The 278,545-nt window shown below is 34.3% G+C and overlaps 38 protein-coding genes, 1 long non-coding RNA gene, 1 other non-coding gene and 4 pseudogenes across 59 annotated transcripts in view; 19 read left to right on the top strand and 25 right to left on the bottom strand.

Annotated features, from left to right (window-relative positions):
- The first annotated feature begins 676 nt into the window (after positions 1–676).
- Positions 677–1,815, top strand: LOC103864888. The gene is made up of 3 exons (XM_009142655.3): positions 677–816; positions 888–1,001; positions 1,465–1,815. Exons 1-3 carry the CDS (start codon positions 796–798, stop codon positions 1,582–1,584), a joined length of 255 nt encoding a protein of 84 aa, XP_009140903.1. The 5' UTR covers positions 677–795; the 3' UTR covers positions 1,585–1,815.
- An 826-nt stretch (positions 1,816–2,641) lies between these two features.
- Positions 2,642–3,464, bottom strand: LOC103864887. The gene has a single exon (XM_009142654.3). The coding sequence runs from the start codon at positions 3,252–3,254 to the stop codon at positions 2,907–2,909; it is 348 nt and encodes a 115-aa protein (XP_009140902.1). The 5' UTR covers positions 3,255–3,464; the 3' UTR covers positions 2,642–2,906.
- An 11,195-nt stretch (positions 3,465–14,659) lies between these two features.
- Positions 14,660–15,580, top strand: LOC103864886. Its single transcript, XM_009142653.3, has one exon. It carries the CDS (start codon positions 14,937–14,939, stop codon positions 15,402–15,404), a length of 468 nt encoding a protein of 155 aa, XP_009140901.1. The 5' UTR covers positions 14,660–14,936; the 3' UTR covers positions 15,405–15,580.
- A 252-nt stretch (positions 15,581–15,832) lies between these two features.
- On the top strand, positions 15,833–17,417 carry LOC103864885 (annotated as a pseudogene).
- Positions 17,418–30,658: 13,241 nt separating this feature from the next.
- On the top strand, positions 30,659–32,670 carry LOC103864884 (double-stranded RNA-binding protein 2). The gene is made up of 3 exons (XM_009142652.3): positions 30,659–31,277; positions 31,392–31,611; positions 31,681–32,670. Exons 1-3 carry the CDS (start codon positions 31,032–31,034, stop codon positions 32,514–32,516), a joined length of 1,302 nt encoding a protein of 433 aa, XP_009140900.1. The 5' UTR covers positions 30,659–31,031; the 3' UTR covers positions 32,517–32,670.
- An 82-nt stretch (positions 32,671–32,752) lies between these two features.
- LOC103864883 (CASP-like protein 5A2) lies at positions 32,753–34,675 on the bottom strand. 3 transcript variants are annotated; one of them, XM_009142650.2, is made up of 4 exons: positions 34,471–34,675; positions 34,019–34,253; positions 33,279–33,411; positions 32,753–33,187 (listed from the first exon to the last, which is right to left on the bottom strand). In XM_009142650.2, the coding sequence occupies exons 2-4, from the start codon at positions 34,237–34,239 to the stop codon at positions 32,996–32,998; spliced, it is 546 nt and encodes a 181-aa protein (XP_009140898.1). In that variant the 5' UTR covers positions 34,240–34,253; positions 34,471–34,675; the 3' UTR covers positions 32,753–32,995. The 3 variants fall into 3 exon arrangements, with proteins under 3 accessions (XP_009140898.1, XP_009140899.1, XP_018514155.1); XM_009142651.3 differs by having other exon boundaries at positions 34,019–34,250; positions 34,471–34,668; XM_018658639.2 differs by having other exon boundaries at positions 34,019–34,255; positions 34,479–34,654.
- Positions 34,676–36,702: 2,027 nt separating this feature from the next.
- On the top strand, positions 36,703–41,730 carry LOC103864882 (serine/threonine-protein phosphatase 6 regulatory subunit 3). The gene is made up of 19 exons (XM_009142649.3): positions 36,703–36,741; positions 37,023–37,126; positions 37,213–37,305; positions 37,380–37,455; positions 37,557–37,631; positions 37,723–37,776; positions 37,993–38,052; positions 38,154–38,270; positions 38,413–38,507; positions 38,602–38,810; positions 39,162–39,259; positions 39,386–39,489; positions 39,567–39,729; positions 39,849–39,971; positions 40,099–40,181; positions 40,431–40,563; positions 40,650–40,679; positions 40,767–40,837; positions 40,953–41,730. The coding sequence occupies exons 1-19, from the start codon at positions 36,703–36,705 to the stop codon at positions 41,527–41,529; spliced, it is 2,304 nt and encodes a 767-aa protein (XP_009140897.1). The 3' UTR covers positions 41,530–41,730.
- A 241-nt stretch (positions 41,731–41,971) lies between these two features.
- On the top strand, positions 41,972–47,808 carry LOC103864944 (receptor-like protein 54). Its single transcript, XM_033289255.1, has one exon. The coding sequence runs from the start codon at positions 45,369–45,371 to the stop codon at positions 46,767–46,769; it is 1,401 nt and encodes a 466-aa protein (XP_033145146.1). The 5' UTR covers positions 41,972–45,368; the 3' UTR covers positions 46,770–47,808.
- Positions 47,809–48,994: 1,186 nt separating this feature from the next.
- LOC103864881 (GATA transcription factor 11) lies at positions 48,995–53,416 on the bottom strand. Of its 4 annotated transcripts, none has more exons than XM_033289275.1 (4): positions 51,717–53,416; positions 50,531–50,663; positions 50,156–50,420; positions 49,001–49,750 (listed from the first exon to the last, which is right to left on the bottom strand). In XM_033289275.1, the coding sequence occupies exons 2-4, from the start codon at positions 50,590–50,592 to the stop codon at positions 49,178–49,180; spliced, it is 900 nt and encodes a 299-aa protein (XP_033145166.1). In that variant the 5' UTR covers positions 50,593–50,663; positions 51,717–53,416; the 3' UTR covers positions 49,001–49,177. The 4 variants fall into 4 exon arrangements, with proteins under 4 accessions (XP_033145167.1, XP_033145168.1, XP_033145166.1 ...); XM_033289279.1 differs by having other exon boundaries at positions 50,570–50,663; XM_033289276.1 differs by lacking the exon at positions 51,717–53,416 and having other exon boundaries at positions 48,995–49,750; positions 50,531–51,682.
- A 232-nt stretch (positions 53,417–53,648) lies between these two features.
- LOC103864880 (UDP-xylose transporter 1) lies at positions 53,649–56,218 on the bottom strand. The gene is made up of 7 exons (XM_009142645.3): positions 55,435–56,218; positions 55,112–55,296; positions 54,950–55,017; positions 54,725–54,857; positions 54,474–54,635; positions 54,055–54,324; positions 53,649–53,958 (listed from the first exon to the last, which is right to left on the bottom strand). Exons 1-7 carry the CDS (start codon positions 55,553–55,555, stop codon positions 53,872–53,874), a joined length of 1,026 nt encoding a protein of 341 aa, XP_009140893.1. The 5' UTR covers positions 55,556–56,218; the 3' UTR covers positions 53,649–53,871.
- A 1,176-nt stretch (positions 56,219–57,394) lies between these two features.
- On the bottom strand, positions 57,395–60,572 carry LOC103864879. 2 transcript variants are annotated; one of them, XM_009142644.3, is made up of 12 exons: positions 60,049–60,572; positions 59,887–59,964; positions 59,684–59,795; positions 59,500–59,610; positions 58,916–59,020; positions 58,760–58,843; positions 58,560–58,675; positions 58,283–58,498; positions 58,139–58,195; positions 57,989–58,055; positions 57,865–57,918; positions 57,395–57,786 (listed from the first exon to the last, which is right to left on the bottom strand). In XM_009142644.3, the coding sequence occupies exons 2-12, from the start codon at positions 59,904–59,906 to the stop codon at positions 57,580–57,582; spliced, it is 1,149 nt and encodes a 382-aa protein (XP_009140892.1). In that variant the 5' UTR covers positions 59,907–59,964; positions 60,049–60,572; the 3' UTR covers positions 57,395–57,579. The 2 variants fall into 2 exon arrangements, with proteins under 2 accessions (XP_009140892.1, XP_033145158.1); XM_033289267.1 differs by having other exon boundaries at positions 59,887–60,571.
- A 7,638-nt stretch (positions 60,573–68,210) lies between these two features.
- Positions 68,211–73,614, bottom strand: LOC103864833 (cytokinin riboside 5'-monophosphate phosphoribohydrolase LOG1). Its single transcript, XM_009142605.3, has 7 exons — positions 73,346–73,614; positions 70,792–70,889; positions 69,827–69,857; positions 69,038–69,137; positions 68,836–68,906; positions 68,589–68,732; positions 68,211–68,508 (listed from the first exon to the last, which is right to left on the bottom strand). Exons 1-7 carry the CDS (start codon positions 73,550–73,552, stop codon positions 68,416–68,418), a joined length of 744 nt encoding a protein of 247 aa, XP_009140853.2. The 5' UTR covers positions 73,553–73,614; the 3' UTR covers positions 68,211–68,415.
- Positions 73,615–88,782: 15,168 nt separating this feature from the next.
- LOC103864832 (aspartic proteinase CDR1-like) lies at positions 88,783–100,813 on the bottom strand. 2 transcript variants are annotated; one of them, XR_004457114.1, is made up of 2 exons: positions 97,622–100,813; positions 88,783–92,535 (listed from the first exon to the last, which is right to left on the bottom strand). XR_004457114.1 is itself a non-coding variant. In XM_033289257.1 (1 exon), exon 1 carries the CDS (start codon positions 100,748–100,750, stop codon positions 99,389–99,391), a length of 1,362 nt encoding a protein of 453 aa, XP_033145148.1. In that variant the 5' UTR covers positions 100,751–100,813; the 3' UTR covers positions 93,935–99,388. The 2 variants fall into 2 exon arrangements, 1 of the variants encoding a protein (XP_033145148.1); XM_033289257.1 differs by lacking the exon at positions 88,783–92,535 and having other exon boundaries at positions 93,935–100,813.
- A 22-nt stretch (positions 100,814–100,835) lies between these two features.
- Positions 100,836–103,908, bottom strand: LOC103864831 (aspartic proteinase CDR1). The gene is given in 1 exon segment (XM_018658353.2): positions 100,836–103,908. A coding segment is annotated over 1 exon segment (1,290 nt). The 5' UTR covers positions 103,850–103,908; the 3' UTR covers positions 100,836–102,559.
- Positions 103,909–106,060: 2,152 nt separating this feature from the next.
- LOC103864830 (zinc finger protein ZAT5) lies at positions 106,061–114,096 on the bottom strand. Of its 2 annotated transcripts, none has more exons than XM_018658631.2 (2): positions 111,174–114,096; positions 106,061–108,619 (listed from the first exon to the last, which is right to left on the bottom strand). In XM_018658631.2, the coding sequence occupies exons 1-2, from the start codon at positions 112,023–112,025 to the stop codon at positions 108,608–108,610; spliced, it is 864 nt and encodes a 287-aa protein (XP_018514147.1). In that variant the 5' UTR covers positions 112,026–114,096; the 3' UTR covers positions 106,061–108,607. The 2 variants fall into 2 exon arrangements, with proteins under 2 accessions (XP_018514147.1, XP_009140851.1); XM_009142603.3 differs by having other exon boundaries at positions 106,409–108,622; positions 111,177–114,096.
- An 849-nt stretch (positions 114,097–114,945) lies between these two features.
- LOC103864829 lies at positions 114,946–119,831 on the bottom strand. Its single transcript, XM_009142601.3, has 9 exons — positions 118,077–119,831; positions 117,661–117,928; positions 117,419–117,533; positions 117,223–117,347; positions 117,004–117,085; positions 116,795–116,906; positions 116,551–116,714; positions 116,364–116,484; positions 114,946–116,250 (listed from the first exon to the last, which is right to left on the bottom strand). The coding sequence occupies exons 1-9, from the start codon at positions 118,473–118,475 to the stop codon at positions 115,963–115,965; spliced, it is 1,674 nt and encodes a 557-aa protein (XP_009140849.2). The 5' UTR covers positions 118,476–119,831; the 3' UTR covers positions 114,946–115,962.
- A 4,913-nt stretch (positions 119,832–124,744) lies between these two features.
- LOC103864828 (superoxide dismutase [Cu-Zn] 2, chloroplastic) lies at positions 124,745–126,343 on the bottom strand. Its single transcript, XM_009142600.3, has 8 exons — positions 126,043–126,343; positions 125,883–125,944; positions 125,761–125,800; positions 125,581–125,676; positions 125,461–125,492; positions 125,316–125,391; positions 125,159–125,212; positions 124,745–125,028 (listed from the first exon to the last, which is right to left on the bottom strand). Exons 1-8 carry the CDS (start codon positions 126,278–126,280, stop codon positions 125,003–125,005), a joined length of 624 nt encoding a protein of 207 aa, XP_009140848.1. The 5' UTR covers positions 126,281–126,343; the 3' UTR covers positions 124,745–125,002.
- Positions 126,344–126,585: 242 nt separating this feature from the next.
- Positions 126,586–134,083, top strand: LOC103864851 (cation/H(+) antiporter 8). 2 transcript variants are annotated; one of them, XM_009142620.3, is made up of 4 exons: positions 126,586–131,501; positions 131,598–132,593; positions 132,695–133,360; positions 133,460–134,083. In XM_009142620.3, exons 1-4 carry the CDS (start codon positions 130,998–131,000, stop codon positions 133,934–133,936), a joined length of 2,643 nt encoding a protein of 880 aa, XP_009140868.3. In that variant the 5' UTR covers positions 126,586–130,997; the 3' UTR covers positions 133,937–134,083. The 2 variants fall into 2 exon arrangements, with proteins under 2 accessions (XP_009140868.3, XP_033145139.1); XM_033289248.1 differs by having other exon boundaries at positions 126,586–132,593.
- A 707-nt stretch (positions 134,084–134,790) lies between these two features.
- Positions 134,791–138,292, bottom strand: LOC103864827 (transcription factor FER-LIKE IRON DEFICIENCY-INDUCED TRANSCRIPTION FACTOR). The gene is made up of 4 exons (XM_009142599.3): positions 136,025–138,292; positions 135,578–135,775; positions 135,244–135,420; positions 134,791–135,134 (listed from the first exon to the last, which is right to left on the bottom strand). The coding sequence occupies exons 1-4, from the start codon at positions 136,496–136,498 to the stop codon at positions 135,033–135,035; spliced, it is 951 nt and encodes a 316-aa protein (XP_009140847.1). The 5' UTR covers positions 136,499–138,292; the 3' UTR covers positions 134,791–135,032.
- Positions 138,293–139,767: 1,475 nt separating this feature from the next.
- LOC108871740 lies at positions 139,768–143,168 on the bottom strand. Its single transcript, XR_001958427.2, has 2 exons — positions 140,068–143,168; positions 139,768–139,951 (listed from the first exon to the last, which is right to left on the bottom strand). It is a non-coding gene; the product is annotated as an uncharacterized LOC108871740 (long non-coding RNA).
- Positions 143,169–147,232: 4,064 nt separating this feature from the next.
- Positions 147,233–150,492, bottom strand: LOC103864824 (protein NUCLEAR FUSION DEFECTIVE 4). The gene has a single exon (XM_009142598.3). It carries the CDS (start codon positions 149,134–149,136, stop codon positions 147,391–147,393), a length of 1,746 nt encoding a protein of 581 aa, XP_009140846.1. The 5' UTR covers positions 149,137–150,492; the 3' UTR covers positions 147,233–147,390.
- Positions 150,493–152,843: 2,351 nt separating this feature from the next.
- On the top strand, positions 152,844–154,992 carry LOC103864823 (probable glucuronoxylan glucuronosyltransferase IRX7). The gene is made up of 4 exons (XM_009142597.3): positions 152,844–153,379; positions 153,470–153,837; positions 153,963–154,213; positions 154,432–154,992. Exons 1-4 carry the CDS (start codon positions 153,109–153,111, stop codon positions 154,895–154,897), a joined length of 1,356 nt encoding a protein of 451 aa, XP_009140845.2. The 5' UTR covers positions 152,844–153,108; the 3' UTR covers positions 154,898–154,992.
- Positions 154,993–155,650: 658 nt separating this feature from the next.
- Positions 155,651–157,530, bottom strand: LOC103864822 (alpha-L-fucosidase 1). Its single transcript, XM_009142596.2, has 2 exons — positions 156,936–157,530; positions 155,651–156,836 (listed from the first exon to the last, which is right to left on the bottom strand). Exons 1-2 carry the CDS (start codon positions 157,457–157,459, stop codon positions 155,870–155,872), a joined length of 1,491 nt encoding a protein of 496 aa, XP_009140844.1. The 5' UTR covers positions 157,460–157,530; the 3' UTR covers positions 155,651–155,869.
- Positions 157,531–159,358: 1,828 nt separating this feature from the next.
- On the top strand, positions 159,359–161,055 carry LOC103864821. The gene is made up of 2 exons (XM_009142595.3): positions 159,359–160,115; positions 160,401–161,055. Exons 1-2 carry the CDS (start codon positions 159,507–159,509, stop codon positions 160,758–160,760), a joined length of 969 nt encoding a protein of 322 aa, XP_009140843.1. The 5' UTR covers positions 159,359–159,506; the 3' UTR covers positions 160,761–161,055.
- Positions 161,056–163,963: 2,908 nt separating this feature from the next.
- LOC103864820 (UDP-glycosyltransferase 86A2) lies at positions 163,964–166,569 on the top strand. The gene is made up of 2 exons (XM_009142594.3): positions 163,964–164,676; positions 165,491–166,569. The coding sequence occupies exons 1-2, from the start codon at positions 164,157–164,159 to the stop codon at positions 166,411–166,413; spliced, it is 1,443 nt and encodes a 480-aa protein (XP_009140842.1). The 5' UTR covers positions 163,964–164,156; the 3' UTR covers positions 166,414–166,569.
- Positions 166,570–166,849: 280 nt separating this feature from the next.
- Positions 166,850–176,550, bottom strand: LOC103864850 (annotated as a pseudogene).
- Positions 176,551–178,632: 2,082 nt separating this feature from the next.
- LOC103864818 (ruBisCO large subunit-binding protein subunit alpha, chloroplastic) lies at positions 178,633–181,333 on the bottom strand. Its single transcript, XM_009142592.3, has 7 exons — positions 181,136–181,333; positions 180,861–181,041; positions 180,638–180,759; positions 180,363–180,570; positions 180,142–180,287; positions 179,156–179,914; positions 178,633–179,089 (listed from the first exon to the last, which is right to left on the bottom strand). The coding sequence occupies exons 1-7, from the start codon at positions 181,187–181,189 to the stop codon at positions 178,802–178,804; spliced, it is 1,758 nt and encodes a 585-aa protein (XP_009140840.1). The 5' UTR covers positions 181,190–181,333; the 3' UTR covers positions 178,633–178,801.
- Positions 181,334–182,660: 1,327 nt separating this feature from the next.
- LOC103864816 (NPC intracellular cholesterol transporter 1) lies at positions 182,661–200,568 on the top strand. The gene is made up of 37 exons (XM_009142590.3): positions 182,661–191,460; positions 191,573–191,698; positions 191,772–191,879; positions 192,664–192,780; positions 192,860–193,010; positions 193,351–193,598; positions 193,693–193,866; positions 193,972–194,045; positions 194,117–194,234; positions 194,325–194,408; positions 194,553–194,648; positions 194,740–194,841; positions 194,933–195,001; positions 195,128–195,223; positions 195,304–195,411; positions 195,539–195,652; positions 195,742–195,825; positions 195,909–196,037; positions 196,132–196,330; positions 196,409–196,552; positions 196,636–196,679; positions 196,824–196,907; positions 197,010–197,155; positions 197,236–197,305; positions 197,392–197,541; positions 197,658–197,723; positions 197,818–197,962; positions 198,062–198,126; positions 198,197–198,262; positions 198,390–198,483; positions 198,589–198,625; positions 198,723–198,780; positions 198,876–198,986; positions 199,062–199,129; positions 199,239–199,305; positions 199,394–199,462; positions 199,553–200,568. Exons 1-37 carry the CDS (start codon positions 191,428–191,430, stop codon positions 199,637–199,639), a joined length of 3,801 nt encoding a protein of 1,266 aa, XP_009140838.2. The 5' UTR covers positions 182,661–191,427; the 3' UTR covers positions 199,640–200,568.
- A 1,959-nt stretch (positions 200,569–202,527) lies between these two features.
- On the top strand, positions 202,528–209,305 carry LOC103864815. 3 transcript variants are annotated; one of them, XM_033289243.1, is made up of 20 exons: positions 202,528–203,803; positions 203,882–204,427; positions 204,516–204,602; positions 204,698–204,899; positions 204,987–205,098; positions 205,435–205,527; positions 205,889–205,981; positions 206,104–206,185; positions 206,267–206,326; positions 206,414–206,466; positions 206,736–206,902; positions 207,027–207,240; positions 207,458–207,515; positions 207,607–207,663; positions 207,749–208,003; positions 208,115–208,179; positions 208,275–208,331; positions 208,424–208,517; positions 208,686–208,826; positions 208,902–209,305. In XM_033289243.1, exons 1-20 carry the CDS (start codon positions 203,216–203,218, stop codon positions 209,010–209,012), a joined length of 3,135 nt encoding a protein of 1,044 aa, XP_033145134.1. In that variant the 5' UTR covers positions 202,528–203,215; the 3' UTR covers positions 209,013–209,305. The 3 variants fall into 3 exon arrangements, with proteins under 3 accessions (XP_033145134.1, XP_033145133.1, XP_009140837.2); XM_033289242.1 differs by having other exon boundaries at positions 202,529–203,596; positions 203,627–204,427; XM_009142589.2 differs by having other exon boundaries at positions 202,530–204,427.
- Positions 209,306–209,596: 291 nt separating this feature from the next.
- On the top strand, positions 209,597–210,583 carry LOC103864814 (cyclin-dependent kinases regulatory subunit 2). Its single transcript, XM_009142588.2, has 3 exons — positions 209,597–209,950; positions 210,037–210,097; positions 210,246–210,583. Exons 1-3 carry the CDS (start codon positions 209,898–209,900, stop codon positions 210,375–210,377), a joined length of 246 nt encoding a protein of 81 aa, XP_009140836.1. The 5' UTR covers positions 209,597–209,897; the 3' UTR covers positions 210,378–210,583.
- Positions 210,584–212,945: 2,362 nt separating this feature from the next.
- Positions 212,946–218,067, bottom strand: LOC103864812 (uncharacterized protein At3g50808). 2 transcript variants are annotated; one of them, XM_009142587.2, is made up of 4 exons: positions 214,265–218,067; positions 213,956–214,138; positions 213,627–213,872; positions 212,946–213,217 (listed from the first exon to the last, which is right to left on the bottom strand). In XM_009142587.2, the coding sequence occupies exons 2-4, from the start codon at positions 214,127–214,129 to the stop codon at positions 213,062–213,064; spliced, it is 576 nt and encodes a 191-aa protein (XP_009140835.1). In that variant the 5' UTR covers positions 214,130–214,138; positions 214,265–218,067; the 3' UTR covers positions 212,946–213,061. The 2 variants fall into 2 exon arrangements, with proteins under 2 accessions (XP_009140835.1, XP_033145175.1); XM_033289284.1 differs by having other exon boundaries at positions 213,956–218,067.
- Positions 218,010–225,104, bottom strand: LOC103864811 (annotated as a pseudogene).
- Positions 225,105–225,343: 239 nt separating this feature from the next.
- LOC103864809 (serine carboxypeptidase-like 51) lies at positions 225,344–229,680 on the top strand. The gene is made up of 13 exons (XM_009142583.3): positions 225,344–225,604; positions 225,710–225,804; positions 225,959–226,066; positions 226,231–226,471; positions 226,565–226,608; positions 227,072–227,139; positions 227,226–227,331; positions 227,441–227,649; positions 227,764–227,833; positions 227,930–227,980; positions 228,131–228,183; positions 228,447–228,582; positions 229,378–229,680. The coding sequence occupies exons 1-13, from the start codon at positions 225,382–225,384 to the stop codon at positions 229,444–229,446; spliced, it is 1,473 nt and encodes a 490-aa protein (XP_009140831.1). The 5' UTR covers positions 225,344–225,381; the 3' UTR covers positions 229,447–229,680.
- Positions 229,681–229,842: 162 nt separating this feature from the next.
- Positions 229,843–237,666, bottom strand: LOC103864810 (syndetin). 3 transcript variants are annotated; one of them, XM_009142584.3, is made up of 25 exons: positions 237,179–237,607; positions 236,926–237,099; positions 236,760–236,834; positions 236,604–236,682; positions 236,419–236,483; positions 236,219–236,308; positions 235,860–235,949; positions 235,684–235,770; positions 235,518–235,601; positions 235,250–235,369; positions 234,762–234,790; positions 234,492–234,624; positions 233,643–234,164; positions 232,973–233,514; positions 232,819–232,882; positions 232,620–232,722; positions 232,281–232,465; positions 231,976–232,101; positions 231,612–231,682; positions 231,318–231,380; positions 231,016–231,088; positions 230,680–230,799; positions 230,474–230,551; positions 230,320–230,370; positions 229,843–230,213 (listed from the first exon to the last, which is right to left on the bottom strand). In XM_009142584.3, exons 1-25 carry the CDS (start codon positions 237,278–237,280, stop codon positions 230,100–230,102), a joined length of 3,240 nt encoding a protein of 1,079 aa, XP_009140832.1. In that variant the 5' UTR covers positions 237,281–237,607; the 3' UTR covers positions 229,843–230,099. The 3 variants fall into 3 exon arrangements, 2 of the variants coding, with proteins under 2 accessions (XP_009140832.1, XP_009140833.1); XM_009142585.3 differs by lacking the exon at positions 237,179–237,607 and having other exon boundaries at positions 236,419–236,478; positions 236,926–236,944; XR_004457113.1 differs by lacking the exons at positions 229,843–230,213; positions 230,320–230,370; positions 230,474–230,551; positions 230,680–230,799 and having other exon boundaries at positions 231,049–231,088; positions 231,612–231,723; positions 237,179–237,666.
- A 2,249-nt stretch (positions 237,667–239,915) lies between these two features.
- On the top strand, positions 239,916–242,035 carry LOC103864808 (UDP-D-apiose/UDP-D-xylose synthase 1). Its single transcript, XM_009142582.2, has 8 exons — positions 239,916–240,191; positions 240,286–240,378; positions 240,477–240,584; positions 240,840–240,954; positions 241,041–241,174; positions 241,250–241,351; positions 241,439–241,531; positions 241,598–242,035. The coding sequence occupies exons 1-8, from the start codon at positions 239,916–239,918 to the stop codon at positions 241,844–241,846; spliced, it is 1,170 nt and encodes a 389-aa protein (XP_009140830.1). The 3' UTR covers positions 241,847–242,035.
- A 246-nt stretch (positions 242,036–242,281) lies between these two features.
- TRNAG-UCC lies at positions 242,282–242,353 on the top strand. The gene has a single exon. It is a non-coding gene; the product is annotated as a tRNA-Gly (tRNA).
- Positions 242,354–243,306: 953 nt separating this feature from the next.
- LOC103864807 (histone deacetylase HDT4) lies at positions 243,307–245,063 on the bottom strand. 2 transcript variants are annotated; one of them, XM_009142581.3, is made up of 8 exons: positions 244,854–245,063; positions 244,648–244,718; positions 244,340–244,559; positions 244,180–244,227; positions 244,019–244,095; positions 243,826–243,882; positions 243,655–243,748; positions 243,307–243,563 (listed from the first exon to the last, which is right to left on the bottom strand). In XM_009142581.3, exons 1-8 carry the CDS (start codon positions 244,864–244,866, stop codon positions 243,511–243,513), a joined length of 633 nt encoding a protein of 210 aa, XP_009140829.1. In that variant the 5' UTR covers positions 244,867–245,063; the 3' UTR covers positions 243,307–243,510. The 2 variants fall into 2 exon arrangements, with proteins under 2 accessions (XP_009140829.1, XP_009140828.1); XM_009142580.3 differs by having other exon boundaries at positions 244,325–244,559; positions 244,854–245,062.
- Positions 245,064–249,561: 4,498 nt separating this feature from the next.
- Positions 249,562–251,198, bottom strand: LOC103864806 (arogenate dehydratase 3, chloroplastic). The gene has a single exon (XM_009142579.3). The coding sequence runs from the start codon at positions 250,984–250,986 to the stop codon at positions 249,730–249,732; it is 1,257 nt and encodes a 418-aa protein (XP_009140827.1). The 5' UTR covers positions 250,987–251,198; the 3' UTR covers positions 249,562–249,729.
- Positions 251,199–255,642: 4,444 nt separating this feature from the next.
- LOC103864805 (nucleobase-ascorbate transporter 12) lies at positions 255,643–259,115 on the bottom strand. 2 transcript variants are annotated; one of them, XM_009142578.3, is made up of 10 exons: positions 258,617–259,115; positions 258,366–258,463; positions 258,113–258,286; positions 257,921–258,021; positions 257,655–257,790; positions 257,527–257,577; positions 257,168–257,455; positions 256,855–257,089; positions 256,151–256,437; positions 255,847–256,072 (listed from the first exon to the last, which is right to left on the bottom strand). In XM_009142578.3, the coding sequence occupies exons 1-10, from the start codon at positions 259,113–259,115 to the stop codon at positions 255,851–255,853; spliced, it is 2,091 nt and encodes a 696-aa protein (XP_009140826.1). In that variant the 3' UTR covers positions 255,847–255,850. The 2 variants fall into 2 exon arrangements, with proteins under 2 accessions (XP_018514141.1, XP_009140826.1); XM_018658625.2 differs by having other exon boundaries at positions 255,643–256,437.
- A 249-nt stretch (positions 259,116–259,364) lies between these two features.
- On the top strand, positions 259,365–261,358 carry LOC103864802 (annotated as a pseudogene).
- Positions 261,359–261,692: 334 nt separating this feature from the next.
- On the top strand, positions 261,693–262,834 carry LOC103864801 (pentatricopeptide repeat-containing protein At2g27800, mitochondrial). Its single transcript, XM_009142574.3, has 3 exons — positions 261,693–261,933; positions 262,009–262,112; positions 262,499–262,834. The coding sequence occupies exons 1-3, from the start codon at positions 261,776–261,778 to the stop codon at positions 262,528–262,530; spliced, it is 294 nt and encodes a 97-aa protein (XP_009140822.1). The 5' UTR covers positions 261,693–261,775; the 3' UTR covers positions 262,531–262,834.
- A 1,704-nt stretch (positions 262,835–264,538) lies between these two features.
- On the top strand, positions 264,539–268,248 carry LOC103864800. Its single transcript, XM_009142573.3, has one exon. It carries the CDS (start codon positions 267,011–267,013, stop codon positions 267,986–267,988), a length of 978 nt encoding a protein of 325 aa, XP_009140821.1. The 5' UTR covers positions 264,539–267,010; the 3' UTR covers positions 267,989–268,248.
- A 4,634-nt stretch (positions 268,249–272,882) lies between these two features.
- Positions 272,883–276,857, bottom strand: LOC103864799 (tRNA dimethylallyltransferase 2). 4 transcript variants are annotated; one of them, XR_004457383.1, is made up of 11 exons: positions 276,291–276,857; positions 276,147–276,226; positions 275,965–276,033; positions 275,807–275,879; positions 275,627–275,739; positions 275,472–275,546; positions 275,024–275,401; positions 274,880–274,955; positions 273,560–273,850; positions 273,261–273,409; positions 272,883–273,188 (listed from the first exon to the last, which is right to left on the bottom strand). XR_004457383.1 is itself a non-coding variant. In XM_009142572.3 (10 exons), the coding sequence occupies exons 1-10, from the start codon at positions 276,601–276,603 to the stop codon at positions 273,027–273,029; spliced, it is 1,488 nt and encodes a 495-aa protein (XP_009140820.2). In that variant the 5' UTR covers positions 276,604–276,857; the 3' UTR covers positions 272,883–273,026. The 4 variants fall into 4 exon arrangements, 2 of the variants coding, with proteins under 2 accessions (XP_009140820.2, XP_033145819.1); XR_004457382.1 differs by having other exon boundaries at positions 273,560–274,955; XM_009142572.3 differs by lacking the exon at positions 273,560–273,850.
- Positions 276,858–277,080: 223 nt separating this feature from the next.
- LOC103864798 overlaps positions 277,081–278,545 on the bottom strand; it is a 3,826-nt gene continuing 2,361 nt past the window's right edge. The window contains exons 1-4 of the mRNA XM_009142571.3: positions 277,762–278,545; positions 277,572–277,682; positions 277,426–277,506; positions 277,081–277,337 (exon numbers count right to left, since the gene is read on the bottom strand). The exon at positions 277,762–278,545 is cut by the window's right edge and continues 2,361 nt beyond it. Coding sequence (XP_009140819.1) covers positions 277,260–277,337; positions 277,426–277,506; positions 277,572–277,682; positions 277,762–278,016 — 525 coding nt within the window. The 5' untranslated portion in view covers positions 278,017–278,545 and the 3' untranslated portion in view covers positions 277,081–277,259. The remainder of the gene's footprint in view (positions 277,338–277,425; positions 277,507–277,571; positions 277,683–277,761) is intronic.

Genomic DNA, 278,545 nt, shown 5'->3' with positions numbered 1-278,545 from the left:
GAGTCGTGTATGTCTGGGAAAAAAAAATCAGAAATCCGAGATCTGAACCAAAAAACTTGAATCCATATCCGAATCAAGCTGTAATATAACAAGATATTATCAAAAAAAGAAAGATATTATCAAAATATGCTTAATATATATTTTCTAAATAAATAAATAAATTTGAATTTGATATTTAAATATAATTATACATTAATATGTTATTACTTTTATTTAAAAATGAAAAATATAATAATATTTATATACATATATAACAAATTTAATAAATGATTTAAGCACTAACACGGTTTATCTCATTTCGATTACAAAAGAATATAAAAAATAAACTTTGACTAATATGAAATGGGTTGACAAAAATTTAATATTAACAGTTTATCATAAATAATTACGTGCTTGTGCAGATAAAAATATAGTGTTTGTGTATTTCTTCAGTATACTCACCTTTCGGTTGAACATAAGAAAACAAAATGCCAATGTATCGTACAGTATATAATTACACTTCTTATATAAGAATTTTCCTGAAATATTCAGGAAATTCTTAACATGTTAACTCATCTCATGTGAAATTATTATCACATAAACAATAGTTCCCTTTATTGTGTGTGAGAATGTAGCAATGTAATGTACATCTTGTGAAAAAAAAGTATCTGGTCTGCATTCTTGTCAATTATAATGGGCTAAGGCCCAAAGCAGGCCCACTCTATTGCGTGATTCGTCGTCTGCGTACATTTTCCCCGGAAAATCAAAGAGAGAGAGAGAGAGAGAGAGAGAGAAAGAGAGAGAGAGAGTTTGACGATGATCAGCATTCTGGCTCAGGTTCTCCTCTTTCATCTCTCAGAATTGATCTGATGTATTGTTATTATATTGACATTATTCGTATATTACAGGAGCGTCTTCTCGGCGCCACGCTTGGCAGCGCCTTGACTGGATTCATCGTCCTCGAGCAGCGAAAACTCATCCATGAATCCCTCGCCCTTCCTAAATCTCAATCTCAATCTCAGGTTGTTATCTAATCCTTATCAGCAGAGAATCTATTTTCCCTAGATATCATCGTCCAATTTCTGGTTTGTTGAGAGAGAGAATCTCAGTTCCGGTTTAGGCTAACCAATTTTGAAAGTTGCATTGATATAGAGTCTAGCTGGGATTGGTAGAGTTAATATATGTTCGACACTTTAGTCATGTTCGTTTGGTTGCCGCAGTTTTCGGCGTCGGCGCCAGCGTCAATAAAATAAAAATAGTTGTTGTTCGTTTCGCAGACGCCGACGCAGTTTTAATCGCAGACGCATATTTTTTCGGCGATCGACGCGAGGACGCAGCGTTTAGACGCCGACGCAGTTTCGGCGTCAATGAAACGAATAAGAATTTATTAAAAAAATTGATGCCGACGCAGCCGCACGTAGCTGCGTCAACCAAACGAACAGCACTTTTGTTGCAATTATAAACTTTGGGTTGGGTTGTTTCTAGGTGAGAGATCATGCCATGTTCGGGAAGCAATATCGGATGGAATTTGCATCTCTGTGGAACAAAGCTGTGGACCAGACCTTTGAACCTGCCATTGAGTATCTTAGTTCTCGTAAATGGTAGGAGATTTTGATTCCATCAAATGTGAAAACTTTCGACAAGCCTTGTGTATTTCGATTCTTTCCCCTTTTTAGATACTATGAATCTTTGGGGCTTGTCTTGAATATATCACTACTATCCCTGCTTTCTTGAGAAGAGAGTTGTTGTATTTACTGAAAATGTTAAACATGGGTTTATTATTCGTTTAGCTTAATGATTGTGATGATGTGACTTAAGGTCCCGTTATCTTGTGTATTGATCTGTTATCGGCAGGTGAAACAATATCTGATGGTTTTCCCCTATATCTCTAATATTGCTTTGCTTAAATTAAATGCAAAGTTCAAGCTTCCCATTATTGAATAGGTTTTAAAATTGTGGGTTCTGGCTTACTCTTGAGCCGGTTATGCTTATTGTTTATGTCTCTGTCTCGGTTCGTTAAGCAGTAGCAAGACGCAGCTCAGACTCCGTTGTTTGTGGTTAAAACAAAACATTAAATAATGTAGTAGTAGCTTCAGCACAATATAAAGAACAAAAACCCACTAAAAAAGTGTCTAGCTAGCATTAAGAATTGGTCTGAGGCAACCTATTATCATCCGCTTAAGCTCGAGATGTGATTATCCATGGTGTCCAAATGGTCCGTGTTTGAACGCAACTTGTCTTCGTCTTTGACTTGCACTAAGTGGATCCCAACACTGTAGTTGAATAGTCATGCACCGTCGAAGCCCAGCGACGGGGGAAGCTCTGTCTCCACGAATCCCAACACGTTTGTGTAGAACTCTAGAGACTTTTTAACGTCTCTGCAAAGTCTTGACACATGGTTTAACGCCATCAGTGGCGCCCTTGATTCATCGCTCTTCTTCTTCTCCATTAGAATGGCTTCGTCTAGTGGAAAGAACTACCTTAGAAAGCGGGAGCGGTCGAAGATTGAAAGTTGACGTGTGGCTGAATAGGGAGCTTACGTTTGAGCACAAATTGGCTCAAGTGCCAACTCTTCAACTTCACATTACTGCCTATTAGGCCCAAACTGAATATTGGGGAACTCTGATTCGGCTGAGAAATGTTATCTTTTACCAGAAGTGTGAGAAAAGCTTGTTAATATAAAACAAAAATATTTTAAAATGTTTCTTAAATTTTACTAAAATGTAGCCATAATTGCTTGCTTCTTACGTTAAACTGGGCCTGACTATAAACAGTCAATACTCTCCTTTTAACCGCTGCATATGGAATTAGATACAAGCTTCAAGAAAAAGTGAAGGAAAAAAACACACATTTCAACTCGAACTCTAGCTATATTGCTCTATCATAACATCAGCTCATAACACTAGGTTGGATGGAGTTGTAATGGTTCACATAAGCATGGGAAACACAAGTCCAAAGATGATCATGACCGCACCACCAGCTCCCATTCCGGTTCTGGAACCAATTGACACTGTTGTTATCTCGCTTTGCTGTTCTTTTGCAGAACCTCCTTGAATCTTCGCAGCCACAGGGAGAGGCGAGCAGCCGGATTCAGCGCAAGGGTCTAACGTGGCATCCGGGTTTTCTGGTTGTGCATGGAAGAAGTCAAATTCAGAAGGTGAAAACGCCACTGGGGTCTCATAAGCCAACCCGTGAGGAGCTCGGTCTTGCGCTAAGGCGATGTTTGTGATGAGTAGAGAAGAGAGGAAGAATATGAGACAAGTCTTCGTATTCATTTCTCTCACTTAGCTTAAATCTGTTTGTTGAAAATGTAGAAGGCTATAAGTTGTTGAGCGGGTGGAGCTAGTGTGGTGTGTTTGTTGAGACTTTCAGGTAAGGTTTGGTATTTATAAGGTGATTGTGTAACATAGTGGTTGTTGCTTGGGACTAGTTTTGGGTGGTGTGAATTTTTTTAGAGATTTACAGAATTAGGGAACAAAATGATTTCTCATGATATCTCATGAGACCTTTCCCGAACTTATTATTTTTTCTCTTTATATGGTCCTACAATCTTTTGTTTTTCTTGTTCTAAACCCAATGTCTCAAGATTTATGTAAAAACTATTATCACAAATGGGTCAAGCCCAACTTCAGCAAAGCCCAATACGGATTTGAACAAAACGCAGAGCTTTGCTTCTCAGTTCCAACGGTCTTCTTCCTGCACAAGACAAAACACAAGTGAGGATAAGACTAAAGCTATGAACGGAAAAGTAAAGCAAATGGGAGAGGACAAGCCAGCTGGTCAAGCACAGGCTGTCACAACCCAAAACCGTTACACGCTGCTACAGGACGAGGAAGATCAAAGCTAAAACCCTAGTTTACTTATCTATATAAAGGCACTCATGTTGTAACACAAACCTTAAGAGAGTGAAATCATAATAAGAAAGTTCAGAAACTTATCTTTTAGTTCACGCGTTCATGGTATCAGAGCACACGGTGCCACCATGGATCTTGAGCCTTATGACCCTCCTCGCTTAAACATCATTCATTGTGTTACCGTAAAGCTCAATGAGCAAAACTTTTTCTTCTGGAAACGTCAGTTTCAGTCTTTTCTCAGTGGGCAGCGTCTGTTTGGTTTTGTTACTGGTACCATTCCTCAGCCGGTTACTACCATCATGGCTCCCACCATTCATGGTACCTCTACTCCTGTTCCAAATCCTGACCATGAGCTTTGGTTCCAAACAGATCAAGTTGTTCAGTCATGGCTCCTTGGATCAATCACTGATTCTCTTCAGTCCTTGGTGGTGAACTGCTCTACCGCTCATGAGATCTGGTCCACGCTTGAGACACACTTCAACAGGCCGTCTAACTCTCGTCTGTTTGAACTTCAGCACAAGATGCAGACTTTAGCCAAAGGTGATAAAAAGATGTTCGACTTCCTTCAGGAGGTTAAAGCCCTCAGTGACCAGCTTGCCTCCATTGGTGCTCCTATGACAGAGGCAATGAAGATTTTCTCGGCTCTTCGTGGTCTGGGGCGAGACTATGAGCCTATCACAACATCTATAGAAGGCTCTATTGACACGATTCCTCCTCCGACGTTCGAATCTATCTTTCCTCGACTGGTGGCTTTTGACGATAGGCTTAAGGGCTACAACACTGGTCAAGAGGTGACCCCGCACCTGGCTTTTACATCAGTTCGCACGCAGCAGCAAGGAAACTACTACTCCTCTCGTGGTCGTGGTGGTCGCAGAGGTCGCGGTCGTGGTTCTTACAGCACACGAGGACGAGGCTTTCACCAGCAAATCTCGTCTTCATATGATGGAGATACGCGTCCTACTTGTCAAATCTGCGGCAAGCCAGGTCATCATGCTCTCAAATGTTATCACCGTTTTGATAGTAGCTATCAGCTTGATGAAGTTCCTCAGGCTCTGGCTGCTATGCGTATCACAGACGTGTCTGATGACTCTGGTTCTGAGTGGTACCCTGACTCCGCTGCATCTGCGCATGTTACAAGTTCCACGAGGAATCTGCATCAGTCACAACCATATCATGGCTCCGATACTGTTATGATTGGTGATGGGAGTTACCTACCTATCACTCATACCGGTTCTACTGTCATAGCCTCTTCCTCAGGTATGCTTCCTCTCAACGATGTCATTGTGTGTCCTCAGATTGCCAAATCTCTCTTATCTGTCTCGAAAGTAACAGATGATTATCCTTGCACTGTTGAGTTTGATAATGTTGGGGTTTCTATAAAGGACAAGGTCACAAAGAAGGTTCTTACCAGGGGAAGAAGGGATAATGGTCTTTACAGAGTTGAGAACAAGCCACAAATAAAAGCTCTATACTCCTCTAGGCAGCACTCTGCTACGGATGCTGTTTGGCATAGGAGACTTGGGCATCCTCATCAGCAAGTTCTTCAACATCTGTCTGCGAATAATCTCATCAAAATAAGCTCGAGTACCAAGAAGATGTGTTCGTCCTGTCAACTTGGCAAGAGCAGTAGCTTACCGTTTCAGTCTTCTAGTTATGTTGCTTCTCGGCCTTTGGAGAAGATTCACTGTGATCTCTGGGGGCCTGCACCAACAACCTCTGTTCAGGGTTTCAGATTTTATGTAATCTTTATTGACCATTGGTCACGGTTTTGTTGGATCTATCCTATGAAATACAAGTCAGATTTCTTTTCAATCTTTTGCAAGTTTCAAGCCTTGGTAGAGAATCAATTGAGATGCAGAATTGGTACCTTTCAATGTGACGGAGGCGGTGAATTCATCAGTACTGCGTTCGTCTCTCACTTGCAAAAGGATGGGATCAGACAACAAATCTCGTGTCCTCATACGCCACAGCAGAACGGACTGGCTGAAAGGAAGCATCGTCACATCACTGAACTGGGGTTGTCAATGATGTTTGATAGCAAAATGCCTCTGAAGTATTGGGTGGAAGCGTTTTTCACAGCAACCTTCCTAAGCAATCTACTTCCTACAAGCAGCCTGCCAAACAATCAAGTTCCATATCAAAAGCTGTTTGGGAAAGCAGTCAACTACAGCTTTCTACGAACGTTTGGTTGCGCGTGCTACCCTTCCCTCAGAGCTTATGCTAACAACAAGTTTGATCCTAGATCTCTTAAATGCGTATTTCTAGGCTACAACGACAGATATAAGGGGTATAGATGCATTTACCCTCCAACCGGTCGTGTCTACATTACTCGACACGTTCTGTTTGATGAGTCTGATTTCCCTTTTGAGCACGCTTACAAGCAGAGTCATCCGTCAGTCTTAACCCCTCTTCTCAAGGCGTGGCAGATGAGCTTTGTTCCGCAATCCTCTCCAGAACAAGCAAACGAGTCTGAAGCTTCAGTGTCAGAATCAGTGGTTCATCAAGGATCAGTACCTCTGTTCTCTGAAGCTGAGTTTCCTCCTCTGCAGTCTGTTCCTCAGTCAACCTCAGCTCCAAGTAATACAGTGTCTTCAGGGTCCTCATCTGTCTCTACACCAGCTTCTGATCATGACTCAAGTCCTTCTCCGATGCAACAGTCTTCCTCTCCTGCACCACAAAGACATCAAATGGTCACAAGGTCGCAAGTGGGGACAGTCAAGCCTAATCCTCGCTATGTTCTGCTCACACAAAAAGTTTCAATACCAGAGCCAAGAACTATAGCAGACGCGTTAAAACATGAAGGATGGAGAAATGCTATGGGAGATGAGTTTGAATCTTGTAAAGAAACCAATACCTTCACGCTGGTTCCACGAACTGAAGACATGCATGTTCTAGGAAACAGATGGGTGCATAGAGTGAAGCTGAATGCTGATGGAAGCTTCAAGAAGCTTCGATCTCGCTTGGTTGCAAAAGGCAATGAGCAAGAAGAAGGGGTTGATTATCTAGAAACCTACAGTCCAGTGGTTAGAATGGCGTCAGTACGAACAATTCTACACATGGCTACGGTTTTGAATTGGGAAATAAGACAAATGGACGTTAAAAATGCGTTCTTACATGGTGACTTGCAAGAAGAGGTGTTCATGAAGCAACCTGCTGGTTTTGTTGATCAAGAACGTCCTCAACATGTCTGGAGATTGAACAAAGCGATCTACGGCTTGAAGCAAGCTCCGAGAGCCTGGTTCGATAAGTTCAGCTCCTTCCTGATTGATTTTGGATTTTGCTGCTCCAAATCCGATCCATCTCTATTCGTCTACAAAACTGAAACAGATATCATCATTCTTCTATTATATGTAGACGACATGGTGATCACAGGAAATAGCTCTGAAAGTCTTGATCATCTACTAAAGCAACTGAACAGCGAGTTCAGAATGACAGACATGGGGAAGCTACACTATTTTTTGGGAATACAAGTTCAGACGCATGATAGAGGATTGTTCTTATGTCAGCAAAAATACGCAGAAGACTTACTTGCAGTGGCAGGGATGAAAGACTGCGAACCAATGCCTACGCCATTGCCACAGCAACTGAATCGAGTTGAAGATAAGTCTGACCTGTTCTCCCATCCTACCTACTTCAGAAGCCTAGCTGGTAAGCTTCAGTATCTGACTCTGACTCGTCCAGACATTCAGTTTGCTGTGAACTATGTCTGCCAGAAGATGCACTCGCCAACGGTTTCTGATTTCCACCTGCTGAAAAGAATCATCAGATACGTGAAAGGAACTATCACAATGGGGATTTCTCTACAAAAAGACGCAGACTTCACTCTCACTGCATATAGTGACAGTGACTGGGCAGGATGTAGCTCTACAAGAAGATCTACTGGAGGATACATCACGTTCTTGGGAAAGAATCTCATTTCGTGGTCATCTAAGAAGCAACCTACAGTGTCTAAAAGTTCTACTGAAGCTGAATACAGAACTCTATCTGAGACAGCATCTGAGATTACCTGGCTCTGTTCTATCTTCAGAGAACTTGGATTGCCACTTCTGACTACACCATTGTTGCTCTGTGATAATCTCTCTGCGGTTCTTCTATCTGCTAATCCATCTTTTCACTCAAGGACCAAACACTTTGCTCTGGATTATCACTATGTAAGGGAAAGGGTTGCTCTCGGAGCTCTCGAGGTGAAGCACATACCGAACCAGCATCAGATCGCGGACATCTTCACCAAATCTCTTCCTCAAGCTGCGTTTTCTTCTCTTCGAGGCAAACTCGGTGTTGATACAATCAGCGCACCAAGTTTGAGGGGGCCTATTATCACAAATGGGTCAAGCCCAACTTCAGCAAAGCCCAATACGGATTTGAACAAAACGCAGAGCTTTGCTTCTCAGTTCCAACGGTCTTCTTCCTGCACAAGACAAAACACAAGTGAGGATAAGACTAAAGCTATGAACGGAAAAGTAAAGCAAATGGGAGAGGACAAGCCAGCTGGTCAAGCACAGGCTGTCACAACCCAAAACCGTTACACGCTGCTACAGGACGAGGAAGATCAAAGCTAAAACCCTAGTTTACTTATCTATATAAAGGCACTCATGTTGTAACACAAACCTTAAGAGAGTGAAATCATAATAAGAAAGTTCAGAAACTTATCTTTTAGTTCACGCGTTCAAAAACCAATCTTGTTCTTTTACCCAATAAACACAAGATTGGTGAATGAAGGTAACATGCTGAGTTTATGCTTTTAACTAAACTACTAATTAGAAATTATGAGTAGATCTGGTCCTATATAAGATATTTAATTACTACCGTTAGTTGGTAGCATCATCGTCTTTTTAATTAAGGCATAATTAGGAAGTAGAAGAATGAAAAGGAGGAACCATCATTAAACTTTGGCATCCTATAATTAAATTCAAGTTCTTCCCTTGAAGGATCAGCAACAACTTTTATTGTGGTTATATGAGTGAGTGAGTGTAATAATAACACACCTGCCTTAGAATACAAAATCGATCTCTTATTTATAATGGCACGAGAGGGGTCAAGCATGCATCTTTTAGCTTCACGCCTCAATTTATGTTGTGAGTTTTGTTCACGAGATTGAATCTTGTAAGTTACGTTTGTTTATTTGATCTGATTGGGGTTCTTAAGAAAATTAGGTTTTAGTCATGCATTTATATATGAAATAATCACCTAAAAAGGAATAAGGATTTGTTCTCATGTGCTTCATAGATTGTGAGCTTGTTATTTATTCATTGTTATTTTTTTTGTGGAGTTGCGTTGATTACAAATAATATATACTATTTCATCTTTATCATTTTTTAAGTGTAATGTTAAATTAAATTCAAAAGAAAAAGATGTTCGCTTTTTACAATGAGATGCAGCTTTTTTTGGTAAGAAAATAATTTTGAACAAAATAAAATTCAAAAGAAAAAGATGTTCGTTTGCATTAGTGTAGAGATTTTTGAAGTGATCTAAGGAAAAAAAAACGTCCAAGAACAGATGCTTGAACTAGGTCGTTGCTTCCAGCCATTTTTGAAGTCTTCCCTCGTATCTCTTATCGTCTATTGTTTGGACTATCAACAGTCTAAGACAAATCTGTTTATCGATCCACTTCTTTTTTTTTTTTTTTGGTAAAGGCTTATCGATCCACTTAATCGTGCTTATCATTTTAAATGATGTTTTACCAAATTTTGTTGGTTGAATTATTTTAAGTGATGTTTTATAAATTAATATATAGTTCACAACAGCCCTTTTCTTAGGACAACAGGGGAACAAGAAACCATAGAGAGACTAACACAAGTTTCTTTATATGGTTTAAGTCGTGTAAACCAAAAAAATGAGTTGACAAAAAAAAACTAAAAAAGTGAATTAACAAAAATATGAAGGAAAAACCACTTCCTCCCATCCAGGAATAAGTGAAGATATTTTTTCCCAGTCACCGACTTAAAATTAAATTTGTTTAAAACACAAGATTGTATAAAAATGATTCTCGATTAATAGTAGTTTTTAGTTTCGACTAAAAGACGATTCTTAGTTTTTCTTAGACTCTAATTAAAAAAAATTAAGAACCATCTTTTAAATGAGAGATATAAGAATCATTTCTTAGCCAAAAATTATTAAAAAAAAGTCAAATCAAAAATTAAGAACCCCGGCTAAAAAACCGGGATTAATCAGTATCTAATTGCGTTCACATGTATTCGTGACTCTTTAGTTTGAATTGTCACTGCCACTCTTTTTGTTCACAGGATTTTTCCTTCTTCTCACTAAAGACATTTAAGATTTTTCAACTTTGTATCGCTAGTAAATGAATTTAGTTTTGTACAACAAACTTTTAAAAATAGTCTGCTTTTAGACGTGTTATAAACAATAGTATATTATTTTAGTGTGACAATATTTATAATTTTGTGTTATTAAACCTATTTACAATTTTGCTACTACATTATTTCATTATATCTATATTAAGAAGGGTCACAGCCTCACAAGCTGAGATATGCATAGATTTCGCAAAGATAAACGATTCAGCAAAAAATTAGATTCTTAGAGCACCCTCAATGCAGGTGTTTGATGTAAGTGCTTAGTGTAGGTTCCACAAAAAATCCAAAAAACAGTTCCAAATATTTAAGTGGGTTGTTTGCATTGTTCGCGGGCTCTACTAACACATAGCGACCCGGGATTGGTTCGTTTTTTAATTTTTTTTAATCAGACAAAAAAAAAGTAAAAATAATAAGCACCCACAAATGAGTTTCATGGGTTAAAGATGCTCTTAGTTATCTATGTGTTCAGATCAACTTAATTAAAGTCACGGAAGGGTGTCTTTATCTTGAGAACATCCTCAAGGAGAGTAAATATCATTGAAAGAAGCTGTAGAATTGTTTTTGAGTAACCACACAAAGTAACATATCCCTATCCCAAACTCCAAGTTGCTTCGCTTGAAATATAGCCATGCACGAAGCAATTGCTGCACTTTCCAATGGGCTAGTGGAGGTAAGTTCAAGAGCCGGCCTTGAAAATGTTTAGATTACCAGCCCCAAAGATCTTATGGCCGAATCTTAGTCAGTGTTTTAAAGACAAAAAAGAGTTGCTGGTGAGAAGAGTTTAAATGAGCCTTTTCTATACGAATTCGAGCAGCTAAATGTAAATCGAGTTTTGATGGCTACATGCCCAAGCATAAATGGCTTAAATTTAGGACCGACCCTTCCGAACAGAGAACATTTGCCAAATAGCGATCTATTTCAGAATAGAAAGATTTGTCTTTACCAGATTGTCATCTGATATTAATTCATCATTTCATCTTGAGGAGTGTCACGGGATCATTGCCCATCTTTAACTAAAATATTTCTGAATTGTTATGTCTTTACAATCAAAAATGTAAACCACATGACCATTTGGCTAAATGTGTCGAAACCACTATGAATCCATCATGATCTAGTATAGATAGATGCTATACAAGAAATTTGATATTGTCACTATTTAAACCTGATGATCGCATGTCATTTTGCTAATCTGTGCTCAAAAATATATGTTCTCTGTATTTAAATACTCGATGGTTTTTACACATTAAAAAACATCAATCATTTAAATTCAGATTAAATTCTAATGCAATTACTCTTTATAACGTATACAAGGACCACCAAATTAACGAGATGGTCTGTACATTGAAATGCTGAGCGGGCCGGCCCTTGTATGAATTAGAAAATTGTAATGGTCCAAAGCCAATATATGGGCACTATGGCAGACGCGTTTGCTTAAACAAGCTGTGTCGTTTTCCTCGCAGAGAGGAACAGACCATACCGTTTTCAGATATAAATGTTGCGTTCCCCAATGAACTAATTTTGTCGTCTACCGAGTTATCAAGGGATGAAGAAAGGTTTTTGTAATTTAAGACAAACGACGTCGATCTCGACCAATGAACTGGAAGCAATCACGTGCCTTCACGCCACGGAGTCGTACACGAAAGCTCATCTCTCCACGTGGATCACGACGGTGGAAGAGCCACGCGTGAACTCTTAGGAGTTAGGACCACTTTTTTGAGTTTTGTCTTTTTCTAGGAAAGGATGAATTTTCTTACGGCTCGGACAAGTGAACATCAGAAACATGAACCCACCTCCCATCTCATCGTACAATACTTTGTCGTATCTCTTGGGACCTTTTTTATCTACATTCACAGTTTACCCTCTTGTCTTGGTTTAAGGATAATTAATGACATGTGTTCTTCCAATAAGATTACGTAACCATATGAATGAGTAACATGTGTAAAGAAAGATGAAAGATATCAAAAGCTCAAGCATAGAGAGAAATAGAGTAAAGAAGAACAATCAATATAGAACTTTCTAACAAACCGAACCAGCCGCCGCCACAAAAGTTTCAAGCTTTTTGAAGTTCTGTTTCTCCGGCGGTTGGCCTCCGTGCCTCCGTCCGGAGAGGCTTCCTCTCCTTTATTTCTTTCATCGGCTTTCTTCTCTACTTGTTCAGTTTTAGTAGAGAAGATGAGAGATCTCGGACTTGAGTCAGACTTCCCGGTGGTGGTTGCAGCAGATCTAGCCGGTGTGAACGTGTGGCGTCGTCTCTCCGGTGGTTTTGCTTCCTCTGCTGGTCTCATCTCTTGTCCTCTTGCGGGATGAGATGGTGACGTCGCTTGCTCTCTCTGCTCTTTCTCGGTTGTTGAGGGTTTGAGGACTGCTCTCACTACCAGTCAGATGCGGTGGAAAGGGCTTCCGGTTTCACCTCGGTTAGGTGGCATCTGTCTCTGATGCGTGTTGCTCTCCTTCATGGTGCGGTTAGGACGGAAGTGTTGAGTTTGGGCTCCTCTGCGAGAGCTCTCTCCGGTGACGACTGGTGGTGGTGCTTCAACGGAGGTGGATTTCAGAGATCCGCCTTTGGTGTTTACTCTCAGAGATTTCTCAGATCTTTAAGTTCCGGTGTGGCTCCTTCCGTTTCTTGCGTTGTATGTGTTTTTGGCTTGGTTTCACAGGTTCAGAAGTGGTTCATCTTCAGCTTTGATTTGTTCCATTGAAGCGATGGTGGTGACAGTGTGGAATAGAGGCGGCGATTTGGCTTTGGCGACTTTGTTGCATCCGTGGGAGATGATTCTCGAGGCTACTATAGCTTGAGGATGTGGTCGGAGGCGGCTTCTCTGACTGCCCGTAGAAGCTCCCGTGCCGCCGGTTGTAACTTGTTCGTTTGAAGTTTTTTCGTTTTTGTGTTAGTCTTCGGAGAAGCTGTAGGCTCTACCCGTGTTCGAGGTTTTGAGGGCAGCCTTGGGTGGTGGTGCTCGTGGCAACGACGATGAGGACTCTAGATCTTTAGATCTGTGGCAACAACACAAATGTCCAAGCTTTTAAGTTTGGAATCGGTGTTTCTACATGTTGAATCTTCTAGGCTGCTTACATGTGTTCTTGTCGATTATGTCCATCTTTTGGTTTCTGTTGTTACTTAGTCCTAGTTTTTAGATTTTGGTTACTCTGTTCTCTTTGTTTCCTCTGTAATTTCTGTCAAAAATTTTAAAATTGGTATAAAATTTAACATTTTACCAAAAAAAAAAAAAAAAACATGTGTAAAGATCATGTTTTCCCAGTCCCTCCAAACAAATCTATTGCTCGTTTCCGTAAATACATTAGGACATCTCCAATTCGATCTATTTATTACTCTAAAATGAGATAAAATGAAGAACAAGTAAAATATACTAGTTTTTCAAAAAAAAAAAAAAAAAAAACTCTAATCTTATATCCTTTCTTACTCCACAATAGGATTTACTCTATAAATAGAAAATTTTATTTTTTGTTTATTAATCTATTTTGAAGTGAAAATGAAGTAGAGTTGAAGTATTTTAATTATTTCAAAAAAATTAGAATATTTTAACTTCATATTCTATTTTATTCAATTTTAAAGTAAAAACTGGATCTTTACATTGGATTTTTTTTTTTGTAAATGGTAAAAATAGATCCTATGTAAAACTCTTTTTTATTTCTTTCAAAATGGATAAAATAGAATATAAATTAAAAATACTCTAATCCTATTTCATTTCTGGTTTTATAATATAATAATAAACAAACAAAAAATATATTATTCTATTTATGAAATAAATTAACTTTTCACTCTATTATGAAGTGAAAAACATAATAAAATTGAAGTATTTTTACTTCATACTCTATTTACTCCGTTTTAAAGTAAAAAATGAAACAAGACTGAAAAATCCCTAAAAAGCTTTAAAAACTTAAGCATCACTATTTAGCAACATAAAAACATTTATTTCTTCTTAAATCAACTTATTAATTAGGCAACTGTTTGAATCTGTAAACAGAATTAAAATTAAAATTAAAATATCTCTCTAGAATCGGATATAATAAGATAATCAAGGTTCCAATCAAAATTTTATTATAATTTCCTACTAAAAATATAGGAATGAATAAAAAAATCAAAACCAATAAAAATGAAAAATATTAAAATATTTTATAATTTTTTATGCTTTCTAACTATTATTTATATTTTAAAACATATCTACCATATTAAACACATGAATACATATATTTATAAATTAATTAAAAATCAAAAGTGTGGAATTTTTTAATAAAATGAAATCAGTTTTTTAGGAAAAAAAGAGTTAGTTCCGCTCTGATTCTACTATTTTAATACACAGTAAAAAAAAAATTGATAGGTCGTATTTAAAATCATATTAACAAATTAAAATCTTCGACCTTCTTAAAAAATTACTTATGAAAAAGGTTAAACATTGACCCACGAACAAGCTAAGTATTGAGTATGTGATTGGGTTTAGTGGCTGGATTCTGGAATAGAAGCTGATCATACATAACGACGAAATTTCGAAGAAAAGTTAAAAAAAAATTCCGGTCTACTAACACATGATTCAAATATTTACACTAATATTATTATAAACAAAAAAAATATACCTCCCTAGGTTTCCGCGCAGAACAAAAACTTTTTGACAGTCATCGTTTCGTTTGGATAAATCACAAAAGAAAAACTTCTACGAAATTTACAAGGGTAGTTAAGTAATTAGCAAGTTATCCATTGACCTTGCCTTCTATATAAAATGGAGCAAACCGTGAAACAATAGAGAGTTAAACCAATATCATCCTTCCTTCCCAAATGGCGACGAGCAAATGCTACTACCCACGGCCAAGCCACCGATTCTTCTCCACCGACCACCAACACGTCTCTTCCCCTTCCGACTTCGAGCTCGACGAGTGGGACCTCTTCAACACCGGTTCAGATTCTGCTTCCGGTTTCACCTTCAGTGACCTTACGATCACCTCCGATCGAACCGGAGCTAACCGGAAGCCTCGCGGTGGTTCAGCTGCGTCTTCTCTCCCGGTCAACGTGCCGGACTGGTCCAAGATCCTCGGGGAAGAGAGTCCACGGAGGCAGACTTCGTACGACGGTGACGAAGTTGCTGCATGCGGTGGAGAGACACGGCGGGTGCCGCCGCATGAGTTGATTGCGAGCCGGAGGATGGCTTCGTTTTCGGTTCACGAAGGTGCTGGGAGGACGTTGAAAGGGAGAGATCTGAGTAGGGTGCGAAATACTATTTTCAAAATTAGAGGGATCGAAGATTAAACTGTTTTAAATATTGGGGGTTACAAATTGAAGAAATTGTAAGGAGTGGAGTTTTTTTAAATTGTTTTTTTTTTACCTTCGCTTGTTTTACTGTTGCGGCTAAGAATCTCGACAAGTAGTGATTATTATAAAGAGACTGTTAATTTAAGATTGTATTGAAGTTTTGGGACACCAAATATGGTATCTTATACAATAAAGTAGGGTATACTCTCTCCTCCTTCCTTCACGTCATCATGGAAGAAGGGGCAAATCCTGACACGTGTCACCATTTTAATCACTTCGCGATATCAACTTTTCCGTGTTTTCTGTGTTCTTTCATTTGGGCTTTTTCGTGTTAATGTAACACAGGCTCATGTTCTGTGTGCTGTAGGCTGTAGCAGATGAACCTCAAGTTAGGTCATATCGCCGATTAAACAGCCTCCGATGAACATCGCCATATTTACGAAAATTACAAGCATCTTCTCTGCTAATTATCAGCTCCAACCATGGCGAATTCCTTTACCTTGCTTGCTGATTTGAAAGCCGGCCGCTGTTCAACAACAGCTGAAACCTCAGCCCAGGTTCGTCTTTTGTCTTTTGAGGTTTGATACCAACTGAAATTTTCTGAATCAGTCTATAACCTAATCACTGTCTTACACAACTGAGTTGTTGATACTTTGCAGACTCGGTGGGGAAGGAGAGGAAACCTTCTACACGACTTATGCTGAAGTCTGTGATAGCTTTGATGCAATGGAACTCAGGTCTGATCTTTTGAGGGGGATTTATGCCTACAGTATGTGAGACATTATCCTTCTGACAACACATTCTATAAACTAACTTATTATGTTCTGTAATATTGTCATAAAATTTGTATTTTTCTGTTGTGATCTATCATATAATCTTAAAACATCTGGCCAGGGTCTTGATGTGATCCAGCAAGCTCAATCTGGAACCGGCAAGACCGCTACCTTCTGCTCTGGTGTTCTACAACATCTTGATTACACTCTTGTTCTGGCTCCCACCAGAAAACTCGCTCAGCAGATTGAAAAGGTTATGAGACCTCTTGGTGACTACCTCGGTGTCAAAGTCCACGCCTATGTTGGCAGAACAAGTGTGCGTGAGGATCAACGTATCCTCCAGTCTGGTGTCCATGTTGTTGTTGGTACACTTGGTCGTGTTAGACAGTCACTCCGTGCTGACGCCATCAAAATGGTTGTTCTTGATTAAGCTGATGAGATGATCTCTCATGATTTCAAGGATCAGATATACGACATCTTCCAGCTTCTTCCTTCCAAGATTCAGGTTGGTGTTTTCTCTGCGATGATGCAACCTGAAGCCCTTGAGATCACAAGGAAGTTCATGAACAAAACCGTGAGGATTCTGGTTAAGCCTGGCGAACTGACTCGTGAAGGTATCAAACAGTTTTACGTCAATGTTGACAATGATCTACGAGACACTAGCCATCACGCAGAGTGTCATCTTTGTGAACACTATGCGTAAGGTTGATTGGTTAACTTATAAAATGAGAATTTGTGACCACACGGTTTCAGCTACACGTGGAAATATGGATCAGAACACGAGAGATATCATCATGCAAGAGTTTTGCTCTGGATATTCACGTGTTCCTATAACTACTGATCTTCTTGCACATGGTATAGATGTTCAGCAAGTGTCTTTGGTGATTAACTTTGAGCTCCCAACACAACTGGAGAATTAACTTCACCATACCGGAAGAAGTGGGAGGTTTGGGAGAAAGGGAGTATCGTTTAATTTCATGACAACGGATGATGACAGTTTTACAATGTGATCTTTGAGGAGTTGCCAAGTAATGTTGCTGATCTTCTCTGAGCCTCTTTTGTTTCCAGTTGAGGCGGCCCGGTAATTTCTATCTTGATTTTTTGGCAAAATAAGAAGAGAACTCATCTCATATTTTTTTGTGTTAACGTGACTCATAAGGATAGTCTGTGAACTGAAGGTTATTTGTTTCTTTGCTTTTACATAGAATATCATTCACAATATACATAATTCATACGACATCAAGGATTGAATACATGAATGCAACTCTCATGTCCTTTAAAGGCAAGCAACTCTCATGTCCTTTAAAGGCAAAAAGTACAACAACTGCTTACGCACATCAATTATATTTTTCTTCTTTCACTATTTACCAACAAAAAAGAAGAAAAAATATATGAACGATCGTCAACCCCCGGGACAAGTGTAAATTAAAGACCATCAACAAAAGAATCTCACTGACCCATCAAAAGTGGAGGAGACTTCTGCTGAAGGTAAGGCACAGCTTGAGGTATTCAAATCCCTTTATATGTCAAGTCTCTAAATTCTATATCAACAATATCAAATGCACCAGAAAGTAATATTTTGAAAATTAATATATCTACAAGCAATTCTCATGTGTCCCTAATTCCCAACTAAGAACTATATTATAACACTCCTACCATCCCAGTCCATCACGTTACTAAGTATTCACCCAACGTATACAGAAAAAAATAAGAAAAAATGATTAAACAAATATAAGTTAAATTAGTCGAAGCCTGATCATTTGATTTGATTGGTTTAAAAACTATTCACCCTAAGAAAACTTTTAGATAAATAGTACAAAAATTATTGCTTAATTAAAACATACGAATCCTGAAAAATTTTAAATAATAGTTATGTTATTAATAAAATACAACATCAATATAAAGAATATATAATATGATGCTCTCTTACAAATCCACACTAAATATAAATTTGTGTAGATTATTTTGATAAAAATTAACAATCTAGCATAAACAAATAGTCAAATCATCATAAACCATTAACTAAAAAAAAACACAAACGCTTCTGATTAAATGGTCCTTTAAACAAGATTTTACAAGAAAATCAAAACTTGAATTCACCGTCTATAAGACATAGCTATATCAACTATATCACCTTATGTTGCTTTCAATTTTGAACTCTCACAAATAACTAAAGAATGAATAATAAACCACTTCTTTTTTATGTATTTTCACACCAAACAAAACCTTCATGAGCAAATCTTCGTCGCACACTCTAAGTCTATATCCACATGTCCAACACATGATAATTTATTATTGATTACCGGCTATCATCTATTACAACATCAATATAATTTTAATGACATGGAATTCATGTTAACATACCATGAAACAGAACACCCCAACTCAACCCTACTTATACAAGACAGTCCACTACGTGATGGAAATTACTAACACCTGAAGACCGACCATAACATAGCTGATGATCTTCAAGTTACTCTTACTATCACAGACTACAACCAAAAGTGACTGCAAAATTTGATGTCTGCTTTATCATCACCATCTGGAGGGAATTAATAGGCCTCCAACTACATATGAAAAAAAAACAATACATGCACGGTATGCATCGGAAATTACAAAATAGAACTTATCTATGCTCTCTTACTTGTGACCATACTTCCATTTCCGCTGCATTGATCAATGGCTTCGTTTAAACATAAGTTGTTCCATATGTGGGGAAAATCATATATGATTCAGCATTATTACAATTTATAAGGGAGTTTCTTATATTCAAATTTTCAGTTTCATTTACATGATGCTTTTGATTTTTGTTTTAATTTTCATACAAAATATATAAACATCAACCTTAGTTTATGTTTAAATTTCAATTAAATTAACTTTGTTACGACTATCGGTTTTTTATTATACTTCTATCGAATCGATTAGTCACAACTACTTATGATATTCCAGTTTGACTAATCAATTTCAAAACAAAGTAATATGGTCGCTAACCACTATCAAATGGATATCATTATCTTTCAACATATATTCATTTTCATATTTTGTGAACATAAAACATACGAACCCGGCGCGTAGCGCCGGAATACCACTAGTTTCTTTTATATAGTAATCTTTTACATTTCGTCAACTTATTTCATTTTTATAGTCCTTAATTAGATTCTCCTCTCCACTTAGTTATTTGAAGAACATATTAAAGAAAGGGTTAAGCTAATTATTGGTTAATCATGTGGCATGGATTGTGATTATCTGTAGAACGAGAGACATGGTGCGTTGTCTTTAATTATACAGCGTAGGTCGGCATATGTTCCTTTCTACTTTCTTATGGACTAATTTAATTATGTGATTATGACAGAGGAGAGTACTCGACCGGTAATTAAACATTTATAATATGTGAAATATAAAAAAAAATGACACGTCTCATTTTCAAGGTCACTTTCTAAAGTCATTATCTACTATTTTCAAGGTTTATACTTAATTAATTAAGGGAGTGCATTCAAATATTCGCAATTATATATATACAAAGTTTTTGCGCTAGCATAAGCAATCCAAGACGACTTAAATCTTTTTTTTGAGAAAAAAACGACTTAATTTTATGATGTTATAGTTATGAGTATCTTCTGAGAGCATGTACTATTTTATTTGCTAGTAAATTAAGTAGACGAGACAATAATATTTGGATTACTGCCTCGGATCGAGCAAACACAACATATATTTAGGCGTTTTATGTGGGTAAATCACTTGTGCGGATAAGATCTCGGTAATTAATTAGGCACACAAATGTAAACTTTAACGTTTTAGTGCCGTGACAATTAATCCATCAGATAGATGTCAAAAACCTATATCATGTGCAAACATAGCAAAGATCTAAACCGCAATACTCGTATTTCTTTCTGTTCTTAACTAACAATTTAACAAACAAACTAAGCTTGAAAGATGATTTAACGTATGATTCATATAAACTCTGTAGAATTTCAATTGAAATAAACTCTCTATCGCTTCAAACGCAAGTTCTAAAGTTACAATTACATGACTTAAAAACAACTACTTGTTCAACTATCTATAGTTTTAATGTAGATGATAGAATTGTTACAATCATTTATAAAACCGATATTAATTTTTGGATTGCTTATTTATAACTGATATAAATATTACATCAATTAAAATAATTGATACAAATATTTAATATCAATTATTACAACTGAAACAAATATGATATCCAAATCTTAGCAAAAAAAACAAATAGTAATATCATATAGTCTGAATGATACAACTTTTAGCATCATTTCGCATAAATGATATATTACATCAGTTACTATAAATTATTAAAGTAATTGTATTATTCGTTACAACTGTTATAAAGTATTAGTCATCTGTCTAACGACTATCTATATTTTCACTATTACTAAAATAGAGTAGTTCTATTATAAAATAATTTGTGTTCCAATGATATTTCTCTATAATAAATTTACTCTATTATAGAATATTATCGAGTGGAATATAAAAAATATCACATTTTATTCTATTTTATTTTATTTTAGTGTAAATTATAGAAAAAAAATAATGTACCATTGGAAATGCCTCTTAGAATCATAATTTCCAAAATCATTTATATAATTGATGTAAATTCACTTGTGTCAATAAAAAAATGATATTAACAGAATACATAAGTGATACAAGACATCTATTTTTTGTAGTGTATATATTACTTTTAACAAAATATATGTTCCCAGATGCAACAAAGTTGTGCGTTCACTGTGTAATGAGTAATAAATGTATTTTTAATACGATTATAAACATAAGTATATTATTTTAAATAAAATCTAAATAAATACACATTTCATGTTGATTTCTTATCGGCCACAAAATTCATGTTATATATTCTTTCCGTTTTAGTTTAGTTGTTGTAAAGTAAATTTTTTGTTTAAAAAAAGTATCTTTTTATAATTTCAATGCAAAATTAATTGATTTTGTATTCATATATATTTTTCTATTGGTTGAAATATGGTTAAGTGTATTGGTATAACGTTTTTATTCAGTAAATATATAAAATTAAATATATATTTTTAATATGTGTGTTCAAACTTAAAATGACAATTAAAATAAAACGGAGAGAGCATGTGGTAATTTATAACAGCTGTTCTATATTGAGGTTCCAGTTTGTATAAGTTAGGGTTATTGTTTCGGGGGAAAATAACTAGTTGTTAAAGTATTACGAAAATATGAAAATGAATATAAAACAATATTTTTTGATCAAAATGTTTATATTATGTACAAAAACAATATGATTAATCAACTGTGATTTTAGTTGAATATGATAGTATTAAGTTTTTTTATTCATATTTTCTTATTTGTGTTGTTGCAATTTAAATGGAAAATATGATTTGTTCTTCAATCTCATAGGATTATGCTTCAAATAAGTCTCTTAAGTCATATAAGATCATTGGGAATATTCTATAATAGTCATTATAGGTATTTGATGACAAAACCTTTGCAAGTTCGTTACAAATATGCTGATATGGCTGAAGTAAGTCTCGTCAACCTATTTCATTTGTATATAGTCCTTGATTTGATTCTCCAACGAGGGCTAAACAAAGGATTAAGCTAATTATTGGTTATCGTAAGGAATCGATCGATTATTTATAGAATGAGACATGGTGCGTTGTCTTTAATAATACAAAGCTGGTCGGCATATGTTCCTCTCTCTTTATTTACCTAGTAATCCAGTCATGTTTTCTTTAACAAAAAAAAAAATACAGTAATGTTTGATTAAGAAATACGAGAGTACTCGACCGGTAAACAGACCATTTAAAAATGAAATTTTGAAACCTGATACCAAAAATAACACGTCCATTTTCTAGGTCATCATTTTCTACCAGTTAGAAAAATGAGGTGCCCCGATATCTGATTTAGCTGGTTTATAACTAATCAAGGGAGGGATTTAATAATTCGTAATTGTATATATAAATTGTAAACGCAGATCTGGTGGTTCGTTCTGAGTTCCGAAATATATAAATTCTTGTTTCCTAGCAAGACGACTTAATCTTATGATGTTATAATTATGACCACCTTCTGATGGTATGTTTTATTTTTATCTAGTAGTTTAAGTAGACGAGGCAATAATATTGGATTAATGCCTTGGATCGAGCAAACACCACATATGTTTAGGCGTTTTATGTGGATAAACACTTGTTAGGATAAGATCTCGATCATTAATTAAATAAATTTAAACTTTAACGTTTCATTGCCGTAAAGATTACTCCATCAAACCGATGTCAAAAATATAGTTCATGTGCAAACATTAAAAAGTATATCTAAATTGCAATACTCTTATTTCTTTTAATTTGCTTTTAACTAGCAAACAAATACAAGCTGGAAAGATAAATTAATATATGAAGTCAGTTAAACTTATAAGAAACTTGAGTTGAATATAAACCTCTCTATGCCTTGATTGGCTTCAAACGCCGAAAATAATTATTTAGGGCTTTCAAAATAATTACTTGAAATATACATCTTTCTTCAAACAAAATATGCCTTAAAATTGGCGTTAACAAAACATTTCACTTAGAATAGTCAAAAGTTTAAGTATGTTTTTAACAAAATTATGTTTTTTAAAAAGCAAAATATGTTTTTAATATAAATGATTTTTTGCCAAAATATGTTTGCAAATGCAAATGGGTAAACATCGGTACTTAAGCGAAGCAGTGGCATCGCTGTAATATCCGGTAAATGTACCTGTCCGGTTGGCACCCAACAGATGCCGTAAGCCTTTTGAAGTATTTCTCAACGTAAGTGATGACTGAACGAGTCGTTCGTCGTTTTATGTGCGTTGGTCTTGTCGTTTTTCACTCATGTCCTTTTCTTCCTTTTAGCTTCTACCAAAGCGACGAGGAGAGAATCATATACATAGTAGGTAAATTACCGGTACAATCCAAAGTAAAACGTCAAATTTATTTTCCCCTCTAAATTTTAGTCATATTAGATAATTACTTTGAAATTTCCGTCGACTGGTATGACATTTTAGGCACGTTTATTTTGTTTGGTTATTAAATAATTAATTCTTTATTTATGCAATCTTCACATGTTCATACCGGTTCTAAAGGGAAAAGAAAAACTTCTTTGAGATAAGGTTAGATCAACTACGCACGGCCGACCAAATATTACCTTTGATCAAGGTTATGGATCTAACTTTCTCTACTAAAAAAACCAAGACCCAATAAAAACCAACCCAAAACGATCCAAATACACGATCATCATTCATCCATCCGGAAATTATATTCTTACGTGGGCTATTTCCCAAATAACATTAACCAGAAAACAGACTCAAGAAGGCCCATAGAAAGTGGTGAAACCCAATTCCTCCTCCAATCTGGAAAAGCCCAACGAGACTGGTCACCAAGCAGGCCGAATAGATCCGACTGAAATATGGATCCGTTGCTGAATCATCTTCTCCTCAATGCGAGTGGTGTTGGATGGATCAATGACTTGCCGTTGGAGTAGGAGAGCAATTACTAGAAGTCCATCATAGTTAATGACTGTATGTTAGGTTGTTGGTCTTGCTGGTGCACAGAAAGCGTCTCTTCATCCCTATGACTTGCTTCTACTCTCGAATTTCATCATGTCATCAGAATCTTTCAGGCAAGTGCTACTATTGTGTCCATGTACACACAGTAAACCAAACATATTTTGTTTTAGTAACTTGATAAGAATCGTTTTCACCAATCTACCTACCAAGATACAACCCTCAAGCCTTTTTGCATGCATATGTCATAATTAAATTCTTGTAAATTATATAAATAGCTTCTTTACTCACCTATAGTAGTGATATATTGACGTCCTCGGTGATGTAGAATGATTATACATTTGCAATTTTGCTTACTACACGTTCATACGCCTTCTATCATCTCAAAGATTGCATGTACAACTGCCTTTCATGTTTGAAGCTACTTGTTTTTTGACATGATAAAATGTTGAATACTGTCTTTAAGAGCATCTTCAACTTCACTCCATGATTTACGGTAAAATAGAGTAACGAAGAAACAAAAAAGTAATTATCTATAAATATAGTGATTTTTTTGTTCATACTTATTTTTTTTAAATAAAGTATAGAGTGAAGATGGAAATTCTCTAAAAAAATCTTTAGGATAACATTAAAATTTTATCGTAAATATATCACACAATAACTAAAATGATCAAAATATATTTCATTAAAAAAGTAAAAGACACTTATACCTTTGATTAGCTAATTCAGATTTGGTTTAGATTTGAAGGGTGAAATTTTGTATTTTTTATAAAAAAAAAATAATATTTAAAATAGTTTCAAAAAAAAATTCGGACTTCAAAATAAAAATTTGAAAAAAATAAAAAGTTCGAATTGAAAAACTTATATTCGAAAATAAAAAGATTTTTTTATTTATTTAAATATTTATTTATATTTATATATCTATAAAGTAAAGATTAAAAAACTTCTTTTACATAGTTAATAAAACATCTTTCGTTATTATACTCCTTGTGTACTCTTTTATTTTAAATAACATTCGTTTAGAATCTTATGAGAGATTTGCCCTTTTTAGGCAATATGCGAATTTCAGAGTATTAAAGTCCACCAACTTGTATCTGTTAGAATTTGCATTGAGGTTGTTCTTCTTCAGTCAAGCATTTTAAGTACGGTTCAAAGATCAATCGCGGAAGGTGGACTGTGTGTTTAGGATTTGCCAATAGACTGTCGGCTACAACAGAAATCATCCTGTACTTCTAATCAAAGACAAGATACGCATGTTTCTGTGGGAACAAGAGATCCCTTTGGACTTTTGCATTTCATGTACTGCAACTGCAGTATATACTTAGATCAGTACATTTCGTCTGAATTCTCACCTCCAGAACTAGCCACAGACAGCAGAAAAGGTAAAGTCATGAATCTCCATGGGATGATTATGCAATTGAAATTACGTTACTGATGTAGTTATGTCGCATACCAAAAACTCTATGCTTCAATGCATGAGAAGAGATTGGGACCCTGAAAAACTCAATATAGGCGAGATGAGAAGGGATTGGGCCAACAAGATTTTGAACCCTATGCAGCATTTGATCCACTTGCAAACAAGGTGAGATTTTGTTTTTTTTTTCGCTTGAAGACTTATAGTTGATACTCTACTTGAATCAAAATGCACCATAAGAAACCTGCAGAATGGGTTTTGTTTCTGATGATTAATTAATATGGCAGGCGATGGCGATAAATATTGGCAATCAGGTTTGCCATAGCGTAAGAGATGGAGAGAAATATGTATATATAACCAACGGGGTTGGGCTAGTGGCGTTTGAGGGATAATCCCAATACAGTGAACCTGCAGTTTGATTCACATTGGCCATCTGAACTACTTTAAATGGTAAGAATACATGGCTGCTGCGGGTCTCGTGTGATTAGTCGGTTGATATCGGTCCCCGGATTTCTAATGTTATAAAAAAAAGAAGGTATATATATATATATATATGTACTTTTGATCTTTTACCAAAAGATTGTACTAGCATATCACCCTTTATCTTTGTTTCTCAAATAATAAGACAATAATTTAATTTATTGGTGGTGTTGTAGTACCCTTGAGAAAGCTATTTCATGTTTAATGCTTCTTCTGTAAGCTCTTTGTTGTTGTAATTAACCTCACTGAATAGTCAAAAGTTTTAGGTGATGAAAACCAGTTTGATAGTTATGAATACAGAGAAGCCTTTAAGGTTTTGATGGAATGATGGAGACTGGAGTTGGGTAGTGAGGACTGAGGAGTATGGGTTGTGCAGTGGTTTCAATTTAGATGCCCATCAATTTTATATTATCTTCTCTAGTTTCCTTAATACTTAAAAAAAAATAAAAAGATTTTTTTTCCCAAATCTTGTCTAGCAAACTCTGGTTCTTCAGCATATTTTTGACAAGTTTTTTTATTTGAGTTTTGCTTTTAGATATGTTATTTCTTACGACCAGGCGCCTAATGGAATCCAATGAATCTATAGATAAATGCATTTGGGACAACATTTTAATTTGTTTTATCTTCTCTAGACATTACGGATGAAGGAGGGTTAATACAGTGCTTCTAATTAAATGATCTGCTTAAATGCACCTGTATTTAATTACTAGTAATAAAGTATGACCAAGGCAAACAACTTATACACATTAATTACGAAGGAAACTACATCCGTTCGGCCAACAATAGTAGATGACTAGATGTTTTAGAAACAAATTGTGCCATGAATTTTTTTTTATATATTTTCTATGCAAAAATTGTAAATTTCAAAAAAATAATAATAACTGAATTAATTGAATTGATATTGGTTAAAAATATTAAAAACTGGTAATTACAAAAATATATATTTATAATAGTGATTTATTGTGTTTTCTTAGTATGTGTGAAAACATTAGAACATTTATTTTAAAAACATAGAAGAGTAGTTGTCAACTCTTTTATTTGTCATTTTTAAAGAAAACATTAAAATTCAATCACATAATTTATGTGTAAATAAAATAATAATATTATATAGTTAAGAACTTCTTTTAGTTTTTTAACCAATAAAATTGTCCTGAGAATGAACATGGAACTCACTAAAAAAATGCTCAAAACTCTATAAGTGGTATCAATGCCACTTTAGTTATTTATAAAAGTATAAGATTTTTTTTGTATTTGTTTAATATTTCGAGATTAAAATTTTATGTTTATGAATTATGAGTGTTTAGATTTTTTGTTTAGTTTTAAAAATCAGATATTAAATGTCAAGTTTCCCCAATAAACAAGGTAAATTTTGTGCACAGTTAAAAAGTCAATATAAGAAAGAAAAAATCTGGCAAGTACAAACTAATGGTAGACGAGTGGTGATGTGATGAATAATCAGTCAAACTTCATCAACTTTAGGAGACTAAATGGAAAACAAAAATAAATTAAAAAGTTAATGTTGGCCACTAAGCTTAACTATGATTATTAATCCCACCTTTCATTACTGCAAAACACTCATTGTCTTTACTTACGAGACTACCCCTTATCTCTCTCTAAACTAAATATGCTTTTTGGTAATTTCAGGATTTGAGATCTAATTCAACCATTGACTTGTGTGCATACTTCAAAACTAAATCAAAAGGTAACATTATTCTTCAGAGGTGTGTGAACATATTAATTCAATACATGAGAAAAATAAATCAAAAGCACTATTTCTTAGGTCTGCAGCTGTATTTGTAATTTCTCTTTATTTTTTCCTTTTCATCTTCATATTCCCTTTTTATTGGAATGCGACTTTCCACTAGTTCTCTAGTGGTAGACCGTTAAAATGCTAAAATCATATATAATTCTGGTGAGAATACAGAATACTTTTGTTCAAGTATATATCCACTACAAGAAAACACAAGTTTTACGAGGGCAGTTTTCCTCGTGATTTCGTCGTGAAAGCAGTGTTACGAGGAATTAGCGAGGAAACCCGTTTCGTCGTTATACGTTTGTCGTAACGCATATATCCTCGCTAATTCGTCGTAGCGTAGCGAGGAAATAATTTCGTCGTAAAAGCGAAGAAGAATATTTCGTCGTAAAGACCACGTAAAGCTTCCACGTAAGGACGTCACTAAATTTCCTCGTAAATACCTCGAAAGCCATTCCTCGTTAAAGCCACGTAAATAACTCGAAAGTAAATACTCGTAAAGTAAACGTAAATATCTTGATAGCTTTCCTCGTAAAGACCACGTGATTACAAAGGCCCGCGTTTTATTATACGAGGAAGTTACGAGGAATTACAAAGGCCCGTGTTTTTTAGGTACGAGGACGTTACGACGATTTTGCTTACGTGGAATTACCGAGGAAAGCTTCCCTATAAATATATACCCGTAACTCTCCTTCTCAACCCACACCCAAACTCCCAAATCACACCCTATCTCACTTCATACTCTCAAATCCAATCCTATTCAAATTATAAAAATTTGAAAAAAAAGGAAGAGAAGAAGATATTGGAATTTATGTTGGTGAGACTTAAGTAATATAATTGCTGGAAGTCTTGCCACATGTAAATCCAGTATATTTTTTCTTCTTTTTTTTTTTTCTAGTTTTTACGGTACGAGGTGTTTACGACGATTTTGGTTACGAGGTGTTTACGACGATTCCGTCCTACGTGGAATTAAAGTGGGCCGCGTTCATCATTTACTTTACGTGGTATTTACGACGAATCTCTCCTACGTGGTATTTACGACGAATCTGTCCTACGTGGTATTTACGACGAATCTGTCCTACGTGGTATTTACGACGAATCTGTCCTACGTGGTATTTACGACGAATCTGTCCTACGTGGTATTTACGAGGAATTCGTCGTAAGTTCGACGTTAACATACGAGGAATTAACGAGTATTCCATTTAAATCCCTAAAACCCGAAACCCCAAACCCCAAACCCCATATTCCTTATCTTCTACTTCATATATTCCAAACCCTATCTTTATTTTCATTCCAAACCACAATTACTTATTTTCATTCACTCAGAGAGTCTTACGTGGAATTAGCGTGCCCCGCTTTCTTTATTTTTTTTTAATTTCGTCGTAAACTCCTCGTGGCCTTACGACAACCTTACGACGATTTTGGCTTGCGTGGAATTAGCGTGCCCCGCTTTCTTTATTTTTTTTAATTTCGTCGTAAACTCCTCGTGGCCTTACGACAACCTTACGACGATTTTGGCTTACGAGGAATTAACGAGTATTACGTATAAATCCCTAAAATCCGAAACCCCAAACCCCATCTTCCTTATCTTCTACTTCATATATTCCAAACCCCAAACCCATCTACCCTTGAACCTCAATCTATTCTTTCACCTCAAACCCTATTTATAAAATATTCCAAACCCCAAACCACAAGTCCATATTCATAATTAAAATAAACTTTCACATTACCTTATTCATAAATCAAACTCCCACATTATCTTATTCATAAAACAAACTACATAAAATCAAATACATCAATCGGATACATCAACATTCTCGTCATCACTAGAAACATCATTATTTTCATTAAACTCGTCTTTAACAGCTTCGTCTGTGGCATCGTCGGTAAGATCTTCGTACTCGTGATTATGCGGATCAATGAGAAGGATGTCATCAATTTCTTGTTCAGGTTCCTCGACTTCATTTATCTGTTCTTCTTGCAATGGTGGTTCTTCTCCACTGATAATTCGTCCTCGAGGTGTAACTTTGATCACAGCTAACCAATTTATACCCGAATCTCTCATTCGAGGGTATGGAAGGAAGCTAACTTGGTCTGCTTGTGAAGCTAAGATGAAAGGCTCGAATTTGTTGTACCTTCGTCCACCGTTGACATCAACTATACCGAATTTGTTAGACCGAACACCTCTGTGACGACGGAATCGAACCATTCACATTGGAAGAGGACGCATTTCAGCTTCAATATCCCTGGAAATTCGACTTCAATAATCTCCGTCAAGATCCCGTAGAAATCTATTTCCCCTTTCACACATATTCCATAGTTACTGGTCGTCCGCTGTCTACCATACTCATATGTGTGAAAAGTATAGCCTCGTGTGAAATTACAACGAAAATTAATTGGATGGCCAAAAAAAACGTGAGCTACCTACCAAGTTGGTGGATTCAAAATTTCCTCGTTAAGTACACGTAAAGTATTTCGTCGTAAAGAACTCGCGAAGTTTACGTGGTATTTACAAGGAAATAGTGTTTCCTCGTAAAAGCCACGTCAATTTACATCGTCTTTACGACGAAATTGTTTTGTCGTTACCTTACGACGAAATAACGATGCTTCTCTTTTTCCACGTACTTTCCTCGTAAAATCAACGTACTTTTACGAGGATTATTTTTCCTCGTTAATTATCCTCGTTAAACTTACGTTTTCTTGTAGTGATCATTGCTAAATTTGGTATTATTAAAAAGTGTAATAACTTGTCTCCAAATCTTACAATGAAATAGATCCTCAAAGACATTAAATGAAGAATGAAATAGATCCTCAAATACATTAAATGAAATCAAAATGTTTTCTACAACAAAAATTGTATGCAAACTGAACGTAATAAGTTGAACTTAATAAGTTGTAACTGGATCATATAAATTCAATCAAAATTAAAAAAAATCAAAGGAATTTATCTTCTCTTAAATTTTATAAGAAACTCTATATATTTTAATGAGTAATTTTTAAGAATATATATATATATATATATGTATATATATATATTAATCATACATAATTATGGTATACAAATATATAAATACCAGAACATGCAGAAGAAATTCAGAATAAATATAAAACTATGAAGCAGCACATCATAAACATTAAAAATCAAAATATTTAACTAAAAATCAGACAATAAAATAAATACTTTTAATTTAATTTACTTTTGAGTATTTTGTTTATAAAGGAGAGACAAGTATCATATGACATTTTATTTCTTTCGTATATTCAGGTAACACCCCTTTTTAATTTGAGATATATACAGGGGTTTTAGTATATAAGAAAAATAATTAAAAAAAGAAATCACATCCATGCAGGGCTAACGTTCAGTTGACTACCAGCAAATAAAGTAGATAATAAATTCTCCATTAATTACAATTCATTAAAATCAAAAACCCCACTCACATCCCCTCTCTCTCTCTCCTTCTTTCCCCCTTCTCTCTCTGCTAAAGAACCCTAAATCTCCTCTGATTTCGCCTTCCTCATCTCCATTCCGGCCACACCAGGCCTATTCAAGCAGCAACCCAGCTCGTGATTTCCACTGATTCGACGATTGATGGAAACAAAACCCTAAAAATCAAACCTTTTTTGACCTCTCTCTCCAAAAACCGAAGTTTTGTTTTGTTTTGTGTAGCTGTAAGAAACTAAGAAAATGTACAAGAATCAGCTGCAGGAGCTCGCGCAGAGGAGCTGCTTCGGCCTCCCTTCGTACACTTGCCTAAGGGAAGGTCCCGACCACGCGCCGCGTTTCAAGGCCACCGTTAACTTTAACGGCGAGATCTTCGAGAGTCCTCAGTACTGTTCCACTCTCCGTCAAGCTGAGCACTCCGCTGCTGAAGTTGCTCTCGGTGCCCTCTCTAACCGCGGCCCTTCTCACTCTCTCGCCGCTAGGATCTTGGTTAGTGTGCTTAGCGATTTAGGTTCTTGATGCTTATGGATTGAATCTTGTTCTTGGTTCTTGATGCATGCTTCCTTTGTGTTGAATGTTATACTTGTGGCTCTGATGGTGTAGGATGAGACGGGTGTGTACAAGAATCTCTTGCAAGAGATAGCTCAAAGAGTGGGAGCTCCTCTTCCGCGTTACACGACCTTCAGGTCTGGTCTTGGCCACCAGCCCGTGTTTACTGGCACCGTAGAGTTAGCTGGAATCACCTTCACCGGAGATCCCGCTAAGAACAAGAAGCAAGCAGAGAAGAATGCTGCTATGGCTGCTTGGTCTTCCCTTAAACAACGTGAGTTTCTATATTGTTTATGCTTACATGGTAAGATTTGTTTTGATCTCCGTTCTTGTTTGGTAACAGTGGCTAAGGAAACTTCAAACTCAATGCCCGAGAGTGAGAACAGTGACGAGCTAGAGCAGGTGATAATAGCAAGAGCCTTGATAAACTACCGTATCAAGGAAAACATTGGCAGTGGAAGCTCCTCGAGCGCGCCGGTTCCGTTTGCGAAGAAGTTCTTCATGCAGAGCCTTAGACCGACGAGTCCACAGCCTTCTCATGCAACCACATCGAGGATCTTACCCTTCATCTGCCCAAAGCCTTCCTCTAGAACCTCCAGATCCGTATCAGCAGCCTCCGTCGAAAGAGCCATTGCAGCAGCTTTGGAAAACCGCAACTACAGGCCTCCGCAGCAGAGATTCGCTGCAGCAACTCCGGGAGCGGCAGCAGCGCCTCCTTATGTTCCCATGAGGCATATGAGATCACCATGCAACGGGATGGCTCCGCCTGTGACGATCAGAAACTCTGTACCGGTCTTCTCTGCACCTCCTCCAACTTGTGCAAACACTCAACAGCAGCAGCGACCTTCTGTGTATGTACCATCGATGATGCGCACTGCAGCGCCTGTGAGGATCGCGCCTCCTGTCACTATTAGAACTGCGGTGCCTGTTTTTGCTTCAGCCCCACCGCAGATCAGAAAGGAAGAGGCTTTACCTGTTAGGAAAGTGAATGTCCAGACCTCTGTGAAGCCTGTGGTCCAGGAAAGAGAGGAAAGAGCTCTAAGCTTGCCTGATAATCTTGAAATCGAGTTAGAAGCAAGTGCTAAACCTGTTTCAGAAACGGATAGAGCAGCATTGAAGGATTCTAAGGGAGAACATGAGACTGTGAAAGAGAGACTGGAGAATCTCAAAATCTGGTAGAAATACTATGTTTGGGTTTAGCTTTTTTTTGAGGTTGGTCTCTAAAAGTGGTTTATTAAGGATTTGTATTATAATGGGAGTCTTAGAAGGTATGATGTATGGATTCTAGTTTTGTATCTGTTTCACTTTCTTATTCAATATGTTTCTGTCTATCTTTCTTATGTTGCTTACAGGAGAATCATATGCTCCTTTTGCTTACATAACTATGACAATCTGAAAGTACTTGAAGCTACAAGAACTGAACTTTCCCTTTCAATCATAGATCCCAAAGCCCACCAATCTTTTGTCAGTGTTTAACAAAACGAACAACAGTTCCCAGTTTCCTGGTAACGGGTTTAGAAGAATGTTGGATCCAAACCCGAATAAGAAAAAAACAGTCACTATACACCGTGAAAAAACCCCCACACACACATTTAACACACCGTGGAAACGCATGCTCGTGGAGCAGCAACATCATCTTTTCTATCTGTCTTTTTTAATCAACGGGATGCGAGAGACCAGAAGTTGAAGAGAAAAGAAGGCAAAGCAGCAAACCAGCTTATGAAGGCTAATGCGGTTGATGTTTCAAACTGAACACAGTGGTTTTGTGCGCAGCTATTCAGATCATTGTCTATCAGCACCGTTATGCCTGCCGACGCACAAGCCGCTGCAAAAGTCAGTGTCGATGTCACCTGAAATTTCCAAAAAAAGGATTTATTATTTGTCCATTGCTCACTGATAAATTAAGAGGCTTAATGAGTGTGGTTAATCTCTCTCTCTCACCCCATCACCAATTGCAAACACGCTCACAAGCCGTCGGTTCTGTAGAGAACGTTTGACCATAATGGCATATACATCAACGGCGGCTAGTGAAAGACTCCACAAGCTCTGCAGTCCAGTGGCTGCAACTAGGTAGCTGATTAAAGCAAAAACAGTAAACTATCTTTAGCAAAATCTAACAGTCACCAAAAAATAATACAAAAATATAACCAACATGAGCAATCGATTCAACTATCACACTATGTCCAAAGCTTAACCCCTACTACAAACATTCGTTATGTCGACTCTAGAGAATTTGCAACAGAGGAACCAAAGACAAAGTCAGCACCTGTCACTAAGGCAAAACTAATCACCAACAGACAAACCATTCTACAAAACATGATTAGTTACAGTGACCACATGAAGCATGATAATGATATAATAAACTTCTCAAAGACAGCTCATCTAGTTTCAAGTTACCATGATAAACCCCAAATGGAGAAAAAACACCACACAGGTATTAAAATTCCTAATACAATTTCTTTCAAAAAGGTGTTGTTACATTTGCTTCTGATCAGCCTTAACGATGCTAATAAACCCGCGACCTTCATAAACCAATCACATTACGCCATAAACCCCTGACACTTGCTGTGTATTAAACTTCGAAGCAAACAGATTCCATTAGTATACCATCACAGAAACATAAGAAGCCCTTGAAAACACTAATAAGCAGATGGCGGAAGCAAACAAGAGCAATGTTTTACCAGAAGGCGGTGACGGAAGGGAAATCAGAAGTAGAAGCCATGACGGAAAGAGAAGCAGCTGCGAACAAGAACTGGAAGAAACGAAGAGCAACGCCGAGTAAAGTGCCAGGCATCCCTTCTATATCGTCCATCCTAACACGTGGCGGATGATTCTCTACTGGCGTGGCTGTAGCTGGAGGAGGATCTTCCACCGGATGCACCGATGCATGACTCACATTCATCTCTTCTTCTTCTTCTTCACCAACAACAACAACACAGTTGAAAAATCAATTAGATACGAAGAAGGAATCATATATACGAATCAAATCAAGGTCTAATCCTCTGCTTTTCTACACAGTTGAAAGATCTAATCCAAGTTCTCGAAAGGCAGATTTGATTTCAACTAGATTTGTTCGGAGATCTAAGATACTACAGAGAGGAGGGAGCACGTAGATCGAGGAGCTGTGTGTTACCTGAGAGAGAGAGAGAGAATCAAGCAGAGAGGAACGAAGCCATGGAGCTTGGGAAGTGGATGAAATGAGGAAACCCTAAAGCTACCACCAAAGGGGAAGAGGAAGATGGTTTTCGTTGAAAAGGGGAAGGTTTATGCGAGAGTGAGTCATTCGATCGATTAATGGAGGAATATACCCCAACTCCACATCCAATTGGCTTAAACCAATTTAAACCAAAATATCTTTATTAACTAACCCACCTGTGTCTACTTTTTGGATTAACGCTTAATTAATGTTTTTCAATCCGATTCGACATTAAACCGGACTATTCCTTGGATCACCAAAGTTATTTAATTGAATGTGTTTGAAGTCCATAGATTAATTATTAGAAATATAAGACAAAATAGAAATTGACTTTTATTTATAAAATATAATTATATTTATAAATTTAAATTTTTACATAATTAAAAGAAAACAAATTATTTGACTAACTTCTTATAGAATTTTTTTTTGAATAAATATTTAAAGTTATACATAATTAATAACAGTTATTATAAATTAAATTTTAAATTCAGAATAAACCAAAAGCAAAAACACTGAAATTATAATCGATCATCAATAACAAAAATAAACTAATATTGAATCACATCAACTAATCTAATTATCACCATTCTCTTTGTTTTTTTTGAGGTGAAATAGTAATTTTATCAAGATCTGGAAAATTATTAATTAAATTTTCAATATTCATAAAACTACTAACTAAAACCCTAAGATTAATTGTTTTAGTAAACTTTCTGTAAAAAATTATTTTAATTGTTTTATAAAAAAGAACAATCAAAATTTTCTTTTTTTATTTGTCAATTTGTTTCGACACGCATGTTAATGTATATTTTTGTTGGTTTTATTTTTATCTGATTTTTAACTAACAAGTGTTTTAGTAAATCTTTCCGGTTAATTTGTCGGTTTGACTATAGTTTGGGTCATATATGAAAAAACATTGCATTTAGTTGGTCACCAAGCATTCAACTAGAGCTGGGTTGCGGGTCAAACCCGCCCCGCTGATCCGCCAACCCGCGGGTAAACTGATTTTTTTTACTCAAAAAATTTGACCCGCTTGACCCGCAAGAAGAAAATATGAAATCCGCACCCGCCCCGCTAAAACCCGCGGGTGATCCGCTAGACCCGCGGATAATATTAATAATATTTAAAATTATTAATTTAAATAGTTTTTATTAAAATAACAATAAAATTTAATATTTTAAATATTTTTTATTAAAAATAACAATAAAATTTAATATTTTAAATATTTTTTATTAAAAATAATAAATATTAATCTATTTATAATTAAAATTAAATTATTTTCTATTTAAAAATAATATTTTTAAAAAAAATCTTTTTTTTTAGTTTTTGCGGGTTGGCGGGTACCCGCACTGAATTTTGGCTGACCCGCACCCCGCCCCGCATAAAAATCACTCAACCCGCACCCGCACCCGCGAACCAAATTTTTCAAATCATTCGACCCGCACCCGCCCCGCAGCGGGTCAAATGGGGCGGGGCCCGCGGATAATGATTCATATTCCCAGCACTACATTCAACTAATAAACAAATGTGGTAGTATAAAATCAAATTAAATTATTTTTGAACAAAATAATTTGAAAAAACATCTTACACAAAGAACCGATTTTTTTTTATTTTTTGAACAAAAACTGAGAATTTATATTTGCTTAACAATGGTTTAACATGCACATAAATTATATTTCAGAACTAAAAGAAGTATAGAACATTTAAACATATATCATTTGGTGAAAGAGGATTTGAACTTTGAAATGAAGAGGGTTGTCAATCCAGATTTCGGTTATGTCTCATATCATATTTGCTTAATTTTTGTTAATTAACAATTATTAGAGTGGTAAAAACACAAAAATGAAAGGGAGAATATTTGAATGGTAGCAAATCCTAGAACTAAACTATAATTATCTTGGGGTTTATTTGCATCGGATTCCAAAAATGTTATTTTAGAATATTAAAAACCTTTATTTGCAAGAGAGACAGCGGAGATATTTGGAAAAAGGAGAAAAATACTCATAATAATATCAGGAGAAACTCCGATGCCCATTCTCTCTCTGGATCTCCCCCATTGACTACTACTGATCGATTTGCACACCCAAAAAAATCTCAATCTACAACGATTCCTCTGCTGCTTAGGGTTCTAAACCACACTGCAAAGCAAAGCATCTCCTTCCTCACGCCGCCATGTTCTGGAAGCTCGCCTCTCTCTCCGCCTCCTCTCCTGTGAGTACTAGTCTTTATCAGATCCCATTTCTCGCTCCATATTGCTCGCGCTTGTCTTACTCAATAATCGATCTCCGTCGAAATGGTTCTTCGTCGTTTGCATTTTCGTTGTTTCATTGTGTAGAGAGACGATTGAATCCTGAGATTGATTAGCGGAAGGTTTATCTGGGATTCGTAGGAGATTTATCAATTATCATTATCAATTTGTTCATCTTCGAGTGTTAACATTGAGCTTGAACATTTCATGTATTTTTCAATTTGTTTAATAATAATAATAACAGGTGGATTCGATACTAGACAAGGAGAGTTACACATTGGAAGAGCTTCTTGACGAGGAAGAAATCATTCAAGAATGCAAAGCTTTGAATAGCCGTCTCATTCATTTGTATATGCCCCTTTCAATCTTTGTCTATATTTTTCCTGATTTTTATTTTCTTGGAAAAGTTTGTGAGTGCTGGTGTTTGTTTGCAGTTTAAGGGATAAAGCTCAAGTGGAGCAACTCTTGCGTTATGTTGTTGAAGAACCTCTGGAGGAGGACGATGCTGATTCCAAACGTGCTTTCAAGTATTATCTCCTTCCTTTTTATCTGTTGAATGTTTCTGGCAATGCTTTATTTCTAACTAGTGATGGATTCTTAGGTATCCGTTTGTCTCTTGTGAGATATTCACTTGTGAAATTGAGGTTATTCTTAAGACTCTGGTGGAGGACGACAAGGTTTTTCTTTTTATTCCCCAAGTTGTTTCGTTTTATTTGGATTTAATGTATATGTATCCTCATAGTTGATCTCATTTGTTGGGTCTACTATTATCTTGTAGCTGATGGATTTACTATTCTCCTTTTTGGAACCAAGTCGTCCTCATAGTGCGTTGCTGGCTGGCTATTTCGGCAAGGTCTCTTTTTTTTTTTACTAGTAACAAGTACGTGTAACTGATTTTGAGGACTGCCAAATGTGTTCTTACGTCTCTTATCTCTTTGTTTTAGGTTGTCATATGCCTTATGATCAGAAAGACTGCAGCACTTATGAACTATATAAAAGTAAGTACTGCCGCTTTCTCTGAGAATGCCTGATTATCTTTTTCACGCATCACGGTTTACCTTGTAAATATCTTATTCACATAGGGTGAGACTAAATTGTTCAATTTAACTACCACTTGATGCAACAACAAATCTTGATTACTTTATTAAATTTTGGATTGTTTTGGGAGATATTGCACTGGTTGTGTTTCTAAAGATTGCTTTTGATGGTTTCAGGGGCATCAAAATGTGTTTAGCCAATTGGTTGATTTAATTGGAATAACATCCATTATGGAGGTAAATGATTGTCTGAGACCCTGTGCAACTTGGTGTGACTTCATTGCTCATCTTTTAATTGGTTGATTTAATTGGAATAAACTTCTTGTGATTTTGCGTAGGTTTTGGTTCGCTTGGTTGGGGCTGACGATCACGTCTATCCCAATTTTCCGGATGTGATGCAATACTTGGCTGATAGCGATTTACTTGAAATGATTGTGGACAAACTAAGTCAATCAGTAAGTAATAAAAATTCAGGCTGTTCCTAAAGAAAAAGAGACTTGAAAAAGCGGTTTATTGGGATTTATCATTGATAATATTGTCGTTATTACAGTATTTGTGTGGTTCCACTTTCTGACAACCTTCTGTAACTTGAATCAGAGTCCTCCTGAGGTCCAGGCAAATGCAGCAGAAACATTATGTGCAATCACTCGAAATGCACCTTCAGCTTTAGCTACAAAACTCTCGAGCCCTGGGTTTGTCATCTTTGCTTTCATATTTGAGTTTCACTGGTTTTCGCGGATATATGCAATTTTCTGACATGGTAAAACTTCTATCTTCTTTCTGCAGCTTCGTTTCAAGGATATTTGGTCATGCTACAGAAGATTCACATTCAAAATCTGGCATTGTTCATTCACTTACTGTGTGCATCTCTCTGTTAGATTCGAGGAGATCTGCTGCTTCATCGTATTTCTTCAATTCTTTTAGAGGTCAACATATGTTTGAATCCCCCGCTCCAGTGTCCCAGGAAACTATTGGTGCAATGCTACCAAAGCTTGGTAAGTTGGTTTCCCATGCTATTAAACACTAAACTCCTTTTGTTTTCTTCTTCTTTTGTTATAATATTGGGGCTGGATGCACAGGAAGTAATCATATGGACAACGCTCACCTTTTTGTTATTATTTGTCTAGTTTCTGCTTACTCAATATCTCAGTTGTATTCTATTGGATCTGTTTCATTTTGGTTTATGTAGATAACGGGATATGGAACTTCATTAATTCCATGGTTGTTGGGGATTCCTTCCTACACTAAATTGGATACGTAGGATTTATGTCTTGCGAGTTTTTGTCGAATTAAGTCTTGTCTCTTCATTGTCCTCATATGAACAAGATTTATGTCTTCTGCTACAGGTGACATGCTTATGCTTCTGAGTGTAGCGTCGGACAGCAAAGTATTACCTACAACGTATGGAGAGCTGAGACCGCCTCTTGGAAAGCATCGTCTGAAGGTCTGATCCTAAATTTAAGCACTGCTTAGGAGGAATTGTTGGCTTTTTGGATGGTGTTTTGTTATTTTCAAATGTGAATCACAGTGCTGAGTTTAGGGCTCAGTTAGATTTATTTTTTCCTTACAGATTGTAGAATTCATTGCGGTTTTGTTGAAATCTGGAAATGAAACTGCTGGGAAAGAATTAGCGAGCTCTGGGACAATAAAAAGGATCCTTGAACTATTTTTCGAGTAAGGTTTTACTAAACTTCAAACTCTTGATCTGGATGTTGAATTTTCCTTGAACTAAATACTTTTAACTTATGAAGGTACCCATACAATAACGCTCTGCATCACCAAGTGGAGAGTATTATACTCTCTTGTTTGGAAAATACGAGCGAAACAATGATTAACCATATCCTTAAAGACTGCAATCTGATATCCAAAATTCTTTCATCAGACAAAGACTCGGTTCTTTCTGGTGATAATCTGGTATAATTCGATTTTTTGTTTAATCGATTATTGGTATATATATAGCCTTGGTGTCCTCTTGTTTAGATGATTATATGTTGAAGCAAATTTGTCTGCCACGTTTTCTCTGTGATATGCAGCCTACCGTAGCTGCCACTGGGAAAAAGGCACCAAGAGTTGGATATGTTGGACATATCACAAGACTATGGAATAAACTTGTCCAGTTGAGTGGTACCAGTGTCTTGATAAAGGCATCTCTTGAGGTTAGTATTACAACCAAACAATCCTCTGTGAGTAATTGGTTCGCAAATTAGAGTTCTAGCATCATTAGTGATCTTCTTTCTACTGTCGTTGTGTGTCTTACGGTACTATCCTCCCTGAAATCATCAGGAAAACAGTGAATGGAAGGAGTGGCAAAGTAGCGTTCTGCAAGAGCGCAACACTGTTGAGAATGTGTACAGATGGGCATGCGGGTACTCTCATTAACTCTTCTTCTCCCTTATCACTGTGTCATCCTTGGCCTCAATTTAGTAACCATGAAGTTATCAGTCATTTCATCCTCATAAGGATTGGTTCATACAGTTGTCTTTATAAAACTCGTGGATGTGCTTGAATGGGAGATTAATAGACCTGTCTTGGTGTCATAGTCAGTATTGTTGCTTCTCATTTCTCATTGTGACCCTATATTCACGTCATGCTTATAAATCTAATGCCGCATACAGGCGCCCAACCACACTACAAGATAGAACAAGGGATAGCGATGAGGAAGACAGGGATTACGATGTTGCAGCTCTGGCCAATAATCTGAGCCAAGCATTTAACTACAGAACCTATGGAAACGACGATAATGAAGAGGTGTTTTTTTGGCTGCTTGTCTTGCATTTTTTTCCAATGATTTACTCGAGACACCAAACTAATCCTTTTGTTTTCTCTGTATTCAGGACCAAAATACTCGTGACAGAGACGATACTGTAAGTCCCTTTCTTCACTCTTTGTATTGGTTTTCACATTAATGTAAGAAGCCTGGAAGCATTTTTCTGTCTTCATGTTGTATACAGGATGCTTACTTTGACGATGAATCTGCTGAAGTAGTAATTTCATCCTTGAGACTTGGAGATGACCAAGGAAGGTGCGTTTTAATAATCTTTGTTCTCATCGTTTCTTCCTTCTTTTTTTTGTCAACTGTTCTCATCGTTTCTTTAACTTCATTTAATCTGAAAATAAGGATAACTATTTGGCCGCAGCTTGCTCACAAACTCGGACTGGTTCACATTCCAAGACCACACGTTCAGCGAAGACGTTAACATGAACGGAAACTCAAATGCCAACAATAGCAGCAGCAGTAGCAGCGACGATGAAGTTATGGTTGGAGAAGAAGACGATGATGATCAAACCGAGAAACAGAAGGACATCATCTCTCCTGACAAATTATCAACATCAGAGAGCAGCTATGAATCATCTGAAATGCAAGTCACTAGCTCCGGTCTGAGCCCATCCATCGATGTACCAATGCTGGAAGCGGAACCAGTTATTGCAAACGGTTCACCAACATCTGGAAGCAGAAGCTCGCCTCCTCCTCCGGGGGTGGTAAGAGCATTGTTTGAAGAGGATGTGGAGTTTGTGGGAGTGGAAGCAGAAGGGACAGAGAAAGCAATGGAGCAGGCTTTGAAAGAAGGGATAGTTGGTGAAGCTGGACCATTGAAGCGTAATATCGTTCAGAAAGTTTCAGAAAACGAAAGCCAGAAGGAAAACTCGGGAGTGAAAGAGTTCAACGATGCAAATTTTTGGAGGGTTGATCAAGAAGTTGCAGTTTTGGAGTAAACTAAAAGTCTGCATTTTTATCAGATTTTGTGCCTGCATAATGTTTGTTATTTTATATGAATTGATTTATATAAACCGTGGTTGCATTCCATCATTCCTTTTATTTTGCACTCAAAAATAATTCCTATTTAACTCAGGAATTTTCTCTGTTGTAATTGGAATTTATCGTCATAAAATCATCATTTTTTTTTGTTTTCGACATAACTTCTTGTTGCGAAGAGTTATTCTTCAGTCAGATCATATAATGCATGTTGTTGAGTGTTGACATTTATAAAAGGTGAGCAAAAAACATCATTACGAATTGTTATTTGCTCATCAGAAATATCCCACCATGGTCCATTTTTCTAAAAGAAAATGATTCATATTAGTACTGATGATAGAGAGTTAATACACTCTCGTTTACCGACTTTGTAGTTGTAGTTTCACTTCACATCATTTTGCATTGCCGTCTATTCTTTTATTCCCTTCACTCACAATAAGTCCACTTCACCCAACGTTCCTAATCTCTGGATTAAAAAACAATTTAGCACAAAAAACACTACAATATTTCAGGAAAAGGAAGAAAACATGATGATAAAAGAAATAAACTCGAATTTCAAGAAAATGGAAAAATTGGAGGAAAGATGAAAAGAAGGTAGATGTAGATCTAGGGAAAAATGGCAAGACATCCGATCTTGGAAAGTATATAAATAAGGTTGGGATATTGGAAGAAAGAGACATAAATTTTGTTTAAGAAACTCTCTGCATCCGGATTTAGCTTTAGGTAACTTTTCTTTTAACAAAGACCTTTTGATGTAGAATCATTAATGAACCATTGGTTAAACTACTGGACCAAGTAGGTTTCCACAACTTAGTTCTAGGCTTTTTTAGTCTAGCATACATAAGTTAGACGTTTTCTAGCCAACATAAAGCTACATACTATTTTCTTAAGGATCAAGCCGAACATAGATCATTTACAAAGTTTTTCTATAACTCGCAATTAATTACTAGACGAACATCTTGAAAGCAGTTTGATCTCTTGTAACAAAATTTTGTAAATGGTTTATGTTCGGTTTGATCCTTAAAAATAGTATGTAGGTAGCCTTTCACAAAGTTCAGTGTATAATCAATAATATTAGTTGGTTCTTGCAGAGTGATGAATAATATATCGTGTAACTTGTTTTCGAAGTAAACTCTAACCTTGAAGGTCATGTTGTGAGCATATTTTATTGCAGGTGCCCTTGTGAGGTAATATTTTGTTTATAAAGTTAATTTTGTTTTCTTAATGATGGTACTATCAATTCTCTGATTTTTCAAGTTGTATGCGTTATGGATTTTATGGATGAACCAGAGTGACAAAACTTTTCTTTATTTTTCACACTAAGTGGACGTAAGAATTACGTCTAGTTATATATGACAAACGAGACCACTCCAATATGGTAAGTGTCATAGTGGTGCCTGTATTCAAGAATGAGAGAAGTGTTCACACTCGGTGGACGTAGGAAGTACGTCTAGTTATATATGATGTGACAAACGAGACCACTCCAATATGGTCGGTTTCATGGTGGTCCCTGTGTGGAATATAAAGTGTAACACAATTTCCATGCACATCCGTTTTATATTCATCGCTTTCCTTTTTTTGTTCTATTCCTGATGGCACGACGTAAGAGTAGGCCCAGTTATAATTACAGTAGAGATGATTATAGGACGTAAACATAACTCCAAAGCAATATATATCTTTGAAGTTGCTAAAAACATTGTCGTAAAGGTAGGCTATACAAGTTATACTAATTAAGCTTTTCTTGACTCCTCAAAGAAAGGCTGATCCAGAGGACCAGATATTTTGGTTCTTCATGAACAGTGCCGTCTTAAAAATTTTAAAAACCTTAGGCAAATTATTAAATATAGGCCTTTTCATAACATTTTTTTTCGTTGTAGTTCTTTAGTTTAAACCAACAATTTTTTTTTATCGGAAAAAAATATATAATAGTGAAACACACAGAATTTTTTTGGGTCTTTTTGTTATATACAAATTATTTGTAGTTAATTATGGACTCTTTATTATAATTTTATTAAATATTTAATCATTTAACAATTTGAAATGGACCATTAAAATTAATAAAATAGCACTAAAATTTTCTCTGGACCCATGGACCCAGGGCAACCGCTCCTGTCGAGAGCCGGGCCTGTTCATGAATTAGCGTTTCATGGACCTATCACACCCTCGCCATGGCTGCTTCTGTTCGTCATCCAATCTAGTTCACCTAGTCAACATTTCATCAAATCCTGATCTTCAATACACAAAAAAAGTTGGGGGTCCTCAAATCACTAACTATACACACAAAACTTATATATTCTTTTTCAGCACAGTAAGGTCCCTGCATCGTATATCTTTGAAATACGTCCTGATTACCATGGAAAAAGTATTATGGATACAAACCGCACACTGATCTCTCTTCTGAAGCATATAGTTACACTTCTTTCCCGTGAGTCTAAATTGATGTGATGAAGATAGCTCACAAGCTAACACCTGCAAATTTAAATATTTTTCCTTTACACATGTTTACAAAAATTCATACAGAATATGTAGACTCAAGTGTACCTTTTTTGTTTTACAAATTACAGATAGTTTTAGTAACACTTGCATAGTTAAAACTAGGTCCTCTAATATTAGGTCTATTCGAATTTGTCCAAAGATACATTCTTCTCTCAAACAATCCACGTCCAAAGTCATCTACTTTGAAATTTAAAACCAGGAGGTTAAAGTTAGCATAGGTTTATTGACTCAGTGATGCAGAAGGCTCTGCTTTTGAATAGTAGTCGGTTGCCAAATTTCTCCAGCTACAATCGTGGGATCACATTTGTATTTTTATGATGACCACTGACTTCTACATACAATTTAACTAGTAGTCCGTGTTTTGTCCCTAGTAAGCAGCTATCTATCTTGTTCGGAATATAGATTGTGAGCCACAGTGGAAACTTCAACAATTTAAGAGTTGAGCAACGTGACTTTAACTCTTATCATCGTTATGCTTTTTACTATATATATTGGTAAGTTGTCTCGGCTGCAAAACCAAATCATACATTCCAAGTCTCAATCTTTATTTTCCAAATGGTGAAACCGTGTTTCCATGTTTCCTCCATCTCGTGTTTCCTCTTCGTCTCCAGCTTCTTTGTCAACAGTCTTGTGTCTCAACCATTTCCTCGTCCGGACCAAATTGAGATCCTTCTGGCTTTTAAAAACGAGTTTCCAATCCTCAAATGCGATTTCAAAAAGTGGCCTAGCTCAAGAAAACTGACAAAATCCTGGACCAGGAATGACGTCAAGTCCTTTAGTGGGGTGTTTTTTGACAGCGAGACTGGTGTCGTGACGGTACTAAAGATGCGTGGTGCATGTCTCAGTGGAACTCTCAATGCTAATAGTAGCCTTTTCAGATTACACCACCTCAGGTACCTGGATCTCTCTTTTAACTACTTGGACTCGTTCCCATTCCTCCCCCAACTTGGCAAACTCACAAACTTAGAGTCATTGGATCTTTCTCATATGGGCTTACCCGGTGAAATTCCATCCTCCATCAGTAGCCTCAACCGTCTAACGAAATTAGACCTTTCAGATAACGAGCTTACCGGCACTTTTTCCCCTCTACTCAATCTATCAAGGCTCTCTTCATTATCTCTTTCCAATAATCTCTTGTCTGGAAACGTCCCTTGTTCTCTACTCACCATGCCTTTCCTTGGGCTTCAAGTCTTTAGAGTTACTTGATCTTTCCGGAAATGCTATATCAAGGCTTAATCCTGGATCACCAAATTTGAAGGAACTAGTTTTGAATAACTGCAACATCGAAGAGTTCCCCACATTTATGCAAAATCTAACTAAGCTGGTAATTTTGCGCACTGTAAACAATAGACTCAAAGGAGAGGTGCCTAAATGGTTATGGAGTAAACCTTCTTTGGGTGCATTGTTTCTGTCTCACAACTCCCTCAATAGCTTTGAAGGATCGCCAAGAATGCTTCTCAATTCGTCACTTAGATCGTTAGATCTGAGGTCAAACGCTTTTCAAGGATCTTTTCCTGTTATTTCACCGGTATTGAGTTACGTGCTTGCATCAGATAATAGTTTCACAGGAGAAATACCTCTTTCGTTGTGCAATCAAATTAGCTACCTACGTGTCCTTGATCTAGCGCACAACAATTTCAGTGGTTCAATTCCCCGATGCTTGATTACATTAGTACAAGATCTGGATCTCGGAAACAACAATCTTATTGGGAGACTTCCGGACTTATTCTACAAAGGTGGCTCACTAAGAACACTTGACGTTAGCAACAATCAAATAACTGGGAAGCTTCCAAGGTCTCTTACAAATTGCACAAGCCTAGAGTATCTGAACGTGGAGGGCAATAGAATCACCGACACCTTTCCATTTTGGCTGGAAGAACTACCGAACCTAAAAATAATCGTCCTACGGTCCAACATGTTCCATGGTCCAATCTATTCCCCTCAACATCCTCTGTCCTTTCCGGAACTGCGAATGTTTGACATATCGCGTAACAATTTCACCGGAAGCCTACCACATGATTACTTTGTCAACTGGAGTACACCCTTGCTGAGTGCTCCTCAAAAGGTAAACCAGCCACTGTACATGGGAGATCCTTTCATGTATGATTATTACCCTTCCATGTATTTGAGAAACAAAGGAATAAACATGGAGCTGGAAAAGATCTTTCTCGCCTACACATCAATAGATGTCTCTGAAAACAAACTTGGAGGACAGATTCCAGAATCCATAGGCCTTTTGAAGTCGCTTATTGTGCTCAACCTATCCAACAATGATTTCACTGGTCATATTCCTTCCTCTTGGGCTAATCTCACGAGCCTCCAGTCACTAGACCTATCTCGGAACCAACTCTCAGGAAACATCCCCAAGGAGCTAGCAACCTTATCGTTCTTGGCCTACATTAACGTTTCACATAACAAACTCACGGGCCAGATACCACAGAGCACACAGTTTGGAGGACAGCCTAAATCCTCTTTTGAAGGGAATCTCAATCTCTGTGGGCGTCCTCTTCTAGAGAGTTGCTTCCAGGACAAGGTACCATCAACACCTGAGGCACAAGAGCTGGAACCTTCAAAGCAAGAACAAGTGTTCAACTGGAAAGCAGCGGCAATGGGATATGGGCCCGGAGTCTTGTTTGGCCTGGCGATTGGACAAGTCCTTTATTCGTATAAACCGGTGTTGTTCTTCAAGTTGTTTCGCCTTTGAATTGAAGTTTGTGCATTTTGTGTTGTTTGAATAAGTGTAAGGGTTTTTGTTATTACCGTTCCGACATAGATATATGTATGTGTGTGTGAGTGATATAGATAAGTTATTATGTTATGAAACCTGTAAGTCTTTTGCTCTCTTGGTTTTGATTTTATAAACTGAAATAAGATCTTTGGTTAATAAAATATGTTGTCTTGATTTGGTTCATAAAGATTATGTATTGTATAGTTGTTAAGTTTGAAGATGTATAATGATCGTAAACCTGAAACTCAACTTTGTATAACAATCAATCTCCGGTTACAACCTTCAATAACAACTCAAGAAGCAATCTCTATCTCTCGATATCGATTCTTCTTATACGAATTCTCAACAAGAGAATCGCCTCAAGTCTCACGACTCTACTGTTATTTTCTGATCACAAATCGGATAACTCTCAAAGTAAAAGAATACAACACTTATACGAAATGTAAAGTCTGTAACTGCCAAAGACTCTCTCTGAGCTAGAGGCTTCCATTCTTTATTCCCACTTGATTTGAAGTTCCCGCTTCCTCTTCATGAACTTCCACTTCTCTTCATGATTTGTCTGTTTACTGTATTACTTTGTCTGAAAACGGTCTGAAACACTACAAAGATTTGTTTATATAATTAAAACAAGGCTGAACAAAAACTTCGGAGTACGTAACAATCAAGGTTGCTACGCACCAGAGACATTGTTGTTGATCAAAGCACTAAGAGAAAACGTTGCAGCTACTTGGTTTTGCACTCGACTGGACTGGCCTATCTCATTTAGTAACACCTTTGCATGATATCAACAATAGCCAATGTGTCTTTGGAGTCATAGAGTTTTACTTCCGGTAAATATCAGATCCCAAACATGCAATAAGATCATATTTGATAGGCTCACCAAACTCCTAAACAATCAAGTCTTGTCGGCTAAGATTATTTTGCTCATCTAAGTTCGTTCATGCATTTAAAGAAATCACATTTAAAAAGGTACATTTTCATGTTTCAAAAAGTTATTCTAGTCATTTCAAACTTATATGAGTTAGTGTAGTCATTTCATGATTGTTTAAAGTCATTTTATGTAATTTCTCAAAATATAGTTCTAATTAAAATTATAACTCCCTTGTTCACCGAAACTATTTCATGTAAGAAAATATGCTATGGGAGGAATAAGAGACTACATGACTCAGTACGCATTTCAAAAGATTATCTTTAGTAATCAAATGACAAATAGTCTTCTAAACTATAGTAATGACTAGACTAACTCAGTACGAAAATAAAACCTAAACTAAATAGTCATTTTATGGTAAGTATAAGAAAATAAAATAAGTTATCTTTAGTAATCAAATGACAAATAGTCTTGCCACGCATTTCAAAAGATTCTGATTTAAAAACGTTTCACAAACATGAAATAAATCTTTAACGAAGTTTCTATGCAACCTAGATCCCTACGTGTTTGTGTTTTACTTTTTCTGAAAACTCATAATTTTTCACCTAGTTATTACCAATTTGTTTGGATACCTTGATTGCAAAAAAAAAGAAATCATCAATTATATATATAAAGTTTTAAATAATAATTTAAAGAGATTTGTTTGTGGGTGGTGTCTCGGTGTCGGTTTGAGGCGTCGATGGGGAGTTATCCCTTTGAATGAAGCGTCGGTGGAGTTAGGGTTTGGGGTCTTTATGCTCCGGTTCACGATTCACTTGTCTAGGGTTTGAAGTGGTTCAAAGGCCGAGGAGATCTCGATAGATCGATGGAATCTCCCGGCGTGAAGACAGGGGGGTGTCGAACGGGGTTGGTTTCGTCAGAGGCTCGTCTGTTTCCGAGATCCGATGAAACGCGTTTTCAGTTTGATGATTGTTCCGGCGGTGCTGTGGCGGAGATGGACAAGTTGAGGCGGTTGTGTTGTGTGTCGCACTCACTGAGCAGTCTTCTCCTCGATTGGAGCTTCCTTGGTTCATGCTCCGACCAGATCGTACAGAGATGGAGCGCGGAGGCGGCAGAGCGTCTTAGGCGCTAGGGTTTCCTGGTTTGTGGGTCTTTGGGCCGGTTTGATTTGTTGGGTGTCTAATGTGTATGGGCTTTGTAAGACTTTTGGGCTTTAGCCCTGTTTAATATTAATTTTTAGATGGAAAAAAAAAAAAGAGATTTTTTTGCTCAAAAAGAAATTAAAGAGATTTATGATGATTTTAAAATAATTTAGTAGAGTTTTTAAGTTGAGTTAAAATAAGAAAAATCTAAATCATTTTAGATTAGATTCTAAAATGTTTTAATAAGAGAGATCATAACAACTTCCTAATGCACCTAAAACCATCTAAGCTCTTTTGAAAATCAAAATTACTTCAAATCCTCTCAAAAACTATATTGAATACATCTCTCCATATAATCTCTAACAGTAAAGGGTTCATCCCGGTTGCAAGTCTTGATCTTTCCTTCTCATCTCTATGATCTTCCTGTGAGAATTCGAATGCAAGCTTGGGATGAAGCTCGGGCTTGACGATGGACGGTACTCCGGAAGAAGACGGCCTGACCTGAACCGGACTCCACAGGCATTGCATAGCGTTTTAGGCCCACATGGACCTTCCCTCCACTGTGGTGTCTTGGTTGTCTCGCAGTGAGTGCACATGCGGATTGTTCCATCTGCGTTGAACTGTTCTGGACTGTCAGAGACTGATGACTGGTCCTTGTTCTTCCTCTGGCGTTTCTTCTTGGCAAAAGGGAGGTAAGTTTCGGAGTCTGGATCATCAGGAGCAAACTGCTGAACCATCTCTGATGCAAATGACTTGAGGGACCTGAATGTGGGCGGTGTGGGGCGTTTGCGGAGGTTGCTTCTGGTGCCTTTGACGGGGAAGGAGACTGAACCATTGGCTGCGGCGGCGTTCTCGAGGACTGAGAGTGCGCTTGAAGACTGGAATAGCGTTGAGAGTTTGACATCAGGAAGGGAGCTAGAAGAGACTTCTGAAGAACTCGACTGCTTCTGCAGACATTTAAGTTAAAAACTCATAATCAGAAAAAGCATATTCAATGCAACCAAAATGTGAAGACATGATCTTGATCAGTACTCTCCTTACAAAAAGGATCTTACATATATTCCGTCAATTAATGGAACATAGAAGAGTTCTTCAGAATGAACTTCAATCACTTATCAACTCAGTAGAGCCCATAGGTTAGCGTATACAAAAACCAACAAGCACGAGAATGATTTCATATCAGGTTGACAATGAACTAAACTACCATAGTAACTTATCACCACTTGTTACATATACACACCAGGTCCAGGTGCTGAGTTGGCAACTATTCTTATCTATGAACATCAGACTCAAGAAAGAAAAGTAAAATCAAAGACCTAAGACACTTCACACACTCAAGGGTGTAAACTGACCAAAGTGGGCAGAGGGTTCCTGAGGAGTCCAGCACGTGGAGCGTGAGTGAACTCAGAGGACAAGCTGGTGAGCAGATCCAAGGGAGGAGGCACGAGGTTTTCAAACTTGGCATCCCAATCTCCTTCCTCATCATCATCGCCCGTTTCCATGTCCTCTTCAAGAGGCAGAGTTATGAGATCATCAAAGAAGTTTTCCGACAGACCCTTTAACTCCTCTTCCTCTTCAGGTAACCACGAACCGCCGTTATTCATTTGTCCACACCCACTGCACACAGTAACATAACAATCAAAGACGATTGATTAAACATCGTTTTGTTACATTTTTTTGTCTCTCAACGTTTCAAGAACGGAACATAAAAGGAGAAAAGCTTCCACCTTGACGAAAGAGTGAGTGAGAGAGAGAGAGCCACGAACCTTGCGTTACAGCTGCTGAGCATTCCCCAAGCGCGAGATGAAGCAGAGAGAGAATCTAAAGTTGTTTGAATTTGGGGGTTTAGGGATTACAGAACTGAGAAACGAGTGAAGGGAGGGAGAGAGAAGAGTTAATATACGGTCATGCATACCGGAGTTTTCAGTAGGTTTTCTTTTTACTTTTTTTTTTTTGGTAAAAAGTTGAATTTTACACCTTTTCATTTTTATTTTACTCATGGTAACTTCTGACCAAAATTGACAATAATAAGAAGAAAGAAAGGAAATAACTTTTGTAATCTTACAAGGTTGCAGGTAATATGGACATATATTAATTGGAGACAGTCAATTCAAACTCTATATTAAGCAAATAATTTATAAATTTCTTTTTTTAATTTATGTTTATGTTTCAATAAATTTTATTTTATGTTTACGGTTTTGATAAATTTAAATGGTTAACTTTGAATTAAATAGTTTAAACTAAATAATAAATTGTATATTTTTATTTGTCACAAAAACTGATGTAATAACATTAAACGTTTTTCATATATAAGATATTATATCATATTCATAATATCCTTAGAAATCTTAATAAAAATAGAATTCGTTTATTTGGATATTTATATGTTGAATGAATTTTTAGAAATTATCTAATTTATATAGGTAAACTGATATTTTTGGATCAACATCAGTATTTATCAAACTAGGTTACTTTGCATATTTAATTGATTATGGATATCTCGTTGGGTGGCTTAACTCTTTAGATGTGAAAAATGTTTCTTCCAAAAGATTTTTTTTTATATAAAGAGTTTGTAATCTTATTTTCAGATGCAAAATCTATGAAGATAATATTTTGATAATCGATCATATAAATATAATTTTATTACTTTCTAACTTTAATGATTAAGATGATAGTGTTTTGCAAAACTTTTAAATTTCGTTTTTATTAGTAGTTTGTACAAAACTTGCAATTTTTTTTGGAAATAACAAGGTAAACAGAGGAAATTTAATCTTACACTGAATAATAATTTCCTCTGCAATCTAGATACTAAAACCTTTCTAGCTAAGCTGCTATTTTGACAACCAAATATTAAGCCTAACTAGAATATAGTAATTCCAAAATATATCAACCAAATCAGCTTCTCGAACTTACTTGTTACTAGATTTATGGGCCAACATTGGAGATATCAATTCATTGGCCTTTAAAATCAAGATTGTGTCGAATGTATATATGATATCCCGCAATTCTCGCTGCAAAAGTAAGGAATAAGGATATGCAATTCAAAAAAAGTTGGGAAGATTCAAATTCAACATAGAAGGTCATAATTAATGTATCCCTTGCAATGGAATATTGCGATATGCATGATGTAGAGAAAGTAAAGTGTATGAAAAACACTGTAATCGCGTTGAATTCTAAACAAGAAAACCATTGGAATGATGTGGGTCTCACTATATGATGGATGATCAAACAAATTTAAAATGATCACTGACAAATAATACTCTCACAGTTATCGACAGCTATACTACATGAAATTCTGATATAGATAAATCTGTCATGACTGCAACATATGCCCCTGTATATTGCGCATTATAAAAGAAAGAGTACTTTATTTCTTTCTTCTAAGTATATATATGAACAAAAAGTAAAAGATAAAATTGTTTTCTAATAACTGCTTGCCTTACAAATCACCATCGACGTAAAAACCCTTCATCATCACACAACTCCTGGTTAAAACCTACAAGGCAAATGATGATGATAAGAGAAGTGAAGAAACATGATCAAGTTGAGAGACTAATCAATCTACCTGATGATGGTTCCTAAGGAGACATAAAAAATTGGAAGCAAGAGACAACCATCAGATCTCCCAAGAAAAATGAAGTCAAGCGATGCGGTGACACTGGTAACCTGAGCTTCGTTTAAGTAAGGTCGAACATCCACGACCACATGGATCAAATGGAAGACTGATCCAAACTTATAGGCCGACGCATTTGAGAGATTAACGACGTAGACAACACCAAACGATGTGAAGGCGTAAAGAAAATACACATATATCTACTTTGATCAGTTTAAAATTAAAATAATAAAAATCAATTTATCTCTTTTATTTAAAAATATTTCACTAATTTCCAACTTTTGTGGTGTTACATATCCAATTATCCATTACTTTAAAAACCCTGTTCTAAAAATCGGCCACATCACTGATTACGTGGCCGAGAGAAAACGGGAATCGGAGATGGAGCATGGCGAGTTCATGCAGATGGATGATCTTACGCGGTGGTCCAATTTTGTGTCCGCCTGGACCGTGGAAGTGGATAACCCGACGTGTAATTGGTGGTGATTTCAGACTTTTTCTATGGCTGAGTTGGATGATTAGCAAACGAAGAAGAAAACCACGTTATTTTATTTATTTCTTTATTTATCACAAGTCCAATCAACCATAAGACCCAATTATACAATTAATTATAATTATATTTTTTCTTACACTTAATTAATATGTTTTGCATGTATTATTTTATATTAAAAATTATATTACGTAAATTATAGTAAAATTTATTTAATTTTAGTTTTGATAGTTTAAAGATAAATATAGTTAAAATATATTAAACTATTTGTAATGGTTGTGAAGTAAAAGAAGTACGATTATATTTTGTGATCTGATTGGTATGTATTTATAAATCTATGACTTTTAGTATTCTTCATAAACTTGTATTATACAACTTTTTTTATTATATTTATAAAATGTGTATGTATAAAAAAAATTTTTCTGCGTACTCCACGATTTTTTCCTTGTTTTCAATAAATCGCTAGGTTTGTACGTGAAGCATGCTTAGCGAGTTTCCGAACAAGGCTTCAAATAAAGAGTATATTTCATATTTGATGACTTCAAATCTAGAATATCTTTTCATATCAAATAAATAAAAGTGTACTTTAAAATCAAATTGATTTTGTAATTCATAGGAATAAGAGGTTGACATATTTTTATAAGATTCTTTTACTATAAGTACATCAGGTACATTTTCATATTAATCTTCAGTACCCAAAAACTTATTAAAATGAACACGAAATTGAGGGTTTAGTGGAGAATAACCATAAATGTGTATATATCCTTGTATTATATTCAAAAGATAGAGAGAATAGGTGTAAATGTTTAACAAACCCCAAAAAGTACGAGAAAAAGGCCCATTGGTTGTTTCAGTTTTTTTCTCAATTACAAAACCTTTATCAATGAATTGAAAAATCAGAATTATAGAAGGAGACCATAAAGAAAGAAAGAGAACTTGTACTTTTTATTTTATGGTGTAATCAATTATACTGGAGAATGCTTGTCTAATTTCTTGGCTTCATGGTTCTCTTTTTCTTGGCTCAAAAGCGGCGTTGTATCCCTGTCTTTCCCCTGTTAAAAAAGGAACAAAACCAAAAAAAATTAATTAACAAAACCAACACTCTTCATTTTTTTTTACTTTGTTGGTGTGATACTGTGATGACGTACAATAAAAGAGGACTCGGAGGAGCCTTGTTTTGATTTAGAAGCAACGGAGCAGAAGTAGGAGTAGAGAAGCATGCCAAGGACCGCGATTAGGATTCCTGCGATGTTACGAGGAGTGAATGGATCGTGGAGGAGAGTGTAACCAAAAGCAAGCACCAAACACGTTTTGAGATGTCCCAAGACTTGGTACGTCACCGGAGATGTCTTTCCGATCACTAAAAACGTGCTGAAGTTAACGGAAACCGCTATTAAACACGATAGCGTTATGAACCCCTGCATGGATACAAAACAAGATTCACCATTGTCAAGTTTCACAAACTTATTCTATCTAGGGCGAACCAATCAACCACAAACAACCATATTAATTTTATTTATAATGCCAACTGAAAATGAAGGAAATGAATATAATGATGTAAGATTACCACAACGATAGGAGAGTAATGGAAGGAGAAGACGTTGAGGCGAGTGAGGTATTTGTCGACAAAGGGACCCGAGACAAATAGTATAGCGGCTTGAAACGGGGCCGATTGGTAAAGGAGTTGCGTTGATGTCACGTTCAGTCTCTTTTGGATCGTGTTTGTTAGCTTCGCCAAACATACAAAATATACATTAATATATGGAGTAAATCATTATATATTGACTTTTTTTATGAAAAAGCTGAATTAAAACATACAATTTGGCCGACGCAAGTTGTTGCGATGGCAAGGAGAGAGAGAACAGAACCAACAAAATTGAGCTGAAGATCTGTGATTGATGCTATTCCAACCCCAACCAATAGCAAAAATAATGAGAATTTTATCTTCCGACTGCAAAATCAAATATGCCAACATGTGAGGGATGTGATATATGTGTTATTTAATAATCATGAATAACTAAAAGTAAATAAGAAAAGGTTCACCTGAACTTCTTGTTGAGGAAGAGAGTTTCCAATAGTACAGTGAATGGAATGATAGCAAGTTTGGTCATCTGCCGTAATTCAAGGACAAAAACATAAAAGCTGGTCAATCGTATAAATGTCACATGATGATGATTATACAATTTATTGGACATATAAATATACTTGATAGAAGCCGATGGAATTGAAGCCGAGGCTGAGATTCAGAAGACCAATGGAGATGCCATTGAGGAGGCCAAAGAGAACAACAGTCTTTGTGTCTATTGGTTTATTTTCAAAGAAACTTAGTTTATATGCCACATGAAGTGTGCAATATGTTACCATCAAATGCCAACTTGTTAGTGTCGTTGCTGAAAGAAAAAAATATTACAAAAAACAGATCAATTCTTGATACGAATAATCAGTTCTGATAAGGATAATATTTACAACATATGTTGTCACGTTAATTGAATGATTCAATTGATCCATATTTATAAAAGGTAAAATACCAAAAGGGAAGCCAAGATTGGTCATCAAAGCTTTGTTGCAAATGACAATGGAGACAGAAGATGCTACAGATAGAAATAAGGCTCCAATCACACCCATTTGCATACTCTTCATCTCTCCCATTTGCCTCTCTATTTCTCCTTGCTACCCTTCAAATCTATCAGACGAGAAGAGAGGAAGAGAAAATTATATGCTGATGGGAGAAAGAGAAGCTTTGTGAATGTGATGAGGAATGGATATGCAAAAGAGAGATGAGGTTTTTATTCTTTGTTAGTCTAAATATGGTTGGTGCCTGACACCAAACTTCTAGTTGGTCAGTGTCTTCTGTTCTGTTCTTCCTAATTCCATATTTTCTTAATTATATCATTATTTATATATTTAAACACAAGATACATGAGAAAATACTCTTATGATGTTGCTTAATATATGGGTTTCCTCATACGAGGCTACTAATAATGATATGAAAGCAAACTTTACACCATAAAAAAACAATGAAAGTTAAACAGCCAACACAGAAAATAATAAAGTAAAGGGAGACATTATGGAATTCTATGGACAAATAATAATTGACTTAAATCAAAAGCAAAAAGGAAGGTGAAACTGAAATGTTCAGACTTTTCTTCTGGAGAGTATATTATAACACATTAGAAAATATAAATAAATTGGATTTGGTGTGAAGCTTCACACTCACTCCAAACCAATGATATATACCCTTCTCCTCTCCTTAATTTCCCCACCAATTACGTTATCTATTAAGAGCAATATATAAAATTGATCGAGTCATCGAGAGACTGGTAATAAGTCTGGTATTACTATTAACCTTTCAAAATAAAATAAAATAAATTGTGACGCAAGATTGCGAAACAAAAGTACTGTCAAATCAAATATCACTGAGATGTTTAACCATCAAATCCTTTTATAAATGAAGAAACTTATGATTTAAATTCAATCTTTTGCGTTTAGGTTTGAATTTTGCTTTTGGAAACAGACAAATTACTTTAAACCAAATAAGAATGTTAATTCTTATTAAGATTTTATAGGCTGATGAATGGATCAGTGTAGGAATTAGATTTCACATATGAAACACGGACCGTAAAATTCATCAACTATGCTCCACGATGCGGGTCTGAGACTGTAACGTCCCAACTAGTGCCGGGCTTTCGATTTGGATCGGTTTGAACTATTCAGATTGGGATATTTAGGAGCTGTTTAGGAACCGGACATGTTTCAGGTCTGATCGATTTTGGTAGTGTCAGATTTGGGTTTGTTTCTATTTTTCTATAAAATCCAAAGTCGAACTGAATTAGAAACAGTTCAGGTTTTGTTTTAAAGCCAAAAAATTGAAAACCCCTGAATACCCGAGTTAAATCCGAAAACACCCAAAAAATATTCAGGTAATTCGAGGATATATATATATTTTATTTATAAATTAATATATATATAAATTAATTTATATTTTATTATATTTCAAATATTTGGGTATCTGTCGGTTCTGTTCCGGTTTGATTTCGATTTTTTGGGTATAAAGAAATAGGAACCATTCGGGTTTTGGTAAGTTTTGATCCGGTTTCGATATTATTTTTTGGGTTTCCGATAATATGCCCAAGCCTAGTCCCAACATACAATCAACATCTTCCACTTCAGTGCCATCTTGGCAGTCAAAGCGTCGAGACAGCGAGCTGAACATCTCAACGAATCCTTACTTTTTCAAGAGATCATCACTTTGATTATCAATAAAATCTAATTTTGGTTCAATTTTTACTAAAGTTCTACTCTTAGGATATACATGGTGGTTGCGCTTGGATGAGGTTATTATAAAAGGAGATATATGCTTAGGATTTTAGGCAGATTCTGATTAAATACTTTGTTTGCCCTTCAACCTTCGGTTCATACCATTTTCTTACTTTCTCAAGAGATCATTGTACTAAAACACTTAACTTCAAAGCCGTAGACATGCAAAAATCAAGAAAATAAATAGAACATAATATTAAAGCTATATCAAAACTATAACTCTCATACAGTACAAATAAAAAGGGTTTCACACGCCCTAACATCATAACATATAGTATAAGGTATAATGTTTGATATACAAAAAGAGTTTTTTTCTTAATAGAATAACCTATAAACAAGAAAACAAATTTATTTTCTTATTCTTTCACCACCATCCTCCCAAGATACTCCTTATCAGCTTCTGCTAATCGGTTCTGAAACATAGTCCACTCCTTTTTGCATCTCTCCCTCACTCCTTGCCAAGGAGCTTTCCCATTCTCTGACTTACCTTGACTCCCAAGCGAAGGTATCACTTTATGAATGATCCACTGCGAATCTACAACTCCAATCTTCTCATGAGCAGGCTGCAGCAAGATATTTTCATCATCAATAATACTAATAACCATAGCTATAGTGAAAACATAGAGACACAAACTACTTACTTCAACGCATCTTCTAAGAGCAAAGTCCAGACCCCATCCATGAACCAGATCGTTCTGCAACAGTTTGAACAATGATGTACAGATCACAGATACTCTGACAAAAGATCTGAGCTAAAACACAAACCTGAATCATATGCCACACACATCGCCAAGCTTCTCTGGAAAATACAGGCGCCATTATTTCTACAAACCTGTGGGAAGGAAGAACAAAGCTGAGTTCTGACAACAACTAAGCACACAAAGATGGTAAGAGAAGAGAAAGAGATTTATTTACGCAGCACAAGGAGGTAAATGTGGGTCACTACACCATCCTGCTTTTTCTTTAGTATCTCTGTTAATAAACAAACACACATTCTTGACTCAAGAACCAAAAGAACAAAAAGAAGGCAAAAGAAGAATCGTTTTAGGATCTTCTTACTTGTGGACCTCTCTGTCACCTCTCCTCTTTGTCATTTCCCATGTAAGTCCATTGTTGGGCTCTAGTCCTGGTTGAGAAATCTCCAAACCATGCTTCTTCACTAACTCAATGTACTTATCTGCATTGAAATGCTCCACACCAAGGTCTTCATCCCATATGAATATGTACTCGTAAGCAGAAACAACATCAGGATGCAAAAATCTCTTTGCGTACCACCTGAATAAAACACACAATCTATTAGATGAACCACTCATCTTTCAACTACTAGATGACTCACCATTTTGTTTGCTTTCTTGTACTGATATGAATAGCGGTCTTGGACCACTCAAACTGGTCCCACTCGGTTGTCCGGCCATCATAATGGAAAAGCAAAATCTGAAAATCTTCAGAAAACTGACAAGCAAACGACAAGATTTTTCAGTGTATCTACCAAAGAGAGCATCATACTAACTGAAAACATGCGGAGATTGCAGTAACCTTCTTAACAACTGTATTAATATGGTTCCTCTGATCAAACCCAACTGTAAATGTCACAAGATACTTTGGCTTCTTCTTCAAATCCTGCCAAAAGATATTGTTTCACTATCAAATAACTCCACTCATCATGTATATAAATGTAGAAAGTGCACATACTTCATTAGGTTCTCCCCATAATCTACGCAAGTAAAGATCAGTTTTTGCCACAACAATCCCTGGAGGTAGCAGTTCTGCACCACGTGGATTGGTTGGAACATATATCTGCAATCACACACACACAAAAGATAACACTGTATCCTCAATGAGACGCTAGTCTAAGACACTCCATCCTTGTTACCAACGAACACAAACTAACTTGTTGAAGAAAGCAAAGAAACTTAATAGCGAAAACGAATTGAGTCAAATACCTGTTTAGAATTTTGTATATTGATTACGGAGTGAATACACTACAATCTTTTAAATCCGTATTTATAGTAGCCTCAAAACCCGATTTTCTAAACCGGCCCAAAGCAAATGAATGCTAACATTTTCACGGATACACAGAGATTTCAGACACTTCCAGAATTAACAATGCTTAATATATTGCAGATCTCTCATATATATAAACTACTCCTTGTATATATATGTTTCACAATTCTATCAATGAATCAATCATATGATTCATATCCATAGGGCAAATGAATTTGATACATTCCAGGTTGAAATGGCCTTAAAACTACAAGCCATGATGTCATTCATACCTCAGGAAATTTTCTTGAGCCAAAATCTTGAGGGGATTTGTGAGTAGATAACAAGTGCCCATCTGATAAGGCTACATCAAGGGATGATATAAGTGCCGAGGGAAAGTTAATCTGCAAGAATATACAAAACAAAAAAATAAAAAACATGACAAAATGAAAAGAAGAAGAAGCACAAAGATGTTACCTTTAAAGAAAGTGAGGGCAATGTAATGCCAATAAAAGTGCCAAACACGATTCCTAGGATTGTTGTGATGACAGCTTTTGCGTTTTCATTTGTTCTTCGAGGAGCTAAACCACTGCAAAGAGCTCCAACCACTTAGAGTAAATCTTTCATACTAACTCCTTTGTGTTTTACAATCAGAGAAGCTTAGAAAGAAACATACATACCTTCTGTGCATTGTTCCCATTTGAGTTTTGCAATTTATCTTCAAAATCAAATCTTGAAATCTTGAGGCAAGGGTTCGTCTTTAAGCAATAAAACCCAAGAAAGTAATAGTTTTTTAGTGTTTTAGTGGAGAAGAAACTGTGAATTCAAGAAATGGAATTTACTTGGAGGTTTTAGATCTCAGAGGAGATTTGTGTGATCTGCGAGAGCAAAAGAGTGACAGAGTGTGTGCGTGAGTGTGTGTGAGAGTGAGAGAGAGAGAGAGAGAGATGGGAGAGGCCTATTCTCGAAGGCCCAAACTCTATGCTTAATTTTGTTAATAAATGATGATTATAAAATATAAAGGTAACCTGTATTATATTAGTGCACGCATTAGTGTATTTTTGTTTCATTGTTAGTGGACTTAATTATTTAGTCAAACTAAGTAATGTCAGGTGTTTTCAGACGTCTTGATTATAAGTCAAACTAAATTAATATCGGGTACTTTAGACGACTTTTTTTTTTTTTTTTTTTTTTAATTCAACATCAACTTTTCATTAACCAATTTGGGAGGAACATGATTTACACCACAAAAGTTTTAACCACATTTACAAACTGAGACCTCTAGTATCACCTAAAGTCACTAATTGGACCTTACGCTACCTGAATTTGGACTCAGATGTAATTCAACCCAAATTTACAAACATGATTTACACCACAAAGGTTTTAACCACATTTACAAACTGAGACCTCTAGTATCACCTAAAGTTACTAATTTGGACCTTACGCTACTTTAGACGACTTTATCAGAGGATTATTAGTCAAACATAATCAATGTCGTGCTTTTTTTTTTTGAGAAGACTCAATTTCACCTAATTGAGGACTAGATTGTTTTGATTTAGCAAATATCTCAAGGAGATTGAGTAGTATTTATTGAATTACTATTTATTAAAAATCATTGTAACAAATCTTGAATGGTTAATTTGAAAGTGCTAACATATACTCCCATTTGTTCTGAAATGTAAGATGATTTGAATAGTATACATTTATTAAGAAAATTATTATTTTTTACCTAGAAAGTATTATTAAAATTTGAAATATAAAAATTATCCTAAACATGTTACATTTCAAAACAGGAAGAGTATCAGTAGATAATCAACAATACAATCCAGGATTGAGTTTAGTTCTTAGTTGTATAATGATGCTAAGCTGGTGCGAACCTTTGAGAGGCAAGTGTACACACGCGCCTTGTTTATTCTCTCTCAAAAAAGACATCTTTCTTTTGCTTTAGGGTTGGAGTCGCTATGGTGACGGCGGTGACGCCGGAGCTTTAACGACCTCCATACCCACTCGGAATCTGAGCTACAAGACGGAGCAGTCGAGATCTATGGTTCGATGAAGGTTCTTCTCTGTTTTGACCGGCGAAATGGGTAGGTCATCTGTGCGGTTTGATCTCTACGACTGAGGGGCTGCCAGTAGCCGCTTGTCAGTCATCGGGGGTAGGATTGTCGCCGTTGGTGAGAACGGTTTTGTGTCGGCGGAGCTTTCTAGAGAAATGGCGGTTCACTTTAGCTCGTTTCTCGTTGGCCTGGAGCATTCTCTTCACCGCTGGGAGAGTGGAGGAGTAGCAGCATCTCGGACCTGTGTGGTGGCGGATTTGCAAAAGCGGCGGCGTTAGGGTTTCAAGAGTCGGGTCTTCTCCTTGGATCTGGCGTGCTTAGGCCGCGGGGCTCCTCCGGGATGCTTGAACGAAGGTGTTTGGTGATGGATACCCGTCAGGTGATGTCCCGGACTTCGGAGTGAGAGTCACCGGAGTAGGGAGCAAACTCCATTTTGCCTTCTTTCCCTAGCCTTGAATCTCTCTTGCTTAGCATGATGTTTTGTGTTTAGATTTTAGTTTTTCACCTTGTAACCTAGCCTGCCGTTTACTTTGTCGTCGGGATCTATGTATTGCTCCGATTTGTCCCTTTTGGGGATGAAATATTAATCCCCTATATATTAATTGAAGATATTTTAAAAAGTTATAACCTAAATTTTGTAAAAAATTAAAAAATCACATCATATATGGCACTTGTGTATGCCTTCTAAAATATATATAGCAATTAATGATTTTAAACAATAAATTACATTATTTCGTTATCATTTTTGTTTATTTTGTTATTATTAAAATAAATTACATAATTACATTAATCGTATAATAAAAATCTAGATTTTGTTTTATATATGTTGTATTTTGAATTTAAAAAAACGATTATAAATTACTAAAGTTGTTAAAAGTCTCGCATAAACATTTATAATCAAGGTTTAATTTTTTGAGTGAATTGGGTTAAAATCCTAAAAGAATCAACTAATTAGCAAAATACCGTAAATAAAAGTTGTGTGGGCAGAAATATGCAAGTTGGAGAGGTGAAATGTCTGAACTGTCCTTATGTTGCAAAGGAAAATATTAATGCTAGGTCAACCTTACGTAACACGTGACACGGGATAAGCAGGAAAGTTTTGGCGAATCAGAGGCTGAACAATTCTGACACAAGCCTTATACTAAACTTCATGCTGTTCTCGGTGGAGAATCTTTTCTTGATTATTTTTTTGGTGGACAAGACCTTTGAAAAAAAACTTTCTGGTGGACCAAGTGATATTGAACCTAGAAAAAAATGAAATTGTTTTCTTTTTAACTGTTTAACAATAGATGTTTGCCATTAAATATGTTAGCAATATTAATAAATTATTATATTTTATTTAAAAGTCCTTGACTTCTGTTTGGTAGACATGAAATAAAATGTTCGGAAAATAATCATTTGCTCATTTGAAATACATAATAATTATAGCTCATATTAGTTGTCTTACATTTGTTTTATTCCAAGTGAACTAGTCTTACAATACGGTTTTGAGATGAGTTGGAGAAATTACAACTACTTCAATATCAAAAGGCAATGCTCCGATACTATAACAATTTGCCAGCTAAAATATTTTATTAATGGATAAATAATAAATTAGATATCAATATTTGGTTTTAAAATATTTTACATTAGATTTGACGGATAACTAAATTGTTACACATAATTAAATATATGTTAGCCATCTAACAATAAATTTGGATGAATAATCCAATAAATAAATTGTTATGTATAACAAGTTACGTCGGATAATTATATTGTTATATGTTATTAAATATATTACCCATATAACAATTATTTTAGAGTCTAATTCAAAGAAAATTATAACTGTCTACTATTTTTTATTTATTACAATGTACCAATAAATTATTGTAGCCGTCTAACCCCATTTACATTACAATTTTTTTTAAATATAATTTGTGTAAATGAAATAATATCAGTCTATGTATTAGTTTTGTAAACTGGTCTTGGCATATGCTTCAAATAATATCTGGTTTAAATCTGTATTGTCTCAAGAATATGTAAGTTAGCAAGTTAAACAACTATAAAAATCACAATTACAAAGGTACAGATTGAGGAGTGAAAATACACGTGCCACCGTCAGCTCAAGGAACAGGGGGAGAAAGCATAGTTTCTTAACCAGAAAAATCCATTAAACCCTTGAAAATCAGTAGTATAACACAACAATTACAAAGTATTGAACTTGGTGTAAGGAAGAGAGAGTTCAGATTTGCATAGATCATGTAGAGGGTTTAGAAACTGAAACAAGTTTAGTAGAGGAAAGAGGGTGAGTTGTAATACAAAAAAATAATTAATATCTTCGACAAGGAAATATAAAAATTCTCTCAGGAATTGGACATAGGTGCTTGCACATCGTCTTCCTTCATTGTTAATAACATGACTATGGTTTGAGATATCAAATATAAGAACAGCAAATGTATATGGAAAGAGAGAAGACTAAAAGTTTCTAGGGATAATTGTAAGTGGGGTAGGAAGAGAGAATGATGGAAAAAGATTTTGAGATTAAAAAATTAAAAAAAGAATAGAGTAAGCAAGAGAGAAGAATTGATGTGGTTTTCGATTTTATTTAAACAATAGGGGCAACACAGTAATTACAACTCAAAAAAACAATGGGGACCATTTGAAATGTGTATATAACAAAATAGACTATAATGTGTGTGTGTAGAGTGCAAATACTCTAATTTTTTTTCTATATTAAGATACAATGATTATAAGACCATATGAAGAAATAATTTTATTTTAATAGGTTTTTATGTTAATATATATATATATATATATATATATATTTCATATCGTTTAAATAAAACTATACATCGTATGAAAATGTATACTTATATTTTGATATTTGCATTGAACATATACTGAAAAGTTAATATTTTAATTTTGAAATCTTCATTGTTTTTTAAATGATTATAAATTATTGAAATTATCCCACATTAAAAAAAATCGTTGGTGTAAACTCTTGTTACAAAAATATGCAAATAATCATAAAATCATATGAGTAGAAATTTCATTTAATAAATATCCATATTAAAAGTGTACTATATATATATATGTTATTATCATTTAAATTTAATTATATATCATATACGATAGATAAGATTGATTTTTTTTTATTTATTTACTCTAAAATGATTGCGAATAAACAAGATAGCAATTGTAATTTTTTTATTGTAAAATTTCTTTCTAAACGGTGCTTAGCTTATAGAGGAAAAAATGAGAAAATTTACCAAGATAGCAATGGTAATTTTTAGGAGCTATTGAAATGGTTGCAGAATTTGATTTGATAATCCAAGACCATATTAGGCACATTCAAAATCATGAAATTCATCATCATGGTCATAATATACATAATGAGTTTATTTCGCTTTTGGTTAATAATGTTCAGCATTCCATTGTTGCAATTATCAAAGAGACAAATATACTTTTTAGTGATTCTTGATTGTACACCAGATGTGAGTCACCAAGAACAAATGACTCTAATAATACGATGTGTGAACATGTCTGATAAAAAAGTCAAAGTAGAAGAGTATTTTTTTAGAGTTTCTAAAGGTAGATGACACATCTGATCTAGGGCTCTTTGAAAAACTATTAGATGTTCTAAAGTCTCTTACTCTTGATGTTGATAATGTGAGGGGTCAAAGTTACGACAATGGTTCTAACATGAAGGGAAAACATCAAGGTGTTCAAAGATGATTGCTTGACATAAATTCAAAAGCTTTGTATATGCCATGTGCTTGTCATTGTCTTAATCTTGTGGTTAATGATATGGCTCATTCATGTTTGAAAGCTGTTTCTTTCTTTGGAGTTGTGCAACACATATATACCCTGTTTTCTGGTTCTAGAAAGAGATGAAATATTTTGCTTGACCATGTTTCTTTTTTTACGTTGAAATCGTGATCCAATACTTGCTGGGAAAGCCAAATTAACAGCGTGAAAGCTATCAGATTTCAAACTTTGCAAGTAAAGTCAGCTTTAATAGAATTGTATGAATCATGTGATGATGCTATGACAAAAAGTGATGCTAAAAGTTTAATTATGGCATTTGATAATTTTGAATTTTTACTTGGCATGGTCATTTGGTATGAAATTTTGTTTGATATTAACTCGGTTAGTAAGAACTTACAGTCTAAATCTATGTGCATTGACAATGCTTTAAAACAACTCCAAGGTGTAATTCTGTTTTTTGAGAAGTATAGAGATGAAGGGTTCAATTCTAGTTTGAATGTAGCTAAAAATATTGCTCATGAGATGGATGTTGATCCTGTTTTTCCAAATAAACATCGTGTCTTTAGAATAAAACAGTTTGATGAAACTGATTCAGGTGAACATGTACAATCAGGTGAAGATGCTTTTAGATTTGATTACTTTTTAGTTGTTGTGGACATGGCATTAACTTCAGTGAAGAACATGTTTGATCAAATGATGAATTTTAAAAGTGTTCTTGGGTTTTTATTTGATTCTTTGAAATTAAAAGTATTAGACGAAAGTGAGCTTCGAACTCATTGCACCAACTTTTACAATACTTTTCTAATGGTGATTCTTCTGATGTTGATTTGAATGATCTTTATTCTGAATTGAGAATGCTGCAAACGACTTTATCCGATGTATCTATAGAACCTAGTAAAGTTCTTGAGTTTGTTGAAAGTGTGGGTTGTTATCAGAATGTTTCAATTGTTTACAGAATTCTTTTGACTACACCTGTGACTGTAGCCTCAGCTGAGAGGAGTTTTTCAAAACTAAAGTTGTTGAAAAATTACTTAAGATCTTCAATGTCTCAAGAAAAATTGAATGTTTTAGCTATATTATGCATTAAAAAGAATATCTTAGAAAGCATTGATTTTGAAACTGTTATCCATGACTTTGCATCGAGTAAAACTTTAAAAAATCGTTTCTTATGATTGCATTTCTTTTTAGGATGACTGCTGTTTTTTTTTTTCTTTTTCAGATCCGGGAAAACATGTAATATTGTGAAGGTTTTTGTGAAAGCAAATCATCTCATTCTCAAGAAAAGCTATAAAAGAATCAAGATTGTTTTAATTTTATGGTTATGTTTACATTTTCAAACAAAAAATATTTTATATTACTTAAGCTACAATATCAACATTACAGTTTCACATGTTAAGGGTCACTTTTTTAGTTTTGCCCCGGGGCCTGTAAAACGTTTGAGCCGGCCTTGATGATAGATATTTGATATCCGATAAAACTCCGTAAAAGATCATCGGTTTGGAGATCGAATTTTCCAAAGAATTCGTTGTTGAAAGTCTTGATATCTTTGAAGCCAAGGCCTTCCACTCTTTTTGTTTAGTAAGTTTTTCTCACGATAACCAACACATTTTTTTCTGTATTTCAATCGCACCAAAAACGTATCAGAGCTGACTGGATTCTTTTACAAAGCCCCACTGGTAATTGAAAGCAAATCATTGTGAAGGAAGGATAAGCTGAAAAAACAGTCTTGAGCATGGTCACTTTGCCAGCTGTAGAGAGGAACGTCGTTGACCAGCTCACCGCTTTAAGATTAATCTTGTCAATAATGGAAGAAAAAAGATCTTTCTTCTTGCGGCCAAAGTATTCTGGAAAACCAAAGTGTTTTACCTACACCCCTTTATTTTGTGATCATAGACTAGGTTTCTATTTAAAGAAAAATCCCATACATTCATTCAGGATTCGTGACTATGGGATTTTCCATCCAAATTGTCATATATCAAATGTTTCTTATCGAAGGTTCATATCTATTAGATTTTAATTGACTATATAATTGCATAAAAAGAACTCCAAAGAGGAAAGTACGGTTTAAGCATCAACAACAAAAATAAACCTCGAAGATTGAAAGGTTGATTGTTTGTGGTTTTTGGTTTAGTTTTTGGTTTTTGGTTTTACAAAAACTATTTTTCATCCAATCAAGTTTTAGTTTTTAGTTTTTGTTTTTTGTAGAAACCATTTGATTTGCCAATCAAGATTTCTAATAAATAGATTCCATAAAATTTAGGGAAACTAGTTTTTGAAAAGTTTAACCAATTTGTGAAGAAAAACCAAAAACCAACTTTTGTGAGTTTTTAAAAGGAAAAACGAATTTTGATTTTTTTGGGTAGAAACTACAACATTTAATTAATTAATAATTAATAAATAATATTTTCATAAAGATAAATAATCATACAATTTTTGGTACATTAGCTATAATTTAAACAATAATGTGATATAATTTATTTGTGTTTAATATCTGTAAAATAAATTTATATAGTTTATAAATAATATTAATTAATTTTAAAGCTTAGTTATTAATTTCTCTATATAAAATAATAGAATAATTTTAATAATTACTAGTCACATTAAAAATAACTAAAATTATAAAAACATAATATGTTTTAGTAATACAATATATTGTATTAGTCATGAAAAATAAAAATAGCCATTCAATTTTAAGAAAATATAAATAATTTATATGAGAAATTTTATAATTAGTTTCAAAATTTGAAGTATTTTTATTTTTATATAATTTATAATATTTAAGAAAAACTATTGCTATTTAAGTTTATAAAATTAAAAATAATTTATATAAGAAAAATTTCTAAATAGTTTCAAACTTTTAAATATTTTTAATTTTTTGCAATTTATATAAAGTTATGATAAATATTTTATTATAATATAAATTTTTATAAAACTATAATAATTAAAATATGTTATCGTATTTTATTTTAAAATAATTATCACAATATTTTGATAATTTTAATTGCAAATATAAATATTTATTTCTATTTTGTTGTATTATTTGAAAGTAACGCATTAATTAATTTTTGAAAAATAAAAAATACTGCAAAACCAAAAACCAAAATCAAAATCTAAAAACAAAAATCAAAAGCTAAAAACCAAAAACCAAAATCTAAAAACTAAAAACTAAAATCTAAAAACCGAAAACTAAAACTAAAAACTATTGAAACAATCATCACCTGAGTTGTATGTAGGAGCATATCAGAAATTACAAACCAAAACATACATATTTTTTTTAATTCTTTTCCGAAATGAAATCCTAAAATACATTAAACAACAGAATCAACTACACAAATAAAGTCAATTTGTGTTTTGCAACAAGGAACCCCAATTTAGAAAAAACATACAATTGGGCTTTTATCATTTTCATCTTGAGATTTCACAAGTGGGACTCAGCCCAATTTGTTCTATCTCCCAGCTTTTCTTTGAGGCTACCTTCTCGTGCCTTGGTACATATTCCTAAATTTTTAAACCAAAAGGAATTTTAAAAAAGTTTCTAACTGAAAAAATATAGTAAACTGAAGAAAAAAATATATAACCTCAAGTTTCTTGACAAGGTCTTTCGCAGAAGGAGCAGAGACAATGATATGACGAGCAGTTGGTGAAATGAAACCTTCTTCAACTGCGTTATCTATGAATGATAACAATGAATTGTAGTATCCTTCCACATTCAGTAATCCCACCTTCACATTCATATATATATATATATAAACAATGATTCGTTAAAATTAATTATTTTTAATTATTTATATATAATGTAAATGGAAATGGATGCAAAATGATTACTGGTTTATCATGGATTCCAAGCTGTGCCCAAGTGATTACTTCAAGAAGCTCTTCAAGTGTCCCATACCCACCTACGCATGTAGAATATCAAGCATTAGTTTTCGTTTACTAATCACAAGTTATATAAATCTTGCTATTATATTGCTAATCAGAGCCACGCTAAATAATTAAAAATGTGGATAAGAAAAATAAAGGAACCAACCAGGTAAAGCGATAAAGGCATCAGAGTGCTTAGCCATCTCAGCTTTCCTTTGGTGCATGTCTGCTACTGCCTTCACTTCTCCCACTGTCTCTCCTGTTATCTTTATTTACATTTACAATTTACAAATTATTATTATTATTACCACTCACTCACCACTTGTGTGTCTTCTATATATATTCCAAAACAGCATGACAAAAGTCTTACACACTCTCACCACTTGCTGTATGGTGTTCTTTCTCCAGCAAAAAAAATGTGGAGCATAATATAATTTGTGAATCTAATTAATGATTCGACATTAATTAGTAAATCCAATTTTTTTTCTTTATGCAATCATATTTTAGCCCCATTATTTTGTGACAAAGTATATTATATGTAATGATGATTCAGTCTCTCGGTGTTTCGCTTAAATTTGTCACTTTAAATCCTTTTTCCTAATCATATTTTTCGGGCAACATGATTGTAGACTATTTAAATTGTTTTAACTAACTAAATTAGACATTTCAAACATGGAGGCAGCTCTATTTTTTATTTTTAAAAACTTTGCCTAACAAAAAAAAAAAGATAAAGAAACCAAGAAATGTCGTCGTCCAATAAACTGGGGCTCTTTTGTCAGAATTGAAACCCTCTTTAATATAAGACAAATCTGTGATACGATTTAAAGATAACATTTTTGAGGTTGATGTTCTTATTAAATTATCTACCACCAATATTGTTCGAATTATTATTTTTTTTTATGGAAGTGGTAAAAATACATTATTATTATTATTCTGGAGTTATATTCGGACATACCTCTTTTGGCATTAGTGTCTTGGGGATAACCCTGAGACAGTAACAAGACAAAAAAAGTTAGTTAACAAAAAGTAAACGTCACGAATTATCCACGTATGCCAAAATTTTCCATTTTGTTAATTGTTTCTTTTAAAGTTTAATGGACTTAAAAAAATTCAATGGACTTCATATTTCTTTTTCTTTTTTTGGTTTTGAATTGTTTTCTTTGGTTTACTAAATGTGTAATTTTATATCATTTGTAAAGAGTTGATGTTAAAAAAGCTCAAAATTTCTTGCTAACAACTACTCCCTCCGTTTCATATTATAAGTAGTTTTAGGAAAAAAATTTTGTTTCAAAATGTAAGTAGTTTTCATATTTCTAGGTAAATTTTACATTTATTGAATATAGTGTGACCAATCAAATTAAATAAACTTATTTTTGATTGGTTAAGTTATATCTAACCTATTTAATATACAATACTTTTTAAAACATAATAATTTTCTTAATTTTTGTGCTTTTAGCCAAAACTACTTACATTATAAAACGGAGGGAGTACTATGTTTTATAACCATAAGCAAAACAAATATTTATAAAAATTCTAATTGTATATAAATAAAAATTGTATTTTTCATATATTTATGAATTCCATGGGAATCTTACAACAAACACCAGTGCCACTTACCTGGAAGAGTTAAGTATTTTTCTTTGTTTTGAAATACTTTCTATTTTATGTTTAAGACTTTAACTATATAATGGATACACCAAACACGAGAATATTTACTATCTCTAACCTTAATTTTCTGTTAAATTTTAAATGTTTAGGTAAATCCTAGAGTTTTATTCTTCAATTGTATTGTTTGCAAATTTAATTTTGATATAGCTTAGCACTCGCTGAATCTAGCAATTTTCTATTACATCGTAGAAAAAAATTAAAATTAAAATGTAAAAAGCATGTTGACAACAAAAAAAAAGTAAAAAGTCTAACCCGATGACATGGCGACCTCCATTGTAAACAGCTTGAGAAATCAAACCCATTAAACCTATGCTCCCTCCGCCATAGACAAGATCGATATTTCTGGATACCTAGGAAAAAAAAACATTTCGACAAGAAACATTGTAAGTTTTTAGTTTTTATTTAGTAGTCGTTGTCATAGTTAATTAGTAAATACAATTGTCGACAAAAGAGAGAGAAAACCATCCAGGTACGTGGATAAAGATAGTAGAGAAACTATAAGGGTTGAAACTCCATAATCACATTTTCTGGTAAAAATACTTACGGAAGTACATGAAAAAAGATTGTAAAACAGGAAAAAGATTGTAAAACAGAAAGAGGTATGCTTTCCCATCATAATTCAACAAAAATACTTTCGAATTTTCATCCCTTTAAAAAGCTTTGCAACTATATTTCTACCAGTGACAAAAGTAAGTACAAACTGAAGATAATAATTTTTCAAAAAACAATATTATATAAGGAAGATAATGGACAATTATAGACATGAATAGTTGACTACACTAAGTCTATATGGCTAAACTGCTTTAACTCATACGATAGAAAGCGAGTAAAAAGCCGAGACTCTCTCTGAGAAAACCCTAAACGCCGCTCTCTTTCCCCCGGCACCGGAGGCCGTAACTGGTGTCGGAGGTCCCTCTTTTCTCTCTACTCTCGTTTTCCTTTGCCTCCTCGGCGCGTCCTTCAACTCCCGGCGATATGCTCGCGGTTCTGGTGCTCATTGGAGGTCCCTGGTAGAAGCTCTGTCCGCGGTGGAGCTGACGCTAGATTATCTGAAGATAGATCTGGAACAGTGGCGAGCCGTGTGAAGAGAAGGCCACGAGAAGGTCGGTTTTTAGGGTTCAGCCGTTGATGACCGATGAACCGTTTTCCCTTTGGTTTCGTCGGCTCTCCGCTCTGAGGCTGTGACGCGGGGTTGCGTTTTGTCTCTCAAGTTACAGATCTGGAAGCTGGTGTGGTTTTGGTGGCTTGTAACTCAGATCTGTAAGGAGAAGGGGTGTGTGATGGCGCGTGAAGCAGACTCGGTGTGTGGGTGGCTCAGCGTCCATTCTTGCCCGTGTGAACTTTGGAGACTTCCCTCCGGAGGCGCACCAGAGCTAAGAAGGCGGATGTGTGTTCGTCGGTTTGACTCTTGTGATGTGTGTGCTGTCTCTTCTCAATACTGAAAGAATCGTCTATGGTTCAGAAGGAGGAGAGAAGGGTGGTGCTTCACTCTGACCAAACGAAGCCTCGACGTTCGTCGACGCGAAGACGGCCTGTAGAAGAAGCTGTTCCTACGGTTCTCGTAGGCGGAGCGTGGCGAGTCTTGAGCTTTCCCGTGTGGTCTCCGGGAGAGTTTCAAAGGCTTGGTGGTGAACTCGCTTTGGAGCTTGGCATTCGCAGTACCGTTTTATTGTAACATCCGGTAGCTTGGCTCCTTCTTCTGATCTATAGGTCCCCGACTGGTTGTGGACGGTATCACTGCCTTGACCCGACTTTTACAAGATTGCAAAGCCTTAGTCTCTGGCCAGTTGGAACCAACTGAGTGGGATTTGCACCAATAGGTGTTATGGCGGTTGGTCATGAACAACATTCCAATTTTAAGGCATCAACTGCTCCAAGCTTCACTTGAGTCTCACTCTAGCTTGTTTTCTTGGTGGTTTAGAGATAGTTTTGTAATCTTGTTTTTTAGTGGTAGAATTGAGGTGGTTCAAGAGACGATTTGCTTCGAGTCGTGGAGTAAATTTGTTCTCATTGTGGTTACAAGAGTACAATGGAGTTTGATTAGGTAGCGTAGGATCCATAGACGTGTTCCTAGGTGATACTAGATCGCCTCCATTGTCTTGTGGTTAAATCTTTTGAGGTCTAATTCGTTTGTAACAAATTTGGTGTTGGATAATGAAAGTTGATGTTGAGCCAAAAAAAAAAAAAAAATATGGCTAAACTGCTTTAGTAAGGACAAGTCAGTTGAGTAAATCCATTCCCGAGCAAGTTGTGAACCCAACTTTTATTTGGTCAACAGAAAAAGATTAAAATATTTTAAAATACAACATTCTGCTCTCTGCTATTGCTAATATATACTTTCTCTGTTACGTTTATAAGATGTTTTGAGTGAATGGAGGTTAAAAAACTGTGTCTGTACAATTTGTTTTTAGTTTCTTTTGATCAATGCTAATTTAACAGTAAAGAGGTAACTAAAAGGGATGCATGAAAAGAAAAACTGAAATACTTTTCAAATAATGCGAAAATAATAAAAATATTTCCAAAACAAAGCAGAATTGTGTAGTTCTGATTTATTTAGACATGAGTCTTCCCCAGAACTTGGAACTCCAATGTTTTACTGTAATTTTCAACTGTTTCCAAACGGGAAGACGAAAACCAGAGACTTTTTTTGGGTTGCTCACAAACTGTGTGACAAAAAATATAAACAGTCCAATCTACTGTTTCAAAGTATATACAAAACGATGTTCTAAGAAAAAATATAATCAAGAACAAGTTTCTAAAGATAAGAAAAAAGAAAGAGAACGAGAAAAAGAAAAAGAACTTTTACCAGTTCGGCTCCGAGTTCGATAGCAGCATCTCTGTAACTGGTTTTATTACCAGCACTACTTCCACAAAACACACATATTCTCTTGAACTTTGGTTCAATCTCCATCCCTCTCTCTCCTCTTATTTCCCAACACAGAGTTTTATTTTTAAGAAATAGAAAGAAGAATCTCTTTCTCGTTGTGTGTTGGTGTGAATGTTCGTTGTACATATATATAGAATATTCGACGGTGGGGTAATATACCCTAAGCTCATACGCTTCCTAAAGTAAATAAATATTATCTATGAGTTTGACATTCTTTTTCCTTTTTCTTTCTAAAACACGAGTTTGACATACTTCCATAATAATATTGAACAGATTAGAAATGGTTGAGAAACGATGGAATAGATGTTGTCTTATTCATTATGTTACTATGCACCGACTTGTCTTGATTAAAGGTTCATATTCATTACATCACATGCTATTTAATATTTCCACAAAATGCTTATGTGGACGAGGTGTGGACGAGATATGTTTCGAAATTGACGACTGGTTTCTGCTGATTATTAAGATTTAAAATTGTAATAGAAGAAGACTCGGTATTAAACAATTAAAACAACTTGACAAAAAAACAACCAAAACAAACAAATTTAAACAAGCAAAACAAGTATGGAACTAACAAAACAACGTTTCAATGTCGATTTAAAACCCGTATAACTAACAAATTTTTCTAGTCTAGTTTTGTTTTATTTTTTGGATAACTGAACAAAATTAGCGGATATAATTGTTTAAAATTAAATTAACCAAAAATTACTGTGTTATTTAACTTTAAATCCATCTTAAAAAGACTATTGTTATATGTCCCCCTTTCAGAGTATTTGCTTTCACCCATATACATTCATTAAAAAAATATGAATTTGTTCCCCTAACAACAAAAATGACAAAATATGATTGTTGCAGCTATATGGTCTCATGTGCGACAACTGCATATCTCTGTCCATAGCTTAAATATTTGTTGGTTTAAGGTCTGATCAAAACCAAATTTGTTTAGTCACAGTTCATAGGGAAATAATGTTTGAAGTGATTGATTGCCTCAATACGTTTCTCATACGGAATTCACAAATAACATTAGCATCCTATATCACAATAAATGCACCTAATGCACATATATACATGTTACTATTTTGTATATATTCAGGATTTTAAGATATCGTACAAAAAGAACATCAAAATGAGAAATTATGGCATTCCGTGATTTAAGAGGTTTTTGAAGGCATCTCTAATGTATTATTCTATTTTTTAAATATGAAGTCTCTGTAATCCTACTATATTTTAGAGTGGCAAATAGAGTAATTAATGAATTGAAAACAAATATCTATTTGAGATAGTCTCATTCTTACTATATATTATTATATATATATAATTTGTTAAAAAAAATTTTACCCGAATTCTATTTTAGAATTAAAATATATTTTAAAATTAAATATGGAATAAGATTTCTGATGGTTTTAGAACGAAAATTCAATAAATTTATATAGTCTCTTATTGAATTTAGTACAATTAACTTTAATCATTTTGTGTTTGCCGTCAAATTATTGGTAGTAAAATACGAAGTTTTTTACTGTGAACGTTTATCGTGTTTAGCGCAATAGAATGTTGTCACCATTCGAAGTTACAAAAAAAAAAAGCTGACACCGTTCGCATTAGGACGTACGATTGGTTAGCTGTATAACGGTTTGTACACACCAACAAACACGTTCAGGCATTTAATCATACCTTACCAGTGGAATAATATATGCTAATTTTTTCTTAACGTTACTGTCATATGAATCATATCGTAGTTCTGTTCAAATCTGATATGAATTAAGCTATATAAATAAAATGACAGTGTAACTTATGTAAAAACTAAATTTTCAAATCTGAAATATTTTATTTATCTGCATAATTTTCTTGTGTTTACTATCTTATTATTATATTATACTATAAATCTGTGATGCATATTTTTTTGTTAAAAAGCTTTTTTATTGAACGAAAATAGATTACACTACACAAAAACGTATATAAAAAACAACAATAAAGATGGGACAAATCGAGAACTGAAGAGATCTAATGATAAACAAACTACGTTAACAAAAAGAATGCTTGGAAACTCATCCAAATTGGAAGCCAAAGACTCGCAGAATGCATAGACTAATTTCTTTACAAAATTAAAAATTTATTTGTTGTTAATTTATCAAAAAAATGTTTTATGTAGTTAAAGTTATTGTTACAAAGTTGAATACTTTTATGTTATATTTTTTGAAATAACATTTCCTATAATAAACCTAAATATATTCAAAATAACCAAAATAACTTATATCTATTAAAAAAATATCAAGAATTTTTTTTCATACATTATCCTTAAACACATAATTTAGTTTCTTTATCTACCTTATGAACATACAAATTAATTATTCTGTTAAAATAAAAAAATCAAAATTTGAATTTAATTAAATGAAAACAAAATTAATGTTAAGTATATAATTAAAAAAAATTAACTGCTTTAGTCAGTTCTAAAATTAGTAATATAATTCATAGATAACAATCAACAGGCAAGCAGTGGTGGAGCTAGCCATAATATCTATAGAGGTTAATATTATTTAAATTAAATAAAATAATTAAAAAATAATTCTTAAATAGACTTAAATAATTAAATATACAATATTTTAAATCTTTACAAGTTTATATAAAAAGAAAATTTGTATGTTATAAGATATTAGAAGGTTTGAACTAGTAAAATTGAAAATGAAAATTCAGATTGAATTTTTTAATAAGCAAATAATTATGAAAATGGACAATAACCAAATACGATAAAAGTTAATTTCTTTTAAAACTCCTTTGTTCAGCTGTCAAAAGATTCATGGGTTCAACCTTAAAGACAAACTAGGGGTTCAATTTTTTTTTAGAAAATATTAGTGTGGTCAATAAGCTAAATTTATCATATTTTAACAAATTTTATTTTGAAAATACAAGTAAAAATTTGTTTTTCAAAAATTCATAGGGGTCAGTTGACCCCCTCCTCAAGCTCTACCTCCACCACTGCAGGCAAGGATGTAGTCTACATATTATGGTAGCTACAAATATCCAAACCGGTGAACTTATAGTTTTTTTCTGCGATCACTCATTAGACTTGCAAAGCGTCTACATGATTTTTTGTTTGTAAAGAACTACATGATTTTAGATATATGAAATTCAAAATCATTAGATTTCGACAGACTAGCATAGCGTTTAGCAGACTTTGAATGTCCATCTGGTAGATTTTCCTTTTATCTTTGAAATATCAGTAGACTTGCATAGAGTCTACTTGTTTATGGTTGACTTCAAATGCCAATATAGCCGACTTATATTCTTCATGTGAGCATTTGGTAAACTCGCGTAATGGTTACATATTTTTATAGACATGATTCACATGAAATTCATAAATCATAATCAGCAGATTAGTTTGTATTAATCCTATGTATTTGGAGCCTACGAACCGAATGAGAAAGTGTAGGAAACTCACTATCCGTATACTGTTATAGTGTTACATTTTTTAAAGATATATTCTTCACCAAATTTACTAGACGAATTAACGTCTTCTGTACTAATCCTGTGGATTGTAATGTGTTATCTATTGCAATCATTTAGTACTTGCGTTTCCCCCATGTATCACTGACCGAAGTTCTTCTTTCCCTTATTAATAAACCTTTTTTTCTCTTTTGGGGTACAATATGTTGCAAAAGTGACTTCTTAGATAAACCAAAAGATGTATTTTTGTTAACGCGTGTATCATATTCATTCGAATACTTACTTTATATATGTTTTTGAAGTTAATTACATTCCGCCGACAGAATTTTATCTTCATACTATGAGAGTCGATAAGGTGATATCAACATATGGTTCAAATTTGTGCACGATAGAAAAGCCAAAATTATTATATTCCACCTACAAGATGTATTCACATGTGAAACACATGATGACTTATTTAATGCTAATATGACTCACGCTCTATATATACGGACTATTTTAAATTTATTATTTTGTATAAATCAAATTAAATAAAATGGTAAAAGTCCAATTTCTTTATTTTTGCGTTTTAAGTTAAATTTTATAATGATTCTATTTTTTTGTTAACATGTTCTATTTTTTTCCAGAAATTATAATCCATTCAAAATCTATCCACTATGGAGAAAAAAATCTCAAGAAACTTAAGTGCAAGGTAAAAAACAAAGCAAATAAACATCTAAATTTTGGTTAAGTGTATATAAAAAGGAAATGGTTTTATTCAATATTCTTGTGACAGTGCAGAAATTAATTAAGGAAATGCCATGGGAAAATCTAATATGCAAAATGTGAGCTCATTATTTATAAAAAAAATAGTTATATAAATTATTAATTCCTAGCTTGTATCTTGTAATACAACAGTTCTAAACTGATTTTCGGAATATTGTCCATTATAGTTCCATAACTAAGTGCTTTAACCCCCCCCCCCCCCCCCCCCCCCCCTCCCCCCCAAAAAAATCAAAATATCTTGATAAAAAATCAAAATATCTTGATATATTTGAAAATGACTTTTGATACTCTGCAAATTTGAAAAAAAATATAAAAATTGTTAGTCATTTTTAAGATCCGACGAAAACTCATTCCAAATTATAAAATATAATGTTTTATAAAACTTAAAATAGAGATCAACCATCGGGCTAACGTAGATCACATACGCTTGTAATGGACCAAAAGAAGTGAACAGTCACAAACAAAAATTGTCATGGACTTACATTTCAAGCTATTCAATATGGTTATTCTTTGGCAAATATATATATATAGTAGAAATAATAAAACTAATTTATGAGCTTGGCAAATTGGTAAAGTGTAATTGTATCCATTTTTAAAATGAAATTTCAAATTTATTGATCAAAACTGAAAGTTGGATTTACATTATGATGATAAGCTAATCTAAGGTGTAATGAATAAAAGAAGGATATGTCCTAATCGGTGTAGACATCAAACCATCTCCTAAGTAGAGGCTCTAGCTTGTGATTTCCCATGTATTTCAGGGAGGAAATTCGATTTTTGACAAGCTTTCCAATGACTTTAGTAGTCCTCTCCACTGATGCGCCGCCATGCCTTCTAGAGTTCTTCTCCTTCCACAACACATAAATAGAAGTCTGAAATACTAATCGCAGAGCACTGCATCAAGTCCGTTCCTATTCGGACGCAGTAAGGAGGCAACACATAAATGACACTGTTTGTTATTTGAGTAACCATGAACTCAAATATATAATTAATTATAAGGAGTTAATTTTTTAAAAAATATTGATGTAGAATGAAAGTTATAAATTTTTGGCTCTAGTTTTAGATTTTTATACTATAGGATTATGTCGATATGGTTTGATGTATTTATAAATCTTTTAAAACCAAGATATTAGTTTCTATATATTTTATTCAAACTTGCAGAAAAGAAAATTAATTGTAACATAAAAATGTGCATAATCTAGAGCAAAACTAAGTAGTTGATCACGTTTTTTTTAATTTCCCACATTATTATAAATTTAGACCATTATGTATCTACAGTTCTGAGAGCTTTTACAACGACAACAGTCTTCTCTCATTTTTATCATGTCTTTTGAATTTCTAGAGAATATTCAGGCAAGAACTTTTATTTTAAATTATTTGGTACATTTGAAAAATTAGAAATAATAATAAGAAAAACTAAAAATGCTAAAGTGTTTTCAAGTATTCCAAAAGCAATCAACACACAACAGATAAATTAATATGAACTGCTTACCTCAATATGTTAACTTAATGAAATGTTCATTTCTATTTAATATTTGTAAATATTGTATCATGGTTTAGATTTTTGAATAGTTAAAAGTACTTTTAATACCTTTAAGTAAAAAATAGTGTTTATGTAGCTCAACGTTTAAATTTTTATTAAATTATATAAAAAATCGGAGACTCCATACATAACAATGGAACTGAAAAGGAATAAAGTAACACCGAAATACAGATTACAGACACTTCTAATAAATTATTGAAAGGACCAATGACGGTTTGCCTTTTCTAATTTAAGACAATTCCAATATAGATGGACATTCCTTAATTGCTCAAGAACCAGAGATTTTACGACACATATCTCATACACTACCCATTTGGGGCATACACTTAACCATTTTGGCCTCCACACTTCAGGAATGTGTGGTCTACCACTAGTTTCCACCATATTCATTTTTGGTAGGTATAACAAAGGTCCAAAGTTTTTATAAGGAGCATTTTATTTTTAGTGAAATTTCCATGCTATGTTCATTTGGCACTGAAATGGTAGAGTTTTTATTTCAATAATAAATTTCCATGCAATGTATGACCAACTTCAAGAATTTATTGAAAAATTAACAGAATAGCAAAGCACAGTAAAAAACATCTTGATCCAATAAAAAAGTTTCACCTAACTCGTCTGTTTCATCATTACAAATTCACAAGTAGGCTGAAATTACTCTCCAAAATAAGGAAGGAGAAGAAAAGGAATACTTTGTTAGTTTATTAGTTTCTATCAATCGACTAAGATTAAATCCGCCTTTTTCATGAATAAAAAAGTAAGAAATAACAAAATATTATAAATTTGATAAAAATATTTAAATATTTAGTTTTCTTTCATATGAAAATAGTGGGAGAGATCTATTGGATATTCAAAAACTGCTCAGCGACAATCAAATTAATTTTCACTATTTATTTTTGTTTTCTTGCTTGAAGTCATAAATTTATTTACTTAATAAGAAAAAAATTCTCAAAATGTAACTATTTTATATTTTTCTTAATGTTTATTTTCATTAGTATAATAATAAGTAAAATGAAATTATTTGTAATTGAGGTTGAGATTCAACACATTAATTATAATTTATTTCTCCTTTTCTTACAAATTTATTGATATTTTTATCTTTCTTACACATTTTATTTTAAACGTATAAGTTTATATAATGGTAAGGAGAGTACTCGATCACTGAAATATTTAAAAAAAAAATTATTTAGATCGCATATCATTTATGCTAAAATTTATACATATGTATTTCTAACGTTTCTATGACTATAATTGAAAATAAAATAAACTATATTATCCAAACTAATTAGGATTTTCAAAAACAAATATTATTTGTTTGTTTTTAGGGTATACTAGTGATTGTTTGACTTTATTTGATTGCCTTTTGTATTTAATTTTATTATTTATTTAACAATTTTACTATAAAATTTTATTATTAAAACAATATTTTACTTTTAATTTATTATTGATACTTGTTTTATTTTAGATAATATATATATATATATATATATATATATATATCATATTTCAAAGATATATTTTGTACTAAAATTTTGAATTAAGTAGGATTTTAAGTGATAAAACACTTTAAATATTCTTGAATAGGAAAAATGCTTTAACTAATTTTTTAATATTTGAAACCCTTAATTTACAAATCATTAACATATATACCATCCATCTATAATTATGTGATGAAGAATGACATGTATTAATGGTTTTTGAGTTTAAGTGTTAAAACATTAAAAGTTAACTGATGGGTTTTCTTCGGCCTCAAAATAGTTGATGGGATTATATCATTAACAATCTTTTTTTTTTAAATTCCTTTAAGAGATGAATATAGAAGATGAATTTTATTTTTTTTCTAGTTATCAAATGTTTCTTGTTAACCAATAACATTTTTGGCTTACATTAAGTGAATGTAAACTGACCATGGAACGATGATAGTATAAATAAATTACGAACGGACTGCAAAGCCAATTAAAGAAGGTTAGGCTATTGGACAATGTAGATTCCAAGTAAAAATAGATTGACTAACAATTGTTGCAGGATTTTACGAAAATAATGTCAGGTCAGCGGCAAGCAGTTAAACAAACTATTATAGAAAACTATGATCGGTGGTGTTCAAAAAAAAACAAAAAAAACTATGATCGGTCCGCCCTACGAGCGGAATATACTTTACTTGCGATCGAGATCATTTTTTTTTAATATAATTTTGTGGTTTGTGTTTAAATATTTTATTTGCAAGAAATATGTATGATAATAATTTTTTGTCTTTAAGAAAAATTTAGGCCAGGAAAGATTATATGTAATAAGATATATTTTTTTTTTATTTACAATACTTGTTTATATTGTCCAAAAAAATAATAATAGTTGTCTTTATGTTATAAAGTTATGGTATTGATATACTGTGAGCGCTTTAAATGGTCTTCATGTTGTAATATACCTTAAATATACAATGAACCGGTTACACAAATATATTATGGTAGGTAAATAAAAATTTTGTTTTGTTTTATTTATTATGAACAAACTAAAATTATTTGTACTAATATTATTTAATTTCCATAACTGAAAAATTATATTCAAGAAAGTAAGCTACACAAATAAAAGTTAATTAAATGATAAAAGTTAACTAAATAGTCATTTATCTTGTTCATTAAAAATGTTATGTTGAAATTAATTTAATTTACGACTGATTTTTTTTAAATGAGCTTTAGAATAATTGAATTATCGTCTCCAATCTTAAAAACAAACATATATAAATAGTTTTTTTTATTTAGTGATTAAATAGATTTATCAATCTAACTATATTTACAGTTTTGCAATAGACAATATATATATATATATATAATATTATGTTTTAATTTGATCAAACTGAAATGTGTAATGGAAAAAAGATTCTGGACAAAATTGGTTGTGTTTTAGCATAAAAATATTTTTTTATTAATCGTCTTTAATTTTATCTATATATCAAACGAATGGTGAAGGAGAGTAGCACAATATCATTAATTTCATATCTTTCTTTTTCTTCTTCCTAATCTTTCTCTCTTTTCTTTTTAGATCTACTTTCTTGTGAAAAAGAAACACCGTGAAACTCCTTGTTCCACCGCAACTGCCGCAAAACCTTGCACCACCACTGTCCGCACATCTTTCACCGCATCTGCCGCAACTCCTTCATGGCCTCTGCCCCAACTCCTTGCATCGCCACTGCCGCAACTCCTTCACCGCTGCTATCGCAACTTCTTCACCGCCGCTGCCGCAGCTCCTTGCACCGCCACGCCTCTTTCTTTGCATTCAGCCACCGCAACTCCTTGCACGACCACCGCTACAATTTTGTTTACCACTACTTCCATTCCGCTCACTTCTCATGCGCTATCACCACCGTTGCATCATACACCACCAATTTTATCAAATTTATTGTCAAAAGGAGATCCGTTCTTTCCTTTTGATTTTTTTATTAAATTTTTACATTTATTATGCAATGAAATCTATGAAGATTTTTTATATTTTTATAATTTAATTAAAATAATTATTTTTGTATAAATATTATCAGCTGCCGGAAATTAATCGGAGGTGGATTACTCAAAAAATCATTAGTACATTCAGATGATTTTTCGATAAAAAATTCTGACAATATTTGTTATCGTAACTTACCGAAATTTTTCCAACAAATGGTTATTTTCTAGAACCAAACTCTGATGAAATTAGGATTGTCGAAAAATGATAGAAAACACTCGTTCCCGATTAAAATTATGTTTAATATGGTTGTCGGGTATCAATCTTTTTTCTTGTAGTGAATGAGCTTTATTAAGCAAAACATAAAACAAAATTCTAATCGAAGCCCACCAATATTGCTTACCAAATTAAATGAAACGATGTGTTTTAAAGACCGGAATAAGTGGCGGCTCTAGGATGCATGGATTAGTGAGCTGAAATTCTAGGTGGACACCTTTGGAGAGAAGCAATCCCAACTTTATTTATATAGATAGATGAGTTAAACCATTGATGGTGCTCTTTGACCAAGCAAAATAAGAAAACCGTCATTAATTATCCGGCTTGGTGAAGAAGTTTGAGAAGTTAATGAAATTTTTCTTATTTGGCTTTGTTAAAACACTGAAAATTAATTCAGAGATTTTCTTCCAATTCAAAAATAGTTGCAGAGTTTTACCATTAAAATTTCAATTAAGTAATATAAAATAAGTATTTTATATACATTTAATCATATATATATATATATATATATATATATTCAATTTCAAAATTTAAGCACTAAATGATATGATATAGTATGATTTTTCAACACGAAAAATGTATGATTAGAATATGTTTAGAATCTTTTGTGAATTATTAAATAGTTTTTTTTTTAATTTTTGTTGGTCAAATAATAAGAAGATGGGAGAAAATGAGATATGAGTTACCTTACAAAAAAAAATTAAATAAGTGTCGAGGTTTGTTTCTCAAAAAAATGTTGAGGTATAAATTTTTAGTGCACTATATGCTTAGATGATTTTGAGAAAAACACAAAACACATTTAACTTTATATATATACGAAGAAATAACATTTAACACCTATAGAGACCTTTAAACATTATAAGTGGTTCATATCAAAGTGAAGACAAATAAATTGTATAAACAGTTTTTTAACTCAAATTTAAAATTCTCCTTTTTTATTAATAAGTGAGGGGCTATGGCTATTATATTCCCCGAGCGATAAATCTCCTTATAAAATATTTTCAACAAATTCATTGCGAACTGAACACCTAGGGGGAACCTTACGAGTCAAAGTAGGCCAACAAAACGGCTTAGACAATATTGCACACTAAGATCAAAAGAATGTCATTTACTTCTCTCGGGTCCTGACCTAACCAGCACTAGACCATGTTGCTTGAGTTAACTTGATTTAGTTTTGGCTTAATTGTTGTTATTAGATATGCGACATTCCACAATTGATTAAAATTTAAAAGAAAATACCACAAAAAAATGTACAAAACTAAGATGCATGACTATTAAAAGGAAAAAGCAAAACCACAAAAATTTGAGAAGCTTATAAAGCGAGGTATCACATGGAGGAAGAAGAAGAAGAGGGGGCCCCTGTTCTACCTTCCTACGGTTTGACAGAGTCCTTTGTCTACAACTATAATGAGTTATTTAGTCAGTGCTTTGTTAGGGGTGGGACAGGCGACGGATCGAGATATCCAGAAAATTTAGGATAGCTCTGGATCTAGATCTAGATCCGTCGGATACATGATTTTAGTCTGTATTTGGATGGATTCGTGGTTTTTATATATCTGAATTTTGGATACCTATTAGATATTATTATATCTGCGGGTATTTGGATTCATAAAATAATAAAAATATTTAAAAAATAGAATACTAGAAATAAAAAAAATTAAATATTTATAGAATGTTTATATTATATATATATATATATATATTATATAAAATTAAAATATAGTATTATAAAACTGATTTTATGTATAACATATTAATTAAAAAAAAATTACTAATAAAATATAAATTAAAAACTGGATACCTAGACTTAAAAATTAATATATTCGGATCTGAATCCGTATCCGGATATCTCATATATCTAATTTTCAGAGAGAATTGACAGCATATTATGGATCCCAATTATTACCCCTGGTGTTTGTGACACTATAATCAAATTTACCAGATTTTGAATATCATTTGTGTGATATTTAAGTAATTTTGTAATCTTTATTTTCTAATATATTAATTATTATATTGTAATATTTAATTTGTATTATATTGCTCAATGTATTATTATTGTTTTGTTTAAGGTAAATATATTTTAGTTTAAATTATTTAATTTTATATTAATAATTCTGGTTTTAAATATATGTATCAATATTTCAATAGATATAATTATAAGGCTTAAAGTGATTAAAATTAATACTAGTATATTTATATATAAGTTATAAATGTAAGGACTAAGATCAAAATTATATAGTGTTTTGAGGTTTCACTATTCTTTTTGTTTGTGCGCAACGATTATATTAATCTAGATGCCTAAAAGCTTGATATAACTAAAGATTAATTCAACGGCAAACTGAATAACGAAGACTACTACAACGGAAAGAGAAATAGATGTATTTAAAGGATGAAAGGATCCGAAAGGACGTTTCATTTGAAATCCAAAAACTAATGTTCGGAAAACAACTGATTATTAAATAAATCGATGTTGATACACCCATAGGAGGAGGTTTGGGAGCGATAGGTTGAGGCCTTATTCAAAAATGGAATGTTGACCGGAAAGAATTTTAGGTGAGAAGCTTAAGAACTGTAGGCAACATTAAACCAAAAAAATCCTAACTGGTTTGATTTGACACCGATAGTCAGACATATAGGTCCAAAGGTTGAAAAATATAGCAGGAGGTTTCACTATTTATAATCTTAATATTCGAGAGTTTAAATACTTGTTGAAGAGAAAAAAAATAGGTGGTATCATCATCGATCTTGCATGTGGAAGCTTTAAAGGGGTGAATTGAGATTTTTTTTTTCTTTTTTTGTCTTCCAGCTTATTTGTTTCATCGTTTAATAAAGGAATTACTTAAAATGGCTGTTGCAATTTTCCATCGTAAATCATTTTCAAGTTACATGCTGTTTTTTTCTAAGCAAGTTAGATACTATTTTACCGTTTCAAATAATAGCACAGATCTCTAAATGAAGATGTTGGTCAAGACTTGCTTCCTACATAGTGTTTGTGGAAATAAAACAAGGTGATCTTACATATAATCATATGCTTGTCTCAACGATTAAAGTGATGCATATGTACGTACGAAGGAAATTTAAAAAAAAAAAAGCATGATGGAATTCAGCTTATATCCTTCTTATTTAGCTTAGTTAGATTGGTAAAATTCTTATAAGGTTGCCAAAATAATTTGGTTTAACTTTTAATTTTAGTTTGATTGGAATTCAGAGTAAGACATAAATAATAAGATTTGAACGTTGGACAACTTTTTTAATATGAATTTTTATTGGATTGATTTAACTTCGAAGTGAAGCTCTTTTGAATTAAACTTTTTAAAGAACTCAGTTTTAGTTAGAAAAATAAACTCTATGAAGGAAAACATATCTTTTCCAGATTAAGGGTATGACTGGTTTCCCTGCTACCACCCACAAACACAGTTTTTACGGTTGGTAGCGATTATTGGCGTTTTGCAACAATCACTCACACTGTTCTAAACCATTTAAAACTGCTATAAACCTCATAAATTCAAAAGCTAGTTTCAGCTAGCGTTTGCGGTTGCGGGAGAATTTTTTTTTCTTTTTTTTTAAACAGTATAAATGCAAAAATAAAATATTTAATAAAAAATTTTAATTGAAATTATAAAAATACTAAAATATATCTATTATATGTTAATTCATATTATAAAATTTTAAAATAAAAATATTTTCTATAATTTTTTAAAAAATTAAAACTATAGCTTTCTAAATATATTTTTTATATTTATTATAATATTATGATTTTTGATATTTTTATAATCATATAAAATGTAAATATTGTTAATTTATTATTTAACCACTGCTGCATTTGGTAGTTAACCAGTCATAAATATCCCGCAAACGCACTAATTTTAACCGTATAACCAGTCATACAAATCTCTTAAAACCGCTAGAAACCGCAACCACCTGCATCCGTAAGCTCCCGCAACCAGAGCCAATGCGTTTGAACCAGTCATGCCCTAAATGTCTCTAGAATGGTAGTGGGGGTTTGACTAGTTTTTGGTAGATGAATTAAGATATAGGAAATATATATCATGAAACATTGTATTTCTTTATTCATTATGTAAATTCCAAAAAGGTATCATCTCTCTCTTAACCTTAACTAGGACAAGCAAGATTTATGTTCTATGTTATATCTTCTTTATTCATTTATATACTTAAGAACACATAGATAGATAACAGGGCCGTCTACTAGCACGTTCAATTGGAGCGATCGAACAGGGTCCAAATAAAAAAATAAAAAATAATTAAGAATTTTTTTAAAATATTATATAAATTACGGTCTAAATTTTTTTTAAAAAACTATATATAAATCTAAATTTTGAGCATATAATGTTTTAAAAAACCGTAAATATATATATATATATATATTATATATATATATAACTATTTCATTACATTATTAATTATACAGCTAATATTTTTGAACAGGGTCCGAAAATTAATCCAGACGGCCCTGATAGATAAGATAGATAAAATAAATTCACCTATTTTCTTATATATTTAATCAGCTGATCCAGTCAGTGTGTTAGGAACTTAGTTAATCTTACAGTGTGGACTTCTCTTTAAAGAGGCACTACATCTGTAGTCTAAATTTGAAATATTTTTTGACTAATATTAATAAATAACTAAATCACATGTTACTAGACTACTTGTAAACTGTCTGGCAGAAGTTTAAGCTCAAAAACGTTTTTTTAAACTGGCCTAAGTTTAAGCTCAAATTTTCAACATAACTATGATTTTGTTTTGAAGAAAGCTCAAACCCCGGAAAGAGTGTTTTAGCACATTTTCAAATATCACCCACCACTTAACCACAACTATTTCAGACACACAATTTTTTCACAAGCTAGAGAATGGTTCAACATATTGCTTCTTCACGGATTTACGGTTTATTCAATTATTTTTCCATCAAACATATTTTTTTTTGAAAAAAAAAAAAAAAAAAAAAAAAAAAAAAAAATCCATCAAACATATGTACAGTAGAAAATGATAAATTGTTTCGATTAACAACAAACGTGACGTTAGGCTAGATAAAACAGAAAGCTAGTTTAAACTATGTACTTTTTGGGGTAAAAACTATGTACTATAAATCTGTTTTGTTCTTAAGTCTTAACCATTAGTAGAAAGATTGGTATAAAAACAATATCTTTGCTGGACATTCATCAAAAGATCTTTATAGCTAGATGAGACTTTATAGCTAGTTTTCAATAGGTTATCCACTTATTAGGTATTAATTACACCCAAAATTTCTAGTTATGTGTTCTTAATGACAACAAAAAGCATTGTATCTGGTTATGCGAATGTTATAATTTTCTTATAACACAATAAGTGACCAACGATGGGATTCGAATAAAACGGAACATGTGTAAGAGACCAAAGAGACATAAGAAGTGGAGTTCCCGTGTCACCCATCTCTATCTTTGCTCTTTTGTCTGAAGTCAAATCACTCAATTACATCGATTTACTTACACATATTATTACAGTTTTTTAAACAAGAACAAGAAAAGCGATACACAATGATGATAGTTAAGTACTCACTAGCCTCTAAATTATTTTATTTTTAAGACCCCAAATTTGTGAAATTGATGAAAATCTCACTATGAAGCCACAGAAGCAGAGGCATTTATTATTAAGAACAGGTAGGGTAAATCGGCCTTAATTTAAGATGCTGTCTCCATTTAAGGATATTTTCACTAAGACATGTTCCCACATGAAACATCCTTTTACATCCATATGCAAATCACATCTTGTCCCTCATCTCCTTTGGAACATCACCCATCATCTTCACTTATCCTTGTTTAAATAATAATAATAATAATAATAATAATTTACTTCCTTTTCCTTCTGTCTAATTTTTAACTTGTTTTTGAAGTTCTCTTTTGTTCCATTTTATTTAATGTTTTCTTCTTCAATTTTTTTTTGAAAATTTGATACTTCTTTAATATTCTGTACCTTAATAGTTTCCGATTAAGTTTGTGCTTTTATTAAGTAATTTTAGTTAAATATTAAATAAAAGAAAAATTCTTGTGAAAACGAAAGTATTTGTAGTTTTTTTATCCTAGTGTTTTAGCCAAAATATCTTATAAAGTGGATAAAGGATTTATAATGTTCCTCACTAATTTTCTTGCTAGTAAAAAAATTTCAATAACCAATTTTTAAATAGTAAATACGTTAAATTTAACCCATAAACAGGTATCGGCAACAAGCATTTTCCGGTGTTTCGTAGAAACATTAGAACCTAAATTACAGGAAAAAGTTAAAGCAAACTGAAACATGCAGAAAAGAAACTAATCGGGCATGAGAAGAAGAGAAAAATGCATAAATGACTGCTCCAATGAACACTGATAGCCAAAACTTCCAACTGTCCGGATCTCTCCAAAGACTGGCGTGTACAAGACCAGCAAGTGGACCGTCATTGGTTTATTTTTAGAGTACCCACCTTTAGAGGTGTCCCACAGCCAATTATCGCCAGATCCCAAAATATATTCCAACTCCCAAAATCCTAAACGCCTCAGTTTCTCCAGAGGCTCTCCATTTCACAGGTCTGAGGGTCTACACGGTTCACTAACTTCAAACCGGTCAAAACATCACCTAGTGAACCACCATCACCCAGGGTTGCATGACGTCAACAAACCTCTCAACAATCAAGACAAGACTTCACAGCCCGATGACTGACTAACGAAGTCAGATGGCCTCACCATCATCCTCTAACAGTGAATACACCATCAACTCCTACATGTCACTAAAGCACCAGATATATCTTAAGGACCACTGCACCAGAGGACCCACCGACGCTCGGAGAAGAAGAGAAGCGCCTCTGATCTAAACTAGAGCTCGTCTGTTCTGTTTAATAGATCATATGCCAAAAAAAAAGAGGGAGGGAGATCTCCACACGAATCAGCAAAGCTTGCCGGAGCCAGAAACCTCCTCATAAACAAGGAAAAAAAAAGCTTGAGAGGGAAAACGATAAGGCGCGTGAAGGCCTCTCGAAAGCCTGTTTTTTTATTACCAATTTTTTTATGCAATTTTTTAAACTTTCTTAATTTTTATGCAATTTTTAAAAACTTTATGTTCACCTAGCTCACTACTGTTATCTAATTTAACTTATATTAGTTTATTATCCACAGTTTAATATAACTACCTCGTTGTTGAACTGATGGAATCACTTCTGTCATACACACACCTACTCAGTCAACTATCTTTTGCATTAGACACTATTGTATCAATTTAATTTATAGTACATGTTGAAAGACTTGAAATAATTGTTTTGATTAATTATATCAGCAAAGTGTAATTATTTTGGAGGCATATCAAGATAGATTTCTAGAATTAGGCGTGCTTGACTAGAGTAGTCAAATAATGGGTGAGTTAGCAGCAAGTGGTTCGCAATATGTGTGAATGAGATCGAAGCACATGAAAAGATCATGTAGTGATTGCAGAATCATTAAACAAAACTAACAAGATTTCAAAAAATAATAATTCACCAGCCATCAGAAGGAATGAAACACACAGATCGAGTGAACGAACATAGAAGACCCATTAATCGTTACATAACAATTATTTTCTCAGCTTTTCCAAATTTCCTAAATTTTGTAAGTGGTTACTCTTTTTGGTGACTAGTAATAATATTATTATTATTATAATCATATTCCAACATCTTTTTGTAAAACATCACTAATAAAATTTTTATCCACTTGACTGAAAGAACTCATCTCTATGAAAGAAGAAGTATATTCTCAGATTATTTCTTGAATTGTTTCTCTTATTGCAATCAGTTTACTTCAAAAGGTTTTTGTCGATATGCTTAACCAAATGGAGAAGTGTATTTCAGTTTCAGTTTCCTCACCGATTTTTCATTTTGTGGAATGGTATATTTGAGGCAAGGAGATGCAATCAAGACTACTTCAGTTTTTTTTGTAGGTGAAAGCTGGGGCTCGACATCATGATTTTATGTGACTAACTTTCAGCTATCCAACTTTGTCGTGAAGGTTATTCCGACAGATACGAGATTTGTCTCAAATTTTCTATCATCTTATTTTGTTATTGTGTTTATTATCAAAGAAGACGGTTAATTCCTTCACTCTGTTGTATTAAAAAAGTTGAGTTTTAATGAAAGTAAATTATGTTAAAAGTATAAAACAGACTAAACATTAATTTTACATAACTTATAAAAAAAACATAAATATATCTCAACTAGCTTTTAAACATTAAAATTTCTAGATCAGACAGAATAATAATAAATTCCTATGAGTTTCTAAATCAAAACTAATTAACAATGACAGAAATAGTTAGTGACAGTCATACACGCAATTATGCTTTAGCTTATTTTTTATACAGATTTCTTGTAGTATACAAAGTACTACAGCTTGATCATATTTTTGTGTTTTATAAATTAACAAAATATGATTTGTACAGAATTTTTGTATTTTAAGTTTTGTACAGGCTTTATATTTAAATTTGTGTTTTAATATTTTCAGTTAGTTTTTTATTTAATCCTTTTCAATGGTTTTAATTATATTTGATATAATTTAACATTGGAATGGAGCTTATATAATTTTGTTTTAATGTTTTTATTGTAAAAATAACTTAGTATATTTGTTTTATCCTTGTTATATTTGATATTATTTTACATGTTTAATAGAATAATCTGAAAAAATGGCTATCATAAAAACGACTTAAGTAGGCTTAACTTATTTTTAATACAGATTCTTTGTAATATAACACAGTACTCCCTCCGTTTTTTAATCACATAGATTAAGAAAATTATTAAATTTTTATATTTTCTAAACAAAAACATCATTAATTATTTATCTAATCACAAATTAACCAATAATAAAATAGAAGGTATATTATCATTGATCATATAACATTAAGTGTTAATAAATTATATATAGAAAACCGAAAACGTCATATAATTTAAAACATAATTTTTTTTCCAAAACGATTTATATTAAAAAAAAAACGGAGGGAGTATTTACTTACATAACCCTCATTTATATTGCAAGAGTAAGAAAATATTATTATGAGCCCTGGGCCCTGTCTCAATTGTCGACTTATCCAAAATTTAGAAAGGTGATTTTCTCACGGCACAAATGTCACAATGAAAGTCGAGCAAGCAATACAGTGATTAACCAACAACAAGCCTAAAAAGAGCCAATAATAAATTATTTTTCGAATAAAAAGGGTATGACACATTCAATAGATTAATATTTTATCATACATTAAAGTGAATGAAGTGATTATAGAGACGTGTTAAATGAAATTAATAGATATGTGTCATTATTAGAGACATTTTCACATCTATGTCGACAACTTCTAGGTTCATTATCTTTTACGTGTAGATGTAGATGTCATGATCCAATAGTATTTGGATCTTATCCTTATTTTTATGAAGATAATTGATTTTCTTTCCGTTATCCTACTCTCTTTCACTTGACTTTTGTCTGCTATAAAATAAAATTTGTAAGGAAACGTATATTGACTAATAATGATTAATTGGGTCTCGAATCCGCTGGTGCTATTGTGTAAAGCCACTAATACGTTTGTGGAGAGTTGAAATATCTCTCACCATTTTAGATGGACTAGCTTACTTTTAAACGGTTGATAGTTGACGCCAATGCTCCACTCTACACTATGCGACCTTTGCCAAAAAAAAAAATTCTGATCAATATAAGTTTTGACATGTTATAATGATTGTTTTCAACTAATTAAACTTATAAGAATAGTTTTTCAATGTTCCACGTAGGAATATAGATGACCGTCTGTATGCCATCACTTCGTGTTAGTTCGACCCAGGGTCGGGCCTGAAAAATATTGACCTACAAACAAAATGATATTTTTGGCCCTTTTGTTTCTAAAAATATATCGCAAAAATAAGGAGAAAATAAGTAGATAACACAAATACAAACTTTTGTAGTCTAAATTATTTAGGGATGTTTAGTATGGTAAAACTAAACTAATTAAAATCGAACCGAAGTAAAGAAAATGGTTTGTATTTGGTAATACCGAATATACCGAAAGGAAGTATTTTAAGAAATCACGATTTATAGATATAGTTTGTATATAAACGATCAAACCGAAGAAACAGAATAATGAAAATATAGTAGTATACTTATATGTAAATTATATAATATAATTATGATTTAGTAATTTAATATTTTTGTTTTAAGTAAAAGGTTATTTTTTCATTTTTTATCAAACTAAATAAAACATAATTTTAAATTTTCTATTGAGGATATTATTTAATAATATTAAGGATTTCTAATTTTTTATTCTACATAAAATAGTATTTTTATTAAATTAATATGTTTACTAATTATTTTAAATAAAATAAAAATAGTCTATTTTAAAATTAAAAATGTTTTCATGTTTTATTAAATCCAATATTTAATTATCTAGATTAAAATTTACAAAATTATAAAATATAAACATATTTTTTTGAAACAAAATGTTACAAAATGTAATAAAAGATAAATATGTTTATGGTATTTTGGTATAAAAACGAATAAACCGAAAACTAAAGGTATATAAACCGAACTAAACTAAAGTAGATATATTTTTCATATAGTAGCTATCTTTTACAAACCAAAATACCAAAAAACGAAAAAACCGAATTGAAATCAGGATTGAACACCCCTAAATCTCATATATCAAGAAAACATGCTTAACAGAAGCCCATTACAAAGGGAGAAATGCTTGAAAAAAAAAACATGAAGTGCACTTCGTAGTGTAATTTATATATTTTTGGACAAAATTATATATCAAATGAGTAATGGGAGGAAGCTTTTAATTATGAGATTAGTGATATTGTAAAGAGAATTATACGATATACAGTAAAAACTCTATAAATTAATAATTTTGGAACTATGATATTTTATTAATTTATAGAGTTATTGATTTACAAAATTTTGTTTTTTAGATTTTTTTTCTATTTTGAATATTATTATTTATAAAATAAGAAAAAATTATTTTACTGTATATACATTAACTAAATTTTAGAAATTCGACTTTCATATTGTTTTATTATATTATTTGGTGTGTATTTTTATGTTTCATAGAATTTAAATGTAGTTTTCGACATAACTTTACTAAATATCATCAAAATATATTCAAATGTTAAGAAAAAATAGAAGTATTTTTCATTGTGAATATAAAACTAGCAATATAATATTTAGTTTGTACTTATATAAAATGTATATGTAGATAAATTATTAATTTATGATTTTAATAGAACCATATATTTACATAGGATTTCTAACAAGTTATTATCTTATTACTTTAGCGATTTGTGTCATATTTTGAACCAGATCAACTTGAGACCAAAAGAATTTGTTGACTTATAGTATTTATTAATTTATCGAGTATTAATTTATAGAGTCTCTACTGTAGTTTGTGTGCCTTGCACGATGAAATAAACGTTAATGTAGTTTTGTGAGCCTCAATATATAAAGTTAGAATTAACCTAACTTACTGATATGTGGTTTAAGGAGTCTAATCTAACGGCTGGAAAATAAGGTGTTTGAGTTTTATGAGGATGTACAGTTTTTTTTTTGGAGTGATGATGTTAAGTATGTGTTTGTTTGTTGTTCTTTTGGTTGTTGGTAATGAGGATCGTGTAAAAGATAAGTGGTTTCGCCTATGTTTTCATGGAGCTGTGAAACACACAGAAAATTTGTGATGTGAATTTAGTCCATGATGCGAATGTGTAGATGCGAAATGGGGATCCAAATGCTTGGATGCAGTAGTGCGGATGTGAATGTGTTGATTCTTAGGTGGATGTAATTTTCATTGGTTGTGTGGTTAAATCGATCATACATTATTTGTAATTTTTTATCACATGGTTTACGATTTAGATGGTTAGCCGGGAGGGTACTCAATAGCTAACTGAAAGGGTTTGAGTAGATTGCAAGGATTTGATGGTTATGGGGTAGATAAGTATTTATGGAGGAGAGTGGTAAAAGATTTGTGGTTGTGTTAGGAGATGGTGGATGATTTTGTGTAGATGGGGTAGCGCTTTCCGAACAATGAGATGATGGTAGGTTGTGGATGGGTTTAAATGGATGTGTGATTGGTAGTCTCTTAGAAGTTTGTTGATGGTAAACTTTACACACTTAGAATGTTTTTAAATGTGGTAATAGATATGATTTAGGTTGATTATTTCAATAGGTTTTATAGTTGTTTCATAGGATGGAGTGTAGTAGTGGAGAAGTAGTAGCGTTTGATATTGTGGATTCTGCATATTAGATGGGTTGGCATTTCTTTTAAATTTATATATCTTAGCAGATGGGATAATATGGATGGGTTTGGAGACTGTCCACAAAACCATACACATATGTGGATGGGTTGGCATTTTGTCTAAAGACTTCCCACATAATACACTTAATTTATGTTATCAGTTTTCTGGTTAGGAGAGAGTATATCAGGTTATATGAGATGGCAGCTGTGTCGAGAGGAAGTTCGAAGAGCTTTCCTGAAGCAAGACTGTCAAAGGGTCTACAACACCATAGTGTGTTTGAGCGTGCGGTTGAGAAATGTTAACAAGTCTAATTTGCAATAGATGTTGAGCTTGTTGTTGGGGAAATGATATGTCGCAAAGAACCTAGAGGGGAGGTTCAGGTCGTGAAGCTCGTTCTCGGTGATACTCTTGATTTTGATGAGTTTTAAATTCATATTTATGCTTATTATGATCATTCTAGGTTGCATTTAGGTGTTAAATTGTATTTGCATACATAATTGCATTTGACAAGGTCTAAAATGCACAATTGGAAGTTAATGGTGAAATTCAATGTTAAGTTTTCAAATCAGAAAGTTTGGGGCCAATTTAAAAAAACCAGAAGTGGAAGGACCAAATTTTCAAATACGCTAAAGATCACCTTTGTCGTTCCTTTTTGCTTCGATCCCGATGGTGTCGGCTTGTCGCGAGGTCCTTGTCACCGGTAGAGCTAAGCAGTGACCCTAGGGTTTCAATAAGGCTCAGTCATGTGATTGGGACGAGGCTTAAAGCTTATGCGGCTGTGAGCTACGGTGGAGAGCTTAGACAAGTGAGAGTTTGTGGTGGTGGAGGTATTGAAGCCCACACTGAAGGTCCACTTATGATCCATTAAGAAGTCTCAATAGTTCACGTGTTAGGATTTCTAGACTGATATAAATATGTCTTTAGATGTTTTTTGGTTGTAACCTTGGCTGCCATTGTAGCAGCTTCATTCAAAACTCTTATGATATTAATAGAATCTTTGTGTTCTTGAAGACAAGTCTAAAGCTTTTTTTTTTCTCTTTAATTTCTTGCACTAAATAAAGCTTTAACAAGCTATTTCATTTTGTATCAATAAGGCTTTATAAAGCTTGAATCTTTCTTGTTTTAAGATTCTCTACAGGAGGAAGAGACGACGGTGAACACGAGCTCGAGCTCGACCACGACAATGACGGAGGATGCTAGCTTCGTAAGACACGGTGGAGAATCGTGGAGGAGGCACGGTGGCTGTGATGGTGCCGTAGCAGGCTCCTTTCGCAGACAACAAGAGGCTGCGATGGTACTCGGTGATCGCAGTTCACAGCCGCAATCAGAGCATGCATGCAATTGCTCTACGTCAAGATGTCGAGATTCAACCATGGTGAATCGCAGGAAGTGGAGGCCGCGAAGTGAAGAGGTAGATCACTGGTGGCGTTCGCGGGTGAAGGCAGGTCGTGACCATGTTACGACAAATCCGACCAGGCCATTTTGTGAGGTGCTACCGCGGGATGTGTGGGTCGCGAACGAGGTACTTGATTTTGCGTGCTCACTTTGCAGGCTAGAGATGGTCGCGGCCATCATCCATAGCAGAGCATTTTACCATTTTGTCCTTGTGTTTTAAGCAACTATAAATACATTGTATTATCTTGTTATCTATCAAATCAAAAACCACTTTGGAGATAAAGATTTAATCTTGATCTATATCCTTTCGTGTTTTCTTGATTACTTTGATCATTAATTATGTTTAATCTTAAATCAACCAATGATTTAATGTCTATCATGATAATGAGTGAGTAGTCATCTTTGGATTCATGAATTATGGTGATTAGGATGATTAAATGAAGATCTAGAGTGTTTAGAGTTAGATTAATCTATTTCCTTGTTTGTTGACTGATCTTAATGCTAGTATAGAGTTGGCCTCTTTAGGTTAGAACTCTAGACATTTCATTACCCGGAAGGTGTTCGATGAAATGTCTGAGCGAACTCAACTTTTCTCTTTGCTAGCTTAACCAAAAACATTTGATGTTAGAAGAACTTAGATAGTTAATAGACTCACTCTTAATGATTATTTGCATGACACAAACCAAAGACATTTGATGTTTGATTAATGAGAGTAAATGAACATTTATCTTGACAAAGAAATTGTTTAGTCTCGTTGTCTAGATTTAAGGAAATATGTCGATTGATACCTTGTCATTCTAGACTGGAATTTAATCATCTGAAGTCAAATTCTTAAACCCATGAGTCTTCCTTTATCCTATTCCTTGAAAGTTTGTTAATTTATTTCCTTAGAGTCTTGTTAGTTAAATCAAATCACTTCATCACACTGATTGCACTTAGATTATGCATTAATCTGCATTTTCTTTGGATTGAAATCGTTTAGAATTAGATTGACTCTTAAATACTACATTGATTTTACTTAGATTAGAAATAATCCTTATCATTCGGCGAGACTTCTGATAACAGAGAGATGAGACTGGATTTAGAATAGTCTTACCTGGAAAATCGGTTGTGAGAAATAAAATTACATAAATTAATTGCACAACAAAAAACTTGGATGATTGAATATCTTTTACATACGGTCATGGTGAGGGAAGAGAGCGACATAGATTTTTACAACTAAGGTTTAAAAGGTGAGGTTCGGAGGTCAGGATGTAGGAGGAATCACAATGATATGGTTGTTTTCTAGAGATCAAAAGTGGAGGGGACGAAGCTTTGCTGGAAATTGCAAGTGGAGGGGACGAAGCTTCGCCAGAGATTGAAAGTGGAGGGGACAAGATAATCGAGTTGGAAGAGATATGAAAAAAATGGGGGATTTTTTTTGGTTTTAGGGGACATTGGTTTCGAGAATAATAAGGGAAAACAGGATAAGTTGTAAGAGATGTGAATTAGTTTGGTGTCTAGTTAAGGATATAGTAGGCGTTTTCCATGATACAAAGTGTGCAACCAGTATTATGTGTGTCTTTGTGTTATTGAGGATGAGAATTGTGTGTTTCAGTGTAAATAGCTCGAGAAATATTCCAATGTTCTTAGAGAAAGAAGGGAAAAAAAAAATACAAAGCCGCCTCGCTTGCCCATATCTCTTAACTTGTGGGCATTGTCTTAACTACTACTAACTGAGTTGACCCAAAAAGAAAAAAAGCTATTACTAACTGTACACTCATCAGATTAAAATGAAGCTAACTAGGGTGATGATCCATGAGGTTTACTATCAAGAACCAAACAACTATTCAAGGAACTTAGCAAATAAGTATCAAACTCTAACAACAGATCAAGATCAGTCCACTTTCATGATATCTATCCTTTTATCAAATAATCTTACTATCTAAACCTACATTTGACTCACAGAAAGATGATAAACATTAATGATCAGATTCGATAAGTTCACAATTTACTTTAACATCTACTTTTGCTGGCCAAGGAAAAATCGCACATTCAGTTGCTCCGTCTCGACTCATTCTGTGAATGTTGGAGGCATAGTTTGGAGGTATGAAGCTAAAATTACTGTTTATCTTAGCGATGATGATCAATCAATATAGGTTGGAGGCATGTAATCATCACCAAGTATAGTATCTCGAAAATATATGTTTCCAGTGTTCCTTAATAACAATGCTGATGCTTCATATCTATGATGATACTGCTTGGGGCTGTTTTGGTGATGCTATTTAAAATGCTAATCTTAAAAGAGTCAAACATTGAACAGTGTCTATGCATTAGAATTTAGAAGATGAACTTGTTGTATACTGGAATCATGCCGCTTATTATCTCAATCATAGTATTGTAATCAGTCATCGAAAGGGTATTATATGGGGTTATTAATTTGCATTTGGTGATGATTCTTCATGCTATTTATAATGTTTAACATAGATGAGGAACTCTTGAACAATAATTATGCATTTAGAGGATTGCCTTGTATCTTGTGGTCTAGATTTAGAGTTGTTGGATGTAAGCTTAAGGATGTGTGTATCGGTTCAGATGGAGTATTTTCCTACATCATCAATGGAAAAGGCGAGAAAACTTATGGCGGAGATGTCTAAAAGGTCATATGTTATTCGTTTATGAGTGCGACTCAACTACTCATTCGCATATTGATGCTGGTTAAAACAAATCCATTCTCTCTGGTCTTATTAATGAAAGGACAAACTAAATAAAACAAATCCATTCTCTATGGTATTATTAGAAACGACTAAATATAAATAAAACAAATCCATTATCTAGGGTATTATTAATGAAAGGACATATAAAAATAAAACAAACCCATTCTCTATAGTCTTATTAGTGAAAGGACAACTATAAATAAAACAAACTTAATGTTAAACTGTGAAAACGATGCTGCAGAAGTTGAGTCTCTTGGTTTTTTGTCTTCTGTAACTCCACAATCGGTGGGTTTAAACGAAAACTGTAATGAAGAACGATCATAACCAACCAAGAAGTTGTTCTGTGCTCTGTTACCAAAAACGGCCGCTTCAGCAACTGGTGTCATTGGACTACACATAATCATCAGACAAATGGTTTCTCCGTTAGCCATATAAGTATTGTTTCTATCCAAAACAAGATCTGCACCCGCAGAGAAATGCATTGTGATCACTGGGAAGATATCCATCGTCTTCGTTTTGTAGCAATGCGTGCCGTCGGAGGTAGTAAATAGTTCCGCAGTCACAACCTTTTCCACCGACTCCCTCACTAGGCTGCAGTAGCTAGCGGGCAAGTAGGTGAAGGTGGTTCCAGAGTCTATCAACATGTTCCCGTCTACGGCTTGAAACGGAGTCCCCAATGTTTCAACGCGAGCCTCCCCAACGCTGACGGCGTCTAGGTTTAGGTAATAGAAACCAGGTTTCTCCGTCTTCGTAAACATAGGTGTTGATACAGTCCCATCTCCCGACACAATAGCATTACTTCCAAAGCTGATCTTACTAGTTCCCTCAGGCGAAAAGCAGTAAGAAAAGGCACCGAGCATGTCTTTACCCATCTGAGAGATGAGAGATAAAGACATCCAACTTAGACCAACAATGCCCGAAGCGGTTGTTACAAACCCTGAGCTGTTGTGCGAACATCCAATAACGGTTTTAGGCATTACATAGGAGTGGCCAGAAGTGGATTGGATGGTGACGGTCTCGGTTGCTAAGCTTCCTATGGTGTAGCTTTGGTCTCCGTAGACCAAATTATAGTTACAAGAAGGGTTACGGGTATTGCATGTTCTCGCTTTGTAGGTCGAGGATTTCGAAGGGTCGAATATTATATTGCGTTGGTTGTAGCAGTTAAGACAAGGCAGACATTGTGTCCATATGATCTCGCTTCCTGTGTCTAAGACTGCGTCGATCTCGACAGGAGGTGTACCGATTTTGAGTTTCATAAGATACTCGGACGTTTCAAAGAAGACGTCGGCGTAAGGAGATGATCGGAGTTGACCATCAACATTAGAGCGTCGAGAAGAAGATGAATTAGTGCGACGGTGGATTAGGTCCATGGTGAAGCCGCTGGGAGGTGATGAGGCTGTGGCGGTAATAAAGAGAAAAGCTGTAATGATTTGAAGAGAGAGTATAATGGTCATCATTCTGGTTGCGAAAGACATGGTGATCGAGTAATAGTTTTTAGGTTTTGAGAGACAATGCAACTTCTTGATCATCCATGCACATATTTATACAGTATGTGGACTTTAGCCGTAATTGTTAATTCTCCTTATTTGTCATTTTCCCAATTTTGTTATTTCCATTTTTGAATATTTTAACAATTTTGTTACTAAGAGTTTACTATGGTTTTCTAGTTTTTTTACGTTCTATTTATGGAATTATCACTATTATAGCTAAATGTATATTTTACGTAATTGTTAACTGTCCTAACTTGACAACTTTTCCAATTTTTGCTGATTTGATTCCATTTCCGAATATATTACAATTTTTCTTAAAAGCTTACATTGACTTTCTGGTTTTCCATTTTTTGACGTTCCAGTAATGGATATTATCACTTTATTATAGTGAAATGTTTTTACGTAATTGGTCATAAACCCTTATAAAAATACAAAACTTTTAGGGTTTTTTTTTGTGCAACAACAACTTCATTTCTTAATGGGCTTCTGATAAAAAATAGTTTAAAGACTGTGTAGCCAAGCCATCCTCAAAAGAAAGAGAACCACGGTGGCAGAAGCTAAACAGAACCGGATCAAAGTTTTTCCACAAAAGATGGATATCAGAACAAATTCCATGAAGATCAGACAAAGTGAGTGAGCCGTTGATTGCTCCTACAAGTTGTTTCGAATCTGAATTGAGGATAATCTTGGTGAATCCTAATCTCAGTGCATGTTCCACTGCAGATCACATTGCTAGCCCCCACGAGAGGCGAAATCACGAATGCATGATGAAGACTTTACAAACAGAGAAAGAGAAAGGAATCGAGCTGGAAATAAATTATCTAAGAAGTCTCATGAAATGCATTCATTATCACATTGTAATAATATTGAACAACTAGAAACTCCTTCCCAAGATATTACATGTTGGCCATGCTCTCAGGAGCAGGCATTTTCTATGTTTACATTGGATACTAAGATGCTCCGTACGGTCACATTGTTTATGTTTACTACATTATGTTTGAGTAGGTACTTTCTATGTCTTTATAGGTATAATCCATTTAAAATCTAGATTGCATAATTCTGTGAGAGAGGAACTCTAGATTGCATAATTTTGTGAGAAAACCGACATAGATTTTGGTCAAAGAAATTTTAACTTGTTATACGTGCTAAACTATTTTGGAAGAGATCGCAGAGACATGGGGATTTTTTAAAAGGACAGCTCATTTTCCAAGCTCAGAATCACATCTGATCACATGGTTCAAATATTTCCAACCTTACTCATCTTTCCTAATCGTTATCTTATTGTTTCATCTATGGCTTGCCTTCTCACTGTGACTGTATCTTTTTCTGCCTCTGTTTTTCTTCATGCGTAATGATCTGTATTGAGGTTAGGGAAATATATATAAAAAGTAATTAAAAAAAACTTGACTAATCCATAACATCTTTATTTGCTTCATATTATTTTACCATATCTACCAAAGTAATATGTCGGTATTCATCAAAATTCTTGTAGAACATATTTTTCTTGGAGAATAATCATTTTAAGTTTGAGTAAAATAGGGTCGAAAGTTGTGAAAATAACGTAAGGAGATGGGACACCAAAGAATAATCAAGAAACAATATTACACTGATTTCTCAAAAAAAAAAAACAATATTACACTGCTGAGTATCTTCCTACGTATCATCAGTGGAGAAGGTGAGAAAAAGTGATGGAGTTCTTGGAGATATACATGTCATGATGAAGCAGTCAATTATTATTCGTTTAAGAGTGCGACTCAACAATTCATTCGCATATTGATGTTTAAAACAAATCCATTGTCCATCGTTTTATTAATGAAAGGACATAAATAAATAAAACAAATCCATTCTCTATAGTCTAATTAATGAAAGGACAAATATAAATAAAACAAACTTAATGTTAAACTGTAAAACCAATGCTGCAGAAATTGAGTCTCTTGGTATGTCTTGTGCAACTTCACAATCGGTGGGTTTAAAAGAAATCAGTCGTGAAGAATGATCATAACCAACCAAGAAGTTGTTCTGCGCTGTATTACCAAAAAGAGCTTCTTCTTTACACAGAATAAGCAGACAAATGGCATGTCCATTAGAAATATATGTATTGTGTTTATCCAAAACAAGATCTGCACCTCCAGAGAAATGCATTGTGATCACTGGAAAGACATCCATGGTGTTCGTTTTGTAGCAAAGCAAGCCGTCCGCGTAAGTTACTCGTTCCGCTGTAACAAGCTTTTCCACTGCCTCCCACACTAGGCTACAGTAACTCGTGGGCAAGGAGCATGCAGTTGATCCAGAGTCTATGATCATGTTACCGTCTACTGCGTGAAACGGTGTCCCCAGTGTTTCAACGCGAGTTTCCCCAACGCTGACCGCGTCTAGGTTTAGGTGATAGAAACCGAAACCGGGTTTCAGAAACATAGGTGTTGATACAGTCCCATTCCCTGACACAATAGCATTACTTCCAAAGTTGATCTTACTAGCTCCCCCAGGGGATAAGCAGTAAGAAAAGGCACCGTGCATGTTTTTGCCCATCTGAGAGATGAGTGATTAACGATCCCAACTTAGACCAACAATGCCAGAACCGGTTGTTCGAAACCCCGAGCTGTTGTGTGAACATCCAATAACTGTTTCAGGCATTACATAGGATTGGCCAGAAGTGGATTTGATGGTGACAGTCTCGGATGCGAAACTTCCTTTGGAGTAGCTTTGGTCTGCGTATGTCAACTCATAATCACAAGAGGGGTCATTAGGGGTATTGCATTGTTTCTCTTTGTAGGTCGAGGACTTCGAAGGGTCGAATATTGGATTGCTTTGGTTGAAGCAGTTAAGACAAGGCAAGCATTGTGTCCATATGACATCGCTTCCTGTGTCTACGATTGCTTCGATCTCGACAGGAGGTGTACCGATTTGGAGTTTCATAAGATACTCGTAGTTATCAAAGACGACGTCGGCGTAAGGAGATGATCGGAGTTGATCATCAGTATTAGAGCGTTGAGAAGAAGGTGAATTAGTGCGACGTTGGATTAGGTCCATGGTGAAGCCGCTGGGGGGTGGTGATGATGCTGTGGCAGTAATAAAGAGAAAAGCTGTAAGGATTTGAAGAGAGAGGGTCATGCTCATCATTCTGGTTGCAAAAGACATGGTGACTGAATAATACTTTTGGTTTTGAGACACAATGCAACTTGATCATTCATGCACATATTTATACATTATGAACTTTTTCTCGAATCAGTTACTTTTCCTGATTTGTCAATTTTATTTCTTCCATTTTTATTATTTCCATTTTTGAATATTTTACAAAAATAATTCTAAGAGCTTATTCTAGTTTCTGGTTTTTCATTTTTTACGTTTCTATTAATGGAATTATCACTATTATAGCGAAATCTATATATTACGTAATTGTTAATTTTCCTGACTTGGCAGCTTTTCCAATTTTGCTGCTTTGATTCCATTTCCGAATATATTACAAATTTGTTTTCAAAAAGTTTACACTGATTTTCTGGTTTTCCATTTTTTTATGTTCAAGTAATGGATATTAGGCTTTGACCCGCGCGCCCGCACGGATGTTATTTTTATTTTAGCAATTTGTTTGATATAAATCTATATATGTAACCATGTTAATTTGGAGTGAGTTTTTCGTTATAATTCTGAATTCGGTGTGGTTTATTTGGGTCTAAGAAAAATTTAACCAAAGTCAACCCTAGTTTAGTTTGGTTTGTATTCAGTTTGGTGTGTATAGGATTTAATTTGGTTTTGTTTGTGTCTGTATCTCGAATTATATAGACAACTAATATCTATATACTAAACCAAATTGTTTTAAATATTGTTTCAAATTCATGTTACACAATTATTTGCTAGTGAACTTCTCATCAATTACATTACTACAGTTATTTGCTAGTGAAGTTTCAATGTTGATTAAATTAGATGTTGGTACTTGATTTTAACAATTTTGGTTTACTAATATATATAAACCAATTATGCAGAGATTATAGTTTTGGGCAATTAAAGTTGAATGTGGTTGCCTTAAAAAAAGAAGAATATGGTTTGCCATATACAAATGAAGTTAGTAATATGCAGTGAAATATGCAAGAAGTTGATGGGCTTTTATTCTCTGTGATATCCATGAATAATTAGTAAAGTTTTAGAGTTAATACCACTGGCATTATATTGTAATTATTTAGGAAAACTAAAGATCAAATCTTATTTGTATTTCTGTTTTAATAGTTTAGATTAGATCAATTTATCATAGTGAAATGTTGTTTACGTAATTGTTCATAAACCCTACTAAAAATACAATACTTTTCATTAAAAAAAAAAGAATACAATACTTTTAGGTAATTTTAAAAAGGTAAGTTTATCAATATAACTATGCTTTTTGTGCACTCCATTAATTTGGCCAGATTGATCTTATGTTTCAGCCCATGCAATTTAAATTGTGGTTCGGATCTAGCTATCCCTTGTATCAGTAGTAAGAAATTTCACAACTTTCTTATGCTATTCAGACCGATAAAAAGAAAAAAAATCTGAAAAACAAACAAAGATGGCATATTAAAACACTGCTTTAAAAATACAGAGGTTGCCGGAATACCAAAATAAAAGTGAGCACTGGTAGAAAGCTATCATTATCTTTCTCGATAATGGTGATCAGACCAGTGGAGATAAACATTGCAGTGAAGATTATCGGTTGGGATACAAAGATTAGAGGATAATCAAGCAAGTCCAGTGGCAAGGCTGGTGTCAGCATTAATGGATCTAGAGCTTGAGGTGAATCACGCGAGCATGCTAGTGGTTAGAGATTTGATGATTCAACAAGCAACAGCGAAGATGGAATTCAAAACCGGAGAAGATGAACATTATGTACTATTATATTTTCAGAACATAGAACAGAGTGCTTCAAGAGGATGTGAATATGATGATGCAAAGGTGTTTGTGTTTAGATAGTGCTTTAGTATGTGAGGTCTTGTTAATTATGTAATTTTCGACGACAATGAGTGCATCTCTTACATAATATATGTCAACCACATTGTAAAAAGGAAGCGAACATCAAACTATATACAATACATTTTACACTACATAATATACATAGAGTCAAACACATTCTAATTTTCATTCTTCTTTTTCTCTTCTTACCCTTTCTCATTCTCAACAATTTTCTTCTTCTTCATCCTTTTTTCCTCCTCTTTTTTTTTTCCTTTTTTCTTTTTTTTATTTCCTTTTTCGTCCTCTTCTTTCTTCTTCTCATCATCTTTCTCCTCCTTCTCTCTTTTCTTCCCTTCCTTCTTCTCTTTCGTTGCCGTCTTCTACTCCCTCATTATGGTCACTCATCGCCTTCCCACCTCATCTCACTATATGTTTTTTCTCATCCATTTAATTTTTGTGGTGGTTTGATTTTCCTTCTTTTACTGTTTTCATACACACATTTTTTCCACTGATAGTGAATAAAAATAATCAAAAAAATTTACTATTACAATTTTTATGTAATATTCTATTAGAGACCTATAGAATAGAAAAATATAAAAATATTTGTTACATTTTCGTTATAATGTAACAATAAATCAATTCTTTTGTACACATCATGTTTGTTGCACTGTCACCCGTGAAAAAGAGATAAATGGTCCATTTTTAGCGAAATTGCCACTTGACCGACCACTTTATTATATAGTTACTTTATTTTTTTTCTTCTTTTGTGTTTATTCAGCCAATTAACTTTATAATGGATTATGTGAAAAATATTTTTTTTTAGAGATCAAATATCGATTTACAAGGAAAAAGATAATGAAATTGTAAGAGAATTATGAATTCTTCAAGAAGAAAGTGCAACCACGAAAACCTTAATTCTTGTGCCGGCTTCTATGCTTTTGTGAATGTCTTCTCTTTGCTAGTTCCACTGTATTTATAGCTGAACTCGCCGATTTCTTTCTTTTTCTCTTAAGCTCGACCGCCTCTCTTCTTAACTATACCGAGTTCAATTACATTTTTGGGCCTTGTTGCGGGCTTGTCGATGGATGTAGTCCATTTCAATTTTATTAACCTTGTTTAGTATATGTTTTACCAAACGTGGTTAACAAAAGTTTTTGACTCGTACACATTAAGAACTATTGATGTATAGGACTCCTGGATCGGTAAAACAAATATATCAGTCTACTGTAAAAAAAAAAACTTATTGTTCTAGTCTCTTTTGGCTTAGTATATTGGTCATCTTTTTATTGCTTATGTAGTTACATACATATGACTTTCACTTGGTGATTTTGAGGATGAAAGCGAAGAAAACTACATTCAGATTTTATTAATCCTATACATTGTAGGCTTGGAGCTCTATAAGTTTTTCACTAATCTGTAAAATAAATTTGTAGAAAGATAGTTTAATCGACAAAATAACATCGTGCGAGAACAAGAATATGTTAATACATTTTATTTCAATAATAACGTTGAATCGTAAATGCAACTGCAATAAAAGATTTATTAGAGGAGCATTGGAAGCAAGGAGTGAAGCGGTGAGTGAATCTTGTGAGTTGTGACTGTTTCTGCCGTCACTGTTTATCTTCTTTTTTTTCTTCTAATTATTAGTTTCTACTTTCTGTTATGTTATAATAATTGTTAGTCCGTTATAATTGATTAAAATAATTCATATATGATAAATTGTAAATGTGATGACCAACAACCCAAAACCAAAGGGCCGGGGAACCTAATACACGTCCTAAGCCGGTCACCACGTCCATCTCGTGTCCACAGTCCACACTACTTTTCTGTTTCTTAAATTCATTGTGTGTATATATAACATTTTCCTGATTATTTAACCAACTTATATAAATGGATTATATATGTATGCTTATTTACAAATTGCTTGTTATGAAAAGGAGCTGGAAAAATAGTATTGTTTATCATAGCACAAATTCAAAATGAGACATTATTATTTTTATTCATTACTAAATAATTACCCTTTTAAATATTGTGACTGAGTTAATCATAACTTGATTCTCAAACTTTTTTCTTTTTTGAGAAAAATCTCAAACTAATTTTGGAATCTCGAAAATGAGGTTTATTTTGTACTTTGTCAGATTATCTTAGGTGAATAATACTTTTGTATATTAGGTGACTAACATAAGAATATGATTTCAAATGCTATTTAGTGTATGAATATATTTATACCATAAAATTATGAAATGGGAAAGATGGAATATAGCGTTGGGCTTCTTATACATAATGTCATAACAGGGACATCACTATTTACAAAAAAAAAAAAAATAGTTGGTATGTTTTAAAGTGCTTATTTTATAATCGGGTACCTATAAGTCAAATATCAAATGAAAATAAGATTTATTAAATATTATTTTCAACTAAAACATTCAAAGTGCTTTATATGTATTTTATAATGTTTATGCCTCTATTTCTCTAGATTTTCTATAAATTTTTATGCCATAACAGATTTTGTTTGAAGTAGTAGAACACAATATAGCGCTGGCTGCGTAATCGTGGGGGGGAAAGAGGCGTCTACAAGCAATACAATGCTTGGTTCACATGTTACAAAAAAACTCATAATTTGTATTTTTGTTTAGAAGAATAATAAAATATACCTTAAAAAGAGGGAAAGAAAAGATGCCTTGGAAGTCGCTTGCTTTTCGTGAATGAAAGGCAACCATGAACACAAACCACTTGCTTACTCAAACTATTCTTACTTCAACAAGTAGATCATCTAACTATCACACAACCCTTTACTTAACTCCTACTATTATTCCTTCTTTTTCATTATAACTTGTACATTTCATTTTCCTCCTATTAAAAAAAAATCAACTGATACTTTGAATCATTTTTTGGAAATAATTCCAGTTCAACAATATAGTAATAGAAGAAGAATTTACAAATATATTATCATGTAACTAAACATTCAACTACAAACAACTAGTAATGACAATCCACTACAAGAAAACAGCGACATACTGAGGAAAAATATCGTCGGTATGTCGTCGGAATAACGCTATTCCGACGACATACCGACGAAAAAAGTCCTCGGAAATAACTCCTCGGAATTTCATTTTTCCTCGGAAATTCCTCGGAAATTTCCGACGGAATTCCGAGGAAATGAATTTCCGAGGAAATTCCGAGGACCACAAGTTCGTCGGAATTTCCTCGGAATATTCCGAGGAAGATGTTGTCGGAATATCCCGAGGGATACACTTCCTCGGAATATTTCCAAAATTTAAAAAAAAAATAAATTTATTTTTTTAAATTGAAATTCGAAAATATAAAATTATAATTGAAATAGAAAATATATTTAAAATACAAAAAAAATAAAATAGTTTTTATAAATAAAAAAAATGTTTTATAAATACAAAATTAGTTATAATAAATATAAATATTTTTATAAATATGAAATCATCTTTTTATAAATACAAAATAGTTTTTATAAATACAAAAAAAACTAAAATAGTTTTTATAAATAAAAAAATGTTTTATAAATACAAAATTAGTTATAATAAATATAAATATTTTTATAAATATGAAATCATCTTTTTATAAATACAAAATAGTTTTTATAAATACAAAAAATAATAAAATAGTGTTTATAAATCAAAAAAATGTTTTATAAATACAAAATTAGTTTTAATAAATATAAATATTTTTATAAATATGAAATCATCTTTTTATAAATACAAAATAGTTTTTATAAATACAAAAAATAATAAAATAGTGTTTATAATAAAAAAATGTTTTATAAATACAAAATTAGTTTTAATAAATATAAAATAGTATAAAAATTAAAAAAATAGTTTAAATAAATCACAAAAACAGTTAATAATTACAAAAAATAGTTTTAAAAATATTTAAAATGTTAAATAATTACAAAAAATAGTTTTCATAATATTAAAAATGTTTAATAAATATAGAAATTTATATTTTATATATAAAATACATAAAACGTTTTATAACCACAAAAAAATGATTTTAAATATTATATATATGATTTTTAATCTTAAAAAAAGTTTTATAGATTTTAAAAATGTTTAATAAATATATAAATGAATTTAAAATGCAAAAAATAGATTTTATATACAAAAAACGGTTTCAGTATATATATATAATTACAAATTCGATTTTTATAACCACAAAATTAATAAAAACTAAAAAAAAAAATTCAAATCAAGTGATACAAATCAAATCTACCATTCACCCTAACAAAATCTATAAATCTACCATTCACCCTAACAAAATCTATAAATCTCATTCCAAAATCATCAAATCTACTTAAAAACCATACAAATCTAACCTAAAAGAGTGGGATAGGGTTCATACATGAGGATTAGGGTGGAAATCGCGAGGGAGAAGAGAGAAAGCGCCGCAAATCGCAAGGGAGAAGAGAGGAGTCGACGAAATCGCAGGAGAAAGAGAGATTGCGGCGGAGAGAAATGGGGAAGAAGGTCGGGCTCGACCTAATAAAATGAGGGGTCCGACGGAAATTATCCGTCGGAATTTCCTCGGAAATATTTACTATATCCGTCGGAATTTCCTCGGAAATCATTAATTCAATTTTCGCGAAATATTTGGCGGCTTGGTTTACCCGGTTAAATGAAAATATTCCGAGGAACCAGGTTTCCTCGGAATTTCCTCGGAATTTACCGAGGAAATTCCGAGGAACCAGGGTTTGGGGTTTCAAAACATCGATTATTTTCGCCGTATTTCATTTCTTATACAATTATAATGCATACCATTGAGGATTCTTTGTATAGATGATCATAAACCATGAAATAACAAAATTTCAAAAATAATTGTAAGTATTCTCTTTACCGTTTGTTAAAGTGTATAAGTGTTTCTCTTATGTTGTATGGTTTTCGTTCATGCAATCGTAAAAGTGTTTGTTATTGGGTAAAACACCAAAGTTTGACTTCATAATCTGGTTAAGACACTTAATGAAGGTTATATACGTGTTATTCAATCCGTAAAACGTTGTTTTCGGTTTAAAACCCCAAGTTCCTCGGAATTTCCTCGGAATTTTCCGAGGGAATTCCGAGGAAAACTCTATCGTCGTCGGAATTTCCTCGGAAAATTCCGAGGAAATTCCGAGGAAAAGGAATGTATAATCAAATCCCTAAATCGACAAGATCTATTCCGAGGAAATTCCGAGGAAAACCTTTCTGCCCTCGGAATTTCCTCGGAATTTTTAAAATCCCCCCAACGGCTCTCTAACGTCTATAATATTTCCTCGGAATTCATCGGTTTTTTCCTAGGAATACTATTTTCCTCGGTATTCCGTCGGAATATTCCGACGAACTGAATTTTCCTCGGTATTCCGTCGGAATATTCCGACGAACTGAATTTTCCTCGGAATTCCGTCGGTATATTCCGAGGAAATTCCGAGGAAGCCAAATTTTGTGTTTCCTCGGAATTGCCTCGGAAATTCCTCGGTATATTCCGAGGAATTCATTTTCCGTCGGAACGTCCGTCAGAATACCGCTGTTTTCTTGTAGTGATCTATTAACGCTGGTGTGGTTGAGAACACAATCCCTTGAAACTTGGACTCTCTTAGATCATCTTCTGGTGCCGGTAGATTAAGATCCAGCGGTAAATATTTCCTCTGCTCAATGTAAGAGCTCAAATTCTCAGTCTCCTCTTCTGTACTGTTTCTGCTAACTTCCGTCGTAGAGACCGGTATTACCGCAGTGGTGGCTGTCCTGTGCCGCCTCATGTGGCCGCCGAGGGCTTGTCCCGAAGTGAACTCTGAACCGCAGATCGAACACTCGTGTACTTTGTTTGCCTTGCTGATGATGATGTTACTTGACAGCGAAGCTAGGGATGAACCAAACACTTTGAAATTACTTTTTTGCCCTTCCTCTGACCCACTAGACTTGGCCTGCATCAGGGGTAGTTTAGTCTTTGCCTCTATCGACACTCTAGGTTTCTTGTGGCTCGCCCTGTGTCCACCGAGAGCTTGGAACGACGAGAACGTCCGGCTACATGTTTTACACTCGTAGACAAAGAAACTCGAATTCTCTGCCGACGAAAGAGTTTTATCAGCTTTTCTCGAATTCTTGAGATCTGGCGAAAGAGCCGCTCCGCGCGCAAGCATGATGAGACAAATCGCCATGTCTTCCTCTTCTTCGGTACAATCAGTTGTGGTCACTGGAGACGAAACCGCCGAGTTGTATTCATCGGAAACTGCTCTCCCTCCGCCGCCATCCCCGGCTGATGAGCTTGAAGAGGTGTTGGTGGTAGCCGCTGCGGCCGCCACCAAAAAGGTCGACGACGATGATCTCTGTCGCTTCGTACGCTTACCCTTTATGATTTGCGTCTGGTCACTACCAACATGATCTTGACTCATCATGATTATTAACACCAAATATAGTAAACAAGAGAAGACAGCCCGATTCAAGAACTCAATAACTCAATCAAAAAACAAACCTAATTCAAGAAATAGAAGAAATTCGTTTTTTGGTGTTTATTATGTGGAGTGAACCAACAAGAGAGAGAAGAGAGGCAGTGTGGAAGACGATGGTGGGGCTGCTTATTTATATATACAAAGGGAGAGGTTATAAGGTTGGTGGTTGTTAATCTTTTTGGTTTACTCCACGAAATTTTATGCATATATTGATCCACTTTTTCATTATTATAATATTTCCAAAACAACCAAATAACATTTTGACGGTTCACTCTGCAGTACATATGACCTGACACTTCTGCATTTCTCTGCCAAATTCCTTCAAAAATGAAATCAACTAAACTTTTATTCATGGTGATGGCAAAATAATAAAAATCTCTTTTTTTCTAGTTTATGTTTTGTTGTATCTACTTTTAGTCCATATCTTCCAAGTTTCCAACTATTATCTTCACATAGATCTATGTACCAGAAGTCAACCCTCCATGACGTTTATTTTTATTTGTATTAAATTAGACAGCTTCTTCTAGTGCATATTTTCAAAGAACAAGCATATTTATATTATATATTGCTTCGATTAATCTAATTGTTAGATCTTGTATCATAATTCTTAGTTGCATAAATAACAGAGATGTATTATTATGATTAACGTACTAATTCCAAATTGTTTTATTTTATTCAAAGCAAAAAGTACAAAAAAAAAGGAAAGTGAAACCCGTGAAGGGTTAGGCAAAGGTTCATTAGAGTAGTGTTGAGTGGCACTTAGGCCACCAATTCACGTTTTTGTTTTGTTTATGTTAGTGTGAACATTCAGTTCTATCAACAAGCAAAGGTTTTACTTTCACGCACTTTAGATCCACGTCATCAAATCGACGCTTTCAATGAGAACCGAAAATGGATAGAACTATACACAAAAATGTTCACGACAGCATGTAATAAGTATATACATATTGTTAATGGTTGTGACGACTAATGGTTGTGACGACTACTAAAAACATTTGATTAGTTGTTTAATATATAAGTTTATCATGAAAATAATGATTCGTAGACATAAGACGGATCATAATTAGGAGGCGACATGCAATGGCCGGTGTTTATAGGATAATGTGCATTCATCGGTGGCATGTTAGGCTAAGAAAAATTGTAAGCATAGTCTTTGTTGTTGTGAAGAGTCAAGACCACTACTTTTATTTTATTTTTCTTATAATAATAATAACTAAATTATTACTAATATATTGATTAGATAGTTGAAAGCTGGTGATCAACTGGGTACCTGACTTCATACAGCTGCCCGTAAAATAGGCATATATATGTAGATGAAAATTTAGAACACATTTGAAATAAAATAAAATAAGAAACTCGTATAATTTTGATGTTTGGGAGAAAATTCGACAATTCTTGATAATTTGCAACAAAAAAGAAAATAAAAACGAATTTAATTTAATATTGGTGGTTGAATTATAGTGGTGATATTTTTTTCTTAATTTGCTCTAGTTTGAATCATGTGCTTCTAGTCATTGTAGACGTTTATATTGGCAAAAAATATCTAACTTTCTCTAAAACATATGGAATTACTTGAAAACTCAGTTAGGTATATATGGGTTCAAAACTCATATATATTGAACTATTGTGCCTAATTAAATTAACTAGATCGATTGTCCGCGCTACGCGCGGATTATGTCTTTTTAATTTATTCTCTATATATTTAAATTGTTTAGCAAAGTTTGAAAGACAGAAATTGAGTTTTAGAGAAATAGAGAATTAAAAAAATACAATGATAAATTTGCTTAAAATGTAATTAAATCTATAATATTAATAAATTGAACTAAACTTGTGTATCTTAAATTTGAGATAGTAGATTCTGGTGAAATTGTATTGTAACTCTTTTATTATGTAAAGAAAAATAACTAATAAAAATGGTTGGGTGAGCTTATACATAAATTAAAAATAATATATAATTTGGTGGGACATGAATATATTTAGAATTTAAAGTTACGTCTGTTTGAGCTATGAAGCTCCTACTTTAAAGTTTGATTGTTTTTAATAGGACTAAGTTTACCTTTTATTTTTCAGTACCGTATACTCCATCCGTTCCTAAAAAATGCATGTTCTGGAAAAAAAATTTGTTTTAAAAAGATATATTTTTTTACTTTTTCAATGTATGATTTTATGAAAAATTGTAAGTTTCAAAAAAATTAATGGTGTTTATTGAAATTCTATTGGCTTAAAGTTATGGAAAATTGTTATTCACAAAAAACATTGCATATTTAATGAGTTTTCTTAGTATATGTGAAAAATCTAGAATATGCATTTTTTAAAAACAGAGGGAGTAGTTTATAAAAATAAAAGCATTCAAAATAATTTGCTTTTAACATATATTACATTTTTTTAAACGAACAGGATATTTTAAATAATTTTGCTTTCATGAAAATGGTGTTTATGCTGAGGCGTGTCCATTTAAACAAATGGCCTCTTACTAACGGTGCTAATAAAACTGGTTAACAATGGTTTTAAAATGATTACACAAACCTTATAAGTATTGTTAAGTAGATTATTTGAAAATATTATTTCCTCATGCATATTATATTTATGACAAAATATTGATTCTTTTGACTGATATCAAATATAAAAACGCAGTAAAAACAGCGCATTGATAAAGCGATTATCATATTATTAAGTGCAGATACTAAAGATTTAAACAAAAAAAAGAACTGAAATCATAGATAATATGGTGAACTTATCGGGGAAGAGAGACATAGTACTTTTTCGAGATAGAGAGCCTGAAATTATTTTAAAATAGTATCATAGAGTTACACAATATATAACACTAAAATATAAATTATACATTTAAAACATTAGGTTTGTAGTCTTTTTTTTTTTTTGAACTTAGGTTTGCAGTCTTTCTCAGTATTTTTTTTATATTTAGTCTATAATTCTTCTTTATGTAATTGTCCAGCCAATATTAATAAATAAAGGGTTTGTTTAACGTTTTGCAACCATGATAATAACACCACAAAATGATTCAAACAATTATAAAAACTTAGGAGTAGAGGCTAGCTTAAAAGTAACGAATAATAAAGTTACTTTGATGTTTACAATTTACAGTTTTCAAGAGCGACATAGCATATTCAATACTCATTCTTAGTATTATTCACATATATTTTTTTTTTAGATTTAACTATTCATATACTCTCTCTCTGTTTTGTATTATACGTAATCTAACCATGGTTTCATTTTGATTGGACTTTTCAGAGAAAGAAGAGTAGATGAATTGTTTACCTTCAAGTGCTATGGGTTCATCGGAGGGTGTGTTATACATTCCTGACTTGTGCAGCGATTCTATAACCAACTCACTATAGATTAGGTATATCAGTATACGTATACGGAGTCTCTGGAGGATGGTCGTGAGAAGATGGTAGAGAGCGTCTGTTGGATTCGGCAAGAAGCTAGGTTTTTGGGACATTACTTATTTTAAAAGAAACATTTGTGAAGAATATTAACTTTCCTTTTCACACTAAGATTGATGTAAATTCGGGATTGTGTAATAATTTCGTATAAATTTAAATTTAATGCTCCCGGACCAAAGTTCACAAATTAAATGACCAGAGCGATTTCTTTCAGATCATTACTATATTCAAACCAAAGCGATTTCTTTCGAAAGATTATAACGCTACCTATGGAAAGATCATAATGCAATAAGTAAAATGCTCATAAGGATAAGATAAAACCATATAATGGAAATTGTATTTAAAAAACTTAAACAGAAAAGGTCAAAAGCCTGAAGTTTGTAATGAAAAGAACACAAAGGCATTAGGGAAACTTAAAAAAACACGACCTGAACTGCAGCTAAAACAATAACTGCGTAAGAAAATAAGCTGAAACCATATTAGCCACTCTTTGAACGCTTTGCTGCATCTGACTCAAGGGTCTCAGCGGCTTTCCTAGCCCTATCACCTGCAGTATCTCCTAAGCCTCCGGAAGAACCAGATTCCTCACCTACAACTGATGGAAGTGGAGCTTCTAGTGGGAGAATCTTGGTGACAGTTATGGACTGAATCTTGCCTTTCAGATTATGATCTGAAACTTTAACAATAAACTTGCGCGTCTGCCCTATTGTATCAAGCAAAGCCTGTGGAACCGGGACGCAGTGTTCAGCTCCTACTCCATCGTTAGCCTAACATCCAACCAAAATGTACGTGAGTTGAATTAATACATGATTCGGTGATGTTCTAACTACTTTCCCGTAACACAAATTTATTTCATATGTATAGACAGGTCTGAAATTACCTCAAAGTACTTAGCAACTAATTCCGCTGCATGTTTCCCAGTTAACTCCTTGCCAGCATCACCAAGAATGACAAACACTGCTTGCTCTTTCTTATCATACACAGAAAGCCTCGTGAGGTACCTACAACAAAAAAGATTAGATATCAACGCTGAAAAAACATAGATGAAACAAAGACTCAGCACTTACTGTGGCACTCCTGTGACTTCTCTCTTCCCACACTTCTTATTGTTGCAAATCATAGAAGTAGGCCCTTTGACAGCCTTGCTATTACATCCATCGCAGGAAATGTAATACCAAGCAGAACCCTGGACAACATCATCTATAGTTGCTATGCACTCAAACCAAGCAACCTTCATTGTAGAAAATTAAATAAACTTAATAAGTACCCAAGCATATGGAAACGAATATAAAAACAGAACAACTCTAGTACCTTAGAAGCTTCCTGCTTGATGTAAGTGAATAGCTCATCAAGAGTCACTGTCTCAGGCTTAGTAACAACCTCAGCAGAAATCCTATTAGCAATATCAAAGTTGGAACTCAACCTGAAAAAAGAGAGGAGTCCAAAATATGTTAGAATGACGTACGAAATGTAAAAAAACAAAATTCACATGACAAATAACTGAATACAGAGGTGCATACCATTCAAGATAATCCTTGGTAGGCTGAACATCGGAATCCATAAACACACGTGATGATGGCATAGAAGTGATAGCAAGGGTTCCTGCTAATAGCAAATGAACCGATGTGATTATCCATAACATACATTGCCACTGCCTCATCTAACAATAAAAGAATAACCTAATACAGTTCCAAATAAGCTATCTATATGAGTATGATGTCTAGTAGAGAAATGCTAACCTCCAAGATGTTTAGGGTTCACAGTGGTGACCAAAAGAACGCTTGGGATGCTTCCATACGACTTGAATTTCTGGCAGAAGTCGGCTGCAACCTTGTCCCACAGATAAAGCTTCATCACCGGTCCACTTCATAAAAAAAAATTGTGTTAAAATTAACAGACAAAACAATGAAAACGATTAGCAGAAGACAAACTTACTCATGTGTCTGAACATGAACACATAGATGCCGCTTCTCTGCTATGGCATCTTCGTCAAGCACCATATGGTCCGCGATAGTCTGCCCATTCACCAGCTTCACGTGACCAAGGTAATCTGAGATATAAAAATTTAAACTCGCAGACATCAACCATCAACTATAAAAATATACCAAACGTGTATATAAGAGGTTCATCTATTGTTCAAATAGAACATTTACTCTAAATAGGTAGACATATCTTACCATAAAGATCACCCTTGGAGTCACAGTTGGCCTTAAACTCCTCGTAGCTGTGGAACCTGAACCTATCTTCTGGAATTAGAACCGGAGGGTTCTCAAGCACGGACAAAGAAGAATTCCAAGTGAATGAGACGGTGGCGACATGATCAGCAACCCGATACTGATCTTTGCTTCTGGATCCGAAGAAGTTGATCAGTTTAAACACAGAACCAGCTATCAGATCAAATGTTCCGACACGGCTGGCTGGAACAAAACCTTGAATAACAGTACCCTGAGAATAAAATTAAATCATTGATTAATATAAGACTATCTCAATCAAGAAATTCGAAAGCAAGAGGAAAAATCTAAAATTCCATACTCTCACAACCGAGCAATATTAAAGCAAGAGGAAGAAATTAAAAAAAATAAAATAGACAAACCTCTTCGTCGATAAGGAGCATCTCTTGTCCAATTAAGGTTTTTGTATTTGGATTGCGAGCCTCCCAGAAGTGAATCAAACGAAACATCAACTCGGCTTCGCGCGGGCCGTGAGAAATATCTCTGAACAACATCACTTGGTCGCCATGCGCGGAGGAGAGAGCGGTAACAGCGGTTGGGTACATCGGATTGGCAGATGAAATGGCAGCCTTCTTGTTAAGTTTCTTCGCAATCGCGGAAGAAGCGGTGGACTTCTCGTTTGGCTTCACAGACGCAGAAGAGTCGATGGTCACAGAGGAAGCAATGGACTTCCCGTTTGGTTTTGCAGACGGAGAGGAGTCGACGTTCTTCTCGTTGGTCTTGCGGTCAGTGGAGATCGGAGATTTGCCAGTGTTTTCCATCGCGATGACTGTCTGAGAGAATCTTATGAACTTTGATAGAGTAATAAGCCAAGAAATCAGATCTATAAATAGGAAAATAAAGAGGAAGGTGAAGAGAATCCATTGAATGTGTTAAACCAAGGTTTAATTACAGGATTTAGTGGTGAAGTTACTCAAGAAAACGGATTTAGAGAAGAGAGAGATGGAAGATCAGGAAGACGAAAGGAGGGTGAAGAACAAAATTAGGGTTACGACAAAGACAAAAAGAACATGTTGCGTAATACGTTGGTCTTTCATCTCCAGAACGTGGGCTCAAAAACATTCATACCATACAGGCCAGAAACATCGAAGCCCAAACCAAAAGTCAAAACAAAGTTAACTCGACGGTGACGTGGCTGTTTGCTGCATTACTATTGGTCGTTTATTCTATCCGACGTGGAGGGCTTCATAGGGCTTTATATTGTGCTTTTAGTATAGTTTTGATAATGAAAATGACTAGGACTTTTTTTTGTTGAGGACCTTGTGGTCGAATGAAAAGGAGACAAACTTGCAACGCCAATACGTATCAAGTTCGATTTATCTACTACGCGAAACTAAATTACATTGTTCCTGAACACCTATACTAATATGGATATTTGATTAAGGCTTATCAAACCTCGAAAGGGCATCGACAGTGTACAAAATTCTGGTACACCAGAAAACAGAAATCACTAGGTTACAGGCAAGCAACAGTAAATTAAAAACAAACTAGATGGCTACAGAGAAGGAGAATGGATCGCATGTGAAAAGCAGAGCAATCGGAGATCCTCTTCCAGTGAACACCTGTAGGCCACATATTCAGCCTCTGGGACTTCTTGAGGCTAGGGTGTCCAAGCCAGCACAAGAGTTGTCACCTTTGACCGTCAGTGTACCTACCCACGGAGTACCCCGTGGCCACAATTATCGGCTCCGTTATGGACCTAGTCATTTAAACTATGAACGGTCATGCGTTTCATATATATATTTTATTTACTCCAGAATATTAAATGGTTACTCTTGGTAAGAAATGTATTAGTAAGTATAGATGTTTTACCAAAAAAAAAAGTATAAAATAAATGCTACCATCAAGCTAAGTATATAAAAGACCTAGTCATTTTCTTTATTAACTTGATTAGGCACAATAATTCAATAACACGATGAAATGATTGGAAGAAATTACTCTTAATCACGTTGGGCTATTCCAAACCTTATTGTCTTGTACTTAAAGTGGCCCTCCCATCCTTTGCAGAACAATTTTTTTTTTTTTTTTTTGACGTCAAAAGGTCATTCTATTACTCAAACTTGAGGTGGTCTGGGTAACCAAACCGGAATAGAACAACCAATAAAAAGTAACTCCCTATGGAAGGATCTTGCAGTCTTAGCTAAAAAATCTGAAATCTGATTGCGCGCCCGTGAAACATGGATGATGCTGAAGTCCGAGAAGCATATCTGTAATGTCTCTATTCTCTCCAATTCTATCGCCTTTGCAGAACAATTTAATATAGACACACACATGGATTTCATATACAACTCAATACTATTTCTTTAGTGGTATAATTAAAATTTAAAACTAAGGTAGTATATGGTGACACTAAAATTTGGGTAATTCTATTATTAACCAACTCATGTGTTTCTTTTTTGATTGATCTGAGGGTATTTTTAGCTTACAAGAGGATTCGGAATAATCTCCATATAGAAGTGGAGTTCACAGATAGACTTTCTTTCTGGATATCCAAATGAATTCTAAATAATGAATATATATTTGCGTGCCCACATGATATAGTGTAGTTGGATGTCTTCGAACCCCACTATATTCATGTTACGATTCACACTTAACTTTTCTAAATCTATACTATTAAAGGAGAATGATTTTTAAAAAATCTACCTATGAAAAGTTGTTTGATCTGTTTACTAGAAACTTAATATTTGATATTTACCTTAATCAGTTAAAATATATCAATCTATACTATTAAAATATGATCTTTCCTAATATTACTCCTACAATATTTCTGTATCCAACAAATTAATGTCGTAATCAGTTGAATTAGTTATGCTTTTGTCTATGTTATTTAGTTAATCACCAATATGCAATATCATTTACATATCCCCATTTACATATGATTTCCATTCCATCTCACATGCCTCATCGCCGTCAACTCATAAGTGGGTCTACATATGGATTCTATTAGTTCATACCACACAATCTTACTTGTGTGACACATCTATTAATCCACACATTGCAAATTATCAAAACTAACACATACTCTATTTTAAGTTTCAAACAACCCGATGCTAGCCATCATAACCAAATTTCACAATACTAATTTTATGTGAAATATATATGTTTTCCTATCTGAAAATCTCTCATACACAATATGCACATCTTAAATGTAACCAATTACAAAAACTATCACAACAAAGTATACCATTCTAAGTTTGTATACCAAAGCATTATAACCATCCGAAATGATTTATATAACAATCTAACCTTCTTAAATAATTTTAATATTATTTTATGAAATTTAATTATTCATTAATATTTTATAGATTTAAATTTGACACAAAATATGACATACTCAAAAACAATTGATAGGCAGTATTAAAACATAAATTATAGAAAAATATGACAAACTCAAAAAACAATTGATAGGTAGTATTAAAATATAAATACATTTAACATAAATTATAGAAAAATGTTTAAAACATAAAAAAATTATCAATACAAAACAGGTAAAAATATATAATAGTTTGTTTTAAATTATACTATTAAAAATAAAATCAAGGTAAAATAAGTTAAACAAACGGGTTAAATAAATAAACGTATAGGTCAAAATTATATGAAATCTTCAAAATTTTAGTTTAATTTATAATAAAAAATAAATCATATAAATAACTTTAACGTAGATTATATAAAAAGTTTTAAAATATATAAAATATGAAAAAATTATATTTATTACATAAACAAAAATTTTAACCGAATATTAATTCTGCACTTTAAGCGCGGGTCAAAATCTAGTTGTGTGTTATAAGGATGTAAAATAATTTATGTGTGTGTTTTTGGAACATGACAATAATTAATGAACCGTACTTCTCTTTATAAGTATCATACACCCAGTGACTTTGGTTGAATTATCCGTTGAACAACACAATTTTATTTTACTCTTCTTTGTTTAACTTATTAATTAAAACAACTTAATAATGTTACATATTTAAATAAAAATTATATAGTAGACATTTTCTTTAATTTAAGTTGTTTATGAATCTTACACTTTTAAATATGTCTCTTGAAGTAAACGTTTAACATTATTATTTTATAAATTAAATAATAATTTTTAGTAAAAATAAAATTTTATAGAAGATTAAGATAATTAGTTTTTCAATAAATGTCCAGTAAAGAATTTGGTTGTCATCCAATTTTCAATAGGGTTCCGGTTCGATATTGGATTTTCAAATTTAGAGAAATAGGAACATGTTTTAAATTGGTTTTTCTCGATTTGATATTCAACTTTCGTAAATTTTATAGAAATAATATTGTTTACTTTTGTGAGTTTACTATATTATTTTAAATATACAGATTTTAGTCATCCAAAATTTTATTAAATTAATCTAAATATTAACGATATTTATACCGCAAATTTATTTCTCTACTCAAAACATTAATTTGTACTGCTATTCTATGAAAACAACACGCTTATCATATATGACGCATAAATCGTGATTGCACCACACCGCTCTTTCATTTCGTATTTACTTATACTACCAAATTAGGTGATAATCCGCGCCATGCGCGGAGTGAGTAGATTTAAGAGTTTAGTAATTTGAAGTAATCTATATTGTAAAAATACACTACAAAAAAATGGTAAATATTCAAAAATAAAATGTTAGTCAAAATTGCGCGTTTCACTAACAAATTAATTTTTTTGTTTAAACTTGTTTATATTTTAGATTATTTCTCCTATAAATAATGGAAGAGAGTCAATAAGAGTGATAAGAGTAAACAAAAAACTAATATAAATCAATTATGAATTAAATATAAAAAGCAACATAAGCAATAATAATAAAACCCTGCATAATCAAAATATAATTTAAAAAAAAAATTGAGGAAACATGACTGTTGTGATTGTTTGAATGCAATGTGGTAAAGTAGTACTGACTATTGAGAAGGAGATAATTGTGAGGATGTAGCTATGAGGCCAAGTATATATATATATGTAAGGTGCCTAGGTCTAGGATAAACTCGACGCAATTAATAGCCACATTAAAATCATTATTATTCAAAATCGAGATCACAATATATTTGTTGCAAGGTTCCGAAAATTACACGATATGTATGTTGTATTTTAAGAAACAAACCTAGTACATGGATTCTAAATTAATATTTGAAAGCAATCAGTGATTATGTCACATGTGTCTTTCCAAATTTGAGTCGCTTAGATTTTTAGTTTCCATTTTTTTTGTATGATTCTACTACTATGGTTTCCTAATACCATAAAAGCATTTTATTTGATACAAATATAAACAAATTATAGTCATTTACGCATTTAGATTCCTAATGTGTGATAAATTGAGGAGATTGTCAATTAAAAACCACCAAGTAATCCGTGATTGACTGAGGATTTGATGTATTTTAAATAAATTTAGCGTATCAATAGAATAATTAAGGGAATCACACCCATATTGCAGGTTTCAACTATAACTACAATTATAAATTATAAATTATAAATGACATAATCATCGTATGAAGATCACGTAAATCATGTGGGTTGTGATGTAAGTAAATCGTGATTGAGAATTCATATTTGATGTTTTAGAAAAATACATCAAGCGAATCAATGTCCAAATTATTGTGTTTGATTTTTTTCATATATTTAAGATATTTCTACATGCGTAATACATAAATAGACATAGTCTATTATATGGTTTTTAATATTTCTATATTTTTATATATGCGTAATACACAAATCGACATAGTCTATTTTGTCTTAACCCAAAATTTTATATGGATTCTTATCAAATAAATTAACATCAAACTTGACTAACCTAAAACCAGTTCAAACGATCACTTCAATTTAGATTATAGTTTTCAATATTATATAAAGTAAAGTGATCGTTTGATGTTATCAAGCCAAATATATTTAATTGTATTTTTCCCTAAATATATAAAATACAATATGATTCGAAGTCTCAGATCTTTTTGATTTAATAAGATAGATGTCGAATGCTACATGATTAATATAAATGTATATAGACTTTTAAACCTTCGATGAGTAAATCAAATGTTACATTTGTTATATTCCGTGTAATAAAACATGGAAAGTATTAATGCGCAAACATAAATCGTAGACATTTTATATTGTAATGACCAATGGCATATGTTGTAATAAGTCTAGTTAACCAAGGGTTTTTGAATATAGGTTGTGAGAGTGTTTGTGAGGCTGACACGTAGAAAATGGTACTCTTGTAAATCACACATGAACTAAAGGTTATTTATTTTTAATGCTCCTCAAATAATATATAAGGTATCTATATATTGTCACCATTCTAACTTTAAATAGTTTAAATAGTGAATGGTGATACTGAAATTTTGATATTTCAATAACTATTATTGAAAACCGACCCATGAGATCATTATCCACATTTAACTTTTATAATTTGTACTGTATGTTTTAGAAAACAAAAAAAAAATTGTGTACATGTTCGAAGCAGGGTAATAGATAATGAACCACACTTCTCTTTATAACTATCAATATCATATATCTAATATTCCCAGTGGTTGTGATCGACTTCCGTGTTGGACAACACACAATTTTGTTTTCTCTTGTCTTATTTAACTTATTAGTAGAAAGCAACTTCGAAATGTTACATATTTAATTACAGAATCAGATAGTAGACATTTTCTTTGATTTAAAGTTTCTAATAGATCTTATAAATATTGTACTTTTAAGGTTCTCTTAATGTAAAAGTTTAACATATTATTTTCATAACTTCAAATGATTAGTTTTTATAGGTAAAATAAATTTTACAAAAATTAAAATAGGTATTTTAATCAAATTTGGTACTTGTTCGATTATCAATTCGGTTTGATTTGAGGTTCAAATTTAGAGGAAATGAAGGTTTTTTTGTTTAGTTTTCCTCGGTTTAGTATTCAAGTTTTGCCTAACTTTCTTTTAGGTGTGTTCATTACAATAGCAACTTGTGATAGAGGTATTCCAAATTCATTTTTGGTTTACAGACATTAAACAAACAAATATGCTTATCTATAAAAAAAAAACTCTCTTAAAATCAGTTTACCTCTTTACCTAAAACCAAAATCTAAGATTGGTAAAAGGAAAGTAATAGCAAAACAAACGATCGAATGCAGATTTAAACCAAAAGTAACAAACACGTTTACAAAGGCACAACTCCAGAAAGAGAGTTTGATGCTAGGAACATAAACATCAAAAGCTTATTCAGCCAACTTTATTTGACATCTGATTCAACAGACAAGACGACCAACACAGTAGACACCAAAGTACTTATTTAGCCCAGACTTAGAGCGGCGTCAAACCAACCACACCTGCGTTAGAACCAACGTAGCTCGTGAGGTTACAGAAACATAGAATCAAAACTTGCATCTTTAACAATTAATATAAAAGCGAGCTTTTTTTTTCAGATGTAAATCATAGGGATCGAAAGATAAACCATACCGCATGCCAATCTCCCGCCTGCGTTTCCAGTGGTCAGGCTAAGCTCATGCCCACCTACATTTTGCCAAAATCAAAAGAAGTAATCAGACCACATCTTTGCTTAAGTAACTTCTATAAGCTTTTGGAAAGTATCATCCTTTGCACTAATAGTTTATACCCTTTCCGAGGTCATCCTTAAGCTCGTGAACCACAAAGGCTCTCCCAACAACAGAGTTAGGACCAGTCAGAGGAATCTGCACACATGAATTCACATTTAAAACAAAAGCTTCTTATAAGAGAACATAAACGCGAATAAACATAACCTGATTGTCCACAAGTGTTGTTTCTGCCACGCCTGTTGTTACAATTTAAAAAAAAAAAAAGACAGTACTTAGAGAGAATGGTACAAACTATTTGAACCAATGGAGAGTAAAGTAATATACCATCGGCGTTGGCAATAATGTTTCCCAGGTCACCCGCATGACGGATCTCGTCTTCAGGAGCTCCGTGTGTCATGTTGTTAGGGTTGAAATGTGGCCCTACGATAAATTAAAGACATGTTTTTTTTTTTTTTAAATACAAAATAATGATATATATATGTGTAATGCAGCAAAATGATTCACCTGTTGAGATGCATCCATTTGTTGTATCACCAAACTCATGCTGTAAGAAAAAAAAAATGCAAAACAGAATCACACAAGAGACAATACATAAAGACCAAACAAGAAGAAAGAGATCAACTCACGAGGTGAAAGCCATGAGGCCCTGGTGTGAGACCGGTGATACGAACACTCACTTTTGTCGGACCTGCTTAGTATCACATTATTAACAAACCAAATCATTCATTTCATTTCAACTTGAAAGAAACTATAATTAGATTGAAAATTGAGAAGGAAGGGACCAACCTGAGTCATCTTGTGTCAAAGTAACAACTCCTTCGACGTCGGAGTTACCCTTGAGCACAGCGACAGCTTTCTTCGCGGCGGAAACGACTGTCAGCGATTTCTTCGAGGCGGAGAAGGAAACGGACTGGGGACGGTGGAGGTTGAGAGAGACGCCGACGAAAGGGGAACGGAGAGTGGAGGGAGGGGAAACGAGGAGGCGCGGAGGCGATGAGAAGGAGAGGAAGGTGTGAGAAGCCATTCGATGTTTGGAAGAAGCGATTGGGCAAATTAGGGATGAGGTTTTTATTTATTTATTTATTTGTTGTGTGTGTGTGTGTGTACCAAACATATTTACAAGTGTATGACAAAATGTACACATTTTTTAACGGTGATAGAAAACTGTTATGTTGGCGTGGTAATTCTTTCGCATTCTATTTCTACTACAACAAAAACTATATAAGTTAACAATATTATAAATATAATATTTATTTATAAAGTTATTAATTTAAATATATTTATTAAATTAATACTTTGAAAAAGATTATTTAATTTCATAATATTTTATATATATATATACATTAATTAAAGTTTACATATTTGAATATTTTAGAAATATGTATTGTTTAATTAATTTATAATATAAAGACTATGACACTAGTGTAGATTATAGAATACAAACATGTTTCTATAGACATAATTCGATGAAATTATTCCAAAATATTAAAATTTAAAACAAATATAAATTTAATTTTTTAAGAAAAAATAAATAATACAAAGTTTTTATATTTATATAAATTTTATATAATTTAAGTATAATAATAACTGTTTATTAATTAATGGTGATATATATTTATTTAAGCGTATAATAATTTTTTTATCATCTTATTATTATTATTGAATTATGTTATATTTTATACTGGTTCGGCATGAAAATATAAAATTTTATTAATATATTAAATATTATTATAATTGCATAATATGTTCAACTACAATGGAGAACACAATCCTGATTCCAAAATAAAATTTCAAAATATTAAAATATAAATGTATAAACTAGAACATGATTTTTTAATTTTTAATTTTTAATTATATTTAAATTTATGGAAAAAAATCTTAAAGAGTTAAACATATACAAATAGTGTTATTAACTTTCAAAACTTATCATTAGTTCTTTAAAATGTTATTAATGTGGGGGTCTTGTTAATTCTGGGTCGGCTCTATGTAAATGAACATGTTCCTTTATACCAAAAGAAGGTATTATCCGATTGTCAATAAAATTATACTCAGCGGCAGACCCACTAAATGAAAAGGTGTCACCTAAGACCAAATAGGATGTTGGACAAAATATCTGTAAATTTTGATTTGATCTGTTGTTCGTTTCAATTCGAACAAACAATTCTGGATAACTCTGACTTTACAAAGGAAAGCAAATACAAATATGCTATATCCATTAGAAACAAAACAAATCACAAATATTAATATTTTTGGAAATGCATATCCGATCTGTTATATGCATATATATACATATATTTAAAAAATTGTATATACAACTTGTATAAATATTATATTTTATATAAGATCTAGTATTTTTATTATTAAATTTACTATATTAGTTATTAGAATTTTTAAAAGTAAATAATATTTTACTTTTGTAATAAAATATAAATATTTTATATTAGTTTAGACTATTTTTTGTACGGATTGAATCGGATAACCGGGTAAAAATTTAAATATTTTCAGATATACGGGACATTGAATATCCGGGCAGCTACGGATATAATCAAATCGGATAACATGTTCGGACGAAACGGATCCCATCACGAAAACTTCTAAAAACTTGAATATTCGAACAGTGCTCACTCCTACTTAAGAACACTTAAATCGTTTAATTGAGAGCTTTTGACAACCTCTTTCGAACTTATTTTCTTATGTATTTGTTTTTCATTGGTGTATTTTTTCTTTTTAATTTTAATTTAAATTATTTAATAAAATAACCATTATTATTATTATTTAAATACTTAACTTAAGAATTCAACCAATGAAATTGCTCTAATATGGGAGATGTATTACATCCCTTCACAAAGCCCCTCAAATAATAAAACTCAGTCCATTTAATCGGTTCGACTCAACGCCACTCGGCGCCAATCAGCTCGATACTCATACACGGCTGAGTGGCTTGACTTTACTCGGCACCACGAGCTCAGCTCAATAGCCTTGTACTTTTCTTGGCACCAAGGAAGGGATTTAGACTTGAGAACACACAAAGATAGATGACTAAAAGCTAGAATTTTATACTTTATTTTTCTCGCCGACTTGTACTTTTCTGACCGGCTTAAACAAGCAACGACTATTTTTAAACACAGTGCTCACTGCTTCATATCAGTATCAGCAGGAAACTTCATCCTCAGCCGTGATAACATCACGAAGTGTCTAGGGTTGGAACATTTCAGCCAGATTTGATGAGTATTTTTCACGAGAAATGTGATTTTAAAAAGCTTATGAACGCTGCATTATCTTCTATGTTAAAAAGGTGTTTTCATTTTCCATATAATATAAACATGAATCGCTGCTAGCAGACAGACAATCATGCAATCACTATATTAAAATTTCTGGTAGCTGTCTGTAGTCGACGTCTTGTACGGTACAACTTAATAGACTATTGATAGAATGGAGTAACAACTTAAAAACCTCTAAAACATATGGCTATATATTTCTATATATGTCCAAATCGCGTTTTTAAAACGGCATAACCTGTTTAATTCATACTAACTGTCCATGTGTTTACCTAGGTGAAGTTTTTTGAACTCTCAAAAGGAACCCAACTTTTTCACAAATTTGTATCAAACTCAAATTACATTGTATAATTTTACTAAATTTATAATGTAATATTATGTATTAATATGATTATATATTAATCATTTATTTTCTTGTTAATTTTCCTAATATTGATTTTGATGAATAATAATTATGTGAAATCTACACTTTTATTTTTGTTGACGTGATTTGATGAATCATGTTATAAATGGATTACATTCCTTTTTGTGTTCTTACGAACTTTTTATTCTTGATGTTTATGTTTTTAGATTATATTATGTATTGTTCACTAACATATATTGTCTGCCACTCTGCCTATAACGGTTGGCTTATATATTTACAAATCTAAATCAGTTGAGAGTAAACAGCTCAGCCCCACAAGATAAAAATGTTTGTATTTTTTTTGTAAACGCAATATATTATCATGGCATATTTTTTAAAATTATTAAATTTATTTTAGTATTAAAATACTTAAAAAGGTATATAAGCAATAAAAATAAATTTGATTTATATTTGTTTGTTAATGTGATTTTTCGTGGTATTTTATTTTTAATTCTTATTATTCGGTTGCAAGAACATGTATTTGATATTTAAGTTGAAAATTTTAATATTCATTTGTTTTTATTTTATAAATATTTTTTTATTGGGAATGAAATTATTTCAAAAAAAACATTTTCAAAATATCTGCTTCCAAACGAGAATATATTCAAAATATTAATTTTTATTTACAACAATAACTTATATTTATAAAAAAACTAAAATTAATTATATTTACTTTTATTTTTTCAAATGTTTCACAGAATTATAAGACTATTATGTAAAGAAAAATGTGATTCTATTTTTTTCTTAATAAACTATTGTTCTTATCTTATACATTACATATTGTTTTGTTGATGGTATGTTCGAGGGTTTATTCAGTTATTATTGTACATATATCAACAGTTTTATTTACTTTGATTAATATAATATGTGAAGTTGGATTATGTTTAACATTCTTGTGCTTTGATTTATTTTGAGATTTTGTAGGTTTTGGTAGTTCTAAGAATTTGGTTTAATAACATCACTTTATATTAACAATTATATATTTGTTTATTTGATTAGATAATTATTTATAAATTAATATAATAAAAATTGATTAAAGATAACATCATATTTTAAAATAAAAAACAATAATAGTGTTATCCTAAAATAATGTTTTTAAATCAATGAAATTTTAAAATTAAGAAATTGAAATATTCATAAAATATTATAAATTTAAATTTTTATTTACATTTTTTATCTTTAAACTAATAGTAAAATATTAATAAGTATCTATAAAAAAATTACTAGTTAAGTTATGTAAAATCTAGTTCGTGTGCGACTCCTATATAGGCCCAGTTTTGAGGATAAGCGACAGGGCCAACTTTCATTTCAAAGTTGTTCAAAAAATAAAATAAAAATTACTAATTTTCTTTAGAAATTATCCTAATTTTTTTTTAAATACATTACAGAACAGGACACGATTATTTAAATGATTATAATTATTTTAAGAAAAAAACGTTTTAAAAACTATTTGGACCAATATTGGATCCTAGGTTCGTTCCTACGAGACTGATCTGCTTCTATGTATTTACAAAAAAAAATTTATATATATAGCGATATCTTATCACTTTTCGTTTAAAAGTCGGCGTGTTATCGTTGACCGTGTTTTAGTCAACTGAACCTAATTCATTTTACTTCATAAACTTTATTACAGAGATGTAATTCATCTCCAATGATGTTAAATTGTATTCAAATCAAAGTCTTTGGTTTACATCTGAGTGCTTCACATGAAAGAATTTAAGGAAAAATTGAAAACTATGTACTATTTTTTTACGTGTTTTGTGGAGTACCAAACCAGTACCCAAAGCACGTCCAAAAAATAGTACATAGTTGATGTACCGAGAATATATAACCGTTATAAATAATGCATTGCAAGTCAACAGCCAGACACATGAATCGCTAAAAGAAACTAGAAAGACAGTACAACTGAATGACAGTCGTCAATCTCTTATGGTTTAACTTGATATACTATTTATAGAGTGGAGAAATAGCTCAGAAAAACGTCGAAAACTATATATATCTATAAATGTCCAAAATGTGTTTCCAAAACAGCAGGACCTATTAACAGAATATACATCTGTATGTCCTCCTTGTGTACATATGGTTTGTCTTTTCAATTTCTAAAGGAATCCAACATTTCTTCATCGTATTCCCCAATTTTTTTCCTTGTAACATATCTCTCAAAAGATTTTAAATTCATGGAAGTAATGGGAAATACGACGGGTCCAATTCTCGGGGAGCCGGAGGCGGATTTTAGGGGAGAGACATTTGCGCCGCCGCCAGGACAGGCAGGCACGGGGGATGATACTTTGGGGGGTGATGTAAATTGGATATATGATATGGCTTGGTATGGTGAAGCTGTAAGAAAAAGTGATGGATTTATATGCGAGGAGCATCCTGCCAAGTTGTCTTCTGATGGTGTTTGGGAGAAAATCATTTATAAAGGTGAGGGTCTTCGCATTTGGCAATATCGTCTTCCGAATCTAGAGATTGTCATATTGTTTGTGTTCTTCCTTTGGCAATTCTTCAACATCTTGTTCAGGAAAATGGGTCTTAAGATTCCCAAGTTCACCTCTATGATGATTGTGAGTTCTACTTCTCCTCATTATTTTGTAAAATTTAATAATTATCTGCTCTTGAAAACATTCCTGACAATACAATTTATTCTGTGTGTGTTGAAGGCGGGGTTACTCTTGAACGTTATACTTACTGTTTCGGGCGATAAGTCGATTATTCAAGAGTTATTGTTCCCTAAAAATAAAATAGATGTTCCGGGATGCCTTGGATTATTTGGGTTCATGATATTTTGGTTCCTCAAGGGTGTTAAAATGAACTTCAAGAGAATCCTCAAGGCTGAATCAAAGGCAAGAGTAACTGGAGTGGCAGCGGTTACTTTCCCTATAATAGTTGGTCTCGTGATTTACATGTCAGTTGAGAAACGAACGCTCCTAGCCAAACCGTATGGTCCATTGTTGCTAATGGAGAGCCTCACGTCTTTTTCGGGAATCGCAAGGCTCTTGAGAGACCTTGACATGAACCACTCAGCTCTTGGTCGGGTGGCTTTATCCGCAGCCTTAATCTCAGATATGATCGGACTCTTCTACATGGTGATGCTGGTCCCTATTTCTAATCCAACGTTTGTTAGCTTTGGTTTACTTATAGAAATTGGTTTCTATCTCGCCATTTGTTTCGCTGTTGTGAGGCCCATCATGTTTAAGATAATAAAAAGAAAACGTGAAGGGAGACCCATCGACGACAAGTACATCTACGGGATTATCATCATGGTTTGTTTAGCGTGTATGTATTGGTACGATCTTGACCAGTTTCCTGCACTTGGAGCCTTCTTGCTTGGTCTCGCCATCCCCAATGGACCTCCTATTGGTTCTGAACTGGTTGAACGTCTAGAGAGCTTCAACTTTGGTCTTATATTGCCTCTCTTCATTACATCCAGTATGCTCAGGACTGATATCAGCGCTTGGAAAGATTGTTTAACCGACCACACTAAATTCGCGGTTGCATCTCTCATCGTACTCATCTCCTTGTTGAAGTTCTCTATCTCAATGATCATACCTTACCTCTATAAAATGCCACTGAGAGACTCTGTCGTTCTTTCCCTTATCATGTCCCATAAGGGTATCATCGAACTGAGTTTCTACCTATTCTCTTACTCCGCCAAGGTTGGTCTCTCATCTTTTTAATTTCCATTTCTTGATCAACCTTTTCTTGTAAATGTTCTTCAAAACAAAATATTCATTTTCTTATAATTGGTTTGATACAGGTTTTCACTAGAGATACCTTCTCGATCCTAGTCTTGTCCATCGTCCTCAACTCGTTGATCATACCAATAGCGATCGGATTTATCTACGACCCCTCGAAGCAATTCTTGTGCTACCAAAAGAGAAACTTAGCAATTATGAAAAACTCTGGAGAGCTAAAGACTCTAGTATGCATCCATAGACCAGACCACATATCTTCCATGATCAACCTTCTAGAAGCTTCTTATCAATCCGAGGAGAGCCCTCTTACTTGCTACGTACTTCACCTCGTCGAGTTACAAGGTCAAGACGTTCCCACTTTGATCTCACACAAAGTCCAGAAACTTGGAGTCGGGTCGGGGAAAAAATATTCGGAAAACGTCATCCTCTCTTTCGAACATTTCCACCGTTACGTGTGCAGTTCCATTTCCATTGACACATTCACATGCATCGCGAACGCGAACCACATGCAAGATGATATTTGTTGGCTAGCTCTCGATAAAGCTGTCACGCTTATCATTCTCCCTTTCCACCGTACCTGGTCTCTCGACCGAACATCCATCGTCTCCGATAGTGAAATGATCCGGTTTCTCAATTTTAACGTCTTGAAACAAGCTCCTTGTTCTGTCGGCATCCTTATCGAACGACATCTCGTTAAGAAAAAACAAGAGTTCCAAGAAAACCTCAAGGTAAATACATTTTATCAAATTTTGTATTAAAACTAAATAGTAAATACAATAAAAGAAAAACAAAATTAATCTCATCCATTGTGATTTTTGTATGGGCAGGTTTGTGTTATATTCGTGGGAGGAAAAGACGACAGGGAAGCATTGGCCTTCGCGAAGAGAATGGCTCGTCAAGAGAACGTGACACTTACCGTTCTACGCCTTGTAGCATCTGGAAAGAGCAAAGAAACGACAGGATGGGACCAAATGCTCGACACCGTGGAACTAAGAGAGTGTATGCGAAGCAGTGAACCAAATGATCAACCAGGAACGCCGAAAGAGGAAGTTTCCACAATTTACTTGGAACAAGAGATAATAGATGGAGCAGATACGTCAATGCTTCTACGTTCCATGGCATTTGATTACGACCTTTTCATTGTTGGAAGGACATGCGGTGAGAACCACGAGGCGACAAGAGGGATAGAGAATTGGTGTGAGTTTGAGGAGCTTGGAGTCATTGGTGATTTCCTGGCCTCCCCGGATTTCCCGAGCAAAACATCCGTGTTAGTAGTTCAACAACAACGAACGGTCAGCCAATAATTAGAAAAAGCGCACTACTTTGTTCCATATCTCTCTTTTGTAACATTTACAATAAAGTTTGAAAATACGAAAAATCATATATGAGTACTTATCATTTGGTTTGTTCATTGTTACATGTCGATTATGATATTTTGCATTTTTTTTTAATTCGGTGAGACAGGAGCGGTCGTGGACACATGCACACCCTCTTTGTTTTAGATTGAATGTCCTAGGTAAACAAAATTTTAGATACGTCAGAATTTATGACTTAAACCAAAACAAGAATTGATCTATAAGCACATGACATGAGGTAGCCAAGATGATCAAACCAGACAAATGTTTGATTGGAATTGAATGAAGGATTAGAAAAGGGTTTCACTGCGTAAAAGTAAAATCACTAGAAACGATCCAAAATAACTCTCGCCTCAAAGAGGAGAATTAAACTAATAAAAGTTTAAAGGTTCGACTACTAATTGACCTGAACGACAACGACCATAGTTTGGCCCCTGCAGTTTATTCCCTTTCGACTTTGACCCCAAGACTTTTATTTGTTGCACATTTCTCTCCACTTTTGCCCCAAACTTTCTAATTTCACTCCATGGCTACCTGTATATGCAAATTGGGCAATTGCACTCCTAATAGAATCTAAATGCGAGCTTTGACCACCAAAAGAGACCATAATTTATGCCTAAAATCCGATAAAAACGCCATTTATCATAGTTTAGGAAGGAGGGTCAGAGTGTTTCAACATAAGTTTAGGTTCATAGAGTCGTCGAACTGCTTTATCTGTGTTAAGAAACCTTTATTCTTTATTAACCAAACAGAGAACATGATATTCACTCAAGATGTGACATCAGTGTTACGAATAGCCAATCTTCAAGAAATCACAAGGCAGTAATGCAGTGAACAAAAAACTTGAGTCTATACACAAAAGTGTAAAAAGTACTTCCATTTTAACTAAACATTTCTTCCCTGAATGAGATCTATAACAAGATGTCATCCCATATAGAATTAACTTTAGATCCCTGGTAGTTATAAAACATACAGAAAGCAAGACAACCAATGGATGCATAACGGAGGTTGAATTAGATTGGAACATCGCATTACACTGACAAAATCAAGTGAATGGTTTGAGGAATTCAAAGCCTTGGTTTAGAAGTGATCCAGTGATCCACAGCTTCAGGTTAGGCAAGTTCAAGCTCTGTTCGAAACATGTCCCCTGTAACCAGCAAACAAGCAAACTTGGTAATTAGTAAACGTATGTCTGGAACTTGCAGAAACCAGAAAAAAAAAAAGAAGGTAGAAAGAGACAGGCTAGGCTGTTTTACATCTAAAGCATATGTTAAAAGGTATCTGTCAGGAGAAGGAGAACTTAGGTTGGAGTTTTGCACTTGGAAGCTTCTAAGAGACTCCAAAGACTTGTAGAGTGATGGAGCAACACCTACTCCTTTATTACACACCAACCTCACATAGAATCCTTTCTCTTCCACTTGAATAACATCCATCTAGCACAAAAAATATAAATTTAACATAAACTGGCGAAAAATCAGCAGAAAAGTCTCTTGGTAAATAATTTTCCTACTTTTGTTCTTGAAATTTATTGCTATGCCACTTTGTAAATAAGCTTTTGATATATTTTTTTAGAAAACTTGGGTTTAATACCTCAATGATATTCTTGGAAGGAGACTTAATACTCTGAAAAGTTTGAGTCTTGCGAGCGTCTGGTGCAGGTTCTTGGTACCCTCCAGTAGAGTTTAAAGAAGCTTCAAGGCCCGCGATATCGGCTTTCAGTTTCTTGGCTTGTGATTGCAATTCTTGAACATACAACACCGCATCTCCCACAATGGATGCTTTATCCATCTTATGCCAAAAACAAAATAAAATAAATACTAATCAGTTTCATAAGTCTAGGTCCGACTCTGATATTTTAGGAGTTGGAAGCAATTTAGTAAATATTTCGATTAAACAAAAAAAAAAATTTGAATCATATATCTATATAATTTTCTTCAAAAAAATTTGGGACCTCTCAGGCAATGTTTCACACAGGACCGGCCATGTTCATAACTCATATTTGTGTTCTGAAAACAGATTCAGTCGATTCCATTTTACCTTAGTAATGTTGGGAACAAGAGATCTCAATGCGTAGAGCTTATCCTTCATACGACTTCTCCTCCTTCTCTCGGAGATCAAAGTCCTCGACCTATCCGTCTTCGTTTTACGGCTTCCATCATTATTTGTTGTGGTGGCCGAAGAATCATCTCCGTCGTTGTAGTCGTCGTCGTCACCGCAGGGTTTGACACTCTCGCCCTCGAAGCTATGGAACGACTCGGTGACATTGGAACCTAGGTCAGGCAGTTCGTTGAACAGGTCAACGACAGGTGTTGGGACAAACTGGTTCTGGTCGATGAAACATGAGTTGTTTTGTAAAGGACGACCACCAAGATCGAAGTCGAGAGGTGGGTTTTCGATGGCTTGATCGTCTCCTCTGATGAAATTAATGAACTGATCGAAGTTTGGATCGACCAAGAAGTTGTATACTTCTAGGTCGTTTAGGTTTGAAAGAGCGTTGACTCTTCCGTCCATCGTCTTTTCGTCTGTTTCTTAGATTTTTTGTCAAACCGAAAAGGAAGGGAAAGACTTCGAAGTTTCTGACAACGAACTCGTTTATATATACACTAGCTAGTACAGCCTACAGTGACTTTTTTGTTTCCTTGTGCTTTTTAAATCACTGTACGACAATTATCTGTATTAACAAGGAAATATACTTTAGCTGGGTTGGTGCTTGATAATTGTTTTCTTTTAACAAACTTGTTAGTTTTATTTTAATTAAGTTTGGTTCGTTAGCGTGTTGATAATGTCATGCATGACGATCAAATTATATATAATCTTGCTAAATTGTCTCAAATGATTGGTTTGTCGTGTTGCATGACAGTTATATTTCTGACTATGAAATGGAAGTCAAATTCTGAAACAAAACAAAACAAGAAGAAAAGAACGTTGTTCAATCAGTAGGTAGATATTTTTTTTCTCGTAATAAAGAGTGAGTAAGTAGTTCTAAAACTAAAACGAAAGTGGAGACAAAAAAAAAAATTTAAATGAAATTCTCTTCTTTTTTGTTATGGACGTGTCTAAATATTATAAGTCTGTAAGCCAAGCTAGGCTGTATGCACTTGTTATGAAAAGAAGTTTTAAATGTTTGAGATATTCGATAACAAGTTTAAGTTATATATTCATTGACTTTTAAATTAAAACTTAATAGAATAGCCTTTCAATGTCAAAATAAAAAATTAGAACTTATGATGGTGGACAATAATAGACAAGAGAAAATAATATATATTGAGCTTCTTTTCTTTTTGTCAACATATATTGAGCTTCTAATTGGAGCACAATCTAATTAAAACAGAAAACAAAATATTTAAACATATATAGGCGGTTTAGTTGGTAATCGGGGATCTAACCACATGAAAACAAATATTATACGTGACAAGTAGTAGTGTTTTAATATTTTCATATGGCTGTGGCCTGTGTGAAAGGAATCAGAAAGGAAGTTTATCCATTCGTTGTCATCAGTTACTTAATAACTTATTGTATTGGTTTACCACATAATTATTATACGACACAGAAATAAAGTATTCGTAAGGATTTTTATATTAAAAGATCACCGTATTAAAGGAGGTGGTGCCAGTGTTAGTGTCTACTGACTTCAGATAAAACAAATTATACATACCATATAGTTTGAGAAAACGGTCATTTAAATACCAAACTTTCTTATTTTTGCCAAATAAAATACAAACTCTTCATTAGGTCAAATAAATACCAAAGTTATGTTGACCAAGCCATTTTGGTATTACTTTTGGTCAACATATATTCTCGTGTATGTGACGTTAATTGTTAACGGTGATTGAAACTTAATTTGTCGTTTTAAAATTAGAACAGAGAACAAAATACCCAAATCAAATGTATCAGTTACATCTTTTTATTTCGTTCCTTGATATCAATCTAAACCATACTTGATGTTCATATCGAAAAGGAATTGGGATTGGATAGTTTGGACACTGGAGATATTTATTGATGGCCATTGAGGAGGAATTCAAGCTTGAGATCCCATTCATAGAAGCTGACAAGATCGGTTCTTGCTCTCTTGCCATTAAATACGTTTACATATCTAGCGAAACCTCTGTGCTCCATCAAGGCTTCTGTTTTTTTTCTTTGTAGTATGAGATTGTTCACTCAAGTTCTCTCTTTAGTCTTTACAAATGGGATTTTCAAGGAGAATTCGGCCAAAAAAAACATCAACTTTACACGAATTGCCAAAACAAACATGAATTTTGGGGCTCGCCAAAAAAACACCAAACTTTCATTGACTTTAGAATTAATTAACAATGTTTTTGCTGACTTGCCAATTTAGCACGCCGTCAACAAATTTAACAGAAATATTTGACGTCGTTTATTATTGACGTTAAGTGAAACGACGTCGTTTTCAAATGAGATGAAACGACGTCGTTTTACACGATTTGAAATTAAAAATATGTAAACCCCTGGATTCGAACCCAGGTTGGTTGGTCAAATAAGAAGTTATTTTACCACTGGGCTACTAGCACTTTTAATGTACTTACTAACATGTTTACTTTTATTTGGTACATATTAAATATAAAAAATTCTCTAAAAACTTAATAAGATCTTTAAAATTCCAAAAAAATTAAAAAAATAAAGAAGATTTTTATAAAATTAATTTTGAAATTAAAATTGAAAATAAATTTTTTCTTTTTAAAAAATAAAAATTCTTCCAAAATTTTCTAAAAAATTAAAACGAACTTTAAATTCCAAAAAATTGAAAAAAATAAAGAAATTTTTTATAACATAAATTTTGAAATTAAAATTGAAAATAAAATTTTATTTTTCTTTAAAAAAATAAAAAAAAATTATTTTTCTTTAAAAAAAAATAAAAAAATCTTCCAAAAATTTCATAAAAATAATTTTGAATTAAAATTAAATATTTGTTTTTCTTTAAAAAATCAAAAACAATTCCAAAATTTTCATTTTTTAAAAAAAATCCAAATTTTTTAAAATTATAATAAAATGCAAAAAATTAAAGTTAGAATTATCAACTTTTTATGTGTGTATAATTAATTTCAACTTTTAGCAAATGTATTAAAAAAATTGAAAATTTTGGAAGATTTTTTATTTTTTTGAAAAGAAAAAATAAATTTTTATTTTCTATTTTAATTTCAAAATTAATTTTATAAAAATTTCTTTATTTTTTCAATTTTTTGGAATTTTAAAGATCTTTTTAAGTTTTTAGAAAGTTTTGGAAGAGTTTTTATTTTTTAAAAGAAAAATAAAATTTTATTTTTAATTTTAATTTCTAAATTAATTTTATAAAAATCTTCTTTATTTTTTAATTTTTTGGAATTTTAAAGATCTTATTAAGTTTTTAGAGAATTTTTTATATTTAATATGTACCAAATAAAAGTAAACATATTAGTAAGTACATTGAAAATGCCAGTAGCCCAGTGGTAAAATACCTTCCCATTTGACCAACCAACCTGGGTTCGAATCCAGGTGTTTACATATTTTTAATTTCAAATCGTGTAAAACGACGTCGTTTCATCTTATTTGAAAACGACGTCGTTTCACTTAACGTCAACAATAAACGACGTCAAATATTTCTGTTAAATTTGTTGACGGCGTGCTAAATTGGCAAGTCAGCGAAAACATTGTTAATTAATTCTAAAGTCAATGAAAGTTTGGTGTTTTTTTGGCCAGCCCCAAAGTTCATGTTTGTTTTGGCAATTCGTGTAAAGTTGAGGTTTTTTTTGGCCGAATTCCCGATTTTCAAGTAAATTCAGATCTGTTTTAGAATGCTTATGATTGTCTTCAACATATCTCAAATGAAACTGTCACAGAACAAATATGATGTCTGAAAATTACAGGAAAGAACAAAAAAGTCTTACAGAAACAACAAGATCTCACTCCACAAGGGCCAACAAGTAGCCTTCTTTACAAAAGAAATGCCTAGCACCGTCCCAAATCGACCTGTACAACAGTGAATTCAAAGATGTTACACTTCCAAAATCATAAAGAACTAAGATTCAATTCATTTGCAGAGAAGCTCATTTCACTGTCAAGATGGCAAAACATAACTAACTAACCTCATATAGGCTCACCTCAGAGAACAAAACCTGTGAAAAAGAAAAAAGACGAACCAAATGAAGAACATTCATAGTAGTCTACTGAGAAAATGACTTGAAGAGTTCGTGTCCTTGAAACGGCTTTTCAGTTTGAATTGTCCCAATACAACGACATGAGAAAGATAATGAGCAGCAGGTTCTGGTTCTCTCGACTTGGGGTTGGGGAGATGAATATTCAACTTTTCTCTCATTTTTGGAGGATCAATTGAAAGATGTTTTAGATTTGACATCAAGAAACTGAGATAAAAGAGAGACATCTATTTGGGATTAGGCATGTAAGGTATTTCGATTTGGGTATTTTGTTCTCTGTTCTGATTTTAAAATGACAAAGTTTCAATCACCGTTAACATTAAACGTCAAACATTAAACGTCATATACACAGACAATATATGTTGACCAAAAGTAATACTAAAATGGCTCAGTCAACATAACTTTGGTATTTATTTGAGGTAACGAAAAGTTTATATTTTATTTGGTAAAAATGAGTAAGTTCAGTATTTAAATGACCGTTTTCTCCAGATAGTTTTCATTTTTTGGCTAAAAAAATTACAGATAAATTCTAATAAGACAATAAGTGGCTTGGGTATTTATAAAGATAGATTCACCTTGTCATTTTTGGGTTTACTCTATGAGGCTTTTGGGTTTTGGTATACGACCAGGGTGTTGGTCTGTTTATTAAGCAGCTTATTGTCCTGTATTAGGCTCACAGCAATCGTTGTCGTTCTCACTCTGATGCTAATATATATCATCCGGTTGACCAAAATAAATAGATTGTAATAGTATTTGGCAGATATCCACACAAGTTTTTCAAAAATTAAATAATTTTTTTTTATTTTTTTTTATTTCTGTAATTTTCTTTCCAACCAATGAGAATATGACAAATTAAAGGTGATTCTCTCAATTTTTTTTTTGAAAACTGCCCTGGTTCTTTTAAATTCTTTGAAAAATCTCTCATATCTATATTTCGTATGATAGATCTCTCTATTTCAACTTTATTTCATCTCTTTTTCATTTAAATTAAGCTATTTTTGTAGAGATTTGTATCATATATGCTAAAAGTTGTTTTTTCAAAATATAAAAATATATTTAAAATTGAATCAGTTTCGAAATCAATGTAATTTTAATAGTATTTTCATATTTCAACTCATTTTCAGATAAGTTCCCCAACTAAATTTTAATTTATTTCATGAAGAAGCATGCTCAATACATTTTTTATTCATAATAATGAGACAGAGGAGACTAAAATAAGGTTAATATATATTTATGAACTTATTAAGGTGTATGATATTCATCACATATATACTATAAGAATAACGATAATGTTGGTCAACGAATGTTCCAATGATTCATTTAGGTGTCAAAGTTATTTATTAACAAAAATAAAAGAGAAAATTGGCTTTTATGCCATAAACTAGGACGTATTAATGAGCTTATCATTTTCATTCAACCTATAAACCGTTTCGATTTTAACCCTACTCCCCCCCTCCCCTCCCCCGCCCCACACTATCTTAGATGTGTCATGTGGGTTGTGCCAGTAAGTCAACCAGTCATGTGAGGCTCATTTCCCGAAACATGTAAGTTACTCTCTCTCTCTCTCTCTCTCTCTCTCTCTCTCTCTCTCTCTCTCTCTCTCTCTCTCTCTCTCTCTCTCTCTCTCTCTCTCTCTCTCTCTCTAGCCTTTGTATTTTTTTTTCCTTTTTTTTCCTAGTTCTCTTTCATCTTCTTTTCTAAATATTTTCATTTCTCTCATGCTTTTGTTTCATCTCCTCTCACTTACGAACAATATTCTATGTCTCTTCTTACTAAAGGATTTAAATTAGGTTTTATTGTTTCCATTGAATTTATTCTCTGGATTTTGATTGATCTCTTTAAAAAAAATTATCTTCTTGGGTTTGATTCTTTAGATTTGTGTGTGCAAATCGGAGTTGAGATGTGTTTTGCGGCGTAGGTGAAAGTTGTTTCTGATCTAGAGTTGGAGCAATTGATGAAGTCCTTTCCAAATTAAGAAGCTGCTAAAGAGCGAAGCTTTTCAAGTTGGGTTATGATGAGTTCTTGAAGTTGTTGTTCAATGTGGATAACTTTTGATTAGTTGCTATTATATCGATTATCTGATATTATTTAGATTTCAATGAATTTTATGTTTTATTTCATTGTGAAAAATATATTTTTTTGTCAGTTGTTACAAACATGTACCAAAAATTATAAATTATTAGTAAGTTGTCAAATGGTTATATAAACTGTCAAATGGTTATATACATAATTTGTTAGTTGATACATTGTTAAGGACATAATTTATTACTGGATATTTGATTTATTATTTGATACGTTTGTGTTAGAAGGTATACAACTTAGGACCAAAAAATGAGTATTCACTAGTATGTATGTTGTTGATTCTTTTAACATCTCAGATAAATAATTATAACATGTTAACAAAACATGTAGCTGTTACATGATTTTTTAGATGTTTCATGGTTTGGATACATGACCTGTTAGATGATACATTGTTTTAGGTACATGGTTTGTTAGTTGATAAGTTAGTTATTATCTAATACATGATTTTAAATCTGATATATGATTATTTCACCAAAAAGTGAACATTTACTATTATGTATATTATTGATTATTTTAACTCGGGCATTGTTGTGTTTCAGGTCGATTGTGACGAGCATAAAAACGTCTGCACTATATATGATGTTAGTGGATATCCCACCTTTAAGTGGTTTCCAGGGCGTTTGGGCAATTCATAATTGTAAAACGAATGTTAGCTTTGAAGGTAATATATGATGTTAGCGGATATCCCACCCTTAAGTGGTTTTTAGGGCGTTTGAGCGTTATACGCTAATATTTTATATAACAACTAACATTGTATATTAATTTTCACTACATCACCTACAATTCAAATATATTTAGTCATTTAACAACTGAAGTAGACATAAATATATTTAGATCACTTTACACAAACCATTAAAGTACATGATGTATATATCATATGATATCTAAAATTATGCTTTAACGGTTACGTATTACATTAGCTGAAACCACACATTATTTTCTTAGTGGGGATGTAAACATTATGTGGAGATGAGTTAACCGTATTCTTTATTATCATGGTGGAAAGAAATTTTCTATGGTTGTCTTGGAAAGAGGTAGTTTGTCCTAATAACTTTCATATTGTTAGCCATGTTGTTATTAATTTCTCTCATCCCTTATATATTAAAGGAGAAGCATTGTAATAAATGCATTCACACTATAATAGACACGTGGCAGTCTCACAATGATTTGATAATAAATATGTTAACGCGTTCACACTATATTCATAAATGTGTTCACACTATATTCATAAATATGTTCACACTATATACTTTGTATTTTTTTTTGAATATAAAACTCATATGCATGGTTCCAATAAAACTTTGGATTTTTAGGTTCGAATCAAAACAAATAACGAATCAAAAGCTAAACTATATATATATTATTTTTATTGTTTACCGATAAAGTTGGGAAAAATATTTATAAGTTTTGATTCAATTCGTTATCCCTTTTGAATTGAACCAAAAAATATGTATATCCGTAACTTTACGAAGCAAATCAATTACTACAATTAAAGAAAAGCAAATCACAAATACCAATATTTTTAGGAGCGATTATCAAATTCGATCTATTATATGCATATATATACATATATTTACAGAATTTTATATATATATATATATGTTATATATATTATAGTTTATATAAGTTTTACAATATTTTTATAAATTAAATTTATTATATTAGGTATTAAAATTTAAAAAGTAAATAATATTTTATTTTTGTAATAAAACGTTATTATTAAATTTTCAATTATTTTTTAAATTTTATTTACGGATCAAATCGGATATTCTTTAAAATTCTAAATTATTTCAAATATCATAGTCACCGACTATCCAAGTGGCTAAAGATTGAATCGACATGAATGCCTCCAAATACTCGGATATTCGATCTGTGCCCACAACTATTTATGGATACAGTTGAGTTTTTTATATAAAAAAATTCACTAATGTCAAGGCCTTTTAATTTTTAATTAATTTTAATTTTATCTTTCATGTATTATTTAGAACAAAAATGTCATTAATATTAATTAACAATATCTTTATATATTTTTCATTTATTTTTATATACTTTTACATACACATACATGTGCACCTTGAGGTGAGCACTTTATAAGTGTTTACCACTACTGAAGTATCTATTTTTTTTCTGGAAGTTGAAATATATTTTTTCTTAATGCTTCTTTCACTACCGACCAAATTGTAGTGAAATGATTAGTCTTAATAATTTTATTTTCTTTTTCTTGAACTATTATCCGTTTACAAACTATAATATGAAACTATTGATTCGACATGACGATTATCTAAAATTTATAACATAAAAATAAACAAATAATAATAGTTTTTGGTTTTTACCAAAAAAAACTAAAAAATCAAACATTCTAACAGAATAAACCAAAAAATAAGTTAAAACTGAACCAATATCCAGATTAAACAGATTTAATGTGTTTTTATTAAAAATAACGAAACTAATAATCACATTCCGCGCAAGGCGCGGGTTATTACCTAGTTTAGTTTTATTCCAGAGCCTTTAATTTTTTTAAATAATATGGCTGTAAATATCTGAAGAAATCGTGCGGCTATCAACATCCGTCTGAAGTATACAAAAAGCAACCGTCCTCTGCAGACCTACAATGTTACAACTAAGCTACAACTTATTTTTCAGCTTTCTACTGTCTGACGGCAATACACTAACTGTCTCTTGTACAATGGATTATGGGTAGTATCGTACTCTTACGCGACTAATGGTATTGTGTTCTTCAATTACGTCTTGTCGTATGTAGTTTCCCAATTTCCTTTTCTCATGAGGCTATTTTTCCTAATTGTCTCCAAATAAAACACTCGTGATTTTTTCAGATTTTTTTTTTGGGATGTTTGAAAATAAATATATGCAGTATATAAATGACCAAAAGCATATGAGTAAACAAGAACAATACATTTAAATCCTCGAAAGTGAGCATGGTATTAATATATGATGGTCAAGACGGCCGACGGCACCTCTCGCCGTTGGTCTCCCTCTCCAGCCGTTTGTCATCGCCTTCCGTCCTCTGCTATCTCTTCTTTTGTCTCTCCTCTTTGCTCAGTGTGTCTGGGTCCGATGAGATTTTTCCGCCGGATCTAACTGGAATCGAAGGGTCTTTGATTCCTCTGGACCACCAGCGAGGCGAGACGAGTCGGTGATGGCTCTGGGAGCCCTGGATCTACTCTTAGTCGCTGATTGCGCTTGGATCTGGGTCAGATCTGAGATCCGAGATTCGCCAGAAGCTTCGACGCGTCACTGCCGTCCACGCCTCTGCTCTGTCGTCTCGCCCCAGTCGGTCTTTTCTAGCAGTTAGCTCCAGGGTTTGCGTAGAGCTCCTCCTCTCTCTGAGTGAAAGGTGGTTGTGAGGCGCACCACCGAGGACCTCTGTTTCTGTAGCTCAAACGACGGCTTCCATGGTGTTCCTCAGCGAATGGTTAGCTCCCCTTTCCTGCTTTCATCGTCTTTTACTAGGGTCTTGAGGACAACCCTCGACGTCGACGTCTCTTGCGGAAAGAGCGATGTTTTCTTTCGCCTTCAGGTCACCTGCTTCAAGGAGTTCCGTGCTCCCTCTGTGCTTCATTTCCCATTCCAAAGCTCCCGGTCGATTGCGATATGTAACTCTGCTGTCTCCGCCGCATCTTCTGTGTCGCGCAGCGGAATGAGGGGCCAAAACGACCGACTGCGCTTGACCGCGATCTTCATCTTCAGTGGTGTAGCAGTGGGTTTACACTATCGTCATCCTCTGTGTTAACTTGGGCTTGTTTGTCGACGTCTTCCTCCAGCGGAGCTCCGGGGCGTGAGCCAGGCGCTTCCGTCGATGCCTGCTAGGAGCCACTTCGGTGAGGTTCGATCGAACTCGTCTTCAGGTTATTCTCCTGCTCTGTGTTTCAAACCAGTAGAACAGGAAGCGCTTTGGTATGGGAGTTTAAAATGCTGTCTTTGTGCTTCAATGTAATATTAACTTAAGTAAGCCATTGTTTGGGTTGCTTGGTGTTAATCTTTGTAGGTTCTATGGGGCTTTTTTAAACTTTTTGCGGTTCCATAAACCTGATAAGCTGAAAAGCATCTCTTGGTTTCAATGTTCTATAACTTGTAACCGGATTTTCATTATCCTCTAATGATATTTACCCTTTAGCAAAAAAAAAAAGAAGGAAGCAGCCTCGAACCAAGGCATGACAGTGATGTGTTTCTACGCTCCGCTGGTTCTTGGTTGGGAGCAATCTGTGTTTTCGTATGGTATGGTATATACTGATACTACTTTCTAACCTTCAATTTTTATGTTTTTCCAATTTTTTTTATATAGTTGGTTTTTTGGTAGATTTTTCCGTGTATCGAGAACATCTTTCTCATTATGTAACTTTTTCATTTGATATACAAACCCAGTGTTAAAAACAAAAAGAGAACATGGTATTAATATTATGTTGCAGAAAACTACCAGCCATCGACATATTTATACTAATTCGTTCGAAATCACTCAGATTTCAACTAAGAGCTTTATACCGAAGGGCACTTTCTTAGAAAATCTATCATAAAGAGACACTTCTAATTTGAGTGGCACTTTACAACTGAAAACATATGACTAAATGACATTATTACCCCTTATCTCTATTGTGCACATGAACCGCTGACAGGGACACGCACATGGTTCACAATGTGGTAGACTCCGTCTCAATCCACAAACCTAACTCAAAACTGTACAATTTTCTCAAAAGAGTACACGAAAAGTATTGGCTTTTGACTCTCATCTCTTGGATGTCCAAATTAACACAAATACCTAAATTTGAATCGGCTCAAAAGATGTGAAAAGGTTTTCTAACTAAGCCCCGCACGCGTCACCCATAGTTGGTGAGAGTGAGACAGACGCGAAGTGCGAATATGACAGCTCCTACGATGTAACATTTACAACAACACGTGAACGTTCGTTTCGGTATGATTCCGGTTTTGCACTACCACATGATTACTATAACCTTTTGTAATATATTAAATGAACCATTAAAAAACAGTAACCCTAATATGACAAAAAGGCTTCCACTATTTAAGCTTGACTAAAGAAAACGAAACCACGTTGAAGTATAGAATAACGACACAGCTCTCTACTAATAAAAATATATCCATCTATAATTCAACAGAATGATTAGAAAACAAATTAAACAAAGCTGTTGTGTTTCCTCATCAAGACTTTCTTGGATCAGAGACCAATACAGACACAGATTCAGATCCAGGAGTCTCCCTAAACTTTTTGTAAATATCACCTTTGTAAAACTTTCTCGTCCTTATCGCTAGACCCAAAGACACTAGCGCTCCAAAGAAGGTCACTGAAGCCAAAATCACAAACGGCAATTTATAGCATTGACTTCCTAAGCAAGTCAAGTCTTTCACATCTTTTCTCGTTAGCCCTCGCGCTTTTAGCTGCTTCAAGGCCTCTCTATCGTAAAGCATGCCCGTGACGCGAACGTTCAAGATGTAAGACCCGAGCGGGCTAGCGAGCTGCCCGCAGTTAAACAATGTAGAGTAGTACTTGAGACCAAAAAGCTCCGAGATGATGGCAAAGAGGAGAGGGAGTTGCGCGCCGAAAGAGAATCCCATTAGAATGGACGCTATGTATACCGAGCCAGGCACCGGGAACGCGATGAGAAGGTGTCCCGCGCAGCTCAATAAAAGGACGAACGTCATCATGAGCGGTCGGGGTAGTTTATACTTGGCGAGCAAGTATTCAGAGACGAACCCGGAGAAGACTCGGCCGAAGTAGTTCCATATGCTAACTAGAGACACAAATGAGCTAACCGTATGGTTCGGGTAGCCGAGGGACTCCCCTATCTGTCCTAGGTTGTCTACAGCCGTCAAGCTCGACCCTAAACCGCAGAAAGTCGCCATAAATAGGATGATCATGTCGAGGCTTAACAATGCTTGTAGTATTGTGTAATCTTCCCCTCTTGGCGGCGGATCAAAAACCGTCAAGAAACAAGATTTCATCTCCTTCTCTTCATGAACAAGATCAATTTCTTTCTTTGGGGCCTCAACCTTTTTTTCTAGGGGACTTCCCGGGAGGTCGCTCATCCTAGAAAGGTTCTCAACTTTGACCTCGCTGGGAGGCAACTTCTTCATGTTCCACACTTCGATCTCTTGCTTAACCGCAACCGTTAGAGGCACAAATAGCAAAACACAACAGATCGTAGCGCTCGCCGCGTAAGCGGCTTTGGTGAAATGAACTTGCTTCTCGGCGATGTTCATAGCCATTAGGAACAACGCCAAGAAGATGGAGAGATATAGAAAATTGTAAAACACATTCAGCTCGTTCCTCTGCCTCACGACCTTCTTCTCTCTAATGGAATACACAAACACAAGGGAGACCACAGCGGGTAGCCAAGCGATCAACAGAATCAAAGACTTGGAGTCGTTACCGTAAATAGCAAAGTAAAGCTGCGTCATGATCGCTCCACTTAACCCAACGTAGCCCTTGAGCAAACCGAGCATGACTCCTCTGCTCTCAGGGAAGTTCTTGACGCAAGTAACCAAAGCTCCCGTGTTTGCGAAGTTCTGAGAGTTGGCTCCGATGCAAATGTAGAGACACATCTGCCAGACTTTCGGTTTGGATACTTTCCCTGTAACGGTGAGCCAGATCATGAAGTAACCGACGAAGTTCATCGCGGAGCCGACGGTTAGAACGAACCAAGTCGGTGTGACTTCCGCTATGAGTCCGGACATGACTCCTACGTTTGCTCCGAGATCTTTAAAGAAACCTAACAGGTTCAACGTTGTCTGGTCGTAACCAAGTGTGGATTTGATGTCTTTGGAGTATGTCCCGAAGAGATAAGTGGCTCCAGCGCACGCCATGATGAGGAACGAAGCAAACACCATGAACCATCTTCCATTAAAGAGGTGAATCAAGAATCGTACGGTCTCTCCAGACTGATGCATCTTGGAAACAAGAGTTGAGTTTACAGAATCAAGATCTCTTGTGATTTGGATCTCTTTGAAGACTATTGAGAAAGGCTGAGCAAGAAAGAGAGATGTAATGATTAAAGTACAGAAAGAGAGTCTGGAAGGCTATAAAGTAAGAGCAAGATAATAGGGGATATTTTTTAGGTACATGTATGTATCAAAGAGAGAGCGGATTGTCTGAAAGATTTGAGGAAGATTTACCATTTTATTGATGTCAAGAAATAATAATAAAGATTGACCATAGTATCTGTCTTTCCTAATGTTGTCGGCTAGACCATTCGTGTCTAAAAGGATAAGGATAAGAAGATGAAAATGCATAAATGTTACTCCATATCCTTGGATAGTAAAGAGAGGCCAAATTAGAAGAAAAAAAGAACAGATCAATTCTCAAACACTATATTGGTTTAAGTTGACCAGAATATCTTTTTATACCTTTTGCTAGTTACATATGGATCATGGAGGCTGACAGAAACAGTAGTTATTATTAGTAAATAAACAGTAGTGTCAAAAAGTTGGTAGTGTCTGTCTTAAAATAATTGAACAATAAGTGAAATCACATAAACAAACGAAAATTTTCATCTATCCAATAAATTTGTCTATTTTCGTTGTCTAAACGATTGTATACTTGCTACAACCACTTTGTACTTCTTTAAAACGATCCTATTTCTTTATTCTGTAAAACTTTTCATTATCAATGTTTTCAAACTTTTCATATATATTTCTTATTAAAAAACATTTCTCTAGTATGTCCAAATCATTTGGATCTGAAACACTAAATACATTTAATAATTCTATCTAGCACAGTTGGAAAAACACAAGGCTCTTGGACCCTGATGGCCGTTGTTAGGGTAAATTTAATTTATCCTAAACAGCCGTAGTTTTGAAGTCCACGGTGGGCGATTGTTCATGGAGAAGTGAGTATTAACAATATTTGACGTTTCTAGATAAACTTTTTTAATACAGGTCGAAAAACCAAACTTGGATTCTAGAAAAATACTAGAATTGAAAAGAAAAAATAAAAATAATAATATTATTGTGCCAAAAAAAATATTCAATTTGGATAGCCGTGTCCAGAATGTTGGTTATATTATATAATGGGCTCCGTTTACGTCTGCTAGTTTCAGGCTTTCAGGCCTATAACTATCTTAATCATGAGTCCGGTTGTCTCTTCCACATGCAAATTCTTCATAGTCGACCCTTTAGTCACTTGATTCACTTACTTGACTGAAACCGATACTAGTAAAGAGCAAAATCTGTCAAAAGTTTGAAAAATATTTCATTCAATATAACAGACAATACTGAAAAGTGCTATAGAGTAACCATGTAAATAACTTTATAGAATTAATGATCTCTCATTTTGTATACCGCCATTGCTTTGATATAGTTACATATTCATAATTTTATATTAAATAGGAGTATAATACATACCGCGAGCCTGATCATCTAGCCTACAATGAATTCTCATCTCCAATTCATTACTATTTTTGTTTCTGTAAAAGCATTTACAGTCAAAATTATTACAATTTAAATATCTATTTTTATTCTATATTCTGAAGAATGCTACTTTAGAAAAATACAATGGAACAAATTTTCCCTATTAGTGTTCATCTATTTTACAGAAAAAAGTAGCAAGAAAACATTGAAGGTGATCTTACAAGTTGGGGCTCTTCTTATGATACACAATAACCCAACGAACGAGAGAATTAGAAAGAAAAAAAGTGATCATAAAAATGATAGAAAGTGAATGTGAACTTTTATGAATGTAATTAACACACAAGAATCTAGTCTACAGTTTTAGATTATTTGTTAGCTTCTGATGTACTTTTTTTTTTGTAACAAGCTTCTGATGTACTTACTATTTGAACACATATACAAGAAAACAATTCACAACTTGTAGTAGGACCAGTGAAGGAACATGGCTGAACGATAATGGTCGATTATTTTGTTTTTGTTGCTTAGTTGACACCCAATTATATATATACAAACAATGGATAGAACAGTTTCAGTTTATAAACAGGCTAATCGCTAACCAGTCATCAACTTCTACAAGACTACAACCTTTATGTTGGTATTTTGTTTCTGGATTATGTATTATATCATTCCCGCTTAACGAAGCAACCTACTGAAAGTGACTTCATACCTAATATTTGGTTTGTTATATAATATCTATCATACGATTGGACACTGATGCTAACATAAATCTATCTACATAATGTTCAATAAAAAAGAAAAACCATCTACACAAACAATATTTATATGCGGTCGGTTTGCAAAAACTGATAGTTTATGATAAGTTGATAACCGAACATTATATATTACTTCTTAATTTTTACTATAAACAAAAGGTGTAGAAAAGGCGTGGTTGGTAAACTTTTGCATTTCTTCTAACCTAGTGCTAAAGTTCAAGAAAACTCGTTACTTTACGTTGACGATTTCTAGCTCCAAATGCGTACTTTTATGGGTTAAGAATATATGCACAGTCAAAGTCGGCCCTGACCTTAAGTAGAGGAAATTATTTCAGGACTGATACAATAAGAATATGCAAATGAAAAAGTAAGGCACTAGTACTTTTTATAAAAAAAATATAGTGCTTTTTGAAAATTATCCTCAAATTAGTTAGAATTATTCTCCATCAAACTCGATCAGTATCAATAGTTATATTGATCCAAAATAAATTTTGTTTTAATAATTTCCATTAAACTCGATCTATATGTCATAGAAAAAGCAGCATCATTACTTTTTATTTTATTGAAAAACTATTTTGTCAAACATTTCGAGTTTTGAACGGATTAATTCAGAATGGTTAATTTATGAGAGTTGTTTAGGTTAATATAGCCGCACTAGTTGTAGGAGGATCATGTGAAGTATAGTAACTTTACATAAACGCTCTAGCATCACCTGTATATTTCGTATAGTTATATTTTGTTGTGTTAAAAAACTTAATATTTTGTTATCGGAAAATCTTAACTCATTCTATATATGAACTCTGCCACTAGGATTTCTACACAATTTGGACAGACTCGTCGTAACCTCACCGCCTGGCAAATAAATAGTCAGCCCGTGATATGTTGTAACTTTTAAGAATAGCTCGGGAGCTGAAATAATTAATATTATCAAAATATTACATTAGTAGATTTTATTTTAGCAACTAAATTAGTTGATTTATAGAAGAGTGTCTACGAAACACCAGCGTATAATTAACATGGAATCTAAGTGTGTTGTTCTAAGTAGCTTGTGCAATGTCTCAATATGTTTAATTTCCGTTCCTAATCTGATCGTAATTGAAATGGTTGTGCTATATGACATATGTTCATCTTATATGTAAAATATGTAAAAGCGGTCTCACTAAATTTATTAAGAAGATACATTCGTGTTAGTAAAAGAAAAATAATAAAGTTTGGTGGGTTCCCATTAGTTCCCTACTCGAATTGGGTCCATTATTCCTTGCCGTTTACGAAAATACTACATAACATAATCTTATCAAGAATAAATTTTAGGATTTAATTAAACAATACGAACCAAAATTTGCAGTAGTACATGAATCAATCTGCTTTAGTATAAGCTGATAAGATTCAATAGTTTGGGAAATCGTTTAAACTTTGTTGTCAGTTAATTGTCGTCCATTCTCTTTTTACAATATAGCCTTTTTGCAAAAGATATCTTAAAAACATTAATAGCCTACAAATATAAAAAGAGAAATCAAGAATTCAATAGGAAAATATGAATGTTTTTATTTCTGAAGAGTCAACAAATACATTAAAGATTTATTGAATTGTCTTGATAAAACTTCTCCACCTTTCACCATTCTTAATCTCTACTTTATCTCCCAAACCCAATTCCGAAAACCCCTCTTCACCAACTTAAACCCATATTAACTAATTCCAACAATCAGATGACTTCTATCAGGCAACCAGAGGCCTCAAAATCTATCCAAGAAAACCAAGAACCATGATTACACAGAAACAGAGAAGAACAGAGAAAAGTCTCTGTTTCAAACACTACTACAAATGGATCCTCTGTTTCTCACTTACTCTATATTTTGTTGCTTCCTTCTTTGTCGATCATGACCAAGAAGACCATCCTTCCTCTTCTTTGTCGCCATCAAACCCTCTCATAACTAACCCTAAACCCAAGCCTCTCCCTTCTCGTGCCATGTTTGAATCAAAAATCCATGATCAAAGACATGGCTTTCCCCTTCAACGTCCCAACATCAGAACTGGTAATTATACATACATAATTTTATTTTTTAGTTCATGTTCTGGTTTCATGTTATAACAATATCTGTTGTTATTGTTTTAACCGTCTTTAGATGTATTCAACAATTTGAAGATCTACGTCTATGACTTGCCTTCCAAGTTCAACAAAGATTGGTTAGCCAACGAGAGATGCAGCAACCACCTCTTCGCTGCGGAGGTGGCTCTTCACAAAGCGTTGCTCAGCCTCCGCGGAGACGTGCGGACGGAAGATCCCTACGAGGCCGACTTCTTCTTCGTCCCTGTCTATGTTTCTTGCAATTTCAGCACAGTCAACGGCTTTCCAGCGATTGGTCACGCCCGATCACTCATCAATGAAGCGATAGACCTCGTCTCTGCTCAACACCCGTTCTGGAATCGTACTAGTGGCTCTGACCACGTCTTCACCGCTACACACGACTTTGGCTCTTGCTTCCACACCATGGTTAGTTCAAAAGAAACGTATTTTAAATTATTATGACAATTTTAATATATTTATTTTTATTTTTATGAAATCATGATTTTTTTTTAAAATAATACTTATATATATTTATTTATTTTTATTTGAAGGAGGATAGAGCAATCGCTGATGGGGTACCAAGGATGTTGAGAAACTCTATAGTTTTGCAAACTTTTGGTGTAACTTATAAGCATCCATGCCAAGAGGTAGAGAACGTTGTGATACCACCGTACATCTCGCCGGAAGGTTTGCGTAAGACTCAAAAGAATATTCCGGCAGCTAAAGAACGAGACATTAGAGTTTTCTTCCGCGGGAAGATGGAGATTCATCCCAAAAACATCAGTGGACGCTTCTACAGCAAGTAACAAACAAAATCTTGATACAAAACTGTTTTTTTCTTTGTTAATTTTTTTTTAAAATAATTTTTCTTGTCGAATTACACAACAACCATTTTAAATACTCAACTATAGTTAATTATATTTTTTGTGTTAAAATAAAAGTTAATTTATTTTGGTCTGTTAAAAAAAGAAGTTAATTATATTTGTTCTGTTGAGTTAACTTTCCTTTTTCTCTATTTAGGCGAATAAGGACGGAGATATGGAGGAGTTACGGGGGTGACCGGCGGTTTTATCTCCAACGACAAAGATTTGCCGGTTACCAGTCAGAAATAGCTCGTTCTGTTTTCTGTTTGTGTCCTCTAGGGTGGGCCCCATGGAGCCCGAGACTTGTTGAGTCGGTTGCGCTTGGGTGCGTGCCGGTTATTATCGCCGACGGGATTCGTTTGCCGTTCCCATCCGCGGTGCGTTGGCCTGATATCTCGCTCACGGTGGCGGAGAGAGACGTCGGGAGACTCGGAGATATTTTAAAACACGTGGCGGCTACTAATTTGTCCGACATACAGAAGAACCTTGAGGATCCGTCTGTTAGGCGGGCCCTTCTGTTTAATGTTCCTCCGCGAGAGGGAGATGCCACGTGGCAAGTTCTGGAAGCTTTGTCAAAGAAATTGAATAGGTCTGTTAGAAGAAAGTCAAATGATGTTCTGTAAACCAATAATATTTTGACACGTGTATATTACTGCTTTGAGAGTTTAAAACAAACACAGTGCAGGCTACCAGATTCGAACGGCGTCTGATAACAGTTCTCTTACGCTCTTACAACTCCCTCTCTAAAACACTCCACAGAGGCTTCAAATCAAGTGTAAACAAGATATCAAACGACTTGCGGTTGTTGTAGCATACATTACATATGTTCAACTCCAACATGAGAAAATGTGATTTGTAAAGTATAAACAAGATACCAAACGACTTGTGTTTTGCTGGTAGCATCTATATGTTTGACACCAAAACAAAAGAAACTGTGATTTGATGTACAATACCCCAAAGAAGCACTGTTTGTGCGTCAGAGATGTCTCAGTGTTACTATAGATGGCTGAAACCCTGATATTATTGGAACAACTTAAGTCACTCTAATGTGTTGAGCCTAAGGTTTCGAGGCTGAGTCAATTGCATCCGAAGTGTTTCTCCATTAAACACGTGATTAACCATAGATGCTGCAGATGGAAACAAACAACATTGAAAAACTTAAATCAGAGGTTTAAACAGCTTCTGCGTATATACAAAAAAAAAGCAAAGTGAGTGTGATTTTTTTAACAAGCTTTAGGATTGAGCTTAGTGAAGTGGAGGAACTCATCGGCTGAACAACCAAATATATAACCGTGGCAGCTCTATTAAAGCAAATCGACTGATGTATCTGTTGTCAACACATTAATCTGCTAGATTAATAAACAACACAAATTCAGAAACACAAAACTGAAGTTTCAGTTTCTCAATTGCACAGCTCAGAGGAGGAGATTCAACACATTTACCAAAAGCCTATTTCTTGAACCAAATAAATACTCTCAAAGGTGAAACGGTGACTTACAAAAGAGAGACATTGATCATTTTATTTGCTTTAGATAGAAGCCACAATGATAGTATACATGACATGATCACATAACACTTCCTCAGAAAAGTTATTTCTAGGAATCATTCAGTACAAGCTCCTCCTGAAGTGCCCTTGTGATTGTTATCTTCGATGAGTTCCTCCCCGAATCCGAAAACTTATCCATGTAGATTCCAATGTACGATATAAGCGGGTCGGCCCTCGCTTTCTCCACTACAAGCTTCAGAGACTGCGACTCACATCTCGGAAACCTTAAAAGCCTTTTGAAACCAACCGTAGTGCCCCTCACAACTCTCTCCCACTTACCGCTCTCAACGTTCCGCATCTCCAGATGAAACGACGCTACCCTCTGACCCATCTGGATCGGTTCTTGCACTTCCAACACGTTGAAACTAACCGGATCTCGAAACTCCAAGTACAGCTCCCATTCCTTCTGCTTCTCCTCTGGCGCCCAGTACTTATCCAACCCTTCCTCCAAAACATTCTCAGCACTAAACTGCGAGCCACGGACGCTGGTCGAGTTAATAAAACCTTTGAGGGCGAGGTTATTGGCGAAAATCGAATTTTTCAACTCACGGAACTCCTTAAGAACCTTAATGTCCTGCTCAGATATCAACCCTGAGGAATTAGGAGGAACGTTGAGCAAAAACAGACAGTTTCTCCCCACCGAGTTATAGTATATATCCAGAAGCTTAGCCACCGGTTTAGGAGACTCCAACACGTGCCAAAACCAACCCGGTCTGATCGAAACATCGCACTCCGCCGGCACCCAATCTTGACCAAACCCATCACCTTGCTGAGAGTAGAGAGGATCAGTGTCCCCTATTTTCGCATCGGTTCGGTTAAAGAGCGACCAGCAAGTGGACCCAGCGACTCCAGCTTCGTCGCCGATCCACCGGACATCAGGCCCGGCGTCGGAAAATATAACGGCGCCGGGCTGAAGCTGGTGGATCAAACTAAACCAAGTGGTGAAGTAATACTCCATGTCTTTCTCTCCTTCCCCTTTGGCTCCATCTAACCACACTTCCTTAATCTCTCCATACCTAAAAAAAAACCAAAAAGATTCAATCTTTTTTTATTTTTTGGTAAAAAGATTCAATAAACGGAATCAAAACGTGGGTATGAGAGAGAAAGGACGTTACTTTGTCAGCAACTCGGTCATCTGACTCAGGTAAAACTCGTTGTACTCCAACGTCTTCCCGTAAGCTCCGTCGTGGCGGTCCCACGGAGAGAGGTAAAGGCCGAGTCCGATACCCGCCTCCGCCGCCGCCGAAGCTAGCTCGGCCACGACGTCGCCGGTGCCGTTTCTCCAGGGGGAGGATTTGACGGAGTAGTCGGTGTAGTCGCTGGGCCAGAGGCAGAAGCCGTCGTGGTGCTTCGCCGTGAGGATGACGCGGGAGAAGCCGGAGTCTTTGGCGATTTGGACCCACTGGGTGGCGTTGAGGTGGGCCGGGTTGAAGACGGACGGGTCGGCTTTTCCGGTGCCCCATTCGGAGTCGGTGAAGGTGTTGGGGCCGAAGTGGAGGAACATGGACATGGATCCGAGCTGCCATTGGAGCTGTTGGGATGAAGGGAGGGGTAGGATCGGAAGAGGGTGCGGTTTCAGTGGGGTAGATTTGGATAGAGAGAGGAGTGAGGAGAAGAAGAGGAGAGTTAGTAGAGACATTTGATCTTCTTCAATTGTCAATGGAGAGGAGACTTGTTGTTGTCTCTTTAGTTTTATACTTGGCTGTGATTAGTTTAACTTGGTTATATTGAGTTTTGATTAATTGATTTTAGAAAGATGTCAACTTAATGCAAAAGCAATAATTATTACTTTGTTTTGTTATTACTATGAGACTTACTGTTTACATTTTATAATGAATGATGACCCTTTTTTGTTAAAATTTACAATGTTTAAAATTTAACTGTCATTAAACCCATAATGCTATTTATAAGAAATATTTTTTTTGTCTAATAATAATTAAATGGTTTGTGGAATCTTTGTTTAATCGTTTGATTTCATGAAATGTTGTTACTCTGGATTTTGGCGAAAAGTTGAAATCCAACATCTGTAATGTTCTTCTCCTATGTTTGACTTACGGTGCATGAGTTGAAACAGTGAGAGAGCAGATCTTGTTTCGAACAAGCTGACTTTAATTGGATTTATGGACCCAGTGAAGGCTGCAGAGAAACTGTATGAAGAAAATCAAATTGGATGAATGGTTACACTGTAGCTCTAAAAAATTTCATACAACAATTTTTTGTTTGTTTTAGAAACATAATTAAAAATAAAGACATTTGATATAGTCTAACCAATCATTCCCAATGATTCAAAGACTGATAAAAAGAATTTTAGCATAATTGGAGCAGAATCCGAATCCAATCTTGATATTCGCAATGTTAGAAGCAATGAAAAGTTTTTAGCCTTACTAAAAGATAACGGGGGTGATTGGTTGGGTTGTAATTGTAGAAAATTTACTTTAATATTTTGTCTGTAGGATTTTTGATTTAGCTTTAAATGATGTACCTTTAAAATTTCCTACAGCTAAAAAAATGGGGCTTTAGAAAATAAGATGTTTACAGCCATTTTTTGTGTGTTTTTGCTGTAGTTTTAATTTTTTGGTTGTAGCTTTAAAAACCAAGATAAAGCATGATTGGTAGTATTTAAGGTTGTAGATGAAAATTAAAGCTAAAGTCACTTTCTACAGCCCAACCAATCACCCCCAACATGTATGCGATTATTTGTGCTAAAAGATTTTTGTTCAAAGATTTGTCTATCGCTTCTCGTCTTTAAATTTTTTTTTTTGTTTTTCTTTTTCTTTTCCGCCTCGTTTCTCTCGTCCAATTCTTCCTCATTTTCCTTGATCACCTTACTACAATTTTTTCTACGATTTTTCCGATATGGCTAATCAAGTAAAAATTTTGAATCAGAAGTTTTAAACTTTTTTGGATTTGCAAGATTATGATTTTTCTTGTTTTTTTGTATGAGTTCTTGGTTTTTAAAAGTTAGTTACAAGTTATTTTTCGAATGTAACTCAACCTAAAGCATACCAATCTGAATCCAACCTAGTTATGAGAATTACCCGAGCCAGTAACAAAACCCTAAACTATAGTATCCGAAAATCTGAACCGATCCGTATTCGAACAATATCTAAGTATGATTATATTGTATATTCGTCACTCTGCATTTGCTCAATAAACCATTAAAATTTCTGTACTTTATAATATATAGAAACACAAAAATTGAGAGGAACCAATTTCTTAAGAGAGAGATTTCTATTGAATATTCTTCGCTCTGATTCTATTGATTCTATAAAAAAAAATTGTATATATAATATTTTGAGAGAGACAAATTTCCATTTGTTAATAAAATTTACTCTTGGCTGCTTTCCATAAATTAATAAAAAAATTATATTTTTTTTTATCAATAGAAATTTATAAAATAATATTCAGTAAGTTTATAAATATAACATAACTAAAAGTATTTTAAATTAAGTTAGTTTTAAAAATTAACATATTTAAAAGAGGAGCACAATAGCTATAAACACAAGGCCTTAGCACTATAACGACTAAGCCCAATAAGAATGAAAACAAGGCCCAATTCCACTCATAGACTGATCAGATCTCTCGTCAGTTACCGTCAGATCTGAAAATCACTCACAGTAGAGCTTTTAGCTTCCCATTACAAAAAAAACAGATCAAAACTTCGTTCTTGTCGGAAAAACAAATCAATGGCAAACGCCTGGAAAAGAGACAAGAATCAGAAGCTATTAGCACCAAAGACCTTAATCATCACTCTTCTTGTTCTCTCCATCATCTTCCTCTCCTCACTCTTCTTCTTCTCCTCCTCCTCGTCATATCTCCAAAACTCAAATCCAAATCCGACCATCTCCACCAAGTTCCCAATCCCTCCCTTCGACTGCTTCAAATGCCCCCAATCCAAACCCGTGATCGCCAACGTCGTCGAGAATCTCAAATACCCTTTCCTCTACTCCCTCGCCGATCTCGGGAACCTCCCTGAGAAGCCGCACAAGAACATCGTCAGGCTGCTCAAAGGGAAGCCCTTTCGGAAACCGGACATCTCCGCGACGATCCAAGAAGTTCTTGAGAGGATGAAGGCTGAGGGCAAAAGAGATGGGTTCGTTGTCGATGTGGGAGCTAATGTCGGTATGGCTAGCTTCGCCGCTGCGGCCATGGGGTTTAAAGTGCTGGCTTTTGAGCCTGTTTTCGAGAATTTGCAGAGGATCTGTGATGGAATTTGGTTCAATAGAGTTGCCTCTTTGGTCACTGTGTTTGAAGCTGTTGCTTCTGATAGAAATGGGGATATTACCTTCCATAAGGTAATCACATTTCTACTGTCTCAGATTAGTTTAGTTAGAAAAATAGCATTATTGTTTCTGTTTATTAGATTTATATTAGTTTAGTCAAATTTGGAGTGGAGAGGTTTAAAATAGTGTTTTAGAATTGGGTTGGAGATTAATTTATTTTTAATAATGAAATTGTTTTGACACTAAAATAGTGTTATGGGTTGGAGACGGCTCTTATTATGCATAAGAGTTGAAGCTGAGTGCTAACTAGTTATCAATGTAACCATATAATTGGTTTATTCTGTGTTGTTGATACAGTTGGTTGGAAGGCTTGACAATAGCGCGGTTTCGGAGGTGGGGGCAAGACTTGCATTCAAGTCCAACAAAGAAATAGCGGTCCAAGTGAAATCCATACCTCTTGATGAACTCATCCCGCCTTCTCAACCGATCCTTTTAATCAAGATCGATGTTCAAGGCTGGGAGAAGCATGTTTTAAACGGTGCAAAGAAGCTGCTCTCCAGGAAACCGGCGGAAGCTCCTTATCTAATCTATGAGGAAGATGAAAGATTGCTCAAGGCAAGCAATAGTAGCTCCAAAGAGATACGCGATTTCCTTAAAAGCGTTGGGTATAGCAAGTGTGTTCAGCATGGCACAGATGCGCATTGCACTAAGGAGTAATTGACATTGGAACTTTGCGAGAAGGGCTAATAAGTTGTTGCCATGCGAGTTGAGGAACATAAGAAAATTGAGGCCATTGGTATTTGCTGATAAAGAAAGTTGCTAATTGTGGTCAGTCATATTTGTTTCTCCTTGTAATATTTACTCATTTTTTGTGATACCAGTTCTAACTAGTAAAGATTATGTTATTGTTGATGTACACTGATGTAGCCTATTTGAGCCATAAATGGCACAAGACTTGAGGGCCGATATATGTTTCAAACACAATTAAAAATTGTCTCGATGATTGGGTCTACGACGATCTTGACGGTGATTTTCAATGGTTGTAAATGTTATTGGAATGTTTTAGTTATAGGTTCTCAAGTTTACAAAATGGTCTATATGATCTATATAGAGTGTGGAGTGCAGGTTTTCGAGTATGGTTTTATCCGACCAGAGTACTTTAAAAAAAAAACCGACCAGAGTATTTTACGACTTTTCATATTGGCAAAATATAATTAGAAGATGCTATTATTTATCTATACTATTAAAACGGAATCAATTTTTAAAAATCTACTTATAAAAGATTGTTGGACCCTTTCATTAGAATGTTATATTTTATATCATCTTAATTAATCAACTCCACATAATATGTTTAATATTTGTGTCAAACTAAAAGATTCTGCCACCAGATTTCGTGCTTATTAACAGAAAATAATTATAGTAGCATTTATTTTCAAATACAAGAAAGATAATATTTAGATATAGTTTATATTGTCAGCTATGATGATCATTTATCTGCTCCACATAAAGGCTGATTTACAACATTTATTAACATATTATATAAACCAAATTTTTTTATATACAGAATGCAAAACTTTTATGTAAAACATAATGTATAGAAACATGACAATACTTTAAATTTTTTTATTATATTCAAAATTTTATGCGTATACACGAAATATGTTTCTAAAAATCTAACATTTTATTTGAAATCTGAAACATTAACCGAAACCGAATCTGAAACACAAAAGAATAATCGTGATACCGAAGATATATTTGAAACAGAAAAATATATTTAATATACACAATACATTTTAGATACTCAGGATACCGGTTCAGATCCCTGTAGAATCCAAACCTAAACCGACACTGCAGGTCTGAAATATACTCAATAGATACTTTGTCGTAGACTTGGATCTGAACCGATTCGGATCGGTTTTTATTCGAACCAAACAAAATGTTTAGACCTAAAAAAGAGTTACATAACAATATACATACAAAATTTTAAATAAATTAATTCATAAATCATATAATTTTATAAAATTCTATGTTTTGATATAATTCAATATTGTAATATAATAACATACAAAAATCATTAACATTATTAAACTTTTTATTGTAAGAAAACCCGCGCTTTTGAAGCACGGATCAATATCTAGTTATTTTATTAATCGGAACCCTTATTTCACTAATGCTTTGATTATTGATATTGGTGTAATTCTGGACAGATAAGGATTTTAAGTTGCAATGATTATTGGTTACAAGCTAACATGATCTTACAAGATACTTTATCAGTTACAGATTATAATATTTACTAGTCGGACAAAGAAAAGATGCAATTTTCTGTCAAAAAGCAAAATTTGGTATAAGATATTACTCCTTCCTTAAAGATACATATTATAGAAAAAAAATTGTTTCTAAAAAATTCATTTTTTACATTTTCAATGCATGTTTTATTAATTAATTTTAAAAATTTTAATTGTATTAATTGATTTTTTATTAGTTTAAAATTGTGAAAAGAAGATAAACACAAAAAATTATATAAATTTAATGTGTTTTATTAAAATGTGTGAAAAAACTAGAATATTGATCTTTTAGGAACAGTAACATTTATACAAAAAAAAAATAAAAGTTAAAAGATGCAATAGTAGCAAATTAAATGACTACTTCTCTAAGCGCATATATTTTTATATGCATTCAAGTTTGTAGATGGCACGTAAGTTTCAAGCCTTCAATAAAATTAAGATTATGTAGTGGCCGCCATTTTAGGAGATTCAAATTATATATTTTTATTTACTATATATTAACTTTTTATCAAAATAAAATATTTTTTAATTTTTAGTTTTGAATGTTAGGAGATTCAAATTTGAATCATATAGTTATTATATGTCCTATCAGTTCGGTCTACTTATATCCCGTTTTCATTTGTTTATTATTTTGTAAGTTTTTACATATAAACAACTCTTATAACAGATTTAAATTAAAGAGAATAAACTTTTTTATCTATTTTCTTCTACCTTAACTTTTTCTCTGGTTCAACCTTCATATCTTAGCTCCCAGACTTTACTGTTTCTCTCTAATACTTCACATTCTCTGTAAACTGATTACTCTGTTCTTCATCAATTTCATTAGCTTTTCGTTCTACATTCTTATTGCTCCTAAATTCTATATGTGGCTTCATACATACCACTCATAAGTGGTTTAATATATCGATCCAAGAAAATGATTACCCGGTATTCAAACATACTAAAGATAAAACATATATCACACAAAGCAGACTTAGCAAGACGAAACTCGATGAACTCTATTCTAAATAGAATACTTTAGCACCATAATCCACAATAATCCACTAAATCTTATAAACAACAAACCACATGTAAGATTATCCAATTGCTTTCATTTTTGCTCAAATCAACTCTTTCTTACTTAAACATCAAAGATTCATCAGAAAAAAAAATACATCTAAATTTACAATGACCACGAGCATCGTTCTATAATGCATATCCCCTCCACCACCACTTAAGAAAGCTTTCTCATATATTTATATTCGTTTTAATCTTCTTCGAACATAATAGATGCTGGCAAATAATACAAGGGAATTTGCATAAACTTTAGATGTATATAATGGGCCAAGCAAAAAAGAAACATATTTTCTTCTTATATATAAATGGTACATCAGCTTTTTTTTTTGCCTCGTTGCGAAAAGGAGAATATTTTTGACAAATAAACTACTTTGAATCGGCAACTTAAAAAACTTTTCAATCCTAATCTTATGGTCATTACCTTTACTAGGAACTAGATTTTAGCCATGGTATCTTACTTGATTTGCTTAAAAATATCTTTTAAGAAAACAAGTCATTAATCCCAAAATTGTATTTATATATACTAAAAACCAAAGAGGAGAAAATGCATAGAAATGCCACTAACCATCCACTTCCATGGACGTTTCCGCGAATCAATGCAAAGTCATTCAATTATACCCAACTTGCCCCATTTACTTTCTTTTTCTTAATCACAGATTCTTCCTTTTTATTTTATTTTAATTAACAAAAAATATAACCTTTAAATTTCTCTTGTTCTTGGTTTCTCCTCATTATATCTAAAGCTCCCTAAAGAAATAAGATCCCAATTTTAATGGCGGACGTTAAAAACCCTAACAAACACCATAAACATCATCGTCTTCATGCTCTCTTGATCCCATACCCATTCCAAGGACATGTAAACCCATTCGTACACTTAGCCATCAAGCTCGCGTCGCAGGGGATCACCGTCACATTCGTTAACACTCATTACAACCACCACCAGATCAACTCCGGGGATATTTTCGCCGGAGTTAGATCGGAGTCTGGTCTTGACATACGTTACGCTACGGTTTCCGACGGACTTCCTCTCGGGTTTGACCGGTCTTTGAACCATGACCAGTACCAATCTGCGTTGCTGCACGTGTTCTCGGCTCACGTGGAGGAGCTCGTGGAGAGTCTTGTCGGAGAAGGTGTGAATGTGATGATCGCAGACACGTTTTTTGTTTGGCCGTCGGTGGTTGCGAGGAAGTTCGGTTTGGTTTGTGTCTCGTTTTGGACCGAAGCTGCTTTGGTTTTTTCTCTCTATTACCATATGGATCTGCTTCGGATTCATGGTCATTTTGGTGCTCAAGGTAAATTAATTATCCTCTTAATCTTCTTCTTTAGTTTAGTTAATTATTTTAATTCAATTCTCTAATTTTATATTTTAAACTAATAATACCGCTAGATCATCCTAGTAAACTTTTGTCTTGGTCAACGTCTATATTATTTTGAAATGAAAGTAAAAGATTAAGAGGTCATGTTTACCGATCCAGGAGATCCGAATATTCTGTTATTTATATATACGCTTATATGATATGCTAGTTGTGATAGAAACATTAATACTGGTGAGCATTTTCAGGAAATATGCATTACACAGTCAAAATTTGCTTTTATATTTATAAAAATACAATGGATGACAAACTTCCAGGTTGTTTATAAATTGGGTTTTAATACATGTTGAAATCATGTAATAGGAAAATATCATATAGTTATGGTTTCTCTTTTGCCATATTTTAAATAAGCCTGAAAATGATACCTACCTAAGGGATAGAGATATTTTTGTATGGTTTATGTTTCTTACAGAAACATTATTTACTAGTTTTATTTTTTCTTAAAAGTAAGCGTTACGAATTGCCGACCAAAAAGGAAGAAAAAAAAAAGTAAAGGTAAAGACATAAAATTGGGAAATAATGAAGGCAGCACTTTAAGATAACTTTTGTCACTAATAATGGCGCATGTGAATAATGTCAGGTGTAGTTGGGTAACTTGGGTCCATAAATTCATTTTCTTGTAGGGTCTGTTAAAAAAATTGTTACTAATATCAACTCCATACATTTTATCAAACGCATCCTTACATTTTCTGATTTATCTAAAACCTGACACTTTCTCTTCAAATGCAATCAGAAACCCGAAGAGATCTAATCGATTACATCCCCGGAGTCGAAGCAATAAACCCGAAAGACACAGCATCATATCTCCAAGAAACCGACATCTCCTCGGTGGTCCACCAAATCATCTTCAAAGCATTCGAAGACGTGAAGAAAGTCGACTTCGTCCTCTGCAACACCATCCACCAATTCGAATCCAAAACCATCCACGCCCTAAACTCCAAAATCCCCTTCTACGCGATCGGACCGATAATCCCATTCAATCTCAAAACCGGTTCCTCGGTCACCACCAGCCTCTGGTCAGAATCCGATTGCACGCAATGGCTCAACACTAAACCGGCCGGTTCAGTTTTATACATTTCCTTCGGAAGCTACGCGCACGTGACCAAGAAAGACTTAGTCGAGATCGCTCACGGGATCTCGTTAAGCAAAGTGAACTTCGTGTGGGTGGTTCGTCCCGATATCGTCAGCTCCGACGAGACCAACCCCTTGCCGGCGGGGTTCGAATCGGAGGCCGGAGACCGCGGGATCGTGATCCCGTGGTGTTGCCAGATGACGGTGCTCTCGCATCCGAGCATCGGAGGGTTTTTGACGCACTGTGGGTGGAACTCGATCTTGGAGAGCATATGGTGCGAGGTTCCGTTGCTTTGCTTCCCGTTGTTGACGGATCAGGTTACGAATCGGAAGCTTGTGGTTGATGATTGGAAGATTGGGATGAATCTGTGTGAGGATCGGGGGTTCGTTGGGAGAGATGAGGTGAGGATGAGTATTGGCCGTTTGATGCGTGGGGAATCGAGAGAGGGAGTTAGGGGAGCGATCGGACGGGTGAAAATGAGTTTGGAAGGTGCGTTGGAATGCAGTGGATCGTCTGGGGAGAATTTGGGTTTGTTTGTTGATGGACTTGTGGCTAAGGTTGGGTTATCTAATGGGAAAGCTTAATTGCTCAAAAATGGGAAATGTTATATTGTTATAGAAGATGACTGTATCGTTTTTGTTATCGGGAATAATATTGTTTTATTTTACCTTTTTAATTATAAAAGTTGGTGGTAAGATGGAACTATCGTTATAAGAAACTAGATGCGAGTATTTATGCGACAATGCGTTGGAGATGTGTGATAATAAATACGAAAATTTATTGATTAATTATCTTTTCGATTTGGTCTAAATCTTTGGTAAACAATCAAACATTAGTATTGATTTTTTTTTTCTTTTAATATCTTCCGTCATGGATAATTAAATTAGACACAGAAGCATGAATTCATTTTGTTCACACATGAAAACATAGAAACCAAAATAGAGTTACTGATGTTGAGGATAAGTTTTTTTATTTATTTTGCATTGAGCTGAATATGTTATGTACTGCTGAAGACATGAATAAGAAACCTTTCTTTCATATATTCCAAGTTTAATATGATACATTATTTTGTCTAGTACAAATCAATGTAAAATAAATTCAAACCAAAACTTTTAACAGTTTCTTTTTAAACTACCAAAAAGACTAAAACATAATCTAAAATCATCAATTATCTACCTAGACACATTCTTATTTAGGCCAAAACGTAGTAAAACATAAACAATTAGACGGTAGCTAAAAGCCATAGCCAACAACACAAGCATGTTCCTCCATTTAGAGTTCGCGTCTGCAGCTATCAGGTAATATCCTCCTATCGCCTCGTAACCTGATATACTCCTCACTTCTCCAACAGCAAACACTTCCCCAATGTATTCGTTCTCCAAAAGACCCTGCAACACATTCAATCAAACAAACAAGAAACGTTTTAGAATTTTCTTCAAAAGGAAGCAAAGAGATTTTTTTTCTTACCTGAATGGAGTAAGTGTGGAACGAGATATAAGCAAACGGGTAAGTCCACAAGGGCTTTGGCAAAGCGTTACGGATTCTGAAGTGACCTGCAGCGAGCATCATGATCACGTGCACAGAGATGAGAGTCAAAGTGGTCCAGTAAACATCTCGCCAAACGCAAGCGATGGAGAGCATCAATCCTTCGTTAACCAATAGGCACATGAAGAAGTTGAGGACAAAGTACATCAGCAAACCGAAATCGTCTCTTAATCCGACCATGAAGTAGAAGACAAGACTTGAGGAGATGGAGATGAGAAACAAGAACGGTATGCTTCCCAGAAACTGTCCTAGTATGAAGACAAAAGCACCCGAATGCTGGTTCGATGCTTCACTTCTATATATCTATCAAACAAACAAACAAAAAAGTGTAAACTTACAAAGCTCAAAGTAAGATTTGATCAAATTGGTTACCTTGATTTCTTTTAAGAGCGAAGGTATTCCAGCAATCCCTAATAGTGAGGCAAAGGAGACAAAAACAAACACAGCAGCAACTCTTGCTGCAACAGAAGACAAAGAGTGTCCCAAGCCAGAATACAATGTTCCAATAAAAAGTGTAAGAATCAGGTAGAGAATAAGACGGAGCCAATAGTATTTCCATTCTCTAGACATGACTAAAAGCGATCTCCAAGTGAGCACTGCAACACGTGTAGCAGCACCAGCTTTTCCCTTGGATTTAAGCTGTGATCCCTCCTGCAAAAGAAAAAGAAAAAAAAAACTTAGATATTGACATTATATACTAACGATAGAATTAACCAAATAAACAATTGTTTTACCCTTTCGGTAAGTTTGAAGATCATAGTCTCAACAGAAGCAGCATCTGCAGATGATTTATATGTAGCCTCGAGGGTGCGAATAGCAACAGCAGTATCCATATTCACTGCTGAAAAGTCACCATTATCGTCCTGTTGTTTCACATTTTAAGCTCATATCAGTATAAAAAATGTTACAATAAAGATACAGCCATCTTTTAGCATGTGCAAATGGAGCAGTCGAACTGAAGTATAATCTAAAAATGTGCAAACTTTTTTTAAAATATATATAAATTAAGGTATAGAATTTTAAGTTTTTAAATTTAATGCTTATAACTTCAAAAGAAACGTTAAACATATAAAGACCGAACTGTTAGCTTTTAAAATTACATCATTACTTAATTAAATATACAGTTAATATTTTTTCGAACATGGTCTAAAAATAATTTGAGACGGCCCTACACAATGCTATATTCTCTCTGTAGTTGGTGTACGTACCTGCCAGTTCTTGCACATTGCGATAATCCTATCGAAATCTGTGTTTATAGCCCTCAAGAAATGATCTGAAGGACTTTGCATAATCGGGCATGGGAATCCAGCATTTGAAAAGTGCTATAATGAAGACACATCACAAAGTCAACAATGGTCTTTTTGAGCTTTGATATGAAAAAAAAAAAAACATAATTATATTTCACCTGTAAGCAAGCTAGTGTCTCCCCAAAGAAGAGTGTGTTGCCATTTGATAAAAGGCAGATTCTATCAAACAAACCAAACACTTCTTACTGCTCTGATAAATCGTGAACACAAGTGTGCATCCCATGCTCGCAAGCTTTTTGAGTGTCACCATCATAAGCAGAGTCGAAACACTAATTAAAAAAAAAGAGCAGAAAAGGACCAGCTTAATAAGAATGCAAAGATTCTACCACCTAGACATAAATCAAGAAATGGTTTTACCTGTCAAGATGATAAAGAGGCTCGTCAATAAACAAGATATGAGGTCGCATCACAAGCTCACGAGCAATAGAGACACGTCTTCTTTCACCGCTCCGGAGACCCTTCATGTATGATAGATTTAGCTTATCTCGAACTCTAGAAACTCTGTAAACTCTGTGTATTTGAAATAGAAAGCTTGTAGTATGAATACGAATTACAATCTCATAGCGATAGCAAACGTATCCATCGATCTCATAACGATCGAGAGAGAAGACTCATATCGTCTAACTTCTGCAACAACAAGCATGAAAAAAAGAAAACAAACTTTCGAAATGTATTTGAATGAAAAACAATCGTAACAGCAAAGCCTCTCGATGAACTCCAGTCTTTGCTTTACTCTCTATTCTTCAAACCTTCTGTCTCACTCCAAGTCTTTACTTCCTCCAATATTATTCAAATCCTTCCCTCCACTTGACTCTCCATCAACGTCCTTCTCTACCATTCCACCACTGTTCTTCCTCTTCCTATAATACGAGTTATGGAACCTATCAATACTCCCCCCAACGAAATTAAGCTTGCCCTCAAGCTTATAATAAGGAAAACGTTCCACAAACTCGCGCGATGATATCCAAGAATTCTCAAATGAGGGACGATCAACCCACTTCACCAACAACTCCAACCCCCCAGTCGCATTGTAGCGCTTTGCCAAAACATCCTCCGGTTCCAACACCATATCCACATCCGTAATACACAGCGGCGGCAACTGATCCAACATCACATCCCTCTCCTTTAACGACTGCTCCAACTCAAAGTTTTTAGTAGAACCAAACTCATAACGCAGAATCGCGGGAGGTTCCCTACCATAAACAACCTGAAAGGGAGTCGTTTTCAACGACTTGTGGTATGTCGTATTGTACCACAACTCCGCCCACATCAAATACTTTTGCCACGTCCGAGGATGAGAAGAAGAAAAGCACCTCAAGTAAGTCTCCAGGCAACGGTTCAAGACCTCAGATTGGCCATCTGTTTGCGGATGAAACGCCGTGCTGAACTTGAGATGAGTTCCGGCAAGCTTAAACACGTCTTTCCAAAATGAGCTGAGGAAAATACGATCTCGATCAGAGACAATACTCTTGGGAAACCCATGAAGACGCACGATCTCATTCACAAACTTAGCTGCCACGTCCGACGAAGAGAAAGGATGCTTCAAGCCAATAAAGTGTGCATATTTGCTCAAGCGATCAATGACAACCAATATCACGTTGATACCATTCGACGTAGGGAGCCCCTCGATAAAATCCATGTTAATATCATCCCACACACGCTCCGGTATTGGCAACGGTTGGAGTAAGCCCGCAGGAGCTAATGTAGAATGTTTATGCGTTTGGCAAACCACACAATCCGCCACATAATCCTGGATCATTTTCTGCATTCCCTCCCAATGAAAAGAACGTTGCACACGCTTCACTGTCTTCAACACCCCCGAATGGCCCCCACATTTACTGTCATGAGATTCACGCAATATCAACGGAATAAAGCGAGATGATTTCGGAATCAACAGACGACGCTTATACCATAACTTCCCATCAACAACAGAATATTTCTTTGACAACAGAGTCTCTGATTGAACCTGCGTTAACAAAGATTGTAACCCCGCATCCTCCGCAATCTCCTTAAACAAATCCTCCCACTACAGAGTAGTTGGTACAGTCAGCGACAACAACAAAGCTGATACACCCATACTGCAAGACAAACCATCTGCCGCTTTATTCTCACACCCTGGCTTGTAAAATATTTCAAAATCAAACCCCAGCAACTTAGTAAGCCAACGCTGATATTCCAAGTTAACCTCCTTCTGTTCAAGTAAATATTTTAGACTCCTTTGATCAGTGTTGACGTGAAACTTCTTCCCCATGAGAGAATGCTTCCATTTCCGCACCGCCATCACGATAGCCATCAACTCACGCTCATACGCTGGTTTCAACTGCTCTCGCGGCGTCAAGGCGTGACTAAAGAAAGCTATCGGACGCTTGTCCAGCATCAGCACCGCACCTAAACCAAATCCAGAGGCATCAGACTCCACCACAAATGTCTTGTTAAAGTCCGGTAGTGCCAAAACTGGAGTATGGACCATCGCAAACTTCAACTTCTCAAAGGCAGTCTGAGCTTCAGAACACCACTGAAATTGATCCTTCTTCAACAATGTGGTAAGAGGACGGGCCAGAACTCCACAATCTTTCACAAAGTGACGGTAATAACCTGTCAAACCCAGGAAACCACGAAGTTGTTTAACAGATTTCGGGATAGGCCATGAGTTCATCGCTTCAGTTTTCACTCCATCGGTAGCAACACCCCGCACAGAGATCAAGTGTCCCAAGTACTCCACCTGTGCCACTCCAAAAGAACATTTCTTACGATTCGCAAAGAGTTTCTGTATACGCAACACCTCCAATACTGCAGCTAAGTGTTCTAGATGCTGAGACCTCGACTTGCTATAAATCAATATGTCATCGAAAAAGACAAGAACAAACCGGCGAAGAAACGGTTTAAAGATCCTGTTCATCAAGGCCTGGAAGGTAGCAGGAGCGTTTGTAAGTCCAAACGGCATCACCAGAAATTCATAATGGCTTTCCACAGTACGAAATGCAGTCTTCTCAATGTCTGATTCCACCATGCGAATTTGATGATACCCAGATCTCAGATCCAATTTAGAGAACACAGCTGCCCCATTCAACTCATCAAGCAGCTGGTCTATAACCGGAATGGGTTATTTATCAGGCACCGTCGCACGGTTAAGAGCGCGGTAATCCACACAAAAACGATGTGAACCATCTTTCTTCTTGACTAACAGAACAGGGCTCGAGAAGGGGCTTGTACTTGGCCGTATCACACCTGTAGCAAGCATCTCAGTCACCATATCTTCCATCACCATCTTGCTTGCATGAGGGTAACGGTAAGGCCGTACAGACACCGCTGAAACTCCCGGAATCAGAACAATAGAATGCTCTTGCCCTCGCAAAGGAGGCAAACCCGCTGGAATCGCAAATACATCCTCAAAACGAGTCAACAATTCAGATAGAGGAGGATCAAGGGCTGGTATAGGAGAAGAACTCGCAGCAGAGGCCAACATCAGCTCATTGGAACTATGACACTTGACAGAACATGGAACCAATGATTTGAAGGACATCTTGCTACAATGAAGTGATTTATCTCCATAGAGTGTGACTCGAGACCCTTCATGCTGAAAAGAGAGAGTTTGTTCCCTCCAATCCACCTCACATTTACCCAAAGTTTCCAACCACTGTATCCCCAAGATCACATCCACTTGACCAAGCTCCAAAGAAATAAATGTGGAAGTGAAATTGGTGTTATTGAGTTGAAAAATCACGTCTTTGCACACACCCAAAGCGTTAACCGTAACACCATTCCCCAACAGAACATCCAAGCTAGTATCCACACTCAACTGAAGATGTAACTTGTCAATCACGGAAGGAGATATGAAATTATGAGAAGCACCACTATCAAGCATCACAATGACCTCCGTGTTACCTATGTAACCCCGAAGCTTAGTCGTTCTTGGAGAATCAATGCCCATAAACGAACTGAAGGACAGAGTACACATTTCCTTCACTCCCATCGGATCCAACTCCTCCTCATCACGAACATCCACCACTTCCAATTCCATCCCATTCACCACCGTCATCACCCTCAACGACTTGTTAGGACAATCATGAGTTTTTGACCATGGCGCCTTGCACTTAAAACACAACTTATCTCTTCTCATAGCATCCAGTTCCGCATCAGTGTGAATTTGGCGAAGGCGTTGAGTCCCTTTCTGACCCCCTCCGGTATCTCTACTCACCCCTGCCTTCAGACGAGACTTGTCTCTCTGAAAATGAGACGAAAAATTCGTTCGACCACCACTAGAACGCTAATTCAAACCCTTAGAATCATTGCCTCCAACTCCACTCACCACTTTACAAAATGCGCTTGACTCCATCCTTAAAACAGCCGCAATATAGTTCGGTAACCCCTGAGGATCTTTCATACGAATCACCTCCTTCATCTCAGGATTCAAGCCAAGATAAAAAATCCTCTCCAAATGATGATCCGCTAACCCAACGACTTGAGAAGATAACTCCTCAAACTCAGACACGTACTCTGATACTGTACCCGTTTGTCTAAGAGCAAAAAGTCTTGTCTCTGGTTCATCATCAATAGATTCAGAGAATCTTACTCCCAGACGTTGCTTGAAATCATCCCAGCTCAAAAAGCCTCCCCGACGCATCACCCAAGTAAACCATTTCTTGATGTCTCCTTTCAAGCAAAGAGGAACCAAATCGAGTTTCGCTTCATCAGCATACCTTCCAATCGTATAAAAATGCTCAATATCCACAATCCAATCCAAAACATGAGTACCATCACAACAAGGCATCTCAATCTTCTTCAGCATACTATCACGGTTATCCAAATTCAAATTATCTCCTCGATAACCTCCTTGAGAACGCCGATTTGGTTCTAGATACGAAGAATGTACCTGAGATCCACTGTGAGAATACTCCATCGGATGAACCGGCTCAGAGATCGGAATCTTCCCAATCGACTTCATCATCCCTTGTACCGACGACGCGAGATTCGTCATCGCTGCTTCGATCGTCGACATCTTCCCTTCTAACGACGAGACCGTCGCATTCGACATCGCCTGACCTTCATTCAAACGCGTAAATGCTCCCATCAGAAACGAAACATCACTACGCAACCTCTCATCCAGCTCATCCATCTCATCCAAACCACCGGAACGCACCGGTGAACCACTCGTCGTCATCGGAAACGCGAAATCCGAACTTATCACCGCACCAATGATAGATTTAGCTTATCTCGAACTCTAGAAACTCTGTAAACTCTGTGTATTTGAAATAGGAAGCTTGTAGTATGAATACGAATTACAATCTCATAGCGATAGCAAACGTATCCATCGATCTCATAACGATCGAGAGAGAAGACTCATATCGTCTAACTTCTGCAACAACAAGCATGAAAAAAAGAAAACAAACTTTCGAAATGTATTTGAATGAAAAACAATCGTAACAGCAAAGCCTCTCGATGAACTCCAGTCTTTGCTTTACTCTCTATTCTTCAAACCTTCTGTCTCACTCCAAGTCTTTACTTCCTCCAATATTATTCAAATCCTTCCCTCCACTTGACTCTCCATCAACGTCCTTCTCTACCATTCCACCACTGTTCTTCCTCTTCCTATAATACGAGTTATGGAACCTATCAATGTAACAGTCACCACCACCAATCAATTTGTTTGCGTAATCACTCAGAGACATGGCCTGAATCGCATCTTCCACAACGCTACTTTTCTGACAGAGGAAACCTGGAAGCTGAAGCAGCGGTGAGTAGTACAGAAACTCACGTACTGTTAGAGATCCAATCAGTTGTGTTTCCCTCTCAACATATCCCTGTAAAAGAAAATCACAGTTTCACAAACTTAAAGAAAAAGATCAAGAACACTAAAAACCAGTGTTCAAAAAATAGGTAGGCACTATGTAGGCGCAACTAAAATTGATTTATTTTATATATATTTTACAGTTATATAAGATATTTAAGTTTTTAGCTTTAATTATAAAAATATTTTTGATGAATTACCAAAATCAGATATACAAAACTGCGGATTTATACTAATATTGTTTTTTTTTTAATTTAGCACATTTTGACTAATTTAGATCGATTAAAAATGGTTTAAACTGATTTAGAATGTTTTAAACCAATGTAGAATGGTTTAAACCGATTTAAAATGGTTAAAACCGATTTGAATCGTATAAATCGAATTTTATGAAAATCGTGTCGGCTATGACTGATTTGCCTCCTAGGCGGGAGCCTACACGTTGCTTAGGCTGATTTGTAGAACCATGCTAAAAATAATAGGTGACTCACATAGGATCCGTAAGGCATATGTGATTTTGAACCATTCACAAACACATCTCCATACATTTTAGCTGAAGGAGGCAATCTTCCTATAAAAACATCGATGAGATTAGTAAACAAATGAAAACATGATAAAGAAGAATCCTTAGTGAATACTTATGGCATTATTACCAGCAAGTGCTCTCAATAGAGTAGACTTCCCGGACTTGGCAGGACCCATAATAACTGTCATAGTACCGGGAAGCGCATAGCCGTTAGAGCTCTTTACCACTTTATCAGAATATCTTCTCTTCCCTTTCATAGTTACAGTCAAATCTTTCCAAGTAATGGAAGCACCTGCGATTTTCCTAACCGCATTCCCCCCTCCTCCTTCAGGCACTACTGGAGGAGAAGTCATCGAACCGCTGTTGATTTTCGACAAAGAAGGAGAAATGGGAGTAGCTGTGGCATCGTTAATAGAGTCCCCACCACCACCAGTATTAGCTTCTTCATCCATTCTTACATCAGCGTCATCAGTGTCTTCCCAGTCAGGAGAGTCTTCAAAGGATATAGGTTGTGTGAGAGAGCCAGGTTTTCTTACGTAGAAGAAGTGGCTAGATGGGACTCTACTAGTAGGACTACTTGCAGAAGATGAAGATGAACGGTAGAGATCTGACTGAGACTGTATTTCTTCCATTATTGACTCTCAAGAACACAAAAATTTCAAGAATTTTAAACAAAAGCTTCTTGGCACCTACAATCAGAAAATGTTAAAGATTTTCTTAATCAGTGACACCAAAACCAAAGAAGGCCAATAAGTAAAGTGCTTACTTGATTTTAGAGTGAATCAGTAAAGCACTAAAGTGAAAAAGTACCGTTTAATTAAAGTCTAAAGTTCATGTTCTGCTTTTTTTTTTGCCATAAACAAAGAACATAGTGACAAGTGATTCCTTATTTAGTAACATAAACCTAATATTCTCTTTGCTTTAGGTTTATGCAGTTACGAGACCATAAAGAAGTTATCTCAAGCTCATAACTTAGTGAGTTTCCCAGGACCTAAGCGAAGAGTAGCCGAAGAAGGAGAAACAGTTTTTTGGAGGAACTAAGGAAGAAGAGAAGACAAACCTGGATCTGAAAGAAGTAGATCCACCTGAGAATCTCTTCTTGAGAAGAGAGAGATGCTTTGTTGGAGAGAGAGCTAGGGAATGAGCTCTCTGGTTCAACTCTTCGGGATTCTGCAAATATTATTAAAAAAAAACATCCAATGGACTGGGAAATTTTTGTCTGAACCAAATGTTTATGAGTTTCTATAATATTTTAGTTAAATTACACATTATTTGACCAAAAAAAGTAAAGTTTCACATTAATAGTCGTTTTCGTCAAATTTTTAAGAAAAATATAATCAATTATTAATTTTATTGACTGGAGATAAATGAACAATAATATCAACGAATAGTACAGTTCTGATTTTTTCAAATAAAGCTTAAAGAATAGCTACATATCGTCTGACCAAGTGACAGTTTTGTTCTTAACAGAAATCCAAATCAGGATCGAAAAGTTTACGTCTATTCCAAATCAAAATCCTTATCACTCAACTAAGAACATGATTAATAGGGGTTCTTAGAGTGAGATTTTTAGCGGAATATAAGAAACCGTTAAATTGAATTTCTTTTGGTGTTTATACAAAATAAAAGTTCGCGTATAGTACTAACTTCAACTTTAAGTTTTAGTTACTTGATCCAAGGTTTGGTCTAGTACGTACTTTGTTTATAAATTAGAATCCTTCCAAAATACTGAACTTCAATTAAAATCCTACATTAAATACTATGGAAAAAAAAAGTATCCCGACCTATCTAGGTCAGTAGTCTAATTAGTATTTTACTATTTTTAAGGAGTGAAAAGATCCAAGCCATTGACCAAAAGGCCTTTATAGTTCCAACATAGGCATAGTTGATTTGTTTTGTTTATCTTATCTTGAATTTTTTGATTTTGTCAATTTATTCAAATTTGGTGAAGTTCTTGATAATTAAAAAAAAACACATACACTTGCATTACATATTCTCCATAGTCCATACAATATTGACACAAAGAATCAAAACATCGTATTATTATTATTTTCACAACTAAATATATTTTGGTAGAGAAAAAAACTAACTAAGGCGAAATTTTGGACCGGGAAGTAACTTTGGATGAGGAACACTTGACAGAAACAAGAGGCTGATAATTTACAAACCGGCTCGGAGCTGATCTCGGTCGGAACCCCTTAGGCTTACAACTCTTTACTTCTGCCCCACGGAAAATCTGATTCTTCGGATTCAAGTTGATTGTATCATCGACTGATAAAGACTTCATCGATGTGCTTGGAACGCTACCCGGTGGTATTAAACGTCCTCCGGCATATACGAGTACAAGGTTTAGAGTGATAATGACAACATGAAACTTTGTGTTGAACATTGGACTCAGTTTTTTGCTTCTTGAGAGAGTTTTGGTATAATGACATGTGAGGTAATATATATAAGTGGCGGGAGATATGTATGTATTTAGGATTAGGGTTCATAAATGGACTCGTGATAGATGGCTGGGAAGCGAAAGAGAAGAGAGTAAGTAGGAGATGACAGAGGCAAAATGGCTGGCACTTTGGAGATGTTTTTTTAGTTGGGAAGAAAAAAAAAATGTGATGGGGTGGGGAAAATCAGAAGAAGTAGGGAAGTCCGTGAGTTTCTGAAATTGCAATCAAAGTCGAACGTTTGTCTTTGCATTTATGAGTTATGACACACTCACACAATCCTGTCTACATTTCAAACTATTTTTTAAATGATCTGGAGATCCACCAATATATATATATATATGTACACGGTTGCATGATTTATAACTGGTTACTGTTAGACTCACATTTTTGGATCATAGAACCACAATAAATCTCTTTTTTGTACGTATATGAATCCTTTGTAGGATTTATTCCAAGAGTACGATCATATAGCATCAGATGTCTTACTAATTATGATCACATTCTATATATCCTCGAATTAATATTACAGTTTGAATTTTCCTGAAATACAAGTTCCACACTTATATCTTCCTGCAAATAAAGTTCAAAATCCCATAATCCAAAATAAAAGGTCATGTCTTCAGTTGTTGGCTTTGAACGAGCTACTCTTAGAAATCCTTTATACAAATATTGGGATATATAGAACGTCGTCATAGCTTAGAAGACATTTGATACTATATTATAGGTCTTGTCGACAAATAACTCATCGACTCGGTTACATTCATGGTTAAAAGCGGCATCAAACGAAAATCTTGTTTTGACATAAAAGTGATAAAAGAAGAGTTAACCAAAAATCTTGTTTTGACATAAAGTGATAAAAGAAGAGTTAAACTTATCTATTGTCTCACTACCTGAAGACTTCTCTCCTTTGGATATGGTAATCTGGCTAACTAGTTGTGTATTCAGGTGTTAGACAGGAGAGAGTCCACACATTGATTACATACTAAAGATGCAGCAACTGTGCTATACGTTGTTGAGAAGATTAATGGCTTCGGATATAGAAGAAACATGATTACATGAAAAGAGGGTAGCGCACATCGGCACATGCATGGACACATTAGACTAAATACTATTAGCTGTCCAAGGGTGTGACATATGTCCATAACACATTAGAGTTGGATAACAAAACCTAAAAAAGATGATGATGGAGGGAATCATGCTAAACAAGGTTTACTAGATATTGAATATAAACTTTTATTCTGCAAATCATAAATCAAAAAGATGATTATTTCTCATGACCGTTAAACAAACTACTCATTTCCCCAGAGAAAAAAAATTGCAGATAATTGGGGACAACAAATATAGCCATATGATAAAGTGATTTCATTACACCATGAGACCTTGAGGAGCAGCAGCAGCAGGAGCCTTAGGTTTCGGTTTGTCAACAACAATAGCCTGAGTTGTCAGCACCATCCCCGCAACCGAAGCAGCGTTCTGAAGCGCACATCTCGTCACTTTAGCTGGATCAATCACTCCAGCTTCCAACAGATTCTCATATGTATCAGTCATGGCATTGTACCCTATCTCCCACTCGCTGAACATAATCTTCTCCACAACAACTTCTCCTTCTATTCCAGCGTTCTGAGCAATAAGCGCAGCTGGTGCCACCAAAGCCTGTATTCAAAAACATAAGATTCATCCATATAAAAGCCGAATGTTAAAACTGATGAATCTCTTTACCTTCTGTACTATGTCAGCTCCCAAACGCTCATCAGCATCCTCCAGCTTCTCCTTAATAGCAGGAATCACAGTTGAGAGATGCACCAGCGTGGCGCCGCCGCCAGGAACTATCCCTTCTTCGATTGCAGCAAATGTAGCGTTCTTCGCGTCCTCAATACGAAGCTTACGGTCCTCGAGCTCAGTCTCAGTCGCTGCTCCGACTTTAATAACAGCAACACCACCAGAGAGCTTGGCGATTCTCTCAGCGAGCTTCTCAGAGTCATACACAGAGTCGGTCTCGGACAGCTCCTTCTTAAGCTGGGAGATACGAGCTTGCAGCTCATCCTTGGAAGCTGCATCAGCTATAAGCGTGGTCGAGTCTTTACTAATAGTGACTTTTCTAGCGATCCCCAACTGTTCTATGGTCGTGTTCTCCACCAGAAGGCCCATGTCGAGGGCCTGGTACTCGGCCCCCGTCAAGATGGCAATGTCCTGAAGCATAGCTTTCCTTCTTTCACCAAACCCTGGAGCTTTGACTGCGACCACGTTGAGCACGCCGCGGAGTTTGTTCACGACGAGGGTCGCTAGGGCCTCGCCGGTGACATCCTCCGCGATGATGAGCAACGGAGCTCGAAGCTGAGTGGTTTTCTCTAAGATAGGGATGATGTCTTTGATGGCAGTGATCTTCTGATCGGTGATCAGCACCCTAGCGTTCTCGAACTCGACTAGGAGCTTCTCAGGGTTTGTAACAAACTGTGGTGAGATGTAACCTCTATCAATCTGTAATTCACAAACACATTGGCAGAGTAAATTAGGATTGAATAGCTATAAAAAATACCAATGTTCAAAAAATCGTTAGGCGGTGGTTACGCACTTTATAGAGGATAGGATAATTGTTTAGGCGGGAGATAAACCGATTTTTTTTTAAATTTGCTGACTAGACGGGCGCCTAGATGCTACTTAGACCGATTTTTAGAACACTGATAAATGCTAAGCAAAATTAATACCTCCATTCCTTCTTCAACTTCGACGGTAGTCTCAAAGGAGGAAGAAGATTCAATGGACAAAACACCATCAGGTCCAACTTTGTCAATGGCATCAGCAATCATTGTTCCCACAAGCTCATCATTTCCAGCAGAGATTGTAGCCACGGCTGAACAAAGAAAAACCATGGTTTTAGTATTAGCAATCAACATTGGAATTTAACAAGAAGGATAGAGTACAGTACCTTTGATGTCACTACCGCCTTTGACAGGTCTAGCTCTCTTCTCAAGCTCTTCGATCAAAGCTTGGACGGTTTTATCGATTCCTCTCTTGAGGGAGACTGGATTGGCACCGGAAGTGACGCTTAGTAAGCCGTGTTTGATTATCTCCCGAGCGAGGACGGAAGCTGTGGTGGTGCCGTCACCAGCTGAGTCGTTAGTCTTACTAGCAACCTTTCATAGAAAAGGACCAAATCAATAACTATTGTCAGATGTAATAATTGATGTAAAGATAACTAACCTCACGGATGAGAGCTGCACCAGCATTCTCCATAGCGTCAGGTAACTCAATGGCCCTAGCAATGGTGACTCCATCATTCACGACCTTGGGACTTCCAAACTCATCCAACACGACATTTCTCCCTTGAGACCATCAAATGAAAAAAAATAATAATAATAAACAACATTAAGACAAAAAAAGAGATACAATTTTGGAACAAACGGCATGGAGATTGTAATGATACCTCTAGGGCCAAGAGTGAGGCCAACGGCATCAGCAAGCTTGTCAATACCAGCTTGAAGAGCAGCTCTTGAGCTCTGGTCGAAAGAGATCTCTTTTACATTTGCTCTAACGCTGAAACGTCTATTTGCTTTTTTGTAGCTTACTCTTTCACCTTTCTGCTGAGTTCCACCACTGAGCTTTCTCTGCAGCCACAAAAAGTAAACATTTTTCACCAACACAGAAACCAACTGAAGAAACAAGAATCCAAGTTGATTGAGATGGAATGAAGCTCGGCACCTGGCGTGAAGAGCAGAGGACGGAGGCGGAGGAGAGAGCGTTTGCGGAGGCCATTTTTTTTGTGAGACGAGGAGGTTCTGGATTTTGGTTGGTGGATAAGGGAAATGGTTTTTTGAAACGAGAGTGAGTGAGTGAGTGGTTTTTTAGAAAAGGGTCTAGAAGACTCTTTGCATTTCGTAAAGACAAAACCGTTGGTTTTTTAAAAAGGCTTCACCTGCTTCTTCTTTTTTCATGGGCTTGTTTTGTTTCTCTATGCGTGGCCCAAAACGGAAAGCACTCTTTTTTTCTGTTTATAAATTATTATTACATAAAGCATCTATATAGAGAGTATAACTATGTAATAACTACATGGGAAGTGTGTGACTTTTACACAAATTTTAACCAATTCGATATTTTTTTTTATAATATTGGTACTTATTTATAATATTTCATTTTAGTATTCCATCAAATGGTGCATGTAGTCCTTAATGGTATTCAACATTGCATAGCAAACCCGTGTACACCCCCAACAGAACGACTTAGCAGAATGAAAGTGTAACACCCCGAGTTATGATATTTAAAAAAGGTTTAAGAGAATTGATTTGGCTACCTATGTCATCAAAGTTGACTTAACTTTTCCGTTACACATCTGTTTAGAACTCCAGAGTTAAGCGTGCTTGGGCTGGAGTAGTGAAATGATGGATGACCTATCGGGAAGTAATTTACGATACCGTGCAAGTGAGGCCAAAGGACAGGAAAATGTCGGATGGTGATTGCAGGGTCAGTAAACAATGATTCCGAGCCTTGGAAAATTAATCGACCGACCGTCAGACGGGATGGAGTCACGGGTCGAAAGAGCGGACGTGGGTGGAGTATACGTCACTACGTGTTGGGTCTGGAAATGGCTCCAAGTTATAAGATCCAACTAGACTTTGACTCGCACGTCAGTACAGATAAATTTTTATTTTATAAATATATAATTTTGATATTACCACAAACATTAAATATATGATTTAAATTTTAATGTTATAAATTGTGTAAAATTATATTTGAATAAAATATCACTGAATATGTTCTGTTATTATTATGGTTTTCAAACTTGAAATGATAATATATTAGAATACAATGACCAACTTGATGATTAAAATATTAAAATAAGTATGTGATTTTTTAACTTATACAAATTTTGGTAAATTGCATCAAAAAGATAAATTTATTAAATACTATTTTGGCAATCTTTGAAGGTTTCTCTATGATAATAATTGTTTAAAAGTTGCAATTAACTGATATTCCTAAAATATAGGTGCAATTGTTTTTGAAACATATTTAATATAACCGATATTCTATTTAAATGTTATATTAAAATTTAAAATGATTAATGTAAATTAGAAAATATGACATGTTAAAAAAACTAATTAAATAGTCCTATAGTAACTTCTAAATAGTAGACAAAAATTAGAATTCTAAATTAATAGATTAGATGCGTTGTAGGAGAAGCGTTGACATCGGACTTTAGCTGTTAAACTTATGAGCGTTTGAAATTATTTTTTCACCAATTTAATTTGGATAGTTCTTAGTGTTACTTTAGCTGTTAGAGTTTGCATTGTATGTTTTTCTTGGTTGAATTTTGGTGTTGCTTTTCTGAATTTTTGTTTTCTTCTACCGATTTATATATTTTAATTTGATCAGTAATATTTTAGATAGAAAGACAAAACAATTGAATCTAAAGTCTTCAAGTAAAAGAAAAGTAAATCCCTAGAAATTTATGCCATGCTTATTTGATGATTTTGAGCGTTTGAGATTGATTTTTTAACAATTTAACTTGGATAGATCTTAGTGTTACTTTATCTATCAAAATTTATTATTGAATTTTTCTTGATTGAGTTTGCGTGTTCTTTTCTGAATTTCAGTTTTTGAAAATGCTATGTTTGCTACCGAGTTATATATTTTATCTTTATAGTTTAATTTGATCAGTAATACTTTAGATAAAAAAAGGAAATAAATTTTGAGCCTTTCAACATGTTAAAGAGAGGCAAATCCCTAGAAACACATGCCATGCTTATTTGATAACTTTGACCGTTTAAGATTAAATTTTTTATGTTTAGTTAAGTCAACATGGATAGTTCTTAATTAATGTTACGTAAACTATTAATGTTTCATTATAGTGTGCTTTTCTTGTTTGAGTTTGCGTGTTCAGTTTCTGAGTTTCTGTGTGTTTCAAAATGTCTCATGTTTTCTACAGATTTATATATAGATTATCTTTATATTTTAATTTTTATCAGTAATACTTGAGATAAAAAGGACAAAAAGTTTGAACCTGAAATCTACAGGCAAAAGAGAAGCGAATCCCTAGAAACATATGCCATGCTCATTCGATGATGATGTACCCGGCGGCATAGGTTAAATGATGAAAATGGAACTTTGTTATATAAATGCATTCCTTTTCGGTCGCATGTGATCAAACTATCATCATTAGCCCCACTTCCAACAACTCCTTAAACACCTCTCCAGGATCCACCCAAACCATCTCTCTGTAGATTTTTCATACGTAGCATATAACCAAAGTATATAACCTAGAGACAATAAGTGCATATTATTACTATTGGAAGCCTTGTGGTTATCAGACTCGCCACATTTTTCTTTCTAATTCGAGGAACCTATTCCGTATATGGTTTGCTACTTGACATAGCCAATCAATTCAAGCCGCCGTACTATAGGCTTTTCACTTCTGCATGATTTTTTCAAGAAATCAAGGTTTTATGCATCATATATCGACTATTATTACAAAAACAAGTTGACAAATAAATTTATTGAACACAATAAATAACTGACTACGTGTATTTTTCAACTTAACGTTTAAATTACGAAATCGGTTTGGTTTTCTGTTTTGGGGATAAGAGTATAAAAAACTAACCCACGACGACATACTTTATTAAGCACTCAAAGCTAAACACTTAGTCCAATAATTTAATCAGTGAAGAATTAAGAAATTAGGATTACATAATGATTCGTACGTGTTTACAGAACTAAGGGGGGTTATTGGAACATGAATTTCTGTGGAATTTGATGATTTTAATAGTTGAGAGAATTTTACAAGTTAACTAGATTTAACAAATTTTATTAAATACTTTTACATAGATTTTCATTACTTGTGTATAAAATTCTATTGATTGTTATTGACTTTTAAAGTAAAAAGTTAATGGTAATAGAAAAAAAAAATCATTTCAATTAAGGCAATTCTTAAACAACTTTTAAAAAAAATTTGTCACAAAAAAGATTTCAAGAAAGAAAATGACCAAAAAAATTAATTTCTACTTCTTACTTTATAGATATATAAATAATAATAAAAAATATTTTTTATATAATTTCGAAATATATGTTTAAATTTGAATTTTTGTAAAAAAATTTTGAATTATTATTTTTGAAATGTTTTTTTAATTCAAAAGTGCTTTTAAAACTATTTTTACAATTTTTATTTTTATTTTTTAATATTTTTTCTATTTTTTTAAGTTGTGAATTGTATTATGTTAAAGTTTTGATTTGTATATTATTTCATTATTCAATTTGAGTTTTTGTATGTGAGTGTATTTTGTTACATTGATTTCAAAAAATTTATGGGTGTAGATGATATTCTCAAAGTTAAGTACTATGAGTAAAAACAAAGAAAATTTCCATCCCAATAACAATAGATTTTAATAGAAAGAACGTAATCAATGAAAAGATTGCAGAAGTTGGATTCAGAGTCGGATCTCATCGCTTCATTAACATGGTATGGTATTCAATTTCTGGAGAGTCTCCTCCACATATGGCTTTAACATTGATCTAATATTTTATATTGTTTGGACACAAAATTAAATATAGTGTTATTTGAAACATAGATATTTTTTTAACGCTGATTTATTATGATATAGATATTAATATATAAAAAGAAGTATATTGTTTGAAAACATGTATAGTGGTATAAAGGAATTAATATTAGTGATTTAATATAGGTTTAACAATAAAGTAGAAATATGTATTTAATTTAAAAACTTAAAAAAATAAAGGTTAGGTCCAATATTTTGGATCTATTGGACCTGGTTGGTAATGGCTATAGCTTTAAAAAATTTGCCGTAGAAAAATGTGGTTTAAATTTTATTCATGTAGAATTTTATGGAAAGTTCCCAAAATATTGTTGTGGATATTTGGATCTGCAGAGCACTTATACAGTTATAGGTTATTTTAAATTTTTTTATTAAAATTTAACTGTTGTGAATTTAGTACTCTATAAATAAATGGGACAATACCTACCGGTACTACCAATCACACCCGTTGATTTTGTTTTAATAAGATAGATAGATCGGCTACTATTGTCATTTGGTGGACTCAAATTAAGAGAACTATATAAGATAATGAATATCAGGGATGATGTATTCTTTTAGTAGATAACAGAAGTAGGTACACCGTACACATGACACATATGCAAGCCCACTCACAATATGTTATGTCACACGGTCGATGGGTTGGTGTTTGAAGAGGTTTTCAATTTCTGAAAGCTAAATATATACATATATCTCTTCGAAATTTTTATTTTTTTCCCCGATTTTTTAATTTTTTTTTTCTCTACCCGAAAGGGTGAATATCAATATGCAAAAATATAATAAAAACTATGTGGGCCAGGTCATAGTTATAGTGGATCATTCTTGCACATAGATATGCTAAATATGCAAAAGGAAAATTAGTTCACAGTTGAACTGAGTGGAAACTTAGCCAATAAATTTTCGCTATTGATACTAAAATGTCAGAACCCATATATTTGGATTATTTTCCAATTACCAATAAAAATAAAAACATTCATGATAAATCATTATGTAAAGATGACTGCTTCTAAAAATGTCATATTATGTGGGTAACATTTCAGCCGCCGCACAGAAGAAAAAAGAAGAGAACTCCATAGCCTCCGATCTCCTTTTGTGGTGGGCCGTGCTCCTTACCGCCGCTACATGAGGGAAGATCTTCTCTTCCTCTTTAGTTTAATTGTATGGTTTCATATCTTTTGGCGTTTCTTAGTATCCTTCGTGATTGAGATCTTTCGTTGATAAGCTTGCATGGCTGTGGAGTCTTTTGGGGTTGAATCAGTGCTTGGGTCCCTTGAGAATTGACGATTGGGTGAAGCGTTGTAGAGGAGACTTCTGTGGGGGTAGTTGGTGCTTAATCGTTCTGTTTTTTGTTGCTCCCCTTTGTGTTTTTTCTAGACTGTGTTCTGCACTTGGAGTGTGGTTCCAGCTTTTTTGTTTGGTTCAGGTGAAGTTTTGGTTCGGAGAGTTGGGTTCAGTGACGAGTCTGGCGCTATATGTCAGGTCGAGGACCTGTTGACGGTGCGGTGTAGCTGTTGGGAGCAGTGCAGGTGCTTTCGCTGACGTCGTCTTTGGACTTTCTTCAACTTTAGTCCTTTTGCTGCTCATCGTATCTGCATAGAATTTAGTTCTCGGTGAGTTGTTGTGTCGACTGGGTATTTCTGTGTGCACCTTAAAGTGCCTATATCCCGAGATTGGGTTCATGTCTCAAGTGTTGGTTAATCAGTTAGTGCATTCAAGATTGTGGTTTTTTCTAATTGGTTCTGGTTTGGTGAGAAGTTGTATGTTTCCTTGGACTTTTTTTTACAACGGTGAAGCGTCCCGAAGATCTTTGGTTTGCTATTGGCTTCTCTCTAGTGAAAAGGTCTGATTTGAGGTTTGTTGTTCCTCGCTCTGCTGTATGGTCCGGCGGATTGGCCTTTTTTTGTTCTTCGGTTTGGCTGTCAAGCATTTCAAGTGTTGGGGGTCTGTTCTCATTAGAGGCCCATTCTCGGTTCGTCTGGTTGTCTCCTTGTAAATTTCTGGTGGTTCTAAGTTTTATGGATCCTATCTCATTCTTCCTCTCTCATGAACTTTCAGTAACTTGGAGTTTTCAGTTTTGAATTTCAACTTGTTTCGGTTGCTTATGTGCCATGTGGATGAGCTTTAGTTTTCCTTCTTATGAGATTTAATTTCTCTTCTTATGGGATTTAGTTGCTGAGGATATTTTTCTTTTCCTCTAGTTTATGTATTAGATTTTGTATTCGGCCTTGTTTGTTCTAATATAATCCAATTTGACGGGAAAAAAAGATGACTGCTTCTCTATGGGAATAAAATGGTGAAATGTAAAAAGCAGAAGTAAGAGAAAAAATTAAGGTAGAAAAAAAGAGAAAAAGAAATATTGTTGCTTGTTTGACCAAAAAAAGAAAAGAAATATTGGTGCTCTAGTTAATTGTGGAGTAGAACTGAGTCTATACTTTAGAGTAACAAGAGTAGAGTAGATGAGAATACATATATTACTTGATTTCGCAATCTTTACAGTAACTTAAGAGTAATATTTTTTTCCACCACTATAATTTATGTTAGATGTGCAAACTAGTGAATGCCTTTATACGCGAGATAGTTACTGCACTGTTATAGCGAATCCGTAGACAAAACTTTGTCGTCTTTGTACTGAAGTGTTCGTTTGCAAGTACTCTTGTGAATTCTCTTTATCTGTTGGATGATATTTAATCCACAATAATTATATTAATACTTTGACATAAAAGTTGATTTCTTGAATATATATATATATATATATATATATATATATATATTGTTTGAAAAGAAACAAAAGGGAAATGGATAGTTTCTCTGAAAGTTGATGCTTAGAAACTATTACAAAATTTAAATTTTAAAATTTTAATACCTAGACTTTAAAATTTTATTATTTTCAAGGGCAAAATATAGTTTATCTGTTTAATACGCTGTAAATTGAACCAAAATCGATTCAAATTTCACAAATACAAGTTTTTTACTAATCAATTTTTTCTTACTGCTAAATATTTTGTTTACCAATCAAACATTAATAAATACCATTTTTCTATAAAAACGCAGTTAGCTAGAATTACGTACGAATCACTGTTGATGTACTGGATTTTAGTTCCGTTCTATCAATTAAATAAGGTGTCATTATTCGGACCTTTAATGATGGAAATGGTTTTAACTTTAAAAAAAAAAAAATCTGAAATGCTTGCTTTAATTTGATAAGTTTGTAAGCCGAAACGAGTTCGAAAAGCAAATAGGACTTGACCCCGACAGACGGAATTTTGTTCATTTAAATTTTGTTATTTAAGTGCATTCCTTTTCGGTTTCCATGTGATCACACTCTCTCATCATTATCCCCACTCTCGACAAAAGAAAAAACAAGTTATATTCTGTGAGCTAGTGAGATATAAATATTTTCATATAGAATTATGATTCTATTTATTCATGTTGACTGATTTTTCCTGCAATATTGTAAACTAAAAAAAAAACTTAAATATATTTTCAATGGTTTAATTTTTTTTTTTTGGATTTTAAAATTGGTGAGCAGAGAAGAGCCGATAATGTTATTTTATAATATTTTTTCTGTAATAAAAATGCCAACCAACAAAATGAGGGACGGAGCAAAGACATTTCTTGGCCAGAACCGGAGCGTCGGTTTGAATCCAATATTATGCACTTTTTTTTTCTCAAAAATACGGACTTCACGACTAATAATATTTTCTGCATTATAAATTAATTACATTTTTTTGCATTCAGCATGCACCTCCATTTAATGCATACATTGTGTTTCTAAACTAAAATAGTATATTATTTTAGTTGTTGAAGAAAAATATATATAAAAAATATGAGAGAAGTTATATTTGTTTTTTTTTTATTAAAGGGTTCAAGAGAAATTGTATATGTACTAGAGCTAGAGTGTTGATCATGCAACTATAGATGAATACGTACAAACAAAAATATGTGAATATGCATGTGTACCAAAGAAGATGATAAGAAAAACCATAGAATACCCTACTACAATTATAAACTAGATACGAACCCGCCCTGTACACAAATATTATTTTTGTTATATCTTCATAATTTTTTAATATATAATATTATATGATGAAATATTTGGTTTATACTTTTAAAAATATATTTATTTGGAATATAATTTACTTTCTACTTGTATAATCTTGGTGTGTCTTTTAATTTTATAGATAGATTATTCATCGTGTTAATTTGAATGTGTAATGTTCATATATGTAGTAATTTAGTGGTTTGACTTGGTTTTTAATTGTGAAATGATCTTACTTAAACTAAGGAATTGTTTTTTTAATATATATCTTTTAATTTAATTTATTTAAAATAATTTATTTTAATTTTTTTGTATATTTAATAATACTAACCAATTTTTTATCTAATTTGTTAATAATTCGGTTATACATAGGTTTTTTTAAATATTTTAATTATTTAGGTACGTTTTAAAAATACAAAAAAATATTTGATAAATTGGTAAGATCCATAAATATTCAATCTAAATTAAATTTATGTGTTTATGGTTCAGTCCAATATAATCATATTTTGATTTGTCCAAAAAGACTTTAAAGCCCAGTAGTATAAAATATTAATTATAAGAAGATTTGTGTATTATATTGTTCTTCTAATAATAAATACATAACAGAAGTAGAAGTATTGATGGGAGATAGAGAATATGCTTCAACATTCGACATACCAGATCTTTGGAACAGGCTATAAGGAGCTGATTGCAAATATGCTTCCTAAATTTCAAGATCATTTATGTTCCACGAGTACAAAATTAGATTTATGATTCTTTAGCTAGGACCACAAAGTCTTTCTATAGAGAGCTTTGTTTTATAGATTGTTTTATTTCGGTCTAGTTACTTAGACCACCTCAAATTTAAATAATATAATATTCGTTCGTTTAAAAAAATACTAACCGAATGTTTAGTATAAATCTTCATAAAAATATATTATATGCGTTGTATAAATCTTCATAAAACAACATACCGGTTAAATTTAATTATATGGGTTGTCATCAATTATTATATAAAAAGAGTGTGTATATTAAAGGGACCGTATATTAAGTGATAACATGTTGAATAAGTCTAAAATTAATATCACATGGTCTATTTCAATTAAGATTCTATTTTAATAGAGTAGATAGACAAAAAATAGTATAATGTAAAAGAAATATGATGTGTTTCAAAAAAAAATGTTTCAAACAAAAAGCAAAAGAAATATGGTGAAAATTCTTTAGAAATATAAGTCTGGAAATACAATTAGATACGTCCAAGACTATACACAAAGAAAAAGCAATACTGTTCTACAACGCAATTGGTATAGGATGCACAAACACAATATTTTTCCCCAACACAACCTTGATATTCTATTTTTGCAGACTTTAGACTGATCTTGAATAATTATCCGTTTTTTTTTACTTTATCGCGCTGCCGACCTCCGGTTACAACATCGAAGCCCTGATTCTCAGAAACATTTGATCAAATCTTCCTCACAAATACTAGATTTAATCTCGCAAGTATCTTTGTATACAACTATCTTTTTACACATCGATTAATTCTTCTTATTTTTTATGCATGAATGTTGGTTTTCGTTTTTTGAAAGAGGCCTGTGTATGGAGTATGGAGTATTTAGTTTATTACAATGACGAAATGATCTCTTTATCATAGCATTTACATGATATGGTTAGTTTGTGAAATATAATTTTGTATAGTTATAGGAGCTAATTTTCCTACAAATAAATAGGACATGATAGGTTTTTTAAAGTAAAATTGTATCAGATATACACAACTTTTTCCTTAATTAAATCAATATCCCGAATTTCACACCATGATATCTTTGTCTATAGATACAAAACTTTTCATATCATAGATATTTATCTAATTTTCAATTTTTGGTGATTTTTTTAGCTAATTGACTCGTTTTAAAAAAAGAAAATGACAGCTTTCAAAACATACACAGTATATCTATATATAAATAACATAAAAACACGCTTCACATAGTTGTTCTAAAGCACCTCCAACAATGGTTTTAGGAAAACTCCTAAAATTTTAAGGAAAAAAAATTAAGAGAGAAAGTGTGTAAAAATCTTAAATTTATAGGTTTTAAAAAACTATTAGTATATTCAAAGAACATTTGTTAATCTATTAAAAAGGATAAGTGATTTAATTGATTTTAAGAAAATAAATAAATTAATATTTATAGTATTAATATTTTTTTTTATTTTAGAAACTTACATTGTTTTTTTACTGATGGAGGTGTTCTAAACAACTATAAAAACCTCTTCATCGTTCTCCTTTCTTTCTCTCTCTCCATTTAAATCCGGAAACAGATCATTTTGCACATCCTTTCTCTTCCACGCTCGCTCTCATGAGTTCCTGAGAATTATCATAACAACTTCTCCTCTTCGCTTTCTCTGTGAAAAACGAAATCAATACCGGCCAAGAAAACATGAAGATTCCTTCGTATCTTCTTCTTCTCCTGGAAAGTCCTCTCTCTCTCTCCAATTTTTCTATTTTTCGGAAAATACAAATTGTTTTCATTTTCTTTTGAGTTTCTCTGAAATTCTTTTCTTTTGTTGAATTTTCCTATGCAGATTCTGTTTGTTCTTTGTAGAGTGGAAGGAAGACAGTCAGCAGGATACTGTGCAATGTATGATATCTGTGGAGCACGGAGCGATGGGAAACTACTGAATTGCCCCTTTAACATCCCTGCCGTCAAGGTGACCTGAGTCTAGTCTATTTTTATTTTCTTTGGAGAAAATGGTAATGATTTATTGTATTTTATGTTTGTAGCCGGATGATTTATTATCTTCAAAGATACAAAGCTTGTGCCCAACCATCACTGGCGACGTTTGTTGCACTGAAACTCAGTTCGACACGTTACGTTCCCAAGTTCAACAGGTAACACACAACACAACTAACTAACCCTTTTTGTCTTTTTATGAATTGTAATAATATTTTAACGATCACCGTGAAGGCATTTACATCCCCACTCTATTATCCCCTCTAAAATAGAGTCTAAAGTAAAAATGATCCAATGTACTCTATTTCCTATTCTATAATAGTGTAAACCTATTTTTTATTCTATATATATAATAATTTTTTTTATTTTTTGTTTATCACTTTATTTTTTACTCTATTTTAGAGAAAAAAATAAAGTAAACTATTAGAGATAGTCTAAGCGTATAATTAGTGACCCACTTAAAACGTTTTAATAGCTTGGGTATTTGACTATTCTGATAGTGATAACTAAACCTCCTCTTTGATCTTATTAGTGATAGTCATTACTACTAACCCTTTTTTTTGGATGGTAATGTTTAACTGTCAAAAAGAAAAGTTAAATTGTCACAATCTTTTAGTGACCCACTAAAACGTTTCAGTAGCTTGGTTTTGACTATATTGATAGTGACAGTGATAGCTATGGTTAAAAAACAGAACCTTAAACCTCTTTTGATCTTGGTGATAGTGAGTACAGCTAACCATTTTTATTTTTTTTGGATGGTAATGTTTAACTATCCCAATCTTTTAGCGAGCCACTAAAACGTTTCAAGCGTTTGATTGTGACTATATTGACCGTGATAGCTATGGCTGAATATAACTTTTTCATCTTATTGATTGTGATTACAAATATTATTAGGAATGTGATTATGTGAAAAAAAGAGTTTCTATTTTTTTTTCTTGTCAGGCTATTCCCTTTATTGTAGGCTGTCCAGCATGCTTGAGGAACTTTCTGAATCTTTTCTGTGAACTTACTTGCTCTCCTGATCAAAGTCTATTTATCAACGTTACTTCTACTACAAAGGTATATAAAAATAATATTCTTTACAGAGACTCTGATTTGCCTCGAACAACATCATCAACTAGCTTATGTCCAAGTGCAGATCAAGAATAATTCGACCGTTGATGGGATTGAGTACTACATAACCGATTCTTTTGGAGAAGGGTTGTATGAGTCTTGCAAGAATGTGAAGTTCGGTAGCTCCAACAGCCGAGCTTTAGATTTTCTCGGAGCTGGTGCAAAGAATTTTAAAGGTAGGCTTTTATTGTGTCAGCTTGCATTATTTACTTTTCTTATGATAAGTTCGATTTATGGGATTCAAATCTGTTTAAACTGATCTAAATTGGTTACAGTCTGTTTAAATAGATCTAAATTAGTCTAAAACCGTTAAATTAAGCACTAATGTTAGTACATCCACAAATTTATCTAATTTCTTCTGTTTTGTATATCTAATTTTGATAAATCATCAAAATAATTTTTTAATTAAATTCAAAAACTTAAATATCTAATATAAATGTGAAATTAACTACCTAGCTATTTCTTGAACACCCTTATCTTAGGATATAACTTAGATTGCTCTGTTCTGCCATGCAGAGTGGTTTGCATTTATCGGCCAGAAAGCTGGTGTCAATTTGCCAGGCTCACCTTATGGGATCAAGTTTTCACCGTCACCACCAGTGTCATCTGGAATGAAGCCTATGAATGTGTCTACTTATTCATGCAGTGACGATACTCTTGGATGTTCTTGTGGTGATTGTCCTTCTGCAGCTGCTTGCTCTAGTACAGCAGCACCTCCTACTCAGAAAAGGCATGCTTGCTCAATCAAGATTGGATCACTTGAGGTGAATATGGATTTTGTATTATTTGCTAATGCGTTGTAATGATAACAAAGTGTTGCTGAACATGTTTCCTGGTTGGGTTGGTTTAATAATGCAGGCCAAGTGTGTTGATTTTGTGCTAGCCATTCTGTATACTGTCTTGGTTTCATTGTTTCTTGGAGGTGGATTATTTCACAGAATAAAGGGTAAGAAAAATAGCTCACCATTGTCCGAAGCTAGCAGAGATAGAAGTTCTGTTAATCCGCAAAAAGCAGACACTATTCATGCGCAGGTACTTTGTGTTTTAGTCTTTTAAGTATTATAACAGTTGAACTGTTGAAGTTTGACCTGCTGATTAGTAATACGGATGCTCGTTGCTTTTATTATATTCTCTTAGATGCTACAAAACACTCCACAGAGAAACTGGGCTCAGCTGTCAGCAGTACAAGGATTCTTGGCCAATTTTTACAGGTTTTGTCACATTCCTACCTTTAGCTCTAGAATAGGGTTGTTGACATTTGTAGTGTTATCTATTTCTCCAGGAAGTATGGGATCTGGGTAGCAAGAAACCCAACTCTAGTTTTGTGTTTGTCAGTCTCTGCAGTTCTTCTACTTTGTGTGGGTCTGGTCCAGTTCAAAGTTGAGACAAAGCCTGATAAGGTAGAGATTTCAATCTTTTTTTTTTTTCACAAGCTATGTTTTATCTTCAACTTGTGTTCATAAAAAGTGTTATCTTACTACATGTTTCAGCTATGGGTAGGTAAAGGGAGTAGAGCTGCTGAAGAAAAACAATTCTTTGACACCCATCTTGCTCCTTTCTACAGAATTGAACAGGTTTCACATTTCTATCAATTTTCTCTCTGTTACAAATAGTTTTAAGGGCCTTAAATTACCAAGTATTTTTTTTTCACATTTAAAACATGTAAAATTTTCTGTTTATCAGTTGTCTTTTTCACTTTGCTATGGAAATTTATGCAGTTAATTATAGCAACAGTTCCTAAATCTCCTCACGATAAGGCGCCAGAAATTTTGACAGATGACAACATTAAGTTACTTTTTGACATACAAAAGATGGTATCTGCTTTCTCGTTTTCACTGCTTTCTGATTCCATCTGATCCACCCACATAATGTTTTTCATGTAATAAGTTCCTTTGATTATGGTAGGTTGATGGACTGAGAGCAAACCACTCAGGTTCAATGGTTTCTCTAACAGACATTTGCTTGAAACCACTTGGAGAGGATTGTGCCACACAGAGTGTTCTGCAGGTTGCACTCCTTCCTTTTCTTTCTATAGTACTTGAGTTTAGCTTTACTAGTCTTTAACATATCTGGTTGATTCTCTTGCTTCTGGAGGCAGTATTTCAAGATGAAACCAGGAAATTATGATGACTTTGGAGGCGTCGATCATGTTAAATATTGCTTTGAGGTACCTCGTGAATTTTTGAATTTTTTTCATTTTTTTTCTTCATGGTTAACAGAATCACACTTGCATTGAATATGTTTGGTAACATTTCAATAACTCTGTCTTATGTGCACACCACTTTTCTTCCAGCATTTCACCTCGACAGAGTCATGTTTGAGTGCATTTAAGGGTCCCCTTGATCCAACAACAGCACTGGGAGGTTTCTCAGGGAACAGTTATAGTGAGGTCAGCTTGTTAAGAATAACCACATAGAGACTATGTATCAATTTATATAAGTATCTAATTAAATGACATGCTTAAGACAGGCTTATGCTTTTATTGTGACTTATCCTGTGGACAATGCTGTTGACAACGAAGGTAACAAAACTGAGAAAGCAGTGGCTTGGGAGAAAGCCTTTATCCAACTTGCCAAGGTTGGGAGTTTTTCAATACGCCAACAAATGATATCTTAATGCTATTTTATTTTATAGTTTTGTGGCGTACTTGGTCAATGTGATTGTACTTGTTCATCTATTAAACGTCAGCACTTTTATATGGCAGGATGAATTGTTGCCAATGGTTAAATCAAAAGGTTTAACTCTTTCTTTCTCTTCGGAAAGCTCTATTGAAGAAGAGCTGAAAAGAGAAAGCACAGCAGATGTTATAACTATAGCCGTTAGTTTCCTTATATTATTTTATCTTCTTTTTATTTTGTTTATAGCCATCTTCTAATGTCTTGTACTTGTTCTGTTTATTTTTTTCAGATAAGTTATCTTGTCATGTTTGCATATATATCACTGACACTTGGGGATGCACCTCGCTTGAATTCCTTTTACATTACATCCAAGGTATGATAATGACTCATGGTCAGAAAATTCAAATGACTTATTTGGTTATACCTTATTCTGAAACGTAACCTTCTTGTTTTCAGGTTCTGCTTGGTCTATCTGGTGTTCTTCTCGTCATGCTTTCTGTCCTCGGCTCCGTAGGATTTTTCAGTGCCGTTGGGATGAAATCCACTCTGATCATAATGGAAGTTATACCTTTTCTTGTTTTGGCTGTAAGTTGTCCATGGTTCTAATACTGCTTGCAACTACAACAATATGTACCTGATGTTGTGGCCAGCGTTCTTAATATGTGCATGACAATATCAGGTCGGTGTTGATAATATGTGCATACTGGTTCATGCTGTCAAGAGGCAAGAGCAGGATCTACTTCTGGAAAGAAGAATAAGCAATGCTCTTATGGAAGTTGGACCATCGATCACACTTGCAAGTCTAGCAGAGATTTTAGCTTTTGCTGTTGGTTCTTACATCAAAATGCCAGCTGTTCGAGTGTTCTCCATGTTTGCTGGTCAGTAAAACTTTTCAGCCTATTCAGTTTTAATGTTTTCATTTCTTCCTTCCGAGTTCTGACTGGTCTAGCTTGCAGCATTGGCCGTCCTTTTGGACTTCATTCTCCAGGTTACTGCTTTTGTTGCCTTGATAGTATTTGACTTCAAAAGGACGGAGGATAAGCGGGTTGATTGCTTCCCATGTATTAAAAAACCTCAACCATCAGATAGTTCTGACAAATGTAATATGATTTTTTGGGTTGATATATCAGTGCAGACTATTGTGAAATCAAATTTTGATTGGAGTTGTATTGTATCACTTCAGGTGTTAGTCAGGAGAAAGCTGGCCTTTTGACTAGATATATGAAGGTATTCTATTAATCAAATTATAAACAGTAGTAATATCTTGTAACATAACTCATTTTCATGTATCGTTAGTCTAAGGAAATTTTCAATCTATGAAAAGTTATTATAAGTATTTTGAATTTGGTGCTTCATTTCTACACTTTTCAGGACGTCCATGCACCCATTCTCAGCCATTGGGTAGTCAAAATATTGGTTATTGCTTTCTTCTTTGGCTTAGCAATGGCTGGAATTGTGAGTTGATACATTTTCTTACCTATAAGAGTAAAGTTTAAAGTTTTCACTAGAGGTTAAAATTATATCATCTCTAACTATTGTGTGTTGTGGACCATGTAGGCATTGTCCACCCGGATTGAGCCTGGTTTGGAGCAACAAATTGTTCTTCCTCAGGACTCGTATCTTCAGGGTTACTTCAACAATATATCGACATATCTTCGAATTGGTCCACCTCTATACTTTGTTGTGAAGAATTATAACTACAGGTATATCACCTTCTGATGTTTTTTAGATGTGATAGTTTGGTTGAACTGGTTATCAAAACTCTGTTTGCCTCATGTCTCAGCTCAGAATCAAGACAGACAAATCAACTTTGTTCCATTAACAAGTGTGATTCTAATTCTCTTTTGAATGAGGTAAACACTGCTATCACTCTATATATGCTTTTCAGTATCTGGAGGTTCTTCATCTTGAGGATCTAAAATACATTTTTGGTCCATAGATTGCAAAGGCTTCTTTGAGTCCAGAAGTAAGCTACATAGCGAAGCCAGCTGCTTCATGGCTCGATGACTTTCTTGTGTGGTTATCTCCCGAGGCATTTGGATGTTGCCGAAAGTTTACGAATGGTACCTTCTGTCCCCCTGATGACCAGGTATATGCTTTATGGTTGTGCTTTGGAGTTCATATAATACTTAAGATTTATGTGTAGAGCAGTTAATGACTGACTACCTGATGACTAAGTCCCTTGTACTTGTGTTGCATTTTTAGCCTCCTTGTTGCCCTTCTGATCAAGGAAGCTGTGGTCTAAGTGAAGTATGCAAAGATTGCACCACGGTAATGTTACTCATGATGATCTCTAATCGAATGTGTTTGTTACCCTCCACAATATCTGTAGTGATGACTGTTTTTATTTTCTTGGGGTTTGCAGTGCTTTCGGCATGCAGATTTAAGTAGTGACCGCCCATCAACAATCCAATTCAAAGAGAAACTTCCTTGGTTCCTAAACGCACTTCCTTCAGCTGATTGTGCTAAAGGTGGCCATGGTGCTTATTCTACTAGTGTTGATTTGCAAGGTTGGTTAATTTTCACACTGTCCCCTCTTTCTTTCTTATTTCACTTTTCAGTCTTCGACACTGATATTTTATCAACACCCAAATCTGTGGTACGACCAGGCTATGAAAATGGTATTATTCAAGCTTCATCCTTCCGCACTTATCACACACCTCTTAACAAGCAGGTACTTTCCTATCTCATTATATGTAAGTCTGTTATCGTGTAAGTTTATAACTGTATTGTTTGTTTTTCAGGCTGACTTTGTTAATTCAATGAGAGCTGCTCAAGAGTTTAGTTTAAAAGTTTCCCGTTCTTTAAAGGTAAAAAAACTTACCGAACTATTTTTGGTATCTTCTTGATCAATAGAACATATCATCTTCGTTCATTTTCCCTAATGTTTTTTCTTAGTGACTTTTAGTGACTAACTTGTGATGTATTCTCTTTCAGATGGAGATATATCCATATTCAGTGTTCTATATGTTCTTTGAGCAATACCTTGACATATGGAAAACTGCATTAATCAATCTCTCCATAGCCATTGGTTCGTAACTCTTCCAGATCTTTAATTCCAGCTAGTTTCTAGTTGGCAGAGGTCTTATTTTACTTTTTAACTAAACATATGAATTGACTTCGATTGATTTTACAGCTGCCGTTTTTGCCGTGTGTTTAATAATCACATGCAGGTATCACTTTTAAGCTCATTCCCAATGAAATTTACGACAAGTCTAGATATGGTTAAACTTAATTCTCCAAATATTTTTCCTCTGTGTTCTAACTCAGCTTTTGGAGCTCTGCAATTATTTTGCTGGTGATTGCAATGATCATTATTGATCTCCTGGTAATTTAACACTCGTTGTTATTTATGAAGAAATCGATGACTAAATTTTCACACACTCAGGTTACTGATGTTATATACTATTTGAAACATGCTAGGGGGTAATGGCAGTTTTTCATATCCAGCTAAACGCACTCTCGGTTGTAAACCTAATCATGTCCGTGGGGATAGCCGTTGAGTTTTGTGTACACATAACACACGCTTTCTCGGTCAGCTTCCCCCCTCTGTCTTTATAGCATTATTCATAACATGATCATCCTGACAAGACTTTTCTAAATGCTCAGATTAGCTCTGGGGACAGAAACCAACGGATGAAAGAGGCTCTCGGTGGAATGGGAGCTTCAGTTTTCAGGTATTAATTAGTCTCTCTTCAGCTCGACTCATGAACTTGAAAGTATATGCCCAAAGATATAACGAACCAAGTCAGTCTCAAGTAACACATGTTTTATTAATGTTTGCAGTGGAATTACATTGACGAAGCTAGTTGGGGTGATTGTACTCGGCTTCTCAAGATCGGAAGTATTTGTGGTATGTTCTTGTCATCTCTTGAAACATCAAGATGTATACATAACATCTATATATATTTGGTCTATGAATTTTCTTTTCCTTTGGCCAGGTCTACTACTTCAAGATGTATTTGGCACTAGTCCTCCTCGGTTTCTTGCATGGCCTTGTATTCTTACCGGTAAGTGATGATCGTTTAAACATTTCCATAAATGTTAAATTTATTGTTGTTGTGACAATGAGAGAATATTGGTTTGATTGGAATATGAAGGTGTTCTTGAGCATGTTTGGTCCAGCTCCAAGACATGTAGAAGGTGATAGGCAAGATCATCGACCTTCGGTTTCATCTCTGCCGTAGGCCGTAGCTCAGTTAGGTTTTATTCTTTCTTTTAAATTATATTACATCCATTTGTAAGTGGTTAAAAAAATTGTTCCACCCATAGCCACAGAGAAAAGCTAAGTTCAGACTTAAGCAGAAAAAAGAGAATCACGTACGTCGAGAGTGGAAAATTTGCAAATATCAGAATGCTGAAAAATTGATGAATGAAAAATGTACCGTGTATAAAAGTACATACATAAACGAAGCAACACAAAAACTCAGACCCGGAAATGAATTGGAGAAGAAGAAGAAACCCTAGTCTTAACGAGAAGTAACTAAAGGAATTTCAAAACAAAATCCTCTTATCTTTGGCGAAATATTGAGTAACATTTTTTTGCCACAAAATCTCAAAGTGTAAACTGGATTACATTTTGAGTGGATGCATTCTGGGTGCAACTCGAATAAATTTTTTTTGAAATGGAATGACTTTTTTTTTTTTTTGAAAAAGGGCTTTCAAATTAAAATGCAAGAAAATACATGTATGATTTTTCACTCATAAATTTGATAAAGTTTGCAACAAATAAAAGGGTTTGAAGCCCTAGATAAAGATTCACATTTGAATCTTAGAAAACAAGACAAAAGAAGACATTAACTAGTGATTGTAGTTCTCTCGGCTTCGACGATCTTGTTTATCTCTTCCACTAACTCTTGTCCATCCCATATCTTGAACCTTTTGTATTGGTTTTATTATACAATCTTCATAGAAATTACAGAAACAAATTTTTACACATATGCTGGAATGACTTGGAATGGTTGAAATGGAATGACTTGGAATGGTTGATTCCATTAATTCCACATTTTTTTTGTTAGCATTTACTATGAAGGGAATGAAATGATCATTTAGATAAATAGAAGGGCAATTGTCAATAATAACACATTTTGAAGTTTATGTCACAAAAATAACACTAGAAGGAGAAAGTCACAAAAATGACATTCATTAAAGGGTAAAATATCCCTAATACCCTTGGTTTAAAATTAAATAAACAAACAAAAATAAATAAAAATAAATAAAATAAAAATAAAAAAATGAAAAAAAAGAAATTTTTTTTATAGTGTCAGATTATATTTTTCAGATTCGAAATTTTTATAATTTTTTTTTGAAATTATTTTTTCGAAATTTTTTTTTTTTTCAAATTTTCTTTTTATAATTTAAAAATACTTTTTGAAACTGTTTTTAAAATTTTTTATTTTTATTTTAGTATTTATTTTTTATAAAATTTTAAACCTAATTCCAAAACCCTATCCCCTTAACTCTAAATCCTAAGGTTTGGATTAATTAACCCAGAGGTATAAGTGTATATTTACCTCTTTAATAAAACCTATTTTTGTGACTTTGAGCCTTGAGTGCTACTTTGGGAACAAAAACTTGGTTTGGTGCTATCCTAATCTTTTTCTCTAAATAGAATGAATTATATTCTATTTTGTTGCTTTATTTCATTCCTATCATATTAGTTTACTAGTTGGAGACATTTTTAGATGTTCAATAATACTTTCTGACTTTATGTACATTGTGCTTTTTTTTTCTAGCATTTTTCAAATTGTTGTGCTCGACAAGTTGTTGGACACAACACTTCACGCCACTTCATTTTTTTTTTCATTTCATGTCTATTGGCATTCCAGTACAAGTATTCAAGGAAATGAATTTAATCAGTATTTGGATTTTGGATCTTTGTTTTTGTTTGACCTGTGCGAGACGAAATTTTCATATGCAGTCTAACAGCAAACCAGATCTTATTAGCAGTGCCGTGCGAAGAGTTTTAAGGGCCTAAGGAAAGTTTTAAAAATAAATTTATTTACAACCGTAATAAAAATAATTTTCTAATATGATATATTATTTTCACCAAATACACAAATCTAATATTGTAAAAGAATAAGTTTATAACGTAAATATGTTATATTATGTCATATAGAAAAAAATACATGAATTCAAAAAATGAATTAATTAATTTTTGTAGAAATATTTTTTTTTAAATAAGTCTAAACCACTATACTAGAAATTATTTTAAATTTTGGAGCCCTAAAAACAGTCATATTAATCGGGGGCCTGAGGCAAATGTCTTTTTTAATACACTGTAGGCACGCCTCTGCTTATTAGTCTTATTTCCAAACATTCTTTACCAATTGAATTATACAATCTTCATAGAAATTACAGAAACAAATTTTTACACATATGCTGGAGAGAGTCGATGTTTTTATTAGTCTCATTTGCAAACGACTTATTAGTATGTTGCAAACTTTGCTAGTAATTGATCTTTCATGCGAAGATTGTGGTTGATTATTTTTTATGTGGAGACTTCTAGAGAAACTCTGTGGAATAGACAAAATGATATCAATCATTACGTATCAGTGTCAATTGAATAAAGTAAACTATGACTTTGAGTATCGTTCACTTTTTAGGGTGAGAACACCTCACTGAATAGTTCATACAATTGCCTCCATGTTTGACTTTCCACAAGGTTATTCCCAAATTTAACTCATGCAACTCCGTTACGAAGAAAAAAAACTTTTTTAACATAATTTTTTTTTAAACACTATTTTCTAATGTGATTAAATTAAAGGAAGTAAATATTGGGAGGACTTGAAAACCAATCTGTCCAAAGACATCTCACCTAAGTGAAAAAGACCAACAACACAGATGAAAGGTTTTATTGGATTTTGCTCAACGTATATTTACTCTTGTTTAAAAGATCTTGTACAAAACGATAAGATCTGAACCAACTAAAACTCTCAAAATCGCCATTAAATCCACCTCTTGATCTTCTCATACTAAACTACAGATCCAATAACTACTCTTGTTCTTTCTTAAAAAAAATTACTCTTGTTTAAAAGATCTGTACAAAATCTTATAAAGAAATTTTACTTATTAAAAAAAAAAGGATCTGTACAAAACGATCAGATCGTCTCTTCTTGTGCCTAGAACGTCACTTGAATAGGTCACTAAACAAGACCAAAATGGAAGTGTCACTCGTGTGGACATTCCAAGCTTCTCAAAAGTGGTGTTGTTTGAAACTAGCTAAAAGAAGAAAAAAAAGTTTCAGTTACATTGCCGTCTAAATATTTTTGGGTCCAAAGCAAATCGTAGTTGATGTTGAAAAAAAAAAACAAACCATAGTTGATAGTGAAGACAAAAAAAAAAGACACCCAAAGTTTTTTCAAAAAGAAAAAAAAAACACACAATTGAACAATGTTACCGCAGAAAGGGTTGCAAGTTACAGAATATACTCTCCATGGAACTGAATCTCGAAAACAACTGGAAACGATGATAAATAAATAAATAATAATCAAATAAAATACATTGGATTTCGACAAAAAACATAAAAATAGAAACAAAACAAGTCTTTAATCTCGAGTCTCCTTTGCCAGAACGAAAACCACTCAATCAATACACACACAGCTTCCCACCTTCTCCCTCCCCTCTCCTCTCTCAACCCTAATTTTCGAAATTGATCCTCTTCTTATGAACCCACCACCACTAGATCCAATCCCTCTTTAGGCTTCCCTTTGATTCCCCCACATTGAATCTCGCGAGCGACTCGAAATCAATTCAAAAAATCGATGGCGAAAGGCACATCCACGGGAGAGACGATGGTCCGCACAGGCTGCAAGAGGGAACTGCAATTCATGTTGAAATCTCGGTCCGAGATCTGTGGAGGCGAGTCGCTAGGCCGCACCCGCGGAAGCAACACCGCCGCCAAGAGACCGCCGCCCACCCGCTGCCTCCGCTCCGCGTCCTTGAAGAAGATTCGTCTCGCGAAGGAGGACGTTGATGATGCTGTGGTGTCTGGTTCCGCGGAGGAGGAGGAGGAGGAGGAGAAGAGCGACGTTGTTGATGATTATGGTGATGATGATGAAGGGAAAGGGGTGGTGTTTAGTGAGAAGAAGATTGAGAGTAATGGGTGTGGTGACGTGGCGATGAGTGAGGAGGAGGAGGAGAAGGTTGAGAAGGGGGTAACGGAAGTTGGAGAGGCTGAGAAGGAGTGTTCGAGTGTGGTTCGGAGAGAGATTGTTATGGCGTGTCCTTCTGGTTTTAGCGAGTTTGCGAAACTGACTTCGAGGTCTTGTCAGGTTAAGCTGGAGAGTGGTTTGGGTTATGGAAAGCCTGGTAGGAGGTTGACTCGGTCTATGTTGAAGTCTGAGGCTAATGCTGATGATGAGGCTAATGATGAAGGTAGCAAACTTGGGGCTGATGGTGGTGAAGATCATATTAATGAAGAAGCTAAGGTTGAAGGTAGCAAATCTGAGGCTAATGGTGATAAAGATCATGTAAATCAAGAAAGGGAAGCTAAAGATAGTTGTGTTGCTGATGGTGGCAAATCTGAGCTTAATGGTGAGGAAGATCATATAGATCAAGAAAGGGAAGGTAAAGATAGTGAAGATAATTGTGTTGATGCTTCTACTTTAGTGGGATGTGGGAAAGAGGAGGAGCTTCCTGAGAAAAAAAGTGTGCAACCATGCCATGTTGATAAGAACGCAATGAGTGATGTAGTGGATGATAATCCTTTGAGGAGGTTAACTAGGTCATTAGGCAAACAAACAAGTGATTTAGACGATCCTGATTTGGAGAATGTCGAACCATCAGACTTGGGAAAGGTAGCTGTGCATGCTAATGATGTCGGAATGGATGATTTTCAAAGCCCTCCGGTTACAACTCCCAACAAGCGTGGACGGCCCAAGAAGTTTATAAGGGATTTCCCGAAAAAGCTGAAGGATCTTCTCGATTCTGGAATACTTGAGGGACTAACTGTGTACTATGTTCGAGGGGCAAAGGTATATATGATATGATGGCTTTCTTTTTGTTTCCACTCGTGTATAAAAGGGGATTGTATATAGCTAATGTGTATTTTCACCATGGTAGATGAGAGAGGCAGGGACTAGAGGGCTTAAAGGTGTAATAATAGGATCTGGCATTATGTGCTTCTGTGGTGACTGCAAAGGAACTCAGGTTAGTGACATCTACTGTTGTTAAAGGTCTTGTGATTGGACATGCATAATGCCTAGCAGGTTTGATGTAATATATTTTAATTTTCATTTCCGTAGGTGGTAAGTCCCGCCGTGTTCGAGCAGCATGCTTCTAGCACAAACAAGCGACCACCTGAGTATATCTTACTGGAGTCTGGATGCACACTTCGTGATGTCATGAATGCTTTCAAGGAAACTTCGTATGATACACTAGAAGAAAGACTTCGTTTGTTAGTTGGACCAGATTTCAAGAAATCTAGCGTGTGTTTCGGTTGCCAAGGTTTGCTGATTGGATCATTGGTTTGTGCAATATTAGAAAGACTGTTTAGTTAAAGAATTCAGACTGGTTATATCTAATTGATTGCAGGTCCAATGGTTGAGCCTTGTGAAACAAAGTCATTATTTGCGTGCAAATCGTGTTTGGAGAGAAAGGAGCCAGAACCCCATACCAGTCCGTCTAAAGCAAATCCTCTTAATGGGTATGCCTTTTATTTCCTTATTTTCTCGTAACAGTCTTTTCCTTCCCGCTGAATCATATGAAAGTAAGATGAACACACACGTATAATGTTAAGTTAGTATTTTAAGACTGGGTGGAAGGTGAAATGAAAAGTTAGCATATTTATTTCGAAAAAGGATATTCTAATAATGCAAAGGGATTTAGGAGCTGTATATTCCTCTATTATATGGTTGCTTATGTAGAATTCTGGAAGTCCGAATATGCATAACTTTTTTTTTTGGGTATATCTAATACAGCATTAACAATTGAGACCTTTATCTATTTGATTGATTCTAAATTTTCCCTCGATTTCCTACAGATTTTCTAGCCCAGATGTGGCTAAAAAGACGATTCCCAGAAGGCCAATATCCACTCCTCGCCAAAGTAACAGGCGAGAACAACCAACCAAAAAGTGAGTGTTGTTGTTATTTGTGTGGCGCCAACTATGCAATGTTTCTGCGCTCTTTTAGTATTTATTACATTTTGTGCTTAGGCTAAGATACATAGCTTTCTTCTGGGTTTGCATATTGTAGGCGGCCTGTTATATTATAATTAGTTCGCGATCTGTCATTCATCATTCTGGAAAATGATTATATGAGATGTTATGTTAGAAATTTACTTATGCTCTTCTTTTAATTGGTGGCCTGAGCAAAGAGAACTCTGTCAGGACTAAGATCCATACCCATTCTTCTGGGTTTGCATATATCGATTACGTCAACATATTTGTTGACCTTACTTTGTTAGCCAGGCTAAATTTATCTTGGATTCTACAGGTCACCTGAGCCAGGTGTGCTTTCAAGAACTACTCCGAGTGAGTCAAAATCCAGCTCAATCAAAAGCAACAGCCAAGGGAAACTGACCAGAAAGTGAGTAGTGTTGTTAGCATTTAACCTACGTATCTATGTCTAGTGCTAGACTGCTAGATTGTTTTCTCTTTTTCCTGTCATACGTTTTTTGGTTCTCAGTCCATCTTTTGTCATTTTGAAAGGGATGTACGGCTGCACAAACTTGTTTTTGAGGATGATATACTGCCAGATGGGACCGAAGTGGGATATTTTCTCGCTGGAAAGGTTAGTTCTACATGACTAATGGCTTTTCTTCATCCTGTTTGTGTAACTTTATTTACTCCAACCATTTTGTTAATGACGCAGAAAATGCTTGTTGGCTATAAGAAGGGATTTGGAATACTCTGTTCTTGTTGTGACAAAGTGGTACGCTCTCGTTAATGTCGTCAAATTTTCTTTCCTGGCATTAAGTATATGGCTCTGAATTAGCCTTTATATTTTTTATGGGATCAGGTCAGTCCTTCAACGTTTGAGGCGCATGCTGGCTGTGGAAGTCGTCGGAAACCGTAAGTTTTTTCTTGCATCCATTTCCATATTCATGCTCTAGTAGTGAAGCTACGACCAGTCTCCTTGGAAACCAATTATCAAGAACTATTCTTCCTTATCTGTCCGTGTACTGTATAGACAAAGTGCATTAACACTTTTACCCATATGTTACAAAACTGTAAATACATTAAACCTGGATACTTGAAAGCCGTTGATCCTTAAGATCGCTGATTGTGTGATTCACAGAAAAGGTTTAGAACTAACTAGTTGGTCTTCTATTGATGTTCAGGTTTCATCAAATTTATACAACCAATGGCGTATCTCTTCATGAGCTCTCAGTAGCACTAACAATGGACCAGAAGTTTTCCATCGGTGAAAATGATGATCTTTGCAGTATCTGTAAGGATGGGGGTGAACTCTTGTGTTGTGATACCTGTCCAAGATCATATCATATAGGTTCGGAGCTTGCACTTTTCCAGTTTTCCTTATTGGGTTTCTTCTGTTGCTATATTAAAAGAGTTTTTGGAGCGTGTCAACTTGATTGATGTAGCCTACTTTTCTCTTTTGGTATTTTATCTAGTATGTGCTTATTTACCAAGCCTTCCGAGTGAGAGGTGGTCCTGCAAATATTGTGTGAATATGATGGAGAGAGAGAAGTGCGTGGAGAGCAATCCCAATGCCGTTGCAGCTGGTAGAGTTCGTGGAGTTGATGCAATAGCTCAGATAACCACAAGATGCATTCGAATTGTCAGCTCCCTTACGAGTGAGCTCCCAAGCGTATGCGTGTTATGCAGGTGAAGATCGAGCTTTTTCTATTTATATCAAGTATATGGTGGTTACCTTTTTGTAGTTTAATGAGGTCTTATTGTTTTATTTCATATTTCTCATTCATATGGCTTTTAGTTTTTTATTTAGGAACTTGAATTTGTTAAGTTCAGAAGATGATTTTCTGCTAACTGAAACCATTTCCTTCTGAGCTTGATCTTTACTTAATTGTTTTTGCTTTTGCAGAGGCCATAGTTTTTGCAGGTTGGGCTTTAATGCTCGCACTGTGATAATATGTGATCAGGTATCTTGTTAATCATTGCTGTATTGTGACATCTGTCTCTTAAATCTGCATTTGGTTTTCACCATTTTTAATTTCTATGCTTCCTTCTCAGTGTGAAAAGGAGTTCCATGTTGGCTGTTTGAAAGAACATAATATTGCTGATCTCAAGGTGCTCTACCTCTTTGGCTCTTTCTTTCTCTCTCTCTGGTGATAGCTCATTAGCCTTATCTTTCATCATGTTTATGTCTTAACAGGAGCTACCTGAAGATAAATGGTTCTGTTCCCTCGGGTGCGAAAATATCAACACTTCATTAGACAGTTTGGTAGTTCGAGGAGAAGAGAAGCTTAGTTACAACTCTTTAAGGAAGAGGCAAAATCCTAATGAAGAAAGCTGTCCAGAGGACAATACCACTCCAGACATAAGATGGAGGGTCCTTAGTGGGAGGTTGACCTCTTCGGATGATACAGATACAAAAGCGTTACTTGGGAAGGCACTCTCCATTCTTCATGTAACTCGGCCACATTTCAAACTCGTCCATACTTTGTGCTGTTTGTCCCTTCTCTTCTCTATATAAAAGGTTTTAACTCTTTTTGTCCCTTGTAACCATGGTATGCTATAGGAGCGGTTTGATCCCATCAGTGAATCTGGGAGCAGGGGAGACCTCATTCCAGCCATGCTTTATGGGTAAGTGCAAATTTAGTAAGGTCAACCACTTTAGTGGATTATTCTGCATGCTCACTATACCAATTAGCTGATGAACCACTTTGGGTGTGGAACAGAAGGAAGTCAAAAGGCCAAGATTTCAGCGGCATGTACTGCACCATGTTGACTGTGGAGTAAGATTCTGATTTCTGGGCAGTCTATATTTTTGTGAAGCCTATTTCATCTTTGTTAATTTGTGTGTTGTATTTGTCTCTCGCTGGTGCAGTGGGGTGATTGTTTCCGTGGGAATCTTTAGGGTATTTGGGTCTGAACTTGCGGAACTCCCTCTGGTTGCTACCAGCCGAGATTGTCAAGGGCAGGTAATTAGCTTTGTCGTTGAACCACGTATTCCTGTGCCTTGTGTTTGCTTTAAATGGGTTAAGAAAGTGGGAATGATGATTATGTATTATGATCTCACTGGTTAGCACTTAACAGATATCCGCGCATTATGATCTGATATGTTTTTTTCTTTGGTTTGCTCACTGTAGGGCTACTTCCAATGTCTGTTTGATTGCATCGAGAGGCTACTTGGGTCCCTGAACGTGAAACATCTCGTGCTACCAGCAGCAGATGAAGCCAAATCCATATGGACTGACAAATTCGGGTTCACCAAGATGACCGAAGAGGAGGTATATCTCTAATAATAAAGCTGTATATAACTCTTTAACTGAATCACGTCTCTGATAAACTGTGTGTTTGTTTAGATGAAAGAATACAGAAGAGACTTCTCGGTGATGGTCTTTCATGGAACATCTATGCTGAGAAAGACAGTACCTGCCTTCAGTAAACCCGAGGAGGACAGTATGGAGCAGTAAATCACTCTCAAGGGTGTCTTTGTTTTTCTTTTCTTTTGAAAGCCTTTGGATCGGTTTGATGCCTTTTTTATATTCTAGTAATTGATATAATGCAGTAGTTCGGTTAGTATTCGTGTACAGGTATTTATCCTAATGTGTTGTCTTTCTCAACAATTGAAAGAGACAACACAAAAGGTTTTTTTTAAGAGGATTTGGTTTTTGGTAGAAGAGTAGAGGAGAAAACAAGTGTGGGAAGTAAGTCTATTGGGTATATTCTTTTGGGGTTTCTTATGAATCTAATTTTTTTTTGTATATAATGCCAAGAACAATAAATATGATGAAAACGAATGTTCTTAATCACTTGAAGTCAGTCTCTTGTATCTCCCAATATAAAATCTTTGCTAGGGAGGATGGAGACAGCAACTAAAACAAGCAAACATAACAAGACAAAGAAAAGCCGAACCAGAAGTCCGTTAACCGTGGTTTAAATTCTAAGAATCAAAAACCAAATGGAAACTAAATCAAATGTAATCAAAGATTCTAGCCATGATTGGAGTTTTTGATTTGTAGATGCAAAGTTTTTTAAAGGAATGGTGCAAATAAAAGCAAGTTTTAGAAATAGAAAGGGGAAAGTAGTGGATAGACAGAACCAGGAGAATGAACCGGTTTGGTTAACAATAAAAACCGTGGAATCACATTGTAGGGCATCATCAACTTAGTGAGCGGGAAGGAGCGGCTCCAAAGAAATTCAAAACTCAAAAGAACACAACACAGCCGTTGCTCAAAATTGCTTATATTCTCTCATTAATTACATCTCTGCCCCCAATCCTTTATATTCCCTTTCGCCCCCATTCTCCTTCAGATTCATCTTTTCTTCTTTATTGCTCAGTTTTTTTTTTAAAGAGGATGGCTCGGATCGAATACTCTGACAAGTACTTCGATGATACTTACGAGTACAGGTAATATCAATCATCATCACTTTTGATTCTGATTCTTCAGTTTCTAATCGCGTTTAGGGCTTGATGATCTTTGTTGAATCTGGCAGGCACGTCGTACTTCCTCCAGAGGTTGCTAAGCTTCTCCCTAAGAATCGCATCCTCGCCGAAGTAAGTTACGGCTTCCTCTCTATTCCTTCTTGTTTTTTTTTTGTTCCTCTGCGAATTGTGATTGATTGTGATCATTTAGTTTAGTTTAGTCAGTGTAAGTCATAGACTTGTTTATAGGATAGTTTCTCAGTTCCTGATTATTTGGCAGAGTGAATGGAGAGCAATAGGAGTGCAGCAAAGCCGTGGATGGGTCCATTACGCTATTCATCGCCCTGAGCCACACATCATGCTCTTCCGGAGGACTCTCAACTACCAGCCTCCAAATCCCATTCCTAAGTAGATTTTATTTGGTTTATATGTCTCGCTCGCGTAAACACACACTCTCTGTTTCATCTCTTTTTATTTTATTTGTGTTCTTGAATTCTCTCTTCGGTGGAGAATTGTTTTTTGAGTTGTAGACGAACCACTTTATCATGTTTGGCATCTTCAACTTCTACATGTTTAATCAGACTATCTTATTCATTAATCAGTGTGTTCATCAGACTATCTTCTTCGTTCATGCTCCTTGTTGTTTCTCATCACATTTACTAAATTTATTGAAATATACAAAAATATCCCAAAATTATTGAAAATAAGGATTAGGCACTAAACGTGCCTAAACTATACTATAACTAATATATCATGGGTTGATCTCACTAGATGTTAAACAAATGACAAATTTTTTTTTCCACCAGCTCCAATTGGTAGAAAAAAAAACCAGGGAGTTATCCTACGCTTGGAAGAAGAACTAGAAAAAATAAATATAGTAAGACTTTAATTCTTCGTCGCCGTAGTAAATAAGAGAAAAAATATAATTTTTTTCTTCATCTTAAAAAAAAAGAGTTAATTAACTGTGACATGTTTACTAAAAAAAATTCTTTTGTAGCAAAGCACTTATTAAGAAAAATAAAGAAGCTTAATACAAAGGCGGAAAAAAATCATAATAACTTAGTCTGGGGCATCTACTATTATACCCACAATGTTTGGCCATACTATCACTATACATAATGGAAGAGAACACTATATTTTTTCTTTCTTGAAAAAAATGAACAATATTGTTTTCACAGTTGAATTATTTTGATTTTTATCTTTTATATGGTTTTGAAAGGTTTCACATCAACCATCGAATTGATACATGTCATTTTAATGTTTTTAGTCGTATGATTAAGAAAAACTTATATTTTTGTAATTTAAAGTCATTTAAAAAATTCAAAATATAACATATAAAAAAAATATAACTTATAAGGTTTCCTCATTTTTGTAATTTAAAGTCGTTTAAAAAAATTAAGTATAACATATAAGGTTACCTCATTTTGTAATTTAAAGTCATTTTAAAAAATTCAAAATATAACCTATAAGAAAAAAATCTATTTTTTATTATATGGTTAATGTGATTGTTTATTTTTTTAATAATATAAAATTAAACAAAAATTAAGAAGGATGCAAAAATTATTTTCAAATCTTTATTATTCATAATCATTAATTGTTATATATATATATGTTAATCATATTAGGTACTTTCGTAGCTTTTATTAAAGAAAAAATACATGATTCTTATATTTTAGATTAATATAATGTTTCCTAATAATTGGATTTGATTCAATATTTTTTTAATTAATTCTTAAGCCGACACGTAAGTTAAATTGACATCCTAATTAAATGACATCTAAACAGAGTCTCTTTTTAATTAATACAAACTTAAAATTACAACTTTTAAAATGATACTCAATTAATATATAGAGGATTGTTATAGTGGAGAAGAAAAAATATCATCTAAATAAGTAAAGGTTTGATTTCTTTTTCAAGTAACTCTCTACCTTTCGAATACCTAACGCCTACAACAAACTATGTCAATCATATATCAGCTTAAACATTAAAGTTCGAAAACAAGCAGAGAAACATTTCATGTGTCTATACAAAACATGTACACATTCATGTCCCTCCAACAAATATTTAAATATTTTCTTTTAAAAACAAATATTTAAATACACAATTATTGAGCCCTAAACCCCACAAATACTAACTCTTATATTAAACATATACTCCCTCCGTCTCCGTATGTTTAAGGATTTTGATTTTGTTTCAAAATAAGCGATGTTTTCACAATTCTAAATGGAATTTAATGTTATTTTAAATTTTTGACCAATTATAAAATACTGCATATTTTTTTATTGATTGAATTAGTTTTATTTAATGTTATTTTATGTAACCAAAACAAATTACATAAAACTTTATATTTTTTTAATGTTTGTGCAAAAACTATAAAGACCTCTTAAAATGACAAAAAAGAGAGAGTACATAGTAACTCAACAAAATTTCAGGCTTGAGTAAAATATTCAGTAGCTAGCCGTCTAGTGACAGGTAACTTCAAACCACCACATAGATTAATAATTTGATTATCATTACAAGAATATAAATGTACAGATATCTCCACCGACATATCGTCTATAGCTAAGTCGTCTTACCTAATTTTCATGGTTTTCCTTCCTTTACCAAATTTTGTATAAAATGCTTTAAAATGAAATATGGAGTGCACAAAAAGGTATTAAAAGAAAAATGTTCACACAAAGGTGAATTTACGATTTTGTTCTATACAAATTGCTGTTTCCATGTGAGATGATTGTGAGAAGTGAGCTGGACATTGTACAAATAGAGAATATATAAACACTCACCCAATACGCATATTAAATACTTCATCTGTTTCATAATATTTGATGTTTTGCTTTAGTGCACAAAGATTAAGAAAACTACATTTTTCTAAAAAAAATATTTTAAAGATATAATTTTAAAATTAGTTAACCAATTATAAAAAGACTGTAAAATCTAATTGGTTGAACAGTTTCCAATAAAATTAAAGCTAAACTTAAAATCTCAAAACTTCATGTAAATTCAAACAAAATAATCTTTCTAAAACATCATCTGTATTGAAACGGAGGGAGTAAACTAAAGTAATGTTTTTTTTTTTCTTAAAAAATATTGATTAAATTAGGAGGCAAAAGGAGCTCTATGAGGAATGCCTTTTCGTCGCCTAGAATTTGAGGTCCTATGAGTTGGAGGATGCGTGCCTTTGTGCGTTTCTTGTTGTCTTTCTTTACGCAATCTCTCTTCTTCATCTTCCTTATTCTTCCTCATTCCTTCAACCTGACATTTCTTATGAGATCACATTTTATATATTCCTTATTCAAAATGTAGTATATACATAAACAAAAATAAAGTAACATATATATACATATAAATAACTACGTGTAGACATTTTTATTTGACTATATATGCTTGAAATTCTAATATAGCCCATCAATTTACCATACAATTAATTAAACGTTATATCATAGCTCATTTTGACGAAAAATATATTTCAAAAGATTAGATTATCCAAAATTGTGCTATAACTGAAGAGTATCCATTACATTGGTTGAATCTTTATTGATAATTATTCATCCGGGTTTTCTATACACAATAGATGTGACCATTGATAGTTGTTTTTGTCCACGATTTACCAGGCCGGTGATTAAAAAAATGCTCATGTAGAATAAAAGTGTAGGTGACATACCTTGCAACCCAAGGAACAGAAGCGAAAGGGATCAAGAAGCGTTCTGCAACAAGTCTCGCAGAAGTAGGAAATGGTTTTGGTTGTGGTGGAGGACGCGGCGCCATGAGAGGAATTCTTAGGCTGAGGTCTCTCGTTTATGAAGAGAACCCTCGCGCTATTAATGACATAAGTCTGCACTTCTCTTATGTCCAATACCTTCTCTATCTCCGATACTCTAACCACATCATGATACGACGATCTTCTTATCTGTATAATTCATCGTAAAGTTAATGTTAGAAGGATTGAAGTTAGCCAATGGTGAAGAGTGAATATATGTAATGTGGTGAAACCTGAAGGATGGGATGATCAATGTGGAGGGAGGAGCGGCAGTAGATACAAAACGGAGCGTTTTGACAAGAGAGACAGAACATGTTGCATTCATTGCGCGATGTCTCGCGGTGACGAGGGCAAATGTTGAAGAACTTTGTTCTTAAGAGACCTTCCAACCATTTCGGCTCCTCCATTTATCTCTCCTATTTATTTATTTTTTTCGTAAAAAAAGCAATGTAACATATGAAAAATGGGAAGATTGAGAGAACATTTTATGAGCAATGTAATAACTAACGAAGAGCATTGATTAGTCTTGCCATTTGAATTACCTTTGTGAAGACGATCAGGAGACCAGAGAAGAGTGCGAGAAGAGAGAGAGAGAAAGAGATGTTAAATTGTTTAATTCTAGAGAGAAAGAGAGTAGGAAATCAGATTTTAAGGCTAATAGAGAAAAATATTATTTTTTTGCTTTTTTGTTGGTAAATGAAGATTTTATTTTATTTATTCTTATTTAGGCGTGGTAGATATTCTGTATCTTTTCTATTATTTATTTTTATATTTAAAAGGAATAGTTTTTTCGGGGGAAAGGAGATAAAGGCTGTAGACAACGATATATTAGGTTAAGGTTGATTTCAAAATGTTGGATGGAGACATTGTGAAATGAGTTTGATGACATGCTTAGAAGGGCTGGGAAAATATCCAGATTCAAAAATCTAACCGAACCTAACCTCTTTTCCATCTTTAAATCTCATACAAATACTCATTCATTTCTTCCTTAAACTTTAAATTAAACTCTAAACGTAATTTTTGAATAGACCCCGTAGTCCATCAGTTTGCTTAATCACTTTGCTTGCCCTTGCAGGAGACAGAACACCTTTGTTGGATATTCAAGTGAATAATTGCAACTATTAAAGTGAAGCATTATAATTGTTTAGATGAACACATGCAACTGTTTGTGAATATAACTATTAGTGATGTACCGTTGCAACTTTTGGTGACAAACTATTGCAACTTTTGGTGACAAATCATTGCAACCGTAGATGATTAAAGCCTTTGGCGATGAACCATTGTGACTTTTGGCTAACCAATGCAACTATTGGTATTAATGATTGTAACTCTTTGTTAAATATTGAAAATATTGGTGCTAACCATTGCAATTGTTGACACTAACCATTGCAACCTATAGTACTTTATATAAGGAGTTGAGTGCATTGGCAAATCATATCTTCCTAACTTGAATCACATGAAAATCTGAAACTAATTAGTCGATAGAGAAAGAGATTCATTGTTCAATGATTATCAAAGATCTTTGAAAAAACACATATAAGCATTAAAACTCTATTTGTTATTCTTGTATCTTAGTCTAGAACAAGAATGAAACTTTGTGTGTCTTATCCTACAAAGGGATTTCGTGTAACTCAAGAGCTTGGAATATGGTCGAAATACTCTTTAAAGAAAGTGACCTCGTGCGCGATATGATTCAATCATTATCCAAGTAAATAGTTCACACCCATTCGGATTACTAATTACCACAAATTTTTAACCAACCTATAGTACTTTATATAAGGAGTTGAGTGCATTGGCAAATCATAACTTCATAACTTGAATCACATGAAAATCTGAAACTAGTTAGTCGATAGAGAAAGAGATTCATTGTTCAATGATCATCAAAGATCTTTGAAGAAACACATATAAGCATTGTTCAATGATCATCAAAGAACTATTAAAGTGAAGCATTATAATTGTTTAGATGAACACATGCAACTGTTTGTGAATATAACTATTAGTGATGTACCGTTGCAACTTTTGGTGACAAACTATTGCAACTTTTGGTGACAAATCATTGCAACCGTAGATGATTAAAGCCTTTGGCGATGAACCATTGTGACTTTTGGCTAACCAATGCAACTATTGGTATTAATGATTGTAACTCTTTGTTAAATATTGAAAATATTGGTGCTAACCATTGCAATTGTTGACACTAACCATTGCAACCTATAGTACTTTATATAAGGAGTTGAGTGCATTGGCAAATCATATCTTCCTAACTTGAATCACATGAAAATCTGAAACTAATTAGTCGATAGAGAAAGAGATTCATTGTTCAATGATTATCAAAGATCTTTGAAAAAACACATATAAGCATTAAAACTCTATTTGTTATTCTTGTATCTTAGTCTAGAACAAGAATGAAACTTTGTGTGTCTTATCCTACAAAGGGATTTCGTGTAACTCAAGAGCTTGGAATATGGTCGAAATACTCTTTAAAGAAAGTGACCTCGTGCGCGATATGATTCAATCATTATCCAAGTAAATAGTTCACACCCATTCGGATTACTAATTACCACAAATTTTTAACCAACCTATAGTACTTTATATAAGGAGTTGAGTGCATTGGCAAATCATAACTTCATAACTTGAATCACATGAAAATCTGAAACTAGTTAGTCGATAGAGAAAGAGATTCATTGTTCAATGATCATCAAAGATCTTTGAAGAAACACATATAAGCATTGTTCAATGATCATCAAAGAACTATTAAAGTGAAGCATTATAATTGTTTAGATGAACACATGCAACTGTTTGTGAATATAACTATTAGTGATGTACCGTTGCAACTTTTGGTGACAAACTATTGCAACTTTTGGTGACAAATCATTGCAACCGTAGATGATTAAAGCCTTTGGCGATGAACCATTGTGACTTTTGGCTAACCAATGCAACTATTGGTATTAATGATTGTAACTCTTTGTTAAATATTGAAAATATTGGTGCTAACCATTGCAATTGTTGACACTAACCATTGCAACCTATAGTACTTTATATAAGGAGTTGAGTGCATTGGCAAATCATATCTTCCTAACTTGAATCACATGAAAATCTGAAACTAATTAGTCGATAGAGAAAGAGATTCATTGTTCAATGATTATCAAAGATCTTTGAAAAAACACATATAAGCATTAAAACTCTATTTGTTATTCTTGTATCTTAGTCTAGAACAAGAATGAAACTTTGTGTGTCTTATCCTACAAAGGGATTTCGTGTAACTCAAGAGCTTGGAATATGGTCGAAATACTCTTTAAAGAAAGTGACCTCGTGCGCGATATGATTCAATCATTATCCAAGTAAATAGTTCACACCCATTCGGATTACTAATTACCACAAATTTTTAACCAACCTATAGTACTTTATATAAGGAGTTGAGTGCATTGGCAAATCATAACTTCATAACTTGAATCACATGAAAATCTGAAACTAGTTAGTCGATAGAGAAAGAGATTCATTGTTCAATGATCATCAAAGATCTTTGAAGAAACACATATAAGCATTAAAACTCTATTTGTTATCCTTGTATCTTAGCCTAAAACAAGAATGAGACTTTGATTGTCTTATCTTACATAGGGATTTCGTGTAATCCAAGGGTTTGAAATAGGGTCGAAATATTCTTTAAGGAAAGTGACCTCGTACGCGATTCAATCATTATCCAAGTAAATAGTTCACACCCATTCGGGTTACTAACCACAAATTTTTAACCAACACCTTTGTACAAGACAAGACAGCTGAAGAACAACCTGTTTCATAAGTTTTTTCTTTTAGGAAAAAACAACCAGTTTCCCGCTAAGGCTACTTTACTATTCATTTTAAAGTATGTCTTTTTTTTTGATAATCCAGGTATCCGGACCTCTCACTTAGTCCGACTATCCCACCGCGTCCAACCGGAACTGGCGAGGAAGGTCCTGAAGGCCAAACGGAAACCATGTTAAATCCGCTGTGGCCGTGTTCGAACTCGTGATGGCGGGCACCTCAGCCAAGGTTCCTTTACCACCATGCCATGAAACCCGGTTAAGTATGTTTTCTCGTTAATATGCTTCATTAGTTTAACAACCAAACGATTGAAAATTACAACATAATAAGCAAATCACACATACTTGCACGCAAAACCAAAATTACTCCACATAACATAAACCAAGAATGAAAACAATCTCACTGAATAGGGAAGGGATTCATATGGCCTGATTATGTTGTGGCAGAACTGTGTTGTGGACCATCGTGATCCAAATATACCATATCTGATCAGCGAGGAGGGGATTTGTCACTGAAAAACTGAGCAATAACTCTGTCTTCAATAATTGCTAAACCTTGCATAAGGGTGTTTTGTACTGATGCGCAAAAGCACCCTGGGAGATGAAATATTCCATGAGAGAATCAAACGTTCCTTGCTGCATCACCCTTATCTCTAGAGGTCCAATGGTCCCATACTTTCTCCTATGTCTTCTATAAAGAGCATTAAATGATTCCTCCATCACACAGCAACACTTCACCATTACATTGTTATCAAGCTTAACAATGCAATCAATTTTTTTGGCTTTAAACTCCCAGTAAAAAACATAATGACCCGGGAAAGTGGACATATCAGATTTGCATGTGAACCCCATCAACATTAAACCTGCAGACTCAAGAACGGTTGTCACACGATTTACCGCATTTACTATGTCTTCTTCAGTTGTTTTCTCTATATGGACGCTTATAACCGTATCTTTTCTGCGTACAAATCTAAACTGAGGTGTTTTATTGTAAAATCCAGTCACCTGTAGAATATCTCCCATTCTATATCTGTATAACCCTAGAAACAATAATAACTGAAAATTATTAGTGTTTGATAATAATAGCTGAGAGATGATATTATTAAAGCATTTATATCATCAAAGTGATTTGTGACCACGGGGTCATATAAGTGCCCTAACTTGACGTCCACGAGATCAACTACTTGAGCATTGTTTCCTTCATCAACAGGAAGGAACTCAAAGTAGGACGTGTTGGGCACACATGTATAGGAAACGTCTTGTGGTTTGCACAGGGGATTCACATTGACCCCAAACAACGTTTCAGAAGCAGAATAATTCAAGGAGACGAGAGGCAATTTGCTGGAGTAGAACTCCAATATTGGAATGCATTGACTCATCTGTCCAGTAACTACGCTTTGAATGAATTTGATGTTAGGCCAAAGACGTGCGATGATACCTTCCCATGATGTCTGACAGCATTCACGTTCAATCTTATCTGCCAGCTCAGCATTTGGTACTCCAAGTATGTTGGAGACAGAGTCTCTGCAACCAAGGTCGGTGATCCACTCGCTAACGTGACCAGATCGAATATCATTACACAACTCTTTCCAGTGAGTTTCAAGAAATTTGATTGCGTCGATTAACGAACAAGCAAATGGAACAAAAATACTCACAACCTCCTCTCTCTGGACAAGAGAACAAAGAAAATGACAGTAAGTACTTTGTTTGTTGTCACAACATAATAGAACTTGGTCGGGACTGGTGTAACGTTTGGATGACCAGTTCTTAAAATAATTGCTCATTAGGAAGCTTGTAATCACAGGAGCAACAGTCAGACCCGAGGGAGTTCTGGATATTGCTCTAGTGTTAAGAAACGTCATCACCTTTCCATCCTCGACGCCTTTGATATGCCTATAAATCCGAAAAAAAAGCTCATTATGATTCCTTGGGATGGAATGAACAAATTAAATGAAGAATTATTTTATGTGAAAGAGTTGCGTAGATTTTCGATAAATATCCTCTTCTGAAAGTACTTATTGTTCAAAGCGTAGATCTTTTGTTTTCCTCCGGAAGTTCCAGAACTACACACCAAAAAGTCACAAATGTCAATGTTTTTCTATTGTTTAAGAACTATTTGTATCATAAAGTAATAAAAAACTAATGTTCGTAATTTGCTTGTAGGTTTACAACGTGTATACCTTATGAAGAACTGAGTGATAGGTTCGCCCGAAATGACATTTGAGGGTTCTCCATTGGCCACACGTTCCATATAAGGCTTAACATCTTCATAGGTAACCACCGGTACGTTCTTCTTGAAAAGCTCTTTATCAGAACTCCCATGGAGAAAGCGTCTAAGATACTCTGTGTTTGCGCTACTTCTGAGTATCTCTTCCAGCATATCTTCTTGTATTTGCTTCGCATTTGAGCTCAATTTCTCTAGAGCCTTCAGCTCGGAGTTTTGATTCATGTTTGGTTTAAAGCTCTTGATGCCCCTCAAGTCAGGGTTTTATATGTAGAGCAACATATTATAAATAAACTCACTCAACTTGTTTATAAAGAAAGTATATCTAATGAGAGAAGGACGTGTTGATTTTATTTTTATAAAATAATTACACAAGTCAATGCTTGGGAAATCGTTTGAATAATTTGATAGGATCATCTTGCTGGCAAAAATATATTCAAAATATATTCATGCGAGAGAAACGAGTTGATTTTTATTTGTACAGAAGAATAACACTAGTCATTATATTCATGTATTTGTATCTAAAGAAACTGGGAGACAATGAAACGCGGGGACAATTTTGCATTATATTATCCAGTCCCATGATGCCATGTTACTATTCGTTCTTTGATTATGGAACATCTGACAGTATAATTAATAGACGAAGCTGTTTTAGGTGATTTAATCCAGTATAGATGGATGTGTTTATTTGAGAGATACATTTACTATATTACAGAGGCGAACGTAGAAAAATATCTTATATGAAGCACAATATATTTATATATAATTTATTTAAAATATTTTTATAATTTTAATACAAAAATAAAATAAATATTTAACTAATTAAATACTCTTTCCAGCTAGATTTAATCAATACAAAACAAATTAAATAAAAAGTGAGAGAAAAGTATGGTCTAACGTGAAAGTGTGTGACAACATTAACTTAATTCCAAATATGCTAGATTTACATGTTCCAAATTATCATTATAAACTTAGTATGGAGCACATGCCCCATCCTCGATACAAATAGATCCGCCCCTCCATATTACAAAGAAAGTTAAAAACAAGACACAGATTGCGAATTTCATTATTGCACAGTTAGTAAAGAAATTTCAAATGCTTCCGAAAATTACTTTGGGAATCCAAAAATTACAGCACAAGTTTTATTTCCAAGAACAATTCTGTTCATATATCAATATCCAGATATGTTTTGTGGCTAACCGATGATGATTACACTGTTTTCCAAACATTAGTTGGTAAATCATGCTCCGCCTCAGACAGAACAGTCGCTTGGAATCTCCAAAAATCATCAGTTTCTTCTATGGATTTTTAGATGTTAATCCATCAAATATGATGGGAATGATGACATTTCTATGATATTTATAACATACAACTGAAATTAAAGAACTTTTATGTTTTGTGTGCATATCTTCTGGCATGAAAGTTAAGTTGGCCATAAGACATCTTTTATAAATGGTCCCATCCTGGGCCTCAAAATCCAGTCAGCTTTATATTTCAATCATTGTAATATAAGCTCTTGCCGCATTCAATTTTTCAATGCTCCAAATGTTAAGCAAAAAAAGAAAAAAAAAATAAGTTGGCCATATATGTCTGCAGTGCCGGTCCGGTAAGTATTAGGACCAGAAGCCCAAATAAAATTATGGGCTGATAATAAATATGTTTAAAATATTCAAGGTGATTTGTAGAGTAGTACTCTCAAACTCATTACTTCACAGACACCAACTATGCTACTCTTACCACCAGGCTATTAAGGCTTTTTGAAAAATAAAGGCCAAATAAAAACTGATATTATTCTGGGCCAGAAGCTGAAGCTTCTAATGCTTGGTATCAGAGCAGCTACTGTACGTCTGAGTATAGATACTAAATTGCCTGAATATTCAGATGTTCTTTTTGAAAACTTTATTTTATTTTTTCTGTTTTTAGCTCGAGAAAGTGACAATAATGTAGCCAAACAGTGTGGAGTGGTTGCATCTACCTTACGTCAATACCCCAAATGGCTAAATTACATCGCTTTATCAAATAATTATATATGGTAGGCCGATTGAATTCAGTTACGCTATTTATTAAAAGCATAATATGTTGCGCATGACACTACTCATATCCAATGTTGAAACCATTTTGTTGACGTGATACATGATGAAGATATCAAAAATTGGATCACCAACAATATGTACGTAAACCGTTTCTTCGCTTTCAGAAAACAAGTTTTCTTTTGCGAAAAAATAAATGTTCCCCTTCAACATGATTCCAGAATCGTTCTTCGATTAAAAAATCAAAGGAACGCAGCTCTGATACCAACTGATGTAGCACAAACTATATATAGCGCAAGTAATCTATTGATTTTGAGAATACCTAAAATAATTGCCTTCTTGAGATCGTTGAGAGTCGAGACTCTATCCAAGAACAAGGTTTAGAGTTCTTAAAAGCTCTGTATATTAATCAAATAAGTCATGTCTTTTACAACACCTCAGGCAACGATATGTATAGCAAACAATAAGCAAAAGCCCTAAAGAATAAGGATTATAGGTTTCTTATTCTTGTTAACAATACGATAAAAATAAGTAAACTCTTAAGAAAAGGAAATAAAGCAAAACCAAAGCCAAGAAGAAGTAGGATGACGCTACATCAATTTAATATCAATTTTAGTTTTATAATTTTTATTTTAAAAATTTTTATTTGTTGAAATTTGTTTGATGATATTGTACCAATCATTTATTTTGTTTTATCTAAAAATTTAATTTGATAATTTAAAAAGAATTAGGCTATACTATTTAATTTCAAATTAGTTACTGAAATATATAAAATATAATCTATATTAAATATTATAAACAGTCAAATGATAATTACCTAATGATAATATATTTATCTTTTCTTAGAAATGTTATTGTTTAGATGTATATTTTTTTGTTAAAAGAATATTATATATAAGTAATTTTAGGATGCTTAATTAAATTTCTAATGAATGGTTTGACATAAACTTGTGTATGGTAGATAAAAAATAGGACTCTATTTTAATAGAGTAGATAGAGTACATAGTTGGTTTATTGTAATTGTATATAACACTGGTTCATGATTTAAATTAAATCCTATGGTTATATTGGTTTACATTTAATAGAGGAGATGTTGGGTTCACGATTCACGATTTAAACTAAATCATATGGTTATATTGGTTTACATTTAATAGAGTAGATGTTGGGTTAATAGATGTAGTCGGTTTAATAGGAGATAAATGCGTGTGATATATCTAATAATAATAAAGTAGTTAACTTGTTATGGTCCATAAATTAAGTAGCTTCCTAACAAACTTCAAACATGCTAAAACTTAAATGAAAACTTTTATGGTAGATAAATTTAGGACTCTATTTTAATAGAGTAGATTACTGGAGAAATTGAGATATTGTCAATACAGTGAAAAAATAATAAAAAGAAACAAAAGGAGAAAAAAAAGAAGATTGTTACATTCTTGTTCGCATAGCTTGACGTAATGTGTCACTGAAACGATTCTGCGGAGGATCAAGAAGAGAAGAGTCCTCCTGCATCTTGAGCAGGGATGAAAGAAACAACACCAAAGGTGAGACGAATAAAGATGGACAAATAAGAAGCAAGGATGTATCCGTTTTTTATAGGTTTGATGTCTTTCCTCTTCAGGAGAAGAGACCAGTCTGGTACGGATGATGAATACAAAGAGTCTATGTCAGAGACGTACGATGATCATACGATGATGGAGATAGAGACCAGTCTTTGCGGATCCACGCGGGTCCCGCGGGATACACTGAACCCATCCCGCTTATGGCCCAATCCCGCACAAGCTCATCCCGCGAAGCCGCAAAAAATTCGGGCCTGGATCTTAGTAACCAATCCCGCCCCGCAATAGGTCCAAACGGGCTGGACCCGCAGGCAGGTTCAAATTTTGCCATCTCTAATTTTGAACTATTGATCGCTTATTTATAATGTCTTGGTTTTCAATTTACTACATTTACTTTTCTAAAAGATTTTGTATCCGAGTGATTTTGAAGTTAAAGACGGAGTGGTAATAGTCACTCTCTTCTTACACCACCGGATTTAGCTGCAAACTATGAGGCCATGATCAACCTAAACACCACTTGGCTTTTGAAAGTCTTACATCCTCGAGCTCCGATATTTCGGGGCTTATCTTTTACTAAAGGTAGTATTTTACACTTAGAAGAAAAAAATACTGTAATTTAAACAAGCCCAAAACCTAAATGAACAAGCACAACATGATGATTATGGATAAGTTACTTTTTCGTCGACTTCTTTTTTTTGTCGACAAGAATATGTTATTATTATTATATTATTATTATTATTTAAAAATTTAGACCCAAAAAAGAAATAAACATGTTAATCACAATAATTTCTAACTTATTTTATTTATCAATTTTCAGATTTATTTTCCAACTACTTTTAGTCCATCTATTATTTCATAACTAAATTTTATAGCAAAAATATATTGTCAACAACATGTACTATAAAGTTTATGAGATGGTGACCTAGCAACTATGATATCTCCAACCATGACACTAAATTTGGTGTTGAAATTACATCAAGTTTAGTGTTTTGGTGTCATATTTTTTTGTCATTTCCAACCATAGCATCAAATATTACACAGAAGTAATATTATAAATTTTTTAGTATTTTCAGTTTTAATAATATTTTTATTTTTATTATTTATAATTGATAAATAATTATTTTATCACACTTAATTATTACGTTTGTTAAATTTATGTAGTTTTTTAATAATTTTTTTAATTTTATATTTTTCGTTTAACAATATAATATTGTTCATGTATTTATTTTGTATAAAATAATATATTAAAAATTACAAACTATTAATTATGAAAAACACATAACAAATGTATTTCAAGTTTAATGTCATTTTAATATTGTCCAGCTTATATTATTAGTTTCTTTATTTTATAAAATACTAAATAAAATTTTATACTATTAAAAATAAAATATAAAAGCTCTATGATGTTTTATTTTGTTTACAATATAATGTTAATAAAAATAAAATAAAAAGATATTTTAATTTTTTAAAAATAATTTAAAAATACAAATAATACAATATATTTATGTTTAGTTATAAATTTGAACTAATTAATAATAATAACTATATTATTAAATGAAACACAATAGAATATGTAAATTAAATATTTGGTGTGATGAATAGTATTATAATAAATTTGGTCAGATTGTGTAATTTTTAGTGTTCCATTTATGATAAAATTACATCAAATTTGATGTTTTGGTTTTCCATTGGAGTTTGCCTATTACAAACCAGTGGACTATATATATGATCGCCATGTTATATAAAATATTTTTAGTTTATAAGTGCTAGTTTTTGAGCCAATAGCTCTAAGTTTGAATTAAATATTTTTGACTAACCATTTTTCATCTATATTTGAAATATAATTCTAAAAAATATTTTTTCATTAGAAAATATATTTCATAAAAGAAATGTGTTAATAATCATTTAATATTTCTGGTTAATGATTATAAAGAAAAAAATCTTGGTAACTGTCTATATCTCTTAAATCTATTGTTTTGTATATGTATATATATATGCCATATAAGGTGAACCAATAGCATTGACTTAGTGTGCCATGACATTCTGAAATATATGTCCCCATCTCTCTCTGTATTTCAACTATTTTTCTCTCTCTATCTTTACAATCAAGACAAGATAGAAAAATTGATCCACAAACAGTCATCTAAAATGAAGAGATCAGTTGCACAAATGGTGATTCTGTGTCTCATTGTGTCATGTACCATTGGAGAAATCAAAGCTGTTAGAAGCAACTCTGATGGATCCGAAGCTTGGGGATACGTCGAAGTTAGACCAAGTACGATATTTATCTCATTCCAATTTCAAGCAGTTAATAATGTGTATTGTTGGTTATATGTAACTAAATGGTTTTTTTTTCCAAAATCAAAATCGAAAAATATAGAAGCACACATGTTTTGGTGGCATTACAAAAGTCCATATAGAGTTGAAGATCCTTCTAAGCCATGGCCTATTATCCTCTGGCTCCAAGGTGGACCTGTAAGTTTTCTATGTATATGTTTGTGTATGTGTGGTTGTATCTACTTTTATTTAACATGTTGTTCTTATCTCATTCGTCTTTTATACATTTGTTTTTTGTCTTTGGAATATTTTGATCATTGTTAAAATAAAATTATTTGATTCGGTGAAACAGGGAGCTTCAGGAGTTGGAATAGGGAACTTTCAAGAGGTTGGTCCATTAGATACATTTCTCAAGCCCAGAAATTCTACTTGGTTGAAGAAAGCTGATCTGTTATTTGTGGTATTATTTTCTACTTTATTATTTTCTTACAGTATTTTTTTATATAAAGTAATATATAATTTATGAGGTTGCGTAGTATCTAGTTTGATGAGTCTTTAAGACTCGGATACGTTGAGTTTTAATATTATTCTTTTTTATTGATGAATACAAAAAATGGGGAAAAGGATAGTCCAGTTGGGGCAGGGTACAGTTTCGTAGAAGAGAAGGAATTGTATGTGAAAAGTGATGAAGAAGCAGCCAAGGACTTGACCACACTCTTGCAACAACTCTTCAACAAAAATCAGATTCTGAACCATAGCCCTCTATACATTGTTGCTGAATCTTATGGAGGTAAAATCGCGGTTAAGCTCGGTTTAGCCGTTATCAACGCGGTTCAATCTGGCAAACTGAAGCTTCATCTTGGAGGTAAGAGATGCTTTTTCTTCTATTTTTCTTTTGAGAAAGTGAAACTAATAATGTAGGGAACTATAAATGATTCATTATCTTGTGCGTGAATAGGAGTGGTTTTGGGAGATAGTTGGATATCCCCTGAAGACTTTGTGGTGAGTTTCACCAATGTTTCTTCTAGCTTGATGTTTGTTACAAGCAAAACTACATTCTTTTAAAAGTTTTGCATAGATTTCTGTTTGTTACAAGCAAAAAACTACATAGATTTTTCATACATATTAAAAACAAAAACAAAAACAAAAATTATAGAATAATCATAGTTTAGTAAATGTATAGTTTTATTTATATATCATAAGTTTAAAATTGCATTAAAATAAAAACTAAAACAATAGGTTTATATAAATATACATATTAGAATTATTCTATGCTGACTAATTTCCAAAACTTATAATAATTCGGATATTTTTGTTACTTAAAACGTCTATATTGATAGCCAAGCCATAAAAATGTATTAGTAGTTAAAAATGTATTAGTATTAAATATATAAAATATTTCTATTATAAAACAAAAGTTTGTAGAAGTGATATGGTTATGATGTTGACTAATTGATGGTTACAGTTTTCATGGGGACCTCTTCTCAACTATGTGTCAAGACTTGATTATAACGGGATGGATCTCTCTAATAGGTCTTTCTTATTAATTTAAATTCATTTACCTAATTAATACATAATTAATTATCTCCCTAATCCATATATAACTATTGTTGGAGCAGCTTAGCTGAGAAGATTAGAAAACAACTCAAGAATGGTGAATACGTTGAAGCCACGGAAACGTGGATGGAACTCGAATCCATTATTAGCCTCCACTCCAATTCCGTCGTAATTCTTACTCTTTTTATCTTTCTCATTTATAATTATAACATTTATTTACATATATACAATTATTTATGTGAGAATTTATACTGATAAAGTGGTTGTTTTGATGTAGGATTTTTACAATTTTATGTTGGATTCTGGCATGGACCCTCTCTCGCTTACAACGAGCGAAGAAACAAAAAAAGAAAATAGAATATTAAAGAAGTATTCGAGATATTTAAATGATTTGAGAAGTGCGAATAACGTTGATGAAGGTGACCTTGATACATTGATGAATGGTGTTATCAAAAAGAAGCTCAAGATTATTCCTAAAGACCTCGTGTAAGCAACTTTCTTAACCGTTTATAATATAACACTTAATTAATACAGTTAATTTTAGTTGTTTAGTGTATAGCGTAACTTGTTAATATTTGTTTTGTCTTGTAAATTTAACAGATGGGGGAACAATTCGGGTAATGTGTTTTCAGCGATGCAAGCTGATTTTATGAGACCCACAATCGAAGGCGTAATAATTCTTTCATCAATCTAAAATAAATTTTAAGTAGTTGAAACGTTATATCTGATATTTTAATAATAAATTAAATAATGTATATATTGGCAGGTCGATGAGCTTCTTGCCAAGGGAATAGATGTGACCATCTATAATGGACAAGTAAGACCATCCAGCAACGATAAATTTTATATTCTCTTTAAGTATATGAAATATAAAAAAAAAACTCATTTGCAACGCGAACATTTCGTTTATTGAAATAATATTATAGAAGAATGAGATAAAATGACATGTGGTTTATATTATACGCAGCTTGATGTTATCTGCTCAACAAGTGGAACTGAAGCATGGGTTCGCAAGCTCAAGTAAGACCTATCCATTTGACATCTTATGCATTCTATAATGAAGAATCTAAGAAAATGAAATCCAAACTGTATAAATGGAAAAAACCTCGATGAATTATTAGACTGTCTATGTTCCACAAATATTAATAGCAACAGCGATAGAAAATGATGATACATAAGGAATAATATTGAAAGTCAGCTAAGGTTGTTGGTATTAATTATATATAGAAAAAGAAAGGTTGTTTGGTATTTATTATTACATGATCATGATGATGATGTGTAAGGTGGGAGGGGCTACAAGAGTTTAAGAAGATAGAAAGAGAGCCTCTATACTGTGAAAATGATAGAACAAGAACAAGAGGATTCACCAAATCATTCAAAAATCTCCACTTCTATTGGATTCTTGGAGCTGGTCATTTTGTACGTACTCTTCTCTATTTTTTTCATTAATAAGTATATATGATTATTCAACACATTTATATTCTGTGGAATCTGTACTACAGTAGCCAGTAGGTTATATATGTCATAACTATTTCTTGCGAAACTAAGCTGGTCAGTACATATTATGCATGTGGACTGAGAATAGGGAACTATATTTATTTCATCCGTATTTATTGAGTATTGTTGAATAACGTGAGAGATACATATACGTGATGCATCTACTAAACGAAAGCACAAGTCTCTTTTGTGTTATGTCTCTCATGTTTTCTTTATCTTCCTGCTGCAGTTTCTTTATTTTTCTATTATTTATTACAACAGATAGCAAACTGTCGACTGTCTCTTTAATACTTTTTAAAGACATCTCTTTAATACTTCACACGACAGTATCTGGATCTCTGTGATTTTTTCTTTTTATAAAAGAGATCATTTTTTTTAGATAATTACTAAATTAATTTTAAAAAGCTACCTAATATCAATTCTTAAAAACATCTCTACTGTTATAAAAACGTAATGCATATTTTTAAAGGTCTTTTAACATTAACATGAAAAAATAATAATAAATCTTATTTTATATAAAAATAATTATTTATAAAACAATTTACTTCTTAGTAAATCTCCTTCATAAATTTTACTTCTCTGATTTTTTTTCTCTCTTTCACATCAACAGTTTGAAAATAAGAAGTCGGTTTACATTGACACGCAACATATGAAATTGAAGGCTTTTAGTGAAGATTTGTAAAATAACATGTTTTTGAATGTTTTATTGTGCAACAGGTACCAGTAGATGAACCATGCGTTGCATTAAAAATGGTTGGAGATACAACTAAATCACCACAGCTTTGAAGTCTTTTGACTAGTCTTTCTTCCAGCCTCTCATCGCAAACATGACAGTACACAAGAGATGAGACACCTTTTATTCTGATTGATTTCAATATCATTAAAACGTTAAAAACAAAAGATGTTTCATCTGTAGTTAACAGTGAAACTTACAAATGATTTGTTTTTTTTCTCGAATAATGATTAGAAAATTTTTAAAATACACTTTTTGATATATTTATCATGATTACTGTTTTATCATTATTATGGTCAACAGGATAAGAAAAGGAATTATTCATCTATCATAATGACATTAAAAAAAATTGAAGTTGATGAGTGTTAATTAGTATCCAAAAGCATAAAGTGGTACAACATGATGACTAAAAGGTTTTGTGCACTATAAAATAAGGTTCAAGGAACTGATAATACAAATACTGAGACATTAATTAAGTATTTAAATGTAGGAAACCGTGTGTTACAATCTCTTCAAGACTGTACAACTTGAGGAGGATCTTTTACACAAACCCCATTAAGCAAAAGAAAGATGATAACTAAGAAGGGCTTATCCTCAAATTTACACACTCGGTTCAAAACGCAAAAGTAAGAGCCAAAAGCAAAGACAGAACAAGACCAGAGAAAAGAAGTAAAAAAATTACTTTGTTGTTGCTTTTAGATTTGATCTATGCAGCAGCTGATTCAATCTTATCCACAACTTCTAGACGCGTTTTCCTCTTCCAGCTTTTCATGGTGGCTACTAAATTCACAAGTCCAATGACCTGTGCTTTCGTATATTCCTGTATGTTTACACATTTTAATCATATTAGTCTTCTATCCCATCGATTTAATTTACGCAAAACATTATAAAGATTAAGAAAGATTAAGAAAGATTTGTTTGTTTACCGGATGAGCTCTTGCCCAGTGGACATATTCCGTCTCTGGCAGATAGTATGCCTGCAAAAAAAATGAGTGATGATTCCGATTTTTAAGTGTGTATCACCAGCATATTATGATCTCAAGTCTGCTATACTTTCATATGAGTTTCTGGTTTGCTTACCTTGATAAATGTTTCGACTATCTGTAACTTTGGCTTCACCTTTGTTGGCACAAAGTGCTGTAGCCCGTTTATTAGGACCTACAAAAAAAGATAGATAACGTCCGCCAGAATCATTCCCGTGCATATTAAGTATACCGCAAACGCATGTTCAAATGACGCATCTAGTGGAAAGGAAAATAACAGTGGTAAACAGAGGGGAAAGGTACCTGAATATCTAATGACATGAGAGCACGTCCTTCATCAGTACATCTCTTTATTCGAGAGAACCCTTCGACCAGCATCTCTGCAAATATTTCAACTCCATATTGCAGAAGGAGGTTTTGGACCTATATATGAAAAAAAGAGTTCAAGATGAATACAGCTTTCCCAATAGTTTCAGAAGAAATATCCCCATTAATCTGATATCTTAATCAAATTGAGTTCGGGCAGTCTGTTGATTATTTATGAAGCAGAATGTGTTAGGGTTTGACTGTGACACACAAAAAGCAGAAGGAAAAAGCTAAACAGGTGCCAACTACTGGTGAGGTCAGAGAGTCACTTACCTCCTGTGAAATGCCTCCATGAGCAAGCCTTGTTTTGTAGTGTTTGAATTCCCCGAGCATCAAATCAACATACCTGTTTAATTCAAAGAGTTTTAGCCCGATAGGCCAAGTAAACTGGTCAGAATATAGTTTAAGAGCATCAACCGCACTGAATATCTTAATGTTAACTTAGTAAATGAGTAGGCAGCTTGCCAATGATGACAAACTATGAACATCTAAATAGTTCAATATTTCATGATTAAATTGAAGTTGCAGGTACAAGTATAGAACAGCAAATGGAGTAACTGAATGAAGTATTTTACCCATTATGCTCCACACCAAGCTCCTTGACTTCCCATTTAGAATTAGCAATCCGGTCGACATATCTACAAAATCAGTAAAAGGTCAATTCGTGAATGGACATACATACCCACCCCAATGACAATTAATAATATAGAAACCAGGGTTCGACTTTACCATAGTGATTGCATTCATAGTATATAAATTTACGTACAGTTTTAAAAATTCAGAGGTCAGTAAGAATAAGAATTGAAGGCACAAGCGAGGAGAAAGATGCAATCCATCTAAAACAATTCTTGAGTAAATAAGCAATTTACCCATTAACATGCAGCAGTATCCTTGCAGTTGTCCTATGTAAATGCTCTGTCAGATCAGGTACGGAACCAACCTGAAGATTCATTCCACTTAATGCAACTCCAGATATATTTGCTACCACATAATAGAATATAACTAATTTTGATAATATATATATTTGAGAAATTAATATAACATAGGAATACAATGAAACTACTTATGAATCATGATCATCCTGCATAAGCATTTTTTTTAAGAGGCGGAAGTTATTGGATGCTACATAGGTCTAGTATAATAAGACTGTATTATTGTTGTCAACCAAATAAGGCAATATATTTCCGCTCAAGCCAGATTTTATAAGAAATCAGAACTGAGAGAGACACATACCAGTTGACCAAAGAAGTCTTCAACCAGAGAGCCATTTCTTGACATAAGCATAGACTGGAGATGAGCTTTTGATTTATGCAGTATTCGAGACACAAGAGAAACAGTGTCCACTGCAGCACATCTTTCCTATAAGTGATTATCATGTGTTACAGAAACCTTTTATTATAGCTGCTCTTCTCTTCTCATACTTGATATATGAAATAAGTGAAAGTAAATGAGTAGGAATAGTTTATCTTAAGGTCTACTAGACAAAACAATATTAATTGAAGTTATCAGATTGACAAAAACTTAGCCCCAAGTTATACCTTGAGACTAAAAGATGTGCCTGATACGTGACCAGATGTTTTTATGGGACTCGCTGGAGTCACATCCGCAAGACTAGGGACTGTGTTGGGGAAGGAAAGTGAAGAAGATGGTGATGATGACAATTGAGGCTTTATCCATTGCTCACACTCTTGTGATATCCGGGATAAGCAGCTTTTCAAACGATCTGCATTTCAAAATTTTGAAATATATTCTATGTTGAGCAAAATGGTTTTTCAAGGACATTGTAGCTTTAAAAGCTATAGCATATATATTGAAGCAGGTCGGGAGCAACAATACAAACAGAGAGGAACGTCAACGGAAACGAATCAGTTACTCACGGTTGGAAGAGTCGGCACCTCCTTTTCCACCTGAATTCGTATTTTCTTGACCAAATACTTGATACACGAAATAGAAAAAGACCCCAAACGATTGGCATATTCCCTACAGAATTCCAAACATGTGTAAAAGATACTTTAGAAGAGAAATCCAGGAAGAATAGTAAAGAAGCCTGCAGAGTTCATACAATTAGATTGGTACCTTAAAGAATTCCACATTAACAATTTCTAGTTTCTGCATAAGCCTCGCGTACTTATCCATCGACCTAAGATAAACACAGTTATCACAATTCCGTATCACAAAGGGAAAATATGTGATCATTCTAATTTCAAGCATTTGCTAAACCGCATATTACCTTAGAAGACAAAGCGAGGATCCTGTTTGAGCCGTCAAATCATCATTAGTACTGATATGTGAAGAAGCACTCCTTGATACACTACGTGTAAAGCTCCGTCTTGGAAGCTGACTATCCTCGTCAATATAGTCGGCATGAAGGTCTTCGTTTTCATCTCCTGAAACGGGACTACCTCCGTTAATGCGTTTTGCATCTCTTATCTTAGGATTTACAACATCCTCGTGAATACTATCATTCCCTTCAGAATCTCCAGAGGCAGCTCCATTGACAGAGGAGTAGTCTTGGTCTTCTCTATAGTAATTTAACTTTGCTGAGAAAGGGTTTCCACTTTTCAACCAATATGAGAATCCACTCCTGTTCCCACTAGGATCAATCGAGTCATTTGACTTACTCGAGTGAGCGAATCTGGAAGAACCAGTGGCATTTCGGGAAGACATAATTAGGGGAGCCCCATCCCCCACAAGACCGGCAAAATTAATAGCTTGCACAGTACCAGGTGGCAGTTTCGTCCACGTCTCCTTCTCCAGGACCATTTTGAGCGCCTGTTAGGGAGAAAAACCAAACATTTTTTTACCTTCAAGATATAAAGTAGGAGAGGTGATGCATGAAAGTAACAAGGTATGTGGTATTGGCAATGTCAGTCCAATTGGAATTATGAAACTGCACTTACATGCACGCTTTGCCTATGAAATGCAGTAAAATAGTTTTCGCATACACCCTTCAGCTTCTCCCTAAAATCAAGAACTTCAAAACCACAGAACGCTTCCCCAGCAAGGATAAAGACGCTCAGGTCTTCATAGTTTTTTAGGAACTGATGCATACTTGTTGAAGAAGCAGTTGGGGACGAGAGCAAAACTGACACACGGCTTGTTGTAAGTTGCCAGAGATTTCTGCGTCCTCTTTGCAGAGTTTCTGAAACAAGAGCAGCACTCTCTTTTCGTAGATAGTACCATGGTGACTCGCCACTAGATTCTGTTTCTCCAAAATCCCTAGAGTCGTCTATTGCATTATTAGACGCTTGCTTTACGGGAATGGAGGTTTCTCTTTCACTAGTCTCTTCAGCAGAAATGTTGGGTACGCCTGCTGAACTCATGGATGAAGAGAGACCACCATCCTGTGGGTCGCAAGAAGTATCTGAAACTGAATCAATCCTTGGAGTTGATGCAAAACTTGTTGAGCTATAGCTTTCAACCTGTTCCAGTTCAGAAGCTTTGCCCTTAGAAAATATTAATGATATTAAAACGAGATTGACGCTGACAAAATACAGAAAAGAACCTAAAGGAAATTGGCAATGGTTAAGATACCGAGCACATAAGCCATCAAAAACATGATATTACGACCCATTATCTTTCGAGACAAAAGGGAGTAAAATAAAAGTATATCGTACTAAAATCAAAGAACTTATCAAAATTCTTGAACGACCACTTCCTTGACATGGAGTGCTTAAAGAGAGGTAAAAATAACCCACATAGTTGTATGTTAACAAAGAAATCAAACTAAAGTAGGGAATGGAACCAACCTTCTTTTCTGGAGCGAAACTCATTATCTCATGGTACGAATATATTAACTGAAATAGCACAGCTAGTGTTCTCAAAAGACATTGCCTAAACTTGGATTCTGGTGTCTGAAGACATAGATCGCTGTATGTAAGTCTGAAATCAATGTAAATATATCAGCAAGAATTCTTTTTTTTTTTGGAACAAACCATATCAGCAAGAATATTAAAAGTGATTGTTCGGTACTGTAATAGCCTAATAGGTACCAGATAACTCCGGAACATAGAGCATACCTACTAAATTGGGTGGCAGCAGTGTTATCCTACAAAAAAAAAGGGAATCATTCACAAGATCAATAATCTGATTGATTTTGACATTTTGACCTTTATAAACTAATGTAAGTGCTCAGTAGAATGAGGTGAAAAGCATTGACGCATATGGCAAAGATTGCATGCAGAATGAACCGGAGATAGATTATAACGTGTAAAATCAATTGTAACCATCCTTATATTTCAAAATATGAGTGATCTCATCTTTTCAGAAAACCACACTTGCTAAGCATTCAATAATTTATCTAAACATATATTACTATTTTCAAATGTTGGCATCTAAGCAACAAGGAAAAACGCTTGCGCTATACACCAGAAATTTTTTTAGATAAATAAATAATTGCAATACACAGCAGCAGGCTCAATACATCCAACCATCCAAGTACGGCTACATCCACTACCTAAACATCGTCTATAGGAGCCACCCACAATTGAATATCTAGCTCACATACCTCCCCAACAACGGTCTTTAGGACTGAGTGTGTTTCTGAGATAACTTCTTGCATAAAGAAGCTCTGTATCTTCTCGGCGAGACCAGAGACATCACCGATCAGTGCGTAAGCGTCAAGGACCTAAAAGTATGAGCACATTAAAAAGTTAACTATTGCCACTGAATCATATTTCTAGTTCTCCAACTAAATTTAGGGCCAAGAATCCAATCTTTTTTTCATTAAATCTTGAAGGAGAGAGATAAACAAGAGAATGACTTAGATTACTAACCATTACATAACTATCTTCTTTGAACTCTTGGCAAACGCCCAACAAAAGTGAATCCAGCTTATGAAGAGTTCTTCCTAACCAAACCTTGAAAAGAGTATGAGAAACTTAAACGACTGACAAATAAAATTACGAGGACAACAGCTGGTCATGGATAAGTTCTAACTACCTCAACACCACGGGTCATCTCTTGGATTGCTGAAAACTCAGATAGACTGTCAAGAAGCTGCAAGTACTCAGATAAAACTTGAAATGCCTACATAAACGGAATACATTTCCTGGTAATTTGTTAGTTCCTAGCATAATATCACCACAATTCTTATACCAAAAAACAACTAAATATACCTTGCAATAGTTTCCTTCGTCAACAAGGTCTTCAAGACTTGACTGCATTACTCTTGCATGGCGAAGATCGGTTAATATAGGAAGCATATCCTGCAAGTAGAGTTCTAATTACAAGGTAACATAATAGCAAGAAAGAGTCTTCACAATATTTATAAGATAATCAGACGCTTGGGTCCTTGTCCTAACAGTATTAGCCACTTGCTCATAGGCAATATTGCAGAATAAATTTGTACATAAACTTCTGATCATGCTAGCGGAGTTTCAGCAGGAAACTATAAAGCATGGACAAAATTTCAAGAAATAGATTGCAGAAACGATCAGTGAAGGCTAGATGTCTAAAATAAATAGGGGGAGCATACCAGAAGAGCTTGTTTCTTCTTGGAATGGGTGTGTACAATAAGATCTCTTGAAGCCTCATTCATGGAAGAAGTCAAATTCCGTCTTCCATTCTGGCAATAACACAACAAAAACCGTCAAAAGCAAGGCGAAACCAACAACATGCAAAACAGAAAATGAAACCATTGCTTTGGCTTTTTGTAAACTTAGAATAATTCCTTACCTTGCAGATGACATTAGCAATCTTCAAATCTTTCTCCAACTCTCTAACCAAATTCATCCCCTTCACTAACCAAAAGTGAATATTAGTATTCACAAAAACAGAATACGTATGGTCTTCCCAGTTAACATCAGTTCCTCCTAAGAGAGAAAAAAAGAAGACGAATCTTTACAAATTTAGGTACTCACCCATTACTTCATGATGCTCCATAACATGATGAGACAGATCTTCCGCCACTCTATCTAGCTGCACCAACCTCAGGGTGGCCTATACAGTAGACAAACCTTTTAATCTGTTGATAAATTAACACTTTAACATCAATTACTTGAGAAAGGATCTAGTACCTGCTTCTCAAAAAAAGCAAGTTCACTTTGATCATCTGGCACATTCTCCAGAATATGCCTTACTGGATCAAAGTCCTACACAATGAAATGATAGTATGCTGAAATTATATACCTCACAATAACCAAAAAAATAGAAATACAGTGATGGAATGCCACACACACACACCTCTTGATAGAAGCCTTGCTCAAGCTCCTCAACTTCTTGAGGAAGAGGTCTGTGACTGTTACCATATATAGAGCTAAGCTCAGTAGCAGCAGACGATATACTCAGTCTCTGATCAGGATGAAGTCCAGCCAGAGCACGAGCAACAGCAGCTGCGGCCGTAGCACGTGCCGGAATCTACACAGCAATTTAATTTTTTCAATTAAATTCAATTAAAAGTTTAAAACCAATAGAGAGTGAAACAAGTAAGCTCAACCTCAGGGCGATCAGAGAAGGAGGAAGAAGAGGGTAGGAGTCCGAGGGATTTAGCGGACTTGACAGAGCTGAGGAACTTTTCGCCGACTTTGGAGAAATCCATGCCTCCTCAACGTCGTTTAGATCGCCGCTGGGAACAGGATAGGCTGCATCTCATTTCCAGATCATCGTCAGTAGATCGGAACGGGAAGGCGTTGTCCAGATTCTTGAAACTAAGATCGAGGCGCGGAGATGAAGAGGATCTAGAGAGGTCTGAAGAGGTTGAAATTTGATCTTTTGTTTTGTGTTCTAGTGCCTTTGGTTTGCCCAACAGAATGGTATTTGATTAACGCCCACTTCTTTTACTTTCTTCCAAATTTATGTATTGATGCTCCTATTCATCTCTTACTCGAACTAAATCAGAATTGAACTGAGAAAATGGTGGGTATTTTGGATTAAAAAAAGTGAAAAATAGATACATTTATCAGATTTAAAATGTGAAAATTATGTTTTCCTATGCTGGTTAATGAAAAGTTGATTATGAGTTATAAAAAGAAATGAAAATTCTAATTATACCTCAAATTTGTTATTACTTTCAAATTTAATTATTTTCATAAATATTTTAGGTTTATTATAAGAAAAATCATTCTAAATCTTTTATAAATATTTAAAAATTATTTATAACTTTATAAACTAAATCCCACTTTTTAAGTAATAAATCCTAAACGGTAATTACTAGACCTTAGAATTTAAAATATAAATTTAGGATATTTTAAGCAATTTTTTATATATATTATTAGTTAATATAAATTGGTAATTTTAATAAAATTAACTGAATTTATGAATATTAGTTATTAAATTTGTTGATAACCGAAATGATGTATTTTTAATTATATATTTGCAATGAATGCAGAGTAGACGTGGATGCAGTTTGAGGACATGGACCGGGTAACACCAAATACATGGTTGTTAAAACCCAATTGTGTCGCCAAACTCTATGCTGCATCAACAAAACAATGTGGTTATGTGGGCAAGGAAATGAGTTGGTAAGACTTACTAGTGGTGATCAGGAGAGAGAGAGAGGACTTGAGCTCTTGAGCATTCTGCCATGCGCGAGCTTCCTTGACTGCGAAGGTAACAACTTTGTGTTCAGAGAGTAGGGTATGTTCGAAAACCAGTTTATTTCTTGCAGTCTACAGGTACCATAACAACCAAGAAAACAAAAAAGCATCATCAAGCCCCATAAGAGGTAAACTAATCATCTTCATGTTTTGATGAAGAGAGTCGAGTCAATGTGCTGAGCTGGTGGAGTATAAAGAGCTGGGACTAAATTCCATATATGATTAGCAAAAGGACATTGAAGAAAGAGAAGAAGGTCTGTTTTCTGTTGACCACAGCGCTTGCATCGGAAGTCACCATACAGAGCTTTCGCAGCAAGATTGGATCCAACTGCAATAGCTCTATTTTTAAGTTTCCATAGAAAGTTTTCAGTGTTGGAATTTTTTTAACATTCCAGATGCAAATTTTCAATTAAACTCCAGATTAGGTGATTCAAAGTTGATTTTCAGGAGAGCATAACCTGATTTAGTAGAGTATGTTTCGGATTTTAAGACTAACCAGACTAGTTCATCCTGCATGTTGAATGAATCAGGATGATCAATCTAATTTGATCCTCATACTGAGGCAAGTGGAGTTTGGCGCCGTGAGATTCCAAAAGTTAAAAATAGGATCAATGAGGTCAGAGACTCTCATGTTCTTGTTAGTCAGCGTACGAGGTGTAGGGCGGAGAGGTGAGTTGGGAGACAACCAAGGATCATTTTATATGTTAATCATACTGTATGAGCCTATGATACATCTCATACCTTTTGGCAAAAACATCTTGTCCTACCAAAATACCTCTCAAGTTGTGCGATTTAGTGGTTGGGTTAACTATTTTCATAAACTAAATCTATACCTCATATTAAATCATAAAAAAAATTAGTAGATCCTTAGTTCAAACGTTAATATATTTTTGATTAGGTGTATTTCTGAAAAGTGAAAATCAGTTTAAACTATTTAAAGTAAATTTTTATATTTTACGTGTTAATATAAATTGATAATTTAATAAAACTAACTGAGTTTATGAATATTATTTACTAACTTTGTTGACAACAGAAGTTATGTATTTATAATTTTATACATATATTTTAATATGTATGTAAAGTTTGAAAATATACTAACTCAAAATGGATATATAACTTTTACAACAAATAAACACTTGAAAATGTGAATCATGTAAACAAACAGTTTAAAAAAAATCTTTAATTTTTAATAGAATTATAACATTATTTCCAGTAAAAACAGAATAAATTTAAAACCTAAAGAAAAAGAAGTAGATCTTCCAAAAAAAACTTAACAAGAGTATTTTTGACCAAAAAATATGTAAAAGAAGAAAATGATCAAAACAAATCTCATTAAAAAGGTAAAAAAATCTTATAGATTCACTTTTTATATATAAAAATAGAAATAAATATTTAAATAAATAATTTAAAAAATACGAAAATTTTATCATTTTTAAAGTTTTTTTTATAGACGCGCCAGTGCAGAGAGAGTGAGATTTGGATATTTTGACGAACATTTGCCTCCGTTCACATGCTCCTCTCTCCCCTCATAAATATCTCCACCGTCACCACTCTCTCTCTCTCTACTCTTTACAGCCAATCGTTATCTCGTAGAGAGAGAAAGCGCGGGATTCTCGTTTTCTGATCTCAAACTTACAAATGGCGAACGGAGCCGGTAGAGTGGATCTGGACGGCAAACCGATAAAGCCGATGACGATATGCATGATCGGCGCGGGAGGTTTCATCGGCTCGCACCTCTGCGAGAAGCTCCTAACGGAGACTCCGCACAAGGTGCTCGCGCTCGACGTGTACAACGACAAGATCAAGCACTTGCTGGAGCCGGATACTGCCGAGTGGAAAGATCGGATCCAGTTCCATCGCATCAACATCAAGCATGATTCCAGGCTCGAAGGACTCGTCAAGATGGCGGATCTGGTACGTATCGCCAATAACAAAATGAATTGATGATTGAAAGAGTCAGATCTGAATCCGTTTCTCTTAGTTTTGATGTGCTTTTGTTGCTTTGCAGACTATTAATCTTGCGGCGATCTGTACTCCGGCTGATTACAATACGCGTCCTCTTGATACCATCTACAGCAACTTCATTGACGCGCTTCCAGTTGTATGTGTTTCTTTGCTTTGAAAGCAGTTCATAGAATTGTGGAGAATAGAGCTTAGTAGTAGTTGTAATTTGATTGGTTGGTGTGTTGGGGTGTGTAGGTTAAGTACTGCTCTGAGAACAACAAGCGTCTCATTCACTTTTCTACCTGTGAAATTTATGGTAAAACCATTGGAAGCTTCCTTCCCAAGGATCATCCTCTACGCGAGGTCAGGCCTCGCTTTCTACTTTTTATTCTCTTATGAATGTCACTGTTAGATGATTTAGACTATGGATGACTCAGTAGATCTTGTTAAAAGGGAAAAAAGAATTGTATTCAGTTGAGAGTTTTGCGAACTAGTTTTATCAGTTACACATGGAAGTCTGTTTATTATTATATGGGATCTTGAGTATGTAGAAAAGCAGTTGCTTACAAATGCTTGCTACGTTGTTTACAAAAATTTGATTTGTGGTTCTTTTTACAGGATCCTTCTTTCTATGTTCTTAAAGAAGATGTTTCCCCTTGCATATTTGGTTCAATTGAGAAGCAAAGGTGGTCATACGCGTGTGCAAAGCAGTTGATTGAGAGACTCGTTTACGGTAAGCGTTTTCTTATAAGACGACATGTGAATTTATATAATGTGGTAAGGACAAAAAGGTTTCACTTCACTTGTTTCTTGTGACAGCTGAGGGTGCTGAGAATGGACTGGAGTTCACCATTGTGAGACCTTTTAACTGGATTGGACCTAGGATGGATTTCATCCCCGGCATTGATGGTCCTAGCGAAGGTGTCCCCCGTGTTCTCGCCTGCTTTAGTAATGTAAGTACAAATCCGTGTCTTTATCGAATTTTAGTTTAATGCAAGTTTTTGAGCTAATGTGTTGCTATCTTCCAGAATCTTCTTCGCCGTGAGCCTCTGAAGCTTGTGGACGGTGGAGAATCACAGAGAACTTTTATCTACATCAAGGATGCTATCGAAGCTGTTCTTTTGATGATCGTGAGTGTTCTATTGGCTAATACCATCCTTCGTGCTTTTCGTTTACAAACTGTTAACCTGCATTGATATTGCGTGTTTGTGTTTCAGGAAAACCCCGAGAGGGCCAATGGGCATATATTCAATGTAGGCAACCCGAACAACGAAGTCACAGTACGACAGCTTGCTGAAATGATGACCAAGGTGAGGAAGATTAGTTTAAGTTACATTTTTCTCTTTATTGGTTCTGAAAATGAAACAATGTTTCAGGTATACGCAAAAGTGAGTGGAGAGGGAGCAATAGAGAGCCCGACGGTGGATGTAAGCTCAAAAGAGTTTTACGGGGAAGGTTATGATGACAGTGACAAGAGAATCCCAGACATGACCATCATCAACCGCCAACTTGGATGGAACCCGAAGACATCTCTGTGGGACTTGCTGGAATCGACCTTAACCTATCAGCATAGGACTTACGCAGAAGCTGTGAAGAAGGCAACATCCAAACCAGTAGCTTCCTAAAATGTTACAAGTCCCCCAGTTATCAACACAGACGCCCTGATTTGGCATTTTTAAGAACTCTATTCGATTCTTTGTTTTTTTTCACATCTCATTGACTCTTTTTTTTTTTACATTTCTTGTTAAGAAAACAATATTATTACATTACGCTAGTTCGCCGTTTCAAGTATACCGTCTATTTTTTGTTCTCCTCTCAGCTGGTGTCTTTGGCCATGTATGTTGCGTCTGTCGGAAAGCACATTGTTAATCATTTGTGGCGAATGAATTAGACAGAAATGTTGTGTTAGTATTTTAAGGGGATGATTCGTTTCATAAAAGTACACATCTGTTGTACGCTCGTATTGCACTAACTCAGAATTTTTATTTCCCGGTCCTCAGATTAGGTTTGTTTTTCTTTCTTTTGTTAATTTATTTGAAAGGAGCATAACAAACGTAATAGCGTCTGTAGTCCAACGGTTAGGATAATTGCCTTCCAAGCAATAGACCCGGGTTCGACTCCCGGCAGACGCAATAAAAGTTTTTTTTGTTGTGGAATTTGTTTGTTTCTCTGTTTGGTCGCATAACTGACAAGGTTATTAACACTTAAATAAAAGAAACTAAGTATCTAATTTGTATTCTGAAGTAAATGTCGTTTTCTTCTAAAAAGTAACCTTTTTTTAGTTTTGAGAAATGTTATTTTATGATACGTTTGAAAGAAAAGTTGAACATGAACACTTTATAAAAAAAAAATTTTATAATTTCTTTTGTCGAAATGGGAATATTATCATTTCACAATCAAGTTTCTTCCCAGTTGGACCCTCGTCCTATTGATTCCACTAGGTGAACTTAATAAGGCGAACATAAACCAGGTCAGTAAGCTCACAGTTCAAAATTAAGGTTTGAGACATCTAACATGCATGACTTTCCACAAGAGTGTTCATCTAATACCCAATATTTCGTTGAAATTACCCAATACAATCCAAGGAAGGAACACTACCAGCATTAAAACTATCCTTCAATGATCTGATTTCTTCCCAAAGCAAAGTTCTATTTCTTTGAAAATTGGAAGTATAGATGCACGAAACCATGAACTCTTCACCTGAAATTAAGGAGATAAGACTTGTTATAAGCTGAGGGTTTTCTTTTTACATGATCATAACATTGACTGAATGAGACCAAAGTAACCAAATTCTCTCCATTCCCATCTGAATGAGGTATTCATTAGGAATATCCCCTAAATTTTTCTTCGAACTGGTCTGTAATTCTGTGTTACCTATACGAAGTCATAATGCCCGAACATTAGCCAAGGATGGATTACTAAGTTTATAAACTGTAAAATGATCAATAAAAGAATATTCTGTACCTAAATTATAATATAACAAACCGATGGTGTTTTTAGCCTAAATAATTATTCTTCGTCTAGTATTGCATCAAGTTCCGAGTCCACATTGTACCCGTTTTGGCAAATTCACCAAGGCAAAGAGCATATCATAACCATTCATTTGAAATCAGTAAATAACAAAAAAACATACTTCATTTAAAACCAGTGACATCGCAGACAACAACATAAAACATATTTGAATGATTTAACAAAATCCAAAATCCTCACAAGTAACTCAACCATTCACCAACAGGGAAATAAATACTATCAAAACTTCATATGAAAAAAATGAGACTTGGCTCTCTCTCTAGTTTCTTTTTGGAGGATGAACACCGCCACACTTGTGCCCCTTATGCCCTCCTACACCAAATCAGTTTAAAACCAACCATTAGTCCAATCTTCACATTCAAACTTATGCGCTTTTAATCTCTCTATCTCGAGTTTTAGTTACCTTGCTGATTTGCAACTTTGGCTTTCTTTGATGCAACTGTGTTGTTGTTGTTCATTGCTCCACCATTTGGTCTCTTCTTGCTCGGAGGCGCAACCTATTTTTGATTCATTAAATTCATTAAAATGTTCGCTATCTCTAATTGTCAAGAGATAGTTTGTAAGAAAAAAATACCTTTACAGGTGTATCCTCTTCTTCTTCTGAGTCATCCTCATCCTCATCCGAACCCATCTAATCCAAATAAACAGAAGAAAACATGCGTTACATTACAGAAAATCAAAGATCATAGCTTCCAACTTATTTATTGACTCACAACTCATAAGATATTAAAATTTGCACTATTGATAAGTAAACAGGTAAAATCTACCTCATCAGAGTCAGTTTCATCATCTTCAAGGTTGGCCTTTTGACCATTCAACCCATTAGCCTTTGATTTCTCCAATTCTGAATAAAAAATGACAAAGTTAAGATTCATAACAAATCCACAAAGTAAACTTCAAGACAGTGACAATACTAAAATAAACTCACCACGTTGAAACATATCCATGGGAATATCCTCATCCTCTGAATCAAAATCTGCAAAAGTTAAAAAAAAAAAAGTTAAAAGATTAGCTTCCAGCTTTCAATACATTCATAAAAAAAACCATTATAGTATCGAAACCTTAGACCTCACCAGAGTTGACCTCACCATCCAAAGGATCAACGGTCTTGTAACCAAGAAGATAGACACTGGTGCTTTTGCACTCATGCGAGACCTCAAAATCTTGCTCAAACAAGAGATCAAGCAAAACTTGAGGAACCTTCTGAGAGAGGTTTCCGATGAGAAGCTTTTGCTTATCATCACCACCAACCTTCACAAAGACCTGAACAGTCTTATCTCCAACCTTGTTGAACTCACCAATTGCAATCTGAAACACAGAACAAGCCACAAAACAATCAAAACACTAACAGAAGAATCTTTCAAGAAAAGACATTAGATTAATATTGATAACAGACCTGAGAGACATGGATCATGTAACCATCTTCTTGTTCCACCTTGGTGGGCTTTCCAGGCTTAATCTCAATACCTACAACATAAGCACACAGGAAGATAAATGTTTTGAAACAGAACACACTTTTCACTTTATCCCCAAACTAAAACCCAAAATGATAACACAAGACAATGAACAGACATAAGCAATAAGGACAAAACAAGTTCCTACCCCAAAACTCCATAGCTGGCGAAAGAGGTGGCTGCTTGAAGATGAAGAAGAGATTAGGGTTCAAGAGTTCGTTTGAAAAAATGATTAGAGCGGAGCCGCTTATTTTATAAGGTTGCAGGTAGGGTTTTGAATGCAACTTTTTTTGGGGTTTAGCTATTTAATGGGCTTTTCTTTGTAATGGCCTATTTAGGACCAGCCTTGTTTGATGGATTTTATCTCCGAGGTCATTTTTCGCATTCGAACTTTCGTGTTAAAAATTAGAACGGTTAAATTCTATAAATAATATACTTAATGAATTTATATATATAATTGGAGGTTTTACCGTGCTATATACAGTTTGTTTGTCTATAAAATTTACATAATTTTAATGTTAAATATAACTCAAACTTCAAAGTTTAAAACAAATTAATTATATTTTATGTTTATATTATAAATTTTATTTGTTTTGATATAATATTTGATAAATTAGAGTGAAATGTTTTGAAAAATTAATTATTTTTGTTAGGAATATCATTAATTTATATTTTAATATATATTTTATATGTAAATATAGCCGAAGTTCTATTAATCTTATAGCTATTAATCATGTTAAAAATTATTAAAAGTTCAAATGATTTATATTAATAAAATAATAATATTTTCTATAATTTTATGTATATCACATATTTTTGTATACATCATCTGATTGAATTTTTAAATTATTATTTGAAGAATATGTAAATAACATTCATTTCATATAAATATATATTTTTCATAAATGTTAAATCTGTAAATTTTGTAGACCAATAAAAACAATTCAATAAATCTTTAAATTTGAAGCTATAATTCATTTTCAATATTAAAATTTGTTTGGTATATATTATTTTGTAAATAATTATTTATTAAAAAAATGTGAATTTCCAAGAGATTTCAATATGAACGATTCCATGTTTAGATACTACATTAAACTACTTTGGATAGATTACATTACACATATGCAAATATATTAGTCATCGGTATTCTCGAAATTTTCGGTTTATATTTGAAAATGTTTTATGAAACATTTTAAAAAAATTATTTTCAAAATTTTATTATTTATTTAGTATAAAAAAGTTTAAATCTCACCCCCAAAAACGCCATCCCTTAACGTACCCCTCGGCAAAAAAATTGGAACCGAAAAACCAAACTGAAACCTAACCTAATTACCCGAAATCAAAACCGGACAAAAAACCCTCAAATACCCGAATGGTTCCTATATTTATATATCCGAATAACCGAACCAAAACAAGAACTGAACCGAGAATCGAACGAATACCCAAATATCCGAAAAAGAAGATTTGACTATTGGATATAAGGTAAATTGTCATCAACCCACTCGAACCCGGCCTGGATAGAAAAAGTAAAAACATTGTTACCACTAGACAATATTATCTTTTATGTACTCTCTTATATTATACATATATATTTGCTATTTCTATATTAAAATATAGTAAATACTTACAAAACTAACTCTTTAGTCACTCGAACTCTAGTTGGGTTAACGGATATGCAAGTGTGTAACCAATATACCACTTAGATTAACATGTTAACTAATATATTATATATATCTATATATATATATATATATATATTTGATCATATATTAAACGGGTACCAGAAACCGAACCAAAACCAAACTGAAACCGAACCGAAATCTCATAAGTACCTATTGAGTATAAGAATGATTTACCTGATACACCTGGAACTGAATAGTTCCTACCCGAAACCAAATCGAATACCCGAATGCCTAGGGCTACCTTAACTCAAAACCCTAAGTATAAATTAGTTAACCCTATGTGTATATTCACCCTTTAATGAAACACTAGATTTTGACCCACACTTTTGAAAGTGTATACATTATTTTTGTTAACAAATTTTGTAACATGTATGTTTGTTCATTAATATGCTTAAGCATAGATGTTCAGCTTTTGGTTTGATTCCAAATTGTATTTTTGGTATTTGGTTTGGTTCTTCTTTGGTTGTGATTTTTGGTTTTTGGTTTAAGAAATATAAGAATCGTTCGACTATTTATAAAATTGGATTTAGTTTGGTTTAGTTATTTTGCCTTTTGGTTTGGTTTGGCTTTTGAAAGCGTCAAATTATAACTCATTATCAATATTAAAATTTGTTTGGTATTTAATATTTTGTAAATAATTATTTATAATAAAAAAATGTGAATTTTCAGGAGATTTGAATATGAACGATTCCATGTTTAGATTTTACATTACACTACTTCCGATAGATTATATTACACATATGCAGATATATTAGTCATCGGTATTGTGTAGAAAATGTATAACCTCACAATATTATTTGTATGTTAAGTGTAGAAACATATTTCCATTATTCGTAAGTTAATTATTAAACAGTTTAAAATGGAATTGGAATAGCGAGAAGCAAATTAGATTTTTTTGAAAAATTTATAAAAAATTCTCACAATGCATTGATTAGTGATGCTTTAACCTAAATTGTTTTTTACACAAACTTATTTTTGTATAACATTATAGTAAAAAATGGAAAAATCTTACGGTATATTGATAGACTGGATGTAACAATTAAGAAAATCTTTGTAATGCAATTTATTGAGCGTAATCAAAAACTGTAAGCGACTTATTAAATTCATAATTTTTCATCTTATAATATATATTTATGCTGATTTGTATTTTTTTATTAACATATATGATTTTTAAAATTTTAAAGATTTAATTTATTTCTTCATGTTAGTGAAACTTTTATGTTTATTTACATAATATCATTCTAATTATTAATTTAGTACCTTTTAAATAGTTTTAAATTTTATTCTTTAGATATTTATTACCATTTTGTTTCAAATGATATAGAATTTTACTATTTCTAATATTTAACAAAAAATATTTTTGATGTTAAATTCTTAAAGAAGTAGCATAAATATTAATCTAATTTAGGTCAGTTCTATCTTGTTAGTCTTTTGTACTAATTTATATTTTATTTTGACAAATAAGATTGCTTAGAATATTTATATCTTTCTAAGACATCATCTTATCTTGTAGTAAGAAATCTTAAATCAATTTTATTTAGATGGAAATTTATAATATTTTAATATTTAATTACAATTATATATGTTAATTTTTCAAGTAAATAACCTAGATATTAAGTTAATTTCTTGCAGGTACTTTTTGTTAGTCGTTTTATAATATTTTAACTTACTTTTTTCTGAAAAATGATTTAAACTTTATTTTGACATAATATTTTTTTTTTGAAAGTTTCACAATCAAGACATATTTTATGTTATTTGGAGTATGTGTGTGAGAGAAGTTTCAAAGTCGAGAAATATATTTTTGCATAAATTTGTATAGATTTGAATGGGAGATAGTCATAAAACCAAAAAGCAGATATTTTTCGAATCTAAGAATATGTAATGAACGAAAATATAGTGGTTAAGACGTTTCTATGATAAAAAAAAAGTGAATTATACTATATTTTCTAGAAAATCATAAAACTACATAGGGGAGGACACATTAACAAAATTTGGGACCGTAAGCCCATCAAGTGTAAATTATAGGGGAGGAAATGACATGTTCTCAGAACACGTGTCAAGGCGGGGGCTAACTTCCTCCGCCAGAGCCAGAAAAGATGATCATCAAAACTCCGCCATCAGCGGAGGCCATTCAAGCCAAGCAGCCGTCATAGAAATTTAACTCCAGAAACTTAGTCTGACGAATCGTCATTTCTAAAAGGATAAGCATCATCATCAATCGATCAAAAAAACTTTGATCTTCCAGCAAAAATAAGCAATCTTCATTGTAGATAAAGTTTAGGTTGAAGATGAAACGACCTTAAAGAAAGGGGAGGAAGAAAAAGAGGATCATATCGAAAGTCGGTGAAACAGGTGAAACGAGAAGCGGTGATCAAACCAAAGTCGGCGAAATTGGTGCTTTATGAGCCACTGTTTCCCGGAAACAAAGCTCACGATGAGGTGGTATGGAAGTCACTCCAACCGAGAGTCAAAAACTCGATAATCAAGAGTGGAGGCCGGAGAGGATCGGCAAACCAACAAAAACGAAAGCTCTCTCTCTGTTCTTTGTATTAGAAAGGGAATAGAGATGAGAGAAAAAGCTCTAAAGGATAATTGTGGTACGGAGTATGTATATTCACTCCTCTTCGAAAAATCTCTCAACTTGGCCGATTACTCACCGGAAAGTCGACCGTGGTGATTTGCTTCGAAACGTATAGTTATCGGATTTTTTTTAAAAAAATCTTCTTGTTGTAGACTTTAAGTTCTAAGTCGCATGTTAGATCATAGATTTATAGTATTTAGACTTAAAACACAAGATTAACAAAGAAAAATAAAGAAATGAGCTTTGAACCATGTTGTTCTTTTAAGAAGCGATGTACCACTACGCCACACAAGAATTACGAAATGAGAGAATATATTTAATATATAACACTTAAAATCACATAAAATTCAAAAAATAACTATTTGATTAATTTCCGATTAATTGATTCGGCACTACATCTACCTAACCGAACATTGATATTCTTTTTTATTTGAATTAATCACAGTGTCCAGCGACCAAGGTCAACCGACTGAATAGTCTCAGAAATGCAATGTTAAATTATCAACAAGGATCGAACTACAGATTCACGGTATTGAAGTTATCCTTCAAGTGTCACTATCACTAACGGAGTATTTCTTTATCCACGTCTGCACTCCTCAAAACAAAGATCCATCATCAATCAACCATTAAAGTGAAAAAAAAATGACAAGTTACTACAATGAGCTAAACAAAAAATATCAAAAAACAAAACACCCAAAAACTTATTGAAATTTTCTTTAAACTTTACTCCCAATGATTTTACGTGGTATGATAATATAGTGTTACAATGATAATGTAGATGACGACGAAGAAGGCGGCGATGGTGACCAAGAAGTCATATCCATCGGATAACTCCCCAAGACACGTAAGAAGGACGTGAACTCCTGAACCTCAGAGAGCGCGTTTTGCGCACGCGCCTCCGCCATGGAAGCCTCGAAGTCAACGTAAAACATATACTCGAAATGCTTAGCCGTGCCGACGTTAGCCTCGTCGACGAGCCTGATCGGGACATTGTGGTTAGGCCTCGACTCGATCTTGGTCAAGCTAATGTTCCTAAAGGCGAAAGCCGAGAGCACCTTGAAGAGAACGCACGTGCCTTTCTCGTGCGCGAACACAATACTCGTCTTGAACGGCCTATCCGTCCTCGGTATGATCGGCTCACGCGCCAGCATCACAAACCGCGTGACGTTACTCGCGTCGTCCTGGATCCCGTCCGCGAGTATCTCCAGCCCGTAGATCTCCGCGGCGCGTGCGCTCGCTATCGCCGCGGTGTCGCGGACGTTGTTCGCGGCGATGAACTCCGCGGCCCCGGCGGTATCGTCGACGGCCTCACGCGCGACGTTGAGGCCGAGTTTGGTGAGCGTGTGCTCGCACTGAGCGAGTCCCTGAGGGTGAGAGATAACGCGCGTGAGGAACTCTTTCCGCACGCCGGGGAGAGCCAAGAGGCAGTGGTGAACAGGAAGCTGAACTTCTCCGACGATGTGGAGACGGTGACGGAGGAGAAGATCGTAGTTCCGATGAATCGAACCTCCGAGAGAGTTCTCCACAGGCAAAACCGCGCGATCCGCGATCCAGAGCTCAACCGCTTGAAACGCGACTTCGAATTGATCGCACGGAATCGCTTGACAGTTAGGGTAAGCTTTACCGGCGGCGGCTTCGGAGTACGCGCCGGGGACGCCTTGATACGCGACTCGGAGGTTAGATCCGTGCATCGGAGCGGGAGATAGATCCGTAATGCTGAGAGGCGTCGTCTTCTTGGATTGCTGATTCGGAGCCAACGAGTTGTTATCGAACGGTACGAGATTCAGAGAGCCGTTGCTGTGACCGTTAACGGAGGAGAGTAGAGATTCGGATTGTTCCTGAGAAACGACTTTGCTAGAGAGAATGGCCCAAGAGCTTTGCCAATCTGATCGGCTTGAGCCAATGGCGGAGGAGTCGGATCTATTGCCGCAATGAATGAAGCGTCTCCGTGAGGGGGTTACCGTCGCCGGAGATTGGGAATATCGGAGCATTGGAGAGGAAGGTAGAAGAGTTCTCATTGTTGAATTGAGAGTGTGAGAATGATGTTCAAAAGCTTTGTTAAAGGAGGAAGACAAGTTGAGTGTGTTATAGGAGAAGAGAAGAAGAGCGTGGAGTGCTCTCCTGCCTCTCACGATCCTTCACCTACCACCATATATACAACACATTTGTTTTTTTTTTCTTTGTTGTTGTTGTGTGTTTAGTTTGGTTAAACAACACTTGGACTTGGTGGTGGGCCAAACCCTCCCCCCCCCCCCACCCCAAAAAAATCCCAAAAGATGTATAGGTTTTGCAAAATCTCAAAAATCATGATTTTTCTATAAATAATAAAATATCATTTTGGAGTTTTTTATAAACATTAATTTCTATAAATTAGTTTATAACTTTTTATATATTTGTTTCGAATTTTTTTAAATCTGCTTTCATATCCATTGCTACTTTATTAAATTTTATATATATGCTAGAAAATTTAGAAAATTATCAAACATTTGATTATGTCTCTAAAAACAAATGTCACATTAAAATGTGATTAAGATCTAGATTTTTAATTAACTAATAATATATTAGTTTTCTCCAGTTTTAGAAATCTTCTCAATTCAAATTTATAAGAAAATGATTGATATTTTTTACTTTAAGACTTATATGGATCAAACAAAACAAACAAAATTTTCTAAACATTTATAGTTGATAGATTTAATATTCAAATATTATGTACACAATTCCTTTTTGAATTAATACAAAAATAGAAATAAAATAATTTAATCTGAACCAAATCCATGTGTTTTTTTTGTTAATGCTGTAACTATAACTATTTTATTCTTAATTTTTTGCAACCAACAATTTGTTGGAATATCATTTGTGCAATCAATATTTCAGTTTTAAATGCAACTATTACAAATAGTTTACTCTCTTTTTGTTTACAAATTAGGACATATACTCTTAGCCGCTTACTTATTATGGACTTTTAGCTAATTATTGTTTTTTGTTGATTATATGTCCTAATATCCCTGGATTTATTTGACACTTATCATTATCTAACTATATTTGAATATCTACCCATTTATATTTTATAGTACATATTTATGCTCTTGCTTAATATAATAGTGGTCAGGGACGAAAAGTTTATATCAATCTACTTTTTTTGGTTAACATATCCACCTACCTTTTGTTTTGTATCAAGTACCAAACCTTTCCAAATTATTGCATATTTTGTATACCATTTGTAACCAAGTCTTCAAAGTCCATACCAATACATTACAAATGTACTTAAAAAGTCCCCACAATTTTCTTGATTAAAATTCCATTCTCAGACTTTTTTGTGAGTGAAACATTAAAACCCACCATAACTACCAAGGTTGTGAGAAATTGGTTCGAGATTCAGCTTGTAGTCTGAGTCCGGTTTGATGGTGATAAACTGAAGATGAGCCTTTGGACTAAAGTAGGATTGGGCTAGGGCACTCATAAGCCTAAAACGCAAAGTAACAGAAGAAGATACTTTGGTAAAGTGATGCTGGCGTGGACGATGTTCATCGATAAGTAAGTTAAAAGAAAGAGAAGCCCACAAGGGTATCGAAGGAGAATGATTCAGGCTGATGTTCTAAGGCCCAAATCGGGTGAATTAGCTACTTTGATGATTTGATCCAAGGTTTTGGACATAAAGAGTCTTGGAGCTCTTCGTCTTTTCTAGGTTGTTCTATTTCTCTTGTTTCTTGTCTCGGTAAAACCTTTAATAGAACGTGAGAAAGTTTACATGTGCTAGAGAGATAGAGCCTTCTTTGTTGTACTAAACCCTTTAGTGAATCTGTGACAGGACACGGGAGAGCTCTCTCCAGTTCGGTAGTAAACTTAGGTTATTATGGCCAACATAGTGAGTTGCCTGAAGAATTGTTAATAAAGAAACTATCGTTTCTTCCAACAAGCGTTACTGTCCAAACAATGGATGTTTCTTTGGATGTACTCACCTAAAATCGAGTACATTATTGATCTATCATCTTCAGTATTTCTTTCTAAATATACTCGTCGTTTGAAGATTGCATCGATCTTTTAAATTTCAGCTGATAAAGTCGCCTTTTGATTCTTGATTTTACGTTTGTTTTATTGTCAAAGAACAATCAGGTAACATCTTAGTCTATAAAATTTACAACAAATATCAACTTACATGTTCTCTGTTTTAACTTTTAACCCAAAACGCTTCAATAAACAAAACTTGACCAAGCATGCGGCGATGGCAATAGCTTCTTAGACAATTCAGTGATCTTTGTTATCTCAGGCGGGGTCATTAATGACAATTTGAAAACACGAGTCTTGATCTCATCGAGAAGTTTATGAATCTAAACAAATCCAAGAAGCTTAGCTCCCCCAGGGTAATGTTTAAGGACGCTTTCTCCAAGAGGTTAATTAGTCTGTATGAACATGTGTTTGACAACGTTAAATTAAATCGTTGGTTGTTATGGTACCATCATCCTTGTAGAGGTTATTTATACTTGCGGGTAGATAGTGGATGTTCTTCTGATGGGTATTTTATAATTACATTTATTTAAACATGCAATAAATTACCCAAACGAAGAGGTTGTTACATATTTTTTTTTTATCACTAGTATTATTAACTATTGAAACTATTACAAACTAAAGGTCCAACAGGGCAGACAAAGTATTACGTAAAGGCCCAACAGGACAGAGTACACATTTACAAGGAACCCTAAAAGCCCAGCAGCAAAAGAAGTCCATGGAAGATGGTGATCGTTTCACGGCAGTTCCCACACGTGTTGGGCTCATATGCACGTAAGGTCCACGTGTCCAGAAGCAGAAACATCACGTTGCTTCAACGACAGGAAAGTTATCGCCGGAATCTCAAATCGACAAACCACCGGAAACTAACCGGAACAGGCCAAGGAGATGAAAACCAGCAACAACGATAGAAAGATCAGCACAGAGGCGACTAAACTCAGCCTACCTCAAGCCGACGAGGATTCTTCACCGGAGATCCTATCGCCAGGAGAGGTTACTCAATCACACGATAATAGGACAAAGACTCAACAGTGAGCCACCGTAACGGAGAAAACTCAAGCCGACAAGGGATCTACGCATTGAAGATGAGATTCATTTACAAGCGAACGATCTCAAAGGAACCGATTAACCTGCTCAGTTAAAACAATCATCTTTTATGATGAGAATAAGCTTGAAGATTAGAAAACCCTAAACAAGGGAGAGGAAGAAACAATCGGATCCCAAAACCGAAGTTGAAATGAAAGAAAGAAGCTCGGACGTAGATCAGGAAGAAAGAAAAACAAATCCCGGAAACTCCCGGAGAAAAGCCAGCCGCCGTCACCGAAAGGGAAGGTGCACGACGCCGGAGTCAAAAACCGGACGGCAACACCGAGAAGACAGGAGAGCCGTCGGAGTCAAGAGCCGACCACACCGTGCTTAAAGAGCCACCGTATGCCAGAGTCGGTGCCCAAAACGCCGGGCAACTAAGACGCCGGAGATAGCTCTGGTGAAAACAAACGGAAAAGAAAACTCTCTCTCTCTGAAAGATACGAGAGAGGTAAGAGAGAGAGCTATTGACTTTGCACGGTTGTTACATATTTAGTAAAAGTGAAAGAAATAACTAAATATGGTTATAAAAGGTAGAGGTGTCAAATGGGCGGGCCGTCCAATGGTTGCCCATGTCCATATACAAACGGGCTTAATATGGACAAACCCATTTTTCCCATTAGTTTTCATTGGACAAAATGTGGAAGACCATTAAGAAAATGGTCTTTATTGGTTTTGGGCTTTATGGACGTGGACTGTCCAATGGTCACAAAACCTAAAGTTTATAAAATTTAAGTTTTTCCGCTAAACTCGTAAAATCGATTTTTTCGCTTAAATTTTAATATCAAATTTTCCCGTCAGAACCAGAAAATCGAGTTTTTCTTCAAAACGCAAAATCGAATTTTCCCGCCAAAACCGGAAAATCGAGTTTTTCTGCCAAAACCGCAAAATCGATTTTTCTCGCCAAAACCGAAATTGTTGTACTTATGAACTTATGTATTATTGTACTTATGAATTTATGGATGAATTTTAATTTTATGAACTTGTATATGTAATTGTATGCTTATAAATTAAAATTTTCTTATATGGTCATTATAGACCCCATGGCAAAACCGAAAAATCGAGTTTCTCTGCCAAAATCAGAAAATCGAGTTTTCCGCCAAAACCGCAAAAATGAGTTTTTTCCGCCAAAACTGAAAAATCGAGTTTTTCCGTCAAAACTGCAAAATCGAGTTTTTCCGTCAAAACTGCAAAATCGAGTTTTTCCGTCAAAACTGCAAAATCGAGTTTTTCCGTCAAAACTGCAAAATCGAGTTTTTCCGCCAAAACTGCAAAATCAATTTTTCCCACCAAAACCGTAATTGTTGTATTTATGAACTTATGTATTGTTGTGCTTTTGAATTTATGGATGAATTTTAATTTTATGAACTTTTATATATAATTGTATGCTTATAAATTAAAATTTAAAATTTTCTTATATGGTCATTATGGACCCCATGGCAGCCCATAAAAATATGGGTGTTAGTGGGTATGGTCTTTAATGGATATGGTTCTTAATGGACATGGTCACTTTGCTGTCCACAAACAATGAATGGACAAATGGATATGGACTAATGGACATGAGCTCGCCCAGTTTACAGCTCTAATAAAAGGATTGCTCATAATAGTCCATATAACTTACAACAACAACAACATCCAATTCCACGTGCTCTGTTCAACAAACAAACTTGCGATCCAAGAAAACTCCAAGGTGTTTTATAAAACTGAGAGAGACTAAAAAACAGAGGAAAAGAAAACAAAAAGAAAATCTAATTATTTACCACTTTGCCATTGAGTTTTTTTTTTTGTCTTTCAAATGCCAACCCATTTGACCCATCTGAAAAACCTTCCCACTCTAAACGGCAGCTCATAGTCTTTAGCAAGTGCTGGTTCTCTCGTCACAGTCTCACTATCAGACCAAACATAAACACCACGTTCTTGCCTACTCCCAGGTACAGTATTGTCCAAAACCACTGCCATGATGAACGCAATCACCATGTTCATCGATAACAGCGTGTTCATCACATAGTTCACCTGCACAAAACTCTTACACAAGTTTACTAATACTCTCCTGAGATTTACATTTTGAAAAAGGCAAAAGCGTAAACGTACCCCTTTATATTGGCTGTTGAAGGGTCCATGAGAAGCAACAATGTAAGGCTGGTAATAACTTGGAACAGAGAGGTTCGAGTTTGGAGAAACGCCATATTGCTGGAAGTAAGCAGGGACAGATAGAGAAAAGAATAGCGATAACCCCACGATTATGATGTTCCTCGAGCTTCCAGCTTCACTGTAACGTAGGTTTGAAAGACCTAAGGCCGTAAACATTGCCCACATAAAGCATAGAAGAGAAGCAACCATCACTTGAGGTATCGATGCTATAAACCCTCCAACTTTACCTGAGGATATTATCAAAAAACTTACATCAGATCTCTATAATGATGAACCGAACCAAACTTTAGGTTAGTTCAGTTAGGAGTTTGGTTTGATTCGGTAGTTTTTTTTTTTTAAGTTTAGTTTTCGGTTTGGCAATCGGTTACTTTGGTTTTCTTAATATATGTATAACCAAACCATAACCCAACCCGAACTAATTGAATTTAACCGAAAGTAACCGGAATTTTAACAAAATTAAGCCAAAATATAACCAAAATCAAAAACTTCGGTAAAATTTTCAAAGACCGAACCTAACTTTATTTTGGGATAATTCGGTAAGATTTATGTTGAACCGAACTAACCGAACTAACCAAACTACCAGAACCAGCAGGCCTAGTATAGTTACATGAATTTGTTAAATATTCAGTGAACCACTTACTTACCAACAAGGGATAGTATAACCAAAACACATGCGCCTAGCTCAACGACTCTGCGGCTTCCCATCTTGGTCACAGCGATCGTGTGAACGTTTTCGGTTAAGGTGGTTGAGCCAGTACCTGTACCCCATAAACCGGCTAGGAGACTCGTGACCCCTTCAAGACCTATTGCCCGGCTCACAACACCGGGCGTAGGAGGCATCGATGCTACTAACAGAGAAGATGCATGGTACGAACCAACCTAATAAACATAAACCAATTAGTAAAAAAGTGCGACACATTTGACTTCAAAATTTGTTGATAGAGAAACAACACTAACCGAATCTACTGAAGCGATTATGGAGACCACACACATGACGAGAGACATTTTCCAGGTGAATATCGGCACGCCCCATTGCAAGGGGTAAGGAAACCTAAACCAAGGGGCAGATCTAAGGGCGTGAGAAGTGTCAACGCGACAGTACTTCATTCTGGTCATGTACTTTCTGCAGTGGTTTGATACAACGTTTGAGACGGGTACGTTGGGGTCACAGCCTTTGTAGGTGTAAGCTCCTGCTTCGGTTAAGAGGAATGCAGCAGCCCAGGTTATTGCAAGACTCAATGGAACCTGTTAGAGTAAGAAGTTAAGAAAATGAGATGTAGAGTGTGACATGTCAGATGAATACCATATGACCTTACCGCATAAATAAGGAAAATCCGATGGCTTAAAATTGAGATTTTTCGGAGATACTGCGGCAAAAAAATGTAAAGTATCAAATTATTTATTACTTTTCAAAAGCGGTTAATAGTAACTTTAACAAACTTACAAGAGCAAAGATGACCACAAGTAGTATCTGCACTACACCGATCTCAAGACATTTACCAACAAGCGGAAAACCGTAGCTGTAAAACGAAAGTCCAACTGCAGCTATTGTCGGAGCAACAACTACTGGATTGATCAACCTATTTAAAAAGGGTCAAAAGATATTACAGAACCACAAAAAGTCACAAGAACAATTTGTAAACAACATAACAAATAGGAAACGATATCTAATGCTTGATTTTTATATTTGGAAGAGGCAAAGATGTATACCTCAAAATCAGGGACATTAGGCCACTGTATCCAAGCACTGCTTGAAAAGCTGAACCAATTATGATTGCACCTTGCAGCTCTCTCATGATATGCTTGAAGTTCTACAATATTAACCAATACACAATAGTTAATGCCAACAAACTTTTTGTCAAGAATTTTTTTTTATAAAAGAGGTTTTGTGTAGTTACTTACATTAGTTCCATTCAAACCTTGAAACTCTGGAGAGTTAATGATGGCCAGAGCCGGAGCGAGAAAAACAAAAGAAGGGCCTTGAATCAAAGGAAGCCTCGACCCAAATGAAGTATGCAACAATGTAGTGATTCCACAGACAAAAAGTACAGTTGAGACAACATTTGCAATATCCTCCTATAATCCACACAAAAAGATGAAATTAAATGCAATCCACAATTAATCAAAGTGGAGGGAGACTAAAAGGAGCACTTACGTGGGAACCTCCCATTGCAGGAACAATAACGAGTGGGACAAGAATCAGTGAACCTAACATGGAGAGGTAATGCTGCAAACCATAGAACCCAATTGGAACTGAAACAAAGAAGATGATTAAATAAAAACATAATTAATCTTAACATAAACAGTTAAAGTAAGAAACTTCACAGATGTATACTCTGACATATAAATCTTCAAGGGAATCTAATATTAATTATAATTAAACAAATGATTGGTTGTGTCACTGACCAAGTCCAGGAGTATCTCTGAGTCCATACTTCATGTGGAGATTTCTAGCGACTAAATCATCATCAGCCATGCTCTGTGGCAGAACCTCCACTGTCTCTTCGATACGGTTCTGTCTCCTAACCGACCCGTTAGCTCCTCCACCATCTGGTCCGTTTGATCTTCCCCCATCAGAATCTCTCCGTCTCTTAACCGGAGCTGCAGCACTCGGAGGTTGTGGTTGTGGCTTGTCATTCTTAGCCTTATCTTGCTCACCGGCGGAGACAGGAGGAGGACGGAGGGGAGGCTGGCCGGCTTCGAGATCCGGGTGGGTTTCTGACGGTGTGGCTCTGGCGGAAGCAGGCAATGAGAGCTGGCCGGAATGAGAGGCGGTGGTCTCGCCGGAGAATTTGGGACGGAAGCCGGTTCGTTTGGCCCATGTAGAGGGTGGCATTGGGGAGGATTCCGGAGCTGGAGGCCATGGACCGGGTTTAGGTCCGGGTTTCGGGTCGGAGCTTGACATTATTTGAAGATTTCTTAGCACTTCATAGTGAACTTATTCTAGATCTACAACAACAAAAAAAAATCTCTATCGCTGGAGAAGAAAGAATGGGAACTAGGGTTTTTTAGAAAAAAAACAGCAGAAGAAAGAGAAGAGAAGAGAGAAGTACAGTTGTGTTGTGTCTGAGAGAGAGAGAGAGAGTGAGAAGTTCTAACAAGTAACAGTGAATGTGATATTTTAGAAAGAGAGAGAGACAGAGAAAGGTAATGGATGATTTTCAGTAAATCTAACATTAAAGATTTTGATTTTAACATTTCATCTTCTTTTTTTTCTTGTTTACGTAACTGCGTGATGTCATAAATCCACTGCTGATTATTTTTCTGAAATTTTGAAAAGGAAAGTACTACTTATATATGTTTATGTTGTCATAAAAGTAAAACCAAGTTGGTTAAAAAAAAAAGAAGTAAAACCAAGTAAACTTTATCTGAATTTGTTTTTTATGATCTAATAAAAATCCACTGTTGATGAACAACAAAATCTGAAGCAACTACTATTTTCTGCGTAAATTTTAGCGAGCATTTATATTTTATTATTAGTATAAGCTAATTTAAAAAGGACCTTAAACGGGCCGGACCAGGGCTTAACGCTGAAAATGTCAATAACCCGGCTTGGTTTATTAATCGAGTAGTAAGACGGATAATCGAAAACAATACACCGGTTATCTAACTGAACCGGTTTAGTAATTTTAATCTCACTCAATTGAACCCTTCTTCAATTTGAAAGACGTACAGTGGGTTGGGGTTCCAATCTTCAGAATCGCTCAAATTTTGATCTCACCCGAAGCTAGAGGCTCCCTCATCGTCTTAGAATTGCACAAGGAAAGATGGGTGCGGTTAGGGTGTATACAGTTTGCGATGAAACACGGTCTAAAAAGGAGTTATTTATTCTAACTAATCGATTTGGTTCTCTGATAGATGTAAACCAATGGATGCAGAAGACTGTGAGGAGTTTACTGATGTCTTCTGGCTCAAGTTTCGTCTCATCCCTAATGCCAGGCAGGTCTTTTTTACTATTTTTCTTATTTCTAATTTGATGACCATTTGGCTTTTTATTTATTTTATTCCAAATTAATGTATGGTGAACATCATCAAGCTGTTCTGTCATTAGACTAAAGCTATTGAAATTTCCGTTTATGATGTTTGATAGATTTGCAAAGAGGAACTTGGATGAATCTGTTTTCTTGGGGAATCGCCTACAGATCTCATAATGCTCCTGAATTCGAGAGTCTCAGTGACACAAAGGACAAGTTAGAGACAAGGAGGAAAGATGTGCTTTCAAGATCCAACCGTAGGCTTTTCTTGTTTCTTACTTATTGCAACAACAATAAAGTTTGTGTCTCCTCCGTAGATTATTATCAACTTAAGAAGCTCTCAACTTAGAGTCACTATTTCGTCCAACTTATAGAGGATCTAAAAAAAGTCATCATTACCGTTGCTGCATAGTTGAATTGTATTTATCATACTTGAAGTTTTTACTTATCAAACTTTAATCATAACATGTTGCAAAGCTAATCTCGGGTTTTTTTTTTATTAGCTAAGTTTATTTTGGGTTCAGGAAAAGCATAATAGATGGGATAACAATATGAACTTGACAACTCTATCTATATGTTTCATCTTGTGACAATTTCTCCTCATAAAGGAAGATGGAGTACCAATTCCATAGAAGAAACGCTCCCATTACTCGAGTTTCATCTGACCAGGTCTGTGTTTTGAATTCTGCTAATTAGACTTTTGGCTTCTGTTTGTATGTAATAATAAAAACTTGGATTGGTGTAGGAGTATTTTGGGGTCATCTTCAATGAATCAAACGGTTAAAACTGTCAGGGAGAAACTCGACAAGGTAAAGTGAACTTTGTATATTTACGGTCTCAGATCATACACTAAAACATTTTTTTTAATTGGCTTGTGACATTGTAGATTCAAGAAAGTGGTAACCAAAAGAGAATAATACAACCAATCAGCCAGAATCTGCAAATAGAACCGGACTCGAAGAAAACCCGAGTAGACAATAACCGAAGAAGAATCTAACTCATCTTGGCCATGCTAAAACGCTAATCCTAAAAAGAAAAAATTAATGATATTAATAGTGTTGTTTGATAATTGTGAACATGGCATCATTTTTTTAGTTTTTTGTCACATAAATAGCCATCAAAATCAAAAAAAAAATGAAAATAACCAAAATAGTCTTTTTATTTTAAAATTTTTAATATTTTATTCTTATTTTTAAGAGCCGCTACCAGAAAAATTTTGATTAGTTAATCCTTTAATAAAATTTATTTTAATCATTTTTTTCATATAATATTATTTTTTGTGACAAAAAATAAAAAAATGATATCATAAAGAATTTCTCTAGTGTGAATATTGAAATTGCTTGTATAAAAAACTTCATTTTTCTATTCAATTCCAATTATTCCAAAGAAAAAAAAAATCATGTCCTCATTTGGTACCAATTCGATTACTAAACCGGAATTGAAACCAGATGTTATTCAACTTCAAGTCAAGATGATTACAAGTTTGTCCGCAAACCGAATGATTCCGGTTTAATAAATACGGTTATCGAACCGGCATATCGTATCTCTCTAGTGAGTGAGAGAGGGTTTACCGAAGATTTTGCGGGGAGAAATGAGTGCAACGAGCATCGCTTCGAGGTCTACCTCCATCATAAGAGCCGCCACCAGAAGAAGCTTGATCTCACCTAGACCTAGAATCTCCTCCCCAAACCCTAATTCCTCATCTCCGCCTCTTCGTCAGACTCGAATCGAAGCTTCTTCTGCTCCCAGGTTAAAAAATATTCCTCTGCAATTCGATAGCATTTTTTTTTAAAAATTAAATCTTTGTGATTTTGAATCTGAAAGGTTTATGCTGCGGCGAGAACTAAGCACGCATCAACCATTTCACAGCGTAGTTGCTGCAGCTTGCCTCGTTTCCAAGCTCCCTTCTGATCTCACCTCTTATGAAGGTAATAATACCCCCCCCAAAACCTGCTTGCGTTCGGTTTAATTTGTGTTCTTTTGTGTTTGGATTAATCTTAATTACATAGACAACATAACAATTAGCTACTCTTTCTTGGGGGTTATGGTTAATTTCCTGCAAATCAAATCTATGTACTTGTGTTTCCTTGAGAAACATGCAACATTTGGCTGTGTTAGGTCCTTTGAGCTTCTATTCACTTGAAAAAGATGCAACATTTGACTGTGTTAGAGCTTTCTTTAGGATGTGATTTATATTTCAGAGAGAGAGAGAGAGAGAGAGAGAGAGAGAGAGAGAGAGAGAGAGAGAGAAAAATCAAAAGATAATTCATGTTTAAGATTCTAACAACTTTGCATTGCATTTTTTTCATGGCAGGTAGATTTGCTAACTATGTCAGTCCTATCTAAGAGGCAGCACCTCGAGTAAGCTTGATGGATGGATGGCTTTTTGCTCTATGCTTGTTTTTTTTTTCCAGGTTCTTTAAGTTAAATTTACCAACCGCATTTGCAATCTTTCAGTTTAGATGGAACCCTGATACATGTATTGGTAGATGTTATCACTTCCTTTTCTTTGGGTTCTTATCTTTTTAATCAAATGGTTTTTGTCAGAATGTAAGATCATTTCTCCTCCATACAACTGTATTTTGTTACATTACTTAGCCTTGGTTTTTGAGACTCAAATAAAAGATGTATTAAGCCCTCAGTGCAGTTATGCCTTTTGCTTGTTATAAAGTATCTGCATAGAGACTCCTAGTAGATTTCATGTATCCATGAGATTTGTGGTCTTGTCTTCATATGTCCTGTTGTGAAAATAGTTCCACTTGGGTTGCTCCTAATTTTCTCGTATAGTTTCCTACGCATGAACCTATTCAGGATATAAAGTGTGAGTTAGTCACACTTGTTGAAGGAAAACTATTTAAACACAATACAGTTGTTCTTTGTTTATTTTTTCTGGAATCTCTCTTGAGATTTTGGTTCTCCAATCTTTCATTTGGTGAGAGCTCCATATATTCTTGGCTTCATCTCTCTTCAAGTAGGCATGCGTAGAAATCAATACCAGGTAGAGATCTCTGCAGATACTTAATTGAGAGAGACTTGAAACCAGCTATTACCACACAAAAACCTTTTTTAAGACACGAAAGTGGGTACGTTCGAATGGGTTTGTTTCAGAAAGTTACAAACTATATACAATGATGAATTCTGCAGGCTCTAGTTTTGGTCTGCGTCCTCCACAAAATTAATATGGAAGTTTTCTTTTGGGACCCGTTTTGATGCCAAAACAAGAAGAACAGTTTTTATAATCATTATCGAATAGTCATTGTTTGGCTTTGTGCCACCCATGTGGTTTCAATAAAGCACTTAAGTTCGTTCCCACATACCAAGCCAAGCTATACTTCTGTTTTCTAATTTTCCACTTTGGTTAAGGGTCGTTAAAACCAAATCTGATTATTTTGTGCTAGTTATTGATTATTTCAGACACTAATTGCAAATGTAAACAAAAAAAAAAACATTATTTCTTTTGTATTTAGTGTGTGAATTTTCTTCCGATTTATCTTATCTAAAACATGTTGGATAGTGTTTTTCTAATACTGATATCGAAAAGAAAACACCTAAAATGATTGATATTGATGAAAGATTGTTTTTCTTTTGAATGTTCAGAATATTTTACGAGTGATGTGTTAATAGAAACAAAACTGTTCAAGACATCATTATAGAAGTTGAAATTTTGGTCTGTACAAGTTTAGAAATTGAAATGAAAACTAGAGGCTGAGATAAATATAAGCATTTGATTAGAGAAATTATGGATATGACTTAGTAAATCTTGTCGAGACATTCAAAAATAAATATTATAAATTCATGTCAAGGATTTTCCACCAAACTTCGTGTTTCTGACCTAAAATATTTATATACTAATTTTGTCAAAACAACTTTTTATTTTAACTTTGCAATAATGTCAACTTTGTCTCATGAGAAAGTGATTAGCTAACAAACTTTCAAGAAACCTACAAATCTACTATCTCATATGCACACACATGTCTGGCAAATGATAAATCACCAATCTAATGTTTACTTAAAACTTTATATTGATTTAAAAGTCAAATTGGACTTATTATATTAACTGCTCCTAACCTCTGTAGTTAGTTGTGCACATTCTACTTATGACAACAAAGCAAAACATAACAAATCAAGTTCTCACATTTTGTACCTCAAATTCAGCACTTTAAACAAAATTTGCTTTTGATATTCTCCCTAAACGACGCCATTGATTAAGGTCATGGTTCCCTGGTCCTTAATAATCTTCCTTTCTCTCTCTGGCTCTCTTGGTAAAAAAAATTCACAGGAAGTAACATATAACCAGGCCCAAACTTAATTTCTTATTAAAGATGTCGTGCTCTCCTGACTCAAGTTCTTGAATGAGAATCAAGATTCTGAATCTTAATTGTTATTCATTAGTGTAAGTATTTAAGTTTGTGGTCTTGCCTCCAAGCTCTAGATGGATTTGGGATCTTTATTTCGAGAGAGAGAAAAAAAACACTGTCTGTCAGGAAATTAAGTCTGCCGAATTGCGGCAGTTTGCAATCATATCATACAGAACGACTCACAAGTCTAATCTTTGAGTTATCTTGTGTCTAAATTCTAGAACCATGAATGGGAAGTCTGATGAGGAAAGCTAGACATTTGATGATTTAACATTGTTTAATAGCTTATTCTGCTCTCCTTTTTGTCTTTTTATTCAAGTAATATGTAAATATTTTTGATACTTATAAACTCTATAAATATTAAGAAGCCTATGTAAACATTTTTAACATACATGAAACCCGGGGATAAAAACTAAAACATACAGATACATCAAAACCAACACTTACCCTTTTAAACCCAGCTACATCCTACATGTATAGAGAAACATACAAAACACATACATAGAGAGAGAGTATAGTATACATATGGATCGAATAGCTAATGCATAGCTATTATGCAATGAAATGACTATTATTTTATTACAACAGTGCTGTTAATAACCTATGTGTTCATGTGATAGAATGAGAAGCTACTTACATACATGGGCGTATTAAATTAAATATGATGGTCCGTTGTGGCCTGTGGGGACACTATATAGACCGTAAACCCTCACAAGTGGAATAGGGGGACCTTTCAATAAGAAGGCTTGTATTGTAGGGTTTGCTGTCGATCTTCCCGATTCATATCAGAATCACAATCGTCCAAATGTTCCTATCCATTGGAGTCATATTAGCTGCCTTAATGTTCGTATCCATTAATATATAAACATATGTTTTCAACTTCTGAAAGTGTTATCATCATGAACCCATATCATCTTACTGGCTTTTAGTAATTGATGCTGACATTTGACATTGTCGAAAGATATTATTATCTGATATGTAGTTATCATTACAAGGCGAGCTTGGTTCATCATCTCCTTTTACACCAAAGCTTCTTTCTCCTTTTCAATTTCCCGAATTCTTAATTAGGCCAATATTATCTTCTTCTTTTTTTATAGGTTTAAAATAAGTCCCGTAAAAATTTGTAAATTCATTAGAGAAATTCTTTTAATATTTAAGTTTTTAATAACAAAAAAGTCTTGAACCACTCTAAACAGATGGGCAGGTATTGATTTCGACGTACCTTCTTACCACATGCAGCGACATGATTTTTTCAAATTTTCTGAAGTTTAATGAACCGAGTGGCTTGACCCTTTCTCTCAATTTAATTCTCTTCGTTCCTTCTAATTATAATACTAGTTGATTATATTTTGTATAAGTATACACTAAGTCACCAAGTACGTTCTTTATGATTTCGTAATTCAGTATATAGCCAAAAAAATGCTCCTCTTAACTAGGGCCAATAATCTGATGCAACTTCCAGCAAGCGATACAACACGTTTAATGCAACACAGTTGATTCAGTAAACACAACAATAAGTACAACTAATGGTGTTGATGCAAGCTTTATTATCAAGTTCTAAAACTCTTAAATGTATCTAATGTTTCGAAACGGATTCAAGATATATTTTCCATCCATCCATAAATCTAATAAACCTTTACGCATCAAACTCTTTTGTTTTCTTAGTGGTTGTAAGGTGTAACTCTCCCTCCACTTGACTACGAGATGGAATAAAAACGTAATTTGTCATTACTGTTTTACTAACCTACCTTTAATTTTACGGAAACGGTTTCTTTAATTATTATGCAGATGGTTTGGTACCAAATTATCAATAAATCGATGATATTATTTATGTATTAACTTAGAGTAGCTTTGACCCATTATATTTGAAGAATTACAATCGTAAACTCTTTTTTGGATCTATATAGATTTTTTAGACGAAATAAGAACATGTGACGTTTTTATCATTCTGTCTTGTAAATCATAAACTAAATTCAAAGTACAGAACTTGGATATTTATATAAAAAAATAAAGTCATATCTGACTAACAATTCAATTCCCGTATAAAATAAATAATAAGACATAAGGTATACTAAATCTTTTAAAAACAGTAGCATACACAATTGCAGTATAAAATTTTAAAATAAAAAAGTTGTGTCCCCTGGACAAGGAAAGCTCAAAACTACTTAAATTCGGCTTGTAGCTCAATTCATATGCAGTCTTCTTGGTACAACTGCACACACAGAAACACCCTAACTCATCCCTTTCTCTCTCTCTTCACTTTTCTAATTTTTCTTCTCTCTCTAAGAAAAAAAAAGAATAAGAAAGAGAGATAAAAAAAGAAAAGCAAGATTGGTTCTTCTTCTTCCTCTTCTCAACATTTTATCTTCTTTTAATTGTTCACACAAAAAAAAAACACTTGATTGTTTCAAGAAGGAAACAAACCAAACTTGGGAAAGTTTCATTTTCTTTCCCCAGGAACATTGAAGATGAGAGATTTGGTGTCATGTTTCAGCGAAAACTCAATAAACGTGACACATCCATTATCATTACCATCATCATGTTCAAACTACAACACTAGTAACGCTTGCATCCCTCCATCTCTCATACCATCCATACAAACCTCCATCACAAGCATCTACAGAATCACTTTACCATCCAAACACCTCATCATCAAAGTCACATGGTGCAACAAGATCAACCCTTCGCACGGTCTCAGCATCTCCGTTTCCTCCGCGGATCAAAACCCTTCGACGTCTCTCAAACTCAACACTTCCTCTCGCTTCTTCCGCAAGAAGAAAGGAAACAAATCCGTCGACTCCGATCTCGGTAAAATCGAGGCTTTATGGGATCTTTCTTCCGCTAAGTACGACTCGAACACGGGACCTGAACCGATCCAAAGCTTCTACGTGATCGTCCTCGTGGATTCTCGGTTAGCTCTCCTCCTCGGAGACTCCTCCGAAGAAACTTTAAAGAAAAAGAGTTTGGCTTACGATGGTTTCGACTCGGGAAAGTCTCTGATCTCTCGGCAAGAATACTTCTCCGGGAACACGTTTTACTCGACGAAAGCTAAGTTCGTTGAATCGGGAGACTCGCACGAGATCGTCATCAGATGCAGCGCGGAGAAAACAGAGGGTTTGAAACAGAGCAGTAGTACTCATAATCATCGTTCCCCTGTTCTCTCTGTTTGTATCGATGAGAAGACGGTTACGAAAGTGAAGAGGCTTCAGTGGAATTTTAGAGGGAACCAGACGATTTTCGTCGATGGGCTGCTTGTGGATCTTATGTGGGATGTTCATGATTGGTTCTTTTGTAATCCTGAAGGCTGTGGAAAAGCTGTGTTCATGTTTAGGACAAGGAATGGTTTGGACAGTAGCAGGCTTTGGTTAGAAGAGAAGAAGATGGTTCAGAAAGATGAACAAGACAAGCTTGATTTCTCTCTCCTCATTTACGCCTGTAAGACTTGAAAGAAAAAAACTAATTTTTTTTTTCTTATTTGTTTTGGTTTATTGGTTCTGTTTTTTTCAATATTTGAGAGATTTTTATGGATTTTTATTCATTTACATTTTAATTATTCTTGAAAGGAGTATAGATTTTTCTTACATTATTCTTTTCTTGGAGTTGTGATTTAATATTTGAGAGATTCCACAATGTGAATCTCTTCTTATATAGGAACATTGTATGCTATCATTCTAAATATCAAGTTGTTTTTTTCTTATATACTCAAGATCATTGCCTAATCTTGAATTGAAAGCAAATTGTTGGGAAAATGTATGATCTCTGTGACTCTATTTGTTATTGCAGCATTGTAAATTTATGATCTAAATGATTATGCAAAGTCTTCTACAGTTCTACATTCATTAGTGCTGGACCAATTGGTGCCTATGGCTGAGAAAGAAGAATGGTAGAGTGTGAAATAAGATGAGAATAAATTGGGGCATATGTGCACGCTTATAAAGATATGCATGTAGCCTCTTTAAAGTACAAAAGTTAAAAAGCCTAGAATTTACTCATGCTTATTATTCTTTTTGGTGATTTCGGTTAGGAAAAGTTAAGGTGATTAGCATCCCATTCAAGGAACAAGTTATTCTAGTTTGAGGTGACAATTCTAGTTCGATTCTGTTTAGGTTAGGAGAGATTTAGGTGGTGACATCCCCCATCCAAGCAACGTTTTTTCCTAGATTTGTTGATTTGGAGAGTTTTAGGTGGCTACATTGTAAAATTCGTGTTTTCTTGGAATTAAAATTTCCGTACGATTTAAGGATTTAATTATGTAAAATTTAGAATATTGGTTTCAAAAAGTAGTGCTTGTAAACATAATACTTCCTCCATTTTAGAATGATACATGTTTTATAAAAAAAAACTTCTTCAGTTCCACGAATATTTCTTCTATTTCAAAATTATACATGTTTTAGCTTTCATTGCTTTCATTAGTGATCCTTTTTTGTTTTTCTTTTTCTTCCGGAACATGTCCTCTTTTGTTTCAAAAATTGATTTTCCAATCAAAATCTACCAGCTCTTCCCCTATTATAGTTATATATTTATAGTATAATCATCCGAAGATTACTATTAGCTCCGTAAATAGTTACTTCACTGTATAGTACCTGAGAGCTCTATGTCAAAAAATACATATCAGTTTTCCCGAAGCAAGTTATCTTCACAAAATGTCATTCGGTTTTCACTTTATGTCATTCGGTTACCAAGGAGTTGTTTGTCCAATTTTATCTCGTAAAATAACACGTTTCTGACATGGAAACACGATATATATATATATATATATATATATATATCATGTTATTGCTTATGTGAACATGAAATTTCACATTTTTGTCATACAAACGTGTAATATATGTCATCTTGTAGTTCTAACACGTTCAGCTAAGTAAAGTCGAATAAAAACCTTTTTAAACCCTATTTAACAACAATAATCCACGTTTACCAAACTTCAGTCTTCTTCACTGCCACCTACCTAATTAAATTGTGATTAACAAATTGATATGACGACTAGCAATGGGAGAGTCAACGGAAATAAAAAGCTGAAAGTGATACAAAAATAAAAGAAATACTCCCTTAGTTCCGTAGTAATATAAGATGTTTTGCTTGAATGCATAAGAATAAAAACACTTGTTTTTAAAAAAATAATATAAATTAAATATAAGTTAACCAATCATAAATATAATTGGTTAACCAATTTTCAATAAAGCTAAAGTATTTTAAGAATATCAAAACATTTTATATTTTAAAACATCAAAACTTCTCCAAAACATCTTATATTGTAAAACGGATGGAGTAATTAACTAGCGGTATCCTCAGAGAAACAGTCGCATTAAATTTGCTTAGGGCTCTTCACATGGCCCTGCATGTGTCCTTTGTAAATGTTAATGTACCCCATATATATAGTCACGCAACCATGTGTATTATATTTATCCTTCATTTAAAAAAAAAACATTATAATTAAATGAGAAGTTTCGTCGAATACAATTATGTATATGATGTCAAACAAAAAATACGATTATGTATTTATTAGTTGGTACTAGGCCTAGTTGGTACAATGACAAAGTAACATTAATGTTCATAATTTAATGTAACTATGCATTTGATTTGTGCAGAAGTGGACTTTACTCTACATCTCACACAGTTCTCTTTCGAAAATCTTTGACATCATTTACTTTTCAGTCAGAAGGCCAACCCATAACTTCGAGAAACAATAAAGTAAAACAATGTGGAGTCACATAACCAAAAGTTTAGAAAATAATACGGGTAGTCTAAAACACACGTTTTTATTTTGATTTCTCAAAAACAACTGAATATATAAACATTAAGCCGTCTTCAAGATCTAATGGTTGTTATTTTTTTTTTTTTGTAAAAAATGACGGGTTTCTAAACCGTAATCTACATTAATTTATGGAACTAGTGAAAATAGAGTATTTTTAAAACAGTAAAGTGGTTATAAGATCATAAGTCACGTCAAAAGTTTGCTACATATTATAAAACGCTTATATATATTAACTCTAGAGATATATTGATCATAGTTAATCGTTTTTCAACTCTGTAACTATTTTTAGAATCATGATGTGGGTTTTCCTTTTTACACGATGATCATTTATGGTTGAGTCACTTTGAATTGGTCAATTTCTAAACTATATTAGTGAGTTAGCGTATAGTTATATTACGCATGAGTGAGCTCGGGTAGGGTGTGTCAAAATTTATTTACGGTGAGTCATTTTTATAAACAGAGTAAAAAAAATCTACAATAATAGATGTTTTACACTCGTTTGGAGTTGCTTCGAGATCGATGCGTGCGGTCTTAATCTCTTTATTTCTATGGGAGGCATTAAGGCTTGTGTTGTTGTATAGTTGCAGTCTTGCAGCCTATTAAGCGATAAAGAGAAATGATCTTGGTAAAACGAATAAGCGCTTCGAGGCTTATTTGGTTACTCTAGTTTTGTTTTGGTGCTGGTTCTAAATGCTGTTTGATGAGCTGTGGACAAGATAATAACTTTTTATGTGGTTTATTAACAGTTTTCTATCTGTGAAATGTGAATTCTAGACTTCTAAGTTTGCTAATCCGATTTCAGTTCTATACATATTTTCTTTTCATCGGGTTTCAAGAATATTAGTTAAAAAAAAAAATCGGGTTTCAAGAATATTATCCTTGCTTTCTGAACACTGAATGCTTCTTGTGCCGTAAGACCAAGTAGACAAGATAATCAAATTTGTTAACATATTTATATATTAAAAAATTGTTAACATATTTATATCATAAACCTACATATTTTAGTTCTTCAAAAAAAAAAAACTAGAGTCGATCACTGGAAAAATAAGTTCCAATTATACATTACAAGTACTTTAGTTCAGTAAAAAAAAGTACTTTAGTAGTTAGTATAGTCTCTCATCTGCATTATTATTTAGAATTTAATTTTCTTGGAACGTACCATGTGTTTTGAAAAGAAAATTTTCAAATAAATAAATTGCAATACTATTTTAGGGTGACCGTGTTATCTGAATGGTTAAAGTATGATACGTGTCTATTAAAATACTTACATAAGCAAATTAAAGAACCATTTTTGTTGGAGTTCCCTCTTTATCTTTATTCCTCCTATCTCGTGATCGCTTTCCCTTTACAGCCACATTTTCAGAACAACTGTTTTTTCCCTTTCTTTTACAAGTAAAACTATATTTTTCAGTTGATTCAGAACTGGATAATATAAGTCATGAACTTGTCGACTTTTTGGCTTGAATTAAATATGGCTTTTACAAATCATAATGTAACTTTCGCAATAAATAATTTGGAGTGGGTGAAAATAGTTTCTACATCAATGAAATGACAATATATTCTCAATTTAAAAAAAAAAATAAAAAAAAAAATATATTCTCAATTTATTTAACAAAATTTAGAAATATAAAAAGCTTTCAACACATTTCAATTTCACAGATTCCATTCACAAATACAAAGCAGGCAAAATAGCATGACGCAATCGTATAAATCTGTTATATTTATTTTCGTCAACTAGGGGTGGGCGTTCGGGTACCCGTTCGGGTTCGGATCGGGTATTTCGGATTTTCGGGTATTTCGGTATAGAGGTGTAGAACCCGTTCGGGTATTTCTGTACTTCGGGTCGGGTTCGGGTATTTTTAGTTCGGTTTCGGTTATTTCGGATCGGGTTCGGATATTTAGATTTTGAAAAAAAATATTAAAATTTTCATTTTTCAAATTTCTTGTATTTAAATATATAACTTTCACTTAACTATTTTTTTTGTATTTTTAATAGATTGAATGGTTAATAGATTTGGACATAACATTTTCAAACTAAAAAGACATTAATTTGGTTATTGTTTTTAAATTTTGGATGTAACTTTTTGTTAATTGTTGAAATAAAAAGTTTGACATGTATTTTAAGTGCATAGTAAATCATCTTCTACGTAATTGTATGTATATCATATGAATTTAAAGTATGTGTAGTATCAATATAAATATTTTATATAAAATGAAAGATGTAAATTAAAAATATAAGGTTAATTATACATATGTTCGGTTATCTTCGGATATCCATTCGGGTTCGGATATTACCCGTTCGGTTTCGGATATCCAATCTCTCCTAATTTAATACCCGTTCGGATATTTTGCTACTTCGGTTCAGGTTTTTCGGATCGGGTTCGGGTGCCACTTCGGATTTCGGGTAAAGTGCCCACCCCTATCGTCAACTACCAGCTACCAGTTTACCACCATATATATATTAAATCAAAGTTTTGCTCGTGGCAATCGTGATAAATTGTTCATATAGATATAAAATTATCAGTTTGATTATTAAACTCTTTTTGGCTCTGATTATATAACTGTTTTAAAAAGCAAGCATTCAATTTTACGACTAAAAAAAATTGAAATGCCATAGATGAATACAATTTTGCAAATACCAAAATATTATCTTTAATTGTAATAATGCCTTGATGGGCTTTTTCTTTTAAATGGGTCCAATATGAACATAAATGAACCTTTTTCAGTTTTCACGATGTCTCTCTGCAAATCCCCACTTCTTCTTCTTCTTGCTTCTCCCTGTTTTCGAAATTTTGAGCTTTTTTAAATCGTGCGGTTCTCTTACGATGTACACGGCCTTGTGTGTGATGATCCCACTCGTGTCTTCCTCTTAGTACCTTGTTTCCACAAACCTGCTTCCACAAACATGATTTTCAGTTTTATACAAGATTCCGCTTTTGAGTGTAAACGAAACTTTATTGTACCTCACAAACGTATTGACTCCATAGATCTCTTTCCATTGACTTTCTCAAGGTTGAATCATGACTCAATTCAGTTTCTGTTTTCAGAAAAGACTGGAGGATCTGTGTAGCCGGTTTAACCACTTGCACATCCCATGACTCTTCAGACTTGCCTTTTAAAACACACACCAACAAGAGAGATTGTTAAAGTTTGTGTAACGACCCGGTTTTCCCTAAACCGGTATTGAAATTGGTGTGATTATTTAATTGGACTAAACCAAACTAATCACAAAACCAAAGCTATATATATATAAACCCCCCACCATCTCTTGTAGCGCCATCACTATGTGTTGTTCATCGGGAAGCTATGTCCACTGCTGGAGCCCATCTCTCTATCACCAGCCGTTGTCTCTGTGTTGTTACCATGAGCCAAGAGTAAGACGATTCCAGCCGATGCATCTCATTACCATCGGCCACCTCCATCGTTAACCACGAGCCATAGGAAGAGCAAGCCATGTTACGGAGAGCTGCGGCGTGTCACCAGAGATGTAGTTTACACCGCCGGAGTCCGAGACCCATTACCGTGATCCAAGCCGTGCCATGTTTACCATGATCTCATGATCCAAGCACGTGTTAGTTAAGTTTCTCAACCGTATCATCACGTGTTTGGTAATTAAGTGCTATCATATTTATTACTTGTGGTGCAATTAACCTAAGTATTATAATTCCTAATTGGCTATGCGTAGGAATCAACCATGAGGTGTAGGTATGACTTGTAAGACAAGTAATTCCTTTTAAAGCCTAGTGTTCCCGAGCATTTTGTGATCTTGGCTAAGGTGAGGGTCTTTTCTCGAGTTTCTCTTACACGGTTTAGGACCTCGAATAAGTATAATTTATTTCTAATGTGTTTCCGTCTGTGTGAAATCGAGTCTGTCATTGCTTGTTTAGTTTTTAGGTTCTTTGCTTAAACCGGAACTAGGATTGTTAGATGGTTCAACACTGCTTGTTCATTGATAATTGATAATATATATGTATATAGTATATTGAGGTGATTTGGGTGTTAGCTGACCATGGAGACGTAATTCTGTGTGTCGGCTGGAGACCAGTACATTGGGTGTGGTGTATGCTGCGGCACAGCTTAGTCGACCTGTTGTGCCAAGGCTTCAGAGGTCGATAAATCGTCTACGGGCGTGTGTTACCGAGCACATATTCGGTGGTGTTTTTGGCCTGTTAGTGGGCAGCGAGTGTGCACCTCGCTAGGACCATTGTTTGATCTTTGGGTACTTTAGGTACCGTGTTTGCAACGTGTTAGGATTAAATTATATTTATTCGGAGTGCTCTGTCCGGGTCCATGGACTTCGGGTTTAGTATCCCCATACCTCACTGGGTAACTCACCTGTTACTCACCCCTCATTTGCCCCCATGCAGGTGAGACTGACGAGTATATGATATTTGGATGGATTGGTGCTACTGGGCTTTATTTCGGATTTTTATTTGGGCTTAGGGTGAGTGGAGTCGTGTATATGGGTTATTATGCTATGAGATATTGTTGGTGGCACGCTGTTCTCCAGATAGGAGGTGACGGGTGTTACAGTTTGTTTGCCTTAGTTGAAGAATTGATGAGACACAGTGTGTATACTTACCTAGTAAGCACTCTGTTGCATCAACGTGATGGATATTCCACCCAAAGACCGTTTCTAGCCGATTGATTCTCCTTTTCTGAAACACAACATACAAAAAGAATCAAATGCTTATCGACCAATTCACCAAAAACGTTTTTTGCTTACTTGACGACGTAGGAGCCTTCTGGTATTTAACTTGACACTATCAATTGCTTCCTCCAGCATAACCCTCAACTTATCATCTTTTGGAGAATCAAGAATCTTCCTCAGATTCTCCTTCAAGGCCTTATCATTAGCGGAGCTATTTGTGTCTGGGAGATACGTTTTGAGGAAGTTTTCAAACTCTCTGACACCTATGGACTGCCTTAGGCCTCTGGTGTAGTCAGCTCCTGGTTTGTAGATGTCATAGACTTCGTCAAGTAGTCCGGCATCTACCATGGAATCTACTCTTTGTCCAACGTATTCGTCCAGCACCGTGGTTTCAGCATCCATACATATCAAACAGTAATCAAACCGAGAGGAGGCATCGATGCATCCCCAGTTCTGCCCTGCCGCGTACATTACTTAATCAACTACTCACAGCAGCATTAAAAAGAAGAAGAAGAAACTTTACCTCTGCAGCGTTTTCCTGATATAGCTTGCTTGGAAGAACTCCTCTGCTAGCATGCAAGCTCAGGTATTGATTAATCTACAACAACAACATCGAGTAAACAGACCAGTAAAGCCACATACAAATCAGGATCTATCTATACAGAAAGTAAATCTCACTTTTCTGTGATTATTAGGGTGAACTCTGTTTGCTGCCACAGGATCCAGCTCTTTAAGAAGGTCATAACCATGGCTCAAATCATCTCTCCCAGAGATAGACTCCACATCCAAGCCTAGAAGCAGAACAATTCTCATTATCCACGTTTCAGAGGGTAACATGGTGATAGAGACTCTACATACCTGGAGCAACATTTGAACAGCACTCATCCACATCTTCTGTTGAATCCTCGAGGAGAAACTTACTCACAAGAGCCTACATGAACAACATTAATAAGATAAAGCAAAGTTTAATCATACAATGATGTTGCCAAAAAACAAGAAATGAACAACAAGCTCACCTGTATATAATAATTAGTTCCTCCAACAAGAACAGGAACGTGATTTCGAGAAAGGATCTCCTCAATAAGCTGTGAACACCAAATCAACCACAAACTATATTAATCATACCAACCAAACCCTTACTTATACCACAATCCTCCTATAAGAAACGAAACCTTCTGATTCAATAAGAGGCACTCACAGGAATGGTAGAATCTCGAAAGTCCTTAGCAGTGAACTCCAAATCTGGGCTCACCGTCCCAAGTAGATGATGAGTCACTCCTAAAACCTAATTTTCATTAATCAGAAGTTCAATTGGGAGCATGAAGAGTCAAAAAGTTGAAACCTTTCTGCTCGTTGACGGTGACTTTGTTGGTGAGAACGTCGAGGCCACTGTAGATCTGCATTGCGTCGGCGTTTATTATCTCCACCGGGAAGTGAGACGCCAAGTCTACGGCTAGCTTCGATTTCCCTGATCCCGTGGGGCCCATTATGACCACCACCTTCGCCTTCTTCTTCATCTTCGCTTCGTCGATTCCGCCGTTGCTAGGGTTTAACGACATCGCAGATACACTCTCCGTCTGACTCGTAAACCGGATTAAGAGCAAAATCATAAATAGGTTCCGGTTTACTGATTTTAATTTGGTTAAGAGGCCCATTTATTTTAAATCGGCCCAACGCGTGCTTTTGCAAAATCATACTCCTTGCGTGCGTTCTAAGATTTAGGTTAGGGTTCTTCTTGCAACTCTTAAGGAGAACAGTAAGATTTATTTAACTTTGAATATCTATTTTTCAGGATGGATAATTTCTTATCTGTGTATTCTTGTAATTTTTTTTTTTTTGAAAAGGGATTATTCTGATTGTGATTGGTTTTTGGCTATATTAAAAATGAATCTTGATCTTAAATCAGACCACTCCATTTTTCATTATGAATCCCATGATGATTCGTGAGCATTCTGAATCTTTAGATAAGTTCATACAGCTCATCCCTACAAGATTGTATCTGCCTGATGATGAAGAGGATACAAACAAGAAGTGGCTTCAAGGTCTTAGCAAAGTAGCAAAAGACATTGCCAACAGAGAAAACAATTGAAAACCTAAATAAGGCAAAGAGACATGAGGGAGGCAGGTTTGTGAAGTTATCACTAGTATATTATATTACTGACGCTGCAGACTTACAATATTTGAATATACTTCTCTGCTAAATCAGGAAATAAGACTTGATCACAAAGACAAGCAAAACTATTAGAAAAGTGCAGAATAAAGAAGCAAAGCTGGCTGATTTTGCAACTTTTGATTATCACCATCGTTGGTGTTAGTGTAACGAAATGTCAATGATTTTGCTGAGTTTCTCAAGCTTTGTCATTCGCAGTTTCTCGCTTTCTGTAACAAGCTGGAACACATTTCATACCGAAAAAGATTCAGAAAAAAAACAGCTATCATTTTAAACAGAAAAGACAAACTGAGATAGAATGTTTCACCTCAACTAATTTGCTAACAAACATAGCTTTCTCTTTGTTCTTTTCATTGTAAGCTTCAAGTGCTTCTTTGAATTCCTTCTCCTGTTACAAAAAAAAAAGATATAAATATGTAATAAAGATAAGATCAATGAACACACATTCATTACCTTTTTCTGACAGCTCTGTCCTAAAGGCTTGAGTTCCCGGTTAATAGCATCAACTCTTTTCCTTATCGCGGAAATCTCCTTCCGCATTGGATCGGTTAGAGATTCCAGCTCCTGAATATTTCACAACCACAACTCTTTAAAAATGAAAATGTTTTTCCAAGTTCTTGAAAATGTTTAGAACCAAACTTACTTCCCGGATCTCGGCTAATCTCCTAGTAGCTTCCTCAGCGAGTCCAAGCTTTGTCTGGACTCTATCCCTAACCTCCATCTTCCTCCTCTCAATTTCATCTTCTTTTGCCTTAAACAAAGCCAAAGAAGAGCGTGAAAAATCCTCTTCTTTGTCATCATTCATAGGGCTTCCATTGATGCTTATGGTCCCCGAGCTCTTGATGCGTTGAATAAATGGCGATTGTGGCTGTTGCAAGATCTGTCTTGTTGTTGCCATTGTTCCTCCAAAATATTTTCTCTCTCCCTTTGGGTAAAGAAGATGACTTGTTATATAACCAAAGACTTTGTGTTAAGAACCTATCAGAACTCATTAATATGGTGCTTCTATTTCTTTAGCTTGCTAATGGTGTTAAGAATGTCAAAAGACCAAAAAAAACCTCATGGCCAACAGACATTACTGATCAAACATGTATTTTACACTAACTCAGAGTCTTAGAGATCAAACAAACTAATTTTTATATGAATTACACTAACTTGGTTAATAGAAAGGGAAATGTACTGAGGGAAAAATGAATACCAAGTGGGGCTAAAGCTCTAGTAGGTTAAGATGTTTCTTTTCAATTGGTAATTAATAATTTTCTTGAGTTTGGTATATTTGAAATATGTAGCTAGTATGTTATTCTCACTGTTTGGTTCTCAGTCCATAAATAAGACAAAGGTATGTATCGATAAAGTAGGCACATGTATGGATGGATTCTATTTGGATTATAAGAAAATGTTAGGTGTGTAGTTGAAGTAAAACAGAA

This window comes from Brassica rapa, chromosome A04 (genome assembly GCF_000309985.2).
Source record: "Brassica rapa cultivar Chiifu-401-42 chromosome A04, CAAS_Brap_v3.01, whole genome shotgun sequence".
NCBI classification, from domain to species: domain Eukaryota; kingdom Viridiplantae; phylum Streptophyta; class Magnoliopsida; order Brassicales; family Brassicaceae; genus Brassica; species Brassica rapa.
Note: the sequence above shows the minus strand (reverse complement) of the source record. Positions and strands in the feature narration are given on the sequence as shown.

Excerpts from the sequence above, each read along its gene's own strand:
- LOC103864887 (XM_009142654.3), bottom strand. The coding sequence starts at position 3,254 with ATGAATACGAAGACTTGTCTCATATTCTTCCTCTCTTCTCTACTCATC.
- LOC103864827 (XM_009142599.3), bottom strand. The coding sequence starts at position 136,498 with ATGGACGGAAGAGTCAACGCTCTTTCAAACCTAAACGACCTAGAAGTA. Across the intron at positions 135,421-135,577 it reads CTTCCAAGAATATCATTGAG|ATGGATGTTATTCAAGTGGA; the intron begins GTATTAAACCCA and ends TTTTTGTGCTAG. Across the intron at positions 135,135-135,243 it reads TTTTAACATATGCTTTAGAT|GGGACATGTTTCGAACAGAG; the intron begins GTAAAACAGCCT and ends TGCTGGTTACAG.
- LOC103864801 (XM_009142574.3), top strand. The coding sequence starts at position 261,776 with ATGAGTGCAACGAGCATCGCTTCGAGGTCTACCTCCATCATAAGAGCC. Across the intron at positions 261,934-262,008 it reads GAAGCTTCTTCTGCTCCCAG|GTTTATGCTGCGGCGAGAAC; the intron begins GTTAAAAAATAT and ends TGAATCTGAAAG. Across the intron at positions 262,113-262,498 it reads TGATCTCACCTCTTATGAAG|GTAGATTTGCTAACTATGTC; the intron begins GTAATAATACCC and ends TTTTCATGGCAG.
- LOC103864818 (XM_009142592.3), bottom strand. The coding sequence starts at position 181,189 with ATGGCCTCCGCAAACGCTCTCTCCTCCGCCTCCGTCCTCTGCTCTTCA. Across the intron at positions 180,760-180,860 it reads CCTCACTCTTGGCCCTAGAG|GGAGAAATGTCGTGTTGGAT; the intron begins GTATCATTACAA and ends GATGGTCTCAAG. Across the intron at positions 179,915-180,141 it reads AAGTTGAAGAAGGAATGGAG|ATTGATAGAGGTTACATCTC; the intron begins GTATTAATTTTG and ends TGTGAATTACAG.
- LOC103864824 (XM_009142598.3), bottom strand. The coding sequence starts at position 149,136 with ATGCATCAGTCTGGAGAGACCGTACGATTCTTGATTCACCTCTTTAAT.
- LOC103864800 (XM_009142573.3), top strand. The coding sequence starts at position 267,011 with ATGAGAGATTTGGTGTCATGTTTCAGCGAAAACTCAATAAACGTGACA.
- LOC103864880 (XM_009142645.3), bottom strand. The coding sequence starts at position 55,555 with ATGGGAGAGATGAAGAGTATGCAAATGGGTGTGATTGGAGCCTTATTT. Across the intron at positions 55,297-55,434 it reads CAATCTTGGCTTCCCTTTTG|CAACGACACTAACAAGTTGG; the intron begins GTATTTTACCTT and ends TTTTTCTTTCAG. Across the intron at positions 53,959-54,054 it reads CCTCCGAGTCCTCTTTTATT|GGGAAAGACAGGGATACAAC; the intron begins GTACGTCATCAC and ends CTTTTTTAACAG.
- LOC103864808 (XM_009142582.2), top strand. The coding sequence starts at position 239,916 with ATGGCGAACGGAGCCGGTAGAGTGGATCTGGACGGCAAACCGATAAAG. Across the intron at positions 240,585-240,839 it reads AGGATCATCCTCTACGCGAG|GATCCTTCTTTCTATGTTCT; the intron begins GTCAGGCCTCGC and ends TTCTTTTTACAG. Across the intron at positions 241,352-241,438 it reads AAGCTGTTCTTTTGATGATC|GAAAACCCCGAGAGGGCCAA; the intron begins GTGAGTGTTCTA and ends TTTGTGTTTCAG.
- LOC103864882 (XM_009142649.3), top strand. The coding sequence starts at position 36,703 with ATGTTCTGGAAGCTCGCCTCTCTCTCCGCCTCCTCTCCT. Across the intron at positions 39,490-39,566 it reads ATCCTTGAACTATTTTTCGA|GTACCCATACAATAACGCTC; the intron begins GTAAGGTTTTAC and ends TAACTTATGAAG. Across the intron at positions 39,972-40,098 it reads TGATAAAGGCATCTCTTGAG|GAAAACAGTGAATGGAAGGA; the intron begins GTTAGTATTACA and ends TGAAATCATCAG.
- LOC103864805 (XM_018658625.2), bottom strand. The coding sequence starts at position 259,115 with ATGTCAAGCTCCGACCCGAAACCCGGACCTAAACCCGGTCCATGGCCT. Across the intron at positions 257,791-257,920 it reads CTAATGTCCCTGATTTTGAG|GTTGATCAATCCAGTAGTTG; the intron begins GTATACATCTTT and ends CTTTTTAAATAG. Across the intron at positions 257,456-257,526 it reads GGATTTTCCTTATTTATGCG|GTTCCATTGAGTCTTGCAAT; the intron begins GTAAGGTCATAT and ends TTACTCTAACAG.
- LOC103864820 (XM_009142594.3), top strand. The coding sequence starts at position 164,157 with ATGGCGGACGTTAAAAACCCTAACAAACACCATAAACATCATCGTCTT. Across the intron at positions 164,677-165,490 it reads TGGTCATTTTGGTGCTCAAG|AAACCCGAAGAGATCTAATC; the intron begins GTAAATTAATTA and ends AAATGCAATCAG.
- LOC103864829 (XM_009142601.3), bottom strand. The coding sequence starts at position 118,475 with ATGGAAAACACTGGCAAATCTCCGATCTCCACTGACCGCAAGACCAAC. Across the intron at positions 117,534-117,660 it reads CTCCAAGGGTGATCTTTATG|ATTACCTTGGTCACGTGAAG; the intron begins GTAAGATATGTC and ends TTTATATCTCAG. Across the intron at positions 116,251-116,363 it reads TAGTTGCTAAGTACTTTGAG|GCTAACGATGGAGTAGGAGC; the intron begins GTAATTTCAGAC and ends GTTGGATGTTAG.
- LOC103864830 (XM_018658631.2), bottom strand. The coding sequence starts at position 112,025 with ATGATGAGTCAAGATCATGTTGGTAGTGACCAGACGCAAATCATAAAG.
- LOC103864879 (XM_009142644.3), bottom strand. The coding sequence starts at position 59,906 with ATGGGAACAATGCACAGAAG. Across the intron at positions 58,676-58,759 it reads TTAATACAGTTGTTAAGAAG|TTTTCTGAAGATTTTCAGAT; the intron begins GTTACTGCAATC and ends TTTGCTTGTCAG. Across the intron at positions 57,919-57,988 it reads GTGTGTGGCATATGATTCAG|AACGATCTGGTTCATGGATG; the intron begins GTTTGTGTTTTA and ends AAACTGTTGCAG.
- LOC103864851 (XM_033289248.1), top strand. The coding sequence starts at position 130,998 with ATGTCCTCCTTGTGTACATATGGTTTGTCTTTTCAATTTCTAAAGGAA. Across the intron at positions 132,594-132,694 it reads TATTCTCTTACTCCGCCAAG|GTTTTCACTAGAGATACCTT; the intron begins GTTGGTCTCTCA and ends GGTTTGATACAG. Across the intron at positions 133,361-133,459 it reads AGTTCCAAGAAAACCTCAAG|GTTTGTGTTATATTCGTGGG; the intron begins GTAAATACATTT and ends TTGTATGGGCAG.
- LOC103864823 (XM_009142597.3), top strand. The coding sequence starts at position 153,109 with ATGATTACACAGAAACAGAGAAGAACAGAGAAAAGTCTCTGTTTCAAA. Across the intron at positions 153,380-153,469 it reads ACGTCCCAACATCAGAACTG|ATGTATTCAACAATTTGAAG; the intron begins GTAATTATACAT and ends AACCGTCTTTAG. Across the intron at positions 153,838-153,962 it reads GCTCTTGCTTCCACACCATG|GAGGATAGAGCAATCGCTGA; the intron begins GTTAGTTCAAAA and ends TTTTATTTGAAG.
- LOC103864807 (XM_009142580.3), bottom strand. Across the intron at positions 244,228-244,324 it reads GGATGGTGAGGTCAACTCTG|ATTTTGATTCAGAGGATGAG; the intron begins GTGAGGTCTAAG and ends TAACTTTTGCAG. Across the intron at positions 243,883-244,018 it reads ATGAAACTGACTCTGATGAG|ATGGGTTCGGATGAGGATGA; the intron begins GTAGATTTTACC and ends TATTTGGATTAG.
- LOC103864822 (XM_009142596.2), bottom strand. The coding sequence starts at position 157,459 with ATGTCTCTACTAACTCTCCTCTTCTTCTCCTCACTCCTCTCTCTATCC. Across the intron at positions 156,837-156,935 it reads ATGACCGAGTTGCTGACAAA|GTATGGAGAGATTAAGGAAG; the intron begins GTAACGTCCTTT and ends GTTTTTTTTTAG.
- LOC103864821 (XM_009142595.3), top strand. The coding sequence starts at position 159,507 with ATGGCAAACGCCTGGAAAAGAGACAAGAATCAGAAGCTATTAGCACCA. Across the intron at positions 160,116-160,400 it reads GGGATATTACCTTCCATAAG|TTGGTTGGAAGGCTTGACAA; the intron begins GTAATCACATTT and ends TTGTTGATACAG.
- LOC103864944 (XM_033289255.1), top strand. The coding sequence starts at position 45,369 with ATGCAAAATCTAACTAAGCTGGTAATTTTGCGCACTGTAAACAATAGA.
- LOC103864833 (XM_009142605.3), bottom strand. The coding sequence starts at position 73,552 with ATGTACAACGAACATTCACACCAACACACAACGAGAAAGAGATTCTTC. Across the intron at positions 69,858-70,791 it reads GGAGGTCGCCATGTCATCGG|GGTTATCCCCAAGACACTAA; the intron begins GTTAGACTTTTT and ends TTACTGTCTCAG. Across the intron at positions 69,138-69,826 it reads AGACACTAATGCCAAAAGAG|ATAACAGGAGAGACAGTGGG; the intron begins GTATGTCCGAAT and ends ATGTAAATAAAG.
- LOC103864888 (XM_009142655.3), top strand. The coding sequence starts at position 796 with ATGATCAGCATTCTGGCTCAG. Across the intron at positions 817-887 it reads TGATCAGCATTCTGGCTCAG|GAGCGTCTTCTCGGCGCCAC; the intron begins GTTCTCCTCTTT and ends CGTATATTACAG. Across the intron at positions 1,002-1,464 it reads AATCTCAATCTCAATCTCAG|GTGAGAGATCATGCCATGTT; the intron begins GTTGTTATCTAA and ends GGTTGTTTCTAG.
- LOC103864886 (XM_009142653.3), top strand. The coding sequence starts at position 14,937 with ATGGCGACGAGCAAATGCTACTACCCACGGCCAAGCCACCGATTCTTC.
- LOC103864883 (XM_009142650.2), bottom strand. The coding sequence starts at position 34,239 with ATGAATGTGAGTCATGCATCGGTGCATCCGGTGGAAGATCCTCCTCCA. Across the intron at positions 33,412-34,018 it reads CCTTCCGTCACCGCCTTCTG|CTACCTAGTTGCAGCCACTG; the intron begins GTAAAACATTGC and ends TGCTTTAATCAG. Across the intron at positions 33,188-33,278 it reads TGTTTGCAATTGGTGATGGG|GTGACATCGACACTGACTTT; the intron begins GTGAGAGAGAGA and ends TGGAAATTTCAG.
- LOC103864884 (XM_009142652.3), top strand. The coding sequence starts at position 31,032 with ATGTACAAGAATCAGCTGCAGGAGCTCGCGCAGAGGAGCTGCTTCGGC. Across the intron at positions 31,278-31,391 it reads CTCTCGCCGCTAGGATCTTG|GATGAGACGGGTGTGTACAA; the intron begins GTTAGTGTGCTT and ends CTGATGGTGTAG. Across the intron at positions 31,612-31,680 it reads TTGGTCTTCCCTTAAACAAC|TGGCTAAGGAAACTTCAAAC; the intron begins GTGAGTTTCTAT and ends GTTTGGTAACAG.
- LOC103864828 (XM_009142600.3), bottom strand. The coding sequence starts at position 126,280 with ATGGCTTCTCACACCTTCCTCTCCTTCTCATCGCCTCCGCGCCTCCTC. Across the intron at positions 125,677-125,760 it reads AAATGGATGCATCTCAACAG|GGCCACATTTCAACCCTAAC; the intron begins GTGAATCATTTT and ends AATTTATCGTAG. Across the intron at positions 125,029-125,158 it reads AGGCGGGAGATTGGCATGCG|GTGTGGTTGGTTTGACGCCG; the intron begins GTATGGTTTATC and ends GTTCTAACGCAG.
- LOC103864799 (XM_009142572.3), bottom strand. The coding sequence starts at position 276,603 with ATGGGCCTCTTAACCAAATTAAAATCAGTAAACCGGAACCTATTTATG. Across the intron at positions 275,740-275,806 it reads CTGTTCAAATGTTGCTCCAG|GCTTGGATGTGGAGTCTATC; the intron begins GTATGTAGAGTC and ends TTCTGCTTCTAG. Across the intron at positions 275,547-275,626 it reads ACCCTAATAATCACAGAAAA|ATTAATCAATACCTGAGCTT; the intron begins GTGAGATTTACT and ends TTGTTGTTGTAG.
- LOC103864809 (XM_009142583.3), top strand. The coding sequence starts at position 225,382 with ATGTCCCCATCTCTCTCTGTATTTCAACTATTTTTCTCTCTCTATCTT. Across the intron at positions 227,140-227,225 it reads GGGATGGATCTCTCTAATAG|CTTAGCTGAGAAGATTAGAA; the intron begins GTCTTTCTTATT and ends TTGTTGGAGCAG. Across the intron at positions 227,332-227,440 it reads GCCTCCACTCCAATTCCGTC|GATTTTTACAATTTTATGTT; the intron begins GTAATTCTTACT and ends GTTTTGATGTAG.
- LOC103864816 (XM_009142590.3), top strand. The coding sequence starts at position 191,428 with ATGAAGATTCCTTCGTATCTTCTTCTTCTCCTG. Across the intron at positions 194,649-194,739 it reads TTTTTGACATACAAAAGATG|GTTGATGGACTGAGAGCAAA; the intron begins GTATCTGCTTTC and ends TGATTATGGTAG. Across the intron at positions 196,038-196,131 it reads TACCTTTTCTTGTTTTGGCT|GTCGGTGTTGATAATATGTG; the intron begins GTAAGTTGTCCA and ends TGACAATATCAG.
- LOC103864810 (XM_009142584.3), bottom strand. The coding sequence starts at position 237,280 with ATGGATTTCTCCAAAGTCGGCGAAAAGTTCCTCAGCTCTGTCAAGTCC. Across the intron at positions 237,100-237,178 it reads CCTTCTCTGATCGCCCTGAG|ATTCCGGCACGTGCTACGGC; the intron begins GTTGAGCTTACT and ends ATTGCTGTGTAG. Across the intron at positions 231,381-231,611 it reads ATACTGCTGCATGTTAATGG|ATATGTCGACCGGATTGCTA; the intron begins GTAAATTGCTTA and ends CTGATTTTGTAG.
- LOC103864814 (XM_009142588.2), top strand. The coding sequence starts at position 209,898 with ATGGCTCGGATCGAATACTCTGACAAGTACTTCGATGATACTTACGAG. Across the intron at positions 209,951-210,036 it reads GATGATACTTACGAGTACAG|GCACGTCGTACTTCCTCCAG; the intron begins GTAATATCAATC and ends TGAATCTGGCAG. Across the intron at positions 210,098-210,245 it reads AGAATCGCATCCTCGCCGAA|AGTGAATGGAGAGCAATAGG; the intron begins GTAAGTTACGGC and ends ATTATTTGGCAG.
- LOC103864812 (XM_033289284.1), bottom strand. The coding sequence starts at position 214,129 with ATGGAGGAGCCGAAATGGTTGGAAGGTCTCTTAAGAACAAAGTTCTTC. Across the intron at positions 213,873-213,955 it reads TTGATCATCCCATCCTTCAG|ATAAGAAGATCGTCGTATCA; the intron begins GTTTCACCACAT and ends TGAATTATACAG. Across the intron at positions 213,218-213,626 it reads TCTGTTCCTTGGGTTGCAAG|GTTGAAGGAATGAGGAAGAA; the intron begins GTATGTCACCTA and ends AAGAAATGTCAG.
- LOC103864806 (XM_009142579.3), bottom strand. The coding sequence starts at position 250,986 with ATGAGAACTCTTCTACCTTCCTCTCCAATGCTCCGATATTCCCAATCT.
- LOC103864815 (XM_009142589.2), top strand. The coding sequence starts at position 203,216 with ATGGCGAAAGGCACATCCACGGGAGAGACGATGGTCCGCACAGGCTGC. Across the intron at positions 207,241-207,457 it reads AGCGTATGCGTGTTATGCAG|AGGCCATAGTTTTTGCAGGT; the intron begins GTGAAGATCGAG and ends TTGCTTTTGCAG. Across the intron at positions 207,664-207,748 it reads ATAATATTGCTGATCTCAAG|GAGCTACCTGAAGATAAATG; the intron begins GTGCTCTACCTC and ends ATGTCTTAACAG.
- LOC103864881 (XM_033289275.1), bottom strand. The coding sequence starts at position 50,592 with ATGCTCAGCAGCTGTAACGCAAGGTTCGTGGCTCTCTCTCTCTCACTC. Across the intron at positions 50,421-50,530 it reads TCACTCACTCTTTCGTCAAG|TGGGTGTGGACAAATGAATA; the intron begins GTGGAAGCTTTT and ends TACTGTGTGCAG. Across the intron at positions 49,751-50,155 it reads GGAACCCTCTGCCCACTTTG|AAGCAGTCGAGTTCTTCAGA; the intron begins GTCAGTTTACAC and ends AAATGTCTGCAG.
- LOC103864832 (XM_033289257.1), bottom strand. The coding sequence starts at position 100,750 with ATGATCAAGAAGTTGCATTGTCTCTCAAAACCTAAAAACTATTACTCG.